The sequence below is a fragment of the Zootoca vivipara genome, chromosome 4 (genome assembly GCF_965207765.1).
Source record: "Zootoca vivipara chromosome 4, rZooViv2.hap1.1, whole genome shotgun sequence".
Lineage (NCBI taxonomy): Eukaryota > Metazoa > Chordata > Lepidosauria > Squamata > Lacertidae > Zootoca > Zootoca vivipara.
Genome location: NC_142587.1, coordinates 83,096,182 through 83,359,912, shown reverse-complemented (window position 1 = coordinate 83,359,912; position 263,731 = coordinate 83,096,182). Strand labels below are relative to the sequence as shown.

The window sequence follows — 263,731 nt, the reverse complement described above, 5'->3', positions numbered from 1 at the left end:
AGGACACTAGACCTAGTCCCTTCCTGATACACTCTCTTGCATGACGTACCCTCATCTGCAAGAACCTGGACCTTTGCTTGCAACTCTCTGAAGCTAGCAAATCCAAACAGGAAATGTTGTCCTGATACACATGTACTGGACAAGTCACCTTGACTTTGACATCCTGAAACAGTTGCATCAACCACTCGCAATCTGTGAGCGAGAATGAGAGAGTGTTGAGTTCCGCTGCATAGGAACTCAGACTCATTATTGTTTGCTCCTTGCACATCCAGTCAACCAGACAGTGGTTGTACAAGTAGCAAACCCCAGAAGAGCTTGTGCCACCTGTGGCATCACTTCCAAAACTTGCATCTGCAAAAACCTCAAGACCTCCAATCTTCTGACTTGTCAACTTCAGCTTCGAAGATAGCAACCTATGCGCTGCAGAACTTGCCATTCCTGAACCGTAGGATTGTCAGCATGCCTGCCAAGCAAATTACAGCTTGCAGCAATGTCAGGTCTTGAACATTTTGCAATGAAGCATAGCTTGCCTAGAACACATCTATACAAAGTGGTGTCAGAAAATGCTTCTGCGTTATCATCTCTCTGATAACCTGGCACCATAGGTTTGTCTACAGCAGGCATGGCCAACAGGTAGATCGGGATCTACTGGTAGATCCCCAGGACGTTTCTGGTAGATCCCGGGTAGATTGTGGGTTCCTTAGTGATCGCCAGCCTAAAAGAAAAGAAAGAGCTCTCCCCCTTAAAAAAAACCCTCAAGAACTCTTGTCTCTCCCCCACAAAAAGCTCAGTAACCATGGGCAATTGCAGGGAGAGCTCCTTCCCTCTTTCCGACACAGAGCTTACCAGTATGTGTGTGATTGTGTTAGTGCACAGAATGGCTGGATTGCTCCCTGTCCCTCTTGCCTGCTTAGAGCTCCCCGGCTCCTCCTCCCTCATGCCGGCAGAGAGGGAGGGGTGTGTGAGAGTTTGCGTGCGTGCATGCGTGCGTGCGTGTGATGGCTCTGCTTTCCTCAGGACGTAATAGGGCCTGAGTGAGTAGCTGGAGGAAAGCGGGAGCTCTAGCTGGCTCCCAGCTGGGGGAGTGGGAGAAAGAGAGAGAGAGAGAGAGAGAGAGAGAGAGAGAGAGAGAGAGAGAGAGAGAGAGAGAGAGAGAGAGAAGAGAGAGAGAGAGGTGGATGGGTGCCCCTGGCTGGCTCCCAGCTGGGGGTGGGGGAGAAAGAGAGAGGGGGGTGGATGGGTGCTCCTAGCTGGCTCCCAGCTGGGGGGAGAGAGATGGGTGCTCCTAGCTGGCTCCCAGTGCCTCAAAGGGGCAGGGAAACCTGGTATCTACCAGCCCCACACGTCAGCACATTTGCTTTCATGGGAATAAACTACCTCCCAGCTCCCCACCACCACCAAACAACAGCCATAGGTATCAGGGCTGAAATAAGTGCTGGAAATCATGATGACCTCTGAACTTGAAAATTTTGCTCTCCTTTCCTCTTGATTACTAGTGTTAGTGACAAAAAAATGCACATACCTAAAGCAATTTCTACTATTTCACATTGTTGTTGTTGTTGTACTCATCATCATTAATTACACATCCTTTACCAACATGTCCCAGATTGGGTTACAATTCAAAATTCAAAACAGTTAGCAATCAAAGGAATAGAGTGGGCCCTGAAAACACACATCTCAAAGGTGGAGAGGTTCATCTTCATCTTTTGCCAAAAGCTGAATAGTGAAGAAGCCAAACACATAACTGTGAGGAGGGAATTCCACAATTTAGGGGATTCCACAGAGAATACAATCTGGACCACCTCCCCCCCCCAAATTCCGAGGGCTGTGAAACTCCCAAGAGCTTCCCCTCTGCTGATCTTAACACCTATGAGGTTCTGCACCTGTAAGGTCTTTCGGCTATGTGAGGCTTAAGTTATTTAGGGCTTAAAACACTAAAGTGAGTACTATAAAGTGAGTACTATAAAATGCAGCTCTTAGAACAGGGCCTACCATGTACCGGTATGAGGGCCTGGGGGGGGGGAACCGGAAAAATGGGAGGGAAAACAGTTTTTTCCCCATTTTCCTCCAAAGCAGTTTTTTAGAAGTCCATGAGAAAAATGACAAAAAGGAAGAGGAAGTAGCAGTAGTTCAGAAAATGAGATAGAATAAACTGCATGTATATGTTGTGTCTTCTGTTTCTTTCTTTTTAAAATCACTACTCAAAGGGTAGACCTTCTATGTAGCTTAAATATTGAGGTTTTCTTTCCCCAAGCAGAGATAATGTGTAAGCGTGGTGTCAGCTCCCTAAAAAAAGGTCAACAACTCTGGGGAACCTTTCCTTAAAAAGTCAACAACTTTGGGGTTCCCCACCTTAAAAAAGATGACGAGTGGTTGTTTGATCTGGCTTTCCTTCCTGATTTCACAGGTAAACTTAGTGATATGAACCTTGAGCTACAAGGTAAAGGTAAATGCATTGGAGACATGATTAAAATAGTTTCATCCTACAAAACAAAATTTAAGCTAATGATGGCTGACCTTACAATGAAAATTTTTGATCACTTTCATAATATGCAGGACCATCTGGGGAAAAAATCCTGACTTTGTTTTTCAAACAGAGAAGTATGTGGCTGAAATTGGTTCTGTTATTCTGGAGTTAGAAAAAGATTTGGCGACTTCCAAAAAATTGAATTAATTGTAGAGTACATGTCATTTCCATTCAAATCTGATTTGGACATTAAAAAAATTGCTGTCACTATCAGTACAAATTACTCATTGTGGAAAATATCTTTCAAAATGAGATATTAACTCTGAAAAATGAAATTTTTCTGAGGGCCCGTGCAGAAGAAGAATTGTTTTGGAAGCTTGTGCCCAGACAGAAATTTCCAAATTTGAGAAGATGCAGTGAAATTATACACTCATGTTTTGTTTCTACTTATTTGTGTGAATCTGCATTTTCATATTTAAAAATGACAAAGAGTATGCAACGTTCAAACATGACAGATGAGCACCTTAAGGATTCCCTGAAGCTGGCCCTGACACAGTACTCGCCTGATATTGAACAGTTCGTTACCAAAATGGTGATGCAGGTGTCACACCACAATGGATGAAGGCATGTATTTTTTAAGAAATCTTGATAGGTAGGTTAATGGAGTGGGTAAAGGAGTTTGTGCAGCGTACGGTTTTGTGAGTGCTTTTATGCAATTCTCTCCCAAGAAAGCTCTAAAAGTTTCTGTTGTCCCCCGTAAGAAAAGTATTTGGGCAGTGCTCCCCCCAAAAAGGTTACCAAATCTGGTCACACACCCCTTTCCTTCTCCTTAAAAAAGCTCAACAACTTAGAGCCGAACCCCCCGAAATGGGGGTAGATCACCGCCAGATTTTAATTCTGAAAGTAGATCACAGTCTCTTGGGAGTTGGCCACCCCTGGTCTACAGGATTTGCATTTCCCAAATCCATCCTGTTCAATAACTCTGTAATTTCCTGGGTCTGGTGAACCAGAAAACTACCTTCTGTGTCTTTCTCAACTTCCAGAGAAAGATAGTTGGAAACTTCACCAAGATCCACCATGGTGTAGTGTTCCTGAAACTGAGCAAGTGTATGCTGGTAAAAATCCCTGTGTTTCCAGAAGATAAGCAAATCAGCATCAAAGCAAAAGCAATACAGTTTGTGCTCCCCCTCTTCCTTGACAAACACACATGAATCAGCAATACTTTGGTGAAAACCTAGAGAAAACAACATCTCTGTTAGTGTTTTATCCCAACACCTGGCACTCTGCTTGAGACCAAACAGGGATTTCTTCAACTTGCAGACCATTCCCTGTGGTACCTGCACTCCTGCAGGTGGAAGTAAAAACAGATCCTCCTGCAAAATCCCAATCAAAACATTTGCATCATTAGCATCCAAAACAAAATGTGATACGTGCATTTTCTCTTCTGAAGCAATCTTGAGCAAAAGCCTTAAGCTCTCATACTTCACATTTGGTGCAATAGTCTCATTGTTGTTTTCACCTTGAACCCGTGAAAAACCTGTTGTGACCAGTTTGGCTGTGTGCCTCACTACCTTGCCATGTTGGTCAGTTTCGGCCTTAAAGACCCACCTGCTGTCTACCAGCTTCATTCCTGGGACCATTTTAACCAGTTCCCAGGTCTGATTCCCATCTAAGGAATCAATCTCTGCTTTCATAGCAGCTAGCCATGGTTGAGCATTTTCAGAGGTCATTTCCTGAACCTCCTTGAAGCTTGCAGGTTCAAAAACCTTTTCTGAGCTACTAAGAACAGCAACAGCAGTCATAGCAAACACATCAGCAAATCTCTCAGGCTGTTTGCCTGTAGTGGCCTCTTCAGATCTGCGAACACTACGCTGATCTCCCACACTCATCTCTTCTTTCTCTGGAGAAAAATGACCAATGGTGAACAGTGATTCCCCCAATTCAGTGTCAGACACAACTGCAGGTCTGATTGAGGTTTCAACACCTTCGTAGTCTGCTGCATCACCTGCCACAGCAGTACCACTACCTCCCACTGAATTTGAACCATCCTGATCATCATCTGCAGCCTCTGTTGACCCATCCTCACCAGGATGAATTACATCACCACTTGGGTGAATCACATCATTTGCATGAACCAGGAAAATTCCCCCACCTTCCTCCCACTTGGGATTGGTAGCACCACCAAGGTGAACCAGGGAAATTTCCTCCTTTTGCACCTTCTCTGGATTGGCACTGTGCAACAAGAGTGTGAGTTCCTGCTGCATTGATTTTCCAGAATTTCCAGCTCCCTCACACACACCACCCTCCCAAGGACTTTTGGGACATGAGAGATCCTTTTGAATTCGTTTCTCATCCAGGAAAGCACCTAGCTCCTGAGAAGTGAATTCGCCTTCACTGGGACTGGAGCATTTCACTCCAATGGGATTGGCACTACCACCACTCCTGGTGTAGCTTTCTTCACCTTCCGAGGGAGTCAGATGACCATCTTGGTCACTTGCAACTTCATCCACTGAAAGTGTCATCACCTCCATCTCTACAGCTGGAAGCAGCCATGTTTCCAAATACCAGTTGCTGGAAACCACGGAAGAGGAGCGTGCTCTTGTGCTCATGTTCTGCTCCCTGGTTCTCCTAGCCTTTCTGCTTCAGTGGGATCTCTGCTAGCACACCAAGTAGACACCTGTAAATTCAGCCGGCATGACACATCTAATGACATCTGCTCTGCAGCTCCTGGCAGCCAGAGGGAAGGGTGTGGAGGAGAGAAAGTAGATGCTCTTTTTTTTTACAGAATCCATGGTACACCCAAATTGACTCCAGAATTGACTATTTTCATGCCATTTGTTCTTCTATTGCTAGAACTGCTGCTATGGCTGATGCAGGGCCAGTCTTCAATATATCACTTTGGGAGAAGGCGTTCAAGCAAGAGGTGAAGACTCAACTCCAGGGATTCCTGAATTATACTGGTTTTCAGTCCCGCAAACAGACTGAAATGTCCTTGGTGGATGATCTACACCGGGAACGGTAGACAGTGTGTGAGATCCCTGCCACTTCCGCTGCACCACTTAGATTTCATTGATTTTTTTGTAGGGAATAACACATGCATTATAAAGAAGGGGGGAAAGAGTGGGCCAGTGGGCCTTCTCAATCTGCTGCCTGCAAAGTGGCAGTGCAGACTTCCATCAGGTCCTTCCTCAGAGTGAGGCATTGTGGGCGAGGGCGCCCTGAAGAATGCCTGTGTCACCACTTTATATAAGTGTTTATACTGTGGCTGGAACTGGCTGCATTATATAAGCATGTAAGAAGTTAAGAGAGATTGCTAGTCTGGGACAACCTACTGCCCCCCTACCTGATTTCTCATTGTAATTATGGGGTGGAAGGACCTGAAGGAGACCTGCACTGCCACTTTTCAAGCGGCAGATTGAGAAGGCACACTGGCCAGCAACAACAGTGGCCCCATGACCCTCTGGCTGTCTGGCCATACAGTCTGCCACTATCTAATTGACTGAAGATAGGTCCACTCCTGGCTGTCTCCACTGAACGTTCACACCTCCTATCTTCAGCATTTAGTGACAGTTCCTCTGTCCTGAATTCTCATTGTAGCTGTTCCAAGGGAATGGATATAGTACCCAAGTGAGTTGCAGGACATCATCAAGACAGAATAGTTTACTTTTTGCAGGTTTGTTTTGGCTTGAAGAGGTTCCAACTCAAATACCCTGCTACTCTGAGAAGCTTATCAGGATCAAACTATTTCCTTAACTCCCTAGCCAATATTGACACACAATAGGTATTTAATGCAAATCTATCTACAGGTGGTGCCGCCTTGTTATTTATTATTTCTGTGAAATTTTCCTTGTTTTCCAGACGTGACCCAGCCCAAGTCTCTGGGCTATAAATTCTCGAGGCTGCTATTCTTTGATGGTCTCTTTCCACCTTGATTCAGAATAGATTGCTTTCCATGGACTTCACCATCACTACTATGCTCTTCTTGATCCTCTTCAGCTGTCTTGCCCATGCAGAAGCCGAGAACTGTAATTCTATCCTCACAGTGCCGAATGGAGGACCATGGGGCACTTGGGGGAATATCCAATATTGTCCACGGGGATATGCTCATGGCTTCTCACTGAAGGTAAGATTTGCTGTTGGGTTGCTTTCACAATCAAATCTCTCTCCTTCCTTCGTTTTTTGTCTGAACACTCTCCAGAACATAGTTTTTGAACTCAATAAGAAATGCGGGGAAGCAATAGGACAGGGATGGACTAAGGAGATGCTAGGCCAAATGGCCAGAATTGCTATCAAATGTTCCCTAACCTCCATTATCCACAAAGGAATGTGTTAAGGAGATAAGGATAAATGGCCATAAATCAGCTGGCAGGGAGGAAAGGAGTCTACCAGCTGCAAGAATAGAAGTTTTTGGGTTAACTATCTGCAGTCTGGATTCAGACTGTTCTTCCTAGGTTGGAAAAACAGCAAAGACAGCTTGTTTACTGGAAGCTGAATCATGGGACAAAGCGATGCAGTGACTTTTGGAAACTGTAAGATAACAGCTTCTCCCGAGACATGATGGGGACCATCAACAGTTGCAGGAATAAAGGATACCCGAGGTACCATTGTAGTAGATTGATGTCAGTAATTCAGCAGTTCAAATTTATCACACTCTCTGCATCTCTTTTCCCTCTAGGTAGAGCCAGTTCAACGTCGTGGTGATGATACAGCCCTCAATGGAATCCGTTTGCACTGCACCGATGGTTCAGTTATTGAGTCTTCAGTTGGACCGTGAGTGGCTTTCTTGCTTTCTTCCGTGCTTTGGTTCAATTCTTTGGAAGGTAATGGCTGGAGGGGCTAAACTGAAATTTGTTAGGCTGGGTTAGATCAGCACCAGATAGGAGGGCAAGTCAACATGGATACCCAGTTCTCTTTTGGGTGGTGGTTGAGCAGTGGCAACCAACGTCAAGTGTCTACCACCTCTCTTCTTAAGATAGTATTGCTTACCCACCATTCCATACCTCTCCAAGATCCGGTTGATAGGAGATCCCTGAATTTGGCCAACTGCTCCCTCTGGCCCAGTCACTAGTTGCTGGTTTCTGATTCTTCTTGAGAAAGAAGCAGAGTGCCAAAGTCTCACATTACATCTTCCAATGTCCTATTAACATCCTCTGAGGGTTCTGTTGCCTCAGAAGAGCTACCTGGCTCAAAACAAGTTGAGCCCCAATAAACTGATACTTCTCCCCTTTTCAGGTTTCCGGCTTCTTTTCCAGGAAACAGATAATTATTCTGGGACATCTCAGACTCAGAAGATCTTAGGTTGTGTCAAACAATATTTGTTGCAAATATCAATGTGTTATTTAACAGTTTCATAGACTCACACACCGATAATACCTGATTCTGGATCACGGATTCCTCTGCCTTCACCAGGAGTGGAGGAAGCTGGCTTACTGACCGAACCCAAAGGCATAGCTGCCAAGTTTTCCCTTTTCTCGCGAGGAAGCCTATTCAGCATAAGGGAAAATCCCTTAAAAAAAGGGATAACTTGGCAGCTATGCCCAAAGGGTGCTCATCAATGGCTCCTCCTCATCCTGGAGAGTAGTGACTAGTGGGGCGCCACAGGGTTCTGTCTTGGGCCCAGTCTTGTTCAACATCTTTATCAATGACTTGGATGATGGGCTTGAGGGAATCCTGAGCAAGTTTGCAGATGACACCAAATTGGGAGGGGTGGCTAACACCCCAGAGGACAGGATCACACTTCAGAATGACCTTAACAGATTAGACAACTGGGCCAAAGCAAACAAGATGAATTTTAACAAGGAGAAATGTAAAGTACTACACTTGGGCAAAAAAAATGAAAGGCACAAATACAGGATGGGAGACACCTGGCTTGAGAGCAGTACATGTGAAAAGGATCTAGGAGTTTTGGTTGACCACAAACTTGACATGAGTCAGCAGTGTGATGCAGCAGCTAAAAAAGCCAATGCAATTCTGGGCTGCATCAATAGGAGTATAGCATCTAGATCAAGGGAAGTAATAGTACCACTGTATTCTGCTCTGGTCAGACCTCACCTGGAGTATTGTGTCCAGTTCTGGGCACCACAGTTCAAGAAGGATACTGATAAGCTGGAACGTGTCCAGAAGAGGGCAACCAAAATGGTCAAAGGCCTGGAAACGATGCCTTATGAGGAACGGCTTAGGGAGCTGGGTATGTTTAGCCTGGAGAAAAGAAGGTTAAGGGGTGATATGATAACCATGTTCAAATATATAAAAGGATGTCATATAGAGGAGGGAGAAAGGTTGTTTTCTGCTGCTCCAGAGAAGCGGACACGGAGCAACGGATTCAAACTACAAGAAAGAAAATTCCACCTAAACATTAGGAAGAACTTCCTGACAGTAAGAGCTGTTCGGCAGTGGAATTTGCTGCCAAGGAGTGTGGTGGAGTCTCCTTCTTTGGAGGTCTTTAAGCAGAGGCTTGACAGCCATCTGTCAGGAATGCTTTGATGGTGTTTCCTGCTTGGCAGGGGGTTGGACTGGATGGCCCTTGTGGTCTCTTCCAACTCTATGATTCTATGATTCTATGATTCTATGAAGGAAGGAGCAGCAGGTGCTTTGTGAATACAATGCAAAGCCTTTGAGACACTATGAGCATCCTCCTGTGATGCTAGCAATGGCCTGATCCCTTTTGGCGCAAACAGATGCCAGTCCCATTTCTAATTAACAGTCAGTGTCTTCTTTGGCAGGTGGGGATCCTGGACAGGGATTCAGTATTGTCCCCATGGCAATCTGGTCTCTTTCTCTCTGAGAGTGGAAGGATCCCAGGGCAAAGGTGACGATACAGCAGCCAACAACATCCAGTTCACCTGCCAAGATGGAACTGGGCTGATGGGCCATGGACTTGCCTGGGGTAGTTTTGGTCCATGGAGCAGTCGCTGCTACTCTGGCTTCATTAGTGGCATCCAGACAAGGGTGGAGTCTTCTCAAGGCAAGGGCGATGACACAGCACTCAATGATGTGAAGTTCTTTTGCACTGGCTGAACCCCAAGTACCTCCCTGTAACTCTGCTGCTTTTCAGTAGTCATGAATGTTAACCACAATTAAATATCGGCATGAAAGTAGTGTGTGGTTCTTTTCATTTTAATTCCTTAAATTTGCACCTATCACTTCTGGAGGGGAAGCATATATAAAGAGGGAGTGACTGGCCAAAGGTCATGTTGTGAGCATCATGGCCAAGTGAGAAGATCTGAGACAATTGCCATACTGACTTCCTGTTAGACCATTAGCTAGTCTGGATTCCGATCTAGCATATACAGAATACAAGCTGTGATGGGAAATGTGGAGGCACTATTCTTTCCAACTCCTTAGTGAGAAATAAGCCTGCTTCCAACTTTCAATATTTTTAACCAGTGAGTAAAGTCACAGTTTGACGTTTGGGAGAGCAAGGCACAGAGACAATAAATTTTTTTCCTGCTTGGCAGGGGGTTGGACTGGATGGCCCTTGTGGTCTCTTCCAACTCTATGATTCTATGATTCTAAATGATGGAGGAACACACAAATTGTCTGCAGAGGATACTTCCTGCTTATGTGCGAATATAGTGCATAAGATAATACAGATTATGAAACTATTGTAGCACTATTGTAGTTACTCTAACAATAAAAACCAAGGGGAATCTGGATCGGTTTTAATGTTTTCATTCAGTACTCATGGGCTGATTTTATTCTTTTATTTGAAGTTTATTTGAATGACATTTATTGATTCACTTGTTTTCCATTTCTAAATGTGAAAAGAGTGCTTCCTTAAAGAGCCTCATGATAATACCTTCTATGAAGTTTTGACTTCGTTCTTAAATTTTATTGCTTGCCTGTGTATTAATTGTGATTTTCAGTTATCCGTATCAGCCTTGAAAAATTCTGTTCAAAAGCAAACTACGAATGTCAAATAAATCTTGTCCTTCGTACACATATTAAGTTGATGGCTAAATTAGTTACGGTAAAAGCTATCAATTAGTTATTTTTTTTAGCTAGCAATAGTCTTAGGAAGCCATATTTTGTTTTTGTTTTTGGTTTCTGTTTGTTTGTTTTTTTGTTTTATTAAATTTGCTTGACAACATTACATTATTATACTGTATATGGTATTTTGAAAAAGAAAAAAGTACAAATCAAAGACAAGTCTATACAATACAATTCACCATACATTCTTTCATATGTACACAATCTATGTAAAATTTAGGTGACTCACTGTATTATTCTCCCCCTCCCCCCAAATTATAAGTAATTTGTCTAGGGCCACTAGTTAGGTGCCTAGTGAGAGAATCCCACAGACATGGGCCGATGGATGCAATATATCTCAATGGGAGACTCTTATCTCTAGGGCTAGACACATTCAAATGGCTACAGACAGTCCTTCAGATAAGCTGGTCCCAAACCTACTAAGCTTTAAAGCTGATGTCCTGCTCTTTAAATGGGGGTCTAGAAATGAATAGGTCACCAATGCACAGTCTCTAACTGCCCTGAAAATGCCTGGACCACAAAAACCCTTACGGCATCACAGTTTTTCATTATGTCATACAGGGTCAGGGCCAGATTAAGACCTTTAGAAGCCCTAAATGGGAGCTTTCCAAACTTTGTGTCGTGCCGCGTTTGTAAGCTGCGGTGTACAGATGTCAGGAATGAGCCAGCTCCCACTGAAGATTTGCAGCCAGCTGAGGAAAGCAGCCAAGAACAGAGATGATGCCAGAGGCTATGTTACAGGCCTCCGGAGCTATCTGTTTGTTTTTGCAATAATTCCTCCTTTTTAATTAACGACGCTTACTGTAGGTGTGTCGCGCAAATGCTCCCCGCGCTCCTCCCAGGGCTGGAAAGGGGCTAGTTTGACCTCCGGTTTGCTAGTAAAACTGAATTACTGTGTTGCGAAATGATGCATGTCTCAAAAGTATGTCACCAACATGAAAAAGTTTGGAAAGCTCTGCCCTAAACACTTTAAAGATTTGAGTGCCGCCATACATATCTCATTCAAAACATAAACATGTGAGCCTCGGTGGAATGAGTGGCATTTTACCAGTTGTTGTTGTTTAGTCACTAAGTCGTGTCCAACTCTTCGTGACCCCATGGACCAGAGCACGCCAGGCACTCCTGTCTTCCACTGCCTCCCGCAGTTTGGTCAGACTCATGTTCGTAGCTTCGAGAACACTGTCCAACCATCTCGTCCTCTGTCGTCCCCTTCTCCTTGTCGTCCCCTTCTCCTTACCAGTTACCAGAGTCTAATTTTGTTGTATTGATGTATATCATTAGTCTCTATTATTACTCTTTTATTATTGTTTATTATTATTTGCTGCTGTTGTGGTGGTAGTATATATGCCTGGAATTCTTCCATTTATTGTGGGAGCCTTTTCCCCTCAGCTGCAATATATGGTCCATGGTAAATTTGGTCCGAGGAAAATTTCTGTGGTGCCCCCCTTCTCTTGATAAGCATGTGATTATTTTGCCTAAAGCTTAATCCGGCCTTGTGCAGAGTCCCAAATTCTACAAGCCGGGAAAGGGAGTGGGGAAGGGCGAGTGTGTGGGGAGGAGATGGCCCAACCCCTCACAGTGATGCACTGGGACCTGCAGGGAGGAGAGGGGGGTGGGCACCAGCTGCTGTTGTTGCTGCTCTGCTTCTCAGTTCCACCAGTTGGTACCGCTCAATACATCCGACCAGGGTGATGGTAGTGGCAGGAGCGGCCTAAGGGTGCCTGGCTCGCGCAGGTGCACAGGGGTCATAGCCACTGACCATAGAGACTATGTTGCTGGTGCAAGTGTGCTGCCTTGAAACATCTGGTGCGGAAGCCCCTTCTGACACCCAAAGCTAGTTGATTTTACCATGTGGTTTTACCATATATCATCAAAGGCTGCTGCATATAACCAAGACATTTACCAGTTCAGTATTGTGACATACGCCTCTTGGTTACAGCCGTTTGGGCAACTCAGCCAGCCCTGCTCTTTCCCCATATTCCATCAGAGGAGAGGGGCACACTGATGTAGAAAAAATGTCTCTATTTTCATCTGAGGAATGTTGGGGGGAATGCCAACACAGCAAGTACATATTGATACTGATATTTCATGTGCCAACATCTTGGCTCCCCGCAGGCGGCTGCATTCTGCCAGCTGACATTTCTAAGCCATCTTTAAAAGCATCCTCTCACAGGTGATTTTCAAATCTGAAACAGAGACATTGTGAATCCCTGCTTGTCAGGGATTGGACCCAAGAGGGCAAGATGGAGGAGGAGGAGGAGTGGTGGAGATCACACACACACACACACACACACACACACACACACACACACACACACACCATAGCTGCCAAGTTATCCCTTTTTTAAGGGATTTTCCCTTATGCTGAATAGGCTTCCTCGCGAGAAAAGGGAAAACTTGGCAGCTATGACACACACACACACACACACCTTTCTCCTGCAGCGTCAGGAGAAGTGGGAGGCAGCATTGAATTACAGCAGGGCTTTGAGGAGTTTGAGGGAAGTCGCAGCTCAGAGATAGACGAACAAAAGAGTTGTGCAGTGTTAGATGGGGGGGGGGGCTGTAGAACTAGCAGGGCAGCCATATGACATGCTGTCACTGGAGAGTATTTCTGATCCCCCTTCTCCCAGAACGCGATGTTTGTTAAAAGTGCAGGAACAACAGAATCAGAGACATTTGACCACGAGTGGCCACCGTAGAGGAAGTTGCTGTTGCTAGGAAGGAGGAGCCCAATTTAGAGTAACGCCACATTGAGGCTTGTTGTTTTCTTTTGTTTCTTGCTGTTAGGATTGGATAAAACTCATTTAAAAAGGACTCTACCTTGTTTTCTCTGCTCTTGTTGCAACCAAGGGGAGGAATAGAGCCATGACACTGCTTTAGCCTCCCACAAAAATCAAGTTCAGTTCTAGGCCCTCCAAAAAAGGAACCCCAAAATGTCAATGTGGGGCTAAGGAAGCCATCTTGGTGCCAACATTGTCTGATTTTAGCCCCAGACAAAAGCATTTTTATTTACCCAGGTTTTGGCCCTTGATTTGGAGGGTAACCAGTTATGTCTGTGGCCGCTTTCTGACTCTGGTCTCGGGGCCCCTTCTTTAATATTTTTCGTTGCTTCTCATCCAGAAGTGATAGGTGCAGAATTCTGTTCAAAAGAATCACACACAATTCTCAAGACAATATTTAATTGTCGCTAACCTTAACGACGCTTACTGTAAGGGGCGGAGGTACATTGGGTTCAATCACAGCAGAAGAACTTCACATCATTAAGTGCTGTGTCATCGCCCTTGCCTTCGGAAGCCTCCACCTTTGTCTGGATCCCACAGAAATAACCAGAGGAGCAGTGATTGCTCCATGGGCCAAAACTACCCCAAGGACTACCCTGGCCCATCAGCCCAGTTCCGTCTTGACAGGTGAACTGGATGTTGTTGGCGGCCGTATCATCACTGCTGCCCTCGGATCCTTCCACTCTCAGAGAGAAAGAGATCAGATTGCTTTGGGGGCAATACTGAATTCCTGTCCAGGTTCCCCACCTGCCAAAGAAGACACTGGTGTTAATTAGTAACACATGAGGAGCCTTTTGCTTACACCAGGCATCCCCAAACTGTGGCCCTACAGATGTTTTGGCCTACAACTGCCATGATCCCTAGCTAAGAGGACCAGTGGTCAGGGATGAGGGAAATTGTAGTCCAAAACATGTGGAGGGCTGAAGTTTGGGGATGCCTGGCTTACACCTAAACAGATCAGGTCCATGTGAATATTCCAAGAAGATGCGCCCAAAGTCTCAAGGGCTCTGCATTGTTGCATCCAAATGTTCACAAAGCAACTGCCTCTGCCCCTCCTTTCTTCCCCAACACTCCCTGCTCCTGGTGAGGGCAAAAGCAATTCTCCAGGATACCAGAAGCAGGTATTGTTGCTGTGTGAGTCTGTGAAACAGTTAATTTTCACTTTAATGTATCATTTCCAATAAATGTTGCTCAACACAACCTAAGATCTTCTGGGCCGGAAATAGTCCAGAACAATTATTTGTTTATTGTAAAAGAGTAGACAGTATCAAAAAGCACACAATTATCCATTTATTGGGGCTCAACTTGTTCTGGGCTACAGAACTCTTCTGAGGCATAGTGCCTTCCTGTTTTATTGGTTTTAGGTTTTGTTTTATGTTTTAGGATATATTGTTTGGCCTTTTAGATTGTATACTGCATAGAACTTTTTGAAATGTTGGGGATTGTAAATATTAAATAAAACATATATTTGATCCCTCCCGACTGGTATATGGTGTTTTCTGAATAAAATCATTGTTCTCTTTAACAGACTTGGAGATTCCATTTATCTCTGTTTGTTTCTTGGCTTCCGTGAGGCAGAGACTGATCCAGGCTTAGTCTTGGGTAAAATATTTGCCTCCTTAAGTCTCATCACTGCCCTCTCACTTAGCTGCTTCTCTGAGGACAGCACCTATGCCAAACCAAGAGGGAGAGGGCAAGATAACCAGAGGCTGCTACTCCCTGTCCTTCCTCCTGCCTCTTGCTTAGAGAGATTCAGTGAACTTGTAAAGATAGCAAGAAAGAGTTGCAGCTAAATAAGAAAGCTCAAGGAGTCCGTACTGGGTCCCCTATTGGGATACAGGGGTTGACAAGTGTCTAACAGTGCCAACCTCTAAAACCAGGCCTGGTGTGAATTTTGGCGTTCTACAAAGCTGAGTTGGAAGCCAGCAAAAGGCTAGAGTTGGTGCCCTTTGAGAGGTCAGAAAAAGCAAGGTGAACCCTATGGTTTCTTCGTGCTGGTCTAACCCAGCATAACAAATTTCAGTTCAACCCCTCCCACCGACACCTTCCCCAAAATTGCAACAAAAAGAAAATGAAATCAAGACTGATGCTCATGGTACACTTTCAGACTCAATTACTGAACTGTCAGTGCAGTGCAGGCGAATTCCATTTGGTTTGGCTCTACCTAGTGGGAAGAGACTGGGTTAAATCTGAAGATAAACCAAGTAAATCATGAATTCAATGAGATCTAAGTTCAATTAACGTGACATGGATGCAACATTTTTCAGCTAGAATTATCCATTCTCTTAAGTCTCTTAAGACATAAGGGTCATCTAGTCCAACCCCCTGTGATGCAGGAATCATTTGCCCAACATGGGGCTTGAACCCACAACCCTGAGATTAAGAGTCTCCTGCCCAAACAACTGAGCTATCACACCAGCCATACAGCCCATGTGAAACTCAATTAAAGGTCCTTGAAATGGTAATCAGCAAAACAAATTAAGCATTCAGAATGTTGCAAGCTGCTGTCCTGAAATATAAAACATATTTCAGGAAACTATAAAGACTTAAAAAAAACAACAACCCTGGAATGTGAATACCGGTAGTTTAATTCATGTGTCGTTCACCTGGCAATTATGGGGATCACTTTCATGTGCAGATTTTTGCATTAACTCAATCAACTTGGTTAAACCAAATTAGTTCATTCCAAGCACTGCCTTTGCCCCACAGCCAAAATTAGTTAAAGGTCCTGTGCTCTTCTTTACAACTTTTTCACTGCTTGCGAGGGAACTCAGTCGGGATCTCCTGCACCTTGAATGATAATCATGCTAGTAGATCTAAAAGATAGATGCACCATGCAAACCAAAACATGACATTGCTGCAAAACAATTGTTTAGTATCTGTGTGAGTGTATTTATTATCTTGTTGTTTATTTTTGAATTGCACAATGCAATTCTTTGAGGGTAGGTGATGAAACACACTGCATTCAGCCGTAATTATCAACCTTGAGTGATTTATTTATTTTTTAAAGACTGGCAGTCACTTCCAATACTGCAGGCTTCCCAACTTTGATCCCTCTCAGATGTTTTGGATGATAACACCCATCATCCCAGACCATTTGTCATGCTGGCTGGGGTTGATGGGAGCTGGATCTGGAGATATGTTGGACAACATCCTACATGTAAGCAGTCCCACCAAACAGAGCCGGCCCTGTCATTAGGCAGGGTGAGGCTGCTGCTTCAGTTGCCAGAACCCCCCCCCCCCATGTGGCATGCCCAAGGTTGTCCCGCCTGCCTCGCTGTCTCCACTATCGGCGGAGAAGCACCACCAACATTGGCACCGATTTTGAGCAAGACCACATACATTTGGGCAAGATCTCACCTCAAATTGGCATAATCTTCCCCCATAACACCGATGGCTAGGAGCGCAGTGGCACCAGTGCAGGTGGTGATGATGGAGTAGTTCAATCATATAGTGACAGCAGCAGTTGGGCAAAGTGGAACTTCCCCTTTTGCCTCTAGCAGTGAAACAGGATGCACTGCCCCACCACCAAATAATCTGCCTGCATACCAGGGCTTTTTTTTCAACCAGAACTCACCAGAACTCAGTTCTGGCAGCTCTCAAGTGGGCACTATTGCCATTCTAAGAGAACAAGACACCTCTTTTTCTAGAAAAATAGCACTGCTGCATAAGTTGCTAATATATTTCACTTGGTGCCCCAAATTACCATCTGGCTACTCAACCCCTTATTGTCCATATTTTGGATAAAGCAAAGGACTAATAGACTTAATCAGTTCCCTGTTGTTTCCCCATCTTCAGAAGGTGTTCAGAAAGAAAGGAAGGGAGGAACTTCAAAACGACCCGATGGTAACAGCAACCCTGGAGGAAACCTTACCTTCAGTGAGAAGCCACGAGCATATCCCTGAGGGCAAAACTGAATTACCCCCCAGCTACCCCAAGGTGCTCCATTTGTCACAGAGACGACAGAATTGTAGTCTCAGGCTTCCACAGGCCCAAGGCAACAGCACAGGATCAAGAAGAATGCAGGCGAGGCAGTGAGAGCCATGGTACCTCTGCTCTAAATCGAGGTTCAGGAAGCTAGTTGAAGGAAAGGAGCTTTGGGAATTTATAGCCCAGAGGTCTGAGCCGGGTCATGCCCTTAGACAAGGAAATACTTTCGAAACTTGTAAAAGGTAAAGGAAGACCACCAGTAGGTGTATTTGCATTGAATGTGCATTATGTGTCAACAGCCACTATGGCATTAAGGCATAGCTGCCAAGTTATCCCTTTTTTTAAGGGATTTTCCCTTATGCTGAATAGGCTTCCTCGTGAGAAAAGGGAAAACTTGGCAGCTATGCATTAAGGAAGCAGTTTGATTCTGCTAAACCTCTCGGAGCTGCAAGGGGGTTTTTTTGGCTGGAACTGGTCTGAGGCAAAGTAAAACAGAAGAAAATGACCTCTTGGTGATATTGTGTTGCTCACTTTGGCATTGTTATTCCTTAGAACTACTATAATAAGAATTTGGGGGAGTGAAAGTAGGATGAAACTCTCACTAAAAGCTGAGGACAGGATGTGTGGACCTCAAGTAGTGACTGCCGGGCCTGGCCCTGTCGTGAACCGTACTGACCTACAATTCTTAGTTGGCAGGTGGGGGATGGTGAATCTCACCCCACCAACACCCCATCTGCTGCTCTCAGGGCAGCCCTGTACCATCACCCACTGGCAGAGGAAGAGGAGTGTGAGGGGAGCGCACCGCCCCTGGCAACGGGATTCCCGTGGGGTGCCATCGTGGCTGCTCCCCTGCTTACGCTGGGCACCATGCCCCCGCAGGCGGCGTACCATGCCCCCAGGATGCGCACCAGTCCCAGCCCCGCCTGCTCTCCGCTCCCCCGGTGCTGGAGCATGAAGCTTCGCCACTGCCATCACCACTGCCATGGCCCTGACTGACTAAGCTGCTGTATGACCACAAAGACTGTTGCTGGCCAGAGTGCCTTCGGAATCTGCTGCCTGCAATGTGGCCGCACAGCAGTCTCACTGACTCTAGGGGGCTGAGGTTTCTTTGCTTGAAGGGGGCCTGGCCCCCTCAATGTCAGGAGACACTGCAGGTTTTGTGATGTCACACACATCTCCCAACACCACGCAGGCTAGTGCAGTCTTCCAGTAGGCCACACCGGCCTGCACAATGTCAGGAGACGCGCATGATGTCACGCAACCCTTTGCTCCCCACTTTCTCCCTGATGCTTAGGTGTGTCATGTTTGTATGTGTAGGTGTGTGTGTGTGTGTGTTTTTGCATCCATGCACGTGACTAAAGCTGGGGTCTAACGAACGACAGAGATGTTTCCACAATGTGAGTACACAAAGAGGGCATTGCTGCATACGAAAATGGAGTCCTGTTTATACTGGAAACAAAAGACTCGCACCAAAGGAAGGGAAATAGGGAAGCTGACGTACAAAGCACTTTGTATTTACTCTTCCCTATAATTTTTAAAGGGGAAAATAACCAATCCACTTTAAATCATTTACAGTGGTACCTCTACTTACAAATTTAATGCTTTCCGAACGCACATTCGTAAGTCAAAAAAAATTGTACGTGGAATCCCATAGGAATTCATTGGGAGAAAAAATTCGTATGTCAAAGCAACCCTATCTAAAAATTCGTAAGTAGAAAAAATCCTATCTAAACCGCATCCAAGATGGCGGACGGAGCTCCGTTCGTAGGTAGAAACATTCGTAAGTAGAGGTACCACTGTAATTCATAAGTAGAGGTACTACTGTAATTGCAATGGTTCAGCAGCTGGTGGTGTTGCAGGGAGCATGTGGAGTGTTTATTCCTTTAGTGTAAATTGTGCCTTATACTGTCTACATGTCTACTCAGAAGTATGTCCCACTGAGTTCAATAGGGTAGGTTAGGATGAGCAGTTGTAATTTGCTCAAGTTGGGCATGTGAGCTTTATGGCGAAGCTGGGATTTGAACCTGATATCCGAGTGTGTGCGGGAGGCAGTGCAAGACAGGAGTGCCTGGCGTGCTATGGTCCATGGGGTCATGAAGAGTTGGACACGACTAAACGACTAAACAACAACATCCGAGTGTGTTACTATGTGCATTCGGCAGACAGGGTGAGGGCAATGCAGAGCTTCTTGGTATGAAAATTGGAATGCTAATAGCATGTGGAATTGCTTGCATTCCATCACCTCCATCTCACTAAATGTCTTCCAACAGCTGGAGGCAGCCATGTTTCCAAATACCAGTTGCTGGGAAGCACGGAAGAGGAATATGCTCTTGTGCTCATGTTCTGCTCCCTGGTTTCCCACAGGCATCTGGTTGGCCACTGTGAGAAGCAAATGCTGGACTAGATAGGCCATTGGCCTGATCCAACATACTATTCTTATATTTCTAACTGGTGGCAGGGAATGGGGGGTGATTCTGTAGTTCACCTCAAGTGCCAAAATGTATTTGTCTGGCCCTGAGAGGACAGTAAGGTGGCACAGTTGGGTCAGACCAGTAAGAGGTCCTTCTGAGTCACTGGGCCTTACAGCCAGCGACTGACATAGTTGCCCTGCCTGGAAGTATTTATATTTCGAAAGCTGGGTTATTTTTTAAAAAAATGGTTATCAGGCTACAGTTATACTCTGCAGGACCCAGAGAAAAGGGGGTAAAAGTGGACAGTAAATAGTTTATTAAGCAAATTTAGACTATTTATAGTAAAAGCAACTCTTTGGCTATTTCCAAGAATTAAAGAATTTTGCAATTGTTTTGACATATCCTGTTTTTCAGTTAAGAAATTGCACATCCACCCGCCATACCTGCCAAGTTGCTTCTCAGAGAAATAAGGGACCAGGCCGGAAATAGCAGACCGGAAGTAGCGTTGCCGCCATTTTGGAACTAGGCAGAGCATGCTCAGAAGTGACTTTTGATGCTGCTTTGCCCAGTTCCAATGGCTGCCGTGCGAGAAGTCGCACTGCAGCCATTTTGGAACTGGGCAGAGCAGCATCAAAAGTCGCTTCTGAGCATGCTCCGCCCAGCTCCAAAATGGTCGCCGCACCAAAATAAACCAGGAAAAAACAAAAAAATCAATTTTTTCAGCTAGGAACAGCTGGAAAAAACAGGGCTTTCCCGGGGAAAACGGGAGACTTGGCAGCTATGCCACCCACTATAAATTTACTTATCTTTATTGAGTTCTCCATACCAGATCCTGCCATAGATGCCACAGCAAGCAGTAAACCCTCCTCTGCAGGAGATCCAGTAAGACCCTTCAGAGATATCACTGGAGCAAATAGCTCCTTGGGATCAGGTGTCTGATATAGGATATACAAAGTAAGTTGGATCTTCTGCAATAACAACTGTGAACACAACCACAGTTTTAAGAGCCATATCGGTGGGGTGATATTGCCAGCACCCTCTCATTAGTTACAATGGGAGGAAAATTCACTATGGTTACATCTGCGCCATACATTTAAAGCACACAGTGTGCTCTCAAAGACTACCAAATTTATTTTGGCATAAGCTTTCATGTACCAGAGTCTACTTTGTTCTGTTCATGAAGTGTTAGTCTCATTTCTCAGATTTATGAACATGCAATAATAAAGGCTGCTTGCGTAATCGTTGGGGTTAATGGCAATGCAATCGAAAAAGCACCACCTGTGACAATTCAAGTACACAGAATTATCACAGTGACCGGAGGCACCCTTCTCTTCTTGGTTTCATCCTTTCTAGGGCCCAGTCCTAGCACTGAAAATAAATTCAAGGTCTAAACCAGGGATAGGGAATGTGGCCTTCCAGATATTGCAGACTACAACTCCCAACAGCCACAGCTGGCATGGTCAATGGTCAGAGATGATAGGCACTGGAGACCAACAACACGTGGAGGGCTGCAGATTCTCCATCCCTGGTCTAGCCCTTCTCAGCTCTACTTCAGTGTGGAACCTTCCAAAGATGGACCCATACTCCTGGAGTCTTCTATCTAGCAGCAGTCTGTTTTGCGATGATTACATCCCTGAAATGGGTTTCAAAATGGATGCTATGTTGCACTTGCCAGGCCTATTCTAATTCTCTAATTCCTGGTCTTCAGAAATCTCTCCCCTTCTTTTTCTTGTATTTCAGTAGTGTGTGTGTGTGTGTATCACATCATCTTGTTCTGTGTCACCATCACTCACTCATTCTCAGGTTGGCTGCACAGCACATAGATTTTGCTCTTAGAGTCTCTTCCCAGTAACCTCCGTTCCCTGAGCCTTTCTGCTTCAGCGGGATCTCTGCTAGCACACCAAGTAGAAACCTGTAAATTCAGCCGCCGTGACACATCTAATGACATCTGCTCTGCAGCTCCTGGCAGCCAGAGAGAAGGGTGTGGAGGAGAGAAAGTAGATGCTCTTTTTACAGAATCCATGGTGCACCCAAATTGACTCCAGAATTGACTATGCTCATGGCATTTGTTCTTCTATTGCTAGAATTGGTGCCATGGCTGATGCAGGGCCAGTCTTCAATATATCACTTTGGGAGAAGGCATTCAAGCAAGAGGTGAAGACTCAACTCCAGGGATTTCTGAATTATACTGGTTTTCAGTCCCAGTATGTCCTTGGTGGATGATCTACACTGGGAACGGTAGACAGTGCATGAAATCCTTGCCACTTCTGCTCCACCACTCAGTGACCTTTAGATTTCATTGATTTTTTATTTTTATTTTTTTGTGGGGAATAACACACACATTATAAAGAAGGGGGAAAGAGTAGTCAAAGGGGCATTTGACAGGGTTAGGAAGCAGAGTGAGCAAAGGCCAATTCTTCGCAGGAAGAGTTAGTCACCTACTAGGTCATTCATCACGAAATAACAAATTGGCTTAGCCAGCATCGATTCCTTTTAGGATCTGTACAGCTGACCACCTAAATTCCTCCAAGTAAGCAAAACAAAACAAAAAAATAGAAAGGGAAGTGTTTATCTGGGCCTGTTAATCTAGATTGCTTCTCACTAATATGTGTTTTGGAAGTCAGCCTTCTAAGATAAGTGTCACATTTTCATCTTTTACTGGAAGGCACCAATTTCTTATGCGTGTGTTTTTTTATAATGCAATTTTTTAAATTATTTTTTATTTTTTTCGAATTGACTTCAGGTTGAATAGTTACATTATTTTATATATTGACTTTCCATCGTTTTTGCCTGTACCCTTTTTTACTGCATTATATATTAAACTATTACAGAAATCCATCTAATACTTGTCATTTTTCTACCACTACTCCTGTCTCAAATCCTGCCCACAATTTCATTTGACTGTAGGGCTTTTTCAAATAGTCCAAAAAAGGCCTCCATTCTTCATCATTTTGATCTCTTAATATTTCTGTCAGCTTTGCCATTTCTACATAGTCCATAAGCCATTCCTCCTTCAATTTCTTATTAAGGTAAAGGTAAAGGTAAAGGGACCCCTGACCATTAGGTCCAGTCGTGACCGACTCTGGGGTTGCAGCACTCATCTCACGTTATTGGCCGTACAGCTTCCAGGTCATGTGGCCAGCATGACAAAGCCACTTCTGGTGAACCAGAGCAGCACACGGAAATGCCGTTTACCTTCCCACTGTAGCGATACCTATTTATCTATTTGCACTTTGACGTGCTTTCGAACTGCTAGGTTGGCAGGAGCTGGGACCGAACAATGGGAGCTCACCCCGTCGTGGGGATTCGAACCCCCAACCTTCTAATCTGCAAGCCCTAGGCTCAGTGGTTTAACCCACAGCACCACCCACGTCCCTTATTAAGTTAAGGCAGCTTTATATGTACATACATATTTAAGAATTGTTGCTGAGCCAGAGATCAGGTTTGTCTAGCCTAGCAACCAATTTTTACTGGATTCCTGGTGTTTTATTGATGACCCTTTGCTGTGCAAGTTGCCTTGTAAATTCTCCATCAAAATTTTAAATCAAATAAATAAATCCTGAGAGTGGTGGTGGTGGCAGCATAGGGAACTAGAGATGGGGAGAAAATCAATTCTGCTCACATTCAACAGGTGAACCTACCTGAAATGCATTTTCCAAAGCACTCCGAGAACCACAGTACAACCGCTATTCAAAATTGGCAGTTCTCAGAATTTTGCAATTAATGCAATGTGCCAAGTAGGGGCGTAGGAAGGGCGGGGCAATAGGGGCGCTCCACCCCGGACAGCGCAATCCCGAGGGCGCCATCACGGCTGCCCCTGCCCGCCTGCGCTGGGCGCCACGCCCCCGCAGGCAGCGGCCCCCACCCCCAGAACATGTGCCACGTCCCTATGGGCGGTGTGCCATGCTCCCAGAAAGCGTGCCACGCCCCCAGAATGCATGCCACACCCCTATGTGTGGTGCGTCATGCTCCCAGAACGCGTGCCAGCCCCACCCCCGCCTGCTCTCCATCCCAGTACCGGAGTATGAAGCTCTGCCACTGGTGCCAAGGGATGTGTACAAAAATTCATTTATCAGTGAAAATAGCTTGCAGAAATGTCTTATATTTAGAGAAATGGCTGTATAAAATTCACACTAAACTGCTGGTGAATTTTCATGGGGACATTTTTTTAAAAAATCTGAAATTGATATGTGAATGTGGAGATCTGAACTTAAGATTGAAAAAAGGCAAGGAAAGTAAAATTGACAGAATCACCTCTCTCTGTAGGGAACAGTTACGGCCTGAACACTTCCTGCCATGACCTGGGGCTTCTCACATTACCTGAGCAGCGTGTAGGATACCTGCACTGAAACATCTTCTGAATTGTCAATGTAATGTGAGAAGGGGACTGTGCCATCCAGGGCTGTCTGCCCTGCTATTTGCTAAAACTAACCTGACAGCTAATGATATCAGCGTTGCAATTAAATGTCACATTTAACACTCGCTCTGCTATGCCATTATGAATGTAAATGGTAATGGCATTAGCAACTCATGTATCGCATTAGAACACCAGCTGCCAGCTGTTTTACTGCCACCTGCTTCCTCCTTTGTTTTCTGTTGTTAAGGGGCAGGGGGAGCTCTTATTTTACAAGCACATCACACCCTAGCAAAATAAATTTAAAAAGCTGGACCTTTCTCCCCCATTTTGTTCCAGGAACTTAAGAGAGACTGATTCCAGTGTGTAAGTTGAAAAACATCTCTTTCAAGGAAAGTTAAATAGGAGATTTAAATCTGATTCTGCAGCATCTTTGATAAGCCACGTATTCTAACAAATTTATTTTTTTGAAAATAAAGATGTTAATTTCAGTGATATACAGATTACATTGTGAAATGCTAGGTCTCTTTGGTGCTGCGGAAGCATTGCTCGGTGGTGGCACCCGCCCTGTGGAACGCCCTCCCATCAGATGTCAAAGAGAAAAACAGCTACCAGATTTTTAGAAGACATCTGAAGGCAGCCCTGTTTAGGGAGGCTTTTAATGTTTAATAGATTATTTTATTTCATTTTTCTGTTGGAAGCCGCCCAGAGTGGCTGGGGAAACCCAGCCAGATGGGCGGGGAATAAATAATAAATTGTTGTTGTTGTTGTTGTTGTTGTTGTTATATTATTATTATTATTATTATTATTATTATTATTTCTGCAATCAGCTGGAAGCAGAGTTAAATGTGGGCTCGACAAAGGATTTTGTAGGATGCTCTGTTAGCCAGCTAGCTTCATGACGAAGATCCTTTACTGAGATGCAAGTTCCCATTCAACAAAGTTCCCCTGCAACCTTAATTAATTAATGTTCATACGCGTTCCATTATTGCCTCCATTCACAAATTTGCACAGTGCTTCGAAATCCTGCAAACCCTCTGCGGCTAGCTGCAGTAAGCTTTGGCGATTTCACCAGGCTAGGGGTGAAATCTTTACAACCTTGCTTGGAAAGAAAGACCCAGGATTCTTGGGGTGCTGAATTCTGCATGCAGAAGAACATTCTGCACCCTTTGTTGCTGTTTTGCAGCACAGCCCTGCATATGGGGGCTTCCACATAAGTCTCGGTGCATCACTGACAACATAGGTGCAATGTGTGATGAGATAAGGATGACACGAGGGAGGAGAATTTGAGACCTAGTAGCAGTGGGGAATCTGCAGCCCTCCAGACAGGGCCATCTTAACCCTATCCAGCGCCGTGGCTCAGAGATCCCTCCAGTGCCCCGGCGCCCTGGCGCCCCCTTCCGAGGTGGAAAGCCGGAGCCACGCGCTGCCCTGGGGACGCATGTGTGTGTGCGCGCTTCGTTTTAGCAACTGCGCCTGTGCACCTCTGAGGCGCCCCCCCCCCGGCGACGCCATGTCGTGCCTTCTGCTTCTCACCCGCCACAAGCAGGACTGGCAACGGCGATGCCGGACTCACGCTCTGCCAGGCAGGGCCAGGCGCAACAGGCCGCTGGAGGGGGTGGCCTGACAGGCGGGGGTGATGCCAGCTGTGCCAATGGGAGGCTCACGGCCGGCTTCCCCGCAATGGCGCCTGCAGCCCAAGAAGAGGCGGGTGAGGGCAGCGCTGCTGGCAGGGCTTGCTGGCGGCTCCTCCAGCAGGGAGCCGCCAGAGCTCACGTGGGCGGTGAGGGGCGCTTGCTCCGTGTAGCTCCCCCACTCGCTGGGGCGCCCCTGAGAGGTGGCACCCTGGCACAACACGCCAGTAGCCCCAATAGTAAAGATGGGTCTTCTCCTCCTCCATCCCAACCCTGGCGGCAGCGCCCCCTGGTGGCCAGGCACCCTGGCGCATTGCACCACCCAGCCCAGGCCTAGAGATGGCCCTGCCTCCAGATGTTGCTAGACTCCAACTTCCATCAGCCCCAGCCAGCATGCTCAACAGAATGGGAGCTGTAGTTCCATAACATATGAGGGGCAAAAGTTCTCAATCCCTGCACTCATCTCGTCCTCAGATATTCTAGAACAAACACAGAAACTATTAGGCTCTTCCTACCAGCACATGAAACACGAATACATGACACATCATAGGTTTAAAAAATTAGAAGCCAACTAGACAATGGCAATGGATAAAAAATGTAAACTTTTCCAATCAGCATAGAATGCTGTCTTTAAAAAAAAACTCATAAAAAATAACCACAGATTAAGGTCTAGTACATTTAACATTAGCAATTTTTATATGAACCATGCCGGGGGGGGGGGGGGAATATGCCAACTGAAACTGATAAATGTGCCAAAGTAATGCATTAGAAAATCGCTGGCGCTTGAAGGTTCTAATCTTGTCCATCTCCTTCAGCACAGCAGGCTTAGATCTGGATTATGCAAAGCTCTCTCTTTTTTAAAAAAATAAAACAGTTTTTCAGAAATCCGTATGGAAAAGTCAAATTGCAGGATAACAGCAAAAATGTCTAGGTCTCACTCCTCGTATTAGTTCCTCATAACAGAAACTTTAATAGTTGCTACTAGTGAGAGCAGTCCACAAATGCATATATAAAAACCTAAGTGGAATTAATATATTCGTCTAGTTGTCACTCAAGCCAAAATCAGGCATATTTCCATGTAGATTGCCTTGGAAATGAATATTAACGTGAAATATAGATGTTAATATTCATTTTCAAGGCAATCTAGATGGAAATACACCTAATTATAGTTTGAGTGACAACATGACTGAAATGTGAATTTTTTTACTTTTATAATATTAAAGGCTTTCAAACTTATTCAGTTAAGGTGTTTGAGATTGGGCTGTGGCAATGCCCTTTGCAAAAGACCAGTCACTTCAGGACGGTTAGGAGTAATCATTGCCAAAGAAGGTCCTAACAGTGGCAAACTTGGAAAAAAAGTGCAACTTTCTCATAGGATAAGGATTGCCAAGCTCCTTGGGCCCCCAACCTATTCTATTGACTGCAAATTAATTTTTTAGTGTGGCAGCACCCATGTGTTTTCAACAGGCGTTCAGCTTATAGTTGAGTTTAATTGTTTTGAATGTTTTATATTTAATTGTATAGCCTCTGTTTGACTGAGAAGTTGAGTAGCTTTGGTACACTGAACGTAGAATTCGATACAGTTGAAACCAGACATACTTAAATCATTACTAGCTCTCCACAGTTGTTCTTTAGTTAAAGGTTTGCCATTTTGAAAGAAATGTGCCATTCTAGGGAATTCTGCAAGCCTTCTCATGCGTGTCAATGCCCAGTCCTAGCCCACCAAAGTGCCCCTGCTCCACAATCCAAACTGAGATCACACAGGGCACAAATAGCCATAGGCGTCAACTTCTGGATATGAAAACAAGGGGAAATAAGGGATCAGCGGCGGCGCGGCACCGGAAGTCACTTCTGCGCATGTCCAGACATGTGCAGAAGCGACTTCCGGTGCTGGGCTGCCCGTGTCCACATGTCTGGGCACCAGAAATCACTTCTGCACATGCTCAGGCATGCGCAGAGGCGATTTCCAAAGCCAAGTGAGCAAGCAGCCAGCCAGGAGCCGGGACATGGCCGCCAGCGCCGGCAGGGGCTGCAAATCCAGGGGATTTATGGGATATTTTTCAATTTGGGAGACCAGCGGGAAATGGATTTAAATCCGGGGGTTTCCCACGAAAAACGGGAGACTTGACAGCTATGCAAATAGCCAACATCAATGTAACTGTACCTAGGTGCTTCCATTTGCAAACAGTGAGAGGGGGGAGGTAGAGGGGAAGGGAGGGAGACTGTTGGGGGTCTGTCTCGGATCACCCAAAGAACGGGATGTAGGCAAAGACATCATTTGAGACCCCATACTCTCTCCTCCCATGGGAAATTAGCATAAAATGTAACTGTGATCAGTAACTGGACAGTTTTTTCAGCTTAAGCAAGCAAGTAGTGGTTGTTGCTGTTCCGGAGGGAATCTTCCTTTGCAAAGGGATCTGCGGTAAAGTAGGAGATTTTTTGTTATTTCAGGAGCTGCTCGGCTCATTACTAGCAGTTTAAAAATTGGCCCTGTGCTAGACACTAAGTTTAAATGGGAACGCCCAACAGTAGAGATTCCAAAATCCTTCAAAGTCACTGTGTAGAGATGGAACACTTGTCTCTGCTTCAAGACCCCAAACAGATATCTTGGAAGACAACCACGGTTAGCTCCTCATATCTAAGCTCCCTGAAGTTGTGAAGTGTCCTAAAAACTGAGTCCTTCCAGCATTCAAAATGGATAGTGGTACTGCAGGGGAGGTCATCAGAGTGAGATTGCTGGCCCAGGGCTCTATGTGCCCTTTCAAAATTGTCAAGGGAGAGAGAAATGTTCAGATCCAAGCCATTAAACCACTAAAAAGATGGCCATGTCTGCCCCAACTTTTCCTCTGGGGACACACACACCCCACCGTGCCACTCAAAAAATCTCCCTACGCTCATGGTTTGAATATTCCTCAAACTTCAATAACAGCGCTCACCGTTTTTAATAGCGCAAGCTCAGTCTGATTACCTATCACTAAGGTCATATCCCCACTACCAGTTTTTGTAATGCCTGCCATTTGCCAGTGGTGAGTATCTGGAGTTCAGCCATCCAGTCACCCTGAAGAGCTTCCCCCATTTTAGCAATGTACTTGTTCTCGGTCAGAGCATTACTCAATTTCATGCCTCACAGTACCATAGAAGTGCCATGCACCATTTTGACAGCTTCCCCTCAACTGCCATCTTGGAGATATTCTTTTCAGTTTCAGGCGCTTTATCGAGTCTTAGCAATCTTGCATGAGATTCTCAGGTCTGTTGAAGCATCACCTTAGTAGGCTTATATCATTATTTCTTTATTATTATTATTTATTAAATTTCTATACTGCCCGTCATCCGAGGATCACAGGGTGGTTTACAAAATAGAAATACAAAATTACATAGCATAGAAAAGCACAGGACAGTTTCGTAAAGTCACTGCCCAGTGTGTTAAAGGCCCAGTGGCCCTCAGAAACCTGAAATCAGGCTGAATTCATACATGAGCCACACTCCTAATCACAACTACCATTGCCTCACGCGCAACTTTTCATGATAGCCTGTCACAAAACAACTCCCGTCTGGATCCCTGACGTGCTAAGTTTTCTAAATGTTACTTGCCTGCTTTGAATGGAATTGCCTAAATACGGTTCTGTCATTTGTAATGAGGTAATAGGCCTTAAAATTACTTGTGTGTCATCTCATTGCTTCTACATCGGATCCTCTACCTAAATTGCTGCCATTATCACAGCATTCTTTCTGTGAGAGCCTATTCCGTATAGAAATCAGTTTCCCAGAATATTTACAAGGTAATTCCTGAGGTGGCAGGTGGGAGTTTAAAATGGGTTTGGGATGGTTCCAGTCTTCAGCACTCAACGTCTGGTGGGGGTGGTGGGCTCTTAGAGGTCAGATATGGCCTACAAGTTGTAGATTAGCCCCCACTGCTGTAGAGTCTTGGCTGATGAGATCACGAAGGTGCCGAGACTTAGTAATCTCACAATGTAGAAATATTCATCGTCCTATTAACTATCCATGAGTACATACCCTCCAACATTTCTCCATTGAAATGGGGACGTCCTATTCAACAACAACAACAACAACAACAACAAACAACAATTTTATTGCTTATACTCCACAAATCTGACTTGGTTGCCCCAGCCACTCCGAGTGGCTTCCAACATATATAAAACCATAAAATAAAACATTTAAAAACTTCCCTATACAGGGCTGCCCTCAGATGTCTTCTAAAGGTTGTATAGTTACTTATCTCCTTGGCTGGGGGGTTGCATGACTCCATGCCTTCCAACATTTCTCCGATGAAGATAGGGACGTCCTAAGGAAAAGCGGAATATTCTAGGATGTGTGTGGACACTTTGCATCAGGTAATCTTGATGTGACGGGCATCAAGGAGAAGCAATTATTTGGCAGCATGACCAAGATGAAGTTAGACTCTGCGCCGACCAGCGCCTCCTCTGAAAATTACTTCTCAATCAGATTATTTCCTTGGCGAAGCTTCTGCACTCATGACAAAAGTAACCAGTAGGATGGAGCTCCAGTTTGCTTTGTGGTTCTCCTGTTTCTAGTCTGGCAACTTCTCAGCAAGACTAAAGAAGTCCTGTGGTACCAACAGTGTATCCATGAAACAAGCCAGTTAAGGACCTTCCTAAGTCACATTTGGGCACTCTGTTGAGATGGAGAAAAAATCCATTGTTATTTGCCTCCTATACTTTAACATGGGTATTTGAACATTTAGATTAGTAAAGCAATCCAGCCTGACGACTGAGTGAACAATAGCAGATTAAGAAACTGATTTTTTTTATTTAAAAAATACATAAAACCACAGTTAAAATAAGTATGACACAATGAGTGCTAACATTTTCAGTCCATTAGCAGTACTGAATCTATAAAAACTGATTCTATAAAGCCTGCCCAAATTAAAAGAGCTTGCAAAGACTCAATAAGAAGCTCTTCTGATTTAGGTTTTGGTGTGATCATTTTCCAGCAGCTAGAAAAATTAAATCAGGATTTTAGGATTATCAGCCAAAATGGAATTTAGCACTTATTCAAACCATAACACATTTTCCTCCATGATCGGCAGCTGAGATATATAACCAAGAATTCTCATGACTAAGTTCTCGTTGCTGCCATTTTCTGAAAAGAGGTTAATGGACCAGCCTCTTGCCATGCTTCTAAAAAAATACACGGTGTGATTATAGATACAGATTGTGGCGCTGTATGTCCTTCTGAGGAGCATTCTGGCGCTGCAAAGAGGCCTTATTTCCCCACAGTGCATCCCAATATCTGTGTGCACAATCATTTTGTATATCATGCTTGGACATGGCCAAATCTCTGGTGTAGAGATGGGGAACCTCAGGGGACTAAATGTGGGGCCACCAGCCATCTCTATCTGACCCTCAGGGCTCTCCCCACACCCTCCCTGCAGGCCCCCATTCCTCACTGGCCCAGGTGGCCCTGCTTTTCCTGCTCCACGAGTATTTTCACTTGTCTGGAATGTGCTTTTGAATACTGATCTTGCTTCTTGTTTGCCTGGATGGGGGATTGAGCAGGATGTATGAACATATGTATGAACATATAAGGGACGCAGGTGGCGCTGTGGGTTAAACCACAGAGCCTAGGGCTTGCCAATCCGAAGGTCTGCGGTTCGAATCCCCACAATGGGGTGAGCTCCCGTTTCTCGGTCCCAGCTCCTGCCAACCTAGCAGTTCGAAAGCACGTCAAAGTACAAAGTACCTACAGTGGGAAGGTAAATGGTGTTTCCATGTGCTGCTCTGGTTCGCCAGAAGCGGCTTTGTCATGCTGGCCACATGACCTGGAAGCTGTTCACCGGCTCCCTCAGCCAATAACGTGAGATGAGCGCCGCCACCCCAGAGTCGGTCATGCCTGGACCTAATGGTCAGGGGTCCCTTTACCTTTATGAACATATGTATGACTCAGCTACATTGGGGTGGGGAGAAGCATTATAAATGTGTTATAACACTGTGACACCAGGTAGCACTGTAGAGTTCGATCCTTCAGCAATGCGATTTTGCATTATGAGCTTTACAAAGTGTTTTCCTGAAAGTTTTTTGATGTGTCTAGAGCCAGCTGTAGACTCACCTACTGCATAAAAGTAAAATTCACAACAGTTGCTCCACCCACTTTTGCCCCTGGCCCGTCACTACTGGCATGTGGCCCCCAGAATGTAGTCCATTCTGAAAATGGGTCCCCAGCCCTGCTCTAGGGGAGGCCTTACTCCCTGGCTGACCTGGTGTAAAGATTAAAATTGGAAGGCAAACCCTGCTTGTTTGGACCAAAGGCTTATCTCAGGTGTGGAGAATCTTTGGCCCTCAATCTGTTGCTGAACTACAACTCCCATCAACCCCAGCAAGCATGGTCAATGACTAGGGATGATGGGAGGTGTAGTTCAGCAATAGCTGGAGGGCGGGAGGTTCTCCACACCTGGTTTATCCTGTTTTTCTATATTGACAAGCCAGGTGCCTATGGGAAGCCTTCCAGCAGGAGATAAAGGCAATAGCCCTCTCCTGCTGCTGTCCCCCAGTATGTGATATTCAAAGGAATGTTGTTGTTGTTGTTGTTTAGTTGTTTAGTTGTGTCCGACTCTTCGTGACCCCATGGACCAGAGCACGCCAGGCACTCCTGTCTTCCACTGCCTACCGCAGTTTGGTCAAACTCATGTTGGTAGCTTCGAGAACACTGTCCAACCATCTCATCCTCTGTCATCCCCTTCTCCTTGTGCCCTCCATCTTTCCCAACATCAGGGTCTTTTCCAGGGAGTCTTCTCTTCTCATGAGGTGGCCAAAGTATTGGAGCCTCAGCTTCATATTAGTAGCCATTGATAAGCCCCCTTTTAAAGCTGCTCAAGTTACCACATATTTGAATAGCAAGCACCATAATTTAACTGTGTGCAGTGTGAAGAAGTATTTTATTTTGTATGTCCCAAATCTTCCACCCTTCTGTTCAAGAGGAATTGGGTTAGGAGGGCTGGGAGACAATGGATGTGTACCTTTAGGGGTGGTGTCAATCCGTTGCAGAGCTACAGTGCCTGCTGTGGCTGTAGAGACCAGTACAAGAGAGACATGTTTTGTTGCAGCTGGGGCAGGTGAAGGCGTCTGGTTGTGCTGCTGCAGATGCAACATGGCATTTCTTTTTTTTCCCCTCTGGCATTATGAGAGGGGGAGGAAAACACCCCTCTTGTCTCACTGATGTTCTGACCACCTCGGGTTAAGAGGTAGAAATGAGCCATATGACCAGGTAGGAACAGCTGCTTGATTGTTAATGAAGATTTGGAAAGCTTCTGCCACAGCTTCTTCATGCATTATCGTTATCAAAGTTCAGACAAAAGTAGGACTGAGAAGGGGGGGGGAATCTCAGGCATAGCTTTTATAAGTGATAATGTTTATAAGTGTTAATGTTCAATTGCAGGAGGAAAACGAAGTTTGAAGCAGAATGGGAAAATGCAAGAACAATGTAAGCTTTTTGCAATACCTGCCCTGTGAGACGTTATTTGATCAGGAAGTCCTCAAGTACTTGGCTCAGTAAGTAAAGAATCCCTTGTTTACATTTCTTAAAAAGGGAAAGCACCACGTGCCCTTCTCAGAACAGAGGAGGCATGGAGCAGCAGGAAGATAATTCATGTTCAAGCACCAGAACTCTCCAGACCAGTCTTTCCCAACTTTGTGCCCTCCAATGTTTTGGACTACAACTCCCATCATCTCTGCCCATTGGGCCATGCTAGCTGATGCTGATGGGAGTTGTAGTCCACATCATTTGGCAGGTCTCAGATTCCCCACCATTGATAGAGAAAAGTGATTTGAGTAAACGTGAGCAAGGCATGCTCATCACTTTAATACCTACAAAAATACTGGTGACTTATGTTGTAAGGGTTTAAACACACACACTCGTTCACTCATAACCCCCGTAAGTATTAAGATCTACTTTTAGCTTTTCTTTTCTTTTCCTTTTTTGAATGGGAAGGGAGAACATTTGCTTTTCACACACAACTCAGCATCCAGTTGTATCCAGGGTCAAGATATATTTATTCATACAGGTGTCAGATGACAAGTTAAACAATCTGTTGCTTCTGTAGTGTACAAAACATGGCTCCCTTGAGAAATAAAAGATACGAAGAAAAGATCAGAAAGCTCTTGAAAGAACAGTTGAGAAAACAGAAAGCTTCTTGAAGAAACAAAATAAAAAGTTTAGCCAACATCTCATTATTTTAGTCTTGTAAATCTCCCATGCTTCCTGGGAAAAACAGGAGGATTCCAATATTCCAAAAGAAGAATGCAGCTTGTATTTTTACTGTTTAGTTTTACATAAGAGTGGGTTTTCAAATTGTAGGTGTGTTTACTGCTATGGACGCTGGTGGTGCTGTGGTGTAAACCACTGAGCCTTGGGCTTGCCAATCAGGTCGGTGGTTTGAATCCCCGCGACAGGGTGAGCTCCTGTTGTTCAGTCCCAGCTCCTGCCCACCTAGCAGTTCAAAAGCACATCAAAGTGCAAGTAGATAAATAGGTACCGCTCTGGTGGGAAGGTAAATGGTGTTTCCGTGCGCTGCTCTGGTTTCACCAGAAGTGGCTTAGTCCTGCTGTCCACATGACCCGGAAAAACTGTCTGCTGACAAAGGCCGGCTCCCTCGGCCTGAAAAGCAAGATGAGCGCCACAACCCCAGTGTCGTTCGCGACTGGACTTAACTGTTGGGGTCCCTTTACCTTTATACTGCTACTCCCTGTCAACTTTGAGAATTCCAGAAATCCGCCTCTAGCTCAGTCTTGCCCAGTCTCAAATCTTCCATTCTTGGGGAAGGTGATTGAGCGAGTGGTTGCTGAACTCCAGGCACGCCTGGAAGAAGCAGACCATTTGGATCCCTTCCAGTCTGGATTCAGGCCTCATCATGGGACTGAAACGGCCCTGGTCGCACTGGTTGATGATCTCTGGCGGGCTAGGGACAAAGGTGAGAGCTGTTTCCTAGTCCTGCTGGATCTCTCAGTGGCTTTTGACACCATCAACCATAACATCCTTCTGGACCATCTAGAGGGGTTGGGAGCTGGGGGCACTGTTATACAGTGGTTCCGCTCCCTCCTGGGCCATGCTCAGAAAGTGGTGGTGGGGGATGAGTGTTCAGACCCCTGGGCTCTCACTTGTGGGGTGCCTCAGGGTTCTGTCCTCTCCCCCATGCTTTTTAACATCTACATGCAGCCGCTGGGAGAGATCATCAGGGGGTTGGGCTGGGTGTTCATCAGTATGCGGATGATACCCAGCTCTACCTCTCTTTCAAATCAGAACCAGTGAAGGCAGTGAAGGTCCTGTGTGAGTGCCTGGAGGCGGTTGGAGGATGGATGGCGGCTAACAGATTGAGGTTGAATCCTGACAAGACAGAAGTACTGTTCGGGGGGGACAGGAGGCGGGCAGGTGTGGAGGATTCCCTGGTTCTGAATGCGGTAACTGTGCTCCTGAAGGACCAGGTGCGCAGCCTGTCCATGGAGGCACAGGTCAATTCTGTGTCCAGGGCAGCTGTCTATCAGCTCCATCTGGTACACAGGCTGAGACCCTACCTGCCTGCAGACTGTCTCGCCAGAGTGGTGCATGCTCTAGTTATCTCCCGCTTGGACTACTGCAATGCGCTCTATGTGGGGCTACCTTTGAAGGTGACTCGGAAACTACAACTAATCCAGAATGTGACAGCTAGACTGGTGACTGGGAGCGGCCACCGAGACCACATAACACCGGTCTTGAAAGATCTACATTGGCTCCCAGTACGTTTCCGAGCACAATTCAAAGTGTTGGTGCTGACCTTTAAAGCCCTAAATGGCCTCGGTCCAGTATACCTGAAGGAGCGCCTCCACCTCCATCATTCTGCCCGGACACCGAGGTCCAGCACCGAGGGTCTTCTGGCGGTTCCCTCGTTGCGAGAAGCCAAGTTGCAGGGAACTAGGCAGAGGGCCTTCTCGGTGGTGGCGCCTGCCCTGTGGAACGCCCTCCCAACAGATGTCAAAAAGGAAAACTACTACCAGACTTTCAGAAGACATCTAAAGGCAGCCCTGTTCAGGGAGGCTTTTAATGTTTAATAGATTACTGTTTTATTTTTCTGTTGGAAGCCGCCCAGAGTGGCTGGGGAGACCCAGCCAGATGGGCGGGGTATAAATAAATAAATTGTTGTTGTTTTTGTTGTTGTTGTTGTTATAGCTGCTTATATGCACACAGAAGCACATAAAAAAATTGCAGACTGTGGCGTGAGCAGAATGAAACGTCCTGAGCATGTCAGTTTTCAGTGTGCATGTTTTACAGTGTAAGTATCTAGCCTTCATGATGCAAATATATTGTGCAAGCAATGCTTGATGGAGCCTCAGAAACCAGGAACATAGGAAGCTGCCTTACACCAAGTCAGACCATTGGTTCATCTAAGCTCAGTATTGTTGACACCGGCAACTTGCCAAAGTTTCAGGCGGGAGTCTTCTTTGGCCTCAACTGAGGACACTGGGAGTTGGGCTTGCGACCTTCTGCAAGCACAGCATGTAGCCATCACCTTCTCCCTCCCAGAAGCCATGATTGAGGGACTGGTCATGGAACAGCAGATGCAAAAACAAGTTATGCAACTAGAAACTAGAAAGGAGAGCAGCTAGGCTGCTCTGTCCCTATAGCCTTTGGTGAAGCTGAGATTTTGCCCCAATCCCCATTCCATCCTATGATGTTAGCCCTGTGTTCAGAAGTGCCAGCCATACATTCAGGAAATAGGTATTTGGCAAAGTTCTGAATTGCAGGTACACATTAATCATAGAATCATAGAGTTGGAAGAGACCACAAGGGCCATCCAGTCCAACCCCCTGCCAAGCATCAAAGCATTCTTGACATATGCCTGTCAAGCCTCTGCTTAAAGACCTCCAGAGAAGGAGACTCTCCAGAGAAGGAGACATTCTCCATTCAGACCTCCTGCCCAATGTGTGGACACTTACATAGACACATACAAACACTCAAAATTGAACCCAAGAAATCATAAGTATTCTGAACTTTGAGCTCTTCAGACTGTCCCTTTCTTTCTTGTTGAACGTCTGCCTGCTCTAAAATCTACCTTTCCGCATATGGAGTCATTGACAGGCGTTTATAACCAGGGAGTCTCTTGTTGCAGGTAAAACATGTTTCAGCTGCCATTTTAGCTGCTGTATCTAAAGTTAGGACAGGATCATATTCATAGCATTGTGGGCTGTGGATGATTGGCATTTTGATTCACCGGCAAACCTATCTTTGCCAAAGCTCTCATCCCATTTTCAAAGCTCTTCCTGTTTTAATCTAAAATTCTGGACAGCTTTTTCAGCTTCCCTCCTAGGATGACCGCAGCACAGGGGTGGGGAAAACAGGACCTCTCTCTGAAACACATGGAATCCAAAGCTTCTACCCCTAAGCGCCTATTGTTCTTCAGCTTCCAATTCTGATAAGTCCAAGTGATCACGGATGATCAGATTTTTGTAGTCCAGCAACATGAGTTTAAGGATGTATTAGAGTAACCCAGCCTTTGCCAAGCCAGCACCCTTCATGTTATTTGGACCTCAATTTGCACATCAGCCATGTAGGTCAGGACTGGTTGTAATTCACCCACCAATTAATTGAACCAGGACTGTAATGTATTTATTTATTTGAGGCACCTGTAATACGTACTTGACCCCACCCCACCCACCCCCAGATAGCAGAATAAACATTAAAAGGACAGTTAATGAAAAATTATAACAAAACAGGCAGGCAAAGCGAAAATAAAATATAATCATGCACTTCATTCTTCCCCATTCTTCTTTTGCTTTAACCTTTAACCAGGATGAAAACAAGGTAAAGGATGATGCACTTTGGAAGTTTGCCAACTATCTGACTTCTGTCTTCCTGATTATTCCAAAGCTCTGGGGAGATTATTCCAAAGCTCTGGGGCCACCACATTGAAAGCCCTTCTCCAGCCCCCTGCATTGCAAATCTCACTCCACAAGTGGCCACCAAGAGGGTTCTCTCTGCAGCTTGGTATGGGGGGGTGGGCAACATTTTTTTCAGATATTTGAGACCCAAGCTGTCTGTGGCACAAACTCTGTGCTGTTATGGAAGTACCTTGAATTGGCCTGAAGTATCACAGACAGCCAATGCAACTTTTAAAGTTGGCGTTATTTGCAAGTGACTAGGAGGAGCACCTGCTAGTGCCTTGGCAGCCACATCTTGCACGAGTTGTAACCTCCAGGCAGTTTTCCAGAAATGCCCGTTTACTCCTCGGTAATGCATTCTCTACTAGATTGCCACTACAGACGCAGAAGTCTGAATGCAGAAATTCAACGTGCTGCTGCCTGGGTCTGAAGCGAGAAATGCTACGAGAATCAGTATGTGCTGCGTATATGTACAGATCATATGTGCAGACAAGACGCAGTTATACGCCCCACAAAGGACTAATATAATATAGAGTCAAAAGTCTGTGCAATGAAGACTGAGAAGCCTATCCAAGTAAGACGCAAAACCTCCAAAAGTGGAGAGCAGAGTTTGCAAGCAACTGTAGGGTTCAAACATCAGCTTCTCCAGTTAAGGGAAAAAAGATATACCCAGCTGCAGGTCTGGGTAAAGCATCTTTGCTGGAGTACAGAAGCGTAGGTTTGCTTCAAGAAAGTCGGCATAATGTGTTCTTTGAAAACCTTGAAATAAATTTCATGCCATCTCCCAAGGCACCAAGCATGCTATTTGCAGGAGCTTCTTCCAAGCCCGGTTGTGAAGGGAAGCGAGTTAACAATACTGCTTGATTCCTTCAGTACTGCAGAAGGAGCCACAAAGACTATCATGGGGATAACGGCTGCAGTTCTTTTCCCTTGCACAGGACAACAAACACTGCAAATATCCAAGGAGCTGCCTCTTTTTGTCTGACTAGTTTCGGATTCTTATCTTGGTCACTTAAAAAAGAAAAAAAATATCCCAGAGTCTCTCCCTCGGGGGCAATGCTCTAGTTTCAGCTTTTTATTTCAGCTGGAAATTCCAGGGTCTTTAAATGACTGGGCCAAGCGACTCCCAGTATAGCATGACTTGGAAAGTTTATATTTGCTTTGGCTGGACTCTTGCCCCTTAACAGCAGCCAAGGCTTTCCTAGTCAAGTCATACTTTAACATTCTCACCATATAAATGAAATGTATTTTGCATTGTCTAACAAAGCAAACAGAATGAGATACCTTTCTTCTTTAACCTTCTGGAGCCACCCAGTAAGCAATCAGGAAGACAGAAGTCAGATAGTTGGCAAACTTAATGCACGTGGGTGTTGAACTGTATTTGAGCCCAGATGATCGTTAAATGCAGATACAACCAAGGAGAGAGCATTTATGGTGTGCAGGATGGAGTGCTGTGCTGAAAGTTTAGGCTTAGAATGGGAAGAAACCTCAAAGGTAATCTTGTACAACCCTGTTGATTGAAGAAATCCTGCACTATAACATCTCTGACAGGTGGTCACAAAACTTCTCCTTATCTAATATGGAAAACCCACCCCAGTACAGTATATTCTACTGTTGAGCAGCTTGCAATATCAGAAAGTTTCTCCAAAGGCTGAAATCTCCTTTCTTGTCCTTTGAACCTCACTCTCCCCTGGCAGACTGAGAAGGAATGTCTGGTAATTAATCTAAAAAAATTCCTTCAGTAGCACCTTAAAGACCAACTAAGTTTTTATTTTGGTATGAGCTTTCGTGTGCATGCACACTTCTTCAGATACACTTGAAACAAAAGAGCCAGACCCTTATGTATATACAGAGGGTGGTGAGGGTGGGTGGGAATGGGTGATGGGCTGATAGGAGTGGTAAACCTGTTGATGGCTGTTAACGACTGCTGATGACTGCAATTGGTCCTGCGGGGGGAAAGCAAGGGCTTCTGTTAGACCTGCAGGCATTGGTTATCTCTGCTTAAGACAGGAGAGGCCTACTCTTCATAGGTTCAGATTCCTGAATAGGTATGTTGTCTGCCGAGTCTCCTGCTGCTGTAGCTTCCAAAGTAATGGGGACTTCCATACAATACAGGGATAGTCCACATGGTGTCCTCCAGGTGGACTAGAATTCCCATCAGCCTCAGCCACCATAGTCAGGGATGTTGTCGCTCACAACATCTCAAGGGCATCATGTTGGCTAACATCAAGTCATCAATTTAGAATACAGTACTTGGCTCCATGCACTATTCTCCACGATAAAAGAAATCATCACATCATCACACTGTCAAAGAGCGAGGCAGAAGTAAATCACACCATCCAAAGTTTGAGTTAACACTTTATTAGCAAAATCACCATCTCCACAGACTTGATGCAGTGTTGTCAGGCCCAATGAGCACAGCAGCTCATCCCTGGTAGGAGGTCTGGCCCCATGAATCAGTTGCCGAAACTGAAAGTCCCTGCCTCCCCACAGCCGCCTAAGTTCCCTCCTCTCCAGGGCTTTTTCCAAGCAGAGGAGACTTTGCCTGTGTGCAGCCAACCTCTCCCTTGGTGGTTTCCCAGCTGGTTCCTCCCACCATTCCTCTGCGTCCAACCAGTCCATGACACAAATTTAGAGACTGGGCACTTTCAAAGTAGCTGATCCAGTTTCGTGGGATCCCAAGAATCTTTAAGTGGTAACTTGTGTGCAGTGCACTTGTGAACTATAGCTATGGTCCACCGTGGTTTGCCACAGAATTACCAAGGTATTCTAAGCACAAGAGTAATTCAGTTTCCAGTAGTGTTGTGACTTCCCCAAGGAGTTTCCCCAACCCAGCTTAAATTCCTGTAAACTTTACAAGTACTTTCCTTTAACCACCAAAATCTGAACAAGCTGTTCTACTCCACAGGGAAGGGAATGTGTTACAGCCAAAACCATAAACAGGTTCAGATCCTTGTTTTGACATGACCTGCAAATGCATTTCCATCATGAGAGCAGAGCTAATATACTGTGTGCCCGTGTGACAAAAGTATCCTACACTGTTTACCTTCCCGTCGCAGTGGTACCTATTTATCTACTTGCACTGGTGTGCTTTCGAACTGTTAGGTTGGCAGAAGCTGGGACAGAGCAGCGGGACCTCATCCCGTTGTGCAGATTAAAACTGTCGCCTAAGAGGCTCAGTGGTTTAGACCACAGCACAACCCACGTCCCCTATTCAATTTCCACTATCTGAATACTATCAAACACAGATTTCTGGACAATCTATGTACCTTTCCTGGGATTCCTCCATGCCACTGTGCCATTTGAAGTATTAATCCAGTTGTGAGGCAGAAATTCCCTTCCTGCAGAAATTACCTAAGTCATGCTTTACCCTTTCCAGTTTACTTTGTTCCAAACCTTTATTTTGTTGCTTCACTGAAAAAGTGTTAGTTACTGGACTTCAACAGGGGAGTGAATCATCTTGTCTCAAGATTCCTGCCAAGTTCAATTCTCTCTCTACCTAGTCACTCTCTCTTTGGGAGAATACTGGCATTTCCATTTTCACAAGGCTGTTGCCTAAGTAGTCTTTAATGCTGTTTGGCCAGTTTTAGCGATATTTTCTCTCTTTGATGTTTAAATGTCAATAAATCAATTTTCTTTTTAAGAGCACAGTGTGCATTTGACAGCACTTCCCAGAGGCCATGATTTAAACAAGGTATTATGAAAAGGGCTTTTAAAAGAAGAAAATATGAGGCATTAAATATAAATAAATGACACTGTGTTGAAATTAATTTGCCTTGTAAGTAAATGTATGAACTGCCTTCTTTTAAAATATATTTCCTCCCCCCTAAAAGTGTTCACTAGGAATGTAGAAAACATCTGTATCGTCCTTAAAACATGCCTTTCTATAAAATGGATTGATTTTACGGATCTTGATGGTCCATTGGCAGGTACTGCATCGTCAAAGCTTCACTCTTTGTTTTTGGTGAAATCATACGGTTTCCACCTCTGAGCAAAATGCAACACCTTCTTCCTCTGGTCCTCAAAGTTTTCTCGCAGTCCCTTTCTCCACAGCCTGGGCTCCAAATCCATCATGCCACCAATTATTTCCTTTTAAAGTAGGACAGACAGAGAAGAATATTACTGCTCTTAATTAACCTTGGAAATTCACACCTGTTCAAAACAAGGACCGCAAAGTACAATTGGATTGATGGGGGGGGGGTGTCATTCCAGCTCTGCATTTTAACAAGTGACTCACCCACATGTGCTCTATGCAAACTACTTCCTTTAAGGACTACGGTGGTGGAGTGGGAACAGGAGATTTAAACTGACAACCACATCCCCTACAAATCTACCCACAGCATTAGAGATTCTGTTTGGATGGGGGGAGATTAAGTTATTCCCTAAATCCATTATTGAGTCTCTCTCTCTATCTCTACACTCACAATATTGATCCTGCTTAAAAAAAATTAGTCCTTTACCTCCAGGCAAACATTTATTACAACTCTCGCTTTGAGTGGTAAGATTTCAACATCATATAGAATGGCTAATTACACAACTCAAACCCTGAGATAACAAACATTCTTCATGTCCCTGGGATGTTCTAAAGCACACAGTAATAAAACTGCCATGTATATTCAACTTTACTAATATACGCAGTGAGCTTCTCAGCATGGAGCGTGCAGGAGGGTCTCCTGCATCCGTCTCTTTGAACAGGTGCAGTACGTAATAAATACCTTTCCAAAATAAAGGGGGAACTTGCGTTGATCTTCAACGACGTGAGCAAAGCCCCCTTGTAGGCCAAAGTCTACGGAGAAATAGGGCAAACCTTTCGGAACCTAAAAAGACAGAGAGGAAAGACAGTTCGTGGGGCTGTCTTTTGATGCTTAAAAAACTGACAACCAGCTTATTTAGACATATCTTGGAGGCTGGTGAAGCAAAAAGCAACACATACACACACAATTCTTAAACCCTGAACTGCAAGGAACTGAACAATGAAGGGCAGAAACATGTCCATAAACTCATGGTTAAGTTCCCTCCTCACTAACTACAAACCTTGGCTACAGCTTGCGTTCGGACAAAACACCAAGGCATGCTTTGGCTTAGGTCAGAGCCACAGAGTGATGGAGTAAAAAGGAGTAAGAAGGAGCAAAACGGCTGCATGGTCCTCCCCAGGAGACAGAAAGTTTGTCTTGCTGTCAAGTTTGTCTTGCTGTCCCAAAAAGCCATAGTTTGGCTTACCACGACGTGCAAACTGGACACAAACACACTGTCCCTTTACTACTAATAATAATTAATACAGTCAAACCTCTTCTAATGTCCACCTCTGCTTGCGTCCATTTTGCCCAACATCCGCGGCAAACCTGGAAGTAACCGGCGGGTTTGTCGCCGTTCGCGCATGCGCAGAAGCAGGCAATTGCCACCCATGCCTGCACACAACGGTGCCTCTTCCAGCGACCTGTTTCGACCTCTGGGCGGACCTCCAGAATGGATTATGGTCGCAGGTAGAGGTTCCACTGTAGTTTATTATTTATACCCCGCCCATCTGGCTGGGTTTCCCCAGCCACTCTGGGCAGCTTCCAACAAAATATTAAAGATAAAATAAAACATCAAACATTAAAAACTTCCCTAAACAGGAATAATAATAATTTACTAACAATTCCTCATGCTTTTTTATGGGTTTTAAATATGTCGTTGTAGCACAAAGTTTTCTTCTACTGAGAAAAGGTCCAATTCAAAAAAGGATAGATGTAAACAAAAGAGTAGCAGTAAATAAAACTCTATACACTAGAATTCCCTCTGGGGAAGCATCAAGTGATTACGACCCTTCCACTTACTCTGAAATGTGAATACGGTCCACACTGTCACTGAAAAGGACACGTGGAGACTAATTTTGGGAGGCAACGAACCATCAGGTGCCCTGAATAAGAACCAGGAAATAGGCAGAAAACCGGGAGCAAGAGCAAGATAAACAGTAACTACAACAGGCATAGGCAAACTCCGGCCCTCCAGATGTTTGGGACTACAATTCTCATCATCCCTGACCACTGGTCCTGTTAGCTAGGGATGATGGGAATTGTAGTCCCAAACATCTGGAAGGCTGGAGTTCGCCTATTCCTGAACTACAACTTCCAGCAGCCTTTCTGCCCGGCAAACTATATTCAGCAGCCATCTTTGTGAAAAGAAGTCTTTAGATTTCAGAACTTTGCCTCTTGACCCAGCCCTTGAGAAGGATATAAACCATCTTGTTCGTTGGAAAGGAGGCTGCATTGACGCCATTGCTACATAAGGGCAGGCTATGCAGTGTGATCCTATACCAGGCATCCCCAAACGTAGGCCCTCCAGATGTTTTGGACGACAATCCCTATCGTCCCTAACCAGTGGTCCTGTTAGCTAGGGATCAAGGGAGTTGTAGGCCAAAACATCTGGAGGGCTGCAGTTTGGGGGTGCCTGTCCTATACACACTTATTCCATAGTAAGTCCTGCTGAGTCAGCGGGGCTTATACCCTAGCAAGTGTGTTTAGGATTGGCAGCCCTAGACATTCAGATACTTGAGTCGAAACATTAATACGAAACCTTCAGCTATGATAGCTAGTGCCTTGAAAAACCAGGAGTAATAGAGGTTTGCGTTACTGGCGTTAATTTTAACTTTCAGAACTCCAGCAGAAGATCTGTGTATTAACACCACTGCAACGGTATTTGACTCGTGAATTAAAACCTCACGTCTTACATAAACTGTATTTTAATTGTCTTTTCTCCTTTTACTGTTCTGGGTCCTTTAAAACCTGGCCCCCTCTTTTTTTGAAAATGAGAACAAAAAAACAACAACTGCCCACATGCTATAAAGGAAAAGCTTCAATACATACCGACTTGCGAACATCTTTTGAAGATAGATCAATCAGCTTTTTATTCATGGACCATTCTTCATCAGACTCCATTATGGCTTTCTGAAAAAAATATTGCAACAACATATGAAACACTTTCAGAATGACACCATATGCCATAAAGTAGAATTTGATTTGTAATAAAAATAAAGAAAAAGCAGTTAGAACACTGCGCAATTTCAAGAACTAATATTAATTTTATAATGTCAGAAACTAACTTTGTGACATTTCTCCAATTTGTAGAATTCAATTTACATGCATTAATGCATAATGAAGACTGATTTTATACTAATTTTATTCAGTGCCTTTCACCTTTTTATAGCTTCACAACTGCGGTCTAACTTGGGCCTGACACAATTACCTTGAAATGAGAATATTCAGTTTGCCAAATTAAAAAGGCCACAGGAATTAATTAAGTTATATTGGCCCCTTTTTTGTACATAAGAAAAACCAAAGGTAAAGGTCATGCTTTTGTTGCCAATGTTAATTAAAATCTAGCATACATATATTTTAAATTGCTACTGCCACAAAACGCTATCTAAATAGTTCCAAGTCGAAAACCATTTTCAGACACTCAGCAGAGCTTGTATGTTAAGAGTGCTGCTGCCCCATACTCCTCTACATGCAGTGAAATAATGAAAGCTGCCTTGCATTGAGTCAGCTTATTGCTATATCCAGCTCAAAACTGTCTACACTGACTGGTATCAGCTCTCCAGGATTCCAGGCAGGATCCATTCCCAGGAGATGCCAAGATTGAACCTGGGATCTTCGGGATGCAAAACACCTGCTCTACCTCTCGGACATGGCCCTTCCCTCTTCCCTCTTCTCTGCCTGCCTCCTGCTGCTGCAAGCGGAAGAGCAAAGGAGATCACATGTTAGACTGCTCACTTTAATTGTTGAGGTGGAAACCTATTAGACTGAGGTCCAGCCCCATTATATCCATATAGTGCTGTGAGCAGAAGCTACATCCAAAACAGCCCTGTTGAAAACAATCTCGTCAGGTAAACAGCACAGCTCCTCAGCCATTGGCGGGTGGGGGGGGGGGAGAGTAAGACACACACACACACACACACACACACACACACACACACACACATCCAGCACATACAGACAACTTACGTTGGCAACTTCCATCCTTGCCTTTGGGGGGTGGGGCGGTGAATTAGACACATTTAGTGCCTGTGTTTATTAAACACTTAAAATGGCAGGCGGTCTCAGAGACAGCATGTACACAGATGGCTATTATTATTTATTTAATTTATAAACCACCCTTCACCCGGGGTTCACAAACGATGTAAGGGCAGAATGTGCTCAGCTCCCATACTTAAAGCAAGCTGCCCAAACCATATGAAAATACCTTTGTCTTTTTGACCAGAACTTCTTTTCCTTCATCTTCCTCTTTGGGCAGGTGGTGTTTTATCGCATCCATATAAATACCCTTAAAAGTATGCCTGGTTTTGCACCTGTCACTTACTGATTTAAGGCAGATTCATGAATGAATTAGTTTCTGGCTCCCATGGAGGAACTGCCACTGAGACACGGTGTAAGCAAGGAGCAAAGCATGCTTTGTGTTCGTTCGGCTCCCTCCGCTCCGGTTTTTAGAGTGGGGTGTCCAGCAGGGAGTTTGTGCAGTTGGGAAATCTGGTTTTTTAAAAAAACCTGGCCAGTTCATGCTTCCAATTCATGGGCTATAGTGGGCTATCCAATCTGCACGGCAGGATTAACAGGATACAACAATACCTGTTCCCTTCAGAAGCCTATTTTCTGTACTTCCAGTTTTGCTCAAACAAATAGTTTGGGAAACTTGAAGAAGTGAAATAAATTTCACTTGAAGAAGGGGAGTTAAGTTAATCTGAAACAAATAGTTTGGGAAACTTGAAGAAGTGAAATAAATTTCACTTGAAGAAGAGGAGTTAAGTTAATCTGATGTATTTTAGGGAACCTATTTACTTTTTTGAGCTTCACACCGCCAACTTTAGATCTGTTTAAAAAAACAAAAGTGGTATGATCAAAACACAAAACTGAGGAAACTGGAAATTTTGTAGATACCTTAAAGTAGATGGGAGCCATATCACCCACTTCCTTTGGGAGGGGGATGCATTCATATACCATGTGGTATCGCTTCTTTAAATTTAAGTTTGTCTCAAGGAAGACACAATCCAACTCTTGAGCTTCAAACATCTTCACCAAAGCTTTCCTGAATATCTGTAAAAAAAGAGAGGGAGTGGAACAAGAAGAGTCAAAATACGTATAGTGTTCACAGAAGTGTTAGGCAACAGCTGCGTCAAATGTCTGGCATTACTGAGAAGTCAAACTTTCATAGGTTAATGTCACATTGCATTCAAAGTAAAATGAGCTCAACACTGGAACATGATGAGTAATATTAAATATTTATGCTCCGTGCATAATGGCAACTGTAGGTGTTGTTTTCTGTCAAATGAAAGGCACACTGAAGTTCAAAAAATTGGAGGGCATCATAAATGGAGGCAGAAACCATGGGAGGCCTCAGAGTTTCATTTCCTCAAAAGTTAATACCTTGACTTGCATAGACTCCAAATGCCACCATCCCTCCACTCTTCCTTCCAATTACACAATTTATCAAAAAGTGACATTTTCATCAGGCATGATTGACCTTTAAGCCAGATACTAATATTTCCTTAAAGAAAAGCAATCTTGGGTCTCTCATATCTCCGTGGTGCAGAGGTTTACCCAACCTGTAACTGTAACAGACTTGACCTGTGTGTATACTCACTCATTTTCCTCTATAGGATAGAATGTCACAACTGATTATGGAGTAGATCAGTTTCTATCTTGAGTGGTGCCTAGAAGCTGGCATGTTTTAAAACAAACAGATAAGGTAGAAACAACAGTCTAGATTTCCAATAAATGAGAGACGATTTTGGTACCCAAACTTGAAATGGTGTGACGGCATCCAGCAAGAGGAGGCAGGTGCCAAGAAGTTATTTCAAATTGAGCTCATATGAAATTATAACAAGTTGGAAACCACAAGCCTGACGTAACTTAAGCTGACTGAGCATTTGAAATGTGCCAGGGCCATAAATCACAGAATTCACATTTCATTTTACAACCTCATTATCTTCATGGGTCACACTGGAAATAAACTCCCTTGTGCTACATTTCCAAACAAAACTGCATATTTGCTTTTGATGTTTTGTCGTTCTAAACATTCGTGGGAAACATCTGAAAGCAATGGCATTCATTTATCACAAGACCAAATGATGCACACCAATGCACACACCCATAAATCAAAAGAAATATGCTCTTATTTCCCGGAGAAATCAAAGTTGTTGCCTAATTCACACATTTGACAACTGAAGAAGGTTGCACAGCCCTCTCCCTAAAAATTATAACGAACACATTATGGTGCTTTATACCAAGTGACTCTGACTGGTCCTCCAGGGTCTCAAAGAAAAATCTTTCGTATCACCTGCTTCAGTGGGGATAGGCAACAGGATGAGTTATCCAGCACATTCATGCAGTACCAGAAACCACCATGGCACATGGGAGAATAGGGTCCTCAATGGTGCAGAAATACTAGTTTGTGGTCATCTTCTGGCATGTTAGGAATCCTATGCTTCTGACCCTTGGTACTCCAGTAGAATAGCATATACATTTATTGTCAGGGTCGAGCTTTTGCATCATTTAAAGAATGAGATTTTAGAGATACTAGGTCTTTAAGAGCCACAGGGTCAAGTTATGGAAACATTTCCCAAACTAGAATGGTATTTCCCAACTCTCTTGCCAAATAGCACTTGGTTCTATTGTGCAGTAGTGCATGTTCAAAACAATAGCTGGGGCAGGGGCAAAGTTTATAGCACTTGTGAGGTCAAAGGAAGTTCTCTTCAAAATTTATTTAGAGAAGGAAGGGCACATGATGTTATTTAGTTATTTAGAGAATGAAGGGCACATGAAGTTTCCATCTCTGACTATGCTTTACAGATTACATTTCTCCCTGAAAAAGCACATCTGCCTGAAGATTGCTATTAAGCAGCCAAGCAAAGGCTGTGAAGGCAGGCTAACGGCTGTCAAGCAAAAATACTGGCACTAGGATGTCCGAGAAGCCATGACATTTAAATGCAAATTAAATTGAAACGACCCCCTGGCCAGCATTTTCAAGAATCACACATCAGTAAGCAGAACTGTTCATTATCCTGTTCTAGTTGCGGAAACTAAGAATTAATTCAACAGCTGACACATTACTGCCTGTCACTTCCACTAGCACCCATTCTACCAATGATATTTTGGAGATTTTTAAAGCAAATTAAATGGGGAGGTGCTCTTTTGCCACCGCCACTGCAGCTACTAAGGTAATTTAAAGAGCTTCAAGAAGGCAGTAAATCAGTGGTAGAGCACTTGCTTTGAATGCATAAGGCACTAGGTGGTTGTCTCTAAACTTCTAAGCTTTTGATAAACAACCTACATTTGCTTTTCAAATTTTAGGTAGTCTAAACGACATTTCCCCTTCCCTGTGCAATACATAATTAACTTGCTACATTTTTAAAAAAAAAATAGAAGCGCCATATCTTGACAAAATTTTATAGCCAGAAGATGCTGAGAGACCCCTGTGCATTTTCACAACTAGGTAAGAGGTCCTCAAGCAGGATTAGTGCTGCAATCTTCCATTTTCCTGCATTCCTTCCATTTCCCTTGAGATCAGCACTCTTGTGCCAAGCATGGCCTATGGAGAGACACTTGATCCAAAGCAAAACGGCCTCTCATTTTAAGCAATCAACTGAGCTTATGTCAAGATATTAACATGAGTTTTTATATCCCATAGTACAACCATGTCCAAAGTCTGTTTCGGGGGCCTATTCCGGCCCAACAGTCGATTTAATCCAGCCCCTGTGGCAGTATATGTCCTGGGGTTAAATCCTTAAAAAAGCTCAACTCTGGTCGGGCCTTAAGCATGCTCACTTCATCAAATCTGGCCCTCTTTCTGGCCATAGTAGTTTGGTGTTGAGTGAGTCAATAAGCCTTGGCATTTCAAGAGAATCATTTCACTGAATACATGCACAGAGCAAGAAAGACCCATGTAAGAAAGAGTTAATGGTGGGGAAACTGTGATGTTACTTTTCAATTTATAAGAAAACAGGAAAAAAAATATACAGACTTAAAAACGTAAATCAGCCCTGAGTGCTCACGGGAAGGACAGATCGCGAAACTGAGGCTCCAATACTTTGGCCACCTCATGAGAAGAGAAGACTCCCTGGAAAAGACCCTGATGTTGGGAAAGATGGAGGGCACTAGGAGAAGGGGACGACAGAGGACGAGATGGTTGGACAGTGTTCTCGAAGCTACGAACATGAGTTTGACCAAACTGCGGGAGGCAGTGGAAGACAGGAGTGCCTGGCGTGCTCTGGTCCATGGGGTCATGAAGAGTCGGACACGACTAAACGACTAAACAACAATAACAAAAACGTAAGAACAGCCCTGCTGAACCAGACCAAAGGCCCATCTACTAAACCAGTATTATGTTCATGCAGTCACCAACTAGGTGCCCATGGAAAGCCGTCAAGGAGGACATGAGCCATCACTCTCCTGCTTATGGCCACCAGTATTTGGCATTCATATTGCCTCTAATACTGGATGTGATGGCTATCAACCATTGGTAGACTTATTCCCCATCAATTTATCTAACAACCTTTTACAGCCATTTAAGATGTGTGAGAGCTACGTGTGCTAGCCTGGGGGATTATAGGGCCCATGGCTTCAGGGTCTGGATCTGACTGCCCCTAAACTCTGTTTGCTTTTTATAAAATCAATGCCCAAGCAAAGAAGAGCTATATTACTGATCAGCATTTGGATGGCAGATTTGCCTTTTAAAAACAGGTGTTGCCCCTGTAATCACCTTCATGTGTTATTTTACCTTAAGTTTTTTTTTCAGGTGGGTCAAATTATATATATATATATATATATATATATATATATATATATATATATTCATCATCTTACAAGACTGTTTCCAGGTTCGTCTTTAGAGAGCCTCTTGAGAATTTTTGGCAGAACAAACATCTTCACAGATGGTGAAAATTTGAAAACCTATCTTTAAGACTTCTTATGGTTGTCAGTTCTAAGCATGTCGTTTTGTTTTATTTTGACTGGTTTTTATTGAGGGTACGATTCTGCATTTTGTACTTTTGGCTGGCTGACTGTAAGAAATACACTAATTGTTCTATATAAGGTATAAAAAAAAATCCCCACGTACACTTCTGATGTAACCAAACTAATTTAAATCTATTAAGACAACATAATGGCTCCCTATGGTTGCTTAGAATGGGCATGGTAGATAATGTTCATGCAATTCAGAAACAAAATAAAATTTACTATGCTTGTTTTAAGAGGTCCCTGCCAGCCTAGGCTTGCTATCAACACTGTTAACTTGGTGTTAACAGAATATTACTGGAATATTGAGGGTGACAGAAACTTAGTGTATGATTTTGGGGTTTCCTTGTTTTTCATGCTTATTTCTATACTTTCTTAGCCTGAACTGGAATAATTAAGCCATGCACTACCAGTCTTAAGGATAGAAAGCAGAAACAGATGCCATATGACAAGAGCCTTGACATGTTGCAAGGGAAAGCATGAAAGAGATTTTGTTAACAGAGAACAAATTTAAAAGAGCTCTGAATCTTCTCAGTGATATAAAAGCTCTGTTAAGACTTTTATTTACTTAGTGGGTCCATAATTAGCCAAGCTACTCTGGAGACATGCTCTTTGTGGAATAAAGGTATCTTCTAAGCATTTTTGCAGAATTTCCCAGGCATATTTAATTACACTTTCCCATTATATTGATATTCCAAGAGTTTATATTTAGCTCTTTGTTGAATTTCATTTGCCTCCTACATGAAACCAAATCCTAGAAACTTGAATGACCTCTTGCTCACTCAATTAATCCTCCCAAATAAACATTATCCTCAAATGTAAACTGTCCATGTGCTTTCAGTTTAATAACATTAATGTCTGGTTTGAGAATAAATTGTTACCAAGGAGCTCAGCTAAGGTATTTTAAGTATGCTAGACTCCAGAAATCTCCATAATAAAATCTGTACCAACTACTTGGTGGATATCACTGATCCCATCCTTCGGAGAGCTTTCACTATGGCCCGGTTTCAAACACTGCCAACTGCATACCTGACCGGTAGATTCACAAAAATCCCAGTAGAGCACCATTTATGCCCTTGCTTCATGAAAATTAAAGAGGATCTTCTACATTACCTCCTCTATTGTCCCATTTACTTGGTCTTTAGAGATGCAATGCTGTAAAATTATACCCAACTCTATAATCAATCCTGAAGATAGAGAAAAAATTTTGTTAGTTGACGCTAACCCACAGATTACCCATGTGGTAGCTGTCTTTGGAAAGCCAGGGAAAGATTTCTGGATGTAAAGACCCCTTCATCGTCTGTTTAACTCGTTGCTGTTTTTTCTTTTTCTTCCTGTTTTGTGGGATGAAGGTTTTGCTGGGATAGTATGCAATGAATTTTAATATTTTTAATTATTGTCGTGTAGATATTTGTGTAAAGGCATGGCCTTCACAATAAACGGATTTGTTGTTTGTTGTTGACTCCAGAAATCTCCATGTAGTATATTAAGGAGACTCTTGATGCACCAAGGGCAAAGTTGTAGTCTGAATTTACTAACCTCAACTTTAGACTGATCAGTGAGAGACTCGCACCAGGTATGCAAAGCAGCATGAGAACTTTGGAAAATGCAAACCTCTTTCTTTTTTTGCTTGGTGTCTAACCTAACCAAACCATCACAGACACATCCCAACTTGACCCACTTAGAGATTGTTCTATGTCCGAAGTACACAAGCTTGTTCAAATGAAACTGATCTGTAAAAATGTTACTTGGAATAAAAACTTAACAAAAAAAATTGAAAAAATAAATACAAATGAATTGAAGAAAATCCACAAAAAACAAAAATAACTAATAAGTAGTGATCGATTCACCATCTCACTGTGCCCAAGGCATTTAATGTGATCAGTGCTTGGCAAAGATGTGCAAGTACTATACTCATTCAAACAAACAGTATTGAAGTTTCTCTACTTTCAAATCAGGTTATTTGGGTCGGATAAACTGGCATGTTAAACGCCGCTAACCTTTAGACACCCACTATTGTGTTATTTTTATACTTCATAACATTTATTCAGAATGCTGATTTGTAAACTGAAGAAAAAGTCTCAGTTGCAGAAAGTTAAATTTGGGCTATGAACTTCCCATAACTCTCTTAATGATTTCAGAGTTTGTTTGTTTTTTTAAAAAAACATCTATTCAAAGTCTTCAAATAAAGCACTCAGAAGCCCCTTGTGTATTATTCCAACAGACGATGGAGAAGGCAACTCATCTCTGAATAAATCTACCATATCACGGCTGCAAGGAGCATGCTGCATATAACGGTCCCCGTCCCCACCCCCACCCCCAAGCAGCAGCCTGCCCTTCTCACAACAAAAGGGACAATCGCACCAAAAAGAAAACACTAATTCCCACCAATTACAATGAAGGAGCAAACACATGCTTAAATGTTTCCCATTGAGATTAAGAGGACTAAAAGTGCCACGTTTGGCTGGTTCATATCGACAGTGTTTAGATATCAATCCACACAACAAGTCGCATCAAGCCTAAGACTTTGCCCACCTGGATTTCTTCCCAGATGTCTTCATCTAGAAGAGTGGCTGCAATGTGGTGCTGCATAGGAACTATCAAGCAATGGCCTTCAGTAAGAGATTGGTAGTTTGGCAATGACAGGTAGACCTAGAGAGAGGAATACAAGATGGTTTAAGCTTCTATTTATTTATTTTACGTTCCATCCTTTCTCCTGAAGGAGCCCAGAGAGGCAAATGCGTGCAGGATACAACAAGCGAAACACCTGAAAATAATTCCAGTACAGATGCAGACTGGGAAAGATTTTTACTTTAAACCCCATTTTTCCCCACGAAGCCTCTGGCACAAATCCCCATGTCCCCACACCCTGCACTAACTAAGCCAGATCTGGGTTACATGTTAAGATTTTGTGCTCTTAAAAAAAAAAAACCAGAAGTAGCCATTTCTTCTTTGTCGCAGAATCCTGGGTGTGCAACCTGATACCTGTAACACTTAGCAGATACTTATTCCTGCGATTTCCACTTCGGAACAGAGTCTACAACCTAATCCCATGGCTACAAATTCAGCCTAATTTTTGTACTCTTCCCCCCCTTTCCTCCCCAGCAGGGTGGCACGCTAATAAAGGCAAACTAGGCCACTGCCTAGAGCGCCGAAATTGAGGGGCGCTGTGCTGGCCAGCCCGCCCGCCACCCGCCACTGCCTGCAGGGCCGTCCCTAGGCTCGGGCTGGGGGGCGCCAGGGCACCTGGCGAACAGGGGCACTGTGGGGAGGAGGACGCAGGAGGCGATCCTCCTCTGAGGCCGCCGCCGCTGTGTGCGCCTTCTGGAGGCTGGCCTGGGCGGCGGACACTGTCTCCGTGCCACTGCCGGCGCCGCTTCTTTCTTGCTCTCGGCTGCTTCCGGCCGCTTCCTCCCGCTCGGCCCAGAGGCGCCCGCAGCTTCTGATTGCCTGCAGGAGCACCTCTGGGCCGAGCAGGAAGCGGCTGAGAGCAGAAAGGAAGCGGCGCCTGCAGCGGCACAGAGACAGCGTCCGCTGCCCAGGCCAGCCTCCAGAAGGTGAGTACAGCAGCGGCGGCAGCTGTCTCCATGCCACTGCCGGCACCGCTTCTTTCCTGCTCTCAGCCGCTTCTGGGCGCTTCCTCCCTGCTCCCCAGCCCCACCCTTGTTTAACAATTTCCACAGTTAAGAGCTCCAGAGAACTGAAGGGCATGCCACCCTTTGGTGACATTTGGGTTGGTCCTCATAAATGTATTGCCCATTGTGGATCCTGGAATATTCTCTTATGGATCCAACAATGCTATTTATAAACCTCAGTATACATTAACTGCAATAATCACACATTACTCTCTTTTATGCTCCCTGCTGCTCTGGTCTCTTTACTGATTTACAGATTGCAAGCCCTCCAGAGGCAAGCCTTTTATTCTCAGTAAGTTTGCTACTGAAAAATCATCATCATCAACGCAAGCCTCTCGAAATAATAATTCTGTGGCCGCATTTCATACAAGAAATTCAAGGCAACTCAATTTGTTAAGGCAGCTCACTTCAATGCTTAAGCCTTTATACTCACTGACAGTATTTAGTCTTAGTCTATTTTGCTGTACAATATCTTTTGTTATGGCAATTATATGTTAAAACATACTGTAGAAACACTTTTATTCTATGATGCAGGGAATTTTTAAAAAAGTAAATGGTATGTCAGATATTATCAAAGAGATGCCACCTAAAACGTTATACCACATACAGAAAATCGCAAACACAATTTCATGCAACCCTGAGTCAGTGTTTGCTTCTCCTATGAGTGGTTGTACTTGTCTTTTTCCTCATTTGAACAAAGCAATAAACCACATCTTAGGAAGGAGTGCAATGAGCCTTGCCTTTGCATGATCCTCCCTTCCCTTGTCCTCTGGCATAGCAGGGAAGAGGTCAGAAATGTGCACTTTTGTTTTAGACTAACTGTGGCCAAGTATTATATCTGAACCAGGACAAACTTTGTTTAGTCTTAACTATAGTTGATTTGGGGGGAAAGTCAACTTCAAAGCAAAGTTTATGAAGCAGGATTGGTTCAACTAACCCATAGTTCATCAGGCAAAGGCAAACTCAGGCCCTCCAGATGTTTTGGGACTACAGTTCCCATCACCCCTAGCTAACAGGACCAGTGGTCAGGGATGATGGGAACTGTAGTCCCAAACATCTGGAGGGCCTGAGTTTGCCTATGCCTGGTTAAGATTCACCCAGTTTATAGCTATGGTTAATTGACATATTTAAGGTTTTTATCTCCTCCACACAACTGTATTAGAGAAGTAGAGAATTGGGGGGGGGGGGAGCATGAGGCCATTATGTAACTATATACTCTGAACCGGGGCAAAGTATATAGTTAGTGTAGGTAGTTCCAAGCACATAAAATTAATAAGCTTAGGGAAATTTCCTATGTTGTGTTCTGAGCATGACATGCACCCCTCAGAGGTTTTGTGGCAATGCAATGTGGTCCTTGGAGCCAAAAAGGTTAATCACCCTCATCTTAAGACACTGGGAGAATGCCCAGATCTCTTTGCTGAACAGAGATATGCCTGTGAAGACGAATCTCTTTCTGACATACACTGCACAGAGCAATGCAGAACACTAATCATATTTTACAAATTTCAGTTCCTCCGTTGAGTCTACCAACTCCAAAATCTTGCCCTTCTAGAGCATGCACCGCATCCAAAAGTTCATTGACTGTTTGCTTGCCTGCCTCTGCATGTTTGTTTCCATGAAAAGACCTTTGTATCACTCCACAGGCAGAGCTCTCCCTTCCACCCACCAAATGTGCAGTTTCCCTGCTGACAGAAGCCACCAGAAAGCCCCCAGACAGGAGCAGGTGGGGCTGAGTCAACCCAGTTCAGTCCCAGTCACTATGTTGGCCCCAGGCTGGTGCAGCAATCTGCCTGCCCCCTTCCACCCAGCCAACTTGCTCAACAGGGTTGCAGATGTGACGGTGGCCCTACCACCCCAGGAAGCCTTGCAGAGCAGAGGCCAGGAATGCACCCTTAGTCAGCCACATATATCCCAACATTGGGTACAGATTAGTTCCCCTTTACTCTTTAAAACCCTGAGTCAGAAACCAGGCACAAGAACAACAGCCAGTACACCTAACAAATAAAGGGGTTTCTGTACAAGATCCGTCTTCTCTCATATGTTCCCTCCTAGGTTTTGAGCTCCTCAAGGCTCTAATACCTCTGCATTTAGCGGTAAGGCTGACGGCTGTTTCTGCTGAAATAAACTCGGTCTAAAGAGATCATATGGCCATCTACTTAAGGAGGCATTTGGCTGACTTAAAAAAAATGATTACAGTTTTACAACATTATGAAACATGGACACCAAATTATGTAACCAATTTAAAAACTGGAGTGGTGGGGAGAGGAAGTGAAGGAATATTGTGGGATACATGGTGATACATCCTGTGGTCTGTTTCTGGTTATTTTTATCTACATTTTGTTGAATTGTACATGTATTTTAGTTTAAATGTTTGGTCATCCAGAGTGTCTGGATGGGTGAAAGGCAGAATACTTTGGGGGAGGCAATAAACTTGAGGAAATAAGATTCTTGTTGAACTACGGATCTTGAAGTAAGCATATACTTCTGACAAGTTTTTTGAGGTGGGTGGGGCAAATAGGAAAGTCTAAACAGAAACAGTGCCCTCCAAACATTTTTTGGGTTACAACTCCCATCAGTCTCAGTGAACACGGCTAATAGTTATGATGATGGGAGCTGTAGTTCAATGTCATCTGGACTGGAGCAAGTTGGTGACCTTGATTCTCAAGTAAAATCTTCCACATGCACTTTGCAACTAACCCAAAATTTATTTTAAAAGGCGGTGACTACTGTCTGTAGTGCTGCTGAAATCTGGATGACTTTGCTTTGCCTTTGTGGACCTTATTATGTTTTCTGGCTTCTAATTTCAACTTCCCCTCTATGACCCTTTTTCTCTTACCATTTGGTCTCCAAATTATTTACCCACCTTGTGCAACCTAAATATTCAGCCCTTGCATATCATCGCAGCAAGGTCACCTGCAAATCTGAAGTACTGAAGAAGATTAACTTGATCATTCAAGACATGAGTCGTATCATTTTAGTCACACCCTTGAGGAAGTGGCTCTTTCCTCCTAATTGGAAGGGCCGGGAACATTCAAAGACAATAACTCATGTCACAAGAAGCAATCTCACTTTTAATCTCATAAAACCATGGAATGGAAAACAGCCCTCTTTTATTTCTTCCTATTTGCATCTCAGAACAGGCTGTGCTGCTTCCTTACCTTGTTACCAATTGCAATAATCAGGTGTTTTGGAAGTTCGGGGCTACCAAAGCAGTAAGGGCACTTCTCCATGCGTGCAGCAAGATGCTGATGCTCACGGATTGCTTGTTTCCTTTGCCTTCCGTCTTCCTCACCGCTTCGCTCGCCCGTTGCCGCTTTGGAAACAAACATATCATCCAGAGTGTAGTACTCTCTATCCGTTTTGTCTGAAAACTGAAGCAAAAGGAAGATTAAGTCAATGTGGACAAAGATGGACTTTGATCAGGGATTCCTTCTTGGCTATGAAGTTTCCTTGATGACCTTGAGCAAATCACCAACTCTCAGCCCAATCTCTCAGGGTTGTTGTGGGTGATCAAAGATAACACTGCCTTGCTGGGTGGAAGGGCAGGGTACACATATGAAAAAAGTTGACAATAACAAAAATGCATAAAGGTGAAGCACATTACAGCCTTACCTTGGTTTTCAAACGCCTTATGAATCGAATGCTTTGGCTCCTAAATGGTCAAAAATGGAAGTGAGTGTTCCGGTTTGCGAATGTTCTTTGGAACCCAAACGTCCAATGCGACTTCCACAGCTTCCAATTGGCTGCAGGAGCATCCAGCAGCCAATCAGAAGCCGCACCTTGGTTCCCAAAAGTTTTGGAAGTCGAACAGACTTCCAGAATGGACTCCGTTCAACTTCCAAGGTACCACTGTATTCTTATTATGATATCATGCTGTTTGATTATTTAGGCAACATCCATATGGAATATGATATACAACATGTGGCGAGGTCCATACGCAACTGGAGTACTTCAATTCTGCATTAAATTGGCTGGAGTGGGGGTTGCAAGAGAATGTTCTGAACAGCAAATGAGGAGGGATAGGGCAGTTGGTTCTAACAGTGTGACATTGAATTCCTCCCCTAATTTTTGACATACTGACTACAGAAGTGTGGCCATGAAGTTTCCCACAATTCAGTGTCACTTCCTTATTCCAATTCATTATAGCAAGTGATTATTAATATATACAGTGGTACCTCTGCTTATGAATTCAATGCGTTCCGAACGCACATTCGTAAGTAAAAAAAATTGTAAGTCGAATCCCACAGGGATGCATTGGGGGGGGGATTCATAAGTCGAAGCAACCCTATCTAAAAATTTGTAAGTAGAAAAAAATCCTATCTAAACCGCATCCAAGATGGTGGACGGAGCTCCGTTCGTAAGTAGAAACATTCGTAAGTAGAGTTATTCGTAAGTAGAGGTACCTCTGTATGCTCTACTATTCTCAATTTTGAAATAAAATTCAAAAATAAAGGGTATTGTTACCATCCCCAGTTCTGCACTCTCTTGCAGTACACCACTATAGGAGAGCTCATCTAATCTTGTTTAAAATCAAAAGGCAAGCGAGAAAGTGAACAAAAGCAAAATCATCCTGCCCCAGCAATGCACCGGTTTTTAGCAACTTCTTATGAAACTGGAAAAACTAATACATAACACTGTGAGGCCCCATTAGAACATGATGGTGAAGATGACCACAGGCAAGGAACTTACATAAGCTTCCCATGGAAGTGTAACCATACATGCCAGTAAGATACTCCTGGCACCTAAACTACCCTGGTCCAACATATATGATTAATTGAAGCCATTTTTATTAAACAAGATGGCAGCCGCATAGAGCATTTAAGTGTGTTAGTATGTACCCTACAACCACAGTTACAGGCCAAAGGGGGTCTTTTAAGAAAGGTGTGTTATTTGAACGATGTGGTTCCCATCTACAATGCTGAAGCAGAAATCTCTGCCTCTTAAGCAGCAGGACTGCTATCTCTCAGCTATCTTTTGATTATCAAAATTCTGCCCCTTTTGGGTTTCCTTGCTTGCTGGATTCAATGCTCTCTTGGACATCCAGAGCGACACCAGCTCTGGCACATCCTTCTGTTTTTCCCACATAATTTATATCTAGAGATAACAATGATATGCCCCATTGGTTCTCTCTGTTCCACCAAGTATCCATCATCTCTATTCTATCAATGCCAGCCTCTAATACCAAGCACTCCAGTTCACTCACCCCAGCTCAGAGGCATTAGCATATAAACACTTGAAGACCATCTCTCTTTTCAAGTGCGGTGCTTTGGCCTCTCTGAATTGCTATGCTTTGCTCCTGCACTCAGAAGCCTAGTTCTATGCCACCCGCATTTAAAATTCATCCCTGGGGGGAGATTCATTCTGAATGGTGCCTCCTCAGCTCTTGCCAGCTTACCCCCTCCCATCAATTTAACAGCTGCTCTGCCACCTTTTTTATTTTAAGTCTGTTTCCATCCCAGTTCAAGTGGAGTCCTTCCCTTTAGTACAGGCTCGGCTTGCCCCAGAATGTACACGGCTGGCTAGGATGTTGAGGCACAAAGTTGATTGCAACTTTTCTCTCTCCTTTCTTCAGTTTCCAGTTATGAGGATGGCTTTTAGGAAAATGGCAGCAGAGCCACACACAAAAACCGAAATAAAAATGTATACTTTGCCTAAGAATGCCATCTCAAAGTATAGTGGAGAAAAGAAAAGAAAAAATTTAAAAAATCCCACCTTCTGTTATATAAAATCCTGTTAACACATGCTTGCGTATTTGGGCTCTATTTATTACTATGGTTGTGCAACTAGTTTTCCATTCACCGTCTTTCGTAAGCTGGTACGCTTCTCCCTTGCCTTCACCCACTGAACATTCGTTTCTCCCATAATAACACTAACGCAATCGCAATTCAAGATACACCTTCTACATGAATGCAAGAAGCGTTACTGCTGCTCTGAAAATCTGCCAGAAAGGAAAAAGGTGTATAGATTGTATAAATTGGATCCGTGCGATTTTCAATTGCCATGGTAACACTGACATCACCCATTTTAAATGGAAGCATTTAGATTTCAGGAATGTTATACTCCAAATACATGACAGGAAGCTGGGGGGGGGAACAGAACCTCACTGGTGTTAGGAAAAACAATAGATTTCAGCTAAAAGGACTGTGAATACACACACACACACACACACACTGTAAATGTATTTAGGGCTCAGTTCTAATACAATAAAATGAAGGGAGCTTTTATCCAGGTGTTAATTAAATATTGCATTGATGAGGATTCATTATGCAAGTTTTCCTTATTACTAGTTTAAGTCCTACTATGACTACTGTTGAAGCCTAGGTTTGCCAACTAATCCGCACTTCCTACTAAAACAAAACAATGATACTTGTCTTGCACAATGGTGTATCAACTACACAGGGCTGGCTCCCAATAAACAATAGTGGAAAACAGCCACTACTTGTTTCACAAGCGTTAGTACAATAGTTGACATGGTACTATGATTAGGCAAGTTCCATAGAACTTAGGGTGTCTTCTCTTACACAAGCAGATCAACACCTGCAAAATTATTTTTACTTTTCTTGCACAAGGCTGGCTGGTGCTTACAGCAAGCCCCACAGAGAGGCATGTCCTTTCCCCACAGAGTTGGAAATCAAAACATGCCAGCAAAGCGAGTGTGTTATCCTGCATCTTGGTAATGTCAGATGCTTGACAGGTGGGCAGCCCCCAGGAACCTAAGTGGCCTGTGGGGGTTGTGGGACACCTGGACCCTGCCTGCTGGGTAGATCCAATTTCCTACCCCTGCTCCACTGTGTCTGGATTGCCCTTGTCTACAATGCAAAGCAGCTTTCCGGAGGCAAGAGGTGGTATGGGCAGGTGAGAGATATATTCAGTGGTTGGAAGAATAAGGGAGAGCAGCTGGTGGTGGTTGGGCTCTGTACTTCCCCTCTCACACTCAAGGCAGACGTCTATTTCCCTGTCCAGCTTGTGAAACTTGTAAGTCCTTACATTTGGAACCTAGGTATCTGCCTTATGTTTATGTTTTCTGATTGGCAGCATTTCTCCATGACCTCAAACAGAGGGGTATCTTTTCCATAACGTGCTTCCTGGCCTTTTTAGCTAGAGATGCCAGGAACTGACACTGGGGACCTTCTACTTTGCAAAGCATGTAGCCAACCACTGAGCCACTTGCAAGCAATTTTAAATTCATCCAACTCCATCCCCTTCTGAATTCCTATTCAGTAACTCTTCCCAACACTATCTGGTTCTTAATTTCCAAATGTGTCAAAAAAAAGTCTCTTCCCTAAAATTTAACACTTCTTGTTTTGCTACTCGTACTATTTCCGTTTCTTGGAATCCATTATTTTATTTACTCCAAGGTGCCTTCCTCCTTCACAAATCACTATTTCTACCAGTAATTTCTACTGAACATAATGCTGCTTTAAAACCATCTAGTTGGACAGCTTTACACACAAGTGAAATCTAGTTGACTTTCATGTTGACAGCAAAGGCACTGAGACTGATCTCAATGTGATTCTACCATCAAGTTTTCAAGTTCAAAAAGTTTGTTTAAAGGATATATCAAGGCAAACTGAAAAATAGAAGATAGCCTTGCTTCCTTACTGCACATTAGAAATCACATTTCATTATTCTGCTGGTTGCAACAGAACTGAGGAACAGCCGTTGATTTAAAATAATGCAGACACACCAAAGCCAATATCTCAGTCAAAAAGATGAATGAAAATCCTCTGCAGTATTGAAGGGCCACTTTCTTACACACTAGTCAGAATATCATTTTTAGATTTTCAGCAATCTCAAGAAGACGACATCCATTTCAACTGTATCCCCGCCCTCCACCCATTTTCCTCGCAAATGAAAGCATGAAAGAGAAAGTCATTATATGGATGTCAATTCTGTGCACTTCATTAATAAAGATGACAAAATGGCTTCAGATGGTGTTGTTACAGCAAAAATTAAAATTGCTACTTTTCAGTTTAAGTTTATCTACAGAATTCATATACCTCAGATTTTTATAAGATGTATTGCACCCAAGTATTATGATTATGATTATGATACACTGACAAAATAAAAAAATTCCTTCAGTAGCACCTTAAAGACCAACTAAGTTTATATTTTGGTATGAGCTTTCGTGTGCATGCACACTTCTTCAGATACCTGCATGCACACGAAAGCTCATACCAAAATATAAACTTAGTTGGTCTTTAAGGTGCTACTGAAGGATTTTTTTTATTTTGCTTCGACTCAGACCAACAAGGCTACCTACCTGTAAATATACACTGACAGTTAGTATGGTAGCGAACAAGGTGGACTGGGGTCAGTCCAGGAAAATCTGGGCTCAAATATAAGTTGTAGGGCAACCCAAATGCTGCTGCTTGTGAAGTAGCTGCAAATGCTTCCTGTCTCTCTCTTCTCCTGCCCCAGAACCCCAGTTATCTTTATTTTATTATTTGCAAAAATGTCTAAGCCACCAACATTAAGAAAATGATACCAAGATCTTATGAACAGCATACAAACAATAAAATTATATTCATAACACAAATATAAAGCATTGGAACAAATCACAGTTTCCTCAAACTTGAAACACTCACATGAAGATCTTGATACATCTAAAGAGTACAGTGGTGCCTCGACTTACGAATTTAATCCGTTCACCTTCGTAGGTCGAAAAATTCGTAAGTCGAAAACCGCCATTGGAAACGCGATTTCCCATAGGAATGCATTGGAAACGGAAAAATTCGTAAGTCGAAGCAACCCTATCTGTTGTTGTTGTTGTTTAGTCGTTTAGTCGTGTCCGACTCTTCGTGACCCCATGGACCATAGCACGCCAGGCACTCCTGTCTTCCACTGCCTCCCTATCTAAAAATTCGTAAATTGAAAAATCCCTATCTAAAACCGCCGTGGTTTCCTTTCGGATTTCGAGACATTCGTAAGCACGCGGCCATTAGCCCCACTCGTAAGTCAAAAAATTCAGTTGTCGAGTCGTTCGTAAGTTGAGGTATCACTGTATGTTATTCCAAACATATATTTTTTTAAAAAAAGTTGAAAGTAAGGGGTTTTAATAAATTGGAAGTGCTCATTAGGTTTCAATATAAATTCAGACACATTGGGCCTTACCTTTGATGCCATTCTCATGAAAAGCTTATTTTGATCCTCTGCTGTCCTCATCTTTTCATTTCTGACCAAATCCGTCAGGCTCAGATCATCATCATCCTGAAAATAGCGGACCCTTTCCTTCTCCACGTGAGTCGTGACCTGAAAACGAATAACAAGTACATGGATATTCATTTGGTGCCACTGTCTGGTTATGCTAAAACGAATCCAGTCTAAAAACAACTTTATAAAAGTAAGTGAACGCAATTCAGCACCTGAATTTTACAAAGCATACCTAATTTCAGCAAAGTAGCCCCAAACTGATACAACGGGGAATTCGTGGAGTTTCCTCACATCCTCCTGCCTGAACCCTTGTCCTATATGCTACATTTAAGAAAGTAATAATAATAATATTTATTATAACAAAAGATGTGAAATAAGCATCTTTATCACACATACCTTCTGCTTCTTTTTTCTGCCACTTGGTTCCAGCAGTTCTCCTGGAATGTTAACTGGCCATGCTCTACCAGACTGATCTGTTCTGACAAGGACCACTTCATTATCTTCTTTGAAGCCTGCTGTCTGTACGAAGGTGCAAAAATAGAGGACATAAATTGAAATGGGGGGGGTCATTTAAAACTGTTGTCATATCATATGTCTAAAAATGGCACCTATAACAAAATCAAAGAAAACAAGCTATCCAAACTGCAATTTTTCAGTGTAAGAACCTTACAACTGAGAGTGTTTCATTAAACATGGTTTATCCACTATCAGATGTATATAGATAGTTTGCCTGGAATTATCCACTTCAGAACAACCTGAGCTGTAAACAGCCCTGAAAAACTTTCAGTTGGAGGTATGAAATATTTTAAATAATTACATGCATAATACACAGCTATCCTATACATAAAGCATCCTTTAGGATGCTTGCTTTGGTCTTTCATGAAAGGAACGAAGGAACCAAAGTTCTGTGACCTCCACTTACACGAGAACTTGTAACCCTGGTTTCAAGTGGTCGGCAAACACTGATAAAAGGAACCTTGACAAGCACACTATACTTTAAACCAGAGTTTCCCAGAGTCTCCAGCTGTTTTTGGACTACAACTCCCTACCTAGCAGGGCCAGTGGTCAGAGATAGTGGGAATTGTAGTCTTAAAACAGCTGGAGGCCCAATGGGAAACCCTGCTCTAAACTATCATTAATACCAACAAGGGAAGGAAAGGAAAAAATTGATCTAGAGGAGGTAAGAGGCATAGTTCTCGAGACTGGATTCTGGATTTGCAAACCATGATATGCAAGTATCTAGCATTGTATCTGTATCAGATCTTAGTCTGATGTCTTTAAATTTAAAGAGGGGAAAATTAGAGGACAGAGTATAAGCTTCTCAGTAATTAGAAAGCAGCAGTTGATTGTATGTTAATTGATTAAATTAGCTCTAATAAGGGGAATGTCATCAAAATTGGGCTCATTAAAATCCAGCTTTGTCAAGTTTAATAAATGCCTATATAAATCTCTATCCAAGTCATTTTCAGACAAATCAACTATGTGTCTACCTCACATCTGTTCTCCTTACCAATAATGACAGCTTATCCCTGACAGCTCTGTGAGAGTAAGAAAGTTCTGTGGTTATGAAAGCACCAGGGCTCTAAGGGCTTAATTATAGACTTCAGGTGAACCTACACAGAAATACTGGATAAAGGCTCCAAAACAGAAAAAAGGGAAACACAACTGCCCTTTACTACATTTTCATCAGCAAATGATCTTGCTCCTTCTTTTTTCAGAAGAATAAGCATAGATTTTACCTTAATAAGATTTATTTATACATTAAACCTGTGCTCACAAGGGTCCAAAGCAATACTCTGGGCTATTCCCAGCTACTGGGCAACCTCCAGTTAATAAACAACCTCAAATAAACATTCTGCAAATTGTTGAACACAGAAGAAATAATAAGTCATGTCAAGACTGTGCATGTATCTGTCTGGGGAAAGGTCAGTATTTTTCATCAGTCACACCTTGGCATGTAACAGAATTCACTGGAACATTTGAGGAGTGCAATGCAACAGGCTTCTCATGCTCGCCAAATGTTTTATATGTCATATACTGTAGTAGTTTGATTTATTTCCCAGGGTTTTTTAAAAATTCAGATAAGTGTGCATAGTATTGCACCTTGGAGTCTTACAATGAATCCCACAGAAGCCTTTCTAGAAGTACTATTCGGTTGGGTGGGGGCTTACTCCCAGGAAAGTGTGCACAGGATTTTATCCTTAACGATGAGTCAAGAAGCCCTGGCTTCTTTTGAACTCAAGACCCGCCTTCCATAACCATACTCAAGACTTTGCTCTGAAATGCAGGATTGATGCTGACCTGCCTACTGTACAATGATTGAATAATGTATGCCAAGTAGCTAACCAAGTGGCTGCCAGATGTTGTTGGGCTACAACCACTAGTCATGGAGGCAGCTGGAGTTCAACAACATTTGGAAAACACCACCATCAAGCTACACCTGATTTAGACCAGGAAGAAAGCTATTGAAAATGAAGTTTTACTGAACAAGAATTCATACTAAATGGTTAAAATAGCCATGAAAACATTTGGTTTTCAATGAGATAGAGCTGTTAGAAAACCTAGAAGCATAATCTACCTGCCATGCTACCCACACCACCTACAGAATTATAGTTGGGGTATAATTATAATTAGCTGCCCTGGGGGCTGCAGAAGTAAGGAGAACAACATCCTGGCCTCTGCCTTTGCCAACCTTTGCTCTCCATTATCCATAGCCAGCAGGAGCAACAGTCAGGAATGATGGGGCTGGTAGTTCAACAACATCTGGGAATCCAAGGTTAGGATAAAAGGTAAAGGTAAAGGTACCCCTGACCGTTAGATCCAGTCGTGGACGACTCTTGCTCTATAGGCCAAGGCAGCCGGTGTTTGTCCGCAGACAGCGTCCAGGTCATGTGGCCAGCATGACTAAGCCGCTTCTGGCGAACCAGAGCAGCACACGGAAACGCCGTTTACCTTCCTGCTATAGCGGTACCTATTTATCTACTTGCACTTTGACATGCTTTCGAACTGCTAGGTGGGCAGGAGCTGGGACCGAACAACAGGAGCTCACCCCGCCATGGGAATTCGAACCACCGACCCTCTGATCAGCAAGCCCTAGGCTCTGTGGTTTTGACCACAGCGCCACCCGCATCCCTCAAGGTTACGATAGGCTGAGCTAAATGAACAAAGACCAATAGGAGGATGTACTTCTCTCTCTCCATGGAAGTATCCAGTGGCAAAGAGAAGCACATTCTGGTCCCAGTCAATGGCCAGAAAATTGACAGACAGGGAGGCTGCTTCCAGTCTCCATACCAGAAAGAACACCCGAGACCTGAACACAATGATGATCTCAGGAAACAGGAGGGCCTAAAAGAGGAATGACCCATATGGCTATAAGCCAGGCATCCCCGAACTTTGGCCCTCCAGATGTGTTGGACTACAATTCCCATCTTCCCCGACCACTGGTCCTGTTAGCTAGGGATCATGGGAGTTGTAGGCCAAAAGATCTGGAGGGCCGCAGTTTGGGGGTGCCTGCTATAAGCGATCTCAAGATTTGGCCTGAAACAGAAGTGAGCGGGTATGAGAGAGAATGAATGTCACAAAACCTTTCTATGCTAATGATTGATTGTTAGTAGCTATCCTTAAAGCAATTATAAGGAAAGTAATCATGAAGCATTTTATTATTATTATTATTATTATTATTATTATTATTATTATTATTTCTACCCCGCCCATCTGGCTGGGTTTCCCCAGCCACTCTGGGCAGCTTTCAACAGAACATTAAAAACAGAATAAAACTTCAAACATTAAAAACTTCCCTAAACCATGGTTTGTTAATTGTAAATTGGAAGCTAGCAATTTTCCAGCTTTCCTCGTGTTAACCAGGGTTTCATGTCACATGTGCACCAATGAAACGAGTTTCCCTCAAAAAATGGGGACTGAATTTATGTATCTTGGTTTGGATTGCACTGTGGTTTGCAATGGTATACATTGAATGTGAAACTATAATTAGCACCAAGGCAAGCTAGCTAGGCAAGAATTGTATGGAAGAACTGAACTCATCCCCTAAGGACAGCTTCTGATTTGTAAATCATGATCTACAGAGATCTAGCATTCAGTCTAAACTTGTCCAAAGTAAATGATCCATAATAGTGGACAGTTTTAAATATATTTACATTTTTAAATACAGTAAGGATTTCAAGGATTCAAAACAGTAATTTCTGATCTAGTCCTGATTTCTGGGGCATTGAATAAATTATTTAAGTTTAGGTTATCTACATTCAAGTTTAGGTTATCTACATTCATTGAGTGTTGCTCACATCAATGTAAACTTATGTAAATAGAGTATTTGATTACTCATATAGCTGATTATTCAAGTGTTGTGCATATCCCCCCCAGGTCAGTTGAATTATTGAGACTGTGTGGAAGAGACTATCACCAATTAATGCATTACAATCCAGGAAGGCCAAAACAAAAATCTCAAAGGATGGCGTCTTAAGTGAAATACAATCTTAGGGACTTATTTGTGTAGCCTCTTGAGAGGGAGACTGTTCCATAATTTAACAGCAGAAAATGAAAAAGGCTCACAATGCACACAGTTTAATTTGCAGAACAGCCAGTTGACTCTGAGCAGCCGAGCAAAGGAAGTTGACAGAGGACTGATAACTTGGAGTCACCAACTATTAAACTGGAACTGCTTCTCGATGTTTAGCAGCTAAAGAAAATGATAAAAAATTCAGGAGTCCCTATATCACAGGGACAGGAAGGAAAAGACCAGCGCTCAAAAAGAAAGGAGCGTGGGTGGGTGGGTGGGTGGGTGTTAATGAGCAGGTGTATATTGCATGATCTCAAGATGATGCAAGGATAACTGCGGTTCTACACCAAGTGTTAAACAAAATCAATCCAGGCATGATATCACGAAGGCATTATAGATGATATATAACATTTAGATAGAGACTAAATCTTAAAACAAAATCCACAAGTTTTGTTCAAAGATTTAGCTATATCACTCCCATTAATATCTAACTTGAGTGATCCCGTGCCTCTCAATTTGTAGGCAAAACAGGGACACCCAAACATTGAGTACCAGGAAGATCTATGGTCACTTACTTCCAGAAAAGATGAATGCCGACTGTTTACTGGGAAAAGAGGGGGCCTTCTCTGAGCCCCCTGCAACTCACTGTGTCCTAGAGACAGGGATGAGATTCAGAGAGAAGGGAGAGGAATGTGTGCCATTGAGGTGTTTTATGTTTTGTTTTTTAAAGGCTTCCCCTCCCTGTACTGTAAGTGGAAGATATATAATGGAGGAGATGGGAAAGGGGTACCTTTTCCTTTTCCCACTCTCCAGAATACTCCCTTCCAACCTATACAGCAATAAAACATTTCAGAGAGGAGCAAAATATAAACACGTTTACTTTTGCACTACGTGGAATACTTGTGGAATATTGCAGGGAGGTGAAAAGGTGGTTTCTTTTCTCTTCCCTCCCTCCTGAAAGTCTCTCCCCTCTACGATCCCTACAAAGAGCCTGTTCCTGACTAGCTGGACCATTCCTGTTATGGGCTGCGTCTACAGGGAAACTTTTGTTGATCAGCAGGCGCCTTCTGTGCCAACATCTAAATGCCTATTCAAAACCTTTTTTTTATTCTGCCAGGCCTCTGCAGGCCTATGGTTATCATTTTAGTGTTATGAGCCGCTTCAATATGTTTTGTGATTTAGCATACAGTATATAAATACTTATTATTATTATTATATACTTATTTATATACCCCACCTTTTTAACCAAACAGGGACTCATGGCGGCTTACAGATAAAATTTATAAATAAATAAATTAGACAGTTTCATGCCTACAAATGGGTTACAACAGGTCTTTATCAATGACTATTGTAATTCAGCCCGTTAAGTAAACGGGAGCTAGAACATCCCGGGGTTCGGAGAAGCACCAGCGGCATGAGACGGCGCTTCGGAGACCTTCTTTGAGCGGCGGTTGGCAGAGGGGTGGGGGGTGGGGAGAGTGCACACGCGAGTGTGCGTTCCAAGTCTCTGCGTCTAATCCCTGTGTCCGTGGGGAACATGCGCAATAGCGCAAACCCAGGGACACAGGGAATACTGGACGCAGAGACACTTGCACTTTATTATATAGGATATCTGCAGCCAGCCAGGTTGTGGCAAAAATAGTCTAGGATCTCAGTACTAGCTTTACAACCTCTGGTTGGCATTGCAGCTACAGCAATTCCACTAACTTAAACTACTTTTCACTTTCGTTGGTTTAGTTTAAGCCCTTCTCTCTTTTTCTCAAGCAAATCTATGGTGTCTGAACCGCTTGACCAAAACTTTGCATTCTGGGACACCATCCAACTTCAAAAGCAGCCTTAGAAATAGTTGCTGGTCGGGGTTCATTTGGTGAGTAGGAATTACCACTAGGCACTGAAGTCTTTTCTTAGGCCAGACATTTTGTAGAAAAGATTTCTACATCCTTCGAGAAACTTACAAAATCTGAAATAGCACAATTAACAATCTAGCCGTCGGTTAAAGAAGTAGAGGGGAAGTCAATAGTAATCACCATACGAAAGAACATAAAACATTTACGACCAAAGATGTAAACCCACCAGTTCAGTAATAATAGTAATATCAACAGCATCAAGACCAAATATCTGAATGATGAAGGAGAACAGGAGTAGTTGCTACCCAGATAGGCAACCTCAGCTGCCAGACTCCCATCAGCTAAATGTACTTAAATATGCACATATTACAAACTGTGCAGTTAATTGAAAGAACTTCCACACACCCCAGATGCATTGGCTAAAAGCCAAACATCTTCATCTAAGGAATATAGCTTAATTACTCATCTTAAACTGTGTAATTAGTTTCATGAAAGTGTTTTCCTTACGTTTTGGAGACTACTGACTAATGAACCTTAGAACACCAATTACACATACTGTTATACTGATGAGCTTCCTTCTTAATGGATTTTCAAAACTCAAGCATCTCTAATTTTATCAACACAGAAACAGGGATGTACCAAATTAATGTTTAGTTAACATATTATTTAGATTTTGAAAATGGGCCAGACATGGTTTTGTGGCCCTCAAATATTTGCGCGCTCTGAAATGAGGGAAAGAAGCAGCGAAAAACTGATGCCTTTTATGAAATAATCTAATTTTGGATTATGAGCGTTCAACCTGCCAAATTTAATGGTGCTCATTTAGACAGGATGAACACACTAAATTTTTGCTCAGAGCTTCCGTACAAAGTCAAAAAGTAATAGTGTGGAAATCATCTACTTTAATAACTTTTTAAGACTTTACAATGATTTTCAAGAGTAGTATGATATTATTGTCTAGGAACCACACTCTTGAACAAGCCCTGCCTGTGGTTCATAGGATGCAATAGTGTTCTACGACATTTTGCTATTGTTCACTGCAACACAGCCAACCTGTCATATGGTTAAATAAGGCTGTAAGCCTGTAAAACTGAAGACCACACACCCAGAGAAGATTGCCTACTGCATCCCTGCATGACTCACTGCCCTGGCCTTGTGCCCTTTCCAATCAACCTCCACTGGGATCAGATAATTCAGCAGTCTCTGTGCATCAAGTAAGATTTAAATGGCAGAATCATTTCCAATGCAGGACACAAGGGCAGATGCTGCTCTTTGCTTTTCTACATGAACTCTGAACTTAACACCTTCCAGTTAGGAAGCATGCTCAGAACAGTGACTCATGCAGTAACTGTGAAATATATATACTCTGAAGGTAGGCAGTTAGGTAGGCAGTTAGGTCTAAAGCTGGTGTGATATTTAACATGTGATTTAATTAAACGTGTCTAGTTTTGTCCTTCTAAGTAACAGCCAAGAGGTGGTGAGGACTGTGACGAATGGGAGTATTAAGCCTTTCATTGCATTTAATATAAGGATAAGGGCAGCCCTTAATCTTTTTAGGAGTCCCAGAAGAGAAAGGCAGAGTGGGTTGGAGCCCTCCAATATTGGCTGTGAGCAAGATTTGGAGATGTCCAGCCCCCCCCCCAAAAAAACCCCAAACTTACTGTTGTAGTCAAGATCAGTTTTGAGAATGATTAGCGAAGCAACCCATTTCTAGATGCCAGCAGCTGATTGATTCCATAGTTTAACTTGCAACTCTATGGAGGGAACTGCTGAGCTACAGAAAACTAAAATCTTAAAGGGCACCAAACAGCGAGTTTCTAGTTCTACCACTCTATAATATTCATGAACTGTGTGTTGTCGCTAATTTTTTATTTCCTACTGAGACTGCTCTCACTTTTTGAAAGATAGCAGGCTTACAATCTAACTGATCAAGTCCATGTATATGTTAACTCCTACATAAGTGTAACTGAGCTGAGCGGGGCTTACTCACAGGTAAGTGAGCTTTTTAAATAAATGGTTCTATCGGCCTCAGCCAATGCTAGGCAAATTGGGCTGCCTGCAAATCAGAGGGAAGCAATGGCCCCAATGCAGAGAGGTGCCAAATAAACAAAAAATAAAGCTATCAGAAGCCAAACATTACAAGCCAACCGCTTCTAATAGTGGCAGCATTAGACAGAAACTGATGCTGTGTCTACTCCCCCTCTCTTCTCATTTTCTAAAAGATAAGTGTTGTTCTTCCCCTAATACTGCCCTTAAAAAAACCAAATAAACATTAGTGAAAAATCTGGATGTGCACAAACACAGTGGTAATTCACCAAATGTGTTGCTTAACTAAGAAACAAGCCTGTTCTTGTTGAATGGCTGGCTGATGTATTTTCCGGAAGCGAGTTTTATCTTATCTTGTCCTTGGTACAGATGTATTTCTGGTTTTCGTAAATGCACAGTGTTCTTTAAGCTCACTCTGCACAAATAAGAGAACCAAATAGCAGTGTGGAAAGCAGATGTAATCTAAGTAAAGGACTTTGTCGGGGGGGATGCATTTTTCAGTTGAAAAATTCAAGCAAAAGGACTGGCAGATATTAAAAATTATGATGAGCTGGAAAACATTTGCAACTGGGTATACAGGCCACAACCCATCTGTTACTAAATGCATGCCATCATCCAAGTTTCTGTAGGAGGCTGCCTGCATTACATGCACTTATCTCATTACTAAACCCCAAGGATGCAAAATCTCATTAGTTCTAACAAACAATACTATTTTCCTGGGTATAATATTTAGAAATGTTTCCAATTTATCTTTGATTAAAGTGGTTTAAAAACCTAGGGGGGATTCAAACTTTGTGCTTCGATGAATGTTCTGTCTGCACAAGCCGTGAAGCCTGACAGATGGAATGAGAACCCCTCTCCTCCCCGAATGCTGTTCTGGGCGTTCCCCTGACCCTGTCCAGAGCCAATTTGGGAGGGTGCAGGGGCAGGAGAGCAATAAATGCCCACTGCCCAAGCAGTGGTCTTTGCAAAGGCCTTGCACTGATGGAGTTATTGAGCGAATCCCGCTCCTACTTCTCAAGAAATGTTGAGGGCACAGTGTCATGGCTTAGCACATCATGCTGTTATATTTCAAGTATAGTCAAGATCCAAAGAATCCTCTGGCTTGTTTCATGTGCCCCAGGGAAATCTGGGCTATTATTCTCACAGCAATGTCCCATGGTGTATATCAAACCTCTTTCAGGATAGTCTTAAAAAGGAGTGTGCCATACAACAGGGGTGGGGCAGGGGGAAGAGATGTACCAGGAAATTTATATTATATTAATTATTATATTATATTATATTAAAATAAAAATTCCACTGGGTACGCTCAAGCTCTTGAGTACATCCAAACTATTTTTATTTCAAAACCCGTATGTCTTACGTTCGTGCTCAAAACAAATATCCAAAACAGCTAGGGAAAAAATTTAAAATGGTGTTAAAAAAATGGCTAAAACAGCAGAGAGGCAAACAATATCGACAGCAGCAAAACAAGCAAAACAAACAAAATCCATTTGAGGCAAATAAAAAGAGAAGTTTACACACTGTCTAGTAATCTGGCAGAAAGTTCCATGATGGTGCTTTATGTCCTGAAAGGCCCTGTCTTGTCTCTATCCATCTCACCTGTGAAGGTGGTGGCATTATTTTGAGCATAGCATTATTCTGAGCATTATTGCACAGAACCTGTGATTCTAGAGGCTCTCCTCCTAGCCCAGGACTCTACAATGAATATTAGGGATTGATTGAAAGCAGGGACAGCTACAAGAAGGGATTGTCTAAAAGCAACCCAAAATTTAGAGACATGGAAAGAAAGAGAAAGAAAGAAAGAGAATCTGACCAATTTTGCCTCTGTCATTAACTACCAGTACTACTGGCAAACTGTTCACAATGTGTTTCTTATATTTGTAGTGCAATTTTGGAAAAACATTCAAGATTTAATCAACTGTAATAAAATCTCTGGCATAATTTTTTATTGTTAATGTCTGCAATAAGAACACAAACATTGTTGCTATGAAGAAACTGAACAGCATATTCTCTGCCATGGTACAAATATATATGATGTATTTTATCTTTTCCTAAGATGGCTTAGTCCCCATAAGTCTCTGGCAGATTCATAAAATGAAATATATCTTTGACATGTCACTTGTCAAATTTCAGAGTTTGCCTGCCTTATTATGCATTTTGTCATGCTTGCAGGCACAGCCCACCTGCTTTTGCTTCTTCCATTTTAAGCAAGCTTTCCTCCCCTATGCCTCTACTCGACAGCTTGACTTTTTCAGTTTGTGGTGTGTATTTAACCCGAGTCTCTATTACAGTGCCTGTATCAACTTTGTGCACCATCTAGGATGTTTAATTTTGTAACTGCTCCTGTCATTTCCTTCCAACGTCAACAGGATATTGAATATAAAACCACACTAATTGCAGCATTATTTGGATCAGAACCTGTGCCCCATTTAGCTATAATAGTTGCATCACCTGTTGTTGGTTCCGGCCTTAGCCTGGAGGAAGTCATTTATTGTGTCTTGAAATTAAATGTCCACGTTTCACAAGGTGACATTGTCCTTGACAACATGAGCATGAATGGGTGGGGGGGGGCATGCTCATTATTATTTTTGCTGCATTAGTAGCATCTAAACGTAGAAGAGGCAGAGGTTTAAATGCTCAGGGAGGCACAAAGGACATTTAGAGCTGTTCCAAACATAAGGAGGAAGGATCTTATCAGCATATTAAAAAAATTAGGAGTGTGCTGCAGCACTGCATGCTCCCTCCCTAAATCCCCCCCCCAAGTTAAACAATGCAAGGGTTACATTAACCCAGTGTTAAATCCAGGGCTTTTTCAGAGGGAACTCACAGGAACTCAGTTCTGGCACCTCTCAGGTGGGCACCATCGCCATTCTAAGAGAACAAGGGAGGCGTTCATGGTGAGTTCCAGCACCTCTTTTTCTAGAAAGATAGCACTGGCTAAATCTAACCAAGTCCCCCAATTAACCGGCATTTGAAATTGGTTAACTAGTCAAGCCTATGCATATTTACAAAGTGAGCCCAACTGGATTCAATGAGAACTATTATTGAAAGCGTGCACATAGGACTGCATTTTAATTAACTGTGATTAATATGTGTGGCAGCCTGTCCCTTAGCTTCTCTTAAAGTGGGAGGAAGTGAATTCATTCCAGGGAGGTAATGCAGAATCATTACATCTACAGTGGTCCCTAAAGAAGAGAACTGCACAGATTCATTTGGAAAGAGAGAACAATCAACAGAAATCTTGAAACTGTAATTCAGCCTTGGAACACCACAAATCTGCATTAAGTTGATTTTTCAATTTGGTACCAAGCTCAAGGGGCAGCAGATGATTTCAGTCTTGAAGGTAAATTTCAGATACTTCTTGTGTACAATCAACTTTCAAAACATACCCAGAATTTTACAAAACTGTCAATGCCATAGTCGAATTACTAACCCTGTTAAGATCTCAGAGCAAATACACTCTGAAGCAGCTACTGCAAGCTCTGAGTGTTCTTACTTGCAAATAAGCATACATTTTTAAACAAAAATGGGGAAAATAAATAAATATTCTCTTAAGGATTCCAAGGAAACTTTACCGGAAATTCTGCTTTTGGCTTACATTCAGTTAATTTCCTTCTTATGGCTCATGCATCATTATTAAAGAACTATCTGAAACAATCACATTGGAGTAAAGAGATTTGCTTTTGTTATTTGAATGCCAGTAATAAAAGGAAAGACTGGCTGTTTAAAACTATACATCACTGAAGTAGCCAACATAAAAAAGACCACAGAAGAATTGTCACAGGAATTTCTGTATTATAACTGTGCAGTCTTGGGAGGTCAAAAGCTACTTTTGGACTTTTATTTAACTAATTTGATTTTTTTTGCATGTGTGCATTTATGTGTACTCCTAAGGAGAACTTTTGCATAACAAATTAATTCCAGTCGATCCAGCAGTCTTGAAAGCAAAATATTTCTTGCCTTAAAGCTCTTGAGCTAACAACACTGCAACCAGGATGTTGATTTATGATTACAGGTCTACAATGTGAAGTTTAGGTTGATGTCAGGTACTGATATACTTTAGAGGTGTGAATGCAGGAAATTTGATCAAGGTGTCCTAGATTGCCAATTAGTTTTTCCTTCTTACGCATGGACATTTAGTTCAGTTTGCTCACATTCCTAATGCTTCTTTGAAGATTCAACCATTTTAAAATGCTTACTTTTGACAGGGAACATCGTAAAACAGAAAAGCTTGGGCACCTTACCAATACAGAGAAGTATTTAAAAGCTTAACCTACTGTAAAGCTAACTGAAATCTTTGGAGGTGGGAAGATGAAAACTCCTTCGAGAAAAATTACGTCAACCAAATAGTGCACTTCTAAGAAGCATGTCAGCAACCTCTGGTATGCAGATGACACAACCTTGATGGCAGAAAGTGAGGAGGAATTAAAGAACCTTTTAATGAGGGTGAAAGAGGAGAGCGCAAAATATGGTCTGAAGCTCAACATCAAAAAAACAACACCAAGATCATGGCCACTGGTCCCATCACCTCCTGGCAAATAGAAGGGGAAGAAATGGAGGCAATGAGAGATTTTACCTTCTTGGGCTCCTTGATCACTGCAGATGGTGACAGCAGTCATGAAATTAAAAGACGCCTGCTTCTTGGGAGAAAAGCAATGACAAACCTAGACAGCATCTTAAAAAGCAGAGACATCACCTTGCTGACCAAGGTCCGTATAGTTAAAGCTATGGTTTTCCCAGTAGTGATGTATGGAAGTGATAGCTGGACCATAAAGAAGGCTGATCGCCAAAGAATTGATGCTTTTGAATTATGGTGCTGGAGGAGACTCTTGAGAGTCCCATGGACTGCAAGAAGATCAAACCTATCCATTCTAAAGAAAATCAGCCCTGAGTGCTCACTGGAAGGACAGATCGTGAAGCTGAGGCTCCAATACTTTGGCCACCTCATGAGAAGAGAAGACTCCCTGGAAAAGACCCTGATGTTGGGAAAGATTGAGGGCACAAGGAGAAGGGGACGACAGAGGACGAGATGGTTGGACAGTGTTCTCGAAGCTACGAACATGAGTTTGACCAAACTGCGGGGGGCAGTGGAAGACAGGAGTGCCTGGCATGCTATGGTCCATGGGGTCACGAAGAGTCGGACACGACTAAACAACAAAGAAGCATGTTAGGGACAAAGAATGAGATAGAGCTATTACAAACCGTGGATCACTCTCTTCTATCAAGTATCTTTATTAAAACAAACATCCTATATAATAAAGTCCAAGTGTCCCTGCGTCCAAGTTGTCCTGTGTGTCCCTGGGTTACTGCGCATGTGCCCCAGGGACACAGGGATTGGAGGCAGAGACACACGCACACACGCGCTCTCCCCCCCCCTCTGCCAACCGCTGCTCCCGGCGGACAGCAGCAAGTCCCCTCTGCCTACCGTTTCGTCGGCGGAACTGCCTCCGTCAAGAGAGGGTGCCCCCACCCACCCACTCAGCCAGCCCAGCTGCCCAAAACCGTGCGGCGCTCCTCGGGAGAGGGAGGGAACGCCGCGGCCCCGCCGCTCCTCTCATCTGTTCTAGCGCCCGTTTACTTAACAGGCTGAAGACACACTATCCTCCTACAATCCTCCTGAAAGACTCTGGGGAAACCTCCACGTTTTACTTGGTTTTGCATGAGATAAGGCAAGCCGCAGCTCCCAGCGTACGCAGCTCTTCAGCTTGGCTCTCTAAGGGTTAAGAAGAACGAACTGCAGCTCCTAGAGAGGCCCAGGAAGATGAAAGGGTAGAGCGTGTCAGTTTGGGGAAAGGGGGCAAGTTCCTTCCTGTTTGAATTGCCTCCACCGGAGGATGAATGGAGGAAAGAGCGGAGCAAAGAAAAGCGGCTTGCGATGCAGAGGGGAGGATGGTAAATACGCAGCAATGGAGGAAACGCAAACAGTAGCCAGCCTTTCTCCTTCCTGGGGGTTCTGCGAACCCTGGGATGTCTCCTTGCTGTCGGCGGCTGGGGGAGAGGAACGGAGGAGGAGAAAGCAACGCTTTCTCCTCCGTTCCTGTCCCCCTGCCGCCGACAGCAAGGACAGGTCCCAGGATGTTCTAGCGCCCGTTATTGAACGGGCTGAAATACACTAGAATCATATAAACAAATTAATCAAGCCTGATACAATCACTCCTCTCCAGCGCAAGACTTGACCCATCTCTATGACTACGGAAATAATGGAAGCAAAGACATTGTAGAATATTATTAATTCCACTACATGTATCATCAGCCTGCAGCTCTTCCTAATCAAAGACCACAATATGCCACAATTGAAAAAAATCAAGATAGTGGTGGTTTTGAATGGGACGTGGGATGAATGTTTGCTATTAAACAGAGAGCCAGTAGGCAACGGCAGTTGCAGAATATCACCATTCCCTGGGGATGCATCCAGGAGTCATCAGATTGAGCTCTGGATGCTGAGATAAGCAACCAGCCAGCCAGATGCAATCTCCAGGCCTTAATGCTTACAGGAGAAGGAGAAAATTGCATTTCCCCTAAGATCGTCCCTAATTTACTTAACATTGGCTTTAGTTAAGCATTCGTGTAACAGAACTGGGACAAAGAAAGGTTTTTGCTAATTATAAATGCCCAAGTTTGTGTACTGTTAATTACGAATCACATGTTGCACAAGTATCTAGAGATACCAAAGAGGTTGAATTACACTCTCTGACTTAACATTTGAATCCTCAAATTAACTTCAAATAGTTACAAATCTGAGAGAAGGTTCCAGAGAGTGGACAGGAAGTCACACAGTGGGACTTAATATTGGCAACAATTTTTGAACTTAGTATCTCCAAGTTTGATGTAAGCTTCCTGAGAGAGGAGACTGTGGAAGCATTTGTTTCTGATTTTAAAACAGAGGAACCAATTGAAATTGAAAAACAGGAGAAGGGAGAAGAAAAAAGATTGGAGGATCAGGACTGTGCTGGAGTGACGTATGTAAAAAACCTAGAAGAGGAGAAAGACAATATTGAAGGACAATATGCTGAACTAATGGATTTAATTTCTGAGAAGAACACTGTTCTACTGATGGGAGGGGTGGAACAGGGAGGAAAACTAGGAGAAAACACTGTTTCACTGGTGAGAGAAGTGAAACAAGAAAGGGTGAAAATAAAAAAGCACCCCAAAAAAGGGGCTGGAAAAATCAGCACCCCGGTGGGAGAGGGGAGGATGCAAACAGTTGGGGGGGGCAGAAAGAGGATGATAATGTGCAAAGACATAAAGTGATGGGATTGCAGAAGAGGAGGACAGGAGTTCGGCAAAAGTTGGAATGGGACAGACTAGGGGTGGGTTGAGGGGATTTGGATTATTTGGTATTGATTGATATAATATGGTCTGACCTCGGAATGTATTAAGGATTGTATGAAGAACCTGGCTGATACATCTGGAGACATCGACTTCAGGGAAAGGGGGGTGGGAACTTTGTTGTGAGGGTGGAAGTAAATGGGTAAAAGATTTGGATGTTAACTTTATATATTTTTGGGTAAGGGAAAGAGATTAGGGGTTAGATAATAGTAATTTTGGAGAGAGGATGTTAGTAAAAAAGAGGTTAAAGTATAAAGAGAATGGATAATAGCAATGAAGAAGTTGAAATTTAGAAAAAAGAATGTGAAGTTAGATTTGGAAAATGCGAGAATTATTTTAATAATAAGAACTCAAGAAGGGGAAATGAGGAAGTCTGTAGGGATTAGTTCAGAAGTTTAAGAATGATGTTAATTATTTTTCTTTTTTCTTTTTGTTTTTTTATTGTTGTATTTTTATTTTTTGTGCTTCTTTCTCTTTTTTCTGCATTTCTTGTTAAAATCTAATAAAAATTATTTTTTTAAAAAAAATCTGGTTCTAAAGAAAATTTGACACACAGCGATTATAGAAGACAAAAGTTAATTTTTAAAAATGCGGCTGCAGAGTGGAGGAGTCAACGACTGTATTACATGCATGTCACAGCTCTTTGTATCCAGGCCATAAGCCACAAATCTCTCAGATTCTCAGAGAGAAATTGGTCTCCTGATCTTTTAGAAGACTCTGTCCAATCTTTTTGCAGCTGGATATTCCCAAACCTTCAACTCATAATACTAAGGTGGTGCTACCTCTCTATCTCTCCTCCTTCAGGCTTCAGCATAAAAACCACTTATTTAGCTAAGGCCTTTTGGCTTAACCTCTTTATTCCTCCTCATCAGCTGGCATGAGGCCTAAGTATGTGAAAACACACTTGCTCACATTCGTCCTTCGCTTCATTATCCTACCTCTTCCTTCCCACCACTCTCTACATTTTGACTGTAAGCTCCTCAGACAAGAACTTGTCTTTGGCTTACGCTACTCTGTGGAGCCCATATACACTCTTCTTCTTCTTCTTCTTTGGCAATCACTCGTAGCCGAGTAAGATTGTCTTCCATAAACACGATTTTAACAATGGGTCCGTAAGTGACTGTGGAGGCCAATTCTGGATCCACACGTCCTTCCACAGTGGGGACATTGGTTTCCAGGCGGGAGTTGATCACGGTGTGGATTTGCCAAGCGTGCCTTCCTCTTAGCACGTTTCTCCCTTGCGTCCTGAGATCGAGTTTCTTCAAAGCACTAATGGCATAGTAGCAGCAGCAGCATTTATCCCCAAATGTACAAGATATGCAAACACTCATGCAGATCAGGAGTATAGTATACCAATACAGATTCTTGGGTCCATCTCAGAGTTGTCTACACTGACTGGCAGCGGCTCCCTAGGGTTTTGGAGAGGAAGCCTTTCCCAGCCCTACCTGGAGACGCCAGGGATTGAACCCGGGACCTTCAGTATGCAAAGCAGATGCTCTACCGCTGAGCTACAACCCTTCTCCACTGAACTTAGTTGAACATGGCATTTGCTGTGCTCAGTTGTGTCTTAAGAAATATTTTCACAGCTTCCCTCCATAAGATAATATTTTAGCACACAGCATTGGTTCCTGATTGCTTTATAGGTCCTCTCTGTCAATGCTAACAACCATATTCGACAACACCACAGTCCTAGGTGCTGCAACTCTGTCACTGCTGCTTTTGTTCCAGACTCCAAAACACATACAGGACATGGTTTCCTTACCTCCTTCTCAAACTTTCTAGCTTGAGCCTGTGCTCCGCTTTCTTTCAGCCTGCGTGCATTGTCAAGCCGGGTCTGAAGTTTTACTGCTAAATCCTTTAAAGAGAACAAATATTGTTGAATTTTGTTTCACTGGCAATATCAAATGCATCATATACAGATTTTCATTTTTATTTATGCCACTTTTCGAGAAACACCTTACAGTAGCCAATCCTTACTACAAGCATCAAGAGCTTTCACTTCTCTGGCTGCTATGTGTACCAAAGGCAAATCAATGAAACCCATTGAAGGAATTAAATGTACATTTTGGTAAATGGGCTTAATTATCTGATGGCTTCAGGGCTCCCAGATCTATCATTATTAGTATACATTTCAACTCTCAGTGCTTCAGTCTGAACATACAGCAATACATTAAGCACACTCAATACTCTTGTTCTACATACCTTGTTTCCCATCAATTCTGCTTTTACAATCTTGGCTCCCAGTTTGTTCATTTCTTCATCACTAAGAATTTGGGGCTTTTCATCCTCTGAAACAGACCTGGTCAAACACACATAAGCCATTCAGCATACAGAACAGGAGAAATGGATAAAACATAATCAACACATGCACCCCCATTCACTAAGGCCGATGCAAAGTTGAGAATGTTGTTACAGACAAAGTAACTTTGCTTTTCTTCTATTACTATACTTACATAGGTAAAGGTAAAGGGAACCCTGACCATTAGGTCCAGTCGTGACCAACTCTTGGGGTTGCGGCGCTCATCTCAGGTCACTGGCCGAGGGAGCCAGCGTACAGCTTCCAGGTCATGTGGCCAGCATGACAAAGCCGCTTCTGGCAAACCAGAGCATCACATGGAAACGCCGTTTACCTTCCCGCTGTAGCGGTACCTATTTATCTACTTGCACTTTGACGTGCTTTCAAACTGCTGGTTGGCAGGAGCTGGGACCGAGCAACGGGAGCTCACCCCATCACGGGGATTCGAACCACCGACCTTCTGATCGGCAAGCCCTAGGCACTGTGGTTTAACCCACCGTGCCACCCGCGTCCCTTTACATAGTTGATCTTTATTTGCTTACAATGCTATCATATAATTCTGTAAATTAATTGGTATAAACGGCAAATAAAATTTAATTTCTACATAAAATTTGTCCATTTTGAAGTGTGGCCAAATGATTACATGCGTTAGCATCAATTTAAGAAACAACATGGATAGTAACTCATTCATAAACAGAAAAATACTAACACTTAACCAAAATTCTTCCATTTGAAGAATATTTCACATATTATACACAAACACACACACACGTGATCCCAGAAAGCATAAACCTCATCCACCTAAAGCTTATTTTAAGATCCTCTACGATGAAAGAGAGTATCTGCTAAATACAGTGGTACCGCGGGTTACAAACGCTTCAGGTTACAAACGCTTCAGGTTACAGACTCCGCTAACCCAGAAATAGTACCTCGGGTTAAGAACTTTGCTTCAGGATGAGAACAGAAATCCTGCTCCGGCGGCACAGCAGCAGCAGGAGGCTCCATTAGCTAAAGTGGTACCTCAGGTTAAGAACAGTTTCAGGTTAAGAACGGACCTCCGGAACGAATTAAGTTCTTAACCAGAGGTACCACTGTATCTGTTTGATCCATGACAGCAGCGAAGAATACCAAGTAAAAGGAAAGAAATTCGGACTTGGTATTTTATTCAAGTTTAGAAAGAACTGCTTCTCCAGATGTAAAACACTATTTAGAAAAGTGGATTTTATAAGCCCTTAACAATGTAAGCCACCCCTTTATCACAATTCATTGATAAAGTAATCACTCTGCAATGTGTTATTGTATCAGATTTTTATACTACTGTAATATTACAGAAGCATGTGTGGTTAATATCTGCACACATTAGAGCACCAAGCTCATGACTTTTTCTTCCCATTCCCCCCATGCGACTCCCCTTTTCTTAATGTTTTTGGCTGCAGGACTTCATAAAGATGAAAGCAGTTTTAAAAAGAAAAGTAATGGGGAGCTACGGTAATTAAGGCTTCTAAATATTTAATTAAAACTTAAAGACAACTGAATCAATATTTGTCTCTCCTCCTCGTTATAAAGAGAGGCTACTTTGTTCAATGATGAACTTAATGAGCAAACTAAGTAGTGAAGGTTTGATATGCACATTTTAGTAGCTCCAAGCCATGGTAGAAACATCTTTAGGGGTTCTCTTCCAAATTCGACCCCTTCAATTACAATTCCACAGCTATTTGAGACCAAAGAAATTCTTTCTTTAGAAGAATTGGTAGCTGGCTCTAGTTAATGGCTCTACAGGGGCTCGATATTTTTTTTAACCATGCCTTTTATTTCCACTGTATTATAACCTTCTCCTTGCCCTAGCCTCAAAAGAGCACATGGAAAAGTCTACTGGATAGCACCTTAAACTTGAGTCTGTAATTAAATTTAAGCAATGCCTCGAGGCCAAATCCAATGCATTTCTAGTTGCAAGTTGTACTCCTCACTCCCAGGCTGAGGGAGGACTTAGCAACCAGCAGCAAACTTAGCTCAGTGCAGATCCTGGGAGCTCGCAAACAGGGGCATTTGCAAGGGCGTTCAGCGGGGGAGGCCCAGAGTTCTGTCTCCTGGTGTGCATAGGACCAGAAAAATGGAGGGCGAGGGAGCTGCTGCAGTGACCTGTAACACTTGTGCCATGTTTGTCATTCTGCCAGAGAACAAGCAACAGTACAGTTGTAGCAAGTGCAAGCTGGTTGCCTTGCTGGAAGACCCTAGTCACACCTCAAGCAACAGGACAACATGCCGAGTTACTTGATAGAGCTGAGTTGGCTGAGATTGAGCATCAAGATAGATGGGGTGCCCCCAGGGTGGAGAAAGACTGCCCACTGCAAGAGTCTAACCTCTGGAGGACTGTGATGCACAGAAGTAGGACAGTCACAAAACACACTTTGTCATTAGAGTTGCAAAATTGCTTCCATGCTCTCACCTTGGACACTGATTCTGGGCCAGAGGAGCTAGGACAGAAGAATAAATGATGTAAGGAGGGAGCTGCAGCCCAAGATAGGAAAAGAGGTAGTAAGGGAAAACCTCACTACTTTAAATGAATTCAAATCTCCAGGACCTGATGAGCTGCATCCAAGGGTAATAAAGGAGCTTGCAGATGTAATTTCAGAGCCTTTGTCTATTATCTTTGAGAATTCTTGGAGAACAGGTAAGGTCCCTATAGAATGGAGGCAGGCAAATGTTGTCCCTATCTTCAAAAAGGGGGGAAAGGAAAACCCAGGTAATTAGCGGCCGGTGAGCTTGACATCAATACCAAGGAAGGTCCTAGAACAGATAATTCAACAGTTGGTCTGTGAGCATTTAGAAAAGGATGCTATGATTAGTAAGACCCAGCATGAGTCTCTCAAAAATAAGTCATGCCAGACCAATCTGATTAATTTTTTTGATGGAATTACAAACTTGGTGGATCAGGGAAATGCTGTGGCCATAGTGTATCTTGATTTCAGTAAGGCTTTTGACAAAGTCTCCCATGATATACTGGCAAGGAAGCTGATAAAACGTGGGTTGAACGAGGTAACTGTTAGGTGGATTTGTAGCTGGTTGACTGACCAAACCCAAAGGGTAGTCATAAATGGTCCCTCATCATCCTGTAAAAAAGTGACAAGTGGGGTGCCGCAGGGTTGTCCTAGGCCCATTGTTGTTCAATGTCTTTATAAATGAATTGGATGAAGGAATTGAGGGGATGCTCATCAAATTTGCAGATGACACCAAACTGGGAGGGGTAGCTAATGTTACAGAAGACAGAATCAGAATTCAAAATGACCTTAACAGGCTGGAGAACTATGCACAAGCTAACAAAATGAATTTCAATAGGGACAAATGTAAGGTTCTGCATCTAGGCAGGAAGAACCAGATGCACAAATATAGGGTGGAGGACACGTGGCTTACTAGCAGTACATGTGAAAAGGATCTAGGGGTTTTAGTGGACCACAAGCTTAACATGTGTCAACAGTGTGATGCAGCACCAATGCCATTCTAGGCTGCATCTACAGAAGTAGTGTCCAGATCAAGGGAAGTGATGGACTCTCCTTCCTTGGGAGGTTTTTAAGCAGAGGTTGGATGGCCATCTGTCATGGATGCTTTAGCTGACATTCCTGCATTGCAGGGGGTTGGACTAGAAGACCCTTGGGGTCCCTTCCAACTCTAAGATTCTATGATTCTATGAAGTTCGTGTTTCTCGAGACTTAAAAGTTCTTTGTACAGGAAATGCAAATGCTTAGGAGAAAGAGGTTAGAAAGTGAATCCACTCAACTCAAGTTTGTCTAAATGTGCATCGTAAATGTAGCACAAAGTGTTTCAGCCTCCCAAGTATTTCAAGTAAGTGGTATCATCAATTTCGCATCCAGGTAGTGCCATTCACCCTGAAGAATCAGAAACACTTTGCTCCACATCCCTTCTCTTGGGCAGAATACAGACAAAAAACAAAAAACTATTTCGCAGTGTACAGACACACTAAATTGCCATCCAAGTTGAAAAGAAAAGCATGTTGTCTGCATACAAATGAAATCAACATACTACTAAGAGATAAAGTTTATACCAAGACTAATAGCTTTTTAACCTAAAGGTTCTGTGGATTTTTTCCTAAGAAAAGGTTCAGAGATGAACAGCACCCACTGGCAAAAGACCCTAGATATTTGTTTTGTGCTTCCTAAAACTTTTTGCACCTCTTATGTTTTATCCAAGGGCCAGGGGGCAGGAGACAGAGAAGATCTCCAATGTGTTTCAAGTCTTGGAACAAGTCTTAAGAGGCTAGTGGTTTAAATCCATTCAGATTAAGTCAAGTGATTCTGCAGGGGCATGTTGGATTAAATGAATTATTTCCGGTGCCCCCTTTGATGTTTCCTCTCCCCCATCCTTTCTATTCAAGTAACCAGGCACCTTTATGAGTTTAGGCTTTATACTGTAAGATACTCTGTGATCTTCGGATGAAGGGTGGTATATAATAGTGATAGTCCCTACAACAAATATTGCCCTATGTGTGGGTAGTAGGTAGGCTGAGAGGGAAGCCTAATCCCACCAAGCCCACAGAGCATAATTTCAGGCACCCTTTTGTTTAATTGCAAGGCTTCATTTGCTTTCAAAGCCAACTTCATTTGCTTTCGAGGCCAGCTCTCAACTTACAGAATTTGAAAAATAGATTAAAGTGCCCCTGAGCAAACGCAGTGCATGTTTCTCTTGTCACTGAGTAACTACAAAGCTCCATGAATTAGGGGGAACGACTTCCAGATAAACAGGAAGTTGTTTCCAGGCTGATTTGAGCACCGGCTTTTTTAAAAAATGTTTATTTTCTTTAAAATTACACAAGCCTCGTGACATGTACTTAACCAGGATGTAGGCAGAAAAGCGATGATCAACAACAACGAAAAGGTTGCAGCCCTAAAAAGTAAACCTCAAGCAAAAATAGTCAATACCTTCCCACAAAATAAAATAAAATTAAATACCCCATAGATGATTTGCTGTCCAGTGGCTCCTTTTTTGGTACAGCACCTCTGGGGATCTCTTCCTGTTTCTCTCTTGAATCTTTCTCCCTACTGGTAACAGCCATTTCAGTATTTAACAAGTTTTCAGCAAGGATGGGTCTTGCTTCTTCTTCCTTGGGTTGTGCTTTGCGCCATCTTGGAATGGCACCTTTTGGTATCTCTTCCTGCTTATTTCTTGAATCTCTCTCACTATGGGTAACAGCCATTTCAGTTTTTAACGGGTTTTCATCCAGGGTGGCTCTTGCATCCTCTTCCTTGGGTTGTGCTTTGCGCCACCTTGGGGGAGCATCATCGCTATAGCCAGGCTTTCTGAAACCACGACTCATCGAACTAGGAGTAAGTAATTGGGATGCAGGACTCTGCAGCCTGCTGCCTTGGTCCCCATCATCATTAGGTTTCAAAAATGCAGCTTTGAAAGAGCTTGAAAAAGGTTTATCATAATTTCTTATCTGATAAGTCTCCTTCGCAGATCTATAGGGAAAGGCTTTATTGCCATGCCTTGGTTCTCTATCTTCTGTTGCTCTGTCTCTCTTGTAACTTCTCTGTTCTGGAGAATATTCTTTATTAAATCTCTCCTCCAGTCGTTCTTTCACTGCACGTTTTTCTATACTGCTTTCCTCTTGCTCCCCCTTTCCCTCCTCCTGTCTCCTACTACATTCGTTTCCTGAATATTTACATTTCTGCCAGCCCCTCCTATAATAAGCTTTGTGGGGGGCCACTGCTTTTTCGGCTTCTTCAAGTCTTGACTGAAATAGCTCCATTGACTGCAAGAAAGAAGGGAAAGCACGGGACATTTTAGCATAAAGCAGCAATTGAGAATGTAACTGCATGACGAAAAGAGCGTGGCCCATTCTTAAACGAGCTATGTTTGAAAGGGACACACAAGCTATATAAGTCTGCTAATATCCCAAGAACACTAATATCATTCACTACTTCATTATTCTATGCTTTCCTGGAGGAGCTCACAGATTCCCTCCCTCCATTCACAACAATCCCATGCAAATTCGACAGGTAGGTCACCCAGCTGAGCAGGCATTTGAACACAAGAACATAAGAAGTGCCTGTAGAACCAGGCCAATGGCTCATCTCAAGATGCCTCTGGGAAACTGCTCCTGCAATTTCCAGTGGCTGGTATTCAAAAGCATTACAGTCTCCAAACATGGAATCTTGAGAGTCTTGGCTACACTACATCCATTATACTAGCCTTTCCCAAGCTTGTGCCCTCCACGTGTCTGGAATTAGCACTTCCATCAGCCCCAGCTGGGACAGCTGTGCTGGCTAGCCCTTCTGGGAGTTGTAGTCCAAAACATCTGGAGGGCAGCAGGTTGGGGAAGGCTGTGGTATACAGTACCAGAAAAAAACCCTCTATTTTATTGGCCGATTCACATTTTCTCTAATCCCAAACTCAAAAGCTCCCCTGGTTTTAACAGGAGATATTCCAAAGCTAACTCCATGGGGCTGAATCAAGACTCTGTTACGCTTACAAAAAAAACCAGCTGAAATCAATAGGACCAGGTCATGACTAACTTACGTCCCATCAGTTTCAATGGGCCCATTCTAAGTCTGGATTCAAGCCACAGAATTACAGCCTTGGTCACTCCTAGCCATATCTGTGAGCTGCCTCCACAATGCTAACACTTGCATCCAAGGCAGCACTAAGTAATTGTCCCGTCACTGAAAGGATGTACACAATAGGACTTCCACTCCCTCTATTCCACCCACCAGCACCAGATACGGTTGTTTCTCTAATATGAGCGTTTCCCTAATACTCAGAAGCAGATTTGGGCAGACACAGGCAAGCTGGGTGAGTGTTTGGGGGGGGGTCCTCATTGCACAAGCACAAATCCTTGCACTAATGGGATGGTTACTTAGTGCTGCACTGGATTCAATCCTAAGTGTTGGTTTTCAATGGACTGATCTTGATACACTAGAAACCATTTAGAGATACTGGAGGAAATGTGTGGCCCAATACAGACAAGTTACTCTGTGCACAAGACTACACTTGCACAGCTCTGACTAATGCACACACAGCTGGACAGCAGCCATGAAGTGAACACTACCAAACATAAACTATATGTTATCACAAACCAAGTGTTTACTTACTTTTATAGAACTGGACCTATACCTGTGGGTCCAGTTATAAATTATAATTTTATATCTACTGAAACCATATGAATTAAGATTGGATTGCATTGGTCCTTTCTTTCTTTCTTTCTTTCTTTCTTTCTTTCTTTCTTTCTTTCCTTCTATTTTGCTTGAGACGAGGTAGATTTACTTACTGATGCTTTATCAACGTGAACAACGTTTTTCCACTGCGCTAATATTTCATGGTAGGGGGAAATAGTACTCTTTCAGAACTTACACCATATCTTTCAGCCACAATTTCTTCCAAATCCCGTTTCTCTCTCTCAGACTGCTCCTTCATTCTTTGGTAGGATTTCTTCAGCCAACTTAACCCACCATCTTCGACTGCTGTCACTACAAAAGAAAGCAATTAATTGGGGTATTTGCATACTACAAGTTAACATCATAACCTTATCACTAACTACATATGCCGTGCGTCACAGACGTAACATATGCTAGCTCTGCCAGAAATATACTTCACACTGGCACGGCTCTCCATTCTGAGCTCATGTTCTTACACTTATTTGGAAACACAGCCCAACTCGCTTTAATATTAGTCCTATTTCAAATCTGTCGAGAACAGAAATAACAGGCTCCCCATCTTCTTGCCAATCATTATTCTAGCAAATTCAAAGAACAGGCTCCGAAAGAAGATTGTTATTCAGTTTCTGCTTGAGAAACTGGGAACGTGGAAAGGGAATCTAGAGAAAGCAAACTCATTACCATGGATAAGGCAGCATTCATAAAGGAAGCATGAGGGTTATTTCATGCATTCCTCTTTTTATAGATGTACATCTAAACCATTTAAACTTGAATTGCCCAAATATGTCCCTTGCTTACTTACTTTTCCAAATGCAGTTCTTGGTCTGAAGTATTTGGCTCTATCACAGCCTTTGCCAACCTGGTGCCCTCCAAATGTTTTGGACTACACAAACGGGGAGCCACCACAGAAAAGGCCCACTCTTGTGTTGCCACCCTACAGACCTCTTATAGAGGAGGCACGCAAGGAACTATCTCAGATGCTGATTGCAGAGTCCAGATCAGTTCATATGGAGAGAAGCGGCCCTTGAGGTACTGCGGTCTTGAACTGTGCAAGGCTTTATAGGTCAAAACCAGCACTTTGAATTCAGACCAGAATCTAACTGTCAGACAGTGCAGTAGGTGTCCTGGAGAGCAACCTTGCCACCAAATTATGCACCATTTGAAATTTCTGAACCACCTTCAGAGGCAGCCCTATGTATAATAAGTTGCGGTAATCTAACCTAGAGGTTACCAGAGCATTGACAACAGAAGTTAACCTATCCCTGTCCAGATAGGGGCACCGCTGGGCCACCAGCTGAAGTTGATGGAAGGCACTCTGCACTACTGAGACCACCTGAGTCTCAAGCAATAGCCAAGGATCCAGAAGCACCCCCCAGATTACGTACCCACTCCTTCAGAGGGAGTGTAACCCCATTAAAAGCAGGCAATCTCCCATTCATTCAGTCTAGGCAACTACCCACTAAACCGTGCCTCAGTCTTATCTGGATTGAGCTTGAGTTTAGTGCCTCTCATCTAGTCAGTTACCAAGGCAAGACAACAGTCCAGCACATCCACTGCTTCACCTGCAGATATAAAGGAGAGGTAGAGCTGTGTGTCATCAGCATATTGCTGACAGTGCACTCCAAAACTCCAGGTTACCCCACCCGGCGGTTTAGATGTTAAACAGCATGGGGCATAAAATCGAACCTGGAGGAACTCCACATTCAAGATTCCACAAGGTTAAAGAGCACTCCCCAAGCATCACCCTCTGGAAACGACTATCCAAGTAGGGCTGGAACCACTGCAAAGTGGGGCCACCCTCCCCTAACTCAGACAGCCACCCCAGAAGGATACCTTGGTAGTTTATTCTACCTCTCTTCACCTCCAAGCAAAGAAGGCTCTTTAATAGGACATACACAGAACTGAAATATCGAAACATTTCCCTTGATATAGGTAGATGGGATTTGTTCCTCTTAGTCTTTCTAAAAGGGCAGAGGAATAACTTTTATATGACAATCTCTACCATTCAAAACACAACTGTTTGTACAATTTTATAAAGTGGATACAATATGTTGAAAAGTACATTTTTTCCCTCATCTGCTCATACCACAAACAGACAAAATAACCCTTGAGGAAGAAGCGAAGTGGAGGGAAAGGTTACATAAATAATATTCTTCACCAACTGCATCCCAATTTCACTTCACTGAAAATGGGACTCACAGAGTTCAGCGGATGAATATTTTAAAGCTACAATGTGTGTAATGGAATGAAAGAGACCAAATGAGATGACAACAGTTCATCATGTCCTAACGCAATCAGGTTTTCTGTTTTAATTAGTTCACAAGGAAGAATTCCGTTGTACAAACTGAAGGTCAAGCCACTCAAGGTTTTAAAAATACATTCTGCAAGCCTATGTGCTAAGATTTTAATCCAGAAATCGTAGCAGAATCTGCATGCAAATATTTAGTTTTCTTCTAGCATGAATAAGGGGTCGCAGAGAAGAGAAACAGAGCTGCCCTATAACTTGTATTAAAAGATCTTACCTTTTGCTGATGTCATCTCTTGCGATGGCAAGCCTGTACCTCCATCTTTCCAGTAGGGGTTGAGCTCTCTTTCAGAAAGTATGGCCTGTTTACAAAACACAAACAAAATCAACGACAGCTTTGTGGAAGCCCCCTTCACCCCCATACCAAGCGCACTTCAATATTAGCCGCATCTTAAATAATTCTGTATGGAGCATCAGTCTTTTTTAAATAAATGTTGTGCTTTGGCTTTTAAAAATATGCGGCTGCAAAAATAGCGAGGTTGAGGATGTCTCCCATTACTTACTAAGCAGCAGCTGCCAGTTGCTCTCCCAGCTTCTCAACACCACGCACCACTGCTACTTACCAGGAGGGAGAGGGGGAGAAGTTAGGGGGTGCATGTGTGGTAAGAAGGAACTGGAGATAGGCTCCACTGCCATACCCACACTGTGTCAAGCTTCCCGGTCTCTTGCCCCTCACCCTCCAAGTGAGCGGAAACCATGTTTGGAAGTTCTGAGGCCCCCACCGCCCTACCTACTACAGGTACTGCTATTAATTGGTCTTTTATATGAGCACCATAGGCACAAATTCCTTAATTGTGTCCTTTGGTACCTGTCAAATTGAGCCCTCCTGGACCAGATATGTATTTTGCTTGAAGGCAAATATGTGTTCACTACCACCCAAAAAAAACAAAATTTGCTCTTGCAGGTAAGAAAATATGAGCCAGGATTCAAAAACCCTGGAAGTGGGTAGCTGGGGTGTCCTTTTGTTTGATGGCATTTTTGAATACCTATAGACCTTACTCTACATATGATCTGTATTGGAGAGAATACTATTTTTCTGTTTTCTATTTTTCCTGTGTGTGTGTGTGTGTGTGTGTGTGTGTGTGTGTGTGTGTGTGTGTTGTTTCCTTTATTTCTTTATTTTGAATGAGTCGAAAAGATTGTTTGCTGTACTTATATTGCGATAGCCTGTGACATTAAAGAATAAAGGTTCTTAATTTATTCAAAAAATATCAATAGCATTTTAAAAATATGAAATTCCCTAACTGAACTGAAAATGCAGAGTGCTTTAGCTTCATCAAACCTGTAATGCATTAAATAAGGGTGGGGGTGATCCAATCACTTCTTTGCAGTACCGAAGATTCAAATAAAAGGTAAATGAACAATTGGTTTACTTAAACTATCTTGGCATAAATGATAGAGTGCTTTGCTAATATTCTTACCACATGACCGATAGGTTTTAAGACACCAAAATGGAAACCCGATATACAACAAGTAAACAATCAGGATTGGTGGATAAGTTTGTTTAGGGCCCATGGGGAGCTGTTTTAAACATATTAAGAAGTAAAAAGGTTGCTTACCAAAGTTGTCTACGGAAAGTTAATCAAAGAACCAATGACTTATTTTGCAGAGCAATGCCTGATGCTGATGTTCAGTTTTTTAAAAAAGCTAAAGTCCCAAATTGCAAGGCTGCTACTTGAAGAAATCCAATTTTTCTTTAAGGCAGCTAATAAGTACCGTAAGCATACCACAGTTACTAGTTTCTCATAACACTACACTAGTTAAGAACCTAACCTACCTGTTGATCTTCTTGCACTTTCTGTTTCTCCAGTAATTTTTCCATTTGCTTTTCAGCCTTCAATGCTGCTGAAGACAATGTTTTCATAGACATAAAATCCAAAGACATCCACTCATCCCTCTGTAAATAAAACAAGATAATTTATTGCACGTTATGACCAACTCAAATTCAGTAATGACCTAGTCTGAGACTTTTCTGGGGGGGGGGGAGTCAAAGCCAAACTTAGATGTTGAAATCAGAATGCTCGGTCGATACTTAGAATAGGTTTTTTGGGGGTACAGGTAAAAAAAGGAATTTCATTTAAAGGTCTTATGAGAATTCATAGTCAAGATTCCTCTATCATTCTTTGTTTTCATACTTTTTAACCTCTGTGTGTGTGTGTGTGTGTGTGTGTGTGTGTGTGTGTGTGTGTGTGTGTTGGTACATGTGGGAGTGAGAACATATGCAAATTCATATCAAGGTTAATAAAATGGATTTTTCATTTCCTCCATTTGGGTCTTATATTTTGTGACTCACTCCTCCAGGAGAATTAGCATACCCCTAAACCCAATAGTGCTGAAAAATAGATGGCTCTCTTTCCACACAGCTTCGGTATGTGTCCAGGCCAATCTGGCAGATGCATCATCCATCATGGGTCACAGGTGCACTACATAGCTCTCATGACATGTAGCTACTCAAAACTGTGCCCAGACATCAGATGGACCATTAAGTGGTTCCAATTAGTGTACATATTTATCTGCGCCTTCATTTGGAAGCACAAAATTGTGTCTACAGTGTCAAGGGCCGGGTTGAAGGCCTTTCAAGAAAAGCAATTTCAGAAGCCTAGGACAAAAATAAAATGAATGGGATGGTGCTGGCAGCTATACAGGAGCACCTGCCACACCAGACAGACAAGAAGATGCACTCCTGACACAGAGGGGGGCAGCAAGTAGGCAGAACAGGGAAGGTGCAGCAAGAATGCATTTGGATTTGCAATAAAATGTAAATCCACATTACAGCAATACAGTGGTGCCTCGCTTAACGAATGCCCTGCTTAACTAAATTTCCGCTTAACGAAAGGATTTTTCGAGCAGAGGTTGCCTCGCTAGACGAATTCGTTTTATGAAAGATTCTACTAGATGCTATGCAGGTGTGGTATTTCACCTAGAACTGCCCCCAAAGATTGCTGGCAACAAATCTGAATTAGTTACTGTTTTTCCTGTGTTTTCCTCCCTCATGGCTTGGATTTATGGCCTACTTGAAATGAGGCTGCACTTTAAATTTTAATACTGTATTTTAATCTGTATTTTAATTAATTGTTTTTATGTTTTATTGTAATTCTGTTGGAGTCAGCCGCCCTGAGCCCGGTTTTTGACTGGGGAGGGCGGGGTATAAATAAAAATTTATTATTATTATTATATTATTATTATTATTATTATTATTATTATTATTATTATTACTGGAATTTACATTTTCAAAAATGGAGGATCAACAATTGATCTCCCAATTCTGAAAATATAAAATCCAGCTACTAACTTGGATCTGCCTCCATTCTTAGGCAAGTGTTACATTTAGGTAGAATTTCAATATCTGTACTTCCCCCACTCCCACTTGTTACTGTAATTAACACTGCAATTTTTGCAAAAGCTTGGTGTGGTTGACATCACAACACAAGCATAAAAACAATCAATTCATAATCAAAAACCCATACCACAGAATGTAATAACCCTAGCCTGCTCTAAAACTTGCCAAAACAAATATTTTAACTTGGGTTCCAAAATCTTGCAAACTCTGCAGGAATGTTCCCCAGCTGAGTCAAGGAATTTGTTCCCTTCTCCAAAAGACAGTGTCAGAGTTTCTTATGGAAACCAGTTTCCTCTCTCACGATGTTTTGAAGCAGAGGCTGGATGACCATCTGTCATGGATGCTTTAGCTGATATTCTTGCATTGCAGGGGGCTAGACTAGATGGCAGATAGCCATCCAATCTCTGCTTCAAAACCACCAAGGAAGGATAATCCACAACCTCCCAAGGAAGTCTGTTCAATGGTCAAACAGCTCTTCATATTAGAAAGTTCTTCCTGATGTTTAGTCAAAATCTTCCTTCTTGTAACTTGAAGCCATTGGTTTGAGTCCTACTCTCTGGAGCAGGAGAAAACAAGCTTGCTCCCTCTTCCATGTGACAGCCCTTCAGATATTTGAAGATGGCTATCATATCTCCTCTGAGTCTCCTCTTTTCCAGGTTAAACATATCCAGCTCTTTTAGCCGTTCCTTGGTTTCCAGAACCTTGATCATCTTGTTTGCCTTCCTGTGCGTACATTCCAATTTGTCAACCTCCTTCATAAAGTGTGGTGCCCATAACTGGACACAGTATTCCAGGTGTGGTCTGACCACAGCAGAATACAGTGGTATTACTTCCCTTGATCTGGACACTAGACTTCTGTTGATGCAACCTAGTACAGCATTAGCTTCTTTTACTGCTGCATCACACTGTAAACTCATGTTAAGTCTAAGACCCCTAGATCCTAGACCAACTGATTAATTATGAACTCTTGAGGATGCACTGCAAAATTTAATTACAGAGAAACAACTTGGTGTGAATTTGCCGACCAACAAGTGCTTGGGTGAACCTCCTGGCCTGAGGTTTTTTGCCTAGTTGTCAAAACTCAACCTTTACAGCCTGTCCAGATCAGTGAAGCCAGAAAGAGCATTTGAAATCATAGAAAGAGTATCATCAACCACTAGCCACAAGTGCCTAGAGGAAGAAAAATTCCTATAAATTAGCAAACTATGCGTGAAAACTTCACATGATGAAGCAGCAGACACAACTACAGAGCAATGATGCCCAAAAAAAGATTCTGGAGCAAGAATGGACAGCAGGTAGTTAGGAGCTTGCAAAGACATGTGACATGAAATAAAACCAAGGCAGCATGTGGACATTTAACCACAGTGCATTCACAGTCCTAATCACTGGAGAAATGTTGCCACACTTGTATTGAATCAACCAGAAATAAAGTGTTTGAAAATAGATCCACCTCCTTCTAAACCTACTAAACTCTGCCTGAGCAGAATGTTGTATTGCCTCGGGTGCCATCACGATCCCAATGCATAAGTGAATAAAGTTCACTTGTTTCTCCCCAACATCTTTTTCCTCTTGCCATGAAGTAATAAATAAACTGACTTCTTTAAACCATGTTCTAATTATTATAATGTGGACAAATAGATGAACAAGCAACCTGAAAAACTGTAATACAGGTTTAGGAAAATAGAATGTTCAGTTCTTAAAACTAAAGCTTGTGTGTGTGTATATGAATATCCAGAAAGTACATATTAGCATTCAAGTGGCTTTTTAACCAGCCAAATTCTTTTTAAATTAGACCAGCACACAGAATTTTTCAGCTGTTCTCTTCCTGTCTCACTGATTTCTTGACATATCTCATATTCAATTCCTCAAGGGTACGTCAGCAAAATAGAATAGCTAATTCGTAGTATGATTAGGAGGGCTAGAATAGGAGTCAACAGTTAGGAAAACCACACAGGCTCAAATATAGTAGATTTGAAGCATTTTTGCCCTCCTCTTCACCCCAAATGCACCCAGAGCAGCTTACAGATTAGTAATAAAGCATTATCATAGTGACCATGAAACTTCCATGCAATTAGTATTAGTCTATAAACAAGAACACTTGCATAGGATACGCATTTTTGGTTCAGAAATATTTAATTCGTTCGAGTCAATTAGGCTGGTCTACTAGATATTTTTCTACTGCATAGAAATAACTCTAATAATTATATAACTGGCCAGAAAATTATTCAGCTAAGAAAAAGCTTACACTTGCATGGCAGTCTCCCCTGTGTGGAGCACCCACCCTGGTAAGGTACAGCTGTCCCCCACATTATTAATTCAAAAGATAGCTCTCAGCTGGCTACAGCGTGGCGCTGATAACAGCAAGGTTGCAGGTTTGATCCCTGCATGGGGCAGCTGCATATTCCTGGACTGCAGAAGGTTGGACTAGGTCAGGCATCCCCAAACTGTGGCCCTCCAGATGTTTTGGCCTACAACTCCCATGATCCCTAGCTAAGAGGACCAGTGGTCAGAGATGATGGGAATTGTAATCCAAAACATCTGAAGGGCCGAAGTTTGGAGATGCCTGGGCTAGCTGATCCTCTGGATCCTTTCCAACCCACAATTCTATGATTTGCATTTGGCAGCTGGCTGGAAATTACTAGCTAGCCGAGAGAATGAGAGAATGTGAAAGTGTTTTTAAATGCTTTAAAGACGTTTGCATTTTATTTTTAATTATACCGACCCATGGCTCCTTGGAGAGAAAGGTCAGGATATAAATTTAATTAATAAATAAAGAAACTCAGGGGTAGTCCAAAGGGAGGGATTGAGCCTTCTGCTCTCCCGTGACATTTCCTTGATTTAAACAATCACCCATCACCTTTCAAGCCTGCATATAGCTGCAAAGAAAAGAATGTGGGTTCCCTGCCTTATTCCTTGAGTGCAGCTCCTGGATGGATAATATAAACTGGATAAGTGCCATGAATAAAAGCATTAAAATCCCTACTCTCCCATCCAAAATAACTCTCCTCTTTCCTGAAAGTTAAGAAAACCACCACCTGTTTTGGCCTTAAGCCTTAAAAGAAATCCTAAATATGGTACTTCAGAACAGTTAACCACAGGTGCTTACCTGAACTGCCTTGGGACTTCCTCCACCATCTGAATCTTTCTTCTTTGCGCTCCAGGCCTTTTCTGTGTTCGAAGACTGTGAAACTGAAGCCTCCACCCATTCCTCTGATGAATCCTAAAGACAAATTGGGGAGGCGGGGTGTAAATCGAAAATTTGTAGAGGACTGAAAAGGTCTTTATGCCTTTACAATCAGTCCAGTTTAAAAAAGAAATAGTGACAGACTTTCAGAGAGCTACCTTATGTCACGAAGAAAAAGGGAAGTAGAAAGAAATTTCAAATTAATAGAATTTGGGTGGCATTACATGCCTTCACGAGAAAGAGACACGCAGATAAAGAGTGTCTGAGTCAGGAATGCCTAAGATGCAGTAAAGCAATTTTTTCATAAAGAAAAACAGGACCAATTTATTAGCTTGGATGCCATCACCATTAGTGCAATGCTAAATAAAATTGCGGACTATTAAACCTTAAAACACACGGTTTCAAAGAATAATGATGTATGTATATTTTTCCTGTATTAAAATGACCTATTAAAAATGAGGCAGGTTTTCCCAGTATCATTTGATTCTTAAGAAACTGGGTTTGTAGCACTATAGAATGGGGGTGATGAGAGAAAAGGCAACATTAATACTGTATTTCAATTCTTTTCTTTTAAATGAGATGGGGGGGGATTAAGTAGGCATTCAGGAGAGAAACCTAATCAAACTGTTTGGGGACAGGTCACTTGAAGACTCTTGTCTTTCCATTTATGCCTGCAGACCATAAGAACCTTGTCTGAGGCCCTCTTCTATGTGTCTCTGCCAAAAAAAGGCAAGATGGGAGGAAATAATATTTTCAAGGGTAGCACAAGTATTGAATAGCCTCCCTAGAGAGACTCACCTGGTGCCTACATTGCAATCTTTTTGCTATCATGTGAAGCCCTTTTAATTTTCCCAGTCTTTAGAGTTTTTGTGCTTTGCATATCTTTGATGCTAGTGCTTTATTTTGATGGGTTTTTTAAAATGTGTTCATGATATATGTTACATTTTATATTTAATGGGCTTTAAAAAAAACCTGTGAAGATTTTCATAGTGAACAGTATTAAAACACTACAAATATAACAGCATTGTTGATTCAACCCCTGATTTTATATGAGAAGAACCTAAACACTGAAATAAGAGCCGGTCAAAGTAAATTCACAGACTAAGAGAAAGCATCCTGGCCATCAGATATAAGGAGTTGCCTTTCACAAAGTCAAACCAGTGGTGAAACTAGTCAAGTATAATGGAGTCTGACTGGCAGTAGTTCTTCAAAGGTCTTCTGCTTACTTGAGGTCCATTAACTAGAGCAGCGTTTCTCAACCACTGTTCCGCGGCACACTGGTGTGCCGCGACGTGCGGCGACGAGAAGGGCGATTTTGCAGCTGCAAACTCCACCTCCCTGGGCATCCTATTTCTTCGCCCCTTCTAGTTTCCACAGACCAATCAGCTTTCATTATTTCCATTTTCCCCATGCCTCACGTGACAGGATCATCCCAGAATCCTTTAGCCAAGATGGCAGCCCCCAGCTAATAGTGCCGCACGTGTGTCTCTTTTTTGGAAAATCGAGCGGACTTCAAGTAGCTACTTTTAAAATATTCAATCTCCATCATTCAAAAGGTAGTTTGTTGCTAATTCACGGAGGCATGAAGACCAAATCGTCCTCTCACAAGTCCGAGAACACGCACAGGATAAGATACGGGACGGCGGGATCGGGTGGGGTGGATCAGAAACCCGGATCTTTTAAGAACTCGGCAGCGCTGACCCGCCGGAAAGCAATATTTGGCAAGTGTTTCTTACAGTCATAATTATAATATAGGGTGGCACAGAGTTAATTTTTTAAACTTTTTTAATGGTGGTGTGCCTCGTGATTTTTTTCACGGAACAAGTGTGCCGTGGCCCAAAAAAGGTTGAGAAACACTGAACTAGAGATACCAAGAACTGAACCTAGAACCTTGCACATGCAAAACACATGCTCTAATTTTGTATGATGTTCCCCTGAGCAGCACAGATCACAGCCACTGAAAATGCATCGGTAGAAGCAATAAATTTGAAAAAAGATTTTCCTTCCCCAAGCATCCCACTAGAAGCACCACCATCATCATTCTGCCTGGCAGCACAACATATCTAATGGCTAACTGACAGCTGTGCTGAGGCTACTACAGAGATGTGATGAGAGACACAGTGAGGAATTTGACCCTTATTTCTGCTTCTTCCAGAAACACCCGCAAATGTGAGCAGGAATGAGTGCTAACTTGATGATGTACTGCTGTGAACTCAACTTTCTGTCAATTCGCTGAACAAATTGTATCTGCCACTGGTGTTGAGTTTGAGAGGATTTATAATAGCAACAGAGAAAGCGCTCTCTTGGTGTAGAAAAATACATTAAGATTATATTAAAACTTTCTTTCAAAATAAAAAATTGCAGCCAACTTGAAGCCCAAACTTGCATCCAATTGGTATCAATGCCCAGCAAAGGCCCAAGAGATTGGAGACACCAAAATGCTACCAGTACTGGCACTTGCCTTAATTCAGATGCTATCCAGGTACAGCGGAGACTGAATCCACACTCTTTGTTTTAAAACGGATTTATGTTGCATTGTAAGGTACGTGGGTGGCACTGTGGTCTAAACCACAAAGCCTAGGGCTTGCCGATCAAAAAGTTGGCAGTTCAAAACCTCACGACAGAGTGAGCTCCCATTGCTTGGTCCCTGCTCCTGCCCACCTAGCAGTTCGAAAGCACGTCAAACTGCAAGTAGATAAATAGGTACCGCTCTGGCGGGAAGGTAAACAGCGTTTCCGTGCACTGCTCTGGTTCGCCAGAAGTGGCTTACCGGTTAGTCATGCTGGCCACATGACCCAAAAGCTGTACACCGGCTGCCTCGGCCAGTAAAGCGAGATGAGCACTGCAACCCCCAAGTCGTCCGCGACTGGACCTAATGGTCAGGGGTCCCTTTACCCTTTTATGTTGTATTGTACTGGCAATAGTACTTTAAACGTACAACATATTTGTCCTTTAGAAGTACATAAAAAATATATGAGTGACAATGTCAAATACTGGTGGCAATAGCTTTTGACCAACTGGTGACTCAGATTATTAAAACTTACAGAGGTGCTATCAGATGAATCATTGTTTTTTTCAACTTTATGCTTCTTGCTCTTCTTTTCTTTTTTATGTTTTTTTGAACGCTTCTCCTTTTTCTTCTTTTTGGTAAGGGAATGTTCCTAAAGAAACACCAATATCAACACGTCAGGCTACAAGACTCATTTTATTAAATAGCAATATAAATCTACATGTGAAATAAACATATACAGTGGTACCTTGGTACTCAAATAACGTGGAACCCGCATGCAGCAAACCTGGAGGTGTGTGTTCTGGTTTGCGAACCTTTTTCAGAAGCCGAATGTGCTCCGTTTTGAGTGTCACACTTCCGATTTAGGTGCCACACTTCCGTTTTGAGTGTTATGCTGAGGTCTGTCTGTTTTTGCTATTTGTTTTGCATTTTTTGTTTTTGCGGCTCTTTTTGTTTTTGTGACTGTGTGGATCAATGGTCTCGTTAGTAAAATTCATGTTAAATTGCTGTTTTAGGGGTTGTTCTTAAAAATCTGGAATGGATTGATCCATTTTGCATTACTTTCTATGGGGAAAGCATGCATTGGTTTTGGAACAGACTTCCGGAATGGAATAAGTTTGAGAACCAAGGTACCACTGTATGTTGATATAAACTGTAGTCAGTGCTGTGCAACAAGTGCAACCATTTTTCCAGAAGCTTCAAATTGTTATGATGAGAATTCCTGAATTGTATCCCAGATTAGATTAGCAGAGATTAACACAGTTTTGAAAAGTTAAATGAGAAGCTATAAGAGGGTCCACAGCTGCCTTCTGTCAGAAAGTATACACATGTTCCAATGAAGGGGGAAACAGGATTCAGTCCAGGGGATCTCAGGGGTTCAGGTGTCGATCTTAAAGCTCATGCAGGTACATACAAGCGGCCCATTTAAAAACAGTTAAAAACAGTTACATACATCCTATAAATGGAAATACCCAAAGAGAAAATACCCATCACAGAAAAGGATCTTGCAGAAGATTTGTTTAAAATATTAATCTACTGTTTAAAGAAGCCTCCATCCTCTCCTATATGAATCACATGATCCTTAATATCTTCTTCAGACGACCTTCCCCAGATGCCTCTGTCTTCAGAGATATAATAGACAATGGTGAATAGAGAGTCTCTTACGTAAGTGGTGCTTGTTTTGGCATTAGCCAAGAACTTTTTAATCCATTGTTTTTACTATTATTATACTGTTAATGTTTTAATCTGAAATCTAATGAAACTTTCTTTTTCATCCGGAAGTCATTGAGAACTTCAGCAGGTGCTATATTTTAGTTTTAGTTGGTTACCTATCAGGAAACAGACAGTTAAGCACATGTTTGATATTTGCCTTTAAACCACTGTTGCCTATCTGCACACCTTTGCAACAGGAACAAGTGGAAGCCTTTTTACGGAGCAAATGAATACAACTGCAATGCCAAAAACAGCATCATTTTATATGATGCTGCTTTAGCATAGCCATTACACATTAATCACAAGTATTTATTAGTTGGTGTGACAAACATCACCTTTCCCAATTCCTCTAAACGTTCATTCACATCAGACAGCATCCACGTATCCTCCCCTCGCAGTCGCTTCAGTTCTTTGCGCCGCTCTTCTTTTTCATAATCTACTTTTGCCTTAATTAAGAGAAAAGAAGGAGAAAAATTAACTTCACTTTGGTGAAATACAGTACCAGTACTCTAATTCTGGGCAAGTATGCAATACTTTGTTACTTTAATTTGTCAGACCACTGGTGCATTAGAATAGCAATAACGGCTTTTTAAAAATAGAAGAATTACAATCATTGCTTCTTCACTGAAAGTTGGACTAAGCTCTGAAAAGTACGTTATATCTGACCACACAAGCAAAAACTGAATTCCCAATCTAGTCTATTATAACAAAAACATAATTAAGTCATCCTGCAACACTTTAAAGATTCGTGGCCCATATTAAAAGCAGAGTTTGAGCGTAAGTGCAAAATATGTATAAATTTCCCCATTTTCTTTTTTTGCAACATAAGCAAAGTGTTAGAGAGTGGATGCAATGGAACAAGCTGAGCACCTGGTGGCTTATCAGCCAAAGCACAATGATTTATTGGGTCATCACTTCACTCGCTCAACCAAGGAATGATAAAACTTCCACCACGTTACCTCCTCACTCATTTTACAAAAGCTTTCACAAAAGTTCGCTATCTGGTCCTGTGAGCTACTGCACTGAAAAATAAATGTCTACAATTGAGCACAGACACTGCTATGTATACAACTGCAACATTACAACCTGCAGCACTGCACTAGCACTGATCTAGGTCTTTCTAACTAGTACAGCAACATAAATCAGCACTATTGCTATTAACAAAAACTTTACCAGATGTATAACAGGGGTTATACATGCCGCAACACAAGTGCCCTGTTTAGAGATTCAGTCTGAACACACAAGCTCAAAGCAGGCTAAACCTACAACATCCCAGTGTATGCTACCCACAACACACCCAACCTCCACATGTTTAGCACAAAGGTTGGAAGGGGACTTCTAGGCATGATCATTAGGATGCATTTAGAAGCGCCCCCCCCCCATACTTTCCCACCCAAAGCAGAAAGGTAAGGTTAGAAGCAGACACGCCCAAGGAGGATGGAGGCATGCCCTGCCCAATTTTTGTCCTCACGTCTTCAGGCTGACTTCCTGAAGAAGGGTAAGGAAAGGCAGTGGTGGGACAATGGCAACAAGGAAATCATGTCAGGCATCCTGATCGGTCATCAAATCAGATGCCATCCTTAAAGCCACCAACTAATCTTGTACCTCAAGTAACCCTGTTCCCATCACAAATACACACACACTTAGGACTCAGGAGGATTTTGCTAGCCAAGATTTAGTCACCAGGTTTCAAGCCAGATTAGATGATACTGGTGGTGTATAGCTCCTCCTCTTTCAACAAACAGCCCTATGCTGCTGCTGCCTCCTCTCCCCACCCCACAAAAGACATCCAGTAATGCAAGGTATGTGATGTGACATCATTTTACTACAAATCTCCCTGCCTCATTAAATTAGCCGAGCACTGGCTGGAAAAACAATGGCATGACCGAGTGCTTTATATTACTAGAAGTAACAGAGATGGGGGTGGGGAGAAGGATATGTGGAGCTACTCTTTGATGTCCAATTACAAGCTTGGTCACTCAGGGATATTTCATTGAAATTAATGCCAGGCCAAAAACATAGTTCAGGTGTCAATCACAGAACTGTGTACTACAGCGCTTTCTCTACCTTGTTGTTGTTTAGTTGTTTAGTCGTGTCCGACTCTTCGTGACCCCATGAACCTACTCTTCTTTATTCTTCTTTGGCGATCACTCATAGCCGAGTAAGATTGTCTTCCATGAACACGGTCTTAACAGTGAGTCCGTAAGTGAGTGTGAGTGTAGTTGATGGGTGTTGATGATGTCTACCTAGTGTCCTCTAGATGATATTAGGCTCCTACTCCCATCAGCCCAGTAGAGAAAGCCAATTGTCAGGGATGATGAGAGCTTGTAGTCCAACAACATCTGGAGGCCACTATGGCTGCATTAGGGACCCAGGTGGCGCTGTGGTTAAACCACTGAGCCTAGGGCTTGCTGATCAGAAGGTCGGCGGTTTGAATCCCTGTGACGGGGTGAGCTCCCGTTGCTTGGTCCCAGCTCCTGCCAACCTAGCAGTTCGAAAGCACGTCAAAATGCAAGTAGATAAATAAGTACCGCTACAGCGGGAAGGTAAACGGAATTTTCGTGTGCTGCTCTGGTTTGCCAGAAGCGGCTTTGTCATGCTGGCCACATGACCTGGAAGCTATACGCCGGCTCCCTCGGCCAACAATGCGAGATGAGCGCGCAACCCCAGAGTCGGTCACGAGTGGACCTAATGGTCAGGGGTCCCTTTACCTTTACCTTATGGCTGTATTACACATGTTTCGTTCCTAAATTACAATTTTCCATCATTCCCACATCCAGGTCTGTTACACTTCCATTTAAACTAGCCCCTTGAAAACTTTTTTCATCCAGACTGAAGCAGAAACAAAAATCAGGCACTGACCTCTTGTTGCATTAGCCTAATACAATCGCACATAGCTTACTGACATCAATCTCTTTCTTCCCTTCTGTATTTTATAATTAAATCCCCCTGCTAGTTGCTGGTTTCTTTCCTGCGGTACAAAAGCCAAGCCTAATTACTTCACATTTTTCAACTCTCACCCGGTGCAAGCTTTTCATTCTAAGCCAGGGCTCATTAGTGCTGTCCAATACCGCAGAAATACCTGCCAATTTTCTTTTTGCCCTTACAGATTAATTTATACCTTCCAGTAATTTTGCCTCATGTCATGAGCCTGGCTGCATTTAACTTCTATTGTTCCAGGCACAAGAGGAAGCCTAAAGCTTTAAATGCACCTAACAGATGTGCGCACACAAATGCACAAATGTAGCAACAGGAACTTCTAGTAGCTAGGTTTGCTGTTGCATAAATGGAATGGCCTCTAGAGATTCTTAAACACTTTCTGAGAGGACATACCAAGATAACAGAAGGTCATGTTTGGAATGTATCAATGAATTCCAGCTCCTTACTCATTATTTTCACAATATAATCTTCAAAGTTCATGACAACAGAACCTCACATAGCAGACTGCAAGAACCATGATCAACTATATATCCCTTGGCATAAACCAACCATATTTCGTGCTTTGGCTACGGAAGTATATATTTCAGTACCTATCCAGTCACTTATGCTGATAAAAGAGCAACTACTAGCTTTTTAAAAAATGTTTCAATAATGCTGAATGCCACTCCATGAGAAACTGAACAGGTATAGATCACAGGAAGCCCGCAATTTACGTAGGGGTTACATTCCAAGGATTGTGCCTAAAGTCAAAATCATGTATAGTCAAAACACACTGGGATGGGACTGCCAAAGCCATGTTCCCCAGAATCTCCCATTTTCCAGCCTCTTTTAAATTTCATCTTTTACCATGCACGTAAAGGGAATCGTTCCATCTGGCAAGTTGCAATGCTTGCGCAGATGGAACAATGGGAAGAGTGCAATGTTGTATTCCACCCTATGCGTTTTTGTACACCAAAAGTTTGCTTTGTAATAATTGGTGGGTTGGGGATTAGATGTCTTCTCGGCAGAGTGAGTGGTAACTGCAGAGCAGTTGCAGCAACAGTGGGACCACACTCCCCTCCAACTTCGGCACTCTCATCTGGCAGGGTGTGTGCAAGCAACCTGAGACTTCTCCTAAATGGAAGCCCTCACTGCTCTTCCCTCTTCAGGCCCCTCTTGGCTCTAGGAGACAGAGAGGCGAGGGATGGCAGGGATTTGACTAGCCTGTCGCTCACCTGAACAGCCTCTTCCTCCGACATGTCCTGTGTGCTCATCTCCATCTCTGACAGCTCTGACCATTCTTTTTTCCCCTCCCTGCCTTGCAGGCAACGCCAAAGCCCATAAATCACTGTCCTCCTCTCCTGGAGGAAGAAGAGAATCTAGAAACCCCACTGTGCAGGCAGGTGGAAAAACTAGTACATTTTAAAAGCAAAAAAAAAAAAAACCCCGAAAACCAGAAAACCTGACACCATTATATTCCATTACTGTATTAGGACAAAATGTTGACTAGAAAGTTCTTGCATAAATAGAATGAATGTAACAAAGATGGAGACAAAAGGACACTTTTAAAAACTCTTTCAAAACCCCTTCTGTATGAAATTTCAGAGAAAATAGCCATTTTACCACCATTTGGCAGAGGAATATTATGGTCTATTAAATCCTGCACAAAAGCTCCAATATCTCTATGGAGTGAGAAGCATTTTTCATAAAATTATAGCTATATTCCTGAGAGAGTTGACATAGTTTCCAGGAGCCCCTCTTCAATGTTCTCAGACGCAATGCTAAGCCTCACATTTTTCACAAGCAGGATAGAAAAAGAATTTCTAATGCACTTGAAGGAACAGTAAAATACGCTACAATTTCTATCTGCTGCAACACTGGCTGAGATACAAAGGACCAGTAGCATTTAAAAACAATGATTAAAAGGCTTATTGTGATGTCACACCATATCAAACAAACTGCTTTTAAAACTCCTCTCGCTTTTAAAAATGGTATATCCTGTAAGGCCATGGCAGGTGGGGGGGAAATGTTTAAGCCAAAACAGAAGCCAAATCCCTCTCAGCCACAAGTAACTAATAGATCTTGAGATCTAAGCCATTGCCTGCTCACACCATAGTTCAGATACAATATAAATAAAAATTAAGTGCAAATACATCACATCTTCTCAAACACAGATCACATATTGAATTTATAAGCAAATCTACAAAGGATAGGTGGAAGGAGAAAACATAGTGACCTGGACTGTCAAACAGGAACCTTTTAATTACTGGTTACAGGTAGGTAGCCGTGTTGGTCTGAATCGAAGTAAAATAAAAAAAATTCCTTCAGTAGCACCTTAAAGACCAACTAAGTTTTTATTTTGGTATGAGCTTTCGTGTGCATGCACACTTCTTCAGATACACTTAGTTGGTCTTTAAGGTGCTACTGAAGGAATTTTTTTTATTTTACTTTTAATTACTGGTTGATTGGAATTCAGTTCTAATAAATACACCCCAGGTGCTTTAAGTCTGTTTTGTTACTTTTATCTTTAATACTAATAACTTAATTTGTTAAATTCTACAATATTATGCACAATACATGAGTCAAGTTGACTGAGCTCTATGGAGATTATTGCCAAGAAAATACAGACAAGTACTAGATTAATCTCATGATTTCCTATCTAGAATAGAATAGAATAGAATAGATCTTTATTGTCATTGTCCCCTTGCGGGAACAACAAAATTTCTCGATTGCTGTATCAACCTAACAGGCTAAAGCAGATCCTACACAGCTATTTTTTTTTATTTTTGTATGAAATGTCAATTCAAAATGAAACCTGGTCATTGCATTTGTTTCCACAGTAATCATATACCTTCAGAAATACTAGTACAGGTGCTGAAAGTGTCTGACAGCACGAGCTGATGCAACCATGATGACAACCCCTCAGGCACCACAACTGTTTTCAAAAAATACTCTGGTAACTGCAATTCTACTAAATCAGTCTCTATTTTGATGCCGCAATCCAAACCAATGAGCTAAACACAACCAAGCATTGCCACTTTCTCTTTCACACATTCTGATCTTCTCCAGGGTAGAAACTCTGTTCTAAACAGCCTTTCCCCAACATAGAAAGGCAATATGTATGCACTAAAGGAATGTATCATCTGCCATGTTGCAACATCCCTAGCAAACTTATTCAGTATTCAGCCCCATGCCACCTTGCATTTATCAGGTCTGAAGGCCATTTGTTCAAAGCTTCTTGGATCATGGGTTTTGCATAGTGTCATTATTTAAACGAGAAAAAACAAACCAAGAAAACTGTTGCTTTTAAGAGCACAACTATGGGTTACAGCAGTCAGGGGACCTTTTCTGAAGACAGCATCCTTGCATCGTGTTTTCCCACTAACGTGTAGCATCACTTATCCCAAATCATGATATTCTGTTTCCCCTCACACCATGGGCTGCCACTAGCAGGAATGGGGAAAATGTGCTATCACAACATGGAGTAAATAATCCAATATGTTGTGGAAGAGAAGGAGAACTCAACTTGGGAGTGCCTTTTCAACCCTGTAATTCTATACACTCCACTGCTTTGTGGCTATACTCGATTCATGAGAAAGGCTTCCGGGAGCAAACCCTGAGGAAAAATCTGTAGCTACTGCCTTCCAGGACATCTCCAGGAGAGGAAAAAGCTAAGAAATAAACTCTACACAATTCCAAAGTGGAGTCCCTAAGATGGTTGGATGGTGCCTTGTATGCCTCCTTCCAGCAATTCCTGCAGCCAAGCTAGAGCCAAATGTATTCCTCTGCTTTCCTTTGCACCACATCACCCAGGCTGAAAGGGTGGGGACTTGTCATCTGGGCAGTCCAGGCTTGTGCCCCAGAGAGGTCATCTGCAACTGTCAACTGAGGCCCCTCACCATGTGCCACATCAACAAGAGGTCAGAAGCTGGCAACACAAGAATGGGCCTTTTCAGTGGCAGCTCCCCACTTATGGAATGCTCCACCCAGGGAGGGTCACCTAGCACCATCTTGATTAATTTTTTAGGCACCTGGCAAAACGTTTTCTTTTTACCTGGGCTTTTCACGCTTATTTGAAGGGTTTCAAGAACTTGTGACCTCTTTTAATGGGGCAGGTTCCATAAGACCTCTCTTTTATTGGAATAGATTTTTTTAAGCTTTTTCATTAGTAGTTTGCTTCTTTTAAATAGTTCTAGCAGTAATACTGTGCTGCAAGTCATTTTGAGTCACTTTTATGAGTAAAGCAAGTAATAAATATAAATAATTATAACAAAGTTGGATGTCATCATCCCCAGATTCGCTGATGACAGCTCCCAACAGGTTCATATAGATGTGAAACAGAATGTATGACAAGATCGATCTCTACTGAATATCTCCCCCTAAGGATAAATCCCACAGAACCAGCCGACAATCAACCAAAGCTATCCTCATATTACTTGTGCTTTTCTGAACATTTTCCAGCCCTCCAGCTTCCTTTTTGAGGTGTGGAAACTAGTACTGTACAGAGCACTTCAAGTTCAGTCACAACATAGATGTGCACGGTGGCGTTATGACATCAGTGGCTTTGTTTTTAATCCCTTTCCTAACAATCCTTAACACATAATTCATCTATTTGGTCCACATTTACAAACAATTTCTTTCACACAAGTAACTTTCGTGTAGGAAAGCTATGTGGTGTACAAAGCAACACTTAGGACCAGTTGAACCCTAGTAGGTGGAAATGCATACACAGAAACCACGGAAGTTCAGCTGTTAAATGCGCAGGAGATAAACATATAACCTGGCCCTGTGATCTTTGGATGAAGGGTGCTTCCTAAATTCAATTTAAAACAATTTAAGACCTAAGGATTAATAGATGGAGACAAGCATCCTCATGAAGATATCCTAAATATAAAAGGGCAGCCCACACACAAAAACAAACCCGCATTGGCTTTTCACTAGTTTTAACTGCAATTGTGCCTCTCCCAAAGACTCCTGCGGTTTGGGGAGGGTTTTGAGAACTACCACGCCGGGGTACTTAGCCCCACTCCCAGAACTACATTTCCCAGAGTTCTCGGAGATGTTGTTGTTTAGTCGTTTAGTCGTGTCCGACTCTTCGTGACCCCATGGACCATAGCACGCTCGGTGCTCCGGGATACTTCCTGCCATTACAGAGGAATTTAAACATGTCCTGCCGTTGCAGAGAACTGCTGTTCCGAAATTGGGAAATGGCCCTATTACCGGGGGGGGGGGGCGATTCAAAACAAGGGCTGAAGGGGGTGGGGGAGCGAGAACCTCATGTTATTTACACAATAAAGACAAAAGGGGGTGAAAAACGTCCCGTCGACGCTTGAATGGGGGCGGAGGGAAGAAAGAGAGGAGGAGGAGGGTTCCTTCGGAAGTGGGGTGAGAACAGGGCCCAACAACGGGGTGCCAAGCCGATCCGGTCCGTCACCTGCTGTAGCAGCGCCTCGCGGTGGCGGCGCCTCTCTTCCTTACGCGCCGCCAGAGTCCTCTCGCTTTCAAACCCGGACGCCATGCTTGTTAAGGGAAAACGCCGAGCGCCGCCGTAAAGCAAACCGGCCCCTCTTTCCGGGCCCTCTGCTCCCGCGCTAGTACGCGTGCGCAACGCGCTGCGCTGCCATGTAAAGAAGCGACGTAAAACAAACAGCGAGGGACGGAGGGAGGAGCGAAAGGTTACGTCAATGGTCTCCTCCTCGCTCCTCCTCCTCGCGCGTGCTCAGTGTTCCTAGGCGTTGCCATGGAGCCCCTTTTCCTGTTTAATGTTAGCGGCATTATTTATTCATTATTATTTGTTACATTTGTTAGTCGCCTTTTTTCCTTGCACAAGGCATAACCCAAAGCGACTTGCAACCCCCCCCCCAAAAAAAACTCACATAAATACGTTAAAGCCAAGGAGAGAGGAAACGCATTGTAACCCTAATGTCTTAACAAATGAAACTGACCTATGGAAAATGTAACCTGAAAAAAGATACATTGTATACCTTTGTAAACCAAGAAAACTTTAATAAAATATTTTTTAAAAAAACAACAACAACATCCCACCCAATGTTGGACCAAGACTGAGGCAATGCAGATTCAAAACCCCACTTCAACCATGAAGCTCACTAGAGGATATTGAACCTGTTAATCTCTCTTCCTCTAACTCACAGGGCTGTTATTAACATAAGGATGTTTGAAGAGAAGAAGAGAAGAAAATGTCGACAGGGGGGGGGGTGGAATCTAAAGTTTTTCTATGAAGTTGTTGCAGTAAGTGTCAAACTTTTTAACAACAACAAGAGGTGTTGGTACTGCGTACCCTTGAGTACCCCCTGAAAGGGTAGCAGTTTCTATAGTGTGTGTCCTTAAAGATATTTAAGCTAGATTTCCCCCTTGACATTTTCTTTTGATGCTTGTCTTCTCTTCAAACACCCTTAGACACGTAACATTACACATTGAAGTTGCTTCCCACTGCATATTTCAAAAATGATTTCCTCTTAGACACCTAATCACAAGGGGGTGGGCACAGAAGTTGGATTAGACATCTGAGACCCAGATAATGTAACAGGGCTAATTATATACCATTCCATCGCAACTACACATACTTTACTTTCAAGTCCAAGTTGTTCCTTAGAGGTGTGGTTCTAAGTTGGCCAGGTTTTCTTTCTATCGCCCTCCACTGATTCAGGTAACTTATTGCAAGCATTGATCAGGGAATCATTGAATTGTAGAGTTGGAAGAGACCTCAGGAGTCATCTAGTCCAACATCTTGCAATGCAGGAATCTCAAATAGATCATACATGACAGGTGACTGCTCAACCTCTGCTTAAAAATGTCCAGTTAAGGAGAGTCCACGCCTTCCCAAGGGAGACCAGTCCAACATCGAACAGCTCATATTACCAGAAAGTTATTCCTGATGTTTAGTCGGAATCTCCTTTCTTGTAACTTGAAGCCATTGGCTTGAGTCCTACCCTCCAGAGCAGGAGAAAACAAGCTTGTTCCATCTTCCTTGTGACAGGCCTTCAGATATTTTAAGATGGCTATCATATCTCCCCTCAGTCTCTTCTTTTCCAGGCTTAACATACCCAGCTCTTTTAGCAGTTCCTCATAAGGCTTGGATACATTCCAGCTTGTCAACATCCTTCATAAATTGTGGTGCCCAGAATTGGACACAGTATTTCAGGTGTGTTCTGACCAAGACAGAATAGAGTGGTATTACTTCCCTTGATCTGGACACTAGTTGATGCAACCTAGAGTAGCATTAGCTTCTTTTACTCCTGCATCACACTGTTGACTCATGTTAAGCTTGTGGTCCACTGAGACCCCTAGATCCTTTTAACATGTAGCCAGTGTGGTGTAGTGGTGTAATCTGGGGAACCGGGTTCGCCTCTCCGCTCCTCCACATGCAGCTGCTGGGTGACCTTGAGCTAGTCACACTTCTTTGAAGTCTCTCAGCCCCACTCACCTTACAGAGTGTTTGTTGTGGGGGAGGAAGGGAAAGGAGAATGTGAGCCACTTTGAGACTCCTTAGGGAAGTGATAAAGTAGAATATGGGCCATGGGCCTCTCACTTCACCTTATCAGGTTAGTAAAACATGCCAAGTGCTCGCTGGCCATCATCAGCTCCGGGGGACTGGCATCAAAGCCAGGAGAACAATAAAATCTCTTGACCCAGACCAGTTTTCATGTAACAGATAGCAGAAAAACAACATTTTGCATGGGACAAAAGAAAAGTGAATTTATAAACTTTGTCCAAAACTATCTTTTGCCATGGTACAGCTAGTAGACAGGAGTGTGCTTTTTGTAAACCAATTAGAAGTGGGTCCACAAGCTTTCCACACATCCTGTTACCCAATCATATTTCTGAAAAGGATCGCACATGAGGCAATCACGCATGTAATTGTTACAAAGGTGTCTTGAATTTTGTATTCGGGGTCCAGAATTTGGAGAATTCATCTGGATCATTTAGTCTTGCTGCAGCCTGCAATAAATATTAACACTGTCTTTATTTGGCTAAAGAGGACCGCCGTATTTCCAGACCCCCATTGTAGGGTAACAGAGTCATCTGTAAATTTGATGACCATCCCCTCGATTCCTTCATCCAAGTCATTTATAAAGATTTTGAACAACAATGGTCCCAGGACAGAACCCTGTGGCACCCCACTTGTCACTTTTTTTTCCAGGAAAATGCTTTATTTCCAACATGGAGAAAATTCTAAAAGGGAGGGGCAGCCCCCCAAATAGCCCAATGAGGACTGAGCATGCTCAGTGCCATGGAATGCTGGCTAACAGTTGGAGTGGAGGACAAAAAAATGAGGCACAGAGAATAGAATAGAAAATGCCATGAAAGGCTGCAGAGCTGGCTGGTAGGATCCCAAAACAGAAGCATATTTTGTTGCAGTGCCCTCTTGTAATTACAAATACTGTGGTTGTCTCAATAATCAGCAACATGATGAAGGTTTAAGAGGAGCTGGCCCATTGCTTGTAATAGGATTGCTCTCACTCAAATATTTATCCCACCTATTGCATTTCTAAAACAATATAAAGGGCATTGTCAAAGTGTGAGATGGTTAATCCTACTTATGTCATTTTTGAAGGGGGGAAATGTCCTGCAATTCCTCCCTTAGGCCCTCTAATAACAATAGGGAAAGCATTTTTAAAAAATAAAATAAAAAGATAAAGGGGAGGGAGAGGGCATTTTTCAATTGTCTGCTTTAAAAATCTTGCCTAAGTATAGATTCATGTTTACAAGAGGGTGACGTTTTGCTCACCTTTGCTCTATAATCCTTCCTACTGGGAGGAACAGCCATGTTAATAAAAGACAATGGTCTCCGGTGACATTGCTCCCCATAACTGAACTCCAACAGGGAGGCATTAACCTTTGCAGTGTGAGTCACCATTTCCCATTTAGCTGAGAGTTTTATGTGCTCTCAGCATGAACCACTGGCGATTTCCACAATGAGTGATTGCACATGCCTCCTTCAGTGCCATGTGCAACGTTATTCACAGAAAAGGCAATCATTCTCTTTTTTTAAAAAAGGCCAGGAGGAAGAAATATTATTCAGTGTCTGTGAGCGGGGGCATTGTAGGGAGCAGTTCCTGCAAAAAGGAAGGTTTCACCAGGGTGTCAAAGGTGGGAGGGAAATGCTTCTCCCTCTTTTTGCTCGGGGAGCTTGCACTTTGTTTGAGACAATGATGACGAAAGCTGAAATTTAATGGGTAAAGCCTGGATGTTGCTGTATGAGCTCTCAATCTGAACTCCAGGCAGTATTCGGAGAGCAAAAACGCCATAACCCATGAGACAGAAAGTGGTAGGATGGGGTGTTATAGGAAATGGCAGCTCTGAAGACCAAAAAGGGGCTATATCTAATTCTGTTTATTTTTCAGATCTGTCTATTTGCTTTTGAAAATGATCCCTTGGATTGAACTGGGACTATTTTATGTCTTGACCAAAATAATAATAATAGAGTTAGTCTATTGAGAAATCATATGAACAACCAAAAACCACCCAGCTCCCCTTCTTTGCACATTGCTGGACACGTGAGCTGTAGTTCCATGGTAAAGCAACAGCATTGCGTGCAGAAAGCCCCAGGCTCAGTTCTCAGCATCTCCAGGAAGGGCAGCAAGAGATCCCTGCCTGAAACCCTAGAGAGCCGCTGACAGTCAGTGTAGACAATACTTAGCTGGGTGGCCCAATGATCTAACTTGTATAAGGCAGCTCCCTATGTTCCTATGTGTGGGGAATCTGTGCTAGCAAGCCCAAAGAAATGAACAGAACTGGTGGGTGGCCTTCTCCCATTTTTTTCTGTGCAGGTGCTTGTGCTGAAGATGTACAAAGCAGGAGGAGGAAGTGAAGAGGTGCACACTTTTTATTACCATTGGGTGATAGTCAACTAAATTGTTGTCCCAGTGAAAGGATTGGCACTAGCACAATGGGATTCCACCCCCCTTTCCTTCCCCTTGTATATACCCCCAACCCAGCCACAAAATTCCCTTTGGAGGAGAGTGGGAGATCATTCCATTGCACAAGGAAAAATCATTGCACTGATGGAACAATCTGCTTAATGCTATGTTGAATACAACCCATTATCCTTACAATCATCCCTCCCTCCCTCCCTCCCTCCCTCCCTTCCTTCCTTGCCTCCCTATAAATACCTAACCCTCCACTGTGAAGCAGACTTGAGGCATTTGCTTTGGCAAAACATTTTTTTATTTTTTTTTAAGGTGTGCATGCACAGGTAAGCAGATACCTGCCCACAATGCAGTTCAGGTTTCTAGAACTGCTGGATACTCCTTTTTAAAGGAATGAATGAATGAATGAAGGTGTGCAGAAAAGGAATTGGAAGGTGGGGAAGTAATAATTGATGGGACAGGACAAGATTACACCATGTGAAAACATCCCATCAAGCCCTATCCCCTAGCATAGACACAAAACATCAAGATGGATATAAAATTGAATGTTAACTTGGGTGGACTAAAGTGCAGAAGAGTCTACAGAAAAAAATGGATCTGTGTGCATACATATGAGTGCCCCATTATGGTCCCAACTAGACAGACCTTCTGTACCAGTAGGAGTTGAATCAAAGAAAAAAAACCTGCCTAATGTGGCTTATCCTGTCATTGCAAAAGCTACACCTGGTGAAATTTTTCCTTTCTGTGCAAAACTTTAAGAGAAACACAAATCAACTTTGGGTCCAGAGCAAGGAACCTCACATGTTGACATCCAGACACTATTGTGCCAGGAGCTTTAAGAGAAGCGAGTTCAGGTCCTTCAACTTTGTAATTTTTAGGCTGTTTATGGTCAGCTGCAGGGAAACGCACTATTGCGGGAGAGACCATAGATCGAAGTGGCTGAATTGTTTAAACCCTTCAGCAGCAAAAACATTTTTGAAATACACACAGCTTCATTTTATGCGTCACCGATCGTGAGAAATGTATGTGAGTCTCAGGCACTTCTATGCACACAAGAGCGCGAAGCCAACATCTTCACAATCCAGAGGGCAAGACCTCATACGTAAATGCCTTCACTGTAACATTTAAACAGATGGATTAAAATTTCACACACCAGATGGTTTCAGATAGTCATTGTTAGGGAATAACACTAACAGCCCTGTATCAAGTTTTTAATGTAATCTCTGTGCTAGGATAGATATTTAGCCATAAAGAAATCTACAAAGTTCACACCAGAAAAAAATATACCCTAGAACATTTATCCAGCAAGCAGAATTTCCTCTTATTTAATTGGTTTTAGTTTTGCTCTAATCATCCCTTAAGGATTCACTTACCTGGGAGTAACTCCTATTGAACTTAAGGGAGCTTACTTTTGAACAGACATGTGTTAGATTGAGCAATGCAGTTCCAATTTCAGTTCTTGTAGTTTTCTATGTGAGGATACAAGAATATGAGGAATTGCTATTAATTTTTGTAGCGCTTGTTGCAAAGCAACCGTATACATGAGTACCCCATCTTCCTTTGTTTATTGGGATCCACAGCCTATCTAAAAAGAAACTTACCTATGTAGGGTTACCTGTTAAATGGGTGTCATGTTCTAGTTTCACACATGCAGCATTAAATATAATCCCTTAATATGATGCATTAAACATTAAGTATACCAGCAGAGGATGCACCCTGAGTATGGGTTCATAGTGTTCTAATGCTGTACACTGAGGTGAAGTACCACTGACCCATGGACCAGTCTTCGCCTGCCAGGGGCTCCAGGTTGGCTTGCACACTTTTTGTTGTTGTTGTTGCAAACCATACTCGCCTGTCAATCAGATGACATAACTCCAATGGGCTAGTGACAGCTGATGGGCAGGACTTGAGGACTTCAAAGCATCATATCAACGGGTGTCATTGCGCTGCTAGGTGATTGTCAGGAGTATGGGCAGGAGTCAGGCTCTGGGGCCTGTAGTGCTTTGCAGGACTGGGGCCTGCCTCAGCTTGTGCTGGAGAAGCAAGGAGTGGCCACACAGGTGAAGACCTCAGCTTGTGCTGGAGAGGCAAGGAGTGGTCACTCAGGTGAGGCCACTTGATACCTCACTGCACCTGGTGGCAGGAGCTGGGAGGGATAAAAGCTCAGCATTTCCCTTCAGGTTTTTTGCCACAGCAACGCTATCCCTGCCTGGTTGCATCTGGCCTCTTGATCCTTGCTCCTTGGACCCTTGCCTTGCCGACGTCTTAATCCTTGCTCCGTGGACCCTTGCCTTGCCGACGTCTTGATCCTTGCTCCGTGGACCCTTGCCTTGCCGACGTCTTGATCCTTGCTCCTTGGACCCTTGCCTTGCCGACGTCTTGATCCTTGCTCCGTGGACCCTTGCCTTGCCGACGTCTTGATCCTTGCTCCGTGGACCCTTGCCTTGCCGACGTCTTGATCCTTGCTCCGTGGACCCTTGCCTTGCCGACGTCTTGATCCTTGCTCCGTGGACCCTTGCCTTGCCGACGCCTTGATCCTCGACCCTTGGACCCTTGCCTTGCCGACGCCTTGATCCTCGACCCTTGGACCTTCGCCTTGCTTCTTGTTCCTTAAACCTTCGCCGTGCTTCTTGTTCCTTGAGCCTTCGCCTTGCTCCTTGCTCCTTGCTCCTTGGACCTTCGCCTTGCTCCTTGCGCCTTGCTCGTTGACTCCCAGACCTTCGCCTCTGCCTTGCTCCTTGACCCTGCGACTGCCTGCTGCTGGACCCTCAGCCCTGCACCTGTTCCTGCTTCTACACCACCATCTTGCCTCTGGTCCGGACGCCCGCCGACCGGACCGTGACAGTGATTGACAGGTGAGCAGCCCTGCCCACCTCTCAAATTTGGCCCACAAGGCCAAAGGAAGGTTTGCACAGGGACCAATTTCAGTAGGATCGTTACACTCATGGAGTGTAAAATGTGTCTCTTGTAAAGGCTAGAGCTACCGGGAATGGTATTCATGCAAACTAAGTCAAGGTGCAGTCAGACAGCTGAGTGTCAGGACCATGGACAGCTCCCTTGTGGGATAAGGTTCTGAATTCGGCTGAATGTAGATTCATCAGATGGTAACTAGGAATGTTGCTCCAGCACCAGCTCCTGACCAACTTCATGACATCCTGCAGACCTTGATTGATGTAAATTATAACCCACTCTTGTTGTTCACACAATCCCAGAGCAAGGAACAACATAAAAAATAAAACAAAACAAAATTTAATGTAATGCAATACATTAAATAAAATCAAACAATGCGCTAACAACATAAGCCACGTGAGGGACACCCCTTAGGCCAAATACTTGGGTGAACAGCCATGTTTTTTACCTCATGTTGGTGCTGGTCACAGCTGAGAGAGGAGTTGAAGGGCCACTGTTGAGAATGCCCTCTGGCTAGTCACTACATGCTACATCTCAGAGAACTGCAGAACTGTGGGAAGGGCATCCCCCAATGACCTCATAGCCTGGGCAGGCGTATAAGGAAGCAGGCAATCTTTCCGCTACATGGGTTCCAGGCACTATTTCCCTAGAGAGAGCTTGATTATAGGTGAGTACTCTGAAGGTGCTGAAGTGCCTCCTGCAGCTTGTACAAGGCAAGGTCAAGGAGGAAGCCACTCTGCTAGAAGGTGCTTCTGGGTCCAAGGACAGAACTACATTATTGGGAGCCAGGGAAGGAGTTCTTCCCGACTGCTAGGCCTTTACCTCCATTGAAGCCTCTATTGGGGTCATCATTTCGGAGCCTCCCTACTAGGGAGTTTCAGGGATCCAATCAACTCCACCTGGGGAGTCTTTGGGGCTCTCCTCCGACCAAGAGGAGTCAGGGTCCTACACCATTAAACTATGGAGCTGGCTTCTGCTGCCAGCTATGACAGATGGAGTTCCACACATAGAATAATAAGGGTTGGAATGGTTCTTGGAGGCCACCTAAGTCAACCTGCCGTTCAATGCAAGATCTTGCAAGAAGCTCTCTCCCACCCACCCCGTGAAAGCTGTAAATGCTTGCATTTAGCTATGATAATATATTTAAAGTTTTTCCTTTTTTTAAAAAAAGATACAGCGCAATAAATGAAAAGCTGTATATGCAGAACTAGGCCTAGAAGCTGTATATTAATTAACAGTGCAATTTGATTATCTGTGCAACAGAATGAAATTATGGCTCTTGTTAATGACATAAGGCTCTTGCTAATGGGATAATTCCAGATAAGTGAATCAGTATGCTCATCAAATTAACTCAGTGATGGACGATCTGTCCTTTCCTACAGCATGTTGTGAAACATAGCACTGGCCTACAAACAACGTGGCAATGATAAGAATGTATTATTATTATTATTATTATTATTATTATTATTATTATTATTTGAATTTACATACCGCCCTATGCACAGGGGTCTCAGGGCGGTTCACAGAATAAAATCAAGATATAAAACCACAAAATACATAATAAAAATAAAAACAACCCAATAGCCCACCTACCCCATGTAATGTGATTGACTTGCAACACCAATTAACAACAATACCTGCTCACCTCAGTTCCCCTAGCAGCGAGAGGTTCCAGGGCAACCATAGCTGCCAAGTTATCCCTTTTTTGTAAGGGAAATTCCCTTATGCTTAATAGGCTTCCTCGCAAGAAAAGGGAAAACTTGGCAGCTATGAGGGCAACCCTGCAAGGTTGATTGATTGATTGATTGATTGATTGATTCTACATATTAATTGCTTTGTCTTTTACAAAAAAAATCTCACAGCAACTTGCAATAGAACACCTTCAAAACCAATATTAAACTAAAGCAAAATCAAAACTAAAAGCATTCACATACATAAAAAGGTGGTCTAATGCATCCGATCCCCTAAACCCACACTATCTGAAATTCTCCATGTTAAAAGTCCAAAGCCTTGCTCAAGAGAAATGTTTTTGCCTGGCGCATAAAAGTCAACACTATACCAGAACCTGAGCGCCTATGCATATCAAAAGCTGACCCAACAATGAGCACGAAGTTGAAATTTATCAATATATATCAACTGTCCTGAAGAATACATATGAAACAAAGACTATACCCGGGCATCTGGTCAACCAGAGTCCTTCGTGTACACAGTCTTATCTAGAAGATTTACTTCATAGTTGAACTCTTGAGCTCTTGATCTCAATTATATTGAACAGCACTTTGCAAGACTGCATATATATATACTGAATATATATACCGGTGTGTGTGTGTGTGTGTGTGTGTGTGTGTGTGTGTATTCAAGTTCTTTGTGACTGTACACATATACCTTGTGTGGATATTATTTTGAATCATAATACCAATTGCTTTGGGACATTCAGTGTATATTATACTTTTGTTGTATACAGAGTTATGTTTGTTTTGATTAGATTCTATTCTCTGCATTCCTTCATTGTTGGATACTGAGCTGCTGCCTAAAAGTAGTTAGTAATAACACCAGGCGAACCTCCCTGGGGAGAGAATTCCATAAGCTTAGAGCCACCACTGAAAAGGCTCGTCCTTGTATTGTCACCAGTTGCAGCTCCCTCTGAGGGAGCATACAGAGAAGGACCTAAGATGATAAACACAGGGTTCAAGTTCTTTCATGACGGGAGAGACTGTGCTTGAGGTACTGGAGTTCTGAACCACATAAGGTTTTATATGTCATGGGCCAGGAGTCAGGTTCATCTGCTGAGCAGCAGTCTGAAGGACCAGAAGGCAAAGTGACTCCACCTTCTGCTGATCAGCCTTCTTGTTCCTGATGAGAACCAGCTGGCTCCAGCTTTCTTAAGCAGGCTTTTCAGCCTCAGTCAGTTGCTGGAAACAACATTTGTCATTCCTGGCCAGAACTTGCTGTTTCTTGCTTCTCGTGACCTTGGAGCCTTGGCTTTCTTGACCCCTGGATTGTTTGACTGTCTCACCAGAGTAGTGCATGCTCTGGTTATCTCCCGCTTGGACTACTGCAATGCACTCTACATGGGGCTGCCTTTGAAGGTGACCCGGAAACTGCAATTAATCCAGAATGCGGCAGCTAGACTGGTGACTGGGAGCGGCCGCCGGGACCACATAACACCGGTCTTGAAAGACCTACATTGGCTCCCAGTATGTTTCCGAGCACAATTCAAAGTGTTGGTGCTGACCTTTAAAGCCCTAAACAGCCTCCCTCGGTCCTGTATACCTGAAGGAGCGTCTCCAACCCCATCCTTCAGCCTGGACACTGAGATCCAGCACCGAGGGCCTTCTGGCGGTTTCCTCACTGCGAGAAGCAAAGCTACAGGGAACTAGGCAGAGGGCCTTCTCGGTAGTGGCACCCACCCTGTGGAACACCCTCCCACCAGAGGTCAGAGAGATAAACAACTACCTGACATTTAGAAAATACATAAAGGCAGCCCTGTTTAGGGAAGTTTTTAGTCTGTGATATTTTAGTGTATTTTGATGTGTGTTGGAAGCCGCCCAGAGTGGCGGGGGAGACCTGGCCAGATGGGCGGGGTATAAATAAATTATTATTATTATTATAATTAGACTACGTCAGGCATCCCCAGACTTCGGCCCTCCAGATGTTTTGGACTACAATTCCCATCTTCCCCAACCACTGGTCCTGTTAGCTAGGGATCATGGGAGTTGTAGGCCAAAACATCTGGCGGGCTGCAGTTTGGGGGTGCCTGGACGTGAACTGGGATATTCCTGACCTTAGGACTGAACCTTGTATATGAACTCTGCCTCCAGGCAAGTACCCTCTGGGACTGGCTGGCTGGCTGGCTTCTCCCTCCACTCACCTATGTCGTGGCTGGCAGCACAGGACTATGACATTATGGGTCAAAAACAGCACCTTAAATTGACCCTGGAAACTAATTGGTAGCCAATGCAGTCATGCCAGAATTGGTGGGTTTTACTTTGAGTGAGACAGCACTGGAGATTGATGGTATATTGGAAGTCATCTTCCTTTGTACTTCTATCCTGATATTGTCTTCACTGGCTGGCGCTAGCTATCCAGCAAAGGTTTTCCACATCACCTCCTCTCTGACCATTAAAACAAAAATCTTTTTGGAGATGCTGGAGATTGACCCTCGAAGCTTCTCCATCCACATCCTGTGCTCTACCATCTACAGCAGGCATAGGCAACCTTGGCTCTCCAGATGTTTTGGAACTACAACTCCCATGATCCCTGACCACTAGCCCTGTTAGCTAGGGGTCATGGGAGTTGTAGTTCCAAAACATCTGGAGAGCCAAGGTTGCCTATGCCTGATCTACAGGCTGAAGGCAGCCCTGTTTAGGGAAGCTTTTAATGTTTAATAGATTATTGTATTTTAATATTCTGTTGGAAACTGCCCAGAGTGGCTGAGGAAACCTAGCCAGATGGGCAGGGTATAATAATAATAATAATAAAAATAATAATAATAATAATAATAATAGTTGTTTTGTTTGTTGTTATTGAGCTTCAGCTACCTCTTATTGGTGTCTTCGTAGGATCTGCTTTATTTATAGAGTGTAGTGGAAGCAAACAGACTCTCCTATAGCTGCTGACTGCTATCCAAGCAAGAACACCAGCAAAGGAAAAGATAGACCTGGCCTAAAATTGGGGATGAATGCCCTCTTTATAGGTGATTGCATCATAAGAGCATCTTGCTGGACCAGGTCAATGGTCCATCTAGTCCAGCATCCTGTTCTAAATTTGGCCAACCAGATGCCTGTGAGAAGCTCTCAAGCAGGATCTGAACCCAACAGTACACTTTCGCCTCCTGGGGTTTCCAGCAGTGAACATGTATTTGCTTTTGTCTGTCCTGAATGTTCCAATACCCAGCTTCACTGGATGGTCCCAGGTCGTTCTAGTATTCTGTTCATTTTCTCCAAACCATGCATGGCTTTACACACTTCTGTTGTGTCTTCTTCCCCTTCCCCACCTTGCCTTTCTTCTAAACTAAAATGTCACAAATGTTGCAACTTTTCTGTTCATTTTGGCTGCTCCTTTCTGCAAATTTCTCAGTTTTGGAAGATTTCCAGGAGGTGCGTTTGACAATACTGTATATAGGCCCTCCCCTCCTCACAGAAGCTGGATGGATTCCTCTGGAACCTACCACCAATAGGGGTCTTGATGTTCTACAGATCCTCCCCACCAATCCTGCCTGGCTGTGAAGGAGACTGTACCATTGTAGACTGCAGGTGGTTAGGACTGTCTTTCTGAATGCTCCTCTTTGTTAATAATATTAAGGAGGAGGAGGAGGAGGAGGAGGAGGAGGAGGAGGAGGAGGAGGAGGAGGAGGAGGAGGAGGAGGAGGAGGAGGAGGAGGAGGAGACAAGAAAGAAAATGAGCATGTAACGGATTAGCCCCAGGATGGAAGATTTATTACACCCTGGATTAGAAAGAGTTAATCCACCTCCAGTTTAACTGACAGCGCATCTTTAGGAGGCGGGACGGTGCCCGTTTTTAACCGTTTTGGCAGTTGGAAAAGAAGGAAGGGGGTTATGAAGAGGGAAGAAGAAGTGTGGGGGGCCAGGATAGTGGTGGTTTAGGTTAGGTTTAGGATAACTTGAAGTTAAATTCTGACAGAGTTAATGTATAAATGTAACTAAGATTGTAAACTTATGCATCACTAAGAAAAGAAAAACCTATGTTCTCAAGAAAATAAAATTCATCTTCTTTTTTGTGCCAAAGAGTATTGTCTTGGTTATTCCAGCAGCGTATTAAAACTCACAGAGGTGGAGACTCAGAATAGGGCAAAACTTACCTAAGGAAAAGGGGATAGTTTGTGTCCAAGAGTCACACAGGAAGGGCAGTATGGTGAAAACCTAGAGTGCCACAAGTTTGCCAGGGTGATATGGCAGACTGATACAGTAGGGATCTGAGTTGAGGGAGTCTCTGTGCTGTAGGCAAGAGGTTGTTCATTCACATAGCCCTGAGTGTCTGTGAGATCAGGCCACGAAAGCTGGAATGAGACTCTTTACTGATAAGCCCAGAATTGAGGGGTTTATTTTAAGGCGTAAGGAATTGAGTGGGGATTGTTTTACCCCTGTACCCTTTCGTCTCATAATCTATCAGCAACATCAGCAAGGGGGTTCGTCGCAGAGCACAGCAGGAAATGGGCCGAGTTATACATTAACAACCCCACCCCCCCACCCCGGTGTGCCATCTCTCTTGTTGCAGGAAGCTTTAGCTTATGCAGAAGAATTACATGTGTGGTTTCCCCCCTGCAGCCTGAAGTGTCTCTCCACCACCTCATTTCGCTGCATGTCTGACAATGAATTTTGCAAGCAATGCTGTAGTAATGAACCATCAGTATCATTTTCCTTTCGTTACGTTAGAAAGGTCATCCCAGAATTCATAAACAAGCTGCACCATTTATCTGAATTCCAGCTAATCCAAATGTTGTCCTTCTTACTTCATATTTTCAGAGTTTGCTTGGCAGAGTACTTTATCTAAATTTTTGACTGCTTAGGCCTTATTCATGCCAACCTGAGCCTTTTAATGGGATCCACAGCCAGAGGCAGCAATGCTCCTGAATACTAGTTGCTGGAAACCACAGGAGGGCAGAGTGCTCTTGTGTTCGGATCCTGCTTGAGCGTTTCCCACAGGCATCTGGTTGGCCACTGTGAGAACAGGATGCTGGACTAGATGGGCCATTGGCCTGATCCAGCAGGTTCTTCTTAGGTTCTTGTGCTTTATTTTTTACTTCTGCTATCTTGTCTGGCTGTTATATGGGGCTGACTACTTCTCAGCTGCCGTCTGCCGTTGTGCCTTTAATCTGGCAACCGCTGTAGCCAAGCTGGTGCCAAACATATTGCTTTGCTTTGAATCATAGAATCGTAGAGTTGGAAGAGACCACAAGAGCCTTCCAGTCCAACCCCCTGCCAAGCAGGAAACACCATCAAAGCATTCTTGACATATGTCTGTCAAGCCTCTGCCTAAAGACCTCCAAAGAAGGAGACTCCACCACACTCCTTGGTAGCAAATTCCACTGCCGAACAGCTCTTACTGTCAGGAAGTTCTTCCTAAAGTTTAGGTGGAATCTTCTTTCTTGTAGTTTGAATCCATTGCTCCGTGTCCGCTTCTCTGGAGCAGCAGAAAACAACCTTTCTCCCTCCTCTATATGACATCCTTTTATATATTTGAACATGGCTATCATATCACCCCTTAACCTTCTCTTCTCCAGGCTAAACAGACCCAGCTGGACCAGATCAATGATGCCAAAAGGGGGGTGTCTTGTCGTCTGGGCAGCCCAGGACCTCCATGCACACTGCCCAGGCTTGCACCCTGGGGAGGTCACTTTTTTTGCTGCTAACACAGCAAAAGCAATATGGGAGGCAGCAGTTACAAGTTTCTGGTCTCCGCAGCCACAGCAGGAGCTGCGATTCTCCAGTGGTTTGACTTCACCCCCAGAGGTGCATGCCGTTGTCTCCCGAGGCAGACAGATGCCAACAACAGTAAATGTAGATAGCAACAAGTGGGATCTCCAAGAAAACCCTGCTGTGTGGGGTGCTCCTATACACTGACACATCAGATCAGCCATTGAGCAACTTTCATGGTCCCCTCCACACCTATGCACCCTTAGGAGTTTTTCCCCTTAAGATTTTTCAGACTTCTGCCAATCTTGGGGATCTCCTAAGTCTGCTGATGCATAATACAAAAAACAGTCTTGCAATCAGGAGCACCAAGTCAATCTCCTTTCAGCAAAGACATAGGGAACCTCACCACCACTCCATCCTCAGATGAACCTATGAGAGCTTAATGGGTCTGGCCAATGGCCCATCTAGTCCAGCATCCTGTTCTCACAGTGGCCAACCAGATGCCTATTGGATACCCACAAGCAGAACCTGAGAGCAACCAACCTTTGCCCTCCTATGGTCTCCAGCCACTAGCATTCAGAAACTTCTGACAGTGGAGGCAGAACATGGCCATGGTGGTTAGTAGTCATTGGTAGGCTCATCTGCCATGAATTTTCTGATCTGAATTTTACAGCCATCCAAGTTGGTGGCCATTGCTGCCTCTTGAGGAAGCGAATTCCATAGTTGAACTTTGCCACTGTGTAAAGAAGGGCTTTATTTTGTCTGCTCTGAATCGTCCGACATTTAACTTAATCCCTCTTGTGCACAGCCAGGGCTATGTTTTCGCTACTCATCCCAAAACATCATAAATAAGGATAACTTATATCTCTGTAACTTTTTTTAAAAGTTGCACCTGCTGACTTCTGCATATCAAGCTTCTGTTTGAAGCAAACATCAGACAGCATGAGGGTTTTTTAAATGGTCGATCAGCAACCCTAATTTGGAAAATGCTGATGTACATAATCTAAAACCCAGTTTACCCACAGAGTACCAACTGCCATCACAAAACTACTGGGCAATTCTGCATCTTTCCCAGGCAGGGCCATACTAAATCGTTGATTTTCAGAGTGACACCAGGTTTTGCACAGAGGTGTGGAAGGGTTTTCAGAACCAGCCCCCCGATGTCCCTTTTCAACTTCTAGCTAGAACTTCCATGGACATTTGCAACTGTCTGCTTCTAACCTACTTGAGCAGCTTCTCGGTTGCTCGCTGCCATGCAGAGTGATGGCTGTGCTTCTGTGCTATATTTAATATCCACCATGGTCATTTATTTTAATTGCTCCCATCTCTGTTCCCATTCCACTGGGCTGGCTCCATTTAATTGGCTGCCATTTGTCTCAGCTTCCCACTGTCACGCTCATTTATCTGGTGCCATTAAACCACAGCAGCTGCATTTACCCAGTTCTCTCACTTTGCACCTTCTCCTGGCCTCCTAGCTCTTCTGCTGGCTAGTGCCTCACCTTATAATGTGCAGCGCTCTCTTTGACCTTCACCAAAGGTCTACCCATCCTCCCCCCTTCCACCTTCTCCACCAGGAAGTGAATTTTCCCATTCTCCTCCATTGGCAACGTTTTATTCTCATAAATTTATACACACCACTCAGTCTAAGAGGGCAGTGCAAGGCCTTCCCCCCCCGGGGGGGCGCTATTCAGAGGGAATGTTCTATTTATTTATTTCATTTATTGATTTATTAAGGGGCACCCCAATAGCTCAGACCTGGCAGCAATGTATGAATGATCTTGTAGCTTATCCCTGGTCATCAGAAGACAGCTTTGTCCCTGTTAAAAGCAAGAATGGTGACCCATGATTTAAGACCATCAACCCAGTATCTTCTGAACTAAGCCACTAAGTCGGGGAGCCTGGAGAAGTCTTCTCCAATGAGGTGCTGTGCAAGCAACACTGAACTCCCAACTCCCATCACCCCTGAGCATTGGCTATGCTAGCTGGGGCTACTGGGAATTGTAGTCCAAAACCTCTGGAGGACACCAGGTTGGGAGAAGCTGGCCTAAGGAGGAATCTGGCATATGACTCAGATTCCCAGTACATGTTTAGCACCTGGGTGCAGAAGTTTCATTTTCAGCCAATAAGCTTATACAGTTTGCAAATAAGAGCTCACAGGCTCCACTCCCAAACTCTTCAGGTTCTTTTTGGGTGCTTAAGAAAAGCTGAAGATAACAAAGCAAACAGTTTGGTTAATTCACATTATTAGCCCATCGTTTGCTTCGCATCAGGGGAAAGCTGCCCAATGGAAATCAATGCCTGCATTTTTAAAACTGTTATTGCAAAGCCTTGTATTATAAATTACAATAGTCACTACCCTCTGTTTCAACTCCTTAAATGATGTGCAACAATCAAGGAACATATTTAATGCATAACTTTTATTTTATTTTCTGTTAAAAAACACATAGTTTGTTCAAAAAGCTAAAAAAAACATGCAATTGAAGAAGAGAAACCACAGGAAAAAAATATCATAAACAATGAAGCATTATTGCTGTTGTTTTATCATTGCTTTCTCCCTGGAGGTACCTAACTAGTCTATCTCCTCCCCTTCGTTCCTCCCAAGTTAGCAACTGCACTTTCCTTGGGAGACCCTCCCCCCACAACGCAAGTCCACTGACATTGCAGGGTAGGAAATATTTTTCAGCCCTAGGGCATCTAACCTTTCTGGGAAATCTTCCAGGGTCCCATGTCAGTGATGGGCAGGGCCAGGGGCAGAGTGTTCATGGTAAATTTTACCATTTCACAGCTGCTTAGTTCCTGCACAACTTTACGCAACCCTCTCTTATTCCCCAATGCAGACAAGAAAGTGGCATTATCAGGGTTGAAGGACAATTTTCACCCAGTCAAACATTAATACTCTACAGTCGGAACTCGCCATGGACGCCTCCCTTGTTCTCTTATAATGGCAATGGCGCCCACCTGAAAGGCGGCAGAACTGAGTTTTGGCAAGTTCCAGGTAGGGGAGGGGAGCCCTGTATTTACTTGTTTTTACCTAATATTTTTATCCTGGGAACTGCCCTGAGATCTTGCGATGCAAGGCGGTATATAAAACTAATAGCAACCACCAACCACAACACTAAATTAGGGCTGGCAAGAGGGTTAATTGGATGCATCTGGCCTGTAGAGACCCCCCAAGGGCCTGAGCGAAAAACCTGGGAGGCCACATTTGGGCCTCAAGACCTAAGGTTCCCCACTTCTTTCTTTATTGATCTGATTTGGATGAGTAGTAAATGAATGGTTCAAAACAGTGGCATATTAAGATGGGGCAGTGGGGGTGTGTCGCCACGGGCGGCAGGCTGGGCAGGGGGCAGCGGCAGGCTGGGGGGGGGCAGCAGGCTGGATGGGGCTGACCACCTCCGACGGCCACCGCCATCGAGGACTTAAGCCCCATTGTGAGCGAGACTGCCTCACTCCGCGACTTGCTCGTGGGGTTTGCCGCGCCGCTGCCTGCACGTGCCGTGCTTCGCAATCATGACGTGTGCGTTGTGCTCCGCAACGCATGAGTGTGGCAGATGCCCTGCCCCCACCCCCCGCGGGGTGCCTTCGGGTTTGCCGCCCCGGACAGCCAGAAGACTAGTGACGCCTCTGGTTCAAAACCCACAAACCCCCACCCCACCCCTGCCTCCTTGATTTTTTTTTATTTTCAGTGGCTCACGAGATTGGAAAGTTTCAAGGTGCTGAGAAGGTTGAAAGGTGTTTCATTAGCCCCATTCGATAAAAGGTCAGAGAGGAATACACCAGGCATCCCCAAACTTTGGACCTCCAGATGTTTTGGACTACAATTCCCATCATCCCTGACCACTAGTCCTGTTAGCTAGGGATCATGGGAGTTTTAGGCCAAAACATCTGGAGGGCCACAGTTTGGGGATGCCTGGAATACACGCTTGCACACAGCTGCATCTGAGTGGAACAGCTCACATTTTACATGTAGGGAATCTGAGGTTTGATTCCAGAGTACGACTCTATTTGTTTAGAGAGATGATTGCAGGGTACAACCTCATATATATATATATATATATATATATATATATATATATATATATATATATATATATATATATTGATGTGTGTATCCACACAATTCCACATTACAGGCATTTGAAATTCAAACTATGCATTTGAAATTCAAATGGCTGCATTTGAAATTCAAACTATGTGATGTCAGCAGCAAGGCCCTAATTTATTTCTGTTCTCTCAGAGAGACAAAACATGCAAGCATAATCTGTAGATAATTAGGGGGAAAGCATTATAGGAATTCTAGCAGCAGACATATATTTCTGAAATGCTTGGCTGGTGCTGCCAGTTCCCCCCTTCTCCCTTCCCCTTTCATCCTGCCTATAAAGCCATTGTTTCAGCACTTGCAACCAAAAAGACCCACATAGATTATGATCCTTCGACCTGCGAAATCACATCTTCTGGTTTAAGTTTCCACAGCATCCACAAAACATATTTTTAAGACTGCTCGCTGAAGAAATTTGAAAAAATTAAGTTTCACCCCCTAAAATGACACACCATATTATGTATTGGGATTGTGTTATCTATTGATACAAGTTTGTTGGCTGCTTGGGGGGGGGGGGCAGCATGTGTTTGTCACCACCAACATGGCACCTGATTGGTGGATTGTGGTAGTGTTTCTGTGGAAGTTGGAGTCGTGTCTTCGCCCACTGTTTGAGGGTTTTCTGGTTGTGTGTTTTCCCCCTCCCCTCCCAGACAGAGTGGAGATTGGGTAGGCAGGCCGTTCCACTGGTGTAGCAGCCAAGTATCTCCAGTGTGACTATAGGATTGCTTGACCAGTGTGCTTTATATTGTCATTTGCATTGTGTTGTGGTTGAGTTGTCTGCTATGTCATTCTGGCAGTCTCGCTGGGCCTTGCAAATGCATTTGCAATAATGAAAGCAAATGCAAAGGAAAGTAATTGGTTATTGATTTACCCTCAGGGCTATAAACACGCAGTCTTAAAGCCAATGAGAATTCCTATCCACCCACACATTCTCAGGGTTAAGAGAGAGAAAAATATTCCCTTCACCCCCAACATGCAACAGCATCAAAGAGACGAGCTGAGTATTCTCAAGGTAGCTCAAGCTATCACATAGTTCCTGCCCAGCGCTGGACATCTCCAAGACGTAAGTTTCTCTTATTTTGGCACACAGATGTGTTTACACCTACACTTACAAACCTCAGCAGTTTATTCCTGTGTTAATGTCAGCAATAAAGGATCTGTTCGTCCATTTAATTGGCAAGAGCCTGTGAGAATCATGGCAAAGAGGTACCCCAACAGCATCACACATACCTCAGCTGAGCCTTGTCAAGTAGTCTAAGAAGCTGTTAGGTGTTGACCTACTTTTGAGATGGGCTGCAGCTGGGAGTCCAGTTAGCTCCATGTAAAGGAAGACTAGAAAGCCAGTTGTTGGGGTAGAGGTCAGGCAGACGTGAGGAGCAAAGGAATCGATGATAAGAGATGTGTTTGTAGATCAGCTGGAGGTCAGGTGGCAGAACAGGTAGACCAAGACTGAAGGGTCAGAGTCAAGGACAGAGACATGCAAAAGGCTGAGTTCCAAGGAAGGATGACAGCACTAAAGGGACCAGAAGTAGATGTGAGGCCTCAGGCAGGCATTCATCACAGTCTGAGTGAGCCGTCAGGAAGAGGAAGCAGCAACATCTTTACACTCAAGATGCTTAGATTGATGAGTTGGCTTGTGGAGAGCAGGGGCTGGACATCATGGTTTGAGACCTGCTTGGTGCCTTACAGAAACCTTAGACCCCTGCCTCTTTTAACCCAGCCCTCAATCCATTGCATTCCATCTAAAAAAATAAAATGCCAGGCTTACAAAGATTGTGGAAGGTAATGCGAACATTGCTGGGAACCAGATGAAAATTAAATCACTGTAAAGAGTTGGGGAACATTTGTACACAAGGAAACTGGGGAAATGAGCCAATTGACTGTGCTGAACATTATGGTCTCTTATTTGTGATTCTGCATTAGTTTAAAGCTTAAGAGTCTCTGCTTATATTGCCTTTTTAATGGGTTCTTCTGTCTGTTTTTTCTACTTGCCAACGCTACTTAACTTTATATAATAAACTTTTACATTCAGGACAAACATTTGCTCTTATGCTCTTAATTGTTCTTTCCATGTAACTTCATGATCCATTCTCCTCAACCTCCTCTGATTTCTTGAGCACCCATTCATTTATTTATGCAGTTCCAAAACCACCATTTTACTATATATATATATATATATATATATACTGTCCTAGACAATCCTTCACTTTAGGCTCATTTACTGTATTCAGCACCTTGTTGTTCTCGGTTGGTTGACTCGGGTTCCAGATGCTGCATTTAGTGACAAGTCCTGATTCAACTGTGTGTTCATGCAGCCGCTGGGGCTGTCCTTGTTAAGGGGTATAAACTGTCTTGAGTACCTCAATGTAGAAAGGCAGAATACCAAATTTAACAAGAGAAATGAAATATACTTGGTTGGTAAAGCCAGAGCAAGATACAAGTTCCTAAACAGGTAAGTAAAATAATCCCAGCAACACTCTAAAAATAAGATTTATTTTATAAACATAAAGCCAGATGCTGCCCAAATAACATTTTGCAACCAAGTATTTATGTCAAATATGTTCCCTTTCCACTCTGGCAGCCTGCAAGGTATTGTTGGTAAGTTATCGCTTTTCAAGAACTACACACCAGTTCCCTTGGTCATAGTAACTCTCTTGCACCTCTATGCAATCTAGCCTCTTGCAGAGGGCTTCCAGTTCTCCTTTGGAGAAGACATGGTAATAACGGTGAAATATGGGACTAAGTTCGTGCGAGTCTGCAGAGCATCCCACCGGTTGATGAGACTGGACATGCCTGGATTTTTTCTTCATGCCATCTTTCAGGTGCCAAGGGACCAGCAAGTCTTGGGAGCCAAAGGATGTTCTGTTGGTATGAACAGGCAGTTTGGCATGAACGGCCTGGTTTGGATTGCAGCATCTGCTCTTGAGATGACCGGTGCCCTGGTTGGGGTGCACTGAACTTTGGCAGTCACTGCTGCCCGTTTCCTCTATTGTGTCACTGCCAAGCTCTTCTGACGCACCACCGTTAGCTCTTTTTTCTTTCAAGTATTTAGACTTCTGGTTCTTGTATTCCTGTTCCATAGCCCAGACATAAATGAGGGCTCTTCCACCCGGCCTCAGCAGCCGGACTAATTCGCGGAGAGCGGCCAGCCTTCTCTCCTGGTCAAGGGGAAAGCAGATCAAGTCAGTCCGAAGGTTAACAGCAGCAGGACAGCAAGTGAGAGCAACGCCTCGAGTACAGCAAGGGAAAACTGAAGTGCGCTAGTGGTTTATATAATCAGGAACACCCGTACCTGCTCTTTATCTGCTTATTTAGTAAAATAATTTTTTCCTGATCTGTAATACCCAAGGCAATTGTCAACCTCCATTTAAACATTGTTGTTTTTCTCTTAAAAGACTGCTTATGCTTGCCATTTTTATGATTGCTTGCTCAAACGAAAAACGAGCAACCAATATCACAGATGTACTGTAAGCACATTGTTGTAAGGTGTGCCTAAATAAGAAAAGATAACAATTGGTGCATAAATCTGGATGTTTCATAACAAGACAATCCATAATCTGGGCCCTGGCTAACTATGCAAGAAGGGTTTGCTCCTTCCACCTACCAATGGCATCTCAGATGGTGGAAGGATACAGAACAGGGCCTCCTCCCCTAAGAACTGGAGTGTGTGCAGTGCACAGGTTCATATGGGCAGAAGTAGCCCTTTGGGTATCCAGTGCCAAGCCTTGGGCACCATAGCTTTCTGTACACGTATATGAGCAACCCTGGACACTAGAAGCTGGAGTAAAGCAAACCGGCATAAATTAAGCAACTGTGAAGTATACCAAACTCCTGCTTAGGAGTGGGACTACTGCTGACTGAGCCAGCCTAAGCCTGGCAGAGGGAAAACAAGCACTTAAGAGAGTGTTTGAGTGACCTCACCTTTTCTGCTGGTTTAAATTTATGCTAGGTGGCCAGGTCACAGGCTTAGGAGTTAGAGCTGGGCAATATATTGTCCAAAACCGGTTCGAAGTCCATATCGGTTTAATAGTTTTTGACCTGGCAATATATTGCAAATTATGGTGTGTGTGCGTGTGTGCCTCTACATAGTTCCATCCTTATTTCAGACACTGTAATATATCAGTATATCACAATGTTTAGCTGGTGATATATTGTGATGTTGAAAACCAGATATTGCCCAGCCCTACTTAAGATCCAGCCTGAGTCACCCCTTCCACACATCCTTTTTAGGGCTTACGGTGGCTTAAAATCCACCAGGCTCAACTCAGCCAGCTGGGCCCTAGCTAAGCCTAGATGGGGAAGATACCTCTGGCTAAGCCAAGAATGGAGTGTTATGCCAATGTAGCTTGGCTGCACCAGAAACCTCCCAGCTCAGCCAGAGATCCATTGGATCCTAACCCCACCCACCCTGGTTCATCTCGCTATAGGATGGCTCTCTTAGCCAGCTAATGGCTGAGAAGTTAAACATGGGTGTCCTGATGGTCTAGCCCCATCCGTCATTGGAAAAGGGAGTGCAACTGAAACCAGCTCATATCGGCTCAGTCTTAGCCACTGAAAGCCAAAGTGAATGATGGGTCTTGGCCCGAGGCCCCTGGGAAGCTGCTGTCCTTCAGAAGAGACAATGCAGAACTAGCTAAGTTGACCCACGGGATCCGCTATCAGGGAGAAACAAAGTTCCAAAAAGAGTGGAGTAAATTTGTGGAATATATCGAGAGGAACTGTAGAAGTCTAAGGACACTTGCAGGACTAAAATAAATCCTACGAATTGAATTTGAATAAGTAGGTAAAAGAAACTGCAGGATAAGGGCGGAAAAACAAATTCGAAAGACGGGAGGGAGGGGAGTCGTTTTTTCTTTTTTCTTTCTATCTTTTTTTGTTTTTGTAGTGGTTAGTGGGTGTGTCTGTTTGTTAATTTGTGTGCTCATGTGAAAATTAATAAAAATTCTTTTAAAAACAAACAGAAGAGACAATGCTGAGATAGATGAACAAGCAATCTGACCCAGTACAGTTGTACCTTGGTTCTTGAATGTAATCCGTTCCGGAAATCCATTCGACTTCCAAAAACTGTCAAAAACCAAGGTGCAGCTTCCAATTGGCTGCAAGAGCTTCCTGCACTCAATCAGAAGCCGTGTCAGATGTTTGGCTTTCAAAAACGTTCACAAACTTCCAGGTTTTCAGCGTTTGGGAGCCAAAACGTACGAGTACCAAGGCATTCAAGAACCGAGTTACAACTGTGTAAGACATCCAGTGCTGCTGTGTAAAGGATATGGCAACAAATTGTAAGGAAGAGTTTTAACTTACCACTGTTGAAAAATGGTGGATGACAGCAATGGAGATACAGGCATCACATGAGCCGCTTCGTACTGGTACTCTGAGCGCATCGCACACAAAGATTTGAAATCCCTTCTCTCCACAAATGTCCACAAGAGTCAAGCTACGGTCACAGCCAAACTGCAAGAGAAAAGGGGAAGGATCGCACTCTTAACAAGATACATACAAAAGTTTCATGCGGTTTTTGCAAAAATCACCTACAGGCAGGAGATCTACTGTCCTTCAGACATTTTCCCCACCCACCCCCACCCCCGCAAACAAAGCCTGCAAGTATTCTGAATTTCTGGCACATTTTTCCCCCTCTGTGGAAGAAATAATTGAGTATCTCAAAGTTGGATCTCACTTCTTCAAAATTTTAACTGCATACTTGTGTAGAAATTTGAAGAAAGGAGGAGTAAAAGAGGACTGTCGAGATGTGACACACTCAAATGGCACCTCTGGATTTCTGCAGCATGTGTGGTAGAAATGCCATCTCCTTTGAAATGTTGCACTGTGATGGCTGTCTTGTCTTCTGAGCCTCCTGTTTCACAAGGTCCCAGTGAAGTAGTTCATTATTATTTGCATTTTGCAGAGGGTGTCAAAAGCTAAGTGCTCCTTACTCCCAGAATAAAATAATTCGGTTTCCTTTGCTCAAAATGTCATTGGCCTTTGGTAGAAGGTAACACCTTTTTTTTTTTTTAAGAATTAAAAAAAAAGAATTTAAAAAGCATTGCAAACAAGGCAAATTTTGACCAGCAGCAATTTCTACCAGGAAACTGCCTTATATAATCTATTGAGCTCAGAACTGACTGTGTTGATTGCCAGCTGTTCTCCAGGGTTTCAGACAGGGATATTCCATCCCAGGCCCAACTGGAGTTGCTGTGGATCGAAGCTGGTACCTTCTGCATGGACAGTAGATGTTCTACCAATGAGCTATGACTCCCTCCCTGAAATCTTGAGAAAGATGAAAGAAATTTAAGGCACCACTCAACTTCAAACAGGCATTTTAGCCAATGAAGCCGCAGCACTTAAGAGTCCAATGAGCTTCAAAGGTTTAAGTAACCTTATAGCTCAGCTGGTTAAAAGCTTGGTGCTAACAACACCAAGGTTGCAGTTTGATCCCTGTATAGGACAGATGCCTGTTCCTGCATTGCAAGGGCTTGAACTAGTTGATGTTCAGGGTCCCTTCCAACTCTAGAAGTCTATGAACAATTCTATAAAAGGGTCCCATGTGCAAACAAGCAACTGAAAAGAGGAGAAAGTTAGTGCTTCATTGACTGTATCTGTGTCCACCTTCCGTGATTAAAAGAAGAGGCACAATTCTAGGAGTCTTGGTACCCACAAACTTGACATGAGTCAACAGTGTGATGCAGCAGCTAAAAAAGCCAATGCAATTCTGGGCTGCATCAATAGGAGTACAGCATATAGATCAAGGGAAGTAATAGTACCACTGTATTCTGCTCTGGTCAGACCTCACCTGGAGTAGTGTGTCCAGTTCTGGGCACCACAGTTCAAGACGGATACTGACAAGCTGGAACATGTCCAGAGGAGGGCAACCAAAATGGTCAAAGGCCTGGAAACGATGCCTTATGAGGAACGGCTTAGGGAGCTGGGTATGTTTAGCCCGGAGAAGAGAAGGTGAAGGGGTGATATGATAGCCATGTTCAAATATATAAAAGGATGTCATATAGAGGAAGGAGAAAGGATGTTTTCTGCTGCTCCAAAGAAGCGGACACGGAGCAATGGATTCAAACTACAAGAAAGAAGATTCCACCTAAACATTAGGAAGAACTTCCTGACAGTAAGAGATGTTCAGGAGTGGAATTTGCTACCAAGGAGTGTGGCGGAGCCTCCTTCTGTGGAGGTCTTTAAGCAGAGGCTTGACAGGCATATGTCAAGAATGCTTTGAAGGTGTTTCCTGCTTGGCAGGGGGTTGGACTGGATGGCCCTTGTGGTCTCTTCCAACTCTATGATTCTATGATTCTTCCGATTTCAATCACACTCTGTCCCAAATGTGTACAGTATAAATTGACTGGGAAGCAGGAATTCAATCAAAAAGACAATACGTACTGGAGTGACCTTGAAAAGAGGCAACACTGTACTCTGATGAAATGTAATGAGCTGCAGCTAAGCTAACCAAGAGGAAGAAAGCCTACGACCAGCAGAATATGAGGTTCCTAATTTGCATCTAAATTATATCAAATAATTGTGAAGTCGGGCTTACTTGTAATGTCCTATGTATTAAAGCAAATCCACGACTGCCCAAAACAAAAGATTAGATCTTGCACTGGGGCGGGGGGAGAGACCCGGAAGCGTTGCCTACCTCGATTGAGATGCAAAGAAGAAACTGCAAAGGCTACACGGGCTTCAGATTAAATTTGCATTTGATATAAATAATACGATGGGAGCTGCAGGCATGCCCATAATGACTGGACACAGATAATTACGAGTTGCTAAGAAGGTGTAATGATCTTACTGGATTATCAGAGGCACTTTCATATCATTTTAATTAACTCATTCTCTCCCCCCCCCCATGCTTATGTGAACCAAGGTTTCATCTGGCTCAGCCCATCATCCCGTCTGAAATCCCAACATTTAGCCTTGCAGCTGGTGAAGTAATAAAGATGAAGACTCCTGAGCATCTGCAGAGTGCCTTTGCCTCACATCCACACCGTACATTTGAAGCAGTACTTTAAACAGTCACAGAATCATAGAGTTGGAAGAATCATCTCGTCCAACCCCCTGAAATGCAGGAATCTCAACACATGGTCCCCCATGGCTTTCCCCAAAGAATCTTAGGAGCTGTTCTGTTCTTCCTGTCCGCATTTCTTGAGGCTGTGAAGGAAAGAAACCAAAGTGCCATGGCTTCACCCTAGAATAGAGCCATATTTTTGCAGTGGCCAAATTTATTTCTATTACCAGGTTGGCAACGGAGATAGGAAGATGCAAAATATAATAATTATTAGGGAGCCTGCAATCCACAAGATGCTGATTATCTCCCCAAGCTCAGGGAACAAAAAGAACCACAGGACACTGTGGTCATTTTTGCTTTACCTCACAATAACTGACTCCTCCTGGTGGAATTAGATCATTTAAGTCCATTTGAAACCTGATTGATGCGACTCATCAGAAAGCTGATGGAGAGAGAACTACATCTAGTTTTGAAACCCAGCCACCAAATGAAATTATGTGGCTCCCTAGAGAAACATCTCAGCTATAACTAATAGCATGAGAGTCTCGAGGAAGCAAATTAAATTCGGGCAAATTCATACAAACACAGCAAGAAAGATGACAGCATGCAGCCACGGTGCGAGGCAGAGAAAGGAGAAAGAAATTCCCTTGCTTCACTTGTTCTGAGTCAGACCTTTAACATTTCTTTCACGTAGTGTTTTGTTTTCCCTCACAGAGAGCTGCCGCGTCACCTTTCAGAGAGAAGGGGCTGCGTCTAAAAACGAGAAGGCCATCTCTCATCGCCACAAAAAGGAGAATTGTGTCATATACCCAGTGGGCTCCCTATTTTTATTTTTGGCTTTTTTTTCATCTGCCTGCTGTTTTGAGTCCTTTATCTGCAAGATATGTTCCCTTTTCGCTGGCTAATAAAGCAATACTTTGATTGAAAGGATGTGTGAGGTTCCCATCATCCCAAATCCACATTTGCCTTTTGGCCAATGTAGCAATGTAGCTTCCAAACCCCCAAGGGTCTCTCTCAAAAATCTCTTGGTAATTTCAACACTCCTTTGGCCATTTCTCAGACACTCTGTCAAACGATTCAGATCCAAGCTGAAGCCACACCAAATTTATGAAGCAAGTCATTGTGATGTTGCCGGGCATGCTGCAATAATACCAGAGCAACCTGGTGTATGTTTATTATCATCATCGTTATAATTGGCAGGCATGTTTATCTCTGTTCTTTCTGCTCACTGATAAAATAAAAGTTCCTATTATAATTCCCTGTCTGGAATTATAATGCATCTGGCTTCAGGCAATTTATTTTTAACCAGAAGGAATCTACTGATTTATAAGTGGGCGTGTTTATGCCTGAATGTTGTAGCCTGAAAATAATTATTAGTTGATTTGGGATATTAACTACATTGCAGACGCCAGTTCCTGAATGAAAGAGCTTGCTGGAGAGACAAATCTTAATGACGGATTGCTGCAAAGAGGGAGAAAGTTAAGCAACAACAAAGCTCCCCTTGGCTTCTTCAGGAGCAAGTCAGCTTGTGGTTTGCTTGCTGTCTAAAAGCGGCTTTCGAATTGTGTGCCAGGTAACCCTTTTTTACTCATAGGGAGCAATCTTAAGGCTAGGGTCTATCAGCTGAGATGTCATAGGATTTGGTAGAAGACCTGCTACACTGGCAGAAGCAAAATATGCCACCATCATGAGAGGTAGGCCAGTGGAAGACTTCAGATATGTTGACAAGCTGGAACGTGTCCAGAGGAGGGCAACCAAAATGATCAAAGGCCTGGAAACAATGCCTTATGAGGAACGGCTTAGGGAGCTGGGCATGTTTAGCCTGGAGAAGAGAAGGTTAAGGGGTTATTGATAGCCATGTTCAAATATATAAAAGGATGTCATATAGAAGAGGGTGAAAGGTTGTTTTCTGCTGCTCCAGAGTAGCAGACATGGAGCAATGGATTCAAGCTACAAGAAAGAAGATTCCACCTAAACATTAGGAAGAACTTCCTGACAGTAAGAGCTGTTCGGCAGTGGAATTTGCTACCAAGTGTGGTGGAGTCTCTTCTTTGGAGGTCCTTGACAGATGGTGTTTCCTGCTTTGCAGGGGGTTGGACTGGATGGCTCTTGTGGTCTCTTCCAACTCTATGATTCTATGATTAAACATCAGAACAGCCTGCTGGATCAGGCCAATGGCCTGTCCAGTCCAGAACTGTATTCTGATAGTGGCTGACCAGGTACCTGTGGGAAACCCAAAAGCAGGATTCAGGCACAAGAGCTTCAAGCACTCTCTACCCCTGTGGTTTCCAGCAAGTAGTATTCAGAAGCATTGCCACATCTAACTGTGGAGGCAGAAAAAAATAGTCAAAATGGCAAGTAGCCCATTGATTACCCTTCCCTTCGTGCATCTGTCCTTTAAAGCCATCTAGGTTAGCGGTCATCACTGCTCCCTGTGGGAGTACGTTCCATAGTTTCACTATGTGCTGAGCTGATTAAAGTTCCTGGAATATTCCAAACTAAGGAAACCCGAAAGAAGACTAGAGAAACCCATTTGTGCATGTAGGCTTTGTGCTCTAAAGCAGGGGTGGCCAACCCACAATCCATGGGGCCATACCTGCCCTACAAAGCAATTTTACCTGGCCCCTGGCAATCTACCTACTTTTAATCAGTGTGGGGTTAACATTTCGCCCCCAGTGTGGCAATGAAAGAGAGGGATTCTCTTCCATAATGTCATGTTTCACGTCTCTGAACTGTGCATTTAATTCCTTGGCAATGCCTAAGCTCCTTTTTATTAGAGCTATGAAGCTCTTACCGCTAGTTGCCATTGACTTGATGATGGTTTGGAAGGCAATGTGGTTCCTGAGAAAACAGAAATTGGTCACCTTTGCTCTGGGAGCAAGAGTAGGGAACCTGTGCCCTTCAGGAGACCTCAACCAGCGGTCAGGGATTGTGGGGGGGTCAAAGTCCATCAAAATGTGAAAGGCCACAGATTACCCTTGCTCTACTTTGTCTTTTTTTCCCTCTGGCTTTGTATTTTGAACAGCAACTGTGAAAAGTACTCTACAGCTGAAGCAGCTCTCCTGGGGTTTTAATCTTCAAGCACTGCATGAAAGGGGGTGGGGGGATGGAATTTTGCTCTCTGTGCTATCACATTTTCTTGACTTTTCTTGGGATTATTACACATAACCTCAGGGATCATTGTATGGTAATATAGCATGAATCCAGGCACAGTCGGCCAAGCCGGTTAGGCTTGTAATGGCAAAATTTAGTTGTCAAAATACAGACGCAGCAGTTTCAGGACTTGAGAGGAAAAACTTCAAGGCAGTGGAAAAAACCAAGATGGGACTGGGTGGCACAATTTCAGGGGGATCCCCAGCTGGAACCCAAAGCTGCAGAAGTCTAGGTCTATGGCCAAGCCTAAGAAGCTGGCACAATTGTTTCTGCACAGGCTTGATGGGCTTCTACAGGGAGCGGTGATGTGAAACACTGGTGGTAATGGCAGGTAGTATAAGTGTCCTGATCCATATCTCTGTCCCCACCAGGAGGCAAGATGCTACAGCTGCCCCTGCTGGCTGTGTGCTGGTGAACCCTGGACAAGAAAGAGAAACCAAGAGTTTCAGGACCATGGAAAGCAGCACTGCGATTGAAAGGAGGAGGGAACGAGTTCACTCAAAGATAAAGGGATACTGTTCATTTTTATTCATCTCAAAAGCGAGTGCCAATCTGCCTCTCCACATCCGTAATTTGCAACCGAGTGCATTACAGCCAGTGCCAGCAACTGCCAGCCAGGATCCCACCGTGATGGCAAGCACATGCTCCAGTTCCAGATTCGGCCACCCACAACCCTGGCCTGGTTCTGACACATGCCACAATTGTTACGACGGCTTTATTGGGCTTTAGGAACTCTCTATCATTTTGAATGGCCTGTTTGAATATTGGCTCAACTCAGGTGACCTTCCAAAGCCAAATAAAAGGGATTGGAAACATTAGTCACAGGCTCCTCCGCCTGATTCCAGCCTCAACTACTGTGTTGTAAGTCACTTTGTGGGACCTTTTTGGGAGGGAAGGGAAAGGAGGAGAAAGAAAAAGAAAAAGGGGGTGAAAGCTTTACATGCAGGGAAAATGTCATAGGAGATGCAATCCTGATATCCCCTTCAAAGCAAGGAGGACTGAAATCACATAGTTCCTTACCATATGTAAGTCTTTGCGGACTCCTAAATACTTTCCGTTGCCACAGCCGACATCAGCCACAACAGCCCCACATGGCAAAGTCCTCAGGAATTCAATGACTCGCGGCCATGGACTGTGTCTTGTGCTACTGAAGTGCGTGGCAATCCCTTCATACACCTCATGGACATACTTTTCTTCTAGCTTCGAGGCTTCTCTCTCACTGTCCGGGAAGGAGGGCTCTGTGTCCTTACGCTGACTGTCACACACAGAAGGATAAGCTACAGGGTAGGAAAGGATAAGGATTTATTTGTCCGTAAACAGAACACAGTGCTCCAAACCAGAGCAGTCCATTTTGGATTGCAACCACGTAACAGAGAATTCTGAAAACCGCAAACCGAATTGCACATTTTGAGTTTCAGCTTTAAAATTGAATTGAATTGAATTTAAAATGGCACACCCTTCATCTACTACCTAGTTAGTGATCTTATACTATACATTTGATGAACTAAATCAGTGTTTCCCAAACTTGGGTCTCTCCAGGCCCATCATCCCATCATCCACTGGTCTTGCTAGCTAGCTGGAGACTCAAGTTTGGGAAACAATGAACTAAATGGTATATCTTGGTTTAAACTGAGATACTCTGAAGAGGATCAGACTGCAACTATGGTATGGGCAGAGTAGTTACTAGACCTAGGTTTACATCCTAGGAACTGTATCTGAAAAACACTACAGCCAGGATCCAAAAACACTAGAAGTATTCTACCCATGCATAGGAGCTTTCCAGATCCTACCCCTTGTACTTTGAGCCCCCTTTGCACCCTCCAAAATTCTGGGGATCTTTTGGAGTGCCATCTCTCAAGGTGTAAGGGGCTTCTACTTGAACGGAAGACCAGCAACCCTATAAGCATGATTACAAAGACTCACTTTGCATGCCTGCATATAACTGTCAACATTAACCATGGTTTAGAGTTACATTGCACCGAAGTTAATGGTTCATGTGAAACCATAAAAACCAAATTCTAGCTCAAAAGAGAACCATGGTTAGAACAAACTGTTGCATAGTTAGCACCAGTGCACAAATAACTTTTCAAAACTTTTAATGGTGAGATAGGAAGGGAGGGAAGACTTCTCTTTGGGGAGGGAAGCAGGGGAGGAGAGTGAGTGCATGCCCCTAGGCTGGATCTCAATTTGCAAACCATGGTTTCCATGCTATATCTGCACCACATTGCATGCAAAAATGGTACAACTGCATTGTACAAGTTTAAATAAGGGTGAAGAGAGGATGCTTCAGGGCATGGTGTGGCACCAGCAACAAAAAGCCCAAACTTATATTGGGTGAGTACATAGAACCACCCTCCTAAGGTTTGTGGCAATAAACCTTAACAGCAATCCCCAAAGTTTACACCATAAGAAGCAAATCAAAAGTCTTCTTTTCTCTCGGAAGACATTGATCAGATTGTTTGTGTGAAACTGTCGGAAATATTGAGTCGGAACTCAAAAGTCTTACTTTGATTAAGGTGCTCGTTCTGTGCTAAAGGGTGTTCTTTGGCCACAGGAATGCTTTCTGGGAGCTAAAAGGTGGGAAATATTGCTTACTCCTGCTGAACTTTCAAAGACAAATTTGTCACTAGTCAAGAAGAAGGGGTAGTGGTTTGTTTTTAAAAGGAAACAACAACAACAACAAAAAAGGTTATTTCCAGGTGAAATCAATATTGTGCAGCCGCAGCAGACCAACCAAGGAATAAAAGCCCTGTAGTGCAACAGACCCAGTCAAAAGGGCAGGAATCTAACCGCTCACCTGCTGCTGCTCCACCCAACCAATCAGAGAGGGTGGGCTTTGGAAGGGACAGCATTAAGGGTTGCAGAGGAAATGGGTCAGCCCTGGGTGCACCATGGCAAGTTGAGAGTCCTGGGAGTGGGGAGGAGAATGGGACTAGTAGGAATGAAGTGGTCGTCAGTGGTCATGCCCTAGGACACGGTTGGCAAGAATATCCAGAGAGGAGGGAAGAAGTGCGCCTACTGCAGGCTGTAGCTCTCATAGGCCTTCCACTCAGCCCTAGTTTATTCCTTTGCCCAAAGTGGGGCTCCCATATTGCCAAGACAGTTTGTTCCACAGCTGGAGGCCAGGACAGCCCAGAGACGAGTGGCTGACATTCCTGATACAGGAGGGATAGACTATATGGTGCCCTCCAGATGTTGCCGTACTACAACACCCATCAGCCCCTGGCAGCATGGTCAGTGGTGAGGAAGGCCAGAGATGCAGTCCGCAACATCTGCAGGATACCACATTGGCTACTGCTGCAATATGTGGTAAGCGTCCCAAGATGTTGCAGCCTCAGCAAGACAACGTTTAACGAGGAGCAGTTAATCCAGCCGTGCCTTTAAGAGCTGAGGGCTGAGTGGGAAGAAGCATAGCCTTAAAGGAGTGGGACCCCACAAGCTCCATTGTTTGTGTCTGAATAACTGAATAGCTTACAGCAATTGCAAGGGCTTCTCCTCACTTTTCTGAAAGTGAAAGATGTCCTTTCCCCTCTCTTCTTCAAGGTTAAATCTCCAATGTCAGCAGTGACGGCTCCAATTTTCTGTCCTTCAGATGCTTGAACAATGTCAAACTTCCTAGGTGTGATGCTTGAAAACAAAACAGAAGCTAGGATTATTATTATTATCATCTAACATGACAAACATATTAGATGAAATGGTTCATGAAAACCTGCGAGATACTGAGACAAGTGTCTAAATGTCTATGTACCAGGTGTGTGTGTGGGGGGGGAGGAACAACCAATCTCAGGCTCTGCAGGTTTCGGACCACCAGCTCTTGAAACATGGCATCAGGAGATTGGCCTGATTCCCCAGTTGGGGGTACAACAGCCCCCCCAGAGACAGCTGGTTCCTCCTGCTCTTCAGAGTTCGAGACTATGACATTGCCGGGCTATACCATCTATCTATCAGGTGCCACAGGAAGGCATTAGATATATCAAGAGATCCACTGCATCCTGGTCATCGCTTCTTTGAGCTCCTGCCATCAGGATGGAGATATAGAACAATGAAGGCGAGAACGAGCTGTATCAAGAACAGTTTCTTTCCTAGAGCAATCTTGGCCCCAAATGGAAACTCTGGACTCTGAAGTCATCTCATTTATTTGTTATATTGTTCTGTACTTTGCATTTATTGCATTTATGAGTATTTTAATTTATGTGGGGTGTCTTATTTGAGTTGATATAACAACTGAGAAATTTCGTTGTTCCCGCAAGGAGACAATGACAATAAAGATTTAATCTATTCTATTCTGTTCTGTTCTATAACGAATTGCTCTGCACCACAACACATTGCTGCAAGTCCCTCTTGGATCTGCATACCTCATTTGCTGACATTATTTACGGACCCTGATATTGATAAGGAAAACGCCCACAATGCAGACCTTTCTGAGCAAGGGCAATGCCCAGGATAGTGCCTCAAAGGAGCCTGGGTTCAAATCCCTGATCAGCCATGTTGTTCTCTTTGGGCAATACACTGCCTCTCTATTTAATCTACCTCACACGGTTGCTGAGAGAATGAAAGTGGGAGGAAAGATCCATAAATACTATTCTTGAGCACCTTGGAGGATTGGTGGGATCTTAACATAATAAACAAATCTGTCTGGTACAGGAAAAGGAATCTTGGGAACTATGTTGCCCAAGTCTCCCTCTACAGTCTGTTTGAGCTTCCTCAGGGAAATCCTGCAAAACTCCAAATCTTTCTCACGTCCAGACTTTCCCCCCCTCAACTTGACAAATGAGCTTCATTAATGCAGAATTTGCCATGGAGGGGCGGTATATCTGTCCAGGGGACTAGTTGAGAGCCCATCAGAATTGCTGACTTGAAAAGTCGTCGGCACTTGACTCCCAGCAAGACAAACGCTCAGCCTGTTATTGACTTCTACGTTGCTAAGCCGAGTTCAGCTGTGGCAGAATAAACTGCAGCAAATCATATCATTGCTTTGCGAGTTTGAACAAAGCAGACCTAAAAACCACATACCCGTGCACACCACCTCACCATTTTTCAGTTATCTTTAAACAACTAGCCTGGTTTCTAAAGCCAACTTAAATAGGCATATCTTCAAAGGGCCAACGTCATAGTCTGATATCTCCCTGCCTATCACCTTTATTCTTCTAGCTCATTAGTGGAGAACCTGTGGTTTTCCAGCTGTTGTTGGACTCCGACTCCCACCAGCCCCGGAGTCCAGGATCATTTGGAGGACCACAGACTCCCTAGCCCTGCTGCAAATAAACAAAAAACGGCAAATGGATTACAGTGGTGCCTCGCTAGACGAATGCCCTGTAAGATGAATCTTTCGCTTAACAAATAGGTTTTGCGATCGAAGGTTGCCTCGCAAGACGACGAGGTTTTCTATGGCCGCCACTTCGTCTTGCGGAAAAAAACCTCCGATCACAAAACCTAGCGAAAGGGGCATTTGTCTAGCGAAAGGGGAACCAGCTGTAGCAAGGGAAGAAGGCAAAGGAAGATCAGCTGAGAGGCGCTGACAGCTGACAGTGCCTCTCAGCTGATCTTCCTTTGCCTTCTTCCCGCGCTGCAGCTGGTTCCCCTTTGTGTTCCGCTGGTCTCTGCCAGTTGCAGCGAGCAGTGAGTGGCAACCAGCAGAGACCAGCGGAACACCAGCGAGGGAAGAAGGCAAAGGTCTTCCCCCCGCCGCCTGTCCGATCCAGGCGAGAGGCGGTGACGAGGAGAAGAGCTTCTCCCTGCCGCCGCCTTGCCATGCACAGCCCGCATGTGGCGCAGCTTCAGAGGTCTCTGAAGCTGCGCCCCATGCTGGGGAAGGCAGGCGGGAGGCGGCAGCAAGAAGAGCTTCTCCCGCTGCCGCCTCTCAACGCCCCATGCCAGGGAAGGCAGGCGAGGTGGCGGCCGGGAGAAGAGAGCTTCTCTCCGCCGCCGCCTCGCACACAGCCGGCATCGTATGGGGCTTCGGAGACCTTCTCCGAAGCCCCGTCGCATGCCGCCGCCAGTCCCCCAGAGCCCATAGGAATGCATGATTAAGTTTCAATGCATTCCTATGGGAAACTGGGACTCGCTAGACGAAAAATTCGTTACATGAATTGACCTGTGGAACGAATTAAATTTGTCTAGCGAGGCACCACTGTATCATTATTAACTGGTGACTGCTAAAGAAACAAGAAGGGAAGTCTTCTGGCAGTCTGCTCTGCCATTTTTATGCATGTCAACACCTACTGTCGGGGACTCCTTAAAGGGACCCTCACCCAGTCATCCTGACCAGCACTTCGCCTAGTGACAGCACTAGCAGTGGGTCAGGAGGAGGGAATGAGGAATGGAGCGGGATGGAGAGAGGGCTCTCAGACATGTCAGAGCCAAGGCACCGAGCCAGCTGGTCAGAGGAGGAAGGACAGCGCAGCGAGGCCAAAGGGCAGGAGAAGGAACGCAGCCCCTTCTGGTGCCCAAATTGAGGCGAGCGCCCACACGCAGGGCTAGGGGGAGGCGCTTTGGGATGCCCAGGCTTTTATGCTGGTCCAAGACGTGGAAGAAGCCATTGCCGGGTTCTGAATCGGACTAGGCAGTCATGTTTTCTGATATCTCTGCACTGTAAATAATATGCACAATAAAACTCTGAAAGACAGAGTGGACTGGAGCGTCTTTACTTGAGAGTAGCCGCAACAATCCCCTGACACCTACCCATGGGTCCAGAGGTATCTAGATTCTCCAGACATTACCAGCAAGCTACGCTGAGGCAGCATAACTGCTGCGGCATGTCCATCCGGATGTTTGAAATCCATAACAATCTGTGGAAAAGAGGGGGAAATCACCTGTTATTTCTGAGAATTAACTGTAAGTAGGCAAGATTTGTTGCAGAAATCAGCATTTTGATTGTGTGTGTACGGAGACAGCAGGCATTTGCACTCAGAATCACAGAGTCTTTGGGAACACAGAAGGTGCCTTGTACAGAGTCAGGCCATTGGTCCACCAAGTTCAATACTGCCTACAGTGACTGGCAGTGGCTCTCCGGGTATTCAGGAATGGGACATTCCAAGGTGTACCTGGAGATGTTGGAGATTGAACCTGGGAACCTTCTGCATGCAAAGCAGAAGCTCTGCCACTGAGCTACCACCCTACAATTTTACAAGGTGTTTTGTGACAGACAGACAGACAGACTGGCTGGATGCAGAGCAGTGGTGGGAGGCACCAGTTGGCGAACCCCCCAGGGAAGAAGCCTCAGGGCCAGAGGATTGGTGGTGGGACAACCATGAGTGGTCAGAGGGAGAAGAGGGAGCAGACTGGGAGGAGGAGCTGGCAGAAGCTGAAGAGGCAACAGGGTTTAGTGAGCAGGAAGAGTGTGTGACAGAGAGCACTCCAGAACCAGAGGCTGGAGAGGAGGAGAGCCAAGAGGTAGCAATATGTCGGGCTCATGAGGAGACCGGGCTGTCCCCCACTTCTGCTGCGACCAGCTCCCCTCCCCTCAGGTTTCCCAGAATCCAAAGCGGTATGGCGAGGGCGGAGCAAAGACCGGCAAGACAAAGGAGCCTCAGATTGCTTGGGAAGGAACTAGGAAGGGAGACTTAGGGAGCAGTGGGAAGGCAGGGACCTTCAGTCCCCACAACTGCCTCATAGGAGCAAGTTCTACCGAGACGAGTTGCTTTGCTCACTAGGCCTGGCCTCCTGAGCTGTCTTGCTTCTTTGACTAAAGAGTTAACTGAAGCCGTGTGAGTTATTGCTGACATGCTCCTGTCAGGTTTGGACAAATTCATACAGAACAAGGCTATCCTTGGCTATTAGTCAAGACAATGATATACTACTTCCAGGATCAAAGCCAATATGATTCTGAATACCAGTAGCTGGGGTACATCATGACAGAGCTATTGCCCTCGTGTCTTGGTTGTGGGCTTCCCAAAGACATCTAGTTGGCCATTCATTGACTTTGAGTGTGGCCTGCCAGGACCTAGACATCACCCCTGGTTTTGCAGTCCAAGGCAGGCAGCAAAAAACAAGGAAACTTACTAAGCCCTTAAAGGACTGCCATATCTGGCTGGTGGGGCTTTGCAAAACTTGGTGGGTTGCAGGTTGTACGGACAAACACATGGAGCAAAATAAAAAATGAAATTAAATATCTTTTTCTCTTTCCAGAAGGGGCACAACCTAGCATTGGCCATGGCTGGGAACCAGCACTCAAAATGCCCCTTTGCTTCATGATCCAGGAACCTGCTGGATCAATTCAGCGGCCCATCTAAGTCCAGCATTTTCTTATCACAGCAGCCAACCAGATGTTTATGGGAAACCTGTAAGTAGGAACTGTGTGTAGTAGCAACTGGTATTTAGAAGCATTGCTGCCTCCGACAGTGGGTATTATAGTGGCAATATGTGTAGAATAAATAGGGACCCAGGTGGCGCTGCGGGTTAAACCACTGAGCCTAGGGCTTGCTGATCAGAAGGTCGGCGGTTTGAATCCCTGTGACGGGGTGAGCTCCCGTTGCTTGGTCCCAGCTCCTGCCAACCTAGCAGTTCGAAAGCACTTCAAAATGCAAGTAGATAAATAGGAACCACTACAGCGGGAAGGTAAATGGCGTTTCCATGTGCTGCTCTGGTTTGCCAGAAGCGGCTTTGTCATGCTGGCCACATGACCTGGAAGCTATACGCCGGCTCCCTTGGCCAATAATGCGAGATGAGTGTGCAACCCCTTGCCAAGGTCGCTCGCCGAAGGAGCCAGACAGCATCCCCCTGCCTCTTTGTAAGTCTTTATCCCAGCAGCGCAATCCAAGTCGCCACTTCTTTTTCTCGTCCCCCCCACACCCACAGACACAAAAGGAAAGAGAGGGGGTGTATTAAGGCTCCTGGTCTTCTTTTTAATTCACTAAGGACTCGCAATCAATAGCGCTACTTCTGCCACTGCCAAATCAATCCGCCTCTCATGACAGCTTTCCTCCACAGGAGCGATTTCCAATTACTATTTTCGCTTCTACCCATTTTCTTTATTCTCGGAGGTGGCAAAGTCAATGAAGATCAAATTTCCAGCTTGCCCATTGTGCATCGCCAAGGGCTGCAGTCAATAATACGTGTTATATATACAAATTTTTATATGTGTATACATTATGTGAGGCCATGCTGGATATTTGATCTCGCACAATCCTTTCCAATGTTTCTTTCAAAGAGGGGGCTTCGGAATAGCGTGTCTTCACACCCAGCCCTTCCCTCCAAAGCATGAGCGATACGCATGAAGCTAATAATACCACTCTGCAGTGTAAACATGACGCTGGAGCAAGCGTTTGTGACGAGGGAATGCGTGGCAGAGCATGCAAAGATGCCTAAATAGACATCGGAGCAGGCGCTTGCATTCCGAATGCTGCTCCCGCTGCTAAAGGCATAGGCAAAATAATGCAAAGGGGGGAAGGTGGGGGTGGGAAAAGACTATTCAAAGAGAAGAGCGGCTGGGAGAGAAAGGGGCATTTCTTAGAGCTAGGAAAGTTCCAGGAGGCTGCTTGCACAGAGGTGAAATTGCATTTGGCGGGCCATGTAGACAAAAAAAGAGAGAGAGAGAGAGAGAGAGAAAAGGAGAGGGAAATCATTGTTAAAGAGGTTATATAGAAAGTGAGTCGTTGTTTGATATGATAGCTATAACATTGGCATGGAGAATAAGGGATGCAATGTGATTTTTAAGAAAGAAAGAAAGAAAGAAAGAAAGAAAGAAAGAAAGAGAGAGAGAGAGAGAGAGAGAGAGAGAGAGAGAGAGAGAGAGAGAGAGAGAGAGAGAGACAGAAGCCCTTCAAAGTGATACCTTTATTTGGATCGAATTCTGCAGCTATAGGAGTAGGCCAACTTCCAGATTACACTTAACTCTTCATTCGGCAGATCTGAGGGGACTCAACAGCTTGCAAACTCCTATCACGGGGGTTGAACAGCAGCTCATCTATTTTAAACTTCTATTAAAATGGAACCTGTTTATCTATCACATCTCCTATGATATAGATAGATAGATAGATAGATAGATAGATAGATAGATAGATAGATAGATGATAGATAGATGATAGATACAGTAGATGGATGGATGGATAGATAGATAGATAGATGATATATAGATAGATGATATAGATATAGATCGATGTCTCCGCTCTTACATGGGACCCAGGTGGCGCTGTGGGTTAAACCACTGAGCCTAGGGCTTGCTGATCAGAAGGTCAGCGGTTCGAATCCCTGTGACGGGGTGAGCTCCCGTTGCTCGGTCCCAGCTCCTGCCAACCTAGCAGTTCGAAAGCACTTCAAAATGCAAGTAGATAAATAGGTACCACTCCAGTGGGAAGGTAAACGGCGCTTCTGTGTGCTGCTCTGGTTCTCCAGAAGCAGCTTTGTCATGCTGGCCACATGACCTGGAAGCTATACGCCGGCTCCCTCGGCCAATAAAGCGAGATGAGCGCCCACTCTGGACAAACCAACATTTCCCAACATCAGGGTCTTTTCCAAGGATTCTTCTCTTCTCATGAGGTGGCCAAAGTATTGGAGCCTCAGCTTCACGATCTGTCCTTCCAGGGAGCACTCAGGGCTGATTTCCTTAAGAATTGATAGGTTTGATCTTCTAGCAGTCCATGGGACTCTCAAGAGTCTCCTCCAGCACCATAATTGAAAAGCATCAATTCTTCGGCGATCAGCCTTCTTTATGGTCCAGCTCTCACTTCCATACATCACTACTGGGAAAACCATAGCTTTAACTATACGGACCTTTGTCGGCAAGGTGATGTCTCTGCTTTTTAAGATGCTGTCTAGGTTTGTCATTGCTTTTCTCCCAAGAAGCAGGCGTCTTTTAATTTCGTGACTGCTGTCACCATCTGCAGTGATCAAGGAGCCCAAGAAAGTAAAATCTCTCACTGCCTCCATTTCTTCCCCTTCTATTTGCCAGGAGGTGATGGGACCAGTGGCCATGATCTTGGTTTTTTTGATGTTGAGCTTCAGACCATATTTTGCGCTCTCCTCTTTCACCCTCATTAAAAGGTTCTTTAATTCCTCCTCACTTACTGCCATCAAGGTTGTGTCATCTGCATATCTGAGGTTGTTGATATTTCTTCCGGCAATCTTAATTCCTGCTTGGGATTCATCTAGTCCAGCCTTTCGCATGATGAATTCTGCATATAAGTTAAATAAGCAGGGAGACAATATACAACCTTGTCGTACTCCTTTCCCAATTTTGAACCAACCAGTTGTTCCATATCCAGTTCTAACTGTAGCTTCTTGTCCCATATAGAGATTTCTCAGGAGACAGATGAGGTGATCAGGCACTCCCATTTCTTTAAGAACTTGCCATAGTTTGCTGTGGTCGACACAGTCAAAGGCTTTTGCATAGTCAATGAAGCAGAAGTAGACGTTTTTCTGGAACTCTCTAGCTTTCTCCATAATCCAGCGCATGTTTGCTATTTGGTCTCTGGTTCCTCTGCCCTTTCGAAATCCAGCTTGCACTTCTGGGAGTTCTTGGTCCACATACTGCCTAAGCCTGCCTTGTAGAATTTTAAGCATAACCTTGCTAGCGTGTGAAATGAGCGCAATTGTGCGGTAGTTGGAGCATTCTTTGGCACTGCCCTTCTTTGGAATTGGGATGTAGACTGATCTTCTCCAATCCTCTGGCCATTGCTGAGTTTTCCAAACTTGCTGGCATATTGGGTGTAGCACCTTAACAGCATCATCTTTTAAAATTTTAAATAGTTCAGCTGGAATATCATCACTTCCACTGGCTTTGTTATTAGCAGTGCTTTCTAAGGCCCATTTGACTTCACTCTCCAAGATGTCTGGCTCAAGGTCAGCAACCACACTACCTGGGGTGTACGAGACCTCCATATCTTTCTGGTATAATTCCTCTGTGTATTCTTGCCACCTCTTCTTGATGTCTTCTGCTTCTGTTAGGTCCTTACCACTTTTGTCCTTGATTATGGTAATCTTTGTACGAAATGTTCCTTTCATATCTCCAATTTTCTTGAACAGATCTCTGGTTTTCCCCATTCTATTGTTTTCCTCTATTTCTTTGCATTGCTCATTTAAGAAGACCCTCTTATCTCTCCTTGCTGTTTTTTGGAAATCTGCATTCAGTTTCCTGTATCTTTCCCTATCTCCCTTGCATTTTGCTTGCCTTCTCTTCTCCGCTATTCGTAAGGCCTCGTTGGACAGCCATTTTGCCTTCTTGCATTTCCTTTTCCTTGGGATGGTTTTCGTTGCTGCCTCCTGTATAATGTTACGAGCCTCCATCCATAGTTCTTCAGGCACTCTGTCCACCAAATCTAAATCCTTAAACCTGTTCCTCACTTCCACTGTGTATTCATAAGGGATTTGATTCAGATTGTATCTTACTGGCCCAGTGGTTTTTCCTACTTTCTTCAGTTTAAGCTGGAATTTTGCTATAAGAAGCTGATGATCTGAGTTACAGTCAGCTCCAGGTCTTGTTTTTGCTGACTGTATAGAGCTTCTCCATCTTTGGCTGCAGAGAATATAATCAATCTGATTTCGATGCTGCCCATTTGGTGATATCCATGTGTAGAGTCGTCTCTTGTGTTGTTGGAAGAGAGTGTTTGTGATGACCAGCTTGTTCTCTTGACAGAACTCTATTAGCCTTTGCCCTGCTTCATTTTGAACTCCAAGGCCAAACTTGCCAGTTGTTCCTTTTATCTCTTGATTCCCTACTTTAGCATTCCAATCCCCTGTAATGAGAAGAACATCCTTCTTTGGTGTCATTTCTAGAAGGTGTTGTAGGTCTTCATAGAATTGGTCAATTTCACTTTCTTCAGCACCGGTAGTTGGTGCATAAACTTGGATTACTGTGATGTTAAAAGGTCTGCCTTGGATTCGTATCGAGATCATTCTGTCATTTTTGAGATTGCATCCCATTACAGCTTTTGCCACTCTTTTGTTGACTATGAGGGCCACTCCATTTCTTCTACAGGATTCTTGCCCACAGTAGTAGATATGATAGTCACCCGAACTGAATTCACCCATTCCCTTCCATTTTAGTTCACTGATGCCCAGGATGTTGATATTTATTCTTGTCATCTCATTTTTGACCACATCCAGCTTACCTCTATTCATGGTTCTTACATTCCAGGTTCCTATGCAATATTTTTCTTTACAGCATCGGACTTTCCTTTCGCTTCCAGGCATATCCGCAACTGAGCGTCCTTTCGGCTTTGGCCCAGCCGCTTCATCAGCTCTGAATCTACTTGTACTTGTCCTCCGCTCTTCCTCAGTAGCATGTTGGACGCCTTCCGACCTGAGGGGCTCATCTTCCAGCGTCATAACTTTTTATATGCAAGGAGGGATCAGGGTTCAATTCCTCTCTCTTTTACATTTTACAATGCATATATATATATATATTAGAGCCTCATCCTTAAGGATGCTTAGCTCTACAAAACGTAGCTTCATCTGTCAACATCTACTTTGGCAGTTTGCAAAATGGGACCCTGACTCTTTCCGTAGGCTCGAGTTACTGAAGTCTGTTTAGAGCTTGGCAGAAGCTGAGCCTGAGTTGAAGCAATGCTCCCGCAACAAGGCAGGCATGCAGGCAATTTGTGCATCTCTAGAGACACCATCCGGAAGCCATGAATACAACAGTCACACCTAACCAGGCAGCTTAAGAAAATGCCATTTTGCAGGTCTGCTTCTTTACATTTTCCAAGCAAATGGGTTATTTCCTTGGGGGAAGCAGCACGTACGCAATTGCTAGTGAGCTGCAACACAAGCGTGTGTTTTATCACATAAATCAGGAAGCTACTGCTTATTTAACTGACAGTAAGACAGAACAATCTGACAGTAGAATCATAGAAATGTAGAGTTGGAAGGGACTACAAGGACCATCTAGCTTAACCCCTGGTGGGGGTCAAGCCCACAACCCTGAGATTAAGAGTCTCATGCTCTACCAACTGAGCTATCCTAGGCAAAGAAATTACTATAGCGTCCTGGGGGCGGGGGAATCCCAAGTCTCTGATGTGCAGAAAGAAAATGAGGATTACAATTGTATTTATCACGACCAACTTATTGTGTTAGCACCACACAGGAATAGCTGCAATCATTTGAGTACTTTCTAGGTAGGAATCTGAATTTGGCACTTAAAAGATCCCTGCATTCTATGAACAGAAATCCGACTATTTTAGTCATTACCCAAGACTGAAAAATGCACCCCTGCGCAAATAGTTCCACCATTCTTCATTTTCATGGAGCACCAAGAACGCTGAAGGCAGCCCGAGAGAAATCTTAGGTTGAAGGCTGTCTCAGGTAAGGGGATAGACCGAGCGTATCTTGGCTGAGGATTCCCAAAATCCTACAGCCAGGATAGTCTGGTTGATCACAGAGCAGTGATCAACCTGAACAGGCCTGGCCAGCACCCCATTTAAATGGACTCTGCCCAGAGTGGTCATGTGTCCTACTTTACAGAGGACAGTTCTTTTATCTGAAGGGTTGCCGCCTGGTCCAAGTCCAGTACAGGGATTAAAGAACCATAACAAAGGAAAGCAGAGGCCTTGGAATTTCCCATCGAGCAATAGGACCACAGGTCACCTGATGGCAGTCTTTCCCACTATGATGAGATGCACTGCATTTCTATTTCAACTCTAGAAATTATTTCTGAACTGGCATCTATACACATAAAATTGCATATGCAAATTATATGCTAATATTTGCCATATCTTTTGTCTTGTTTTTGCTGGTGCATTGTGTGTGTGTGTGTGTGTGTGTGTGTGTGTGTGTGTAAGTAGCCCCCTGAACTCTACACCCCTAGGACAAGCCCCAGGGAGGTTCCTACACAAACACCCACAGGTAGACAGATTCCTCAGCAGATAAATCAATGTGCAAAGGCTTTCCTTGAGAAAAGAAGCTTTAAGACCACTGGTTTAAAGCAGATTTTTCTTAATGCTGCATTCTCCCTTTTTATTATGTTTTCTGGTTGTATCATAATCACCACCTACACAACCCTAGCTATAATACCCTACCTTTCTACAGAGTTCTCGAAAGGTGTTTAGCCGTGGTGTTTTCTGTCTGCGACAGGAGAATAATTGCACTTCTCCACTTCACAGTAATGCGATAAACTGCAATAAACTTTCAAAGTGCTCATTTGCCTTCATGGTTGGAGGTCTGGTTAAAAACCTGAACTGCAGAAAAATCAAGTGGAATTTTAGACATTATGTACATACTTTTTTTTAACCTTTCAGGAAGTACGATCCATTCCCCAATTTTTATTACGTGATTTTCTTAATTATGAATGCACATTCAATGCAAGATACAACAGAAGGATTTTTTAAAAATGGTAATAAATTACTTGCAAAATGAAGGAGCCCTGGGATTATTTTTTTCCAGGCAGAGCAAATACATTTTAAAGGATGGGCTAAAGTGTATTCCTACAGAGTATCTGCTTACAGTTGACTTACAGTCACACATAATTTCAAGTGGGGGTGTGCACATCACGATATGAATCAAAGGATGTATCCAATTGTTCAGTGAGGTTCCGATTAATAATAATTACTATTATCTCATTTCCTCTTCTTCAAATATTTAGGGTTGTTGCTTATGCAGCCAAAACAGAACCACCCATGTAAAAATAAAAAATAAAAAGGTAAAGGACCCCAGGACGGTTAAGTCCAGTCAAAGGTGACTATGGGGTGCAGCGCTCATCTCGCTTCAGGCCGAGGGAGCCGGCTATTGTCTGCAGACAGCTTTCCAGGTCATGACTAAACCGCTTCTGGCGCAATGGGACACCCCGATGGAAACCAGAGCACATGGAAACGCTGTTTACCTTCCCGCCGCAGTGGTACCTATTTATCTACTTGCACTGGCATGCTTTCAAACTGTGAGGTTGGCAGAAGCTGGGATAGAGCAACGGGAGCTCACCCCGTTGCAGGGATTCGAACTGCTGACCTTCTGATCAGCAAGCCCAAGAGGCTCAGTGGTTTAGACCACAGCACCACCTGCTCCCTGGAACCACCCATGTACAAGAGAGGGGTATCAGCAAGCTTGGTGCAATTTTGATATACACAGGACAAATTTCAGAGACATAATGAATACGTTGGATCCTATTATGGAAACAAGAAGTAAGGCAGGGGTCGGCAAACTACGGTCTGCGGGCCGGATCTGGCCCAATTGCCCTTAGGATCTTGCCCGCGGACCGTCCGTGGATCGGCGTGGGGATTCTGTTCTTTTTTTAAAAAATTGCATCGCCTTTTTTTTTTGCGCCATGCCCCCCCCCCATCACACCTCCTCCCTCCCTCCTCCTAGCTTCCACCTGCCCTGTGCTGAGGAATATTATGGTCTATTAAATCCTGCACAAAAGCTCCAATATCTCTATGGAGTGAGAAGCATTTTTCATAAAATTATAGCTATATTCCTGAGAGAGTTGACATAGTTTCCAGGAGCCCCTCTTCAATGTTCTCAGATGCAATGCTAAGCCTCACATTTTTCACAAGCAGGATAGAAAAAGAATTTCTAATGCACTTGAAGGAACAGTAAAATACGCTACAATTTCTATCTGCTGCAACACTGGCTGAGATACAAAGGACCAGTAGCATTTAAAAACAATGATTAAAAGGCTTATTGTGATGTCACACCATATCAAACAAACTGCTTTTAAAACTCCTCTCGCTTTTAAAAATGGTATATCCTGTAAGGCCATGGCAGGTGGGGTGAAATGTTTTAAGCCAAAACAGAAGCCAAATCCCTCTCAGCCACAAGTAACTAATAGATCTTGAGATCTAAGCCATTGCCTGTTCACACCATAGTTCAGTTACAATATAAATAAAAATTAATTAAGTGCAAATACATCACATCTTCTCAAACACGGATCACGTATTGAATTTAGCCACCCAATCTTAAACAACTCCTCACCCACAATAATACCACCACCAGCCTTAACATGGACACTGGTACCAGAGCCTGCAATAAACCCAGATGCCAACTTTGCTGCCGCATACACCCGGACAACATCATTACTGGCCCCAACAACATCCAACATACCATCTCAGGACTATTTAATTGCTCATCTTCTAACATTGTGTATGCCATCAAATGCCAACAGTGCCCTTCAGCTCTCTATATTGGACAAGCAGGCCAAACCCTACGCCAAAGGATAAATGGACATAAATCTGACATCAGGAATCACAAGATAGAGAAACCAGTAGGAGAACACTTCAATCTCCCAGGACATTCTATGCAAGATCTCAAAGTAGCTGTTTTATTACAGAAAAAATTCAGAAACAGACTGGAAAGAGAAGTTGCTGAATTGCAACTCATTACCAAGCTTAAAACCATGGAGAGACCTGGTCTGAATAAGGACACTGGATTCTTATCTCATTATACATGATATAGCTTTCTTTAGCACCTCACCCCTTGCTTTTCCTGCAAGACCAATTGCAGTCATTAACAGTCGTTAACAGTCATCAACAGGTTTACCGCTCCTATCAGCCAATCACCCATTCCCACCACCCTTCTGAATAATACCCCCCTACCCACCCTCTGACTATACATAAGAGTCTGGTGACTTCTGTTTCAGTGTATCTGAAGAAGTGTGCATGCACACGAAAGCTCATACCTATGACAAACTTAGTTGGTCTCTAAGGTGCTACTGGAAGGATTTTTTTTTATTTTTGTTTCAAAAAACCCAGAAAAAGATATACAAATTACCTCAGCTCCTAAGCTTAGGGCTATGATCTCATCCTCAAAAGCAGAATGCGTATCTATGTGAGGAGGGATTCCTGCAACATAAAACAAAGCCGTGGTTCAGTACATGTGAGAATCTATTTTTCACCTTTTGCTCACCATCAGTCTTACTCTTGTACACTGGTAGGCCAAGAAGCTTCCCTCATTCTCTACAGCAGTCTCAATCCACCTAGTGTCCTTCAGAAGTTTTGGACTATAACTCCTATCCGTCCAGCCCAGTTTATGACAGGTAATAAATCAAATTTAACAACAACGTAAGCCAAAGAAAAAAGAAATATTGTTACAAGTGCTATGAATGCCTTAGGTAGGACTAGAATTTATGGCAAATGAAGATTTGGCACCAAACTCAGCACCATTGTCACTCCTCTTACTATTTCCCCATCTAAGGGATGCAAAATGTAGCATATTATTAGGGTTGCCAGACTCAATAGAGGACAGGACTTCTGTGCCTTTAATTGCCCTGCTCTCTTTTGAGTCTGGAAACCTTAAAGAGAAACCAGCAGACCCTTTGCTTGGAAATTAAACAAAGGGTCTGCTGGTTTCTCTTTAAGGTTTCCAGACTCAAAAGAGAGCAGGGCAATTAAAGGCACAGAAGTCCTGTCCTCTATTGAGTCTGGCAACCCTATATATGATGCCTTGGAGCCATGCGTTCCTCCACTATAAGCTTAGTTGTGTAGGGAGCAGGGCAAGTCACTGCATGATGCTATCATGTCATGTGTTTTGCATCACTAGATGTTTTAGGATAGAGGGGTCTTGCTCAGCGGAAAAGTACACGTTTTGCATACAAAAGGTCCCAGGTTCAATCCCTCACATATATCTATCAAAATTCATATACCACTTGATTATAAGAGAACCTCTAAGCAGTTTACAAAAATATATAACAATACATTAAAACTATTGATAAAAGGGGGGATTTGAAAGATTATTACAATCTACAGCAGCACTCACATGTAACTAAGATAAGCAGCTTTATATAACCAACATGCTCACGTTCAATTAATGCATGAAGGGGTTAATGCCAGAGAGTAAGCTGTCCTGCCAGGCTTAGCTACCGTATATCACTTCTTCTCACCTTGGGAGGAAATAGGCAATCAAGTCCATTGTTGTACCCACTCTACCTAAGAAGCTCATTGTGTGAAGAGCTTTAAACTGGTTGCTCCAGCTCAACCGCATGGCTCTCACCAGCCATTCTCGTGTCCAGGAACTTTTACCACTTTGTAACTCAGCTAAATTTTACTACCTGTGCAACTTTTCTGGCTGACGAACGGGAAAAGCACATGAATGTGACCTTTGCAGAGTTTGTAAGTAAACCAATTTTTAACTTACCAAATGTGTGGTCTTTTCCTGTGCTGGGAAATTTACGGGGAACTTGGAAGGGCATATTTTAAAGGCCAAACAGCCTATAGTTCCACGCTTTACTTTGCTGCATGGATTGTGACTTTAAATCTCTGCCAGGGTTCTCTCAACAAAGACTACTTGCTCTAAACTTGGATGTTAACATCCAGGAATTGGCCTTTGTATACTGTATTTTTATTTGCACCAACAGTAACATGTCTAGATAGGTTTGCCTAAACAAAACACACACAAAGATCAATTTCTTTCCCCATCTTTAAGAAGGGCTGGGAAAAGACTCCTACCTAAACCTTCAATCAATGTCAACCATGCCCAGCCAAATGAACCAACGGACTTGATAATATAAGACAGCTTTCAATGTTCCTAACAAGATGTAGGACTGCGGTCTTCAGTTTCAACTGGGTATCAACTGGAGACCTTGGGGTGCTTGCCCCATATACCCAAGGAACTGACACCTCCCATATGTCCAATAATATTTCTGCATTTACCAAGACATTTTTAATAAGGGGTGTTTGTGTCAGGTTAAAAGATGTTAGTGCAACACATGTACATACCCTGTCCAGGTTCATATTGATTTATAGTCAGTTGATCAGGTTTCTCCTTAATGTGCCCCATCTTCAACCATTTCGCAAGAAGTGTGTTGCAGATATCTGGGAGACCTGAGGTTGTGAGAAAATATGAAAGCAGAAGGTTTTCTCCCTCTTCCCTCAGCCACAACAAAACATTCCCACATCAGAAAACAAATAAAGCATACAATTAGGAAAGCTGCGAAGTTTCAACGCTGAACTCTTCATACAGAATACACCACAAAAAGGAAAACATGTCAGTTACATTTTTATGGTTTTGGGGTTTTTTTGCCATTATGGCGTTGTAGCTAGAGCGTTGGACAAGGACTACAGAGGTTTAAATCTGCACAACTATGAAGCTCGCCAAGTGACCTTAAGCCTGTCACAATTTGTCAGCCTAATTCTACCTCACAGGGCTGTTGTGATGTTAAGAGGAGGAGGGAGAATGACAAGTCTGTGGCTTTGAGCTCCTTGGAGGAGAAGTAGGGTAAAGGTAAAGGTAAAGGGACCCCTGACCATTAGGTCCAGTTGTGACCGACTCTGGGGTTGTGGCGCTCATCTCGCATTATTGGCCGAGGGAGCCAGCGTACAGCTTCCAGGTCATGTGGCCAGCATGACAAAGCCACTTCTGGCAAACCAGAGCAGCACACGGAAATGCCGTTTACCTTCCCGCTGTAGCGGTTCCTATTTATCTACTTGCATTTTGACGTGCTTTCGAACTGCTAGGTTGGCAGGAGCTGGGACCGAGCAACGGAAGCTCACCACGTCACAGGGATTCGAACCGCTGACCTTCTGATCAGCAAGCCCTAGGCTCAGTGGTTTAACCCACAGCGCCACCTGGGTCCCTTATGTGGCTTTGAGCTCCTTGGATGAGAAGTAGAGTATAAATGTAATAATGAAACAAATAATGAAACAAATGCAGCCATGGCTATTATTCACCTTGCACATTTCTGCTCCATAGCTGAAAACATTACACTTGATGCCATTGTAGAAGAAAGCAGCTTGGTATTTTCACAGGGACTGTTTTCATGTTTCTTAAATGCGCTAGCAGCATAAAGCAATTAGAAACAGGCTAATTGCAACTAAATGGTCTCGGCATCTTTATAAGCGTGAGTTGCGGTGGGAGGGGGGGCGGTGTTCCTTGGATCACAGCACGAGTTTGCTTATTGGCGTGCCCGTTGGAGAAGGCAACTTTGAATTTATTTGCCAAATTAATGAATTTGAAATTATCCTACTGTGCCTCTCGCTTGGGAGTGAGCTAATTCTGATGTGCAGGGAAAGGGATGAAGCGAACTGTAATGTACACTGTCTTAATGTGCAAACGATCAGGCTTCGCACGGCTACTTCTTGCTGTGAGCAAAATTTCCGTCTCCTAATAGAACGTGAGGGGAAAGTGCTTAGGAGTCGCTTACAACTCCATCCTCCCGCAATTGTCTGCCTCAAGAGGAAATGGAGTGTGCCTCTGGGGGTAAACTGCTGCATTAGCAGTGACCTCTCTGGGGCGCAAACTGGGCAGTGTGCATGGAAGTCCTGGGCTGCCCATATCACAAGACCCCGCTCTCAGCCTCACTGTTGTGGTCCAAAGGAAATCAGAGCAATACGTTTGGCACCAGCTTGGCTGCAGGAGTTGCCAGAAGGAGGCATACAAGGTGCCATCCAACCGCCTTAAGGACTCCGCTCTGGATAGTGTAGGTTTTACTCTTTAGCCTTTTCTCCTCCTGAAGATATCTCGCAAGGCAGAGGAGGTTTAGGATCAGAGTTTTCTCTTTCCTAGATGGGTTAACTTCCCAGGTTGACGAGCCCCATCAGCCCCTCAGTTCCCTCTACAGCATGTGCAGAAACCGCCTTCTTGACCATCGGACCCACCATTGGTCTCATTCTGTCTTCGCATGCAGGGGAAGTGCCTAACTCACTGAGGATTTGAGACACATCGGCTACCCTAACCTGGTTAGGCAGCCAGTCGAAACCGTTCCCAGGGTGTGGCTGCTGTCGCATGCTGACAGCTTCTAGGAGCCACAGGTGAGAGGTGAGAGTGGGGTTGAGACCAAAGGTGGACAAACTACTCCAGAAGGAGCACAATGTGTCCCCCCACCAGAGGTACTACGCCTCCCCTAACATCCCATATACTCCACACCAGGCACCCCCAAACTTCGGCCCTCCAAAAGTTTTGGACTACAATTCCCATCATCCCTGACCACTGGTCCTGTTAGCTAGGGATCATGGGAGTTGTAGGCCAAAACATCTGGAGGGCCGCAGTTTGGGCATAATAATAATAATAATAATAATTTATTATTTATACCCTGCCCATCTGGCTGAGTTTCCCCAGCCACTCTGGGCGGCTTCCAACAGAAAAATAAAACACAATAATCTATTCAACATTAAAAGCCTCCCTGAACAGGGCTGCCTTCAGATGTCTTCTAAAAGTCTGGTAGTTGTTTTCCGCTTTGACATCTGTTGGGAGGGCGTTCCACAGGGCAGGCGCCACCACCGAGAAGGCCCTATGCCTAGTTCCCTGCAAGTTGGCTTCTCGCAATGAGGGAAGCGCCAGAAGGCCCTCGGTACTGGACCTCAGTGTCCGGGCAGAATGATGGAGGTGGAGACGCTCCTTCAGGTATACTGGACCGAGGCCATTTAGGGCTTTAAAGGTCAGCACCAACACTTTGAATTGTGCTCGGAAACGTACTGGGAGCCAATGTACGTTTGCCTGCTCCCCACTCCCGCACTAGCTGTAATGTTGGATCTTCCAAAATGTTTTGGTCTTCCAAAACTCCTGCTACCTTCTTCAGGGTTTGTGCATCTCATACACATGTCAGACTTTCAAAGCCACTCGTTGTCAAGCATTTTCTGGACTCTTCCCTAAACACGTTAAAAGGAAAAGGATTCAAACACATATCTAGGCCGAAGTCCTTTAAGACCCACTTACCTGGGAGTCAACCCCATGTTTAAGATTACAACCTAGGTGAATGGAAGCCTTGCCCTGCAAACCCATTTTTCTTGTATACTTGGAAGCAAGTTTCACAGATTTCAACAGCAGTTACTCCCCAGTAAGCATATACAGAATTGTAACCACTCCTAATCAGTGAAGGAAGCTGTACTGATTATTCAACGGAGCACACATAAGAGGCATTCCATCGGGATGCTCACCTCCAGGTAACGGTCTGTCTCTATCAACATTGTTGTTATCATACCGAAACTCGTATCCAAAATGTTTTACTCTCCTGTGTTTCAGAGACTTCTGAGCTGTGAAAATGGAAAGGAAGAAAAACAGAGCCATGTTTGGAAGGGGAGGGGGAAAAAATAACCACAATATATATATCACAGATAAGATTAATATGCATGTTTATCTTTTGCTGTAAAAAGACCTCAAGCAGAATTTTCTTGGAATGGAATGATGCAAATCCTGAAAAACAGTTAATCATCTTTATTTTCACAGTTCCTGTCTCATGGCACTTGCAAGCATTTAGGCAAATAATTCATTGTCCAGCCCAAATTTCAGCACCGTTCAGTCCAAAAGCATGACAGCAGGAACAGGAAGCATTTGACACTCTGATGCTGTTTGACTATATCCCCATTATATCTGATAACTGGCCATCCTGACTAGGAAAGATGACGATTGTAGCTGAGCAGCATCGAGAGGTTCCCAACCTGTCGAATAAAAACTTAGCAAGATGGGAACCTACACCTGTCAAAATTCCATGGATTAAGAACAGGGTCCCCAAACTAAGGCCCGGGGGCCGGATCTGGCTCAATCGCCTTCTAAATCCTGCCTGCGGACGGTCCAGGAATCAGCATGTTTTTACACGAGTAGAATGTGTCCTTTTATTTAAAATGCATCTCTGGGTTATTTGTAGGACCTGTCTGGTGTTTTTACATGAGTAGAATGTGTCCTTTTATTTAAAATGCATCTCTGGGTTATTTGTGGGGCATAGGAATTCGTTCATTTTCCCCAAAAAATATAGTCCGGCCCCCCACAAGGTCTGAGGGACAGTGGACCGGCCCCCTGCTGAAAAAGTTTGCTGACCCGTGTTAAGAACAAGCATGGCTCAAAGCACCTTTACCTTGGTTGGATAGAATTAGAATCTTTCCTATTGAGATAGTATTTCCTTTAATTTTATTTATTTATTTATTATTATTATTATTATTACAGTGGTTATTATTATTATTATTATTATTATTATTATTATTATTATTACAGTGGTACCTTGGGTTAAGAACTTAATTCATTCCGGAGGTCTGTTCTTAACCTGTAACTGTTCTTAACCTGAGGCAGTGCCGTCTTAAGCATGCCTGGCGTCCTGCCGCGATGTATCCCTCCGGCGCCCCGCCCCCGCCCCATTTTCCAGTGCGGTGGGCAGGCGCCGCGCGCAGCTGCACTGCGCCACCCAGCCTGCTGTAGGGCCGGCCCTGGGCCAGAGGGTGCTGCCCGCCCCCTGTTGCGACGCCCCTGCACGCGGCGGAGACGGCCCCAGGCCCACGTGCCTCCCGAGAGCGGCCTGAAGCCGCTGAAAAGCTGAGAGGCACACCTGGGGCTGCATCAGCCGTGCCTCTCAGCGGGCGCAGCAGCGCCCCTGGTGGCCTGGCACCCCGCGCCACCGGACCTAGGGACGGCCCTGACCTGAGGTACCACTTTAGCTAATGGGGCCTCCTGCTGCCACCACCGCACGATTTCTGTCCTCATCCTGGGACAAAGTTCTTAACCCGAGGTACTATTTCTGGGTTAGCGGAGTTTGTAACCTGAAGTGTCTGTAACCCGAGGTACCACTGTATTTTATTTATACCCCGCCCATCTGGGTGGCTTACAGCATATATAAAAACATAATAAACATCAAACAGTAACAATTTCCCGATAAAGGGCTGCCTTCAGATGTCTTCTGAAAGTTGTGTAGTTCTTTATCTCCTTGACATCTGAAGGGAGGGCGTTCCACAAGGAGGGTGCCACTACCAAGAAGGCTCTCTGCCTAGTTCTCTGTAACTTTGCTTCTCGCAGCGAGGGAACCCAGAAGGAAACAAAGCTTTCTTATTTTCAACTTCTGCAGAGTGTTTCACTCCAAATGCTGAAAGATAGCTCTATGCAGCACTCAAATTGGAACTGCCATCATAGCAGAACCTCAAATATTGGCTCATCACCAGCCAACCTCAAAGGGGACCTGCTTTATCTGAGTAACTACTTCTGCCTTCAGCAAGAGGAGCCTCCTCACTTAAAAGGGCCAAGCCTACTTTCACAATCTTAGCTCCAATGGGGACAGGAGGAACCTGTGGATCCACTAAAACTTCCGAGGCTGAATCTCATGTGGGAAACAGCATTTCCTCAGGCCAGGAAAGTCCTGCCACAACAGGCTCCATTTGCACCAGTGTTTCTGGCTTAAGCGGAGTACCTGGGAATAGCTCTGAGGGAAGTTATTCTCTCGCTCCAAATCTCTGGCCTCATTCCCCAAAATTGGGGAGCCAAACCCGATTTACCATACCCACCCCCCAAAAAAATCCCCTCAAAGAGTGAGGAAATATGTGATTGGCAGTCATCCAAAATAACAGCCATTCTTAGGAAGCATTACTTACCGGTTGAGGTAACTTCATCCTCTGCCCAATCAATGCTTTCTAAAAGTTCATTTTCTTCCTCAGGCAAAACCAGCTCCTCAATTATCTTCAGGCCAGGAGGCAAGGCTGTGGGTGTCATGTCCTCCCAAGGAACTAGGAGTATAAAAATTTTGAAGAACTCCCCATGTTGTTCTTTCAAACTGCATAGACACACAGTTCTCAAACAAACAAGTTCTGTAATTATCTAGATGTTTAACTTTGCCAATTTTTAAATACTCTCTGGGCGGGTAGCAACATCAAAAATGACAAAGCAGTTAAATATAGGGCTTGGCTGGACGCAACACTAAACCATCGTTTATATTACCAGAAAGAGTCTAGCTACCCACTCCTACCCCTCCAGATTCGCATGCTGCCTCATTCCCCTCTGAAGCAGCCAGTAGGTGTAGTTTATAAGCCTTTACTTCCATTTTTAGTTAACTGAAGCTTGCTTTATTATCCTCACTCAGACAAACTGTGGTTAATCTTAATTTTGGCAAGTGGAAACAGGGCAACTTCAAACCACAGTTTATATATTTACTTTCACCAAGCACAGTTGTGATTAACCACAGTTTAGGGTCTGAATAACATGCTAACCGGTGTGTCCTCTTAAAAGGCAAGCTAAAGCTTCCAATCTCATCCTTGCAGCAGGAGCAGTGAGAGGGGCTGCACAAGCCCAGAAGGGAGACTAGGCTTGTTCTTGCAATACCAAACCATGGTTGAGAATTGCATATAATATACTGACAGAAAAGTGCTGTAAGAAGCTTCTGCCGACCTTGAAGATTGTATGTAACGCTGGAGCTTTTTAGCCATTGTTAAATTCTCTCTTATATTGTTCCCATTGATAAAGCTTGTTCCTTTGAGGAAACTGGAGTTTCACCAGTGAAACGGGAGGATTTTCAGCTAGCAACCCATCAGGGTAAACGAGGATAGTCAACGAATTTTGCTGGAAACAGAATACCACTGAACATCAATTTTATAATTACTGTACCTGGAACATTTGATTCCCAAGTAAAGTATTGCACTATAGACTGTCAGAGATTAGTGATGTTTCACCGTTGAACGTATGTGTCAGGCCATTGCATTTGCATGGATATTTTATTATTATTTATACTGTTGCTATAATATATTTATATATTTTTCACTATTTATTGTCACAGCTTTTTGTTTTTCGTTTCGTTTTCAGAAGAGATACTAGGGTTGTTCTTGCAATACCAAACCATGGTTGAGCATTGCATATAATACATTGACAGAAAAGTGCTGTAAGAAGTAGGTGTAGGAGAATACCTGCTCACCTCAAGCCCCTGTGCCAAACTAGAAAGATCTTGGAGAACCTCTTCTGGAAAGCGCATTAGTGAATTAAGTGATAAAGCCAAAAGCAATCCTAATCGGAGACAGTACTGCTACAGTACTGCAAGTGTGTAGGCTTGGTCCCCACACACTGTGCCACGCAAACCCCCTTCTGTTTAGGACCAGAGAACCCGGCTGCTTTTCAGATTCAAACACCTGACTGCTTTGTCAAAGGAAAAGGTCACCATTTCCCCCAGCTGTTCCAGGTGAGACGTCAGCCGCCTTCGACTGTCTCTTCCCCAGGACTTCTCACGAGGATTGAGAGTTTGTTTTGGGGCCAACAGGCGATGAATACAGAGCGGGGAAAGAAGACATGTCTAAATGCTACGTCCAGGATCAAAAGAACAACAAATCTTTGAGCCCAAAGGTGCGTGGAAGGGAGTTAGACATTTTTAGCAGCCCCCTCCCCAGCTGAAGGGAGTTTCAAAAGCCATTTACGCCACGGGAACAGGGTCAGTTGCTCAAAGTCACAACATTTACTTCCTTTGGATCTTGGATCTCCATCAATGGTGTCTCTGAAAATTTTTACACATGTCCTGGGGGGGGGGGAGGCAAACTAATGCCAGTGTACTGGAAGAAACAAAGATCGCCAGTGTCAAAGCAATAATTCTTCAACATCAACTTCGCTGGACTGGTCATGTTGTGCAGATGCCAGATGATCGTTTGCCAAAGCAACTACTCTATTCCGAACTTAAAAATGGAAAGCGTAATGCCAGTGGTCAACAAAATAAGTTCAAAGACAAGGCAATCTAAAAAAAATGTAGCATATACACTGATAACTGGGAAACACTGGCCTGCGAGCGCTCCAATTGGAGAACGTCCTGAAGACGCTCAAACTCAGGACGAAAGGGAGAAACATGCTAAGAGGAAGGCACACCCTGATCAACTCCCGCCCGGAAACCTATGTCCCCACTGTGGAAGGACGTGTGGATCCAGAATTGGCCTCCACAGTCACTTTTAAGACCATGTTTAGGGAAGACAATCTTACTCGGCTACGAGTGACCGCCAAAGAAGAAGAAATGTTTAGAGCACATTTTGCTCCCCATAGAAAATTGTAGTTTACCACTCCCAGCATCTTTAACAAACTACAGTTCCTCATATTCTTTGGGGGATGCTTTAAATTCATGTAGCCTATGGCAGCGTTTCTCAACCGCTGTTCCGCGGCACACTAGTGTGCCGCAAGACGCTGGCTGGTGTGCCACGATGTGCAGTGACGAGAAGGGCGATTTGCATTGTCACGTGCCTGGCGGCCGCCAATATATACCTCTGACCCGCCGGAAAGGAAGCCGGCCGGGTCACGACGCGGAGCGAGCGCAGCTCTCAACAGCCACCACCACGGGAGGGTGGTTTTAGACAAACTTAAAGAAGCTGGCTGGATGAGCTCAACCTGAAACTTGCTGAGCAAAGGATTGTGCTGGCAGAGAAATCAGCGGCTTATGAAGCCTTATTACAGGAGATTGCAACCAACACAGCAATTGGCAAGTGTTTCTTACAGTCATAATTATATAGTCAATATAGGGCGGCACAGAGTTAAATTTTTTAACTTTTTTAATGGTGGTGTGCCTCGTGATTTTTTTCATGGAACAAGTGTGCCTTGGCCCAAAAAAGGTTGAGAAACACTGGCCTATGGCCCCGAACCCCCTAAGCAGTCCACCTGACCCTCCCAGTAAGCACCCTTTCCCCTATCTGCCTGCCACAGATTGTCAGCCTTGCAATCAAGTCCAAAAAGAATGCTAGCCCACAAGATTATGGAAACAACTAAAAGAAAACATTCAGTATGTATTAAAAGCTATATCATTGAGGAATGGTAAATATCCAACTGTTAGTAAGTAGCTAAGGTTGATCAGTAACTCAAATAATAATCCAGAAATAATCAGTACCTGCGCACATTTCACCTGTTGCATTGCTATATTCCTAAAAGATGATCTTAAAATAAGATGGCATTCCCTCGATTTCTGATGTTCGGGCTTTCAATACCATCTCTTATGCAGCCAAAACGGCACCACCCACACACAAGAGGGAGGCATCAGCCAGCGCAGATGAACCCCAGGGTTTACAGAGGTATGCAATGATGACAGGTGAAGAGGAAGGTGGGAAGACCAGCAGAAAACAGCGCCAGACAGGCAGTGCCATTCTCCTGCCTCCTGAGCGCTACAAGGGCAACACTGAGACCAAAGAGGAGGAAACAGACAGGCAGAACAACTCCTTAAAGTGTTTGTACTTAAGAAGGCAGGCAAGGACGGAGGGGGGGGGAAGCTGGCTGAGGGCAGACTGAGGTTGATGGGGCTGTGCCCAATTTGCCCTAATGGACCAGCCTCCACTGGAAGTATGATGCATTTAAGAGTGGGAGCCCTAGGTGGGTGGGCTGGCTCTATTTATTTATTAAACAGCTAAATACAGCAGAAATACCTTTTTCCACGAAGTTGAAATAGAGAACGGCAGTTTGGCCAGAGTCCTCCACCGTTATCTCCTTCCCGTTGAGGGAGTCATAGGCTTTTTGGGAGTCTTCTGTCCTTCCATATTTCACAAACGAATATGGTTTTCCGGGAGGCATTAGGAGCGATTTCACCAGCCCACACTCCTGCACCACGCCGAGCAGTTGGCATCTGCTTACACCATTGCCCAGACCTCCATTGGCAACCACCAGGCTCTAATTATGGGGAGATAAAGAGGAGGGCGGTGGAAGGGGGGGGGAGGACAAGTGAAGCACAGACATGAGTAATCAACACTAATTTATTCATCGGAAAGCAACATTCCATAAACACATCGGAGAAACGAAAGAGGAAATTAGGCTCTTATCCCAGAATTGCTCTGTTTGAAAAACAAAACAAAATGTTTCAATTTGAAATAGCTAGAAATTTGTTGTTGTTGTTGTTTTGATTTATATACTGCCCTTTATAAAAAAGATCTCAGGGCAGTGGACAACATTAAAAACCTATTTTACAGCGCCTAATAATAAAAACATAAAACAAAGCATGGTAATAGACGCATAGTCATTAAAACAATCGCAATAACAGTCATCCACAAACATGCACACACCTTTAACAGGTCATAGATTATTTAATGGTCAAAGGCCTGGCTTAAAAGGAATGTTTTCACCTGGCGCCTACATACATTTAATGCTAGTGCCAGACGAGCCTCACTGGAGAGAGCGTTCCACAGACAGGGAGTCACCACAGAAAAGGCCCGCTCTTGTTTTGCCACCCTCCAAACCTCTCAAGGCGGCGGGACATAGAGATGGGCCTCAGATGACAAGCACAGGGTCTGGGTCAGTTCGTATGGGGAGAGGCAGTCCTTAAGGTATTGAGATCCTGACCAGTATAAGGCTTTTTAGGTCAACATCAGCACTTTGAATTGGGCCCAGAAAATAATTAGCAGCCAGTGCAGCTGGGTTGGGTCAGGACTGGCATTATATGCTCAAACCATCTTGTTCTGGTGAGCAACCTGGCCACTGAATTTTGCACCATATTGATAGCAGCATTCCTTTACGGAAAATCTACTCAAGGCATATTAATCCAGGATGGGTAGCTTGAAAAGCCCAGTTGTCCATTTCACCAACAGCTTGGATTTCTGCCATGTGATCTCTTCCACACCAGCCTTCCCCATCTCCAACCTGGTGCCCTCCAGAGGTTGTTGAACTCCAAATCCCATTAGCCACAGCCAACCTGGCCAATGAGCCCCCATTAAGATCACTGGGACCGATCTCTTAGTTAACCTGCTTAAAACTCCATTCACATTCAGCTAGGAGCAACTTCAACTCCCAAATCACCTTGGTGGGGTGCGACACGCACTCAATCCCCTCGTGCTTTAGCAGGGTATGCCTGGCCTTCATCTGTTTTTGCCGCAGCTTCTTCTCTGCTTTACTGAGTCTCTGTTGACCGATGCCGTCTGTTTCCATGCTGAAAAGGTCAACGGAGAAGATACCATCTGGGGGAAAGAAAGGACCAGGTTTTTAATCCCTTGAACGGAACGAAAACAATCAGCAACAAATCCTGGTTTTGACCTATAAAGCTCTTTATAGAACACCCAATATGGCATTAAATCCTCAGTCCCACCTCATCTGAAGATACAAACCAGTGTAACTTACTCATCCCAGGGGCATGGTGGGAGCATTCAGCTATGCAACCCTGCATAGAACGCAGTTTTAATGGCTTGTTTTCCCTCTGCCAGGGTTAGGCAGAGCAGCAGCCCCACTGCTGAACAGGGTTTGGAACTGGTGTGACTTTACACCAGCTTCTTGTGCATAGGACTGCTCCCTAATCCTTAGAACAACCCTGTGAAATTGGCTGATATTATTCTCATATGTCTCATGAAGTTAGAGATGACCGCCATGAGATTTTCCCTGAGCCCTTTATGTTTGTTTGCTTTTCTGTTTTATTGTTGTAGCTTATTTGCAATCCACTGTAGGAGCCCTCTGGTTGTGGGAGCAGGATATAAATGCAGCTCCTAAAACCAAAATAAGGCGGTTGAAACTGCAACACTGACTGCCCTCCTGCAAATGCTTACTGGGAAGCAATTTCTAGTGGACACAATTTTTTTCCTGAGCAAGAATTTTTTGGGTTGAGCTCCACAATTAGAGATGGAACAAGCTGACTCAATTTTTCTCCTTTGGGGCTATTTCTCACTGTACTGACATAAGAGAGTGTCTCCTTTGTACCAGTAGATGGTGCACTCTGCCCATTTATATTCCCCACACTCCTGAATGCTATTCCCCTTTTACAGTATTTCTGGTCATTTCTAGCTTACAGAATCACAGGAGTAAAAAATTGACTTTGCTGTAATCTTCATGCAAGTGAAAAACTTGAGGCCTTCTGAAAAGGTTGGTACATTATTAGCTAGCAAATGCCCTGGAGTTCTAGTAAGCCATTTTGGGTACCCCTATTTTGGAAAGGAAAAGCTGGACAGAATTTTATAAATAAACATAAACAAATCAGAAAGGTCCTAGGCTGAACCTGCGGCGTGTTCACTGGTACCCATAAAGATCCCCCAAGCTGAGGAAGATGCCAGCATGGAAAAGCATTTGACACAGTAGACAGCCGTATCTCCTTGGTCAATGAGCGTGGTTAGCACAACCAGATGCAAAGAGAAATTGTACAGAAGTGGGAACTTTGACGGATGCAACTTTTCTTAAATCTGCACGAGAAGCTGTATCTGCAGCAATTTTCTCTTCTACCCATCGACAGCACATAAGCCCTGTTCTTACGCCCACCTGGTCACCCTAGGGCTGCAACCCTGCACACATTTGTTGTTGTTGTTTAGTCGTTTAGTCGTGTCCGACTCTTCGTGACCCCATGGACCAGAGCACGCCAGGCACTCCTGTCTTGCACTGCCTCCCGTAGTTTGGTCAAACTCATGTTCGTAGCTTCGAGAACACTGTCCAACCATCTCGTCCTCTGTCGTCCCCTTCTCCTAGTGCCCTCCATCTTTCCCAACATCAGAGTCTTTTCCAAGGATTCTTCTCTTCTCATGAGGTGGCCAAAGTATTGGAGCCTCAGCTTCACAATCTGTCCTTCCAGTGAGCACTCAGGGCTGATTTCCTTAAGAATGGATAGGTTTGATCTTCTTGCAGTCCATGGGACTCTCAAGAGTCTCCTCCTGCACCATAATTCAAAAGCATCAATTCTTCGGCGATCAGCCTTCTTTATGGTCCAGCTCTCACTTCCATACATCACTACTGGGGAAACCATAGTTTTAACTATACGGACCTTTGTCGGCAAGGTGATGTCTCTGCTTTTTAAGATGCTGTCTAGGTTTGTCATTGCTTTTCTCCCAAGAAGCAGGCGTCTTTTAATTTTGTGACTGCTGTACACATTTACCTGGGAGTAAGAGCCTCTGAACTCAATGGGGCTTACTTCTGATGAGGCATATAGAGAATTGTGCTTCTAAGTCTTCTTGATATATATGCTCACATCTCTCACACTATTGCTTTTGGAAATTTAAAATTTTTAAGACCATAAAAAGAGTCTTGCTGGATCAGATCAAAGACCCATCTAGCATGCAGTTCTCATAGCGGCCAGTCAGATGCCTATAGAAAGCCTGCAAGAGGACACAATGAAAACAGCTGTCTTCCCACCTGCTGGTCCCTATATACACACAGAGACGTGCATATATATATATGCACACACACACACACACACACACACACACACATATATACACACACATATATATACACACACATATACATAAATACATATATGCATATACATACAGTGTGTGTGTGTGTGTGTGTGTGTGTGTGTTGTTGTTGTTGTTGTTTAGTCGTTTAGTCGTGTCCGACTCTTCGTGACCCCATGGACCATAGCATGCCAGGCACTCCTGTCTTGCACCGCCTCCCGCAGTTTGGTCAAACTCATGTTTGTAGCTTCGAGAACACTGTCCAACCATCTCATCCTCTGTCGTCCCCTTCTCCTAGTGCCCTCTGTATATTCCTGCGTATAAGACTACTTTTTAATCCAGGGAAATCTTCTCAAAAGTCGGGGTCATCTTATACGCCGGGTCGTATTTCTTATATGGCGAGTATATCCCAAACTCTATATTTTAACTGGAAAAGTCGGGGGTCGTCTTATACGCCGGAATATACGGTGTGTGTGTGTGTGTGTATAATGTTTAGGGCTGTTTTCTGGTTATGTTGATGTATGCTGCTGTGTATACATTTAAGTAGAAGAGTGGGATAAACAAAACAAAAATTACAGTATCATCATTATCATGGTCAAGTTCCTTGAATTCAGCAGACCGTACTATAGCATAGGATCTAACCACAAATGAAATTGCACAAACCACTAACACATCAGTAAGCCCCATTCAGCTCAATGGAACTTACTTTGAGTGAGTTAGCATGAAATGGGAGGCCCTTTGCTTCCCTCGATCTTTCAACAGAATTACTCCGACTGCTCTCACACGTGGCTAAAAGTAGCATGGAAGCGGTACTGACGGTTAAATAAACGTGCTCAAGGTTGTTGTTATTTTCATAGAATCATGGAATTACAGGATTGGACAGCTGGAAGGGCACCCCACGGTCATCTAGTCCAGCCCCATTGCAGTGCAGGAATCTCAACTAGCTTTTACACGTGATCAAAGCCAGGACTGTGGTGTCTATTTTTGCTGCCTTTGCTCCCCAACACCACCACCAGCGCCTCAAAAAAATAAATAAATAAATAAATATTATGAGTGTACTGGAAACATCAGCTGTTACGTCTGTACAGGAATTTTAGGCTACGATCCTTAAAACACTAGCTTTCCAAAATTGAGTAAAGTGCTGATTCAGAGTCTTGGGAGGAGGAAACGCCCCGCAAGTCTGAAATCAGGAGAGGAAACCGTCCTGTCTTAGGTTCCAATTTGCAGCCTGGTTGAAAGATGTTGCCATTTGCCTTTTTGTAAAGCAGAACACAAGCAGAGAAAAGAAACTGGCTTACCTTACAGGAGGGCAGCCATGCTGCAGGAACCAGTACAACTACAATTCCCATGAAGCTCTTCGCCTACAACTGCCGTCATGCCTTGCAAACTCCCGGTTTTCTTTTAACCCCTTCATTACACGCATGTGGTATCACGTTGCGGAGTTCTTTTTTATTTCTCCAACTGCGTTGTGTCTCGATAGGATAAAGATTAACTAAAACAAAAACAAAAACTAACACTGCTTTGTTTTTCAGAGCCCTGAGCGTGATGGAGAGAAAGGAAGGTTTGGTTTTTGTGGAAATCGTACAGCATTATTCCGCACCCTTCTCTCATTTTAAATTTCTAGGTGTTTGCAGCCAATATGTGGCTTCAAAAGGGGGTGTGTGAAATTGCGTTGTAGGCTTAATGTGTAATAAGTCCCACTGGGTTCAATGGGGCTTCCCCCCAGGCAAAAATGTGCATCTGGCTTCAACATTAAACTTAGAAGATAACTCTTACATTATTATTTTTTAATCAGCAAAAGGGTAGTGGGAATGGATGAGCAATTAATTAAAGAGACATGCATACATGCAGTTTTGTAGTGGTGAATTCTGGAGTGCGAGCTTTCCTCATGATCACCCCTATAAGTATTTTATTATTTCATAAAATGTATTGGCCGCTTGATTGTAAGAAAAACCTCAAAGCGGTTTACCAAAAAACAAAGAAATCAAGGGAAAAAATACAGCCCTGCTTTAAAACATGCACAAGTTAAAATACTACCGGTAAAACATATTAAAATTACCTCAACTTTCTAATCATCTGGCTAAAGGATTGTCCATAAACAGGAATGCTTTTAGCAGGTGCCGAAGGGTACAGTAAAGGTGCCTGCTCAATCTGCAATATTGCTTGCTCAATATGCAATATGCAATATCTCAATATGCAGAGAGTCCCAAAGGTGTAGGAGGTGCTGCCACGCTAAAATAGGGTTGCCAGGAGCACCCCAGACCCTGAGATTTCAGGGCCCAAACATGAGACCTAGTGATGTTGCGTTTAGAGGTTGCCTGAGAGCATGTCATTATCAACAAGCCCCTTCTGAGAGTTGCCTCCTTTGTTTCTGCAGTTTGCAAGTGGTACTTCCCTCTCTCCTGGTTCCCCTCCATGTGACCAGCATGTTCCTGTCATCGTCTGTGACCTATTGGAGGCCATGCTTCATTTTATTATTATTACATTTATATACCACCTTTTCTTCCTTTTCTGTTTTTAGACTACAATCCCCATCATCCACTGGTCCTGCTAGCTAAAGATGATGGGAGTTGTAGTCCAAAAATAAGTGGAGGCCCAAGAAACCCTGAGCTAGATGAACCAATGGTCTGACTCGGCATAAGGCAACTTCCTATATTCCTGTTTTAAAGCAAAACCTTGACAAGCAATTCTTTTTAAAATGCTTTTTTAAAAAAATGTAAGAAAAAAGTAAAACCATAAACGAGAGATGACGTCACATCCTGGCCAACACAATAAACAGAAGATTTCCCCCTCCCCTCAAAAAAAAAAAAATCTGATTTATTTTCTCACTTTATTTATTCATTATCATGAGTGGTATTTTTCTAGAAACCAAAGTGCCAAAAATCACCACAAATGCCTCTCTTGTTCTCTTAATGGCAATGGCATTATAAGACGTGCCGGAACCGAGTTCTGGCTGGGGGGGGGAAAGCCCTGATTATCATCACCATCATTTTTCTGGGGTTTCAGGTGGGTTCTCAGTCAAAGTTAATCAGCAGCTACTCTCAGACTCAAACCAAATGTTGCCTTTTTGTGGAGCCCTTCCATTTCTCTTTGGTCTCCACTCTTGCCCCCCATCCATAGCTGCCAAGTTTCCCCTTTTCTCACCAGGAAGCCTATTCAGCATAAGGGAATTTCCCTTTAAAAAAGGGATAACTTGGCAGCAATGCCCCCATCCCTTCTCAAAACAGTCCCTGTGGATTTACACAGGGCTTAAAGACACAACTCCAAGAGCACATCTGCTTAGCCACTGGCTTACTGGGGATTCTCTCCATCTTTTTTCAGCTTGCTGCTCCGCAAATAATTCTGAGGCCAGGGGGTGCCAGCCCAGCATCTGTACCTATAGAGGCCCTTCCTTGGCACCCACAGGGTCCCCTCCCTCCACTGAAATTTGGCTTGAAAGAGACAATCTATTGTAGCTAATGGATCGGTTGTGGTGTGTACTTGGTGCGTGTTTGTGTTGGCCATGACCCGGGCCGTCTTTTTTTCTTTTCTTTTTAAAAGATTTTTTATTAGAGTACGAAAAATTTTACATACATTATATTCTCTCCTTCCAATTTTTAACTTCCTGTACCATTTTTCCTTTCCCTTCCCTCCACCACCCATAATCTGTTAGAAGGGTTGAAACAGTTGCCCTCAGCCACGGGCACAATGTCTTCAATTTCCACTGATCCAGTAGTTGTTATCCATTGAAGATAGGGGTTCCATCTGGTCCTTATAATAGTAGACTTGGCCCTCCATGTTATTTCCTGTGACGTTATTGCCACGATGTCTGACTGAATATGTTTATGGTATGTTTAGCCTGGAGAAGAGAAGGTTAAGGGGTGATATGATAGCCATGTTCAAATATATAAAAGGATGTCATATAGAAGAGAAGCGGACACGGAGCAATGGATTCAAGCTACAAGAAAGAAGATTCCACCTAAACATTAGGAAGAACTTCCTGACAGTAAGAGCTGTTCGACAGTGGAACTTGCTGCCAAGGAGTGTGGTGGAGTCTCCTCCTTTGGAGGTCTTTAAGCGGAGGCTTGACAGTCATATGTCAGGAATGCTTTGATGGTGTTTCCTGCTTGGCAGGGGTTTGGACTGGATGGCCCTTGCGGTCTCTTCCAACTCTATGATTCTATGAATAAATTCAAACAAATAATTAGTCCAGACCTCTACTGTCCATTTTTCTCTTATCTTTCCAACCTAAAGCTATTGTTGCCTTTCCTGCTAGTATCATTGCTTTGAAGGTGCGCTCGACCAGGGTCGTCTTAAGCACATCCACCGACATGGCGCAAAGGTTCCTCCGGCGCACCCCCCTTTGCCAAAATTTAGCCTGGGGCAGAGGACGCCGTTGGGGCTGCCTGACTACAGCCCGCTGCCAGCACTCTCGCTGCTGCCCAGCGGCCCGAGGAGCAGGAGGCGGTTTACACGCCACCCCCTGTGCCCCAGGAGTGGGGGGGGGCAGCGGTGACGTGGAGGAGGCCCCTCGGGAGCCGCTCCTGCCGCTCCCTCAGGCGACAGCAGCTCGGCGGGCAGGGGATTCCCGTGGTTAAGGGAGAGGCGGAGAAGGAGCCATAGGGCTTAGTGACTCGTTGTGCCCCGCCAATGCTGGGGCGCCCCTGAGAAGCCGGCGCCCTGGCGCAATGAGCCACTAGCCCCTATGGGTAGGACGCCTCTGGCCATGACAGTTTATCCAGTTTGCAAATTGGCCCGTGGGGCAGGGGAGTTGGCAACGCCTGAGCTAAGTTAAGCATATGTTCTGCTCTCCCTCACTGGAATCACTGGGACTCTGTCATTACTTTGGGCCGGATTCTTCCCTATTGTATGTAAATAATGGGACGGCAGTAGAATGTTTCATACCCACATTTTAAGTGCATGGCAGGAAAGAGGTCTGACAAAATGCACATTGACCTAAATTCAAATTAGAGTCCCGCTTCCAGGCAAGGAAGACCAATTCTCTATTGTAACTCCGCTGAGGCAGAAACGATCCCTTTTTAGGAAGATACCCAGAGAAGCCTTGCACTGTGTGTCAGGTTTTCATATTGCGACTGGTATAATGCCTGCAGGGAGGGCTAGATTTTCTATATAAAAACATCCCAAGTTTTGCAAGGAGAAAGCCAAATTGTATTAAAAAGATCCGGCATTGCCTTTACCTTATATTAATACTGTATTTTCCTGCGTATAAGACTACTTTTCGACCCAGGAAAATCTTCTCAAAAGTCGGGGGTCGTCTTATACGCCGGGTCGTGTTTCTTATATGGCGAGTATATCCCAAACTCTATATTTTAACTGGGAGAGTTGGGGGTCGTCTTATACACCCAGTCTTATACGCCGGAAAATACGGCAACTAATTGTTCAGGTGCTTGTTGCCCTTTCTGATTTCTCAGGACTCCTCAGATTTCACTCCCTAGCCATGAGAGCTATAAATTTGGTTGTGCAAGGCAACACCTATGATGCACAACAAGGTTTTGAAATGGATCTTTCATTTTGTTTCAGTATTGCTTCAACCATCTTTGACTTGAGATGTCAATGGGACAGAACGTATGACAAAAGCAATATAAAATCACTATTATCTCCAGTCCTGGTAAAACTGCTGATTCTGAAAGTCCATGCTTATCTATATTTGCTCTTCCTACATTTCAACTTTCAAGATGCTGCAAGTGCAAGATTTTGACAAAGGGCTCATCCATTCTGTCTTTTTTTATAATATATTTTTATTACTTTTCCAATTAAAAACATTTATATCACATCCATTATTTCAAATTATACAAATACATATCAATCAAACCGAATGTTATGCCAAATCATCTAAAATTTTCGGGGTTCCCATGCTTCAAGAAATTGGGGATTCCTCGCAACTGCTCACTGACATCTTTTTTCTAAAGTCCAAATCATCACTCAAAGTCTATAATAGTCCCGATCTTTCCCTTACAGTCACATAGATGTTTTCCTCTTTCATCCGATTTTTTCCCAGCTGCTGAGATAAATATCAAACAAGATTTCACATATGTTCTTTCTCCTGTGTGAGTTAATCAGTCCAGCCTCCCCATAAATCTTCTTGGTCTGGAGCGTCCCTGTTGCGTCGGTCTTTCAACACGAAGCAGCGCCATCTTAGAAAACTCAAATCAGTTTCGTTTTCTTCTCATAACTATGTAGATTAACGATCTTTATGAAATTTACAGCTTTTCCAGGCAGAAGATCCAGTCATCACATTATGCATAGATTCTTGATGAATTAGTGGCTCTCCTTGCCCTATAGCTGAACTTAGCTTCAGGTCGCTGTTCAAATTCAAAGTGCGTCACATCTCATAAATCCTCCGAACGCATTCCAGGCACTCCTTCCCTCCAGCTAGAGGGGGGCTCATCCATTCTGTCTTTTAATGTGGATGGTAAGCAAGCTTCTTTTCCTAATCACTGCCTTCCCACAATTTCCCCTCCCTTGATCCAGATTTCCTTATACCATGGACACTGGCGGAGGAACAGGGGTGCGGGGGGAATGCACTGCCCCCGGTGGCACGATCCCGGTGGGGTGCCATCGCAACTGCACACACACACACACCCCGCGCTGGGTGCCACGTTCCTGCAGGCGGCGTGCCGCACCCCCAGGACACGTGCAAGGCCACTGTGGGCGGTGCGTCACGCCCCCGGGACACGCACCACACCCCTGCAGGCAGTGTGCCACGCCCCCGGGATGCACGCCAGCCACGCCCATGCCTGATCTCCGCCCCGCCCCCCAAGCTTGAAGCTCCGCCACTGACCAGGGATACTCTGAGAAAGGAGAGGGTGTATGGAAATCCAGATTAAGGGAAGCAGAGATACTAACTTGAATAAAATATGGAGGGGGAGCAGACAAAGACATTGATATGGGAGGTAGGGGGACGAAGACACAGGAGGGATGGCAGAAAAGAAGTTTGAAAGTAAATGGCAAAGCTCTTGACAATGTCCTCCTCCCTTGGCTCTTACAGCTTGTCTTGAATTTAATTTTTTAAAATGGCAAGCAACCAGGGAGCTGCTTCCTCTCTTGTCCTAGCAGAGCTCCATGAATCTGCCCCATGGAGCACGCAGTTTCATTCTCTCTTCCTGTCTGTCTCCAATTGCAGGGGCTGTAAGAAATGATGTTGGACAGCAACCCTTTTACAACTTCTTTTACAGGTCTTGCTGGGAAATGAAGGGCAAACGTGGAAAAGGGAAAGGGGGGGGAAGGCAGCAATGCCGATCAACTTGGGAGGCCCTGGCCTCTGCAAATATTTTATGGGGGCCAAAGGGACCTGGGCCCCTAGGAGTTGGCAACTATGGAGGGAAGGGGAAGTCAGTGATTTAGAGGAGAATGTCACAGAGCAATGGATTTTGGGGGGTAAAAAAATGAAAGGCACAAATACAGGATGGGAGACACCTGGCTTGAGAGCAGTACATGTGAAAAGGATCTAGGAGTCTTGGTAGACCACAGACTTGACATGAGTCAACAGTGTGATGGTGCAGCAGCTAAAAAAGCCAATGCAATTCTGGGCTGCATCAATAGGAGTATAGCATCTAGATCAAGGGAAGTAATAGTACCACTGTATTCCGCTCTCTGGTCAGACCTCACCTGGAGTACTGTGTCCAGTTCTGGGCACCATAGTTCAAGAAGGATACTGACAAACTGGAACGTGTCCAGAGGAGGGCAACCAAAATGGTCAAAGGCCTGGAAACAATGCCTTATGAGGAACCGCTTAGGGAGCTGGGTATGTTTAGCCTGAAGAAGAGAAGGTTAAGGGGTGATATGATAGCCATGTTCAAATATATTAAAGGATACCATATAGAGGAGGGAGAAAGGTGGTTTTCTGCTGCTCCAAAGAAGTGGACACGGAGCAATGGATTTAAACTAAAAGAAATAAGATTCCACCTAAACATTAGGAAGAACTTCCTGACAGTAAGAGCTGTTCAACAGTGGAATTTGCTGCCAAGGAGTGTGGTGGAGTCTCCTTCTTTGGAGGTCTTTAAGCGGAGGCTTGACAGCCATATGTCAGGAATGCTTTGATGGTGTTTCCTGCTTGGCAGGGGGTTGGACTGGATGGCCCTTGTGGTATCTTCCAACTCTATGATTCTATGATAATTAATGGAGGTACCGTATATTATCCACATTAAATGACAGTACAGAAACAGATGAACCCAAAATCTATCACCTAATAAAACTTAGAAGTTATGGAATTAGATGTCAGGTTCCCTTATAGAACAGTCTCATGGGCCAAATTAGGACCCCTGCTGGGCCAGCAATTGGGACGTTTTAGGTTTGGGCAGACAACCAATGACCCATGTGGTAGACATCCAATCATAAATAGTGTGGAGGTGGTGAACACACATCATTCCCGTTTGGCGTGGCTTACTACGTTGCTGTTTGGGCCCATAACCAATGACCCATTGTATGACTTCACCATAGTCATGCTAGAATCGAAGAAGCTGGTTAAAAGGCCAGCCCAAATCAAAACAAGTATCTGGCTGTTAGCCTAAGGCTAGCCATAGTAGAATAGAAATGCGTTTTTGGACCTTTCAGTGGCTTTTTTGAAATTTTCAGTGGCTTTTTATTTCCCAGTCCAATATTCCTCATATCTGGATAAGCTTTGTTCTTTAGGCAGAATCAGTACATGTGCAGCTCAGTCCTATGCATATTGAGTTGGGATGTAAACATACCGCATTTATATATCTTTTCTTTTTTTCAAAAACCCTTTTGCTGGCACATCAAAGTCTGCAAATTGTTGTTCTTCAAAGAGAACGATCCTACAGGTAAAAATAAAAGAATAACTTAAAAGCTTTTTGCAGTTACTAAAATAGTCTCTCCTTTCAGCGGGGGAGAGGCGAGGCCAATATTTTGCACAACTTCTCTGGTTTAAGTTAATATCACAAGTATACTCTTCCACCCCTAAGGAAAATTGTGACATTAACCTGAGAAAAAACCCAGTTCTGTCACAAACGATTAGGATTCGGTGGGCAGCTGGAAGGCTGTGCAACTTTAGCTGCTTATTCTCATGCTAGCTGTGCTAAAGAAGCAATCTTTTTGGCATTTTCTCTCTCTTTAGGGCACAATCCCATCCATTGTCAAGGAGGCTGTGAGAAGGAGCTTTACACATAAGCAGCGGTTCTATCAGAATAGACATTCAGAAAGATGCCCAGAATGAGCAGGAAGGCAGGAGGGGGGTGGGGAGAGGTGCATATTTTGCTGTCTATACCAGGCATCCCCAAACTGTGGCCCTCCAGATGTTTTGGCCTACAACTCCCATGGTCCCTAGCTAACAGGACCAGTGGTCGGGGAAGATGGGAATTGTAGTCCAAAACATCTGGAGGGCCAAAGTTTGGGGATGCCTGGTCTATACTGTCTTGTTGTATGATTCTTGTGATGCACAGAACACGCCAAAATCCGAATTGATGCTTATGTCTATGGTGTAGCTCCCATTGATTTAAGGAGAGTCAGGGTCACAGGGTTACTGGCTTCAGTCCAGTAAAGTATTCAAGGCCCTTCTTGTAAGCTTAAGAATGTAACTAATCCTGGATTACTCACTCCACTGGGGTGGTAACCTGGTTGCCTCATCCTTGAATTCTTCGTTGGCACGAGCTTGGCAAAACTGAGCAAGGTTTGCATTCCCGGAGCTCTTAAAAAGACCAGGACATCCCCACTTAAACGCTGAAGAAAAAAGCCACACGTCTTGTTGATTCAGAAGGCAAAAGTAGTGGGGAATTTTCCAGACTGAATTAAGGTTAACCCTTGCATTGGGCAAATTGGAGCCACAACATCCTGTGATGTAAGGCAGTTGGTTAAGAAAAAGACTCCTCTCATCCACTGGGGACATTTGAATCGACTTGTAGCAGGGCCTCCTCGGTGGTGGTTTCCATTTGCGGAATGCCCTCCCTCGCGAGGTGCGTCGGCCTTCCTCATTGCTGACTTTCAAGAGAAATTTAAAAACCTTCCTATTTACTCAGGTTTGGAAATGTTTTTAAATGTAGGGGACAAGCAGCAGCACCATGACCTGCTGTGAGGACACACGATGATGCTAGCTTGCAAAGGAATCGGGACTTGAGAGAGGTGGCACCTATCCTTTGGCATTTCCTCCTACCAGGCAGGTACTGTCTCTGTTATCTTTTGTAAATACCTTCCTCCTTTTAAGCGGAGATATTTATCCCAGTCTGCATCTGTACCAGAACTGCCGTACTTTTCAGTGTATAAGACAAGGTGCCCCCCCCCAATCTTTTAAGTTTAAAAACGTGGGTCATCTTATACAGGGAATATAGCAATTAAATATATAAATAAATACGGTACGTCCCGCCTTCTTGCCTCCTCCCACTCAGCCCGCCCTACAGCTGGGAGGGAGGCTGAAGGCAGTCAGTTTTTGCCACACGGAGTCTGCCACTCCAGTTGGCTACAGCGATCAAAGTACAGTCGTACCTCGGTTTACGACCTGCTCGGGTTGCGAACAGTTCGGGTTACGAACTCCACGAACCCGGAAGTGATTTCGGCATGCGCGCATCCCGCGCATGCGCAGAAGCGGCACGCGTGCTTTACGCATGAATGGCAGAAATGGCGCTCGGTTTGCGACCTTTTCGGGTTACGAACCGCGATCCAGAATGGATCGCGGTTCGTAACCCGAGGTACTACTGTAATATCACCCCTCTGTGCCTTTCCCGTCATAGAAACCTCAAACCTTGTGCCCCTCCTGGGTAACGGCGCCTCCCCCCCAAAAAAAGCTCAACAACTCTGGTCCTCCCCCCCAAAAAAGATCAGCAATTGTCTAACTCTGACTGTGAAGGAACAGCTGATAGGCGGCTTGTTAGAGGCGCGCGGCTGTCACCTTCTCCCCCCATTTTCTTAATTTGGAGTCCCCAAAAATAGGGGGTGTCCTATACTTGGGGGGCGTCCAATACACAGAAAAATACAGTAGTTATAACTGTTTTCATGCATGGCGTTGTTTTTATATGTTCACATTGTTTTCATATATGGATTGCTTTTCATTGTTTTCTATATGCAACTGTTTCTGTTTCACGGTTTTGTTCTTATAACTTGTGTATTATTTTATTACTTTGGCACCAGTGACAGACCAGCTGTGCCACACAAAACTCTGTCCTTCAGCAGAAGGAAACTTCTGCAAGGCTCAGGCAGAATGACCGGGGAACTGCTCCTCACAGCTCACTTCACCTGCCACCTGAAGCAATGGCCTCATTCTGCCCACCGGTGCCCCTATACTGCCAAGGCACTTCCTCCTCAAATCCCCAAGGTACAGTGGTACCTCTGGATGTTAACGGGATCCGTTCCGGAGCCCCATTTGCATCCAGAGCAGTACACAACCCGCGTCAGCGCTTCTGCGCATGTGCGGATCACGATTTGGCGCTTCTGCGCATGACGTCATTTGACGCTTCTGCGCATGCGCGTACCGCCAAACCCAGAAATAACCCGTTCCATTACTTCTGGGTTCGACACGTATGTAACCCATGTTGTACGCAACCCGCAACATTCATATCCAGAGGTATGACTGTACAGTGGTACCTTGGTTCTCAAACTTAATCCATTCCGGAAGTCTGTTCCAAAACCAAAGCGTTCCAAAACCAAGGTGTACTTTCCCCATAGAAAGTAATGCAAAATGGATTAGTCCGTTCCAGACTTTTAAAAACAACACCTAAACCAGCAATTTAACATGAATTTTACTATCTAACGAGAGCATTGATCCATAAAATGAAAGCGATAAATAGTGTACTGTACTTCAGTCACACACTCAATCCATCAGCAACTGATCTGGGTTCCACACAGTCACAAAAAAGAAACAGAAAGAGCCACAAAAATGCAAAATAAATAGCAAAAACAGACAGGCCTCAGTTTAACACTCAAAATGGAAGTGTGGCACTCAAATCAGAAGTGTAACACTCAAAACGAAGCACTTTCGGTTTCCGAAAAAGTTCGCAAACTGGAACACTTCTGGGTTTGCAGTGTTTGGGTTCCAAGCAGGGCCGGCCCTACGGCCAGGCTGGGTGGCATGGGCGCCCGCCCGCCAGGGGGGCGCTGCACAGCTGCGCCCACCCGCCCGCTGTGAAGCTGCACCCACGGCAGCCGCGCTGTGCGTTGCGCCCGGCCGGCTGCGCAGCTCCGCCCACCCGCTGCGCTGGGAAACGGGGCGGGGCGGGGGCGCCAGAGGGATCCGTCGCGCCAGGGCGCCAAATATACTTAAGACGGCCCTGGTTCCAAGTTGTTTGAGTACCAAGGTGTTTGAGAACCAAGGTACCACTGTATTCCCCAGGCCCAGGGTTGTCCTTTAGCCTCCCGCTGCTCAGCAAAAGCTCCCACCGGTGTTCTCAGAGATAGAGCAGTGGTGTGGAACATCATCTCAGAACTCACTCAGCCCGTGATGGAGGGAGGTCTTCCCTTTCTGACAGTTGCCAGGCAACAGGTCCCATGGATGTCCTCTTGAGGCCATGGTGTGAGGCTGGGCAGCAGCTTGGGAGTTGCTCCGCCCGCCATGGAGGTGAGTCTTCCCTTGTTGACAGCTCTTTCCCAAGGATGGTTGATTTGTTTAAATATGTATAGGCTGCAGCTTCATAAAATGGTGGAACATTAAAAAACCAACATTTCAACATCAACAAAAGCACCAGTAAATGCTGGTTGGTAAAAAGAGATTCACATGGCAAAGGGATGTCTGAATAACACAGTTTTCAGAATGCGTGTCAAAGAAAGCGGGGGTGATTCCTGCCGAACTTCTGTTGGCAGGGAGTCCCACAGGGCTAGGCCCACAACATTATTATTATTATTATCCCACCCTATAGATCTCAGGATGGTTCACAGCATAAAATCAAAATATAAAAATAAAAAACAGAAAATGCATAATAAAAACAAAAGCAAAGACAACCCAACAATCTTCCCTTCCACAACAGGCTTTAAAGCAGGCATAGGCAACCTTGGCTCTCCAGATGTTTTGGAACTACAACTCCCATGATCCCTAACTAACAGGGCCAGTGGTCAGGGATCATGGGGGTTGTAGTTCCAAAACATCTGGAGAGCCAAGGTTGCCTATGCCTGCTTTAAAGGCTCAGTCTCTAGTTAAAGCTGAATGAGCCACAGACGCATGGGGGAATCATCAGAAGTGCCCCCGCCAGAGGATCCCTAATGTTCTGTTTTTATTTCCTTTGTGGTGAACCATGAGGAAAAAACCACTCTGCATAAAACTGGATGAATCGCCTCCACGCAATCCCAAGGGTGAGAACAAATTTTGAGGCTTAAGCTCTATTTCTTGGGCACAAAGGCTGTTGGGAGAATCTCCCTGCTGTTGGGAAAATCTGAAATCTGGCTCACAGCAGCCCTGAGTGATGATTTGTATATGGGCTATCACAGATACACACATGGCAGCGAGAACTGTTGCATCTCCTCACATCACTTCAAACCCAAAGGCATTTCATTAGGCGCAGGGGATGACGTTCAGCTGCCAATCATCAAGGCCTAGGTCTCCCCAGAACTTGTACTACTTCAGACTAATGAGGGCGGTGGAAGAGAACAAACAACGCTCCTCTGTACTAGCAACTTGGTAAAAAATCCCTGTGCATAGAAAACTAGCAAGTCAGGAAGAAGGCTAGGCTAGCACCCTGACAAACTACCTGTCCATGTGCAGGGATTTTTGTCGGTGGGGAGGGAGGTATGAGGAACATCCAATTATGCCAGCTCAAACACAGGTTGACCACCTCAGTAGGAAATAGGCAGGAATTACACACCAAGCCAAAAAAAAGAGAGCAATTAACCATTGCACAAATTGCAAGGGGTCTGTGTGTCCTACTTTACAGAGGGCACTCCTCTATTTGAGTGGCTGTCTGGTCCCAAGTCCAGTTTAAAGATAAAGGACCATAAAATAATAAAGGGCAGGAGCTTTGAAGTTGCTGATCAACACCTAGTTAGCCGAATGAGCAGGCATACAGGCTACAGCACAGAATCCCCCAATGTGGTGAGATCATACCCTCCAACATTTCTCCGATGAAAATAGGGGTGTTCCATTCCATAATTATAATTTTACTATTTATACCCCACACATCTGACCGGGTTGCCCCAGTCACTCTGGGCAGCTTCCAACGTATATAAAAATATAATAAAACACTAAACATTTTTTTTAAAAAAAACTTCCCTAACAGTGCTACCTTGGATCTCAAACACCTTGGTACTCAAACAACTTGGAACCCAAATGCTGCAAACCCGGAAGTAAGTGTTCTGGTTTGCGAACTTTTTTCGGAAGTTGAACATGCTCTGTTTTGAGTGTTATGCTTCCTATTTGAGTGCCACCCTTCCATTTTGAGTGTTAAGCTGAGGTCTGTCTGTTTTTGCTATTTATTTTGTGTTTTTGTGGCTCTTTTTCTTTCTTTTTTTGTGACTGTGTGGAACCCAGTTCAGCTACTGATTGATTGTGTGACTGCAGTACATTGTTTAATGCTTTCATTTTATGGATCAATGGTCTCGTTAGATTGTAAAAAATCATGTTAAATTGCTGTTTTATGGGTTGTTTTGACTGGAACAGATTAATCCATTTTGCATTACTTTCTGTGGGAAAGCGCGCCTTGGTTTTGGAATGCTTTGGTTTTGGAACGGACTTCTGGAACGGATTAAGTTTGAGAATCAAGGTCCCACTGTACAGGAATGCCTTCAGGTGGCTCAGATAATTCCACACCCTCCAGCATTTCTCCGATGAAAATAGGGACAGCCAGGTGGCACTGTGGTTAAACCACTGAGCCTAGGGCTTGCTGATCAGAAGGTCGGTGGTTCGAATCCCTGTGACGGGGCGAGCTCCCGTTGCTTGGTCCCAGCTCCTGCCCTCCTAGCAGTTCGAAAGCACGTCAAATTGCAAGTAGATAAATAGGAACCGCTACAGCAGGAAGGTAAACGGCATTTCATGTGCTGCTCTGGTTTGCCAGAAGCGGCTTTGTCATGCTGGCCACATGACCTGGAAGCTATACGCCGGCTCCCTCGGCCAATAATGCGAGATGAGCGCGCAACCCCAGAGTCGGTCACGACTGGACCTAATGGTCAAGGGGTCCCTTTACCTTTACTTAAGGAACACTGGGACATTCCTGGGTCAAATCAGAAATCGGGATGGCTTCTCTAAATCAGGGACGTCCCTGGAAAATAGGGACACTTGGAGGGTCTGTGAATTGCATTGCAATTTTTTTTTTAAAAAAGTAGTGATTACAGGTTACAGGCAGCACCTGTTCTGTAGTCACTCCGCTGGTGATCTTGAAATAGTGTTCTGCACACTTTGTATAAAGTACTTTTACATTGCAATGTTGCCGAAACAAAATTCCAAGTATGTTAGTACTTGGCCAATAAATTATTATTCTATTCTATTCTATTCTTTCTAAATTCACATCTATACAGTACATATAACTCAGCTCATGTATATTTTACGTCCTTTATTCATAGCTGCCAAGTTTTCCCTTTTCTCACGAGGAAGCCTATTCAGCATAAGGGAATTTCCCTTCAAAAAGGGATAACTTGGCAGCTATGCCTTTATTAGGGGGGGGTATGTGTATCCCCCCCTCTTTTAAAGTGCCTTAAGTGGTCACTTATAACAGAGGGGGGGCTCAACAGAGCGGGTCTAACCCTGGAACGACGGGCGGCAGCGCGCATCTCCCCCCACGGCCCCCTAGCCTCGCAGTTCGCAGTCCTCGCCAGCAGGGTGCGCCACGAGCGCAGTGTCCCTTTCCCTCCATTCAAGCTCGCCGAGGCTGCTGCGCCTCACCTTCCCGGGGCTCGGGGGCGGCGGCTCTGCCTCTTGCGCGCTCCCTTCTCCTTTGATCCCTCCGGTGACCCACATTGCCGGAGCGCCGCCGCAGCTTGTTCCAGGGAGGGAAGCTTCGCCAGCTTGCCTGGCGGCGCGATGGGACTCTGAGAGAGCCCACGGCGAGGAGGTAAGCGAGCCAGCCAGCCAGCCAGGGCAGGCTTTCCTAACCACAGCACCCCACCTCCGGTCCTCAGTGCAACTCTCTGCAAAATCTAGAGCCTCGCCGCCACCCCGCTTCCTCGCGCACTGCAACCCCTTGCATTTTTTTTCATTGAGCCCAGTGCTGCATAGATACGCTTGCTTGCACGCATGCATGCATGCGTTGCCTGGGCGGCGCGATTTGACCCCGCATCCTTCGCTTTGACAAGGGCCGGGTTTGGCGGGGGCAGCGGCTGCTGCTGCTGTTTGCAAAAGCCGCGAGCCTGGTGCGGGGTCGCCTAGCGACCAGCAATCAATTAATCATGGCGAGCAGCGCGAGCTCCCGGGGCGCCGCGCTCGTCCTGCACCCAGGTCCGCCATCTGCACCAGCCAAACCGAGCAGATGGGCGGAGAGGAGGGAGTAGTTGGCGTGGCCGAGTTGCGGCTATTGATCGTGGCTTCTGGCATCCGTGCTGGTGGTGGGGTCTGTTTTCATTGATGGTTCCTGGTTGATTTGCCGGCGAGGCTCGTTGGGTGTTTCTGACAAGCTGCTAAATACTCCTGGCGTTTCCTTTCAGTTGAGGGTGGGCAGGCGAGGAAGGTAAGCATTAGTTGGGGGGGGGGAGGGGGTTGCTTTCTTTGCATGCTTTTATTTTATCATTGGCCGGTTAACGGAGCATTAAAGAGGTTCAGTGCAATGCCTTCTTTGCTGGGAGTGGAATTAAAGCGCCTTTTTGCCTTCTGAGTTGGCGCGTGCAAGAGTGTGCCTTCGGTGTGGCTTAGATTCACCCCATCCCATGGATTCGGCCTCAGGCTGCAGTCCTATGCAAGCTTACATGCGAGTAAGCCCGTTTGAGCTCCGTGGGCCTTGCTTGGCTGTAGGGTTGTGATAGCACCGCTCTGGGGGCCTTTGCTGTTACAGACCTTGCCGCTTGGTTCCAATGGGCCTCCAGGTGGCTTGCAGAACAATTAACAGTATGAATTTTAAAAATCGCCTTAAGACCCGAATGAAATACAGTAATGGGGGAAAATGTAGGAGTTTACTGCAGAACACCAAAGAGCAGCAAAATAGCAAAGCAATAAAGGGAGGGCAATTTCAAGTGGTGCAGGAATGGTGGTTGGTTTTAGCTTCAGCAGGGGGGGGGGACCCCCAATAATTCATTGCTCCAGAGGATTTATGTTTTTCCCTCAGCCCCCACCCACAAGTATAGTCTCTGGAGCAAAATCTAAACTTGGTGTGTGCTCTCAGCTTAAAAGTGTCTTCAGAAGAGCCTGGTCTCCTTGGAAGTAAGTGGTGGTGCAGCCCCCACACTCTTTCTCGGAAGTAAGTCCCGCTATGTCCAGTGCAGCCTCCTCCTCCTAAGGTTGCCTGGTAATTGCAGCCCAGTCCTGTGCGTGGCTACTCAGAAGCAAGTCCCCCTTTGCTCATGTGACTTCCCTGTAAGTGTGCGCAGGATTGCAGCCTCGATCTGAGCCCCATCCACCCCAGAAGTTAATGTGGCTTAAGTTGGTTATGGAAACCTGTAGTTTTGCAATGGTCCGTAGATCACTCAGTGACTCCTTTGGTTGCGTGGTCAGGGATATCTTTGACCCAGGAACACAAAGATGCTGTAGCATCCTTGCTCCCAACACAATAACGTAAATAAAGCCCACCCCATTTGCTCAGCAAAGGGTTGAAAAACAAGAAGCAGGATCTGGGCTGGTACCCCAGGTGCCTTGCTCTGCAGTGTGTGTTTGTGTGTCGTGCTGATGGCTTGACAAGCTCTCAGCACAAGTGGAACAGCCAATATGGTGGAAAGCAGGTAACAAAAGCTACTGTAAAGGAGGAAGCAACACCTGATTGCTTCTAATTTGGGTTATAGCAACATACGATATGAGGTGATCTAGGAAGAGGTTTTGGTCCTGAGAGGGAGAAGGGGACCTGTATGAGCAGGATACAGAAATTTCTGTTTTCACAGGCAGCACCTCCAACCTGTTAGGAATTAGGTTTCGCAGTGGGGAATCATTAGGGTGCCTAACTAAGCTTGTTGCAGCTCTAGATAATACAGTCCTGCCAACCTGTATTGTCCCTTTAAAATAGGTTAGTGAAGGTGGGGGAACCTATAAAGACTACACCATGATAGTTGCTGGATCCTTTTTTATTGTAGGTCACCCATCTCCATTTCTCACAACCAAGGGAGACTTTCTTTTATAAAAGGGGGTTGAAAGCATTCACCTGCACACTTAAATATAACCCTGTTTGCTGCTTGTTTTTGTAATAGTATTTGCAAAATTATTGAATCATATAGGTTTATGGCCTCAAAGACTTAGCTTTGCTGGTGTGTGTGTGTATGTATGTACATGTCCTTCCTCCCCTCCCCCAAATAGATTTGCATGCATGGGACATGTCACTTGTCTTTTGTTAGTTTATGATACAGCTAAATGGAATATATATTCAGAGTGGCTGCAGTATCACTGAGCTATGGCCTGATTCCATCAGAAGCAAAAATCTGCTGCTTGCAATAAATATATGAGCAGTGTCTCCTGCCTCCTTCTCATTCTATTACGCAGTGATAAATAACTCGTGTCGTGTAAGCAACACTACAGGAAGATTAAATCACATAGCCTGATAACCTTTTAATGTTTCGAGAGTAAATTTCTGAAGCTGTGATCAGCTTAAATCTCCAAACTACATGGTGTGTTTTTTTTTTCTCATGCTAGCTTTGTACACTTACATGGTGCTGAAAATACAACTTTGCACGTTTTTAAATCGAAACACATTCTGCAACTTCTTTGACCTGTGGTTTCCTACTTTGTTTCATTTCTATAAAACTATGCATCCAGATTGGTTATAAACCTTTTGTGTTTGTTTGTAATCGTGTTTCAGAAACCTGCATTTGTTTTGTTGCCCGCTTGATGGTAATAACTGCAAACGTACCCTTTTGCAGAAAATATTCTGGAAGCATGCTGTGAGGGTTGCGTTGGTGGGGGCTAGATTGCTAGCCACACAATCTAGAATGTCATCAATGGATTTTGACATTTTAATGTGTGTTTAATTTAGCTTAGGCAGTCACCAGGCTCTGTAGGATAAAAGCTGCATAAAATAATGATGCACCCAACTAAAGTATTCCTCTGAGCTGTAATGTCTGTTGAATGACAAAATATATTTTCTCTGTTGCCTTTGCCTGGGGATCCTAACCTATTGGGGCTGGCAGATCGAATAGAACTAGGCAGCTAAGCCACATTCCAGTTACAAAACTCCAAGGTGGTGCTGCATAGGCTGATTATACTTTCCTATTCGTTTCCACACACACACACACACACACACACACACACACACACACACACACACTGCTAGTGATAGTCCCAGCAGTGGGAGTGTGAATATACACATAGCTCCAGATGGCAGCTGATGTCTTAAAACAGGTAATCTAAAATCTGCTTCTTGGCGTCGTTCCTGCTTTTTGCAGAGCCATGAGTTGTTAGTGGGCATAGCAAGTAGCTTTGCTTGCCGTGTATATAATATATAGACCCTGCAGCACACTTAGCTTGCCAAGTGCTCGAGCAAGCCTGTAGATTTGAGGCCGGAACTGCATATCTGGTTGTGGAATCTGGGTCTCTTGTCAAAAGGTTGGTGATGGATTGGAGGTGGGGAATGAATTTTCCAGCGGGAGGGAAGCTCAGCACTGAACTGGAGTCCCAGAGATTTGTTTTGTCAGAACAGGGTCTCCACCTCCCTCAGGTCACCGTAAAGGGGATATAGGAAGTGATTTAAGAGCAAGTGTGGCATAGTGGCGAAATCCAGGTTCAAACCCCCACTCGACCATCAAGATCACTAGCTGCTCTTGGATTAAGCGGCAGTTGTTCCTCTGGTGGTAGGTTTAGGTCGGGCAAAGAGGTGTCCCTCTGCCCAGCCCTGCTGGGCCTCCACTGGCAGAGCTTGTCATTCCACCTGCCAAAGGTGCAGGTGAGTGCAATTGCTGCTTGCAGGATTCCTGCCAGCAGTAGCTTGCAGCAAGGCCTGGGAGGAGAAGGCATTCTTGGGAGGGATTGAGTCAAGTTGGGAGCGCTGGCCCTGTTGCTATCAAGTCACAGCATTGGGCCCTATCACTGGGCCAGGCTGGCACAGCAGTTTGCCTACTCCCACCCTTGCGCTGTGGTTGGATGCAGGTGGCGCTGTGGTCTAAACCACTGAGCCTCTTGGGCTTGCTGATCAGAAGGTTGGCGGTTCGAATCCCCGCAACAGGGTGCGCTCCCGATGCTCTGTCCCAGCTCCTGCCAACCTAGTAGTTCGAAAGCATACCAGTGCAAGTAGATAAATAGGTACTGCTGCGCCAGGAAGGTAAATGGCATTTCCGTGCTGTCTGGTTTCCGTCACGGTGTTCCGTTGCACCAGAAGTGGGCTAGTCATGCTGACCACATGACCCGGAAAGCAATCTGTGGACAAACGCCGGCTTCCTTGGCCTGAAAGCGAGATGAGCACCACAACCCCATAGTCGCCTTTGACTGGACTTAATCATCCAGGGGTCCTTTACCTTTTACCTGCCGTGTGTGGCTGTGTTGTGGAGGAGGCAGTGGCTCCAGCCAGGGTTTGGGTTGCAGTGCCAGTTGCTATCTCTCAGCCTAACCTACATCGCAGGGTTGTTGTGAAAATAAAAATGGGGCAAACCATATGTGCCAGGGGTGGGCGTGTTGTTTTGGTGAAGGGCCACATTCCATCAGGTAGAATGTGCCCAGGACCAAATAAGTGATGGAGCCTAGAGTGAGTGGAGCCTGTCCCCCTTTTTCCAACTTGTTGTCACCTCCTTTTCTCTCTCTATCTCTTTTTTTACACACCCGGCATCTCCCCCCCCCTGCACAAAATTAAATAGAGGGCCACCTGCGGCCCACTCTGTACATACTGTCTAGAACTCCCTGGAGGGAAAGGTGGGCTTGTAACATAGATACAAATAAATTGTGCCTCTTTGATAGAGGAATCCCCAAATGTCAAGGGTACTGTTTATTTCATTCTGGAGAGCACCTGCCCCAGATTGAAGTGAGACATGTGCAGTGTGGGTCTTTGTAGGCTGGCCGGTTCCGATTGCCTCTGAAATTCAGGCCAACATCAGAGCGAAGGCCAAGCACCTTCCCTGAGGCTGTGTTAGTGGTAGTTGCAAATTTTGGCCAGATACAAAGGCCAGCCAAAAGCTATGAATCCCTGTTCTATATTCCCAGTGATTTGTGATGCTACTTGTTCCATATCCCAGTGCTAGCTCCTTGAGCTGCAAAGCCCACAGCACTCACTCTGGTTTCTTAAAAAACTAGCTGTCGTGACAGAAGAGTCATTGTAAGGGTAGAGGGCTGGACCCCGGATGTGGGAGACCAGGGTTCAAATGCCACCCTCAAGCTGCTCTCTCTCTCTCTCTCAGCCCTGCCTCACCTACCTCTCAGGGTCTTTGTGGGGAGGGAAAAGCATGTATTCCTCCTTGAGCGTCTTGGAGGAAAGGTGGGGTATAAACACCATAACAAATGTAAAAGCTTTGCAAGTTTTCCACTGGCTGCCTTTTGGACGCCAGCAATCCGTAGCGAAACAGACACTGCTAAATAATTAGTGCTTTTTGCCGAAGGAGCTCAGCAACGGACGAGAGACGTCACCCCTTGAGTTGAGATACCATCATTGTGGCTCACTTTACCAACATACTGTAGCCTGAGTGTTGCGGTCCTGGACACCACGCGGCAGATTTTGCAGAACATCAACACAAGCACCGAAGGAGGATTTTATTGGACTCTGCCGCTTCTGCCATCACTCTTCTTTTTGGAGTGTGTGTTGAGGAACAGTTGTGTAGGAAGAACTTCCATGAGAAGTTCACAGGTTTTGGGTAGTCACTATTTGTTGTCGTTGGCCTTGTTCCTTCCCTGAGTGCTGACGGAGAACTTGGGGAAGGGTCTCATCTCTGGCTTGGTGCTGCGCTGTTGGGGGCCCTCGGAATGCTCTTTAATACGCAGCATGAAGTCTGGACCTACATTAAAAGTAGCATCATGCTGCTTTAAAAAGCCATGGTGAAAGGGTCCTGGGAACTCCAGTTTGTTGAGAGTGCTGAGAGATGTTAGGAGACTCCTATTCCCCTCAGAGAGCTATGGTTTGCAGAGGGTGCTAACAGCCAATCCCTCTCACGAAACTGGGAATTTTAGCTCTGTGGGGGGATTAGGTAGTACGGGTGCCAAACTCAAAGGGAAGCTTTTAATATTTGATGGATTACTGTATTTTAATATTTTGTTGGAAGCTGCTCAGAGTGGCTGGGGAAGCCCAGCCAGATGGGCGGGGTATAATTATTATTATTATTATTAATCAACTGGGATGGCCAAATTTCTCGCCCACAAGTTGTCCACAAGTTTTGAAGGGACGGGGGCTTATTTAGCTATTTTTTTCACCTGCACAGCAATTCATTCTGCTATGTATTGTTTCTGATTTATCAAGTACAGTAATTGGAAGGATATTGACACTGAGAAAATAATTACAGTTAGCCCTGTAATCTCTGGAATATCGGAATCTGGAATCTCGGAAAGGGTTTGATAAGGCCCTTGAGCTTAATCTTTCATGCCCCTCTGCTCTCCAACAAACTAGATAATGGCAGTCATTGGATGAATAGGTCTCTCTCTCTGTCATGTGTGTTTACTTCATATTGTTTTTAAATTCAGCTGACATTTTTTGGGTGTTGGTTTAAATTTAAACCATGTTTTAGCTGTTAAACTTGATTTTTGTACCTTGAGACATGTGTGGAAGGTGATGGATAGATAATATTGAGGTCAGGGAGAACTGTGGCTAGAAGTCTCAAGTTCGAGTCCTGTCTGATCCAAGTTGGGCTGGGAAAATATTGTGTCTGAAAACTCGGAAAAAAAATAAAAAGGGGTGGGAGAGCAGGAAAAGACAAACCCCAGAAGGGCCATTTGACATCTCGCAGGAGCCCTCATGACCACTTCCTTAAAATGACCACCTCCTTGTGTGGCGGGGGGCAGGGACCACTCTGCACCAACTTCAGACAGGTAGGGTGTGGGGCTGTTCTGACCTTGTGTGATTTTGCTTATACTGTACATGCAATAGCCGGGAACTCAATCCCTGTGTCAGAGGAGATCCACCTGTATATGTGTACAGGCATCACTGTACAGAGATTTGTATACATGGACTTTATGAGGAAGAGGGTTGGTATACTCCTTGCCACATCTCAGCACATGGTCCTGTTTTGTTCAACCCGGGAGTGGAGAAGGCCCAAGCAGGGCTTTCCTTGTCCCTTAGGAACGGGCAGAATAAAATGTGATCAGGTCAATAATGCCTACAGCTCATTTCAGGAGCTGCTATTAATTTTCTTCTGACATCTCTTTGATCAGAAAACAGGAAGACAGATGTCTCTGTTTATTGGCTCTGGATTCTGTTGATTTAATTGCAAACAAAGCCAAGGAATTCAGCTGCATTTTTTTTTTAAAAAAAAAAAAGCAGCGATAAAATAAAATCCCGCATTACTACGGTTGACAAACACTCTTGAAAATGCACATCCAGAAACGGAATGACTCTGTATCTTAGCATTTAATTTTACACTCTACCTTTCCTTGCCTTTTTTTCCTGTTACCATCTTTTATCCTCTTCCTCTAGATCTCCCCCTCTTTAGCATATTTTTTAACCTTGCGTTTTTTAAAAAAAACACGCCTCCTCCTCCTCCGCCCCCTCCTTGTTAAGCATCTTGCCAGGATGAGAGCTCTGCTCCTTTCTTGATTGCTCCAAAAGGCCCTCTTTAGCTTCCTCCTTGTGCTTTGGCAGACGTTGAATTGTCCTATCATGATGCAACCGAGGCAGGATTCATCTCTGAAGCGGCTGTGTGAGTGTACGTTGGAGGCACATTTTGTATTTAAAAAATACATCTGGACCTACAGTGCGCTGCCAGTGAATGGTGCCTTAACCCACCACCTGCCACATCCTATCTTCATCCCGATTTCTGCCAGAGTCACCTCCTCGGCTTCCAGCCACACAGTAAACTCAATGCTTTCATATCTCCTTCTCTGACATCAGGTGCCATTTTGAAACTATTTTAGATGGGGGGGAGGCAGTTAAGCAGCTTCGAGGGGCATCATTGGAAAAGTGATGTTTGGAATACTCAGCTGCTGGAAACCACAGGATCTTGCGTTCGAATCCTGGTTTGCTGGTTTCCCACAGGCAGCCGGTCAGCCACTGTGAGAACAGAATGCAGGACTAGATGGGCCATTGGCCTGATCCAGCAGGATCTTCTTATATTCTTATGCTGAGGTAAAATAAAGAGTTGGGACACCTTTGGTCCCCCAGGTGTTTCTGAACTGCAACTCCCATCAGCCTTAACAAACATGGCTGATGATCCGGGGTGATGGGAGTTTTAGGTTAGCAGCCCCTGGAGGTTTCCAACACATGAGGTGAAATATTTAAACATACCTTCCACTGACACTTTTAATTCTCACCTCCCAGAGCTGCTTTTCCTTGTTTTAAACATAATCTAGAAGTATCAGAATCAGGGGTCAGCAAACCTTTTCAGCAGGGGGCCGGTCCACTGTCCCTCAGACCTTGTGGGGGGCCGGACTATATTTTTTTGGGGGGGGGGATGAACGAATTCCTATGCCCCATAAATAACCCAGAGATGCATTTTAAATAAAAGCACGCATTCTACTCATGTAAAAACACGCTGATTCCCGGACCGTTCGCAGGCCAGGTTTAGAAGGCAATTGGGCCAGATCCAGACCCCGGGCCTTAGTTTGCCTACCCATGGTCAGGATGGTAATGCTATTATTATTATTATTATTATTATTATTATTATTATTATTATTAATTAATTAATTAATTAATTTATACCCCGCCCATGTGGCTGGGTTTCCCCAGCCACTCTGGGCGGCTTCCAACAAATACCAAAATACATTAAAATATCACAGATTGAAAACTTCCCTAAACAGGGCTGCCTTTAGGTGTTTTCTAAATGTCAAGTAGTTGTTTATCTCCTTGACCTCCGATGAAACCACCAGTCCATGCAGCAAAACAAGCTTCTGTGTGGCTCCTGGTCATGTGTGTTCATCCTAAGAGTTGATCCCGAGGAATGTGCTTTTGCTGGTGGTGCCTGCAAAGCCCCTTTCATCCACACCCCCAGCTTTACCTGCCCCTCACCTGACGTCATATGATGCTGGGATCTGGGGCAGGTGGGCGTGGCTGGACTGGAACAGTCTTGCAGGCCAAATGGGGAGGCTGGTGGACCAGATTCCGGCCAGGCATTCCCCACCCCAGTTTAAGGATTTAAAGGTAAAGACTACAGTGTACAGTGGTACCTCGGTTTAAGTACACAATTGGTTCCAGAAGTCTGTACTTAGAATCATAGAATCATAGAATCATAGAGTTGGAAGAGACCACAAGGGCCATCCACTTAACCTGAAGCGTACTTAACCTGAAGCGAACTTTCCCATTGAAAGTAATGGAAAGTGGATTAATCCATTCCAGACGGGTCCGTGGAGTACTTAAACTGAAAATACTCAAACCGAGGCGTACTTAAACCGAGGTATGACTGTACTATAAATTGGGCCCCTGAAAATGCACCAGCAACCAAGGCAACTGGTTTGATATTAGGATAAGCTGTTCCTATTGCCTCATCCCTGCAAGCGTCAAGGTGATGGCATTTTGCACATGTTGACTTTTCATTCTTTGGTTGGAGAAACGCACAGCAAGTTTCGAATGGCTGTGAATTTCGGAGGATTGCCTTGTTTCGGTTCTCGTACCGTTCCAGAAACTGCGAGTTTGATCCATTTGGTAAACTAAATTGAATCTCACCCCTGACTGACAATTGGCTATGCAGGATGAGGTAACACAGCAGCCTCTGGAGGGCACCAGGTTGGGGAAGGCTGCTTCAGACTAAAGGCCAAACCTATTTAACCTTTCATCCTGCCAAGTAATTGCAAATCACATTCCAGGCACTTAAAGAATTGGATGGCTGGCTCAATCAGGGATGTCTGCAGATGCTGAGTAAATCTATGGAACCAGCTGTTAATTAGACTGCATGTCCCAAGAGAGCAAAAGTGAGCACTGATGTACATGGTTGTTCTCAACTTAAGGTCGCTGTCAAATTGGGGAAGAGGGACGGGCAGCTTTCCCTCTTGTATTTACCTTTCCTTTTTTGCTTTTCTACCCCCCTCCCCACTTCCCGTCTTGGTACAACATAAGGAACATCAAAGGCATCTTCAAGGGAGTGTTAGAAGCCAAGCTTGCCTGCCAAGGCATTAATGAAATCATTCTTTCTCCTCTCCTCCTCCTCGTTGTCCTCGAGCAGGTGCCACTGCTGTCAGGAGTAATTGCAGCTAAATTCAGGGACAGCAGCAGGAACCAGGCAGTCAAAAGCAATCTTGATGAAAGAGGCTTTCGCCGGCTGGGGCTTGCGTACTTTTGCAGCGAACACTCACATGATATCCAACAGGAAAGTTGCTTTTGAGTGGTTTCCCTTTTAGCAGGTGACATTATAATTTATTCACAGATCTTTCTGAAAGAAGAAAGGGGAGAGATCAGTAGGCAGGATAAAAGGATTGCATTCAAACAAAAACCTCACTGACTCACTGGGTTGTATGGTACAATTGGCCATGTTTTTATCCCAAGCGTGCTCAAAATGTTGGGAAGGAGGGTCAGTAGACATGGGTGCATGTCTGCCCTTTTACAGTCTTTTCATGTGCTTAGTGATTGAGTGTCAGGCCATGATGTGGTTGCAATAACAGTCGACCCAAGCGTCCCTCACCAACAGGTGAACTGAAATTTTAATACTTTCCTGATGGCTCCAAAAGGCTTTTGCAGTAGCATGATGAAATGTCCGCCTGTGAAAAATACTGGAGTTGGTTGGAACCACATTCATGCTATTCCCAGCTGCTTCACAGTTAGGGAGAGGCAGAACTTCTTGTTTCTGCTGCATAAAGTTTTGGAAGAGTCCCAAATCAATCCATCACAAGCAGGGTGGATAAAAATCAATGATTTTTTTTATATAAAAAAAAATCGGATTTTTTTATTTAAATTGTTTTTTTTATTTAAATCGGATTTTTTTAAATAAAATGCTTTTTGAGGAAAATATATTACCATCCAAAGTTTATTCCATCATGAAATAAAGATTAGTTTTTTAATTATGTAGAATAAGGTTGTATATGTTTAATTTTGGGGGTAAATAAATTCCATTAATCCATTCACAATGTCATGCTCTTCCAGAGGTTTTTGTAAGATTATTGGGCAGTTTCTCTGCCTACAAGATATTATCACAGATGCTTGGTTTACTTTTGCAGTTCTCAAAACTGAAGTTGACTCAACAGAGATCACATGCCTCTTCTTCACAGCAAAAATGTTATAACATGAACAGAGTTGAGAAAAAGACCTTAATCCTATTGTTCTACAAACCTATGAATACAGAAACAACCCCTTCAGTGCTAAGTTTCAAGAAGTTCAGTGAATAGAATAGAAACAATATTTTTCTGATTGTTTGGAGTGGACAGTATTTAAGTTTTTCATGTGTAGGCTGGGCTGACAGTCTAAGTTTCTTAAAATATATATATTTTGTTTTTGTTTAGCCAAATTAGTTAACAAACATGGATGTTTGTTTAAGCAAATAACATATGCTGTAATGTTATTGTTTCAGTTGAATAAATCTATTTAAATTGTTATTATTAAGGTAATGATTATTTTTCTCCTTCCTAAGTACAACAGTAAAGTTGTCCAAATATGAATGATTAACCTATTAAACTGGGGATAAAAAACTAATATGAAAAGTTGTTATTCTAAAAATCTTCATCTACTTGCATATTAAAGTTATACCAGCAAGAATTAGTCTTTATGTAGAAAACTATGATTTAAATCAAGCCTTGCTGACTAGTGATTTAAATCGTGATTTAAATCAAATCCACCCTGATCACAAGTGCTTTTGGAGTTAGGAAATGGAGCCCCATTGAATCTGGGGTTTAGCCCAGCACGAAAGCTTTCTATTCCCCTAAATGAAAACTGTGTCTGGGAGGAAAGTCTACCTGCTTCTCTTTTTTCTAACGATGATTTGCAGTGCATCGATTTGAAGTTCTATTTGGATTTTCAGTTACTTGGTTTTTACATACTGTATGTATACACCAGGCATCCCCAAACTGCAGCCCTCCAGATGTTTTGGCCTACAACTCCCATGAACCCTAGCCAAGAGGACCAGTGGTCAGGGATGATGGGAACTGTAGTCCAAAACATCTGGAGGGCCGAAGTTTGGGGATGCCTGGTATACATCCTCTCTGAAAGCTATTGTGAATAAAAACTTTTACTAGCATCTTCCAAATAGCAGCAAGGAAGGAGTAGGGAGTTCCACAACTGTGGGATGCAACAAAGAAGGCAAAACCCATATTGCTCTTAATGTTCACCTGGATGTTACTCAGATAATCTTTGGGTTGCATCCAAAGTAGTGCTAAGTTGCAAGTCACCTAATGGTATACTTTGTTCTGTTGTGATGAAATGTTTTGCACCAGCAGCACATCATGTGGCAAAATGGATAAACCACTTGCTGGCAATTCCGTTGCACGACAGATTGGACAATCTCTTGTGTAACGGTTTTCTGCTAGCACAGCCATTGCCTCGGATCCCTGTGTTGCGCATAGTTAGAATTCACCCGCCCTCCCGCTAGCGCAGAAGTCCTTGTCCAGTGTACAGAGAGCATAGGATGCAGCTCACATATCTCCCTTTTGATATTTGCTACTTTGACATTCTGTTAGAATGAGACTAAAAAAAAAAAGGAATGCATAGCAACAAAAAAATTATAACATCAAGAAAGCCTTAAGGAGACTCTTGCTCCGTTACGGAGAGGAAATAGTGAAGCTGTTCAGTGTCATTTATTTCACGACACAAATTCACCTTTTCCTCATTAGCAGGCTTCCTTATAACAGAAGTTCTCTGACTTACAAGATGTGCACTTCAAGTCCTGCCCTCGGGAACTCCATAGTAGGGACCCAGATAATCTTAAATCAGAACCTCATAATGATTATACAGTTTTGGATAAAAGCTGCACCTTTTCCCCAAGCATCTCTGAATTCTTTACAGACATTAGTTACATGCACACTATCAAAGATAGTCCCCTCACAAAGCTACAATTCCCAGGCTGGTTTAGCAGTCAGCCCGCTTCCCTGAGAACTCTGGGATTTTTTAGCTCTGTGAGGGGACTAGGCATCCTATATAATAAAAGTGTCTCTGCGTCCAGATTCCCTGTGTCCGCGCTACTGCGCATGTGCCCAACAGACACAGGGATTGGATGCAGAGACTGCACGTACACATGCGCGCGCTCTCCCCCCCCCACCTACCGTTTCCCTGCGGCCGCCAACCGCCACTCCCGGCTGGACTAAGTGTTGGCGGCAGGGGGGGAGCGTGCGTGCGTGCGTCCAGCAAGGATGGGCCCCGGGGTTTGGAGAAGCGCTGCGCAACCGCTTCTCCGAACCCCGGGATGTCTCCTTCCTGTCGGCGGCTGGGGGAGAGGAAGGAAGGAGGAGAAAGGGCTGCTTTCTCCTCCTTTGTTCCTGTCCCCCTGCCGCCGACAGCAAGGACAGGTCCCGAGGGTCAGAGAAGCGCTGCGCAAGCGCTTCTCCGAACCTCGGGGTGTCTCCTTCCTGTTGGCGGCTGGGGGAGAGGAACGAAGGAGGAGAAAGCAGCCCTTTCTCCTCCTTCTTTCCTGTCCCCCTGCCGCCGACAGCAAGGACAGGTCTCGGGGGTCGGAGAAGCGCTTCTCCGAACCCCGGGATGTTCTAGCGCCCGTTTATTGAACGGGCTGAATTACACTAGTCTCGTAATAACTTTCAGCGCCCTTAACAAACTATAGTTCCCAGGATTCTTTGAGGAAAGCCATGAGTGTTTAGTGAAATACTGCTTTAAATGTAGGGTACAGATCAAACAGATCAGGATGAATGCTCAATAAACAAGTTTGTCTGAAGCACCCACAATAAACTTTAAATAGATAAAACGAACCACAGGTTAATTCAGTGGCGGCGGCAAACAGACATTTTGTCACCTTTCACCTGGTTGCCTACTTACTTTATTTTATTTGAAGCAATATGTAATTAAATGCTTGGTTGACCCATTGTCATTTAAAAAAAAGAAAGAAAAGAAAACTTTTTAAAATAGGTGTATATTTGCTTGCTTGGATCGGATCTGTGTAGCAGTGTCACAAGAGCTAGCCAACTTTTTCCCATTTAAACTGTAACACTCAGGAAAACAAAGCCATTTTACAGTTTGTTTTGACCTCCTTCTGAATGAGAAAGGGATTCATTTAACATGAATGGGGGTCACCCATTCTACTCTGCAAATGCTGAATCTGACCTTGAGTGCTTAGATACATCTTTTGGCTTTGATTATATCCCACCACACGCACACGTTAAATACATTTGAAAAGACCACCAAACTAGACTTGGGCTTCTCTTTCACCAAACGTGTTCAACTTGCTTTCACAGCATATTTAACTTCTGGAGAAAACATTGCTTGTGATCAGCTGAGGATAGTTCCTGAAAGTGAAAGAACTGAAGAACAAAAACACCAAAATGAAGCACTTCCTGAGGTAACACTCCTTTATTTTTCCTTGCATAGTAATGATCTTACTCTGTCTATTATAGAGCCAAGGTAATATTTCTGCACCGAGAATAGCTCCCATCTTGTGATCGGTTGAAAGTATAAATGGTCTCATTGTCTGTGCAGGGTACTGACACACCCATTTCACCGGATGGCCTGCCTAGCACCTACCTTAACTGCCCTCAGTAGGCATTGGTTGTTCACCCTTTCAAACCTGATTGGCAGCCTTAAGGACTGGGAGCATGAAAACTTCGAACAGAAGCCACAAGTCTCTGAAGTGCTAAATTATGTGTCAAATGGAAATGGTGCTATTTTGTGTGTGTGTGTTTTAGGGACTGTTGCTAATTATGATGAAAATGTGCAGCCATTGAAAAAACATTGCCCTGGATAGTTTTTTGTTTGAACTTGGAGACATCATCTCATGCACTTTGTGAGTCATGATAGACAGGATGGATGTGAACATCCCGGGAAGAATTGCTGTCATTCTAAACTGGCTTTGTTTACTATTGGTGATACCACCATGTAGCCAAATTCAATTGGCTATGCAGCATTATGACATCATAATAACCACCTCCCCCAGTACAGCGCAAGATGGTCTTTAAGAGCTTCTGAGGGATGGGTGTCTACTGGTTATTCCATGGGCAGCAGATTGTCACTTGCTGACAATGCAAAAACAGGCCTTCTTGGGGATAGCATCCACCATCTGAAATGCCCTCCCTTGGGTAATTTGTGAGTTGAAGAGAACAATGACCTCTATATATCTCTTAAAAATTTATGTGCTTATCCAAGCTTCCCTGGACTCTTGGCTCTTAATTTTAATTTTTTGTTTTGTTTTGTACTGCTCTGAGGTGGGTTGTGTTGCACTTGTGTTTTGCACTTGTGTTTTGTTTTTATCTATTTTTAGGAAACTTTCTTGAATGCTTTTTTGTTATTGTTTTCGTATAAACCTCTTAGAGATTTTTTTTTACTAAATTAAGATGTATGAACCTGAACAGTATGAAGGACTCTACAAATTGAAAACGGGCATGCTGAAAGTACTTTTGTTGCTCATGAAAAATCTTTAAATAAAAACATAGAAAGATGTATGAACCATTTTATAAATTAATAAATTAGATTATCCCTGATTGCCTGTGGCTAGCTCTAGAAGGAAGCCCCAACCAGGTTTTGAAAATGGTGTTGATGCAGCAGCTGGGAAAATAACAGCACTGAACTTTCACACATTTAAAAGGCAATTGGACATATTTCTGCCCATTCCTTTAAAAGCACTACAGAAAACAGAAAAACCCTGGAAGGAAGGTTTCTCTGGACGTTTGATTGAAACATGTTGACAGGTGTCCATTCACCCAGCTGTCCAGAAGCAGGTCTCCCTGGCCACCTTGCAAGCAAGGGTGAGACCTGCTTTGCACCACTCCTTGAAGAAAAGAAACCGCAGGAGATGCTAGTCATTGCTTATCTTCTCCAAGCTGCAATAACAGATGTTCCTCTCTCCAAGTCCCGAGTCTCTTGGCACTTGCAGTTGGTGGTGACAACCACAGATAATGGCTGGCGGGTAAGCCAAGCCATCATTTGTGGACCTCCTCCCAATTGTACCCTTCATAAGCTTTGTTCTGCAAGAATTAAGCGCCTACGTTAATAGCAGACTGAGAAAGTTTCCCACTTTGCTGGTGTAAATAATCCTGATGTACATGGATCAGTGGTCTGATTCTGCATGAGACAGCTTCCTTTGTTCTTCCTAAGCAGGCATGGGATCACACTCTAGCAGTTCTTCTATCATTTTTGAATGTATGTTTGATAACGCCTTGTACACAGCTTTTGTCTTTGACTAGGCTAATGGCGGGATTTTTTTATAGCTGATTTGTTATCAGTATTTTTAGAAGCTAATTTGAAACAGTAAGCAGTTGATTTTGAGCCATTTGGAAAGATCTAATGAGTTCCTAAGCTAAATCTCAGTAAGGCATGTAGCAGCTTGTAGATCTCTATGGACCAGTCTCCCATGCGCTCTCCATGGTGCTGCTCGGCTGTTCATCTGCCTGAGTTATAAACTGTTATGCAGGCATACATAGGAGATATTGCTGGTTCGGCACCAGACCATCTCCATCAAGTGAATACAGTATCACAATACAGCAAGTCCCACTTCTTGTTTGTTTGTTTCCCAGTGCATATAAAAGTTTTGTTTACACCATACCGTAGTCTTATTACCTGAAGGAGCATCTCCACTCCCATCGTTCAGTCCGGACACTGAGGTCCAGCGCCGAGGGCCTTCTGGCAGTTCCCTCACTGCAAGAAGTGAGATTACAGGGAACCAGGCAGAGGGCCTTCTCGGTAGTGGTGCCCGCCCTTTGGAACGCCCTCCCATCAGATGTCAAGGAAATAAACAACTATCTGACTTTTAGAAGACATCTGAATGTGGCCCTGTTTAGGAAACTTTTTAATGTTTGATGTTTTATTGTGCTTCTAATATTCTATTGGGAGCCACCCAGAGTGGCTGGGGAGGCCAGGCCAGATGGGTGGGGTATAAGTAATAATAAATTATTATTATTATTATTATTATTATTATTATTATTATTATTATTATTATTATTAGGCCAGGGCTCGCTGGCTGCAGGGACTGAAAGGGAGAAACCCGGCTCCAGGCCTAGCCAGCTCCACTTGCATGGTGAGAAGAGGGTATGACTGCACATGTTCTTGATTACGGCCTCATCCACATCATACATTTAAAGTACATGGTTTCCCCCAAAGAATCCTAGGAACCATAGTTTGTTAAGGATGCTGGGAGTTGTAGCTCTGTGAGGAATAAACTACAGTTTCCAAGTGTGGATGTGACCTCTTTACTTGGGTAGACCAAAGTAAAGAGAATTTGGGGGTGGCGGGGGGGGTGGCGGGGATAAAAACATCAAGGGGTCCTTTGGCACTTTAAAGACACACAAATTTATTTTGGCACAAGCTTCCATGGATTGCAGTCCACTTCATCAGATGCATGAGGTGTTAGCCTGAGTTGCAGTTTCTTGGTTTGAGAGGCAGGGAGATGACATTGTAAACTGTGAGGTTAGTAGGAAAGGGGATGCAGAAAAGCAAAGGTGGTGATGGTTATGACATTAAAAGTGGTTGATAAAAGGTTGATAACACAGACATTGTGTTTTCAGTGAGCACATGTTGTGTGGTTAATGAGTGATAATACATAAACAAGCAGATTGCATTTAAATGGGGTTAAATCCTTCACACAGGTAATGGAAAAGGTGAGTTGCACTGACTTCAGTCAAAATTGTTTGTGGTTGTTGCCTGACTCTGTGTGTGTGTGCGCACGCACGCACGCAAAAAGTATATTTGCCCTACTTTTTGGTCCAGAGACATTCAGAGAGGCTTACAACTAAAAACCATAAATAAAACCCATAGTTGGTAACTTTTTTAAAAGGAACATAAAATATTGTGTGTGACAGCATTTGTGCTATGGGGGCAACTCTTTGAAACATTGTGTGCTGCAGTGGGATGTTCGGAGCCCGCAAGTAGGACAAAACAGGGTTTTATCAGCGACATTTTCTAAAAGAGAACAGACTGAGGTACAGTAATTTGTAGTTCTAGCTCTGTGTATGTATCTGTGCCTTATTTGTTTAGTAAAGCAGTTTATACTGTTTAGCATCTCAAGTCTCTAAACAGTGCAGAGTGAGGTTAAGAAGATGCAGTAAGGATAAAAACAGCAGAAAGTGAAAACAGTTAAAAATAACTGCGAGATGAGAAAACTTAATTAAAAGGGCTGCTGATTTATTTATTTTTAATGACTTCACCAGGGAGGGAACTATTCTGATTTCAGCCTCGAGGGAGTTCCACAGAATTGTTCCCACAATACTGAACACACTGCTCCTGGTGGATATGAACCAGGCATCCAAGCCACAGGGACCACTGACTCCCCTGAAGACTTCCATGATCATGTGGGGATATGTGGATTAAGGTGTCCTGAACCAAGTTGTTGATGGCCTTGCAAAGAACTGTGAACCTGGCCAAGTAGCCTATGGGAAATTAGTACAAGCTTTTAGGCCAACTGAGTTATGTGCTGGCTCTACTCCATCCCCACCAACTGTGTGAGAGAGAGAAAGAGAGAAAGAAGAACTTATTATGACTACAGTCATACCTTGGATCCTGAACACCTTGAGAGTCAAACGTTTTGGCTCCCAAACACCAGAAACTCGGATGTGAGTGTTCCGGTTTGCGAACATTCTTTGGAACCCAAACGTCCAACGGGGCTTCCGATCGGCTGCAGGAGCTTCCTGCAGCCAGTCGGAAGCCATGCCTTGGTTTCCGAATGTTTTGGAAGTCGAGGGGACTTCTGGAACGGATTCCGTTTGGCTTCTGAGGTACCACTGTATATTCAGGTATAGCTTCCTTCCAATAAATCTGTTCTGAACGAGTGATGACACAGAACTCCATATGGCTGATCATGCAGTACTAATTACGCAGCCACTATTTGGTGTGTGTTTTGCTGCTGTTTTTAAACTTTATTTTCCTTGCTCTTGGAAAGAGGATGAGGATAGTCTCCATCTCTGCATGATAGACAGAGCCATGGGATAAAGCCGTCTTGGAGTTGGAGTTTCTGGCTGCTGCTCCGACTGGCCTTGTTTGTTGTCCTGGCAACAGGGCTTTCACTGGCCTACCTGGTCCATGCAGAGGCCTAGTTAGGACTCTGCCACAGATCTAGGCTTGACTAGTTCCTACTATCTCCATTTCCCTCCCTCTGTTGTATTTTATTACAGCCTGCAAGAGGGATTCTGGAGGCTTCTTTTATTCATTATTCATTTCAACATTTCCTTCTTTGCTCTTCAGCCAAAAAAAGGCTCCCAGAGTAACTTACAGATCATAAGTGCCCATAAGTTTACCAGCTTAAAAAAAAACCACATAAAAGTTAAATGGATTGGGAGGGAAGATGAGAATAAACCAAGTCTTAGAGCTTATCCACACTTTGTCTCCACTCTTCAGAGCTGAGTCGGAGCAAACAGCCATTCAGGGTTTCCCCAGATTGACATTTGCTCTGGTTTAGAACTAAAGAGCGGGTTTTACATGGGAAAGGAGCAGGGGGAAACTAGAGCACACGGGACAAGTGGAACTATGAAGCAGCCCTTAGTTCATGCATAGGCAACCTTGGCCCTCCAGATGTTTGGGGACTACATTCCCATCATCCCTGACCACTGGTCCTGTTAGCTAGTGATGATGGAAGTTGTAGTCTGAAAACATCTGGAGAGCTGCCTATGCCTGCCTTAGTTACAAGTTCTTCCAATGGCCAGCTTGAGGTGGAAGCAATTTGAGGAGAGGGGATGCCAAAAATTGCTGGTCTCTTGGTGGTGTGGATCTCTTCCTCCAATTTTGTTTGCCAAACACATTTTTATCCTCCTCCTTGTCTCAGGACACTAGGATGGAAAAACATGAGTTAAGGAAATACAGATAGATAGATGAGACAATTAATTAATTATACCCCGCCCATTTGGCCGGGCCTCCCCAACCACTCTGGGCGGCTGCCAACAGGATATTAAAATCACAATTAAAGATGAAACATAAAAAATTTCCCTAAACAGGGCTGCCTTCAGATGTCTTCTAAAAGTCAGATAGTTGTTTATTTCCTTGACATCTGATGGGATGGCATTCCACAAGGTGGGCACCACTACCGAGAAGGCCCTCTGTCTGGTTCCCTGTAACCTCACTTCTCGCAATGAGGGAAGCTGGACCTCAGTGTCCGGGCTGAACGATGGGGGGTGGAGACACTGCTTCAGGTATACTGGGCTGAGGCCAATAAAGTAGGGAAGTGAGAGTGGCTGAGAGCCAAGCCAGTCAGTGATGTTCAGGTAAAGCAGGGATGGGAAGGAAGTCTTTGAGCCTCGCAGATGTCGCTGAACTACAACTCTCACCAACCCCAGCAAGCATTGTCAATGGGCATGGATGATGGGAGTTGTAGTTCAGCAACATTTGGAGGGACATAAGTTCCTCACCTCTGCTCTATAAAGAGAAAAGTCAGGTAGGCCTCTTTTTCTAGTCATGTTTACCTCTGCTGATGGGGCCTTTCCTTTCCTAAAGGTATGTCCGCAGATGGGTGGGTTTGCATTCCTGCCTTCTACCCCCATATATAACATCACACATGAATCTGGCATACTCAGATATGCATATGGGCGTTGTTTTCTTAGACAAAAGAATTGTGGGAATGGACTTGGCATGCAGGTTGTGCTGTTAGTCATCCTGTGGCTTTGTTAACACACATGATTTCAGAGTGCCCAAAACAGGTTTCTTCCCTTAGAATCTGCTGTGACTGTTGGTTGTGGCATTTCTGAAAACCTGCGTTGCCAAGCAGTTGGTTGGTTTTTTTGTTTTTTGTGCTGGCTGATCCCTTGTGGTGTATGTAGCAGCCCTCATATGTAGTCTGCTCACATCTAGAGAAATAAGTCATTGAGGCAGCTCTATCATGAGGACGATCTGCGGAGTATGTAATGTTTTTGAACGACTTTGCTCTACTGTGAACTCCGGTTGCCATAGTGCCTTTCCATATCTAAACAGATGGATAAACAGAAAAAAATCACTCATCTCTGTATCTGAGAATCTGGCTACTGCTTAGTACAATATTGAGGGAAACAAGGAAACATGCAGAAGGAGGTCGTCTGAGAAAGGTAGCCAGTTCTTCATAATAAATACCCAGGGCAGGTTTTTAGCAGACTCCTTCACTGACAATCTTATATAAAGCCTGTAAAAGCCATTAGATCTGGTCGTATTTGCATCTTCATTTACTCTGAAATTTACAAGAGGTTTCTGTACACTGTACAGGGAAGCTCCTGCTTTCTGATGCATAAATGAAGCTAATCGGAGTGTCATAATGAATGTGTGCGGTTCAGCAAACTTTATTACACCAGTCCTTAGCAGCGAAAATGATTGCCTTCTCTGTCACTTCCTGTTTAAGCCTGAAGCTTGGCTTTCCTAGAGCTGTGCTCATAATGTCTGTGGGTGGATGAACGAGTTGTGTCAAGGCATGTTATATGTTACTTCACCTTTTGACAGCCCCAATCTGCGTGAGAGCCAGCAGCAAGGGACCCAACTAGCTGTGGACTTGGCTCACACAGCTGCCATCGCTTGGAGGAGGAGTGGCTCACTCTCTTGGTGAAAGAAGAAGCTATACTGACGATTTGTGTGAAAAGGGGTGTATGGGAGTGTTAGCGGAGGGGTAGTACCTCTGGTAGGGGACACATCCTTCCGGGGTAGTTTGTCCACCTTTGGTCCCCACCCTGCACTCAGCTCTCACCTGTGGCTGCTAGAACAGGCATAGGCAAACTCCGGTCCTCCAGATGTTTGGGACTACAATTCCCATCATCCCTAGCTAACAGGACCAGTGGTCAGTGATGATGGGAATTACAGTCCCAAACATCTGGAGGGCCGGAGTTTGCCTGTGCCTGTCCTAGAAGCTGTCAGCATGTGACAGCAGCCACAACCTGGGAACGGCTTCAACTGGCTGGCCAAACCTGGTGAGGGTAGCCAATGGGTCTCAAATGTGAGTTAAGGACTTCCCTGGCATGCAAAGACAGGCTCTGGCGGATTAAGACCAATAGTGGGTCCAACGGTCAAGGAGGTGGTTTGTGCACATGCTGTAGAGGGAAGTGAGTGGCAGACGGGGCCCATCAGCCTGGGAAAGTAGCTCATCTAGGAGAAGGAAAACTCTGATCCTAAACCTCCGCTGCCTTGTGGGATATCTTAGGGAGAAGAAAATGCTAACGATAAAACCCTACAGAAATGGTCCCTAAGTGGAGTCCCTAAGATGTCTTGTACACCTCCTTCCAGCAACTCCTGCAGCCAAGCTGAGTTTGTGCTGGAGAGGGAAAGTGCTGGGTCAAGGGCTGACCCACTTTCTAATTTCTTAAAAGTATTAAGTCCTATTTCTGAAAACACCGTGCCGTGTTAAAACGCTGCTTCTTATTTTATTTTATTTTTAAAAAGACATTAATTTGTGATCTTAGTGGAATTAGGAAAGTCAGCTCATCTTAAAGTGTAATCCATTTCATGAATAGTGTGCTTCCATTGCAGGATTTCTACAAGCAAGAATAATTTTTTATAAAAACAAAACAAAAGATTCCATACTTTTAACTCTCCATTCTTGTTCCTAAAGAAGATCTACAATGTCATAAGTTTAAGATGGACGAGTAGTGTGTCATTTAAAGGTACCCACCAAATGAATATTATCTTACTTTAGATATCTGGCTATAATATAGTGCTTTCTAAGTAGTATCCACTGTGAGCTCTGCTCTGTAATAGCTTTTTTTGTGCTGCAGAAACAATGTGATATTTCTTACTGGCTCCACTTTAACTGATGTCGGTACTTAAGATAAGCTGATCGGACAATGCAAGCTCCCAGAGATGGCATCTGGGTCGCTGTTCTCCTTCTCCACTGCTGCTCTACTGTTGTCAACTAAGCCATGGTTTGGCTTAGCATGTTATCTGAACCTAGGCCTGTGGTTTATCTCCTACACCAAACCATGGCTCAGTTCAAAGCAACAAAGCAGGGTTTCAAACCTTTCAGGGCTTGGGTGCATGAGAGAGGTCCATACGATGAACTCTGTCAGGCAGCTGAACCAAGCAGGATTGAACTCACACATCAGCTCATGTGCCGGGCGTTCAGTCCTGCTATCTGCAAGAGAAGCAGTCACATCTTTACCTGCCCCATGCCTGGTGCCAAATGGGAAGTCCTGATGGGCCAAATATGGACTGCAGGCCAGAGGTTTCCCACCCCTGGACCAGGTGTCCTGTGTACCTCTGATCAGTGCAGTCTTCATTGTGCTGGTATCTGCGACCCACCATCATCTGCAAACAGGACTGGATCCTGTGTCAGCCGAGTTGTAGGCAATCAGGAGTAGAATCGGTATGGGGTGGTTGTGTGTATTGTATAGTGTGCTGTTACTTGTTGATTTAAAAACAGTTCCTGTTTGGTGGCTCTCTTGGCTTCAGCTGAAACTACATCAAGTGTGTAGTTTGGACAAGGTCCTTGACTTTCCCTGAGGGGCACCATTTTATTCTCCCAACCTAGGAGGCTAAAGTTCATCCCAGACCCTATGGACTGAAGCTCTTAATTAGAAGCTCTAATGAACTGCATCCAAACCAACTTAGCATTCCTGCCCTTCAGCCCATTGCACATAGACTAGTCCTTTTCTGAACCTCGCACATTCTTGCCATTTTCCAGCGCACTGTCTCTCATCATCCATTCTCACTTCTCAACATTCCACTCCTTCCACTTAACCTTCTCTCAGAACAGGTTTATACTGAGCATGTGCGGGCCACGCTCTTATGAAATCCCGCTGACTATCATTAGCCTCGGCAACGTCTTTTTAATAAAAGCTGCAAAATGTTTACGCTTTGTTGGAGGAAAGCACGTACCAGGTGTTCCTGTTCACATGTCCACAACCACCCGTTTCTGCAAACACACCGTACAAATGGAGAAATGATTACAGGAAAAGCCACCCCAAACACACACTTCCTGTCAATCTGCAGAAGTCTCTCATCAAACGGTTGTTTAGAATAAGTCATTTCCTATCCTTTCTACCCTAAGTTCAGGATTGATCACCCTCAAACTTACCTCTCATGCAGTGCCAAATTTCAAATCAGCCCACCGAACCATTTTCTAACTATAAACTGTAGTACCTCCTCCTGCCCCCCACCCCAATTTTTTATAGCGGTGGGATGTGAATCACCCTAGGTGTACAACTGCAGCAGCATGCCTCTTGCCTGAGAATGGCTAGCAGGCTCTTGTTTACTAAAAAGGAACCTTAATTATTTTGTTTTTGAACATCCTTGCTCGTGGGTTAAACCACTGAGCCTAGGGCTTGCTGATCAGAAGGTCGGCGGTTCGAATCCCTGTGACGGGGTGAGCTCCCGTTGCTTGGTCCCAGCTCCTGCCAACCTAGCAGTTCGAAAGCACATCAAAATGCAAATAGATAAATAGGAACCGCTACAGCGGGAAGGTAAACGGCACTTCCATGTGCTGCTCTGGTTTGCCAGAAGCGGCTTTGTCATGCTGGCCACATGACCTGGAAGCTGTACACCGGTTCCCTCAGCCAATAATGCGAGATGAGCGCGCAACCCCAGAGTCGGTCACGACTGGACCTAATGGTCAGGGGTCCCTTTACCTTTACCTACCTTTACTCCTGACAGTAGGCCCCAGTAGTATGGTGTGTGTTAGAAATCTTCTTAAAGACCACTTTGAAGAGTGGAACTCTTACAGGGGGATTTTTGCTTCATCTGAGGAGCTTGCCTTGAGTTCTCACTCTAAGGATTCTTTTGACAGAATGTTTGTCCAGGTTTGCCTGTACTTCTATTGCAAATGCATATGGCGCTGTCTGAAATTCGTGGTGAGGAAACTGACGGGACGCTGCGAGTTGCAAAGGATCTGCTACAGCACAAAGCCAGGCGCTGGCAGAACTATGAAAATCGGTAAGTAGTTTTAAAACCATTGCTCTGGTATTTGATGTTGTTCTGTGTCGTAATTGCTGTGTGTATGAGAGAGAGATTACACTGCAGTATAGCTTTAAAATTAGCTTAGGTCTCAACTTGCATTTTAAACTGTAGCCGCGAGCAGAATGTCAACATACCCAGTCAACTGCAAACACATTTTACGTTACTGAACCAATATAGCTTGCCTTTTCGTTTGTATCAGTATGTGAACATTCTATTTGTGGGGATTTGGCTACACATTTTTATAACTGCATAAGAAAAGAGGAAAGTTAGGAAGGAGGGAATTACAAAGGTTTGTGATAGTATTTTCATTGTTGGCTGTGTTGTTGAAGATGCAAAAAGTCTAATAGAAGTTAAAGTTTTTAAAATGTTTTCTTGACAGAATCGTCACTGAGAAGTTCAAAAAACAAGGTAAGTAAATGTTTGTATTTTTGTCTCCATGTTTGGCCAATTGTATTAGCAGCTTACACAGGTTTACAAGCAAGAAAACCTGCTTGCCAACTTATGTAGCTACATTAGGCCATTCATGCAGCCTTGCATTTAACTACTTGCCTGGTTGCCAGAGGCAACTAGGAGTACCTTGCAGGCGAGTGCATTGAATTCCATCTAGGCAAGTGAGCAGGCTGATGGAGGAGGAGCTGAAACAGTGGTACCTCTACTTACGAAGGTTTCTACTTACGAATGGAGCTCTGTCCGCCATCTTGGATGCAGTTTAGATAGGGTTTTTTCTACTTACGAATTTTTAGATAGGGTTGCTTCTACTTACGAATTTTTTCTCCCAATGCATTCCTATGGGATTCGACTTACAATTTTTTTCGACTTACGAATGTGCGTTCGGAACGCATTAAATTCGCAAGTAGAGGTACCACTGTATTTGTATTGTTCCCTCCTCTACCAACCTGGTTGGCTTCCACGCAGGCTGCAGAGTGCTCAGCAAGACCCAAAGTCAGCTGGTTGTCGGGCCTTGAGAAGCCCCTTTCAAAACTCTTATCATGCACAGCACTCTGAAAGTGACTAAGCAACACTCAACCATCAACTGATTGTTGGGTCTTGCTAAGCCCTATTCAAAACACTGCCTGTGAGCATCATTGAGAGAGTAATTGGCAGAATGTTTTGTACACTGAAAAGTGGTATAAAATTCAAGAGCACATAAGTCATAGTCTTTATCCAAGCATATGTTAGCGAGATATCATACAGAATAATCTACACTGATTTCAAGACCATCAAGGGATATTGCTAAGCTTTGTACCTCAGTTTTTAAGGTGCCAGGCATTTTGCAACTTTCCACATTTTCCCTCCCAACACCCTTTTGAGTTAGGACACTGCTCAGGCCGGGAGAGAATTTTGTATCTTTCATATTTTAATGCAGACATATTAAATTTGCATTTCCCAAACCAATATTCAAACCAAACACAACTCTCCTTCAAAACTCATACTTCCCCAAATTTGCAATGCAGGCCCAAAAATGCTTTGGTAGTTAAAGCAATGTACTGTACAAAAATGCATTCTTTCATGGGAAAATTGTGGGAATGCAATGGTGCTTGCATCGGGAGAGAGATATGCGCAATAATGCATGCCAATTTCCAAGCAGACTTTTATTTTGTGAAAATTTTACAAGCACGAGTAAACCTACTTAAGACTGCAGAAATGAGAATCGGAAGGAAACAGAAATGTAAATACAACTCTACTTACCTCGCTTAGCAGATGGAAGGCGAGATTGAGGAACAGTGACTTGTCCAAGGCACTTATTGAGCTGGTGCCAATTTACTTATTAATTTGGTTTATTTCATGAGATTTATACACCCCTCTATTATTACTATTATTTTTAAAAACACAGCCTCAATGCAGTTTGCGGAAAAGTAGACTTGGTGGGGGAGGGAAGAGGTGTACATATTGATACAGTTGACCGTGTTCAGTATGACACATGCATAAAAAGAAGCCTAGGTCTGTGACGTCACCACTGCTGGAGGGCACCACATCGGCTGTGATCATAGAATCATAGAATCGTAGAGTTGGAAGAGACCACAAGGGCCATCCAGTCCAACCCCCTGTCAAGCAGGAAACACCATCAAAGCATTCTTGACATATGCCTGTCAAGCCTCTGCTTAAAGACCTGCTTAAAGACCTCCAAAGAAGGAGACTCCACCACTTTGTGATACTTCTCACAAAGTTGCATTCAGTTGTTCCTCTAATGCTTCACTACCTGTGGCAGTGACCAATGTGTGTTTTTCCCCCAGTTGCTCCAGAATTCCGTCAGTGTTCATCCAGATGCTATTGAAAAAACTATAGATACCATCATGGAACTGAAGAGGATTAATCCAGATGTAAACCCGCAGTAAGTTCGTGTGAATGGAGTGGGATGGCAAAAGTTTATTTGTGTGCTTAAATGATTGTGTGCTTCATCTCTTTTGGGGGGGAAGGTCCGTCTTCCCACGTAAATTCACAGTATTGTGTGCTTTGATTCTTTAGTTGCGCCCGCTGATGATCACAGGTCTGGTTTCATTTTCTGTCTGTTCAGCCCTTTCATGTCTATGGTGCAGCTAGATCTGGAGGCAAAGCAGCACCTGTAACAACGGCATTATTAATCTAGATCAGGCATCCCCAAACTGCGGCCCTCCAGATGTTTTGGCCTACAACTCCCATGATCCCTAGCTAAGAGGACCAGTGGTCAGGGATGATGGGAATTGTAGTCCAAAACATCTGGAGGGCCGAAGTTTGGGGATGCCTGATCTAGATGTTGCACCTTCTTGAACCATGGCTTGCGAAAGCTGCTTGAGCCATGGTTTGTCATAAAGGTGGAAATGAGCCAGTATGTAGACATTTGTACACACAGGCCAGACACCGACACCCAGATTTCTGACCATGCTTTAGTCACCTGACCCGCATCATCCCAAGTTTCCAGCATATATCCATGATGTCAGTGCTACAGAACTACTCCTGTTCCTAGGTTGTGTGTGTGTGTGAAGTTCTCCTTCAGCCTACGTTCTCACCGGCCATCCTTATATTGCCTGTGTCCTTTCTTCATGTGCCCAGGGATGGTAAACATGCATATTTTTTGTTACAGGTAGGTAGCCGTGTTGGTCTGAGTCGAAGCAAAATAGAAAAAATTCCTTCAGTAGCACCTTAAAGACCAACTAAGTTTTTATTTTGGTATGAGCTTTCGTGTGCATGCACACGAAAGCTCACGAAAGGTGCTACTGAAGGAATTTTTTCTATTATGCATATTTTTTGTATTTACAATCTCAGCCCAGACCCCAAAATAGTGCCCTACTCAGGGCTTCACTTATTATAAAGATGATTGGTTTCTGTTTCCAATACCAGGCCTGACTCCTAGATTATGTGAAAGAAAAGTGCGCTCTGCACATGCTCAGAAGCATTTCCCTCACCATTAAACTATTACTGTTTATCTTCCCTAGAATTAAGGCTTCTAGAGCATATGGTGTGGGGTTTCCCCCCCCCCCCCCCACATAGACCTGAACCACAGCTGGGGGGGCAGCATGTCCGCTTTCCACACAAAAAAACCCACACCAGGTTTTTCATTGCCACTTGGCAGAGAGCAAATCAGGTCCGCTGGAAGTGAAGGCTTGTGGGAGAGCAGCAAAGGGCATAGTTCTCAAAGGGAGCTTTGAAAATGATGTGACCTTGGGGGAAGCGATGTCATTAGTCTCTTTCACCTTTCTCCCTGCCTTGGGCATCACCTGTGGCAAAGCTTCTCGGCTGTCAGTGCAGGCAGCGCAACATAGGTTCAGAATTGCTTTTCCATTGCCTCAATGAGCATGCCTTTTCGCATTCATGAATGGCGGAAAGGATAAAAGTGTAGCTCCACGCTGAGGTAATGTCAATCATGCAAAGCTAAATTACTGAGCGTAGTGTTCTAACCGTTTGTCATCTTTTCACTCTAGGCTGGGTGTCTCCCTGCAGGCCTGCCTCCTACAGATTGTAGGGTACAGGAATTTGATTGCAGAGGTTGAAAAACTGCGCAGAGAGCCCTATGATTCTGAGGATCCCCAGCATGAAGAAATGCTTCTGAAGGTAAGCCGTGGAGGCACATTTCCAAAGAGCTCTCTACATTCCGAGAGACTGCTAACTGAAACCAGTCTCCGCAAACGGCTTGACCGCAAAATTGTTTGTACTGAGAACAGCTTATTACCTCCAATTTATTTATTAGCATGATCTAGGCCAGGGGGTCCACAACCTGCGACCCACGGAGGCCATTTAACTGGCCCACGAGCCGCCCCCAAACCAAGCCGCATACTCGGCGAGTCCCCACGGGCGGCACTAAAGCAGCAAAGCGCAGCACGGGGACTCTCTTCCGCAGCTCCGGAAATCACTTCTGCGCATGCCCAGACACCGGAAACCGTATCTGTGCATGTCCGCAGCGCCAGAAATTGTTTCTGCGCATGCCCAGACGCCGAAAATCGCTCCTGCACAGGTGCAATTTTCGGTGTCTGAGTGTTGGAGGATGAAGGTGTTAATCCTTCCTTTCCTCAGAATGAGGGAAGGACAGGAGTGAAAACCGCAGTGACAGGCCAAAAGAAAGGAAAAAGTATTGGGGTTTGGGTGTCCTGCCAGCACAGAGTGCTTGGCCAGAGGTGGTAAGGGGAGCAGTTAGTGGGGGACAGCAGTAGGTAGACAGAGGTGACAAGGAACACAAGCAGGGGCACAGCCCCTAATAAAAACGAATAGTAAAGAATAAGGTTTAAACATTACTAAGTTGTTATGGTCTCCCCTTTATTTCTTGCTTCGCATCTCTTAGGACTGAAAGCACAAATTTTTACAGGGCTATGAAGCTCTGGGGCCCTGAATCTGCTCTCCTTCCTGAAAGCACCTGTATAAGTCTTTTATTTTCTTGTTTGTTTGTGCCCTTGTGAAATTGGCTTAAAGGGAGGGGGGGATCTCTCAAGCCTTGGAGAATCAAGAAGACTAATCGCCTTAGTGCTTTGAAACTGCACTGTGATTTGCAACCAAATAAACTTGAGGGTCCCCCCCCCCCGCTTATGCAGAGGCAGTGAATATGCCCAGTGAGCCCTTGTCAGTGTTTTTACACCATTTCTACATTAGGCCAAAAGATTGGGGGTGGGCCGTATTTCAAATGTCTGCTATGTCCAAGGAATACTTCTTCCTCAATCTGTATTTGCTCCGGGCTCCTCCAAATGCTGTGCATAACAATGAAGGCAAAATCCCATAGAGAACTACTAGTTTCAGAAATGTCAATCCATTGAAGGTCTGAGTTGTAACATACCTGTGATTCCCCCCCTCCTGTAGCTATGGAAATGCTTGAAACCTGATTTCCCATTGGAAGCTCGGATTTCCAAGCAGTGGTGTGAAATTGGTTTCCAAGGTGATGATCCTAAAACAGATTTCAGAGGAATGGGCCTCCTGGGGTTGTATAACTTATTGTAAGTATATTTCTGTTTCTCTTAAAGGTTGAAACTAAGGGTATAAATTATCCTCCTGCGTCTGTGTTTCAGGCTTTATTAAGGCAATTGTCATTCTAGATAGCTTGTAGGTTCCTACCACAGTTGCTGCCATTTTTCATCCCTCTTGATCTCTTGATGAGAAGTAATTTCTTTTTCTTTTCTAGGAACAATTTATTTCACATTCTCCACAACCCAGTTATATCCAGTGTTTCACAAGCAGACATTCTGCATGCACAGCATTTGGGCTTTCCTTCTCCTCACCCATCCCAAGATCTGTTCCAGAGGGTCCCCCAATCCTGTATATTTAAAGACAATATTCTTTCTGAGGCATCCAGTTTTTAAGAAAGCAATTCAATTTTCATCTCTCATCACTCTCATTTTCTCTCTCTCTCTCTCGCATAGTTGGTTAATTTTGCCATTGGTTTGTAACCCCCCCAAACAAATGCACTTCACTGATGGAGTTTTTCCTTGTCCCTAGCATGCGTAAATGCATTTATTTAGATCATTTTTAATAGGAGTCTATTGCACACACTGCGATATATAAGATAAAGAGGGTAACAGCACATGGCAGCTTCACAGCCACAGAAAGAAGCCTGATTGTCTTGCTTAAGTGTACAGATTACACATTCATGGACCCAAACAGAACAAAACCAACATCTGTACAAGTAGAATATCACAGCATACAAAATACCTGAAAGTGGGTTGTAAAGCATAAATGATATAAAATATCAGGAATATCTAGAACATGTTTAAAGTAAGATACACAATATGATGACTTAAAATAGAGAAGTTAAGAGTCAGTTGAAAAGCTCCCCCCCCCCAAAAAAAAACATGTTTGCCAAACCTGGTTCATACGGTACATTTTAAATGTACAAACTGGGTATCTGCATATAGCTTGAGGAAATGTACCTACAGATGTTTGGAGCGATATTGTAAAACTCCGAAATGTGTTTTTCTCCTCCAGATATTTTGCTGAATGTGATGCTGCTGCAGCTCAGCAAATCCTCTCTGACTCCCTTCAACCAAAATACAGGTAACATTTCGAAGCTGGAAATAGCAGCCACCTCGAATAAATAAATCCTATTTGTAATAATTCTGCATCTCTTTTACTGTTAACATAAAAGATTGTCTGTGATTCTCGAACTGTTACTTAAGATTAGAGAGATAAAATGCCTCATTTCCATGTGTTCTACAGTCTGATTTTACTGTTAAATACATAAAATTTAATCCAAGTTTATATTGATTTTTAAGCTACTTATTTTTCCTTTCCCTTTCCCCCCATCTTTCACAATGAAGGGAAGTCACTAAAGAGGAGCTAAGGTATTTTTTTTCCTTTTTCCTTTTATAAGCCTTTTAAATTAAGTTTTGAAGCAGAAAAATATATATTCTAGGACAGCCTTCACCATCCTGGTGCCCTCCAGATGTTACAGACTTCCATCAGCCCTAGCTAGAGCATGCTGATGTGTGGGCTATGTAGAAAACAGCCCCCATCAATTCCAGAATATAATAATGTCTATGCAGAGCCTTAGTGGGGATACAAGGCAAAGTGGGAAAGGACAAAGACTTTCTCTGTGCTTTCTACCCTAAGACTAGATCAGGCATAGGAAAACTCCGGCCCTCCAGATGTTTGGGACTACAATTCCCATCATCCCTGACTACTAGTCCTGCTAGCTAAGGATGATGGGAATTGTAGTCTCAAACATCTGGAGGGCCGGAGTTTGCCTATTCCTGGACTAGATGTATCAGGATTAAGTTACAGGAGGGTAGATCTTGTCTGAGCACTGGGTGAAACCTTTGGACACTAAGAGCAATACGACAACTGGACCAATGAGGTAGATGGGTGGTGGGATTTTCCTTCCTGGGGGTCTTCAAGCAGAGGCAAGGACAGCCACCTCTTAAGGATGTATCTTTGAAATTCCTGCATCAGGCAGAGGGTTGAACCAGTTGACCACCTCAACCAACTCCAGCTCAACCAGCAACCAATAGGCTGGCCTCTTTCTAATAGGATCGTGGTATGTTTTTCACACATGAGACACTTCAAAGTACCTTTCCAACCGGCTGACCTTACTATGAGAAAGGGAGAACACATGATCAAAGCATAAGTAAGAGCTGTTCGACAGTGGAATTTGCTGCCAAGAAGTGTAGTGGAGTCTCCTTCTTTGGAGGTCTTTAAGCAGAGGCTTGACAGCCATATGTCAAGAATGCTTTGGTGGTGTTTCCTGCTTGGCAGGGGGTTGGACTCTTCCAACTCTATGATTCTATGATTCTATAATTGAATCTCTGGATGTCACTGTTGCAAAGTGCTGCAATGGCCACATGCTTCGATGGTTTCAAAATAGGGTAAGGTCAGTTCATGGAGGATGAAGCTAGCAATGGCTACTAGTAGTCACAGTGGCCTAATAGAACCTCCAGGTTGGCCTATTATTGCATGTCACTGATGCAATAATAACACATTAGTGGTGGATTTATACTGAGTCGTCCACACACCGTTCTGCTTAATTAGTTGTCCTGCAATGGTTTCCGAATGTTACAGCATTATTGCTGTCCAGTGCACTATAGCACAACAGAAGCAGGACAAAACAACAACAACAACAACAACACCCCTGGAAATACTATAGCATAAAAGGTTTTATGCACTGGTTGGAAACAGAGCACGATGCCCACCCTGTAATCTTTGCAAGTTGGAGTTGTGCATAGCTAGCATCAGCATAAATAGAATGTATATATCACTATTATGCCTTGCTTCTAAGCTTCCCAAAAGCATCCTAGTAGGTCGCTTTTGGAAATACAGAACTGAAATAGATCAGTCTGGCCTGATTCTGCAAGGTTTTTTTTATGTTACTGTTTTCAATGTAATTGAGTAGTCTGTCTTAAAGCAACAAAACCTAATGTTATCTTAATTTTTTTTTAAAAAAAGTTGCTTAAAAAACAACAGCAAGCACCAGGAAAAAGCACAGAAAATATCGCCTCTGTTATTTTCTGTGGAATAGGGAATCCAAGGGCACAGTAATTATACGTGAATCGCTCACGTGCAATTTCATCATTGTTTCAATCAGCCACACACCCAGCCAGAAGAAGCGCACATTGTCTTTGTTCCAAGAGTACCGCCGAAACGTTTGAGCAGCACTATGTTCATATCAAGGTCACGAGAATAGGCAGGTGGCATAGAACCTGTTAGAATATTCTGGAAAGCTGGAGAGAATGTCGACGGCCTCCTGAAGGGCTTATGCCTTCAAGCAGACAGTGGCTGAGGGCAGTTTCCAGATGTGATACTTTTCGGTGCAGTGATAATTTCTACACTGCAGCTTCTAGACATGTCTGATAGCAGCAGGAGAATTTATGACACTTAAGGTTTTCCATCCCCCAAAGGGGTTACTCAGTAACATGAATGACTGTGCAGAGGCGTTCCGATTCAGGTACCCAAAGTACAGCGCTCTGACCATTATGCCATACTGTCTGTCACTGTGTGGAAGATTAATAGATTACCTCTATTAACAGATGCTTAAGACAACACTGCATTCTATGAAGCTGAGTCAGTACAGAATCATCTTTTATTTTTAGAATTTTCACCTAGCAATGCCAGGCAACAACAAGCACACCACAAGCTATTGGTGTTTGCAATATGCTCTCTTTTTTTAAGTGCCATTTCTTCCCGTCTAGTTCCCTTGAAGATTCATTAGTTTTATATAATCTGGGGGAGGAGAGAGAGAGGGAGAGGTGAGGGTTGTATATGTTTTTCCTTGAAGAATGCAATCCTCTTTTTCACTTCTTTAGTTCTTTAAATAGGCCAAAGTAGAAAGGCTAGCCTCAAAAATCACACAGAAATCCAAACCTGGACTAAACTAAATAAATAAATTCAGCACAGAGGGGAAAGGAAATGGTGGCTAAAGGCGTAGGCTTTGATGACAAAATAGATTTAGAATTCAGGACTCTGTGTATTACTGCATTTCTGCACTGTTAGATAAAACCAAATTCCATTTTCTGTGTGGCAAAGTTGTGGTGCGGCAAGTCCCCCTGTCGTTCTTTGTGTGCATGTCTGTGCATGCAGTTTTCCAATAAAAAGCATCTACCAGACCCAGAAATAATTTTAGAGAGATGTATTTTCTAGAGTGCCTTTTTGTTGCTGTTGAGATGTTGCTGGTGGTAATGAAAAATACAATGTGTTTATATTTTATTAATCTGTGAAGTGGGATTTATGCTTTTGGGTGGAGCTTTAATTATTGCTGTCAAGTGTGTTTTGTACTGTTTGGTGCTTTCTAGTGTGTCTGAAAAAATATATACACAGCGCCTGCTGTAGCAGCTGTAATAGCACAAAAGCACCAAAGAAAGAGGAAAACCAAGGCCGTGAATTAGCCAAAATGATGGTAATGCCCTATCTATCCTTTGCAAGTGTGCCAGGTATATAATATATACACTTATAAACCATATCTATGCAGGTATTTAATTATGGTAAAATACAGGTGGCGCTGTGGTTAAACCACTGAGCCTAGGGCTTGCTGATCAGAAGGTCGGCGGTTCGAATCTCTGTGACGGGGTGAGCTCCCGTTGCTTGGTCCCAGCTCCTGCCAACCTAGCAGTTCAAAAGCACATCAAAATGCAAGTAGATAAATAGGGACCGCTCTGGCGGGAAGGTAAACGGCGTTTCCGTGTGCTGCTCTGGTTTGCCAGAAGCGGCTTTGTCATGCTGGCCACATGACCTGGAAGCTATACGCCGGCTCCCTCGGCCAATAATGCGAGATGAGCGCGCAACCCCAGAGTCGGTCACGACTGGACTTAATGGTCAGGGGTCCCTTTACCTTTATTATGCCTGACCTTAGATTTTATAGGAGAAGACCTGTATTAAGAAGTAGCATGTGTAGTGCCTTTTGAGGAACTGATCACGCTCTTGATGAAGAGCAGGAGATGGAATCAGTCTGTTGTTCCTCATAGAGTATTGGACTTGGGTTCATATCCTGCTCTGCCATGAAGCTTACTTGGTGGGCAAGTGAAACGGGTACAGTGGTACTTCTGGTTACGAACTTAATTTGTTCCAGAGGTCCGTTCTTAAGCTGAAACCGTTCTTAACCTTAGGTACCACTTTAGCTAATGGGACCTCCTGCCACGGCCCCACGCAATTTCTGTTCTCATCCTGGGGCAAAGTTCTTAACCCAAGGTACTACTTCCGGGTTAGCGGAGTCTGTAACCCAAAGTGTTTGTAACTCAAGGTACCACTGCATTAGTTTCTGGTTGCTCAGCAGACTCCCCAGGGATGCAGAAATGTACTTGTTTGTAAATTAGAAGAAGGGATTAAAACAAACCTTCCAGAAATAGCTTGATAAGGTCTGAGTATGCAGAGGGCCCACTAGACTAAATCCCTGCTCAGAATACAGTTGAAATACAATGAAAATAATATAAACAATTTGAAAAACCACTAAGCAGAAACCAGCAGGTGCCCAGATAGATGTGCCAGGGGCAGCCATGTTTCTGCCCCATTCAGACACAAACTGAGAGGGAGTGTGGAGATTCTCCCCAACCCCACAAAATTGTGAGGATGAAGTGGGCTAGCCCCATCTTAAGCCACCCTGAAGGTCTTGTGGGAAATACCAAATACAAATAGATTTGATATTTACACAATGTGTGTTATTCCAACCATCATTTTGGATATTAAATACACGTTTTTGCAACTGTATGGTGTGCTGAACAGTATTGATTTTTCCTGTATGGTATCTCTTGTCTGATGTACTTGTCTGATGTGGAAGCCGACATGTATGTTTAAAAATGCATGTTTGTTGGGGGAGGGGGGAGGAAATGAGGCTAACAAAATCTCTGTTAAAGGTAGCATCAAAATTTGGAAGAAGCCTCTGTAGACCATTGCTCTCCCCAAACACATAAATATAACAATTTTTGATCATTTCCCCAAACGTTGGGGTGGGGAAACTAGCTTAATGTACCACCCTGAATTTTGAAGTCTGAGAGGCTGAAATTTCCAACATGTCCTGGATCAACTAGAAGCATCTGAAATACATCAGGTCAACTCGCTTTATAACTTAGCAAGTTTTTCCTTCTACACCAGTGCCACCTTAAAAAATAAACTACTACAGCAAAATAAAAAGCCAGCTAGACACATACTTTCTCATTGTGCAGAAAGGCATTGGGTAACATTCAGACAATGCACTTGAGTTGGGTGTACAACCATCATCCTAGGTCTTATACATCCTCTGAGTCTTGTCATGTGGATTTCCCTGTAATTCATATGGAGAAAGTCACTTTATAAAATGCATTTGTTGTTTTGACACTTTCTTTGTTGCTTTTTTACTGGGGGTGGGGGTTAAAGTAGAAAAACAGCTTCAAAATGTGTTATAGTTCAAAACCTTCATCCGCTATTTAAATATAATAATAGTGGCTTTAAATATCACTGAAAACATTATGAGTGTTGAAATGTGCAATATTGCAATAAGGTATCGTAAGAATGTGAGAGAAAACTTTATTATGTAACTTGAAAGATATAATGCCCGCCCCCTTTGATCACTGACTGCCCTCTCTGAAGAGGAATGGACCTTTGGGGGCAGTTTAGGAATGCAGCCTACTGAGGGCCAGCTCACATACATCCCTAACATTAGAAACACCTTAGCAGTGAAGCATAGTAGGTGGCCTCTGATTCATATCCACCACCAACCCAATCACTTTTCACTAAAGTAGCAGTGTTGGCTGATTACCCGGGTTAGTTTCAAGTGACTTGGGTCACATTTGGCTTACTGAATTTCAAAGACTGCAGTCAGATTTGCTCAGGACTGAAAGGAATACAGAGCTTTTTCCTGATTCTTCCGTCTCTCCAGAATTGGCCCATCCTTCTATTTTATCCATCTAAAGGCTTCACAGAGTATACGTAAGCTGTCTTTGACAGGGAATATCCAAGGCATAGACCAGGCATCCCCAAACTGCGGCCCTCCAGATGTTTTGAACTACAGTTCCCATCATCCCTGACCACTGGTCCTGTTAGCTAGGGATCATGGGAGTTGTAGGCCAAAACATCTGGAGGGCCGCAGTTTGGGGATGCCTGGCATAGACCTCTTTTTAGACTGCACTGATGAGCATGTGACAGGGGCACAAGGCAAGCAGGTTAGAGTGGCTACAGAAGTTTACATCTTCTGGAACTTAAAAGGATACAAAAACTCACAACACCAAGAATAAAATGATACCAAGTCGATAGACCTTTTCACGATTACCATGCAGAGAGAAAAAACCGTTTCCGATTTGAACAGCAACTTCTGCTTTTTATTTTTCAGCAAATTCAGCAAGGCTGAGTGGGAGAAGAAAAAGTTTGATAAGGCCATTGGGTAAGTATGTAATTCCAAGGTAGGAAGATCATGATTGCGCTGTTGTTACCATGTTGATTATTTTGTTTTACTTACTTTCATTTCATTCATGTGCTTCCCAGAGGCATCTGGTTGAGAGGGGGGACTTGATGGGCCATTGGCCTGTTCCAGCAGGCTGTTCTGAAGTTCTTATTTGACCCCCCACCCACCCACCCACTTTCCATACACCCATACCCTCCACCGCTTTGAGGCACAGTCAACCTTCATGCTCACTGGCACCAGTTATACTTAACTACGGGGATGGACAACCTGTGGCCCTCCAGATGTGGCTGTAAGGCATCTCCCATCGTCCCTGACCTTTGACCATCCTGGCTGAGAGATGAGCAACATCTAGAGGGCCACGTATTCCTCACACCGTGCTTATCATTGAAGTGGAGGAATAAGGGATTGGGGGTATTAACAGTCAAGCAACTCTTTGTTAAGCTTAATGGGTAGGATTCACCTAACGAACCCTGTCAAGGGAAGCTCTGCAGAAGAGCTTCCACTTGTGCAGCAAGGCTTCCCCCTCCTCTCCTCCTTCATGCCCCTCCCCCCAGAAATTGGTTTGGGAGAGGGCGTTAGGAGAATCCCCGAAACAGCAGCAGAAGCACTGGTGGTGAATCACTTTGCTCCGTCACTCCTCAAGAAGACTTTATGGAGCCCAAACATCTGGAAAGTTCAAAGGGCCATAGAGCTTTGTGGGCAGAAGGTCCCTGGTCAAACCCCCAACCATAGCTGCCAAGTACCCCGTTTTCCCTGGGAAACCCCCGTTTTTACTTACCTTTTCCCGGTGGTCCCCCGTATCACTTCGTCTCCCGTTTTTCTCCGTTATTTTCTCCTGCCAGTGGCCATTTTTTTTCTTTCCAATTTGCCCTTCTATGGGCACCAAAAATGGCCGCCGCCGGCTTCGAAAGTCGCATCTACGCATGTCTGGAAGTGCATAGACGCGACTTCCGGTGTCGGCGGTGGCCATTTTTGGTGCCCATAGATGGGCAGAGCGACATCGGAAGTTGCATCGACGCACTTCCTGACATGCGTAGAAGCGACTTTCGAAGCCGGCGGCGGCCATTTTTGGTGCCCATAGAAGGGCAAAATGACACCGGAAGTTACGTCAACGCAACTTCCGGTGTCACACGGCTGCCGGTCCCGGATTCTGCAGTCCGGGACTTGGAAGGTAAGCCCCCAACACCCTCAGGGCTGAGAAGGACCTATTCCTGAAACCACTGCAGGCTCTAGGGGTGTGGGGACTAGATCTAGCTGGCAGGCCAAATTCCTCAGTCCACCACCCTCCACGGATTGCGTCTGGTAGGTGAGCAGGGCCATCCATAACAGCATCAGGTGACTGTAACTGCTGATCAGCCTATATACCATCAGGCACAGGGCAGGTGGTTGTAGTTTTTGAGGAGCAGCCTTGCAGTCCAAATTGGGATCGCTGGGGAGGGCTTATTTTGTTATTATGTTACGTATTTTTGTATGTTTATGCTGTAAACTGCCCTGTGACCCCCAAAGGGTGAATTATCAATCAATCAATCAATCAATCAGCCTTCTGGCCAAAGACTCCTCACCTCTAGTGCAGACATTACTGAACTAGGTGACTCTGTATAAGGCAACTTCCTGTGTTGGGGACTGTCAGTCAGAACCGCTTGTAGTTGGTATTGCTGTGCTTCCATTTTCCTGGATGTGACTGTTTGGTTACCTCCCACATCTTTTAATCTCCGCCCCCTGTTTCTTGCAGCTACTCTTTTGCTATTGTTGGCATTAATATCACAGACCTTGCATACAACCTGCTTGTGAGCGGTGCTCTGAAAACACACTTCTACAATGTTGCTCCAGAGGCTCCAACGTTATCCCATTTCCAACAGACATTCTGTAAGTGTGTGTGTAAGAGAGAGAGAAAATAATTGTGTTTGTTGTGTTGGTAGCGTCCTTCCTTAATTACTTCATGTGATCAATTATACAAAGCATCACTGGCATTCCTTTGGTTCAATCATGTCTTTACAATAAGTTTGACATTTGTCTGGGGAATGATCCGTTTTGTGGGACAACTGGTAATCTCAGACCAAAGAAACTTTTTCCATGTTTCCATTGCAAGCTTTGACTTTAACAACCGCAAAGTAATTGGAAGCCAAATTCCTGTCAACAAAATTACTGTACCGTGTTATAATCTGTTTCCCTTCCTTCCTGATACTGTGTCATTTAACTTGTCTTATTGATTTGTTTTCCTTTTGATGTTAGTTATTTCATTTTTCATTTGTATACCTTTCTATATTACCACTCTTGAGATCTGTGGATAAAGGGTGGTATACAAATTTAACTTCTTCTTCCTATTATTATTATTATTATTATTATTATTATTATTATTATTATTACATGTATACACAAGGCGTTTTACAAGCTGAAGGAACAGCAAAATATACAACAAAAATCGCACACCTTATAACAATCTGGTCCGATACAAAAAAGGTCATAATAAAAACATAACATTAAAATAAATGGCTTACACATCAAGTTAAGTAATATTCAATAATCCATCAGAATATAATAGTGCACAATAAAACTAACTCTCAAAATGTCAGCAAATAATAAGTAGATAGAAATTCACTTTTAACAATTACAGTATATTTTCCCTATTTGAATGCTGGCATAATCCCTGATCCCAAGGACCCTCTTCCACTATGAATCTCTGTATGACTCTGAGACAGAGAGAGAACTACCTGGAGGCCCCAGTCTCTGAATAGCGCTATGGGTTTTGCAGAAACCCTCCCCTCTCTACCCTCCCTGGTAGAGATTAAAGGAGCCTGTGTTCAACTTAAAATGCAGCCCCAGATTAAAAATTATTTATTAAAGAAGCAGGACGGAAACATCCAAAGGCGCCATAGAAAACTGTCTTATTATTTTTTTCAAAGCTTAATGAACACGTTTGTTATTTTTCAAGAACACTACAATTTAAGGACATGAAGGCATATTTAAGACAGAGGGGAAATTTTTAATGAATCCAAAATAATGTCTGCATTGTCTAATTAAAGTTTATAAAATGTAGTGTCCTTCAGATGACCTGTTTATTGAACATTTGTCTTGATTTGCTTGCACATAGCTTACATGGAGGTTAGATTATATCCAGTCTTCATTGAGCATTTGTTCTGATTTATTTGTGGGGCGGTTATATAAAACGAGCATTCATTCTGTTTTGCCTGTCCTGTGTTTATACACCTTCCTGTTCATTCCCTACTTTTCAATACATTTTCCTCTGGCTCTCCCAATTGCAGAAATTTTTACCATACTTCTTTATTAAAGTGGATTTGTTGTGTTGGGGCAGCAGAGTGCTTTAATCCCACTTTAATTACAGCAGACCTAAATTTCCCAGGTGCATGGGGTCACGAAGAGTCGGACACGACTAAACGACTAAACAACAACACAGTATGGGTATAAAAGCAAATAAATAATAAATGATGCTGCATTTTTTTTAAAAAAAAGTTGCACCCCTACAACCGGTGCTTTTTTTCCTGGGGGTTCACAGGGGTATGCAATACCCCTAAACATTTTGTGAATCATAAATTTGGCCTCATTGTCAGGCAGTATTTCAATATGAGTAGGAAAATGAGAGTACCCCTAAACGGTTTTTAATAGGAAAAAAGCACTGCCTACTACAATCATCACAGCTGCTCCATCCCATACGCCCTTCCTTCACTGTGATTCTCGAGCTGAGCCAAGTGAGAACTTGCAGATTGTGTTTAGGCAACAGCAGCGCTGAAAGGAGCACCAAACTTTTCTCCGCCCCCCAGGTGTCCCCACCTGCCACATCACTGGGAGTAGAGAGAGGAGCTCTTTCGACACTCTTGAACCTTGGAAGCCCTCCTCTCCCGCAATTCCCCCCTCCCCCTCCCAGATTGCTGAGCACCCCCACCCCCATTTCAACTGGGGCGATGAAACAATTTCCGTTCATCACAGCTTCCTGTACATACCTCTAACAAGGAGATCAGCACCAATAGTGAAAAACATGTATGCACAGCTACAGACAAGTTTTCTGTTTGTTTCTTATCGGAGCGAATCCTTTCTGAACCTTAGAGAATTCAAAACTTGTTTGTGGCATTGGAACACTTGCGTTATGACTGGCCAGTGACACATCTCGCCCACGAGGTGGTGCTGCTCTATTTGCACAGCCAATAAATGCTGTTTCATTTGACTCTTCGTACACTGTATGTCACCCTGTTCCATTCCCTGCTTCTTCTTGCAGTGACATGACCCTGATTAGTTGCAGGAGCACCTGGGCTCAGAAGGGGCAAGCGGCATAGAGGGATCCAGCGTTATTTTTTAGGGTGTTCTCAAAAATTATATCCTACCATAGCACTACAAAGCACTTCATAGCCATGTGCGTGATATATCCTCCCAGCCATTCTCTAAATTCTTCAGAAGGCAAGTTCATTGTTAGGCTTAGAAGATGCCCCAGGCAATCTCTTGAGGTTGTGAATGAGCAGAAACTTGAACCCAGGAAATAGTCTTATTGAGGCCATTGCTCAATGCAGCAATTCTGTTGCTGTTTAATGTATACTGATTATTAGTGCTGCCCGTTGTGTGATGCGCTGCTGTTTCCAATTGATAATTTGTTTTGCAACAGTTGGATTTTTGTGTTTATTTTTTATTTTATATCTGTAAGCTGCTTTCCCCAACTTATTCGTCAAAGGGGAAAGTGGAGGAAGGTTTTTTTAAAAAAACAAGCAATAAAATACCCACTTTGCCAACCAAACGCAGGTGGGGCTGTGGTCTAAACCACTGAGCCTCTTGGGCTTGCCGATCAGAAGGTCTGCGGTTCGAATTCCTGCTACAGGTTGAGCTCCCATTGCTCTGTCCCAGTTCCTGCCAGCATAGCAGTTCGAAAGCACGCCAGTGCAAGTAGATAAATAGATACCGCTCCGGTGGGAAGGTAAATGGCATTTTCGTGCGCTCTGGTTTCTGTCACGGTGTTCCGTTGTGCCAGAAGCGGTTTAGTCATGCTGGCCACATGACCTGGAAAGCTGTCTGCAGACAAACGCCGGCTCCCCCTCGGCCTGAAAGCGAGATGAGCGCCGCAACCCCTTAGTCGCCTTTGACTGGACTTAACCATCTAGGGGTCCTTTACCTTTTTTTTTTACCTTGGTATGTCACTAATTTAAAGCAGGAGTGGTAATGCTTGGCTTGGGATGCGGGGGGATTCTATTCAGGATACATTTAAAGGCAAACAAAGCAAATCCATTAATTTATTCACAGTGTTCCTACATTACTTTAAACACTGCTGTGTACTTGTTCCTCGGTTTCCACTTGCTGAGTTCAGCTGAGGAGATAAGCCACAGATTTTACATTTAAAAAAAGAGACTCCCCCAGGCAACGTGTCAGAATTGCAGCGAGCTCTTGTTTGTGTGGCAATGATAGCTGGACTCATTTGGCCTTGCAAATTATTAGGTCAAATTCAGGCTGTCTTTGCACTTGCCCGTTTCCCCTTGGCTTTTATTGTGCCTGATCGTGTGGAACTCAGCCACCCTCCTCTGTACAGAAGCAGCATTTCTGACACTCCAGGCAATGTAGTCAATTGGACTGCTCTTCCCCATTTATCTGAAACTAATTGATATGCAAGGCTGGTGCACAACTCCAAAATGGAATACGCACAAGCTTTACGGGAGCAAGAAATACTGTACATAACAATTCACCAATTTCCGGAAACATCAATTTCCTTATTCTCCTATACCTGGACCTGGATATTCGTTTGCAGTTTGGGACATCATGTTCTGGAGCCACTGGAAAATGTATTGGCAGGTTACTTGTAAACCCCCCCCCCCCAAAAAAATTCATCCTTTGGACATTTTAAATATATGGAGAATGGTAGCAGACATAGAAGTAAAATAGGAGGCTGCACCCCCAGGTTTTGTCCCACTTTTTGAAAAGATGCTCTTCCACACTGTATTTTAAACTCCACAAGTTCAAAAAGCACGGTGGGAAATTTGCAAGAAAAGCAGTTTAAGATACTGCTGTGGATTTTGCCAATTGGGTTCTCTTTTAAGCTTCTCTTGTGCTATTGGAGAGGGCACTATTTGGGGACAGCTTTTGATTGCAAGCTCTATACCTGGGAATTTATTTTGAAAATTGCAAGGAAGCCTATTTTGACTAAACATTGGGATCTGGTGGAAGGTAGAAGAGAACAGCCTTGAGAGGAGATGGGCTCTTCTTTCACTGGAGGCATTTTAGCTGAGCTGTTAGGGATGTTGGAGCTGCATTTGTTATTGAAGTTTCTAAATGTGTTAAATTATTGCTAATTTTTATTAGCAATGCTTTTTATAGTTTTTAGCTTTTTTGTAAACCGCTTGAGCTATGTAAACTGCACTCCGAGCGGCTTATAAATTTGTGTGAAATAAATAAGGAAGCAGGAACCAAAAGGTAAGGAAGACAGGACAGGACCAACCATAGGCTGGCCTAGAAATTGGGACTGAAGAAGGGTTCAAAGGCAGATAGTATCAAATGATGTAGTGGGCAGAAAATGAATGGGGACCCTGTGAGATGAATGGGACTGTAAAAGCAAGAGGAGAGGAGGACAGGAGTGAGGACTGTGGTAGGAGAAGCTAGGAAATGGAGGCTGGGTTTGCTCTGCTTTCTAACCATTTGACTTGGGTATCCTTTGCTCTCTTAGGCTATCTGATGCACGAATTCCATAAATTCTGGATTGAGGAGGACCCCCTGGACATCATGGAGTTCAACCGCGTGCGAGAGAAGTTCCATAAGCGCATTCTCAAACAGCTCCAGAATCCGAATATGGCCCTCTGCCCTCACTTCGCTGCCTCAGAAAGCCTGATCAACCTGTAGCCGTGAAACTTGGTTTGGTTTTTTGAAAACACTGCCTCATTCTTGTGTTATGCCACCATCCTAGAGATAAATCGCTAATGTATTGAATGACCATAGTGATGGCATGCATGCTTCTTGGTGCAGTATTCATCTCTCTTTTTCCAGCCAACTCCTCATACTGCTTCTTCCAAGGGTTTTTTTTTGTCATAAAGATGGGAGAGATCATATTGCAGTGTTAAGACATTATGAATTGATGTCCTGTATGAAGAAGTTTGTTTGTTTTTCCTGGTTTTTTTTAGACTTTCCCCACCACCCCACTCCTTGTGCCACCCCATCATTCAGCATTTAATTAAAGAACGGCATTTCTCTAGCTGTTGGGGGTGTTTTGTATATGTGGAATATTTGAGTTGAAAATTTGTATTTGTGGACTGCTTTTGTTCTATGATAGCTAAGAACGTTTTTTTTTAATTAAAAAAACACAAAGTATGATGCAGCTGAAGGGGTGTGCTTTTAAAGGTCCCATCCCCAGTGAAATCAGTGAGGCTGAAAAGCACTTAACTTCGGCTGAATTGTGTCCTGTTTTTGTACAATATTTAGAAGGCAGCATATGTGACTTGCACCTCATGCCAACATAGTACGTTAAAGGCGAAGACTTTTTATCTCTCTCTCCAAGCAACCATGCATGTTTCATGCAGTTTTTTAAAAAAATAATGTTTATGATTAAAATGTGTAAATACAGTTGGCATACGCAGGACGTGAGATGAAGCTGAGCTGACAATCTGGGAACCTGTGTGTTGAGCAAGTTTGAGAACACTGACCACATTGTGATAGCAAAGACCAAAAACTAAATAAATAAATACACCAATTATTATATGAGTATCCAAGGAGGGTTTGTTTTCTCACAAGTTTGCATTAGCCTACAGTTCAGCCTACTCCTGTTATCATGGCCAAATTGAAATAGCACTGCTTTGAAAATGCAGAGCTAATAACATGCATTTCTAGGTGACAGAATGTGACACAAATTGATCATGTGTGTGCTTGGTTGCTTTAGGGGGGACCAAAACACACACACACCCCACACACAAATCTATATTTTCTTCATTTTTGAAGTATTGGATTTTAGGCCGAGAGGAATCAATTAACAAAGAGGCATCGAAGAAAACAACGTAACTGGTGGTTAAGCATTGGACAAAGCGACTTTTTAAAAATAAAAAGCAAACATGCACTTTCTGTAAGGAACATTCTCATGTCAACCCCGTTGGGACGGTTAATGTACATATGTATACAACAGTGCTCATGCGCACATTTGGTTTGGGTGGGGAGCGGGGCCCGCAGAGGAGCATTCCCTGTCGGATTGTGACCAGCACCTCTGACACCATGTGTAGCCTGTATCAAATCGTATTTACCATGGCACTTCATACCCATGGTAGCTTTTTACCTTCTGAAGTTTAGTATTCCGGGTAGTTTGTGATGAAGTTGCTTGCCTAGCAAGATTAAATTTGAGGTATTGCCTAATTATTTGTGGATTATATGAATAAATTACGTCACTCCAAACAGGAAGCTCTCTTGTGTATGTGGTTTATTCCTCAAGTGCTGCAGTGATATGTATTTATTGCTCAGGTGCATTCATGAAAGGTGTTGGGTGGGGGCGCAGGGTGAAGCACAGTAATTCAGCTATGCTTTCTCTGAAGAAGCAATAGGCACACAGGGGTACCTCGGGTTACAAACACTTCAGGTTACAGACTCCGCTAACCCCGAAGTAGTACCTCAGGTTAAGAACTTTACCTCAGGATGAGAACAGAAATCGCGTGGCGGCAGTGGGAGGCCCCATTAGCTAAAGTGGTACCTCGGGTTAAGAACTTTACCTCAGGATGAGAACAGAAATCGTGCAGCAGCAGTGGGAGGCCCCATTAGCTAAAGTGGTACCTCAGGTTAAGAATTTTACCTCAGGATGAGAACAGAAATCGCGTGGCGGCAGTGGGAGCCCCCATTAGCTAAAGTGGTACCTCGGGTTAAGAACTTTACCTCAGGATGAGAACAGAAATCGCGCGGCGGCAGTGGGAGGCCCCATTAGCTAAAGTGGTACCTCGGGTTAAGAACTTTACCTCAGGATGAGAACAGAAATCGCGTGGCGGCAGTGGGAGCCCCCATTAGCTAAAGTGGTACCTCGGGTTAAGAATTTTACCTCAGGATGAGAACAGAAATCGCGCGGCGGCAGTGGGAGCCCCCATTAGCTAAAGTGGTACCTTGGGTTAAGAACTTTACCTCAGGATGAGAACAGAAATCGTGCAGCAGCAGTGGGAGGCCCCATTAGCTAAAGTGGTACCTCAGGTTAAGAATTTTACCTCAGGATGAGAACAGAAATCGTGCGGCAGCAGTGGGAGGCCCCATTAGCTAAAGTGGTACCTCAGGTTAAGAACTTTACCTCAGGATGAGAACAGAAATCGCGCGGCGGCAGTGGGAGCCCCCATTAGCTAAAGTGGTACCTCGGGTTAAGAACTTTACCTCAGGATGAGAACAGAAATCGCGTGGCGGCAGTGGGAGGCCCCATTAGCTAAAGTGGTACCTCAGGTTAAGAACGGTTTCGGGTTAAGAACGGACCTCCGGAACTAATTAAGTTCGTAACCAGAGGTACCACTGTATTTCCCCCTAATAGTGAAGTAGCATCTCAGCTTGCACCACCCATCACATTTTGGGTGACTACTTTAATTGGCTTTACTTGAGCTTTTGTGAGGTTGAAAGCACCTGTGATCATAATAGTGTCTGGGTCAACTGACGCACCCTATTGCAATAAACACTATTTGCCACAGAATTGTGTGTGAAATGCCAAGCTCGAAAATGTGTTGACAATGCTTGGTTTAAGTTTTTCAGGGAGAAGGGACATCCGTGCCTTGCATAGCTGTTTGGCTTTTTCTGTTCACTAGCAGAAGCAATGCAGCTGTGACATCAAATGCAGACACACTTACGGCTTACTGTGTAAACTGCCCCAGTTACCTCCCCCCCTCCTTTTTTTTAACAAGTTGCCTTCTGACTAATCATCCCAAAATGTAATTTGGAACTAGATTTGGGTCAGAATGTTCAGTGGGAATTTGTACTAATGAGGCCCAGGGGCTATTATTCGTAATGCTTGCTGAGGCTTTTGACTATCTCTTTGCCACTTGTGCCTAATAAAATAGCATGAATTATTTAAAAACAGACGCTGTTTTGTTGGAAACAGTCCCGACGTCAATGAATTATTCATTTTCCTTTCACCCTTCTCCCAACAGGTATGTGACAGCTTAGATTTCACACAAGGTCTGCAAAAGGCAGTGCTATTCCAACAATAGAATACTGTTGTATTCCACTGTTAGAATAATTCTACATTGCCATGCTGCAACGTAGAACCGTAGGCTTTGCTGCAACATAGAAGGTTGGAAGGGACCATGATGATCGTTAGTCCAACCTCCTACAATGCAGGAAACTTTTGCGCAACATGGGGCTCAAACCCACAGCCATGAGATTGAGTCTCATGCCCTAATAGCTATCCCACTATTATTTAGGTCTGGGAATGTCCATCTGTTCATAGACTGAATGCAGCTTTTTAGTTACCTACATGCGGTTTGAGGAGCCAGACACCTATGCTCATCATCCTCATCAATGCCCCATCTCTCTATGCCAGGCATCCCCAAACTTCGGCCCTCCAGATATTTTGGACTACAGTTCCCATCCTCCCTGACCACTGGTCCTGTTAGCTAGGGATCATGGGAGTTGTAGGCCAAAACATCTGGAGGGCCGCAGTTTGGGGATGCCTGCTCTATGCCCTCAGGGCTGGCTTAAGGCATTTTGCTACCTGAGGTAATGGATAAAACGATGGCCCTTCCACCATTCCATGTACACAAGCAGACCTGGACTGCCATTTTGAGTCTTACCACACCTTCTTTTTCTTTGGCAGTCACTCGTAGTCGAGTAAGATTGCCTTCCATAAACACGGTTTTAACAATGGGTCCGTAAGTGACTGTGGAGGCCAATTATGGATCCACACGTCCTTCCACAGTGGGGACATTGGTTTCCAGGCGGGAGTTGATCACGGTGTGGATTTGCCAAGCGTGCCTTCCTCTTAGCATGTTTCTCCCTTGCGTCCTGAGATCGAGTTTCTTCAAAGCCCATGACACCTTTGGTAAACGCTGTTCTCCAACTGGACCTTCAAACCATCCTAAATATCTTTGCAGAAGCTTACAAAAAGCTTGCCCTTACCACACCACCAGTGACCAGACAGTGTCCACCATGCTTGAAGGCCATGTCCTAGTTTAAGGGGTGATGGCAGACTGTGAAGGGGGCCCACCACTCTGCCTTCCACTCCCTATCCCTCAGCATCCATGATCTCAGGCAGACAACCCATTTTGCTAAAGGCAGAACCGGGCTTGCTTGTCCACACATTCTGCTGTGAGGCAAGTGGTGATGAGAGAGAGGCCATTTTGTTTCTGGCACCCTGCCCGTGGAGTGTGCTGCCCAGGGAAGTTCTATATAGCTATACTGTACGTGTCTCTTTGATGCTAGGCAAAAATCTTTAGGAAGGAGAAACACATGAGAGGGGGAAGAAGGAGAAACGGAAAAGGGAGGGTGTGCTCAACAAGTGCATTGCTACGAGAGAAGACAGGATGTGGGCAGAAGCTTTTACTGCCTAACCTACCCTTCCTGCCAGGCCTCTCCCTTTCCCAGCACTACACAGGATCGAATCCTGCTGCTTACCAACTGGTAAGCAGAAGTTTCAAAGCTGTGTGCTTTGTGCTTCACAATTTGCTTCCTTGTGTGCAGGGAAAGATACTCACGAAGGATCAGCACTCTGCAGGATCAAGCCTGCCTCTTTAATGTTGGGGGGTTGGTAAAAGGACTTGCAGTGCCTCCTTCCCCTCCTTATGTTGAAAATAAGGTTTCAAAAATCCTTAGCCCTAATCCTCATCCAGGTGGGACAAATCAGGAGACCTGTGCACCAAACTAGTGAATATAATCTTACTCTCTTACACTTTTCCCGCTCAATCTTTCAGCAGCTTTGTCCAATCTCAAAAATGCTGGCTGTTTCCATAATTCAGCTTGAACCGTAATGGGCAACTCAAGCATCAAGGTGTCACTTGCCCTGAGATTCTGTAATATTTGAATTGGTGTTGAAGCAGGCCATTGTGGACCCAAGGATGCTAATGTGTTTGACAGCTCTTTGCAAAAAAACAAAACAAAACCCTAAAAGAATGCCCTTTTACTAAGGGTGACAAGAGGCAGAATGCACAGCCCCCAATGGATCCGCTGTGGGAAAACACTTGAGGAGTAAGTAGCCTGAGGCAGTAGCTTGGTAGACTTGAGTAAAATTCCTTTTAAGGATGTGTGAAAGCTCCTGGCTATCTGGGTCAATCATGAGTCCTCTTGACATGCCTGAACTTTCAGGCTGTTTTTGAGCTCCCCGTTTCAAGTTCTTTTAAAATAGGCAGGACCAACAGGCATGAGAGAATGGAAAATGGGATGCTCTGTGAATGTGATCCCAGGGAATGAATATTATATACAACTTTTCAAGCGATGGATGTAGTGATTATGTTCCACTCCGAAAAGCTGTGGGTTTCTTTCCAAAAGAGGGCATGAAAGAGACTTTGGCTGAAGCGGGATGGTGGATATTAAGACTCAAAGTCAGTGCCGATGTAGACAAAAGTATTGTTTTACCATTCAATGCTGTGTGAGCAGCGCTGGATAACTATGGACCACAGTCCTTATTTTCTCACAGGCTTGTGAGGAAAAAGTGGAAGAGAAAAGACATATATGCTGCCCTGAGCTTCTTAGAGGAGCATATAAATGTGACCTGTAGGGATGGGGGAGAAATTTCATTTGGTTCACTTTTAAAGGTGAATCTATCAAATCCACACTTTCTGAAACTCTGAGAACTGAAGCACGAGCTTTGAAATGTGTATTCATGTGTGACCTGTTCCTTTTTCTTCCCATAAAAGAAGTATACGTCTTTGCAATTGCCACAGCGAACATGCAGCTCAGTGGTACAGCATCTACTTTTCATGTGGGTCTCGGGTTCAATCTCTGAAGAGCTAGGAGAGACTCTTGTCTGAAAATCCTGGAGAGCCACTGCCATTTAGAGTTGACAGAACTGAGGTAAATGGACTAGTGGTTCATCTTAGTATAGGCAGATTCCTGTGCGTCTACATGATTAAGCAGGGCTTTGTCAGCCCAGTGAAAATGAATGCCTTTTAAATAAGTCATGCAAAATATTTGTAGCTTGGAAATCCTAAAGATTTTTAAAAGCTAGAATATTTAAGCTTCAGGATAAGAGCTGACTAACTAGTACAACTGTGCTAAATGACTTTGGAAAGCATACAATTCTACTCCTGCCCTCTGCCCCCATTCCTACAAGCTAAACTGAAAATAAGCCCTGGGCAAAGAGGACGACCCATCTCAGCTGTAGAAGTGAGGAATGATTTAGTGAGCCTTTGAGGGCGGCATTCTGAAAGTGTCAACATTTATCAGACTTCAACTCCTATTCTGTGCTACATCTGGGCGAGAACTAAGGCTTTATAAAGGTCCTTCTGACCTTTTCCTTATTTAGCATTTTAGAAAAATTCTGTGGCCTTTGGGGCATCACCAAACAAAGCTATACAGACATGTTCCCCCTTGACCTCCATGGTTCTTTTATTGCTGCTTTTGTTGTCCTAAGGAATGTAGATTGGCACACTGCTGTTGCTGTTGTTGATGACATGCCCTTTGTGAATGTTATTTTGTGCTTGGTCCTTTAAAAAAATCTAAGTTGGTTGCTAAAAGGCCCGACATGATGGAGGTGTGTGATATAGATAAGGCCTGAGGGAATGTCAGTCAATTAAGACCACATCTGCATCATATATTTAAAGCACTATTAACAGCCATAGGTAAAGGTAAAGGGACCCCTGACCATTAGGTCCAGTCGTGACCGACTCTGGGGTTGCGCGCTCATCTCGCATTATTGGCCGAGGGAGCCGGCGTATAGCTTCCAGGTCATGTGGCCAGCATGACAAAGCCGCTTCTGGCAAACCAGAGCAGCACATGGAAACGCCGTTTACCTTCCCGCTGTAGCGGTTCCTATTTATCTACTTGCATTTTGATGTGCTTTCGAACTGCTAGGTTGGCAGGAGCTGGGACCAAGCAACGGGAGCTCACCCCGTCACAGGGATTCGAACCGCCGACCTTCTGATCAGCAAGCCCTAGGTTCAGTGGTTTAACCACAGCACCACCTGGGTCCCCTTTAAAGGTAAAGGGACCCCTGACCATTAGGTCCAGTCGTGACCGACTCTGGGGTTGCGCGCTCATCTCGCTGAGAGTTGTTAAGAGACCCTTATTCCCCTGGCAGAGCAACAATTCCCAGATTTCTCTGGGAGGAGGGATTGATTGCTAAACCCCTCTGGAAACTGTCGCTCTGTGAAGGGAATAGCTGTGGAGGCTCTCAAGCAGTTCCTTGAATGCATTATAATGCCAGGGGAAGGCTTCATAATATCAGATGAAGACGCACACTTATGTGAGACAGAGGCACGGCATGTGAAATATAAGACTCTTCCATATTAAACTGCGGGGGATAAACAGCCTATGGAAACAGATGATTAGCCTTTCTCGGGAGGCGGCTGCATGATTCAGAGGCCACCTTTGGCACGCAACCGAATTGTGAGAATTAGTGAAAGTGTGGCAGCTTCTCCTGATAGGCGAGTCCAGTGCCAAGGTTATGACCTCTCACTTAGCACAGGCCAAGTTCTCTTCTGGGACAGGGGTTCTTAAATTACCTCGCAACTCTGCTCCTTCCAACACTGGTAGGGCAACATGAGACGCTTGGGAGCATGCAAGACTAACACTGTGCCTTCTCTACTAAAGAGAAGGGGTAGTATGTGGGAGAGCGGCAGTGGTGGTTCCAAACTGTGGCCTTGCATTTCCACAGTAATCCAAGAAAGGTGCAGGGCCAATAAGGTGGGGGTATCCAGCAAGGTGCCCTCCATTTGCTGCTGGACTGCCCTTCTCATCATTTCTGACCTTTTGCCATGTTGGTTGGGGCTCATGAGAGCTGTAGCTCAACAACTTCTGGAGGTTGTAAGATTGAGGAAGCCTGTCTTAAATCTTTTTTACCTATGTTATTTTAAACTGTATTAAGGATGTATTCTTAGTTTTAGATTTTGATTCATGTGGAAATTGTTTTCCATTCGGTTGTGTATTTTTTGATGTGGCTTATGTGTTTGTGACTTTTGTAATTGTGCTAATGCTGTATTGTTTTAATATTCGATTGGGAGCCGCCCAGAGTGGCTGGGGAGACTCAGCCAGATGGGCGGGGTACAAATAAAAAATATTATTATTATTATTATTATTATTATTATTATTATTGCTTCAGATGAGAAGAGATTATGGATGAGGCTTGCATAAGAAGCTGCCTTCTACCGAGCCAGTGTGGTGTAGTTGTTAAGAGCGGTAGACTCGTAATCTGGGGAACCGGGTTCGCCTCTCCGCTCCTCCACATGCAGCTGCTGGGTGACCTTGGGCTAGTCACGCTTCTCTGAAGTCTCTCAGCCCCACTCACCTCACAGAATGTTTGTTGTGGGGGAGGAAGGGAAAGGAGAATGTTAGCCACTTTGAGTCTCCTTTGGGTAGTGATAAAGCTGGATATCAAATCCAAACTACCGTTAGTCATTCAAACTACAAGAAATGAGATCCTGACCAAACACCATGAAGAAGCTTCTGACAGTAAGAACTGTTTGACAGTGGAAGAGACTCTCATGAGAGGTGGTGGACTCTCCTTCATGGGAGGTTTTTAAGCAGAGTTTATGTATGCTCTAGCGGAGATTCCTGCATTGGGTTGGACCAGTAGGGTCCCTTCCAACTCTATTGTTCTATGATTCTTTGACAGGCAGTGGCTCTCCAGGGCTGCAGTGGGGGTCTCTCCCAACCCTACCAGGAGATGCTGGTGATTGACTCTAGGACCTTTTCCATGTAAAGCATGGGCTCGATCACTCAGCCACGACCCTTGACTTTAAAGCCCTTTCCGAATAGCTATCTGAAAAGGTATTCAGTACGGAATAAGAGAAGGGTTGTTATAAACCAAGTGCCATTCTAATTACAGGATGGCATTGCAGAGAGGGCTATCGTTGGCTAGCTCAGGTTGCAATCATAAGAACACAGGAGAGCTTAGGAGGAACATAATAAGCTGCCTTATGCTGAGTTAGACCATTGGTCCATCTGTGGATCATTGTAATGTCTACACCAACTTGCAGTGACTCTTCAGAGTTTCAGACAGAAGTTTTTCCGGAGAAACCAGAGATTGAAACTATGACCTTCTGTGTACAAGACAGATGCTCTACCACTAAGCTACAGTCCCGTCCCCCATAATTATATACCCACTCATCTACCATTGAACTTAATGGGGCCTACATCATAGACAGCTATGGAATTGCGCTGTTATTGCTTAATTAAATATATATATTTAGACTGAAGTGACCTGGGACTGGTGTATCTCAAGAAAAGTTCTCTCTCCATTAGTACTTCTGGTGTCTTCAGGAAGGGCCTTTCTCTAGTTTCCATTTCACAGATTCCACAGAGCATCTACAAAGCGTATGAGCAGGGTCTTCTTAGGCGTGGCACCTTGCATGCTATTTTGTGACAATTTGGTGGACCTAATAAAGGTATTGCCCTAATGTGGCTTTGAATCCACCCCACCTGCCCTTATGAGCTAACATATTTGTCTTTTGAAGAAAATTAATGAGAAGAAAAAAATGCATCCTACTTAGTTCTTTATTCAAAGGATGAATGAATCTACGTAGTCACATTTCAGCTACGTAAATCTGACCACACAAACGAGGGAGTCAGGAAGCAGACAGACACAGACTTGAAAGGTGCTTGTAGTCACCATAATGGCTCCATATGTCAATGCTTTCATTGCATTGTAGCTGGCTTACATATTTGCATCATCCTAGGTCAATTTGAATATTTGGGCAGATATAGGCAAGAGGTATTTTAGAGTATTGTTTTCTTTTTTAAAAAATTGACACACAGACAAAGAGCAAGCATAGGACTGCTCCTGTACAGTAGAATTAGCATTCTTTTTCCAAACGTAGATCCCTCACTCACTCGCAAGGGGTAGGAGGGAGTCTTTCAGTCTTGGTATGACTTCACCAGAAGCCACATGAGGAGAACCGTGATCAGTACAATCATGAAGTTGAGGAAGAGCTCTTGTGTGGACCGTTCCATGGCTACGAAGAGACGAGGGAAGATCTGAGGCTGTGGGGGGAAACACCAAGGGGTCAGCTTTCGTTTCACGTTGTCCTTGAGATCAACCTTGTCCTCTCCTAAAGAACAAGGAAAAAAGCCCAACAAAACGAGACGTGTGGAAATCGGAAAGCTGGTCCAACACTATTTATACCGCTGTAAGTAAATGTTATTTCAATTGCTAACCTTTAGAGCTAGTAAGAGAAGAAAAAAATAGCAGGAGGTATCTCTAACAGCTTATCGCCTTCTTCAATTTCTGCTGTGAAACAGGCTCTATTCTCCATGTCACCAAATATATATATACACACAAGCGTGCACACACACACTGGAATCCTGATCTCATTTGGATTTGCGATCCTTTTTCTTAATAATGATAAATAACAATACCTTTATTTATGGTTTTGTAAAGGGGAATGTCATTGGCAACTGCAGTTGGAGGGGAATGTAATGATTAAAATCCTAATATGTATTATTTTAAAAAGAAAAACCATGATTTCACTCCCTTGAGGGTATGGGATTACTAGGCTCCAGTTCTCATGCTCTCCAGCTAGCATGGCCAATGATTGTCCATTGTTTTTAATCTCTCTGTCATTTTTCTTAGCAAAGCGACTAACCCGCATGGAGGTTAGTTGTCTTCTAAGACCATAAGTCTTCACAATGATTGGTACAAACCACAGTTCCTGTTAGCTTTTCTACCTCTTTGGCAATGCTTTGGGTCCATACATCTATTCTTCTGTACGTAGTTACAAAATGCTGGATTTTGCTTAAGAGGCTGCACTACCAGTTTCCAAAAAAAAATTTATAGGCAGCAAAGATTTCCATTTAGTTAATCACAGCCAATGTGGGTCTTCATGTCTTTTATTTATTTTTTCTAGTTCTCTAGGTAAGTCATGGATAAATCCTGTCCCCTTTTTTATTGAAAGTAATGGTGCAATCCTGGGCTTTTTTTATTCAAAAGTGAGTCCCACTGATTACATCCTTAATTCCACTGAGTAGAAGCGGACTTAATACCAACCATGTGTGCATAGAATTGGGGAAATAATTGAAAGCAATAATACCATCACACATTACTTTGGTAGTGTTGGCATTACCAACTAATAATAATAATAATAATAATAATAATAATAATAATAATAATTTATTTATACCCCGCCCATCTGGCTGGGTTTCATACAACCTAATAGTATTATTTTTAAAATACATTAACAATAATAAACATTTAAATAGTGCATTTTTAAGAGGAAGTGCTTCATGTAGATTTTCTCAGTAATTCTTACAAACCCCCCTGTAAAGTATGCCACCGTGGTATTTCCTCTGTTCTGCAGATGAAAAGCTCAGGCTGAGAAATAGTGGCTTAAATCTGTGGTTCACCGCTGAGCTGAGATTTAGTTCAGACTTGCAGTCCACAGCTTATTTCTCAACCATTATGTTAAAACAGCCTTCAATGTCAGATCAGCATAGAATCATCAAATTAAAAAAATCATAGAAAGGAACCTGAAGGTCATCTAGTCCAACCCCCTGCAATGCAAGAAACTCAGCATGTGCCACCCTGTCCAATTTGAAACCATACTTGACCTTGCTTATCTTCGTAAATGATCTTGCAAATGCTACGTTGCCTTCAGTTCTATCAGCCCTTAAGTAAAATCTGCCGTGACTATTGGATCCAGTCCTAATAAGTGGCTCTGATCAATTCATTTCTCATTGGTCTCAGTTCCTGGTCTGTAAAATGGGGATAATAGCAATTTGTCTCACAAGTGTAGAAAGAGAATAAATGAGACAAATAATATAAAGCTGTTGGTGCAGTAAAATTGTAGACCTGCCCATAGAAAAGGAACAGATGTACCCTGATAAAATAAATGCTAATGCTGAAAAACAACAACAACAACTAGGGAAACTTCATTGTTACACACTGTTAGAACCAGGAAGGATTAATGAGACATTTTCTGAATACATTTTCTGAACACAAGATGCTTTAAATGTCAGACTTTCCCCAAACTTTGTGTGTTTAATTTTTCTGTCATCTTTGAAGATAGAAGGAAGATCTATGCATATAAAACAGAACATCTCTTGGTCTACCTGAAGAGGATTGATGGAGCACAGAGCTTCAGCCTGTGGTACCCAGTGCTTCCTCAGCTTCTCTTCATCTCCCAGTGCAGTCTGGATTCCCAGTTCCTCAGTTGGGACTAAAGTAGCCAGAGGAAGGAGACCAGCAAGGGAATTGGCAACAAAAACAATGACGTCGCCAGCTGCATATTTAAGAGAGGTTGGGCTGATGAGCGGAATTTTGCTCAGGCTATTTATGCATGGAGTGAGAGAGGAGGGGTATGTATTGATTTACATATTACCTTTGGATTCTTTCCTGCAGTTGATTGCAAGAATGCCCAGGAATAATTAACAGAAGAGGGAGCTTGTATATATATATATATATATATATATATCTTTAAAGGCAATTCTGCTTCAAAGCCAAAGGATCATCCACAAAGAGAGAGGGTCCACAATTGCCAGGAATGTTCTGTGTTCTTCTTGATCAAGGCAAGACTTTACTCAGCTTTTTGAGTGGATTCCAGATTCTCCTTAGTTTACTCGATAAGCGCAGCCACCTGTTGCTGTCTTAAATCCTGATTATAGTAGCCTATTTGACTTATCGTGTTCCTATATATTTAACCAAAGATAGAACAGTGGGAGCAAAATAGCTCTTGTGTGCCAAGTCTTAAGTAACAAAGTACTGATGTCAAATGCAGAGAAAGGGGTTCAGATTTAAAGTATTCTGAACATGTGTGTCTTGATTGCTATGTGTATTATTTAGTGTATTAGTTAATAGTGTTTTGATGCTCTCCCCCTGACCGCACGCTTTCTTGCTTGCTTGCTAGCTAGCTTGTTTGTTTCTTTATTTGTTTATAGGTTTTTATAGTGTTGTCGGTGCCTAATGTTTTGTAGAGTCTCTAATGCTGGTCTCTAATGCCTGGAGCTTATGTTAGCCCGTTTTATTTTGCTTCAGTGAGAAAAACCAGTTTGCATGAAATGTGGGGAAAGTTTTTTCACATTTTAAAACAGAAGGTGCTTCCATACTTAACTTCACCTTGAAGCATAGAGAATAACGCCTAGCACTGGACCAGTTAGGACACCAACATGTGCATAAATGCCGGGTCATAGAATCATAGAATTCTATAGTTGGAAGGGACTCTGAGGGTCATTTCGTCCAACCCCCGGCAATGCAGGAATATGCTGCTGTTTCATACAGGGATGGAACCTGCAACCTTGGCGTTACCAGCACCACACATCAAACCATAAAGCATGTCATGCATTGGTTAAATGGGCCAAAGTGTGGCCGAGATAGGGCAATTGAAAAATCCTTAGACAGTATGACCTGCCCTATGGATGGTCTTCTAGCATGTCAGCCGGATGTAGCTGAGGAGTCGCCGTGCGACAAAAAGGCAGCAAGGAGATCCTAAAAGGCAGCATATTCAGATTTCTAATCTTAAACTGAAAGCCCCACATTGTGTCAAGGGAAAATTCACTCTTCCTCCCTTTGCCTCCATCTGTCAGAGGGGGGAAAAAACCCAAGGTTATGCACATATACACATATCAGATTGAAACACAGTGTGGTTGTTTCCCACCTCTCTCCTGTGCTGCGTTTCAAGTCACACTCTGCTGTACAGACCGGAGAGAGGGCAACGGTTGTCTGAAATGAGCACACCTCAGCTTAAGTGCAGCATTTTGTTTTCAAATCGGATGGAAGCTGGTTCGAGAGAAAGTGCATCATCATTTTTTTTTTTAAATAAATTTTTATTCAATTTCCAATTTATCCAATTAAAATAATAAAAAAAACATTCTTTTATACACAACATTATAAATTTTCATCTAACATTTTGCTCTGCCGAGCTACGACTTCCCCCCCTCCCTTCATGCGGGTTTCTTGTTTACTACATTTTTGCAGTTCCTTTTTAACTGTTTGGTCAATTCGTAGGATTTATTTCAATCCTGCAAGTGTTTTTAAAGATCTACAATTTTTCTCCATATAATCCACATATTTACTCCAGTCTTTTTGAAACCTTGTCTCCCCCTGGTCGCGGATCTTGCAAGTCATCCTTGCGAGTTCAGCATAGTCCATCATTTTAATCTGCCACTCCTCAATCGTTGGAATTTCTTGTAATTTCCATTTTTGGGCTAACAAAGTCCTAGCCGCGGTTGTCGCATACATAAACAATACTTGATCTTCTTTTCTAATCTCTCCTCCCATTATTCCTAGTAAAAATGCTTCAGGTTTTTTTGGGAAAGTATATCTAAACATCTTTTTCAGCTCATTATATAACATCTCCCAAAATCTTTTTACCTTATCGCATGTCCACCACATATGATAAAATTCACCATCTCTCTCTTTACATTTCCAGCAAGTTTTGTCACTCATTCTATACATTTTGGCTAATTTAACTGGTGTTAAATACCATCTATACATCATCTTATACACATTTTCTTTCAAAGCAGTACATGCTGTAAATCTCAACGTTTGAGTCCATAATTTCAACCACGCGTCATAATCAGTATTGTGCCCAAAATCTTTTGCCCACTTGATCATCACTTCTTTTGTCAACTCATCCTTCGTATACCATTCTAATAACAAATTGTACATTTTTGACAGAAGCTTTGTTTTGCCTTCTAGCACTTCTATTTGGAATTTGGACCTTTTGTCCTCAAAACCTATTTTCCTGTCTTCCCTAAGAACATCATTTATTTGATGGTATTGTATCCATCCTGTTAAAACTCCTTTAATTTCTTCATAGGGTTTAAGTCTCCATCCTTTATCAGTTCTTATCAGAATTTCCTCATAAGTGGCCCACCTCCCCTCCATATTTACTTTCTTCACTGTTAATACCTCTGCTGGTGAAACCCACCATGGTTTTTTAGTCTCTAACAGCATTTTATTTCTTTCCCACACCTCGTACAGAGATCTTCTTATCACATGATTGGTAAACCCAGTATGAGACTTCTTTTTGTCATAACATAAATATGCATGCCACCCAAATCTATTGTTAAAACCTTCCAAATCTAGCAGGTCAGTATTCTTCAACGTTATCCACTCTTTAATCCAACACATACAAGACGCTTCATAATAAAGTCTTAAATCTGGCAGGGAGAAACCACCTCTTTCTTTTCTGTCTACCAAGATTTTATGTTTTATTCTAGGTTTTTTCCCCTGCCAGAGAAATCTTGACAAAATCTTTTGCCATTCTTGAAATTGTCTTGTACCCTTCACCACAGGTATAGTTTGAAATAAGAATAACATTTTAGGTAGGATATTCATCTTAATTGCTGCTATTCTTCCTAAGAATGACATGTTCATATTAGTCCACCTTTCCAGGTCTTTCTTTATTTCTCTCCATACTGGTTCATAATTGTCACTATATAAGTTAATGTTCTTTGCTGTCATCCATATTCCAAGGTATTTTACTTTTTTTGCCACATCAAAACCATATTTTAGATGTAGCTCTTGCTTTTCCTCTTTCGTCATATTCATTGCCATCACCTTTGTTTTCTGTCTATTTAATTTAAATCCTGCTAATTGTCCAAATTTCTCAATTTCTTCTATAGCCGCTGCAACACTTTCATTAGGATTTTCTAGAGTTAAGACCAAATCATCCGCGAAGGCTTTCACTTTAAATTGCTTTGCACCTACTTTAATTCCTCTAATAGTTGAAAGATCTCTTAATCTATTCAATAGTACTTCCAGGACCATGATGAATAATAAAGGGGATAAGGGACACCCCTGTCTAGTTCCTTTTGTGATGTCAAAATATTCCGTTAATGTGTTATTAATTATCAATCTTGCTTTTTGTTCTGAATATATTGCCTCAATCCCATTCAAAAAAGAATCTTTGCCAACCATCGATTCCAGATTTTTCTTCATAAACTGCCAAGATATATTGTCAAATGCTTTCTCTGCATCCACAAACATTAATACTGCTGGCTTATCTATCTTGGTTTCCAGATATTCTATTACATCTATTATATGTCTGACGTTGTCCTTTAACTGTCTACCAGGAAGAAAACCAGCTTGATCCTTATGTATCATTTCATTCAAAACTTCTTTCAATCTCTTGGACATAATGTCTGCAAAAAGCTTATAATCGTTGTTCAATAAAGAAATTGGTCTATAATTTCTGACTTCTAAGCCATCCGCTCCTGGTTTTGGAATCAATGTAATATACGCTTCCTTCCATGTATTTGGGATCTTTCCTCCTGCAAGAATATCATTCATCACTTCTTCTAAAATCGGTATCAGCTGTCCGTTTAAAACTTTATAGTATTTTGCTGATAATCCATCTGGTCCTGGGGCTTTTCCTACTTTCATTCTCGTTATTGCCTGATGTACTTCTTGCCTTGTTATCCTATTATTAAGTTTCTTTCTTTCCTCTTCTGGGATTTGTTTCAGTCCATGTTTGCTTAAATAATCACTGATCTTCTTCTCCTCTTCTTTCTTTTTACAATACAACTCTTTGTAAAACTTTTGAAAGGCTTTCTTTATTTCCTTTGGCTCCTCAGTCACTTTTCCTTCCATATTTATCTTCACTATCATATTTTGATTTTGACGTTTCCTTAATTGCCATGCCAATAATTTTCCTGTTTTGTTCGCTGATTCAAAATTTTTTTGTCTCATCTGCTTTATTTTCCATTCTATCTCCTGACTGATCAACATAGAGAATTGTGTCTGTAACATCTTTATGTTATGTTTGATTTGTTGATTCTCTGGTTTATCTATCAGGTTTTTCTCATTTTCCATGAGACACTTCAGGATTTCCTCCTTCTTCTTTTCTTTCTTTCGTTTCAGGAAACTATTTTGCTGTATTAGAAAGCCTCTCATTACTGCTTTACTTGCGTCCCATACCATATCAAGTCCAGTGTCTTTATGTAGATTCCAATGAAAATAATCTTTCAGGATATTCTTAGCTTTTACTACCACCTCTTTATCTTCGAAAAGCTCCTCATTCATTCTCCACCTAAAGGAATTCTGATCTTTGCTTTTCATTTCCATAAATATTGAATTGTGATCTGATAATGTTCGTGGTATTATCTCTATTTTACTCACCCTGGGTACTAGTTCTTTGGAGATCCATATATGATCAATTCTTCCAGAACTTTGATTTGGTTCTGAAAAGAATGTAAACTGTTTAAGCGTAGGATGCTTTAACCTCCAAATATCCACTAGGCCCAGGTTTTCTACCAATTCAAAGAAGGATTTTGGTAACTTGCCTTCATTCTTCCTTTTCTTTGTCCTATCCAATTCTGGTACTGTCACTCCATTGAAATCGCCCATAAGCACTATCTTTTGGTCCATATACTCTGCTAACCTTTCTTCCAAATTCTTGTAAAATTCCGCTTTGTTCTCATTCGGTGCATAGATTCCCACCACCAGCATTTTTTCTCCTTGGGTCGATATTTGGACCGCTATCACTCTTCCTTCTTCATCTTTAAACATCAGATTTGGATCCAATTTGTCTTTTATATACAAAACCACTCCTCTCTTTTTATTTTCTACTGAATTTATAAATTCTTTACCCAACCTTTTATTTCTAAGAATATAATTGTGTTTTTTCGCCACATGTGTTTCCTGAAGACAGATTATATCCAAATTTTTCTTCTTCAAAATATGATCAATTTTATTTCTTTTCACTTTGTTATTCAATCCATGTACATTCCAAGTATGTATCTTCAATGATGCCATTTTACTTCCTAATATCAGGAAGATAAGATTTTATCTAGTCTTGGTCGGGTTCTTTACTTAAATCTTTATCTTCTTCCTCTTCTTCACTCTCTGACTCTTTATCCTCTTCCTCTTTTTTCTGTTCTTCTTCTTCTGATTTCTCTTCCTCTCCTTCTTTTTTCTTTCTTCTTCTTCTTTGTGGTTTTGGTTCTTCTTCCTCTTCTGCAGTCGCTTCAGCTAGGATAACCAGGTCTGGGCTCAGCTCTCCCAAAAAATTTTCGTACTTTCTCAAGAATTTCCCAATGTCATGCATACTTGTCAGCACATGTCTTAAGAAAGTGCATCATCAGGTGTATTTCTCAAGCAGTTGCAGGATACTGTTGGATTGTGGCTGGCGTCTTGTGTACTCGGCTTCAAACACCAGTGGTGGGAGTGCGCTAGAGCTGGATTCAATGGCCATGTGTACACACAGCTCAAGAGGCTTTCTCAGCCTGGGAGAAGAAGGACGGAGCAATGGATTCAAACTACAAGAAAGAAGATTCCACCTAAACATTAGGAAGAACTTCCTGACAGTAAGAGCTGTTCGGCAGTGGAATTTGCTATCAAGGAGTGTGGTGGAGTCTCCTTCTTTGGAGGTCTAAGCAGAGGCTTGACAGGCATATGTCAAGAATGCTTTGGTGGTGTTTCCTGCTTGGCAGGGGGTTGGACTGGATGGCCCTTGTGGTCTCTTCCAACTCTATGATTCGATGACATGTTCAGGGAAGGAGTTGGCGGTCATGGGAGGGAGCTGAGGGGAGTTGGAATAGCAGAGGGTGCAGGCATGTTATGGAGAGAGGAGGCAAGTCGATTAAACAAGAAGGTGATTGAGAAAGTCATCAAAGTAGGCTTTGATCTCAGTCCATTTGAAATGCAATGGCCACATTCAGATTCCTCCAACGTAACCCCATGCATGTCTGCGCAGAAGTCAGTTTTGCCGAGTCTCCAGCATAAAATATCAGCCTTCGTGTTGGGCAGGTGCAAGAGCCCATCACTGGTACCTGCATCTGCTTCTTTGATTCCACCTTACATACTTCTCTCAGATAAGGCTATCAGTGGCTCCTAGCCATGATGGCTAGATACTACCCCCAGTGTCAGAGGCGGTACATCTCTGAGTATTAGGTGCTGGGAAGCACAAACAGGAGAAGGCTGTTGTGCTCATGTCCTGCCTGCAGATTTCCCCCGGGCATCTGGTTGGCCACTGTGAGAACTAGATACTGGACTAGAGGGGCCTTCAGTCTGATACTACATTATTCTACCCTTTGTGGATTTTTGCTTCCCATTTCTAAACAAATCCAAATCCTTTAACCTTTTAAAAAATGCCCGTCCTAGTTCCTTCTTCATCCCTTACATATTCAGACTTGAGGCCCTGGTCTATATTTAACGTCCCTGTGTTTGTGACAAATTCCTCTTCAGTAATGCACCAAGCAGCATATAGTCCTCCCATATGATTTTATATAATGGGACTGCAATTTATCATAATACTGTTCCGCAGCGGAGACTCAAAGGAGGCGTGAGGCTTGAGGACTCTAGGACCCTGTCAGACACTTGCACCTCCTTCAGCAAACCCCACCTTGGGTTGGACGTTGGACCACCCCAGACTAGATGATCCTCAGAATCCCTTCCAATTCTACGATTCTATTGTTACTCTCTTGTTATCTTCTTTGGTGATGCATAATTGGAAGAACTTTAAGATAAAAGCAAAGATGACTCCCTGTCCTTTCTCCCAAAGGAGCACAAGGTGGCAATTTTGCCTAATATATCATCATCATCATCACCATCATCATTAAATTTATTATCCGCCCTTCACCAACAAGTCCCATGGCAGGTTACAGCCATTCAGCATTTTAAAAAACAGTTACAACAGATTGCAATCACAGGAATAGGGTGTGCCCTGAAAACACACATCTCAGATGTCAATGGCCAGGGAAAGGAAGTGTGTCTTCAGCATTCATCAAAAGCTATATAATAGCGAAGAATTCAGAAGCACCTCTGTTGGGGAGGAAATTCCACAACTTGGCAGCATATACACATCTTTCACAATATGCATTTTTAAATGTTATTTGCACTTACACACGGACTTCTATGCACACTTTCCCCTAATGCATGCATTTTTTGTACACATTTTTCCTTTGGAGATGTGCATTGCAAAATTTGGAGAAGTGCAAATTTCAAAGAGCTGTGTTTCAGTTTGCACATTGTTTCAGGGACCGTGATTTAGGCAGGCCTGCGTTTTAAGCTGGATTTCTCCCCAGGCCTAGTAGCAACATCAGTGAAGTGATTCGCCTGTGAGGTGCAACCTCTGTGGTATTTTCTGGCACACTTCAGCAGGCCGCTTCCTATTTAACAGGAATGGGAAAGGCATGCACGCTGGTTGATCCTTGGGGAGAAGGAGCTGACTCAGCTGCCTTGAGGGAAATCAAGCTCATGGATAGCATTTACAAGGTTAAACACTGGAGGAAGCAAAGGCCTAATATTAACAGACATCTTAGTCAACAGAAACGTCAGCTGGTTTTAGGAGTAGCAATGAACTTTTCTCCCATTGGGTGAGTCAGCACCCTCCCTCCTTCATAATTTATTAAGATATTTGCAGAGTAATTGACAGGGACATATGCCAGCAATTCAAATTGTGACTCAGTTCTGTCTTACACCACTCCTACCCCTCTTGCGCTAAGTGGCCTGTTTATTTTTTTAAAAAAAATTATAAAGCACCCAATGTACATATATTGAATTAAACATTCACATGTTGTTGCATATATATTTTAAGGCATGAATTTTCAAATGTTGCAGAATTACTCTGGGGGTGATGAGGGACCAGAAGTCAACTTTTGATGACATAGGTGCTAGCCAATCAGCCCTCTGCACAACTAGCTTCTGGTGGCGACATTCCATTCGATGACTGAAATATACTGGCCATGGCAACTGTAAAATTAAGAACTGTGAAGATATGTGATTTTTTTTAATGTTTTAGACGTTCTATAGGCTTTTGTTGATTTTTTTAAAAATATGTTTTTATTTGGTTAAATGGTACTCTTTTAACATTCTGGTGTTTGCTGCCTTCCGCTCCTTTGAGAGGTAGGATTCCATGGTGGAAGTGAGAGTTTGGCAACCCTTCCTTCCAAAGTGAGGAAAGCCTGGCAGGATAGCTTACTCTATGGTCTTAACTATAGAATTCTTGGTTTGGAATATAAAGGGGTGAGACAATCTATTCTGGGATAAATCAGCATGTCAGTTATATGGGGCTGATTTATCCCAGAATAGATTGTCTTACCCCTTTATATTCCAGATCGAGAACTGCAAGAGAGGGTCTGCAAGGGAGGGTCTTATACAGATACCATCTTATCAGGAGGTCTGTTCCATATGAAATAGGATTCAGGCCTTTAGTATGCGGAAATCTTCGCTTTGAAACCCCCTCCCATTACACACCAGACAGGCACCATCTCTCCTGATGTTCTGGCACCTGTTGAAGACCTTCCATTTTCTACAAACCTTTTAAGTCGCACAAGACATTTTGAGGTGAATCTCAAAATGGCATGCCCCCCCACCAGCGAAGAAGGAGTGAGTAAAAATCTACAGTACATCAGGAACAATGAGGGAATAAAGATCTACAAGGGTGGGAGGAGACTACCTATTCAGCAAGAGGCCACTGTAGAGGTGGCATTGGGGGGCTGCCAAGGAGGTAGCAGATTTGGGCCATGTGGTTAAACCACTGAGCCTAGGGCTTGCTGATCAGAAGGTCGGCGGTTCAAATCCCTGTGACAGGGTGAGCTCCCATTGCTTGGTCCCAGCTCCTGCCAACCTAGCAGTTCGAAAGCATGTCAAAATGCAAATAGATAAATAGGAACCACTATAGCGGGAAGGTAAACGGCGTTTCCATGTGCTGCTCTGGTTTGCCAGAAGCGGCTTTGTCATGCTGGCCACATGACCTGGAATCTATACGCCGGCTCCCTCGGCCAATAATGCGAGATGAGCGCACAACCCCAGAGTCGGTCATGAGGGTCCCTTTACCTTTACCTTTTAGACCTACCTGAAGTATCTAGTCCTGCCTGATGCAAGGTATTTGCCGCCAGAGTATTCCCAAAGGTGGCTGTGTAGCTTCTCTCTGAAGGCCTCCAGTGTAGAAGAGCCTTCCGTCCCTATAGGTCATTGGCCCCACTGTGTAGTCCATCTATAAGTACCGTACTTGTTCCTGGTAAGCCCCACAGAAAGATTCCCCAGACCTGCTTATATTTTGCCTGCTTCCCTGCATGTATTGATTGTTCCTAAGGCTGCAACATTTAGTCAATATATTGGTTGGATCAATTAAATTGCAAACAATGTGGTGGACTAAGAGGTGCCCCTGATTCATTGGGTATCTGGTTTTTAATTTTTTTGGGGGGGGAACTTCTTATTTTTATTACGAGCACTTATTATAAGCAGATGCCATCATAAAAAGAAGTATTCCTTCCTGTATGTGGGATAAAGGGGGTGGGGTGGTGGGGAAGCTGCAGGCGAGACCCTAATTATTACAGAGGCACAGATGTAATTTCTAGTAGCTTAGCTTCACAAATTACTGTACAAGCTACTTCATGAGCCTATGCCAGAAGTGAAATGTGAGAATTAAGTGAAATCCAGAGCAGATGAGAAGATGAGCTGTGAGCCTGGAAATCCTTAGCTGCGAACTCATTAGGGCTTTATATGCAACCTCCCTTCATATGTTACTTAACAAGTAAGAAGAGGAACAGGATTACATCCCTGACCCTACTCTACAGCAGTGTTTCTCAACCTTGGGCTCCCAGCTGTTTTTATACTACAACTTCCATCATCCCCAGCCACTGGCCCTGCTAGCTAAGGATGATGGGAGTTGTAGTCCCAAAACAGCTGGAGGCCCAAGGTTGAGAAACACTGCCCTACAGCACTGTCCCAATACATTTTCTTGCCTGAGACAAGCGGCAAGATAGCACCCTAATCTGTTCCACGTTCAAAGCACAACCAGACTGCCAGTTGAATCTCATTTCAGCATGGGTGATAGAACAACACCCTCCACCACATCTGAGAGGAGCAGGGTAGTTTTGGGGCAGTGTTGTGTCCTCATCTGGGGGAGTCCTTATCAGAGGAGGGCTAAGAGGCCCTAGCTGTACACCAAGTCCCTGGGTAAGGATCCATCTGGAGGTGAGAAGCCAGAACGCTGCAGTGTGACAGAGGAGAGCCAAGGTTGAGTTCTGCCTCTGGCACTGAGGTCTTCATTCTGAAAGAAACCTGGTTTTCTTAAGTGTCCAATGGAAACCTGGCCCATCTGGAGAACTACCTGACTAAAGGCATAAAAAGTCTCCTTGGGTGTAAGACTCTCCTCTCAAGAAAACCTGGACTGATAGGAGTCAGCTGAGGTTGGGTTGCGGCTCCAGCAGCTCCAGCTCAAAACCCCCAGTGCTGGTCTGGATGTTAGGAGTTGGCCTACACATGAGTAAGACCTTGGCAAATACACATGCCTGACCGGCATGTTTTCTCCCTCCTGGTCAATCATTCGGGAGCTTCAAAAGCTTTCTTCAGCCCGAACATCACAGCAACTGATGCCAAGAAACATCAGCACACTCAGGGATCCGCAGAGTCTTCGCAGTTGCGTAACAGACCTCAGCAACTCAGCATTTTGGCTAATCTACGCTTATTTACATATAATACACTCAGAGCACTGCAACATGGCTCCCTCCCTCTCTAGCATCAGACAGCAAAGAGAAAGAACAAAGGACAATAGTCCCACTTCACGGAACACAGTGACACAAACATCCTGTCTCCGTCACTTCCCACTCTGTGGAGTCAAAACATACACCGTCATGTGATAAGACAACAATCTCATGACTGTAGACACGGGGAATGAATCTCCAACAGCTACTACAGTGTCTGCATACCAGTTAATAGTGCCCTACTTGCTAGTGGATGTCTTGCCCAGGCCAAACCTGACCAGAGACTACTCTGACCTTGGCTTTGACCTGACCCTTTGTAGTGGACTCTGACCATGGACCGGCCTGGGATGCAGCCTTGGTTGCTGCCCCATTGTGGGCACTGCTGGTAAGTCCCCTGTTTATTCAGGATTGCAGTGAGAACAGGACAGGCAATATTTCTCCATCTAATGGTTGGTCTGACCCTACCATGCCTACTGCCTCCCCCACCCCACTGGCAACCACACAAACAGTTTAAATTATCCTCTACTCTTCCCAGCTGCAAACTCATTAGGGCCCTATAGGGAAGTAAGAAGGCATCGGACTTCTTAGAATTGTAGAATTTTAGAGTTGTAAGGGACCACGATGGTCATCTAGTCCAACCCCCAGCAATGCAGGAATCCTTTGCCCAACATGGGGCTGGAACCCACAGCCCTGAGATTAAGATTCTCATGCTCTAGCTAAACCATTCTGCTGACTTTTGTCTTCCATCCAAAACGCAATGCATCTTGCTGTCTGCTGTGGTGAAATTATGTAATTTACATAGTTGATTCCATAAATTATGCCCTCATTGTGTTATTCCACCCCATTCACTTCAAAGTGCAAAGGAAATGCAGGGCGGAGGGAGGGGGACCATAATAAATTACCTATTGTTTGAAGATGGAAAGCGGCGGCAGCCCATCATATTGGCTGGATTGTTTTCCATTCCGAACATTGCAGAAATAAGTGGACATCTGCAAATTTTGCTCCCCCGTCTGTAAGAATTCTCCAACCTCTGTAGGGTCATGTTGTTGTTTAGTCGTTTAGTCGTGTCCGACTCTTCGTGACCCCATGGACCATAGCACGCCAGACACTCCTGTCTTCCACTGCCTCCCGCAGTTTGGTCAAACTCATGTTCGTAGCTTCGAGAACACTGTCCAACCATCTTGTCCTCTGTCGTCCCCTTCTCCTAGTGCCCTCCATCTTTCCCAACATCAAGGTCTTTTCCAAGGATTCTTCTCTTTTCATGAGGTGGCCAAAGTATTGGAGCCTCAGCTTCACGATCTGTCCTTCCAGTGAGCACTCAGGGCTGATTTCCTTAAGAATGGATAGGTTTGATCTTCTTGCAGTCCATGGGACTCTCAAGAGTCTCCTCCAGCACCATAATTCAAAAGCATCAATTCTTCGGCGATCAGCCTTCTTTATGGTCCAGCTCTCACTTCCATACATCACTACTGGGAAAACCATAGCTTTAACTATACGGACCTTTGTAGGCAAGGTGATGTTTCTGCTTTTTAAGATGCTGTCTAGGTTTGTCATTGTTTTTCTCCCAAGAAGCAGGCGTCTTTTAATTTCGTGACTGCTGTCACCATCTGTAGTGATCAAGGAGCCCAAGAAAGTAAAATCTCTCACTGCCTCCATTTCTTCCCCTTCTATTTGCCAGGAGGTGATGGGACCAGTGGCCATGATCTTGGTTTTTTTGATGTTGAGCTTCAGACCATATTTTGCGCTCTCCTCTTTCACCCTCATTAAAAGGTTCTTTAATTCCTCCTCACTTTCTGCCATCAAGGTTGTGTCATCTGCATATCTGAGGTTGTTGATATTTCTTCCGGCCATCTTAATTCCGGCTTGGGATTCATCTAGTCCAGCCTTTCGCATGATGAATTCTGCATATAAGTTAAATAAGCAGGGAGACAATATACAACCTTGTCGTACTCCTTTCCCAATTTTGAACCAATCAGTTGCTCCATATCCAGTTCTAACTGTAGCTTTTTGTCCCACATAGAGATTTCTCAGGAGACAGATGAGGTGATCAGGCACTCCCATTTCTTTAAGAACTTGCCATAGTTTGCTGTGGTCGACACAGTCAAAGCCTTTTGCATAGTCAATGAAGCAGAAGTAGACATTTTTCTGGAACTCTCTAGCTTTCTCCATAATCCAGCGCATGTTTGCTATTTGGTCTCTGGTTCCTCTGCCATACATACATACATACATACATACATACATACATACATACATACAAACTGATTAGGACAATGCATACCGGTACTTCACTTTTCACCTGAGACGAGGAGCAGGATTGCACCCATAGCCTCACCCTAACATCCACCCTCTTCGGCAACCCCGCACACAGTGTTAATTAAACAGAGCTGTTCAGGATATTGGCCTGTTTATTTCCCAGAGCATTTTAATTTGTAATAGTGTTAAGCTTTCTCCTTTCTTTTCTTTCTTTTGGTGTTCTAGTGCCCGTTTATTCAACGGGCTGAATTACACTAGTTGTTAATAATGTTTCAGGCGTTTGGGATAGACGCACGAAGCTTCCATCTTTGTCCTCCGAGACAAGGGAGCTTGCAGTTTCAGACTAGCATCTTGACGATGCTAACAGGACGTTGATCTTGCATTGCACAGTGTATACATATCTTTAATCTATAGTGGATATTTTCCTAATCTGATTCACTGCTGGGCACAGGACAGGGAGATGCCAAGAGCATCTCTGCCAAATGTCACAGCTGTGTTTCTCACTTCTCCACTACAGAGCATCGAAACGAGAGGCCTGTGAGCAGATGGCATATTTTCCTGTATACATGAGCCATATAGTCAAGCATACCCTGGTTGCTAGGCAACAGCAGGCCACACTGGAAATAGTGACAGCAGCAAAGTCAAGAGGGTAAGAGGAGGCAAACTGAAGCTCCTTATTGCAGAGAAGGAACTAAGACAGATTCGGAGCACAGCTCTGGGTGGGATGACAGTCCCCCAGCCATTTCTTCTCTGCATCATTGTATTGTTCTATCTGAGTCACTGGTTGAATGGCTTCCACTCATTCACCAATGCTATGAGAGCCTGTGGGGTAATGGTTAGAGTGTTGGGCTACGACCTGGGAGACCAGGGTTCGAATCCTCACTGAGCCATGAAGCTCACTGGGTGACCTTGGGACAGTCACCATCTCGCAGCCTAACCTACCTCACAGGGTTGTTGTGAGGATGAAATGGGGAGGAGGAGAACCATTCACACCACCTTGAGTTCTTTGGAAAATAAAAGTGGAGGTATAAATGTAATAGATGCTGCTGCTGCTGCTGCTGCTGATGATGATGATGATTTCTGCCACATAGGGTATCCAAGGGCCAAACTATACATTTATCAGGAGACCCTAGCACATTTCTTCCCCCCCCCAAATATATTTATTGATTTTATAAAACTGAAAAAAACATATAAAACACAAAAATACAACAATAATAAAATCACATAAAACACAAAAATACAAAATACAAAATAAACCATATTTATTGTTCATGTGTCCTGACATTGTTGACTTCCTCATGTCCCTCCTTGCTGCGTTTCATTGTATATCATCCTTAGTAATCTCTATATCATACTTCAATCATCTTATTTTTACCTTGACTAACAAATTTCACCTCTTATTAATTCCTTAACAACATTTCAATTCTTATTTAACACTTATATCTAAATCTTAATATACTACAATACCTCTACAAATCCTCCTCTACAACCTCCCTATACTTCCAGATCTTATATTAAACATTTCCAATATTGCAATTATTTCTGAAATAAACTTTAAATTTCTTCCAATCTTCTTCCACCGACTCTTCTCCCTGGTCACGAAGTCTCCCGGTCAATTCAGCCAGTTATAAATTCGATCATCTGACCCTAGAACATTTCAATTAAAAAGTAGAGATCAGGTAAAATGCCCCTCACTTCACTAGAGCTTGCTACAGTGACCTTCCTCTTCACAGCAAATTGTGTTTCTTGCTATTATGGGTGCTCTCCTTGACTTAATGTTTTGCACACACACAAAAACTAGGGGCAGAATGCAAGCAGCTGCTACATGCATCCACTGGATTCATGCATGATCCAAGTGTGTATGTGTGGTTTTTGAGGGTTTTTAAAATGCTCTTGTCCTCTTTTGAACAGCAGGCCCCTGTGCCCTATCACAAATTGCAACTGAAAGCCCTTTCATTTTCGAAAAGTTGTTTCCATGTGGCATGGCCAGCTGCTATTTTCAGAACTCAAGTCCCAAGTCCCTTTACGTATGCAGAATTTGGCTTTGCTGGTGTTGCTTTTGGAACTCTTGCCTAGATTAATTTTGGGAGAACCTAGCCAGATGGGCGGGGTAGAAATAATTTATTATTATTATTATTGGCGTAAATTAGTAGATGCTGCCCTTGGTGCTGAAAATAAACTGTTATTCAGAAGTTGAGTATTTCTGGAGTGGAACGTAACTCTCTCTGGCTGTTTTAGTGGTAAACCTGTCAATGCAACTAAACTGTGCAGAACCAAAGCAGACTCTCCCCCAATGCAAGGATACTGAACATGAACTTGACAATGGGACCGCAGAGCTATTTAATCCATGTGTAAGTGCTAGAGAGTCGATTCCAGGTGTCTGGTTCAAAAATATAATTGCATCACAGTATGAATGGCTTTGCTGGGCTTTCCTCTTTCCACACAGGAGGAACTCAGTTACACTGAAGCCTACAGGGCTCCTCCAGTGGTGAGCAATTACTGCTTTTTCACACTCCGAAAGGAAACCTTTCTATGTGCAAGAGTGACATGGTCTTGTAGTCATCTGAACATGCTTTGAACCCTCCTTCAGACCTTCCCACCCAGTGCAGGAAGGCTGGGGAGTCAAGCAGTTTGGGAAGGGAATGTTTGCCAGCCATTGTTATGTTTGCACATGTCTAGGCCCTGCAGAATTTGGCTCTGCTGCTGTTGCTTTTGGAACAATACAAATTTTGAATTCATCATGCGAAAGGCTGGACTGGGTGAATCCCAATCTGGAATTAAGATTGCCGGAAGAAATATCAACAACCTCAGATATGCTGATGACACAACCTTGACGGCAGAAAGTGAGGAGGAATTAAAGAACCTTTTAATGAGGGTGAAAGAGGAGAGCGCAAAATATGGTCTGAAGCTCAACATTAAAAAAAAGCCAAGATCATGGCCACTGGTCCCATCACCTCCTGGCAAATAGAAGGGGAAGAAATGGAGGCAGTGAGAGATTTTACTTTCTTGGGTTCCATGATCACTGCAGATGGTGACAGCAGTCACGAAATTAAAAGACACCTGCTTCTTGGGAGAAAAGCAATGACAAACCTACCTGTAACTAAACCTAGACAGCATCTTAAAAAGCAGAGACATCACCTTACTGACAAAGGTCTGTATAGTTAACGCTATGGTTTTCCCAGTAGATGAAGGGAATGCTGTGGATATAGCCTATCTTGATTACAGCAAGGCCTTTGACAAGGTGCCCCATGATATTCTTGTAAAGAAGCTGGTAAAATGCAGGCTAGACAATGCTACCATTCAGTGGATTTGTAACTGGCTGGCTGACTGACCGAACCCAAAGAGTGCTCATCAATGGCGCCTCTTCATCCTGGAGAGTAGTGACTAGTGGGGTGCCACAGGGTTCTGTCTTGGGCCCAGTCTTATTCAACATCTTTATCAATGACTTGGATGATGGGCTTGAGGGCATCCTGAGCAAGTTTGCAGATGACACCAAATTGGGAGGGGTGGCTAATACCCCAGAGGACAGAATCGCACTTCAGAATGACCTTAACAGATTAAACAACTGGGCCAAAGCAAACAAGATGAATTTTAACAAGGAGAAATGTAAAGTACTACACTTGGGCAAAAATAATGAAAGGCACAAATACAGGATGGGAGACACCTGGCCTGAGAGCAGTACATGTGAAAAGGATCTAGGAGTCCTGGTAGACCACAAACTTGACATGAGTCAACAGTGTGATGCAGCAGCTAAAAAAGCCAATGCAATTCTGGGATGCATCAATAGGAGTATAGCGTCTAGATCAAGGGAAGTAATAGTACCACTGTATTCTGCTCTGGTCAGACCTCACCTGGAGTACTGTGTCCAGTTCTGGGCACCACAGTTCAAGAAGGATACTGACAAGCTGGAACGTGTCCAGAGGAGGGCAACCAAAATGGTCAAAGGCCTGGAAACAATGCCTTAAGAGGAACGGCTTAGGGAGCTGGGTATGTTTAGCCTGGAGAAGAGAAGGTTAAGGGGTGATATGATAGCCATGTTCAAATATATAAAAGGATGTCATATAGAAGAGGGTGAAAGGTTGTTTTCTGCTGCTCCAGAGAAGCGGACATGGAGCAATGGATTCAAACTATAAGAAAGAAGATTCCACCTAAACATTAGGAAGAACTTCCTGACAGTAAGAGCTGTTCAACAGTGGAATTTGCTGCCAAGAAGTGTGGTGGAGTCTCCTTCTTTGGAGGTCTTTAAGCAGAGGCTTGACAGCCATATGTCAAGAATGCTTTGATGGTGTTTCCTGCTTGGCAGGGGGTTGGACTGGATGGCCCTTGTGGTCTCTTCCAGCTCTATGATTCTATGAAAAGACCCTGATGCTGGGAAAGATTGAGGGCACAAGGAAAAGGGGACAACAGAGGACAAGATGGTTGGGCAGTGTTCTCAAAGCTACCAACATGAGTTTGACCAAACTGCGGGAGGCAGTGGAAGACAGGAGTGCCTGGCGTGCTCTGGTCCATGGTGTCACGAAGAATCGGACACGACTAAACAACAGCAACAACAGGCCCTGCTGCTCTGCATCCTTGCAGTTCACTTGCCCTCTCCAAGCATGCAGTCATTTAATGACAAGCTTGAGCAGATGGAGTGCCATTTGTCCTTGCACAATTACTGGGGGTGCTTGTGTAGACTGGGATCAGAAGAAGAGAGCTAACAAATCAGCTGAGGTGACGGCTGTGAGGAGGTGCACTCGTGCAAGGAGGGGAGCCCCCTGAGGACATCTTGCCCAAGTGCCTACCCCACCTCCACCCCGGCAAAACTGGAACTGACACCATATAGGTGCCAAGGCACTTTGGGGTCCCCCCAATGTTCAGAGGGTGGAGGAAGCAGTTCCTCCTTC

General features: G+C 43.8%; 6 protein-coding genes across 17 annotated transcripts; 2 read left to right on the top strand and 4 right to left on the bottom strand.

Annotated features, from left to right (window-relative positions):
- Positions 1-6,325: 6,325 nt before the first annotated feature.
- LOC118085420 (vitelline membrane outer layer protein 1-like) lies at positions 6,326-9,555 on the top strand. The gene is made up of 3 exons (XM_035116042.3): positions 6,326-6,590; positions 7,143-7,237; positions 9,190-9,555. Exons 1-3 carry the CDS (start codon positions 6,420-6,422, stop codon positions 9,482-9,484), a joined length of 561 nt encoding a protein of 186 aa, XP_034971933.3. The 5' UTR covers positions 6,326-6,419; the 3' UTR covers positions 9,485-9,555.
- Positions 9,556-13,684: 4,129 nt separating this feature from the next.
- Positions 13,685-25,831, bottom strand: LOC118085109 (vitelline membrane outer layer protein 1-like). The gene is made up of 4 exons (XM_088668999.1): positions 25,708-25,831; positions 25,508-25,621; positions 17,111-17,211; positions 13,685-14,072 (listed from the first exon to the last, which is right to left on the bottom strand). The coding sequence occupies exons 1-4, from the start codon at positions 25,829-25,831 to the stop codon at positions 13,689-13,691; spliced, it is 723 nt and encodes a 240-aa protein (XP_088525125.1). The 3' UTR covers positions 13,685-13,688.
- A 13,959-nt stretch (positions 25,832-39,790) lies between these two features.
- Positions 39,791-110,023, bottom strand: CWF19L2 (CWF19 like cell cycle control factor 2). The gene is made up of 18 exons (XM_035114948.3): positions 109,832-110,023; positions 101,814-101,924; positions 100,301-100,417; positions 97,179-97,292; positions 92,510-92,629; positions 90,950-91,034; positions 88,624-88,739; positions 86,223-87,025; positions 81,165-81,261; positions 80,725-80,817; positions 63,621-63,743; positions 63,186-63,323; positions 57,230-57,442; positions 52,972-53,088; positions 46,363-46,518; positions 44,296-44,376; positions 42,166-42,267; positions 39,791-41,539 (listed from the first exon to the last, which is right to left on the bottom strand). The coding sequence occupies exons 1-18, from the start codon at positions 109,913-109,915 to the stop codon at positions 41,399-41,401; spliced, it is 2,811 nt and encodes a 936-aa protein (XP_034970839.3). The 5' UTR covers positions 109,916-110,023; the 3' UTR covers positions 39,791-41,398.
- A 21,121-nt stretch (positions 110,024-131,144) lies between these two features.
- Positions 131,145-173,857, bottom strand: ALKBH8 (alkB homolog 8, tRNA methyltransferase). The gene is made up of 12 exons (XM_035115569.3): positions 173,750-173,857; positions 170,104-170,261; positions 168,744-168,984; positions 164,970-165,101; positions 162,558-162,653; positions 159,402-159,506; positions 157,459-157,529; positions 146,509-146,615; positions 143,303-143,454; positions 140,848-141,104; positions 133,974-134,123; positions 131,145-131,830 (listed from the first exon to the last, which is right to left on the bottom strand). The coding sequence occupies exons 2-12, from the start codon at positions 170,230-170,232 to the stop codon at positions 131,276-131,278; spliced, it is 1,995 nt and encodes a 664-aa protein (XP_034971460.1). The 5' UTR covers positions 170,233-170,261; positions 173,750-173,857; the 3' UTR covers positions 131,145-131,275.
- A 14,168-nt stretch (positions 173,858-188,025) lies between these two features.
- ELMOD1 (ELMO domain containing 1) lies at positions 188,026-234,521 on the top strand. Of its 11 annotated transcripts, none has more exons than XM_088668337.1 (13): positions 188,155-188,368; positions 202,825-202,928; positions 211,065-211,116; positions 213,234-213,379; positions 213,783-213,811; positions 215,638-215,735; positions 217,303-217,432; positions 218,666-218,799; positions 219,785-219,853; positions 220,117-220,140; positions 226,086-226,136; positions 227,890-228,023; positions 232,810-234,521. In XM_088668337.1, the coding sequence occupies exons 4-13, from the start codon at positions 213,235-213,237 to the stop codon at positions 232,980-232,982; spliced, it is 987 nt and encodes a 328-aa protein (XP_088524463.1). In that variant the 5' UTR covers positions 188,155-188,368; positions 202,825-202,928; positions 211,065-211,116; position 213,234; the 3' UTR covers positions 232,983-234,521. The 11 variants fall into 11 exon arrangements, with proteins under 11 accessions (XP_034972371.1, XP_088524463.1, XP_034972380.1 ...); XM_088668336.1 differs by having other exon boundaries at positions 188,182-188,368; positions 210,983-211,116; XM_088668335.1 differs by lacking the exon at positions 188,155-188,368 and adding an exon at positions 188,434-188,980 and having other exon boundaries at positions 210,983-211,116.
- An 8,184-nt stretch (positions 234,522-242,705) lies between these two features.
- Positions 242,706-245,451, bottom strand: SLN (sarcolipin). Of its 2 annotated transcripts, XM_088668334.1 has the most exons (3): positions 245,274-245,451; positions 243,233-243,277; positions 242,706-243,198 (listed from the first exon to the last, which is right to left on the bottom strand). In XM_088668334.1, exon 3 carries the CDS (start codon positions 243,177-243,179, stop codon positions 243,084-243,086), a length of 96 nt encoding a protein of 31 aa, XP_088524460.1. In that variant the 5' UTR covers positions 243,180-243,198; positions 243,233-243,277; positions 245,274-245,451; the 3' UTR covers positions 242,706-243,083. The 2 variants fall into 2 exon arrangements, with proteins under 2 accessions (XP_088524460.1, XP_060129833.1); XM_060273850.2 differs by having other exon boundaries at positions 242,706-243,277; positions 245,274-245,445.
- Between the last annotated feature and the right edge of the window lie 18,280 nt (positions 245,452-263,731).

What these genes read in the sequence shown, in the direction of transcription:
- LOC118085420 (XM_035116042.3), top strand. Translation starts at nt 6,420, where the DNA reads ATGGACTTCACCATCACTACTATGCTCTTCTTGATCCTCTTCAGCTGT. An exon ending in CTCATGGCTTCTCACTGAAG is followed by an intron (nt 6,591 to 7,142) that starts GTAAGATTTGCT and finishes TTTTCCCTCTAG; the next exon opens with GTAGAGCCAGTTCAACGTCG. An exon ending in ATTGAGTCTTCAGTTGGACC is followed by an intron (nt 7,238 to 9,189) that starts GTGAGTGGCTTT and finishes CTTCTTTGGCAG; the next exon opens with GTGGGGATCCTGGACAGGGA.
- LOC118085109 (XM_088668999.1), bottom strand. Translation starts at nt 25,831, where the DNA reads ATGGAGGAGGAGAAGACCCATCTTTACTATTGGGGCTACTGGCGTGTT. An exon ending in AAGCGCCCCTCACCGCCCAC is followed by an intron (nt 25,622 to 25,707) that starts GTGAGCTCTGGC and finishes CTTGGGCTGCAG; the next exon opens with GCGCCATTGCGGGGAAGCCG. An exon ending in CTGGCCCTGCCTGGCAGAGC is followed by an intron (nt 17,212 to 25,507) that starts GTGAGTCCGGCA and finishes TGGAAGCCTGAG; the next exon opens with ACTACAATTCTGTCGTCTCT.
- CWF19L2 (XM_035114948.3), bottom strand. Translation starts at nt 109,915, where the DNA reads ATGGCGTCCGGGTTTGAAAGCGAGAGGACTCTGGCGGCGCGTAAGGAA. An exon ending in TTATTGCAATTGGTAACAAG is followed by an intron (nt 53,089 to 57,229) that starts GTAAGGAAGCAG and finishes TCCTCTCTCTAG; the next exon opens with GTCTACCTGTCATTGCCAAA. An exon ending in TGGCTCCCATCTACTTTAAG is followed by an intron (nt 44,377 to 46,362) that starts GTATCTACAAAA and finishes TATTTTTTTCAG; the next exon opens with AAAGCCATAATGGAGTCTGA.
- ALKBH8 (XM_035115569.3), bottom strand. Translation starts at nt 170,232, where the DNA reads ATGGAAACAGACGGCATCGGTCAACAGAGACTCAGTAAAGCAGAGAAG. An exon ending in AGACAGACCGTTACCTGGAG is followed by an intron (nt 159,507 to 162,557) that starts GTGAGCATCCCG and finishes TCACAACCTCAG; the next exon opens with GTCTCCCAGATATCTGCAAC. An exon ending in TCCACCATTTTTCAACAGTG is followed by an intron (nt 131,831 to 133,973) that starts GTAAGTTAAAAC and finishes CCCCTTGACCAG; the next exon opens with GAGAGAAGGCTGGCCGCTCT.
- ELMOD1 (XM_035116480.3), top strand. An exon ending in AATCCAGATGTAAACCCGCA is followed by an intron (nt 215,736 to 217,302) that starts GTAAGTTCGTGT and finishes TTTTCACTCTAG; the next exon opens with GCTGGGTGTCTCCCTGCAGG. An exon ending in AAGTTTGATAAGGCCATTGG is followed by an intron (nt 226,137 to 227,889) that starts GTAAGTATGTAA and finishes TGTTTCTTGCAG; the next exon opens with CTACTCTTTTGCTATTGTTG.
- SLN (XM_088668334.1), bottom strand. Translation starts at nt 243,179, where the DNA reads ATGGAACGGTCCACACAAGAGCTCTTCCTCAACTTCATGATTGTACTG.